Source organism: Lontra canadensis, unplaced genomic scaffold (genome assembly GCF_010015895.1).
Source record: "Lontra canadensis isolate GAN:19392208 unplaced genomic scaffold, GSC_riverotter_1.0 scaffold2, whole genome shotgun sequence".
Lineage (NCBI taxonomy): Eukaryota > Metazoa > Chordata > Mammalia > Carnivora > Mustelidae > Lontra > Lontra canadensis.
Genome location: NW_022630996.1, coordinates 63,071,802 through 63,360,159, shown reverse-complemented (window position 1 = coordinate 63,360,159; position 288,358 = coordinate 63,071,802). Strand labels below are relative to the sequence as shown.

At 39.1% G+C, this 288,358-nt stretch overlaps 7 protein-coding genes, 1 long non-coding RNA gene and 1 pseudogene across 20 annotated transcripts in view; 4 read left to right on the top strand and 5 right to left on the bottom strand.

The window, feature by feature from the left end:
* ANKIB1 (ankyrin repeat and IBR domain containing 1) overlaps nt 1-91,842 on the top strand; it is a 146,635-nt gene extending 54,793 nt beyond the window's left edge. The window contains exons 3-20 of one of the 2 annotated variants that reach the window (XM_032875348.1): nt 10,373-10,673; nt 21,994-22,176; nt 32,933-33,050; nt 39,540-39,748; nt 41,258-41,346; nt 46,322-46,466; nt 48,152-48,318; nt 62,630-62,718; nt 69,911-70,041; nt 76,262-76,396; nt 77,376-77,462; nt 77,553-77,619; nt 80,199-80,344; nt 81,356-81,534; nt 82,373-82,424; nt 86,736-86,850; nt 88,193-88,326; nt 88,665-91,842. In XM_032875348.1, the coding sequence (XP_032731239.1) occupies nt 10,373-10,673; nt 21,994-22,176; nt 32,933-33,050; nt 39,540-39,748; nt 41,258-41,346; nt 46,322-46,466; nt 48,152-48,318; nt 62,630-62,718; nt 69,911-70,041; nt 76,262-76,396; nt 77,376-77,462; nt 77,553-77,619; nt 80,199-80,344; nt 81,356-81,534; nt 82,373-82,424; nt 86,736-86,850; nt 88,193-88,326; nt 88,665-89,405 (3,088 nt within the window). In that variant the 3' untranslated portion in view covers nt 89,406-91,842. The remainder of the gene's footprint in view (nt 1-10,372; nt 10,674-21,993; nt 22,177-32,932; nt 33,051-39,539; nt 39,749-41,257; nt 41,347-46,321; nt 46,467-48,151; nt 48,319-62,629; nt 62,719-69,910; nt 70,042-76,261; nt 76,397-77,375; nt 77,463-77,552; nt 77,620-80,198; nt 80,345-81,355; nt 81,535-82,372; nt 82,425-86,735; nt 86,851-88,192; nt 88,327-88,664) is intronic. The other variant, XM_032875339.1, reaches the window with a different exon arrangement.
* Nucleotides 78,438-78,564, bottom strand: LOC116878991 (annotated as a pseudogene).
* Nucleotides 91,843-101,909: 10,067 nt separating the features above from the next.
* Nucleotides 101,910-125,701, bottom strand: LOC116878111 (protein lifeguard 1-like). Of its 2 annotated transcripts, XM_032875317.1 has the most exons (11): nt 125,627-125,698; nt 125,346-125,478; nt 120,891-121,159; nt 116,730-116,808; nt 115,749-115,802; nt 114,812-114,902; nt 110,078-110,115; nt 109,907-109,994; nt 108,331-108,420; nt 106,846-106,893; nt 101,910-102,427 (listed from the first exon to the last, which is right to left on the bottom strand). In XM_032875317.1, coding segments are annotated over exons 2-11 (912 nt in total). In that variant the 5' UTR covers nt 125,348-125,478; nt 125,627-125,698; the 3' UTR covers nt 101,910-102,274. The 2 variants fall into 2 exon arrangements, with proteins under 2 accessions (XP_032731208.1, XP_032731217.1); XM_032875326.1 differs by lacking the exon at nt 125,346-125,478 and having other exon boundaries at nt 125,627-125,701.
* Nucleotides 125,702-130,543: 4,842 nt separating this feature from the next.
* GATAD1 (GATA zinc finger domain containing 1) lies at nt 130,544-141,734 on the top strand. The gene is made up of 5 exons (XM_032875306.1): nt 130,544-130,960; nt 131,755-131,880; nt 133,471-133,530; nt 138,280-138,463; nt 140,338-141,734. Exons 1-5 carry the CDS (start codon nt 130,709-130,711, stop codon nt 140,526-140,528), a joined length of 813 nt encoding a protein of 270 aa, XP_032731197.1. The 5' UTR covers nt 130,544-130,708; the 3' UTR covers nt 140,529-141,734.
* Nucleotides 141,735-151,094: 9,360 nt separating this feature from the next.
* On the top strand, nt 151,095-175,424 carry LOC116878097. The gene is made up of 3 exons (XR_004384770.1): nt 151,095-151,164; nt 174,198-174,355; nt 175,273-175,424. It is a non-coding gene; the product is annotated as an uncharacterized LOC116878097 (long non-coding RNA).
* On the bottom strand, nt 168,672-220,474 carry PEX1 (peroxisomal biogenesis factor 1). Of its 3 annotated transcripts, XM_032875171.1 has the most exons (24): nt 220,293-220,473; nt 215,864-216,007; nt 212,211-212,294; nt 211,689-211,803; nt 210,875-211,593; nt 209,392-209,511; nt 205,130-205,253; nt 204,812-204,912; nt 203,826-203,908; nt 202,325-202,457; nt 196,769-196,865; nt 195,375-195,545; nt 193,814-193,968; nt 181,452-181,641; nt 181,088-181,254; nt 179,521-179,655; nt 176,429-176,493; nt 175,280-175,422; nt 175,098-175,201; nt 174,222-174,398; nt 172,158-172,388; nt 171,064-171,261; nt 170,674-170,804; nt 168,672-168,965 (listed from the first exon to the last, which is right to left on the bottom strand). In XM_032875171.1, the coding sequence occupies exons 1-24, from the start codon at nt 220,419-220,421 to the stop codon at nt 168,881-168,883; spliced, it is 3,801 nt and encodes a 1,266-aa protein (XP_032731062.1). In that variant the 5' UTR covers nt 220,422-220,473; the 3' UTR covers nt 168,672-168,880. The 3 variants fall into 3 exon arrangements, 2 of the variants coding, with proteins under 2 accessions (XP_032731062.1, XP_032731068.1); XM_032875177.1 differs by lacking the exon at nt 174,222-174,398; XR_004384762.1 differs by lacking the exons at nt 168,672-168,965; nt 170,674-170,804 and having other exon boundaries at nt 171,164-171,261; nt 172,068-172,388; nt 220,293-220,474.
* A 263-nt stretch (nt 220,475-220,737) lies between these two features.
* On the top strand, nt 220,738-228,276 carry RBM48 (RNA binding motif protein 48). 6 transcript variants are annotated; one of them, XM_032875221.1, is made up of 5 exons: nt 220,738-220,895; nt 221,574-221,764; nt 223,414-223,559; nt 225,436-226,004; nt 228,028-228,276. In XM_032875221.1, the coding sequence occupies exons 1-5, from the start codon at nt 220,785-220,787 to the stop codon at nt 228,112-228,114; spliced, it is 1,104 nt and encodes a 367-aa protein (XP_032731112.1). In that variant the 5' UTR covers nt 220,738-220,784; the 3' UTR covers nt 228,115-228,276. The 6 variants fall into 6 exon arrangements, with proteins under 6 accessions (XP_032731112.1, XP_032731128.1, XP_032731103.1 ...); XM_032875237.1 differs by having other exon boundaries at nt 220,744-220,895; nt 225,436-226,006; nt 228,031-228,094; XM_032875212.1 differs by lacking the exon at nt 220,738-220,895 and adding an exon at nt 221,450-221,472 and having other exon boundaries at nt 223,419-223,559.
* On the bottom strand, nt 225,731-252,228 carry LOC116878065 (EF-hand calcium-binding domain-containing protein 1-like). Of its 3 annotated transcripts, none has more exons than XM_032875257.1 (6): nt 251,793-252,217; nt 241,802-241,957; nt 239,338-239,442; nt 233,758-233,909; nt 231,261-231,365; nt 225,731-225,827 (listed from the first exon to the last, which is right to left on the bottom strand). In XM_032875257.1, exons 1-6 carry the CDS (start codon nt 251,971-251,973, stop codon nt 225,789-225,791), a joined length of 738 nt encoding a protein of 245 aa, XP_032731148.1. In that variant the 5' UTR covers nt 251,974-252,217; the 3' UTR covers nt 225,731-225,788. The 3 variants fall into 3 exon arrangements, with proteins under 3 accessions (XP_032731148.1, XP_032731154.1, XP_032731140.1); XM_032875249.1 differs by lacking the exon at nt 225,731-225,827 and adding an exon at nt 228,902-228,998 and having other exon boundaries at nt 251,793-252,228; XM_032875263.1 differs by lacking the exon at nt 231,261-231,365 and having other exon boundaries at nt 225,761-225,827; nt 251,793-252,225.
* A 2,584-nt stretch (nt 252,229-254,812) lies between these two features.
* FAM133B (family with sequence similarity 133 member B) lies at nt 254,813-281,964 on the bottom strand. Of its 2 annotated transcripts, none has more exons than XM_032875275.1 (11): nt 281,836-281,964; nt 272,915-273,012; nt 271,631-271,709; nt 270,394-270,468; nt 270,226-270,258; nt 269,726-269,788; nt 269,026-269,118; nt 267,370-267,420; nt 261,889-261,981; nt 260,071-260,118; nt 254,813-256,596 (listed from the first exon to the last, which is right to left on the bottom strand). In XM_032875275.1, exons 1-11 carry the CDS (start codon nt 281,857-281,859, stop codon nt 256,510-256,512), a joined length of 744 nt encoding a protein of 247 aa, XP_032731166.1. In that variant the 5' UTR covers nt 281,860-281,964; the 3' UTR covers nt 254,813-256,509. The 2 variants fall into 2 exon arrangements, with proteins under 2 accessions (XP_032731166.1, XP_032731175.1); XM_032875284.1 differs by having other exon boundaries at nt 260,077-260,118.
* Nucleotides 281,965-288,358: the final 6,394 nt, after the last annotated feature.

The window sequence follows — 288,358 nt, the reverse complement described above, 5'->3', positions numbered from 1 at the left end:
ACGCAGGGTCGGGGGGGTTGGGGGGTAAGGCTCCCCACTGAGCAGAGAGCCTGATGTGGGGCTCAGTCCCAGGATCCTGAGATGATGATCTGAGCTGAAGGCAGAGGCTTTAACCCACTGAGCCACCCAGGCGCCCCTAACACAGTGATTCTTAAAGTATGTCGGAAGACTCTTAGATCCTGAGATGCTTTTAGGAGTTACACGAGGTCAAATCTATTTTTGTACTAATACTAAAGTATTATTTGCCTTTTTCACTGTATTGACATTTGCAGTGAAAGTGCAAAATAAATGGGAAATAAAACTGCTGATGCCTGTAGATGAATTAAAACCTGGTACTCAACCTTCATAGTAATCATTGTATTCATCACGGGTGGCCACTTGCAGTTTAAAAAAAAAAAGCCAGTTTCACTTAAAAATATCCTTGTTGAAGCAGTAAAAGTTACTTCTTTTACTTAAACCTAACTGTTTTTAATTAATCTCCATCATTGAGTATAGTACGAAAAAAGTTCATTGGTTTGATTTCAGATTTTACATTGCAAGTAACACAAGAAATGGCCACTTGTTGAATTTTTGGTATAGTATCAAATATGAATATTCAGGCACTTTAGAATACTAATTTTAGAAAAGGTATTTTAGAATACTGGTCCTTTTTCTAACTATATAGAGGCTAGATTTTCCTCATATTCTTTGAACCAAAACGACACATCACAACAGATAGAATGCTATGAGAATTTGTCTTCTGTTAGCTAGACCTGAAAAGAAATTTATAAATGTGTAAAATAGTGCCATTCCTCTCACTTAATTTTTGTTTATAAGTATAGTTTTTTTTTTCATTTTAATATGTCAAGATTATTTAATATATAATGGCTTTTTTATGAATAAGTATTTTTAAAAGTCTGTTTTAATTTTTAATATAAACATAAATATATATAACCCAGATAAACAAAAGCTCTTAGGAGACTTAACTGATTGTTAAAGTGTAAGAAACCTGTGACCAAAAAATTTAAGAGCTGCTGATTTGGTCAATATTCTTGACTCTTCAGGATAGGAATATATCTGTCTTTCTCTGTCATGTGGTTATCATTCTATTGAACAAGTAAAGACCTATAGAAAAGATGACAGATATTCTCTTTAGTTACAAGTTTGAACCACTTTTATAATTTAGCCATATGTATTTTACTTAACTTTATATGTTTCATTTCAGCCTAAAGTTTTTTGGTATTTTCTTCTTTATTTCCTTTATTCTGGAGAGATCAGTGGCTCATAATTTCTTTAGTAAAGCCTTTAACATCATATGCTAAATCAGAAATTATTGTTCTCCTTTCCTAAGGTTAAGCAACTCTGATTTCCTTAATCTGATTTTTTTTGTTTTTAAAAAAATTTATTTAGTTAAGAAAATCATAAATTATTAAATGTTTAGTTGCTTTTTGAATTAAGAAATTGCTTACCCCTTTTTAAAGATTTTACTTATTTATTTGTTTGTTTGAGAGACAGAGAGCAAATGAGAGCTGGGGAGGAGCAGAGGGAGAGGGAGAAGGGGAAGACTCCACTGTGAACAGGGAACCCAAGGTGGAACTGCATCTCTTGACCCTGAGATCACAACCTGAGGTGAAATCACAAGTCAGACGCTTAACCAACAGAACCATCCAGGTCCCCCAAGAAATTATTCTTTTTAACATTGTCTTGTAGAATAAGGGTAAATAGCATGTATTCATCAGCATTAAATAAAATAGCAAGTCTGTTTTAATTATTTGTGTTTCAGATAGCTTCAGATATTTCACTGTATTTAACCTTGCTAGACTTTCTAACAAAACTGATGGCCATTATTTTCTTATGATGCCTCATTTAATGTCAGGTACATGTCTACTGGCTTCAGTATAGTTCCTTGCTCACCTTGGCTAGATTCCTAATGCATGAAATATATGGATAGACACAGGTATATATATACTTAGTCAATGACCTAGTGGCCATAGAGTAAAACCTCCATATGGAATAAGACCTTGATTTTATCACCATTTCCTTTAACTTTATGGTACCTACAACAAACAAGCATAACTTTCCTCTCTTGTTAGGCAGGATAATATGGTAAAAATAATTTACAGTTTAGCAGCTAGTTTGGGTCCATATCTCTCAGAACCCAAATGCTGTTTATTTACATTATATCACACCACAGTGCCTCCCTCATAAGAAACTAAATCCATATTCATAAATAGTTACTATTTAATGTAGCAAGAAGACTTAAATTTTGCAGTGTGTCCTAGTTGGGATACTTTTTAGTTATATCTCCTGGAAAGTCATGTATAAAATGGGAATTACAGGGACACCTGGGTGGCTCAGTCAGTTAAGCATCTGCCTTTGGCTCAGGTAATGATCCCAGAGTCCTGGGGATCACATCCCACATTGGGCTCCTTGCTCGGCAGGGAGCCCGCTTTTCCCTCTGCCTGCCATTCCCCATGCTTGTGCTCACTCTCCCTCTCTCTCTGGCAAATAAATAATAAAATCTCTAAAAATAAATAAAATGGGAATTATAATACATATTCTTTAAATTTTACAGAGTAGCTTCTTTTGCTTCTTTGGAAATAAAATATAAAACCTTCATTAGAGCATACGTTAATATCAAGATTTGAGAAGTAATGGAATTTCTAATTTTTTATTTCTATTTTTTTTTAAAGATTTTATTTATTTGCCACAGATAGAGAGAGAGAGTACACACAAGCAGGCAGAGAGGCAGGCAGAGGCAGCGAGAGAAGCAGGCTCCCTGCCAAGCAAGGAGCCCGATGCGGGACTCGATCCCAGGACCCTGAGATCATGACCTGAGCCAAAGGCAGCGGCTTAACCAACCGAGCCACCCAGGTGTCCCTTGATTTCTATTTTTTACTCTTTCATTTTAGGAGTTATCAAGTTCTTTTAATGGGTTAAATGGATTGAAATTCTCCTCTCCTACCCCTCCTTGCCTGCAGACTCCATAGGACGTGGACTTAATTTGTTTTCTTCACAGTATGCCCAAGTTCTAGAATAGTACTTGCAACTATTCTAACTATAGAATAGTTAGAATATAACTATAAATAGTTATATTTATATTCTATAAATAAACTAACTATACAACTCCAGTACTTGTTGCATGAAAGCGAATATTTAAATGAAACTGAAGATATATGTATGTATTAGTGACTGAGAGAATAAGAGTGTTAATGGCAATAAATTGAGGCTCTGGCAGAGAGACTGTTATTTTGGAGGGAGCTCAGTTGAATAGGAGACGATAGTGGAATATGCAAGAGAAGGGGGCCTATAAAGGAGTTAGAATATGGTCTAGAGTTCAGATGAGAACTCAGGGTGATAGAGCATTAACAATTACCACAGAAGTAATAATAGAAGCCCTTTAAGAGAATCATGATTCCACCACCATTGTCTATCATTTGGATTCTGTTAATACTTTATAGTTTACAAAGTACCTTCATAGAAACCATTGAAAGATAGGTAGATGGCTGTGAGAAGAGATTTGATCTCTAAAAGGAGGGAATATGTATGAAGAGGAAAATGGATTCAGAACTGAATTTTCTTCCAGTAAGGGGTTAGGAAGTGGAGCTGCTACCATGGGTAAATAGAAACTGTGTTTAAAAAAAAGAGAGAGAGAGAGAGATTTGAGAAGGTGTATACTTATGGAAACCAAGGTAATAGAAAAGTCAGGATATAAATGGATAGTCAGGGGCACCTGGGTGATTCAGTTGATTAAGTGTCTGCCTTTGGCTCAGGTCATGATCCCAGAACCTGTGTCCGGCTCCCTGCTCAGTGGGCTTATCTCCCACTCCCTCTGCACCTCCCCTCTCCTCCACATTCCGACTGGTGGCTCACTCTATCGAAAATAAAATCTTAAAAAAAAAAAAAAATGAATAGTCAACTATTTCAGGTTAAAAGCAAAAGTTAAGGATAGTGATGGTGAATTTAACCATTAGGAAATTTCCTGGGGATGTGAAGAGTGCTATTTCAGTGCTGTGATAAGCATTGAGTCATTTGAAAGTGGAGATTAAAGAAGAAATAGAGGTAACAGTGATAAAGAATCTAGAAAAACAAATGGCTTCTGAATGGGTTAGTAGGGTCGAATGAAAGGGATTTTTTTTTTCCAGGTTAATGTTTTTCTTATTCTACCTTTCTAATAGTTATCTTTTGTCCCTATTCCAGAATTAACCTGTGCAAGTAGTAAAATACACTTCATAATTACTGACATTGTTACAGAGAGGGGTCTACCTAAAACTTACATATCAACTAGTTATTATTCCATTATGCATTCATGTACATTAAGGAAGACTCTACTTTTGATATTAAATAGGTGATAGAGGGATGCCTGGGTGGCTCAGTGGGTTGAGCCTCTGCTTTCAGCTCAGGTCATGATCTCAGGTCCTGGGATCAAGTCCCGAATCAGGCTCTCTGCTTAGCAGGGAACCTGCTTCCCCCTCTCTCTCTGCCTGCCTCTCTGCCTACTTGTGATCTCTGTCAAATAAATAAAATCTTTAAAAAAAATAGGTGATAGAAAAGTTAGTAATGTGAATGAATAAAATTAGAATATCCACTTTTATAATATTAGCACAGAGTATTTATGTAGGTGTGGTACTATGTCCAGTAAATTTAAGGATCTTTCCTGAGTAAATACATATAAAGAAGGTACTTTAATATTTTAACTTGAAGATAGTAAACTTTTTTGTTTGATTAATCAGAGTCTGGCAGTTTGGACAGTTACCCAAACTGTCAACTGCAAATTTGTCAACTGTCAAATCTGTCAACTGCAAAATTGTCTATCTCTTCTCTGTATTGGGGAGGATCTGGAAATGTGTAATACGAGAAAGAGAGAGATGTCTCTGTATCAACTGACATTTGTCCAACTTACATTGAATCCTGTGGTGTAAATGACCCGAGATCTCCTGAACAAACAGAGAAAAAATGATGTATCAGAAATGGGAACAGAAAGGGCTGGATAAAAGTGGTTTAAGCAGAATCTTACAGAATCTGAATTAATTTTAATAATTTCTTCCTAAATTAAATTTTTAAGAATATGAAATTATTTTCTTAATTTAATGCCTCCTAGGAAGGGTTTTAATTTTGAACACGTTTTTAGAATGTCATTTTAATTTTAGTTATCCACTACAGTCCCACTATTAATTCAATCATTATAAATACATATTATCATCAGTTGTTGACATGGGCAAAATATTTTATGTATGTTTTCCTTTTTTTTTTTTTAACTGTTAAGCAACAATATGGTCTTATAAACAAACAAAACTGCCCATGTTACTGCCTCTTTTAAACAACAGTTAGAATTATTTTGTGTTCCCTTTTCATTTAAGCTATAACATTTAGAGAATTTGTAATGACTTTATAATTAATTAATTAATTCTTTATTTTTAATTTTTTATAAACATATATTTTTATCCCCAGGGGTACAGGTCTGTGAATCGCCAGGTTTACACACTTCACAGCACTCACCATAGCACATACCTTCCCCAGTGTCCATAACCCCACCCCCCTTCTCCCACCCCCCTCCCTCCAGCAACCCTCAGTTTGTTTTGTGAGATTAAGAGTCACTTATGGTTTGTCTCCCTCCCAATCCCATCTTGCTTCATTTACTCTTCTCCTACCCCCTTAACCCCCCATGTTGCATCTCCTCTCCCTCATATCAGGGAGATCATATGATAGTTGTCTTTCTCCGATTGACTTATTTCGCTAAGCATGATACCCTCTAGTTTATCTAATATATATTATATTAGATTGTAAATGGGATGGACTCCTTAATTTCTCTTTCTTCTGTCTTGTTGTTGGTGTAGAGAAATGCGACTGATTTCTGTGCATTGATTTTATATCCTGACACTTTACTGAATTCCTGTACAAGTTCTAGCAGTTTTGGAGTGGATTCTTTTGGGTTTTCCACATATAGTATCATATCATCTGCGAAGAGTGATAGTTTGACTTCTTCTTTGCCGATTTGGATGCCTTTAACTTCCTTTTGTTGTCTGATTACTGAGGCTAGGACTTCTAGTACTATGTTGAATAGCAGTGGTGATAATGGACATCCCTGCCGTGTTCCTGACCTTAGCGGAAAAGCTTTCAGTTTTTCTCCATTGAGAATGATATTTGCGGTGGGTTTTTCATAGATGGCTTTGCTAATATTGAGGTATGTGCCCTCTATCCCTACACTTTGAAGAGTTTTGATCAGGAAGGGATGCTGTACTTTGTCAAATGCTTTTTCAGCATCTATGGAGAGTATCATATGGTTCTTGTTCTTTCTTTTATTAATGTGTTGTATCACATTCATTGATTTGCGGATGTTGAACCAACCTTGCAGCCCTGGAATAAATCCCACTTGGTCGTGGTGAATAATCCTTTGAATGTACTGTTGAATCCTATTGGCTAGTACTTTGGTGAGAATTTTCACGTCTGTGTTCATCGAGGATATTGGTCTGTAGTTCTCTTTTTTGTTGGGATCTTTGTCTGGTTTTGGGATCAAGGTGATGCTGGCCTCATAAAATGAGTTTGGAAGTTTTCCTTCCATTTCTATTTTTTGGAACAGTTTCAGGAGAATAGGAATTAGTTCTTCTTTAAATGTTTGGTAGAATTCCCCCGGGAAGCCGTCTGGCCCTGGGCTTTTGTTTGTTTGGAGATTTTTGATGACTGTTTCAATCTCCTTACTGGTTATGGGTCTGTTCAGGCTTTCTCTTTCTTCCTGGTTCAGTTGTGGTAGTTTATATGTCTCTAGGAATGCAGCCATTTCTTCTAGATTGTCAAATTTGTTTGAGTAGAGTTGCTCATAGTATGTTCTTATAATTGTCTGTATTTCTTTGGTGTTAGTTGTGTATAATTATTTATTTTATACTTTGAACTATAAATATTCATAGACTTTGTAATAACTTTATAATTTTTTAAGATATACTATGATTTGTGTCCCATTTCTCCTATAAACCAGACATTTAACTGATTCCTAATTTTTTTTAAGATTTTATTTATTTATTTGATAGAGATTATAAGTAGTCAGAGAGGCAGGCAGGGAGAGAGAGGAGGAAGCAGGCTCCCCGCTGAGCAGAGAGCCCGATGTGGGACTCGATCCCAGGACCCTGGGATCATGACCTGAGCCGAAGGCAGAGGCTTTAACCCACTGAGCCACCCAGGCGCCCCTGATTCCTAATTTTATTAAAGTAACACTGTATTGAATGTCATTGTTCCTATAGATTTTTATTTTTTTAAAGACTTATTTATTTTAGAGAGTGTGTACACACGTGTGTGTGCAGAGTTGGGGGGCAGAGGGAGAGAAAATCTCCAGCAGACTCCCTGCTGAGGGAGAAGCCCGACATGGGGCTCAGACCCACATCCCTGGCTGGGACCATGACCTGAGCCAAAATCAAGAGTTGGACACTTAACCAACTGAGCCACCGAGGCACCTCACAATTTTTATTTCTTTTACATTATTTCCTTTAGTCTAAGTTCTCAGAAGTAGGTTTACATGGTCGAAGGAGATGAACCATGTATTAGTTATTAATGAGCTATTTATTATGTAATTTGCCCAATATCACATAGAGTGACAGAATTAGGATTAGAGCCTGACAATCTGTCCTAGATGCCATGTTCTTGATCAGTTCTTGATCAGTTCTTGATCTTACTATACTGCTGTCTTGAGAGATCTAGAGTGTTGTCTTAAGTGATCTCCAGTGTTATGTCACCAATCTAGGTCAGAAGAGTAATATACATTCAGTTCATCTGTCAAAGTTATAGCAAGAAATTGGTGTGTCTGACAGTATGGTGAGGATTTCAGAAAGAATGGGATATAGACCCTGCCTTAGAAGCCTATGAACTAAGTGGTAGACAGAAACAGATGTGTAAGAAAGTAACTATGATGCAGTGTAATGAATTATATAATTCGGATGCTGTATGAAGACAAGGAAGTGACCAAACTGGAGGAAGGAACATAGTGTAAAGAGGCTTCGAAATAGGACTGGGTTTGTTTGGATAGTCTCCGTTAGTTTCTAGGAAACCAAACAGCAGAGCAAGCAATGAAGAACCTACATGTGTACTGTGAGGATTAGAAGGCCATAAAGGCTATGTTGGACTGTAGAGAAAATATGTACAAGTAGGGCTTTCTGAGGAAATTTTACTGAAACTTGGGACCTGGGCTAACAGACAGGCTTTGGAAATTAAACTGTGACTGAATAGAGATTGAGAACTCCAGAGAGATTTACCTCCCAGGAGATAGATGTTTACATATGAAGGAGGATGAGGAGTGGGTAAGACCTGAGACCATGAAGACATTCCCTATGTCGTAAAACTCAGATGCTATTCTTTTCATCCCCTGAGAGATACACACAAGATCATCCCTAGGATCTTTTGTTTACACTCAAGGATAGGCTTTGCTACCCTGCCTCCAGACAGGAGGAGTCTGCTGTATAACCCTTCCAGAATCTTATTTTCAGGGCTCCTTGCTATATTAACTTGTTATTACTGCTGTGACAAAGTACCGCAAACTTAAAAACTTAACACAAACTTACTATATTAAAGCTCTATAGATCAGAAGTTTGAAGTGTTCTGTTGGACTAAACTCAAGGTGTTAGCAGGGCTGCATTCCTTCTGGATGTTCTAGGGTAGAATCAATCCCTTCCTTCCTTTCCCAGCTTCCTAAAGCTGCCTGCACTTTTTGGCTTGTGGGTCCTTCCTCCATTTTTAAAAGAAACCATCTTAGCTTCCTTCCATCTTCCAATCTCTCTTTGACTCTTGACCCTCCTGTCTTCCTCTTGAAAGGGCTTGTGATTGCATTGGGTTCACTTGGTTAATCCAGGCTAATTTTCCATGTTAAGAACCTCAACTTAATCACACCGCTAACATCCTTTCACCATGTAAGGTACAATATTCTTGGGTTCCAGGGATTAAGACATGGATCTTTTTGGGGTGAGGACCTTATTCTGCCTACCATACTCACCTATAGTGCAGACCCCAGTACATATAAAGTAATGTCTGATCTGGCTCTAATTGCAATTTCCCAGTGGGAAGAATTGAGGTATGAGGAACTGACATAGTTTATTACAAGTAATGGTAATTTATTTGTTCCTGCTCTGGCAACACCATGTCTACTTTCAGGACAGTTCAAATCAGTGTAGTGCTAAAACCCTAATAGACTGTTTTTGAAGGGCTCTACAGCTGAGCTCTCTAGACTCCTGAATGATAAGAACAGGAAAAGTCCAGAGTTGTCTGGGATCTTCTGCCTTAGGACCTCCAACTTAACCTTTTTCTCATAAGAGCTTTCCAGCTTGGCTATCTCATTCAAATTGCAGAGTCCATTCTAGTGTCTTTTTTGTCAGTTTTTTCTGTCAGACCCATATGTTTAAGCTAAAACTAACCTAAAAGCAATCCAGATTTAACTAGGGGTTAGAGTTTGGCTCTGCTGCTTTCCCTTTGCTGTTCTGTACTTGGACATAGAAATGCAAATGATACCAGCCCTCCACAGTAAATGTAGGCACTCATCTTCAGATACTTGAGTTATATTCCCATTTCATAATGTATTTCTGCGTTTTCTAGTATAGGCTGACTGTATTATAGCAGGTTTTTGGTTTTTTTTTCCCAATTCATTTTCCAGTATCTTATAGCCACTGAATTGGCTCAACTATTAATCCTATGATCCTAGTTCAAGGATGTATTAGGGAGCTAAGCATAACTGTCAGATCTAGGTTTGGCATTAGTTAAGGGAGCTCACCTAAACCTATCATTGGTAAAGGCTGCCCACTTTGGAATTAAATCTTGGTCTTCTAGAACTGACCACAACTTACCCCCTCAAAAAGTATTACACTGTGTAAATAGTACTAGCCAATGACTTTTAGAGAAAAATTTTTTCTAGATTTAAAAGTTAGTCCTAGACTTATGCACTACTTCCTGTGCTTATATTGGTTGTCACTGTCCTTATTAAGTAAAGATGTAACTAAGAAATAGGGCAGAACAATAAAAGACAATAAAAGTTGGTGTGGAATGTTTAATAATGTACACTCAGGCATTCATGTGAGTGACATATGAGTCTCATGCGGCCCTTCCTGTTCCTTTCCTCCCTCTGCCCCTTCCTTTTTTCTTCACTTCTCCTTTATTTTTCCTCCCTTTTCTTTTCTCTTCTATCCCCCTTCTCTTATTAGCAAATACCATACAGATACTCACCCTTCTTTCTCTTAGTATTTTATTCTAGAATGGAGTTTTTAATAAGTGTAAGAATTAGTCATACAGCTTATTTTGAAAAAAAGCTTCAGTAGACATTTTATTAACAGCTTAGAAGTGAGTTTATCTTAAACTTGTCTTCTGTGTGTGTTCTTATTTCAAGACAAGACACTGGTTTTCATTTTTTTCTTTACCATTTTAGGACTTTTCTTTTCGGTAGAGATGGAAATCCAAATAAACGGAATGTGCACAATGAAACGTCTATGCATTTGTTATGTATGGGACCTCAAATTATGATATCTGAAGGCGCCCTTCATCCTCGCTTAGCACGGCCCGCAGAAGATGATTTCAGAAGAGCAGATTGTCTGCAGATGATCTTAAGATGGAAAGGAGCAAAACTTGACCAAGGAGAATATGAGAGAGCAGCTATTGATGCCGTTGATAACAAAAAAAACACACCCTTGCACTATGCCGCTGCCTCAGGGATGAAAACCTGTGTCGAGGTAAAACTGTTTTTTAATATTCTACATTCTGTAAAATTTGTGTCTTGGTAACATGTAATAATCAGAGTTTTCTTTACTTATCTTAACAGTTACTTTAGTTACTTTAGTCCTTTTTGTCCTCTTTATGGTTCTAAGAGAATCTGGATATCTTTTAAATAAAGTCATTCCCCTGTTTTAGGGAAAGATTAAAAATAAACCCATAAACAGTCCCCCTTGGGAATAAAATGTAATCAAGAGCAATTAAAAATTAGCTAACATTCCTGAAGATCACAGTCATCAATTAAACCCTTGTCACTTAGAGTAAGGGTTTTGGTAGAGATATGTTCTACTTTTGGGCTGATTTTTAGAAGCCAGTTTATACATGTTGGATATGGCAAATCTTAGCCATGGGACTTAGATTACCTAAAATTGATCAGTTCCCTAAGCAAGGGGTAAATATTAATGAATATATTTATTTTGGTCTTTTAAAAAAACTTTGTAACTTAAAATGTTTTAAAAAGTTTTCTGTTTAGGGGCGCCTGGGTGGCTCAGTGGTTTAAGCCTCTGCCTTCGGCTCAGGTCATGATCTCAGGGTCCTGGGATTGAGCCCCACATCTGAGTCTCTGCTCAGCAGGGAGCCTGCTTCCCCCTCTCTCTGCCTGCTTCCCCGCCTACTTGTGATCTCTCTCTCTGTCAAATAAATAAATAAAATCTTTAAAAAAAAAAAAGTTTTCTGTTTAATCTGCATTAAGATATTCCTGAATACTATATTGCACTTTAATTTTTCCCCTTTTGGATTTCATATATAACAGCAGGCTTAGATAAAATCAGCCATGTAATACAGGATCATAACTAAGCTAGGAAATCCTTACTCTTCGTGGTGTCGTCACTATCGTACATACAGTAGAATAGGTTTTTGTCAGCTACATTCATGTCAGTCTATACTTATTATAGAAGTTCTTTTATATAGATATATTAAAGTGTGAGTGGGGAGCATTATAGATTCGATCACAGAGTATCTGTGTTACCAAACCTTAGACCTTTGATGGAAGAGCAGTGATCCTAATCAGATTAAAATACATATCTGAAAATTTAATACTTCTTTAATGTTACTCACATATATATTTTATACTTCTAAATTGACAAGGATATTAAAAATATGAATCTTTCATTTTCTTATACATTTTAAAAGATTACAGCCTCTTATATGATTTCTTTTTTTATTTTATTTTATTTTTTTTTAAAGATTTTATTTATTGATTTGACAGAGAGAGATCACAAGTAGACAGAGAGGCAGGCAGAGAGAGAGAGAGAGGGAAGCAGGCTCCCTGCTGAGCAGAGAGCCCGATGCGGGACTCGATCCCAGGACCCTGAGATCATGACCTGAGCCGAAGGCAGCGGCTTAACCCACTGAGCCACCCAGGCGCCCTCTTATATGATTTCTTTAGTGTATCTGAAGTGACAGTTCTTTTTACTTTAAAAATCCTTCTGATCTTATCTTTTAGTTATGATACTGGTTAATCTTCTAGAATCTTAAGTCATTTTATCTCTTGGGGTTTTCTCACCTTTGCCCACTAGTAAGTTAGTGACAGTCATTAACTTGAAACTATTTTTGTAAGCAGTGCTTTCTAACATTGATTTACAGTGTGGTGGAAGGATATCCTAGGATTGGTGGGGTGGGGGGGAAGTGTGTGCCTATCAGTAAAATTCCTGAGGCTTTTTACATAAACCTTTTTTTTTTTTTTTTTTTTCAGATTTTATTTATTTATTTGACAGAGAGAGATCACAAGTAGGCAGAGAGGCAGGCAGAGAGAGGTGGGGAAGCAGGCTCCCTGCTGAGCAGAGAGCCTGGTGCAGGGCTTGATCCCAGGACCCTGAGATCATGACCTGAGCTAAAGGCAGAGGCTTAACCCACTGAGCCACCCAGGTGCCCCTATATAAACCTTTTTGTATATTGTTCTTTTCTCACCTCCTATGAAAGAATCTCTGCTGAAGTGACTCATCATTATTGATGGGGTTGCATCGTATTTCTCAAGTGAGTTAGAGTAGAAAATAACTTATTTTTGATAGTAATAATTCTCTTATTTGGCTGCTTTAATATCTTGCTTCCAAAAATTCTCTTATAAGCATTGCTTTAGTACTTATTGATTTGGAAGTATGTGTACAACGACATGCTTATTAAATTGTTCCCAAAAATTGAGTGTAGTGCTTTCACCAGTATTATTTTTTGCTCAGTGAAGGAAATTAGTGCTAAGTTTATTCTGAATTGACAGTCCTGATTTGCGTTGTGTGAATGAATGTGTGTGTGTGTTTTAACTGTTTGATCTGTCAACATATCACATTCATAAATCACACCATGTGGTAACTGTTTTCATTTTCTATAGTCAGAGGAATTCATTGACTTAATAAAACATCCCAAATAGGGGCGCCTGGGTGGCTCAGTGGGTTAAGCCACTGCCTTCGGCTCAGGTTATGATCTCAGAGTCCTGGGATCGAGCCCCGCATCGGGCTCTCTGCTCAGCAGGGAGCCTGCTTCCTCCTCTCTCTCTGCCTGCCTCTCTGCCTGCTTGTGATCTCTCTCTGTCAAATAAATAAATAAAATCTTAAAAAAAAAAAAATCCCAGATAGAACCCTATAAATACCTCGGTTGAATTGATTCTAGTTTTCCTCAGCAAATTCCAGCATATCCTTTTACCTATATAAAGTTAATCTCTTACATATACTTGACTATATGCTTGCCCAGCTTTAGGCCTTGATTGACTTTTTATAATGCTTACTATTCATTAAACTAGAAGAAGTTCCCTTGGAAATGTACTTTAATTTTCAGAGCTCTTAGTGTGTTTACTAATACTAGTGCATTAAATAAATGCTTTGAAATATAGAATCTAATAACTGTACTTCTTACAGTATTAATCTATAGGTATCTTCATGTGGCATCATATTCCTTGAGTTAAAAAGAGTGTTATCAAGTATTTATTAATTTTTTCATAAAGCTAAGAGATCATAGTATGGTAAAGAGAGTACTGGTTTCTAGTTTTGGTCTTCACAGTGACTGTCTACTAAACCTCTTTGAGATTATCAATTCCAGCCATCCAAGAGAAAACTATCTGCATTATCTCAAAAGATGTCTTTGAACACTAATTTTCTGTTGATCTTTGATTGCTCTAAAATATATCCCATTTTCATTGTAGGGGCTTTAAGGCTAAATTGATTATTTTATTCCATAGTTAAGGCCAGCCTGTTTTGTTTTGTTTCGAACTCTCATATCTCTGGAAATATGCCTTCTCTAGTGGTTCAAAATGTTTTTCTCTCTCTGTTTATTTAAAGACTTGGTAACTCATCAGGTGACAATGTCATATGTACATTTAATAATTTAAACAGTTCTTTATGGCTCATTATTTTGAACCATAGAAATAAAATATTAACCTTAAACTTTCCTCATCTTCTTACCATAATTGTGTTCCATAGTAAGTTAAAGGTACAGATCATATACACACACACAATCACACCAAGAACCTCTTAACTATACAGTTCTTCTGGAAACTTCCAGGTACGAAGATATCGGTGGATTGATAGACGTTATTGCAATGGAATATCTAGCCCTGAAGTTCCTTATGTTATATTGCTGCCTAGTTGACTTCCTTGTATTTATATTCCAAGAGTCTGTCAAATTCAACATACCAAAAACTGTACTCAGTCTTTCTAACCTCTAGCTCCTCCTCGTGACTGCCTTCTATTACTGACACCATCATTATACGTATATCTAATATTGATACCTGAATTTACCTTGGCCTGGTTTTTGTCTTTGTGTTTGTCTTTTTGCATCAAACTCATGCCACTCATATGCAGAATAGAGCTATATGGACTGTACAGGCAGGATTTGGCTCACAGTTTGCGCTGGACCCTGTATTATGCAAAGAATTGGAAGAGAAGAGCAGAGGTTTTTTTTGTAAAATTACAAAGATTACAAAGAATTTTTTAAATGCTGTGTAATAGATGCCCAGTGCAAAAACAAAAACAAAAAAAAAAAATGGAACTCCGTTAAAACAAATCTTTCAAGAATTTAGCTCAATAAATAATACACTTTTTTCTTAGTTGCTGAGTTTTTTTCTACTTCTTTGGAATACAGATGGACTTTGGAGAAGAATGGTGGGTTAGGTCTATTAGCATGGCCCAATTAAAAGCCCAGTGATTTTTCTCCCCTTGGCCGACTTCCTAAGAGCCAGCCTAGTCATTAAGCCTCATTTTATTTATATTAGTGCTTTTCCTGTCATAGTGATTCAATACATGGTTGATGTGTGGAGGTTATTGCTTTTGATAGTGTTTCATTCTTTGTGAAAAGTATTTTTTAAAATGAGCATTATCTTAGATATTTCCTATGCACCCCTGTCCCAGTTGCTTATTCAAAGCTTTAAGTTTAGCTACTTATTGTCGGATCAAATAGAGGTCACTAGAAAACTGAAGGTGGTGGTAAGTCACTTTTCCCTTTACAGCCATAAGGCCTATTTGACACTTTGGCAGCTATCAGAGCATTTCACACTTCAATGAAAAGCCCTAAAAACCATTCACAGGTCAACCTGAAGAGTTTTACTTAATTATATTGTGTTTTTAGCACATGGAGTTTTAAAACTGAAAAGACTACAGAAGTTGTAGTCCCAGCTCAACAATTTAGTTACTTTGCCGATCTGAGCCTTGGTTTTCTAATATTTATTAAAATAAGCTATGATTTCCTTATTGCCTCCAAAATATTAATGATGCAAAAGCTGTATTAATTATTTGGGCAGTAAATGTTATAGGCATTGAAGGGAAAGGAAGATCATTTTAATTTTACTTATCCTGGAAGATTGTATGGGTACTAGTATGATTTGAGTAGGTAAGATTTCAATATTTGGAGGAAGATACTTAAAATGTGCCCCTCAGACCTGCAGCATCACTTACCCTTGGGAGCTTGTTGTAAATACGAAGTCTTGGGCCCACCAGGCCTCCAGATTCTAAATTAGAGTCTCTGGGGCTGTACTCCCAAGTTTTAAGCAAATTCCTCTGGTTATTTGTTTACATGTTAGAGTTTGAGAAGCACGTCCTAGGTCTCAGACATATGCAGGTTAAAGTATTTTACAGAAGAATGATTAGACAGATAACTTAAAATGAAGATAGCAGCCATACCAAGTAGAAAATACTAATGTCAAGGTCAATAATTTGGAATTTATTTATAGAAAACTGAGCCATTGAACATTTTTGATTGGAAAAGTACTATTATTAAAGCAAATATAGTAAGATTAGCCTAATGGTGGTTATGTGCAATAGATTTGAATGGCGGACTTGTAAAACATTGTTTTGAAGCCTTGCTACACAAAGGATGGTCCTCAGATTGGCATTGGCATTAGTTATTTAGGAAACTTCTTGGAAACGCAAAATCTCAAGGCTGGTTCCATGCCAAAGGAATCTGAATCTGTAGTTTTGTTTTTTTTAAGATTTTTAAAATTTATTTTGGAGAGAGAGAGAGCAGAGGGAGGAGCAGAGAGAGAGGGAGAAGCAGACTCCTCACTGAGTGAGGAGCTTGATGCAGGGCTCTATCCCAGAACTCTGCGATCATGACCAGATCCAAAATCCAGAGCCGGGTCCTTAACCTACTGAGTCACCCAGGCATCCCCTGAATCTGTAGTTTAACAAGATTCCAAGGTGACTCATATTCACATTAAGGTTTGAGAAGCCCTGACTTAGAGCATAGTTAGTGGGACATCTACAATGGAATCATAACACTTTTTGTAAAAAGTACATATATCTAATCCCCACCCTGGTTCCCTCTAATATGACTGTCAGGCCACCTGGATGATTCTTACACAGTTTGAAAACTTTTATGCTGGAATAGTGGTTGTAAACTGGCTGCACCAAAAAAAATCCCATAGTGTAGACCGTGTCTCAGATCAATAAAATTGGCATTTCTGAGGGTGGAGCCCAAACATATCAGTATTTGAAACTTCAAATTCTTTAGCTGATTCTAGTGGTCAGCCAAGGTTGAAAACCAGTGTAGTAGAGGGAGTGATAGGTATAGATTATTACACTAATTCTGGTAGGAGCTGATAAAGAGCCTCGATTTGTGTGGTGGTTTTGGAAATGGAGAGAGTAAGGTTGATGCAAGGGACATTGTGAGGACTTGGTAGCATTTGGTAACTTGGCCAGTTGACATAAGAAAGCAGGGAAGATTAAGGGTTTAAAATGATGGAGACTTTGAGGGCCCCTGGCTGGCTGAGTCGGTAGAGCACAGAGCACGTGACTCTTAGGATCATGAGTTCACGTCCCTCCTTGGGCCTAGAGCTTGCTTAAAAAAGTTAAATGTGTGCAATTTTTTAAAAATGATGGAGGCTTTAAAACGTTAATGTTAAGCTATCTTTGGGTGATAGAGTTTTTCTTTTATTGGTTTTCCACCTTTTCTATAACAGTCTGAAATCATTGTTTATAATTAGGGTAGAATAAATTATTTTTAATTAGAATGAGCATGGTTTTGAACCTGGCTCACTTTGAAGCCTGCTGACAATTAACAGACATTTAAAAAGTGAGATGAGATAAGGGAATTTGCTGAAAGGAAGGGAGAACGTACTGAGTTTTCATTCAGAAGGATGGAAATTGAGGTCTTAGGTGTTTCAGGCTATTGAAAATTAGTACTAGTTGTTTGGGGGTAAAGAATATAAATTTAGGGGCACCTGGGTAGCTCAGTCATTAAGCGCCTGCCTTTGGCTCAGGTCATGATCCTAGGTCCTGGGATGAGTCCCACATCAGGCTTCCTGCTCAGCAGTCCCACTCCCCCTGCTTGTGTTCTCTCTCTTGCTGTGCCTCTCTCTGTCAAATAAATAAATAAAATCTTTTTTTTTTTAAATATAAATTTAGAATTGAGTGTAATCTGTATAGAGTTGATAACTAAAAACAAGATAAGGTAGAGATGAGAAATCCAAGGAAAGATTTAGATTATAGACAAAACTAGAGTTGAAGTCACAGCGCCTATTTGGAGAATGCCTGTGTTTAAAGTGAGTGAAAAGAAGTGGCCTGTGAAGCAAATAGAAAAAGCAGAGAAGGGGCGTCTGGGTGGCTCAGTGGGTTAAAGCCTCTGCCTTCGGCTCAGGTCATGATCCCAGGGTCCTGGGATCAAGCTCCACATCGGGCTCTCCGCTCAGCAGGGATCCTGCTTCTCTCTCTCTCTCTCTCTCTCTCTCTCTCTACCTGCCTCTCTGCCTACTTGTGGTCTCTGTCAAATGAATAAATAAAATCTTTAAAAAAAAAAAAAAAAAGAAAAAGCAGAGAAGAGAACTGGTATAATACTGTCACAGATACCAAGAGAAGATTTCAAGGGGAGGAGGTAATCAGTCATGTGACATGCTGCAAAAAGGTAAAGCAGTTAGAAGACTGAGAAAAGCTGTTGAATTTGAGAGTACTAATTTTCAGAAATACTGTTTTAGTGAAATGGTCAGTATAGAAGTCAGACTGCTGAGAATAATTCTTTTCTAAGGAAGTGGAGAGACAGTGGGTGTCCGTCACTAATTTGAAAAATGTGGCTGAGAAAGAAAATTAGGAAAGTAACTGGAAGGATAACAGAATTAAGGAAAGAACATGTGTACCAGAAAGAGTGAAGATAAAGGGGTAACGGAGTACTCAAGGTCATACAGGAAATAGAGATGAAGAAATGGCGATTTTCAACTAGAACAGACTTGGGCAGTCATCTTGTTTTGTAACATCTTTTCTTGGGATTGTATTAACCTCATTTTCCAGATGGACCTGTGCAAATAGAGACTTAAAGAAGTTAATTGATTTGTGCAGAGTCCAGCTATTTAGATGATGGATCGAAGGAGTGGGCAGGGATTGGTCTTGCAGACTAGGGGGCTGCCCTACTACCCCTCTTCCTCTGAGATCATAAAGAGAAAGGAAGGCAAAATAAATGAACAGAAGTGTTGAGATAGTGATAATTGGAGTTTCTTTTAAGGTAGAACATTTTATGTACCACTGAGTTTGCAAGAGAGGCTAAAAGTCACATTTGAATAAAGTATTCGGTTCTCTTTGCTTTAAGAGTAAGGAAATTGATACTTAGTTATAATGCTTTGGTTGAAGCATTTAAAAAAAAAAAACTATCTCTTCAGAATCAGATATAAGTCCCTTATTATATAAAAGCAGAACACCTGACTTTTGTAGCATCAGTTTCACTAATATCCCTACCTAATACACCTTTCACTTACTGATGTTTCCAACTTCATGCCCCAAATGTCAGCAAGCTGAAGTACTTTTTTAAAGTACTGCTCCAGTGTCAAGCAGTACTGCTGTTACCCAGCTTCTGTGCCAGAAGTACACAATGCTGGTTTTCCCTGCCAAAACAAATACTGCAAACATGGACCCTGTGTGTCATCACCAGTTAGGAGTTTTGCTCCAGGTGCCAGTTGCAGCAATGAGATATAGGTCGTTGTAGTTCCCTCACCTCCACTCCAGTCATTTGAGGACCCCTTTCAAAGACAGATTATTAGAAGGCCAGAAATCTCGCCCAAGTTGCAAGTATGTTCAGCAGTGACTCTCAGCAATGACTTTTCACACACCCATTTTTTTTAAATGCCAAAGAATGCAGTCTACACTCCAGCGTATCCTTCTAAGAAGGTTCCCCTTACCAATATTCTAGAATACCACAACCTCTTAAATTTTGTTGTCTTTCCTAAAGAATGGAGCATTAAGTTAAAGATGATTTATCTTGTTTGCTGATATTTAGAATCTCTCCTATGGTAGTATCTGTCGTAAAGGAAATCAAATCATGGCTTTGAAAGCTTTACCAGTATGCATTTCAGAAATCATTTTCTACTACTCTGAATAAAGAACCAGAAAATAAAGTCAGCTCCCCTAATTCCATAGTGATCAGAAGCAAATAGTTAATTCTCTGTTAGGATTAGATAAGCTGTGGAGCAAGCAGAATGGCTAAAAACAGGTAATAGACTCTGCTATAGGTATGGTAAGTCTGTGGACTTTCTGCAAGTTCCCAGTACTGAGTATGTTAGGTCATATAAACATATCCTTTTCAACAGCAACATAGGTAGTAGTCTAGGGTCAATGCTTATCAAAAAATTTTTAAAGATTTTATTCCTTTATTTGAGAGAGAGAGAGCAGGAGTGAAGGACAGAGGGAGAGGGAGAAGCGGACTCACCGCTGAGCAGGGAGCCCAACACGGGCTAATCCCAGGACCCTGAGATCACAACCTGAGCCAAAGACAGACACTTAACCCCCTAACCCCTCAAATTTCTATATGCATAGGAATCTCTTGGACATCAGAATCAGATTCTGATTCAGAAGCCTGGAGTGGGAGGGAGGGGTGTGGATGATTATGCTGAGATTCAGCGTTTCTAACAAACTCCCAGGTAGTACTACTGATCTCCAGACCACACTTCGACTAGAGAGGTTCTGCGTGGTAAATAGCAGTTAATATGACCTTGCGCTTGGGCTCTAGAATGTGGCTGCAACAGTGACTGCTTAGAGCGATGCCTAGCATGTTTTTTTTGTAAAGAGCCAGATGTAAAGAGTAAATATTTTGCTCTTTGTGGCCACAAGCCATATTCTTCTTGATTTGTTTCTGTGCTTGCTTTTATAATAAAAAAAAAAAAAAATTTTTTTTTTTTTTTTTTTACCCTGAGATATACCCTCAGGTTTGACCAAGAAGCTGAAGTCATATCCATTGGGCTTGTCAAATTAGCCCATGGCTTTCAGGCCCGACAGATAGAAGTCCCTTATTTCATCAGGCTTCTTGGGATGACTATCGAAGAATAATAAGGATTCCAGTTCCAAAAGCAATAAAGGAACTTTATAAGAAGATCTCTGTGTTTGTTGGAAGGAGGGAGATAAAATTATATGGAAGAAAATTTTTATTTGATAACATAAAAAATGAAAACTGAAACTATTCATATTTAGATCATAAGTAAAATCTGGGTAGAACTTTACCATGGACTAGGATGCATTTGACTTCTTTTAATTTACGTGATAGCAAGCTATTCTGTGTGGCAGAAAAATAGCCAGTTATGGTTATAAGAAATTGGTCAAACTTCTGTGTGAATCTCAGATCTTCTGCTTAATAGGTGGGTAACTTTGGCCAAGTTACTTAACTTTTCTGAGACATCATATTGTCCCTGGGGTTGTTTATAAATAAGAATGTGTACTTGAAATACTTAACGTAGTGTTTGGAACTTAGAAGACACTAAATGGTGGCTGTTACTATGTTATTGTGGTCATGACTGAATTCTATAAAAGAATCAGCTCCATGACTAATTGTCACACTATTCTTTAAGGTAGATTATGTCCTAGATTGTCATCCTCATGGCATTTATGTCCTTCCTAATAATGTCTCTGCAGACATAATGGGGAAATTTGAACCGATAGCCTTTAGTAACAACATATTTAACTTTGCAAAACTATCGGAAACCTCAGTAGTAAACAAGACAAGTCACTCTTCCATGTTTTGTTTTGTTTTTACTCCTTCATGTATTTTTTTTTTAAATTTTATTTTTTATAAACATATATTTTTTTCCCCAGGGGTACAGGTCTGTGAATCTCCAGGTTTACACACTTCACAGCACTCACCATAGCACATACCCTACCCAATGTCCATAACCCCACCCCGCCTCTCCCAACCCCCCTCCCCCCAGCAACCCTCAGTTTGTTTTGTGAGATTAAGAGTCACTTATGGTTTGTCTCCCTCATGTATTTTTAAGGTGAGATTTCTTTGGGCAAAATCCCACCTTTAAAAATTGAAAGATTGTTTGATACAGTATCTTCCCAACTTGGTTATCATTGCTTATTCTCGTCACTTACTTTGAGGACTATTGGAAACAGTTTTGCTTCAGTGATTTTCTCTTCCTAATTTCAGTTCAGTGTTGGACTGGATAATGAGGATATAAATGAAAACTTTTGTCTGCCATGTCAGGCATTCAGTCATTAGTGGTTAATGTAACAGTATTACCAGTGTTTTGTTTAAGAAAATTTATAGAAATTTATAAGATCTAAAGCATTGAGTAACCATAAAATGCTTTTATTTTTAAGTAAAACTTTATTTTTTTTAATTGGATGGAATGTTTGAATTTCTTTTTAAAGTTTAATAAATTGGCTTTTGTTGTTACTGTTTTTAATCGAAGGAAATCACCCTAATACCAATAAATAAGAATTGCTATCTTAAAATCAGAAGCTACTAGTATCTAAATAACTCTTGTTATTCTAAATACATACTTTATGTTTTTGGTGTGTTTCATTATATAGTTATTTTTTCAAATATGTAGCATGAAATAACTTGTTTAAATCTGTGGTTGCAAGTTTTTGAAAATATCTCTTTTAGCTTTTAGTAAAACATGGAGGAGATTTATTTGCCGAGAATGAAAATAAAGATACTCCTTGTGATTGTGCTGAAAAGCAACACCACAAAGATTTGGCTCTCAATCTGGAATCACAAATGGTGTTCTCACGAGATCCCGAAGCTGAAGAAATAGAAGCTGAATATGCTGCATTAGACAAACGAGAGGTAAGATTTTGTTTTGTTTTGTTCTTAAGTTTAAAAATTATATGGATTTTCTTATTTTCATAAGTTCTAATTTTATTATATGGTGATTTTATATTGTTTCATTTTTCTACTTTAAAATCAATTCATGTGGTTTTCTTCACCATCATCTACATGGCCATGATTATGAAAATACATGTAGAAAACCTGGAAGTGGCAACTGTCCTCTAACATATGTAAATATGCTTACTTATATTTATTTATTTTAAAGATCTATTTATTTGAAAGGGGAGGGTAGGAGGGTAGGGGGAGGGACAGAGGGAGAGAGAAATTCCAGTAGACTCCATGCTGAGCATAGCACCCCACACAGGGCTCAGTCTTACAACCCCAAGATCAGACCTGAGCCGAAACCAAGAGTTAGACACTTAAGAGCCACCCAGGCACCCGTGCTTACTTATATTTCAGTAGAGAGGCTGATGTGTAATGTGAAGCCCTGACCATTCCCACTGTTCTAAAACTGCAGACCTCCTGTTCCTCAATCTTTCCCTGTCTTCTGGAGTGTTCTTAACAACAAACATGCTTTGGTAACTTTTATCTTAAAAAACAAAAACAAAACCATTTCTCCATTGACCACTCTTTCCTAGCCATGCCCCTCTCCCCCTTCAGTGGTAGCCCCATATCTCTGATCTGAGAAAAACAAAATTTAAGAACTGTCTATACATAACCAACTTCCTCACCTTCCATTCGCTCTTCAACCCTTTGCAGTGTGACTTTCTTCCCTTCTGTTGTGATGGAAGTGCATTTGTCATGGACATCAAAAGTCACCATGTTGCCAAATCCAGTAGGTATTGCTCTCTCTTCACCTTACTTGAATCTTTCGGCAGCACTTGACAAAATTGACCATTCCCTTCTTAGGAGAACATTGTTCCCTTAGCTTCAGGAACATTGTTCTTTGGTTTCCTTTAAGTCTTTCTTGTTTCAATAAATAATACGTCCATCCACTGAGTTGCTAAGGCATAAATGGGCAAGCATTCTCAATTCCTCATTTCTTCTTATGTCCAAACAGTCTGGGAATCTTGTCAGTTTTACCTCCAAAAGTGTAATCTGAATCCATTTACTCTTCCTGGTCTCTACTCATGCTGTCCAAGGCCCTTTCCATCTGAGTTTCCTAACTGGCCTTCTTCCTTCTATTTTGATTCCTTTAGAATCCATTTTGTGCCCATTTTGTACATTTTTAAACTTAAATTAGATCATATAAATCTCTTCTAAATTACTTAGTAGCTTTTCATTGTACTTAGAATAAAACCCAAACTGTTTGCTCAGATATAGGACCTTATATAGTCTCACCACTACTTACCTCTCCAACATCACCTCAAAGCTTTCTCCCCAACATATTTTGCTCTAATTATAATATCTAGACTATACTGAGGCTTTTGCATTTGCTGTTTCTTCTATCAGAAATCTCCCAGTTTTTCTCTTGCCTGGCTTAGTAGTTCTTCAGAGAGGCCATCTTGGGCTATTTTTTCACAAATAGGTCCCTCTCCTTCTATTATTCTTTACCATAATACCTTATCTTTATAACACTCATCACATGCTATAATTATTTTGTTTATGTATTTACTTGTTTTTTACTTTTCTTTCCTATTAGATTGTCTGCTCCATGAGGGCCAGCATCATAACTGCCTTAATCAACAGAGTATTTTTATTGTTTGACATAGTGTGCATTCATAGAAGTATTAAGTAAATTATAAGACACAATAAATTTTTTCCTTCCAAAATTATTCTGGTTCCTCCATGTTCAATGTCGACTTGATTCTAAAAGGACTTATACTAACTATTGTTTCCATGTATTCAGAAAAATAATTGTATTGTTTGGGGTTTTTCCCCATGAATTCTCAACAGTTTTTGAACTTCTGTACTCTCCAGATTGTTAAAGGAACTGAGTTTCTTGGAACTTAGAAATTTGGGGGGGGGGTGTTGTTTTATTTATTTATTTATTTATTTGACAGAGAGTGAGAGAGCCCAAGCAGGGGGACTAGTAAAGAGGGAGGGAGAAGGAGAAGCAGGCTCCCTGCCAAGCAGTAGCCCAATGTGGGGCTCGATCCCAGGACTCTGGGGTCATTACCTGAGCCGAAGGCAGATGCTTAACCATCTGAGCTACCCAGACACCCCCAGAAATGTATATTTCTTTACCCTTTTTGTTTCCTAGGTTATTTTGTGGGAATTCTTATTCAGATTAAGTATACAGAGGAAGAGAGGATGATGTCCTAAGCACTTTACATGGTTGTTGAATCTACATTGTAATGGTGAATAACAGTTATGCCCCTTTCTTTTTTTAAGTGAGGAAGATAAATCAGAAAATAGCTGAATAATGTACCAGGATCAAAGTGATCTAAACCTGATTCTTCTGACTTCTCTATTTACTATACTGCCTATCTTTTCATACTCCATCATCTTGAGTCAGGCATAGAAACTATTACTGTAGGGTGCTTGGGTGGCTCAGTTGGTTAAGCAGCTGCCTTCGACTCAGGTCATGTTCAAGTCCCACATTGGGCTCCCAGCTCCATGGGGAGTCTGCTTCTCCCTCTGACCTTCTCCCCTTTCATGCTCTCTCACAGTCTCTCTCTCAAATAAATAAAATCTTAAAAAATTAAAAAAAAAAAAAGAAACTATTACTGTAATATAAAATAATTTAGTCAGAAGGCAACATTTGAACAATAATCTAGAAATAATGTGACATGATTAAATTGAAAGACATTTATGAGTATATTCAGGCTATTATATCAAAAATACTATCTTACAAGTAAATCAGAAAATAATAGTAATAATTATTAATCGATTTAAGATATAAATGAACTTAATATAACTATAATAGACTATTAAGTTAAAAAAAAGTTACAGAACAGTTTGATACTAATTATATAGAAAAGACTAGTATGTATTGAGAGAAGAGTGAAGTATACCAAAGTGGTAATTATGATTATGGATAATCTTTTTACCATTATTACTTTTTCTATTTACATGCATTTCTTAAAATCTATGTCTATTTATGCTAAAAAAATTTTTTAAATTTCCTCCTTTCTTACTCTACCCCACAGTGGGAAGTTTCTTGTGTGTGCTACCAGACTTAAGCAAACATATGTGATACAGAATTTTTAATGTAAAAGTAGGGTCATATAGTAAGTATATTGAGTATTTTTAATTTTTTTTTAATTGAAGTATAGTTGACACACAGTGTTATACTAGTTTCAGTTGTACAGCATGGTGATCGGCAAGTTTATATATTATGCTGTGCTCACCACAAATATTTCGTCACCATAAATTGCTATAATATGTCACTACACAACACTATTACAGTACCATTGACTTGATTTCCTATGCTATATCTCTTATTCCTGTGACTTACTTATTCCATAACTGGAAGCCTTATTTCTCTAACTCTCCTTCATCCATTTTGCCCACCACCCACCTCTGACCATCCCTCCCTCTAGCAAGCATTAATTCTCTGTATTTATGTGTCTGTTTCTGCTTTTTGTTTTTTTGTTTATTCATTTGGGGGTTTTTTTTGATTCCCCATATAAGGGATATCATATGATATTTGTCTTTCTCTGACTTATTTCCCTTAGCATAATACCCTCTAGGTCCATCAGAGTTGTTATAAATTGCAAGATCTCACTTTTTTTTTTAACAGCTGAATAATATTCTATCAGGTATGTGTAGGTACACCACATTTTACCCATTTTTCTATCAATGTGCGCTTATATTGCTTCCATATCTTGGCTATTACAAATAATGCTGTAGTAAACATAAGGGTACATATAACTTTTCAAATTAATGTTTTTGAGTTCTTTTTTTTTTTTTAAGATTTTTTTTTTATTTATTTACTTGACAGAGATCACAAGTAGGCAGAGAGGCAGGCAGAGAGAGAGAGGAAGGGAAGCAGGCTCCCCGCTGAGCAGAGAGCCCGATGCGGGGCTCGATCCCAGGACCCTGAGACCATGACCTGAGCCGAAGGCAGAGGCTTAACCCACTGAGCCACCCAGGTGCCCCTATTTTTGAGGGTTTTTTTTGTTTGTTTGTTTGTTTTTTTGAGTTCTTTAGGTAAATAACCCAATAGTGGAATTACTAGGTCATATGGTATTTTTGTTTTTAATTTTTTGAGGAGTCTCCATCCCGTTTTCCACAGTGGCTGCATCAGTTTACATTCTCACAAATAGTATGTGAGGGTTCCTTTTTCTCCACATCCTTGCCAACTCTAAAATAGTTTTTCAACTTAACAATACATCATGAACATCTTTCCTAAGTCAGAACATATGATCTACGTATTTTAACCATTTACCTATTAATTTAGATATTTTTTGTACTAAAAACAAGACTAAAGTGAATATTTATCTACCTATTACGTATTTATCTTTATCCAGTTGTGTCATTCTTGTGGTTTAAAACATGGATCTGGGGCTCCTGGGTGGCTCAGTCGTTAAGCACCTGCCTACAGCTCAGGTCGTGATCCCAGGGTCTTGGGATCGAGTACCACATCGGGCTCCCTGCTTAGCAGGAAACCTGCTTCTCCTTCCACTCCCCTTGCTTGTATTCCCTCTCTCAGTGTGTCTTTCTCTGTCAAATAAATGAATAAAATCTTGAAAAAAAAAATGGATCTGAAATCACACTGGCTGGATTCATATCTTACCCCCATGACTGACTTACTATATGACCTTGAGGAGTTTATTCAGTCTCTCTGCTTCGATTTTTTCTTCCTTAAAATGGAGATCATAATGGTCCCTGCTTTGTAGAGTTGTAGTGATCCTTAAACGAGATATAATATATGTAAATACTTGGAACGGTACCTGAGTCATTATATGTGTTATTTAAATGTATGCTGTTATAATCATGATCATTTTATCATTGTTGCTACTGCGTATATATACACATTTTGAAAGTATATTCCCTATAAATTTGTAGAAATTGGTTTGATGGATCATGAAATACATACATTTTATGGTTTAATAGATGCTGTTAAACTGTCCTAAAAGATTATATCAAATTATTTTCTTCTAGTAGCATATTAGAGAATATGAAAGAATGTTAAATATTAAGAATATTAAAGAATTTCCTCACATTTCTGCTAGCATTAGATATTATCAGTGTTTTTAATTTTGCTAGTTTAGGTAAGTGGTACCTATTTGAATTTATTCGATTATTCTGTAAATTTATTGTTTATTTGCTTTTTTCCCTATGGATTGTTTGTATTTTCTTAATGCTTTCCAAGAAAACTTTATTTTTCTTTATCCCAAGTTTTTTATTTAGAATATTCAGATGTAAATTTTTCTTCCTGTGTGGCTTCTGAATTTGTGTTTAGGTTAATATTATAATCATATGCCCCTATATTTGTCCTAGTTTTATAGTTTTGTTTTTAATCCGTATTAGATTATTTTTGTCTCTTATTTCATAATGTAAAAAACAATACTTTCGTAACTACTTGTACATAAATGCATATAGCAGCACTGTTCATAATAACCAAAAGTTGGAGATGACCCAAATCTCTATCAACAAATGTGGATAAATAAAATGTGTGGTATACATATACGATGATATATTAATCATAAAAAGGAAAGAAATACTAACACATGCTACAATAAGGGTCAGTCTCAGAAACATTGTGCTATGAGGAGAAGGCAGACACAAAAAGTCCAATGTTAAATAACTCCATTTATAGGAAATATCCAGAATAGGTAAATCCATAGAGACAGAAAATACACTAGTGTTTGCCAGTGTCAGGGAAGAGGAAGGACTAGGGAGTGACTACTATTAATGGGTATGGAGTTTTATTTTGGGATGTTAAGAATGTTTGGGAATTAGATGCATGTGGTGGTTGTACAACATTGTTGAACTGAATTGTACATTTTAAAATTGAGGATTTTTAAAAGACTTTATTTATTTGAAAGAGAGAAAAGGAAAGCACAAGTGGGGGTGGGGAGAGAGAGGCAGACTCCCTGCTGGTCAGGGAGCCCAACATGGGGATCTCTTTCAGGACCTTGAGTTTATGACCTGAGCTGAAGGTAGATGCTTAAACGACTGAGCCACCCAGGTGTCCCTAAAATTGTTATTTTTAAGTAATGTGTGTTTCATAGCAATTTAAAAAATAAAACCAAAAAACAACGCTTTCTTTAAAATTCATTTTGTACTTTCTGCTTTGACTCTGATCAACTTTTGGATTATTTTGTCTCTGCTAATAGTTTTACATGGTCTGCTATGTAATTGTATTAAACTACATAATTAGGTAGTTTAATATTTTATTTATTTATTTGAGAGAGAGAGACAGTGAGAGAGAGAATGAGCGAGGAGAAGATCAGAGGGAGAAGCAGACTCCCCATGGAGCTGGGAGCCTGATGCGGGACTCGATCCCGGGACTCCGGGATCATGACCTGAGCTGAAGGCAGTCACTTAACCTACTGAGCCACCCAGGTGCCCATAATTAGGTAGTTTAAAAGGTTCATATTCCCAAGATGTTTATTTTAGCTAAGTTTCTCAATTCAGTTAATGATCTGGACACTGTATAGTATTTTATATCTATAATTTCTTCTTGATACATTTTAATTAAGTTTTCCTTCAGATTAGTTTATAAATGGATAAAATCTATTTCTTCACCCATCATTCAATGAAACTCTGAGTGACTAACTACTCTGCCAGACACTTTTAGGAGCTTGAAGATACAGTGAGGAACAAAGATAAGGTCCTGTCCTCTAGGTGCTTATGTACTGGCATCAGTATAGAAACACCCAAATTAAAAAAAAAAAAAAAAAAAAAAGCACACAAATAAGGTTAAAAAAGTAAATGAACACAATTTGTGAGAATGGTAACTGCCATGAGGAAATAAAAACAAGATGGTTTGTTGGAGTGATGGCTGGGAAGAGTGTATTTAATTTACATAAACCTGTAAGAACAGAACAGAGAAACTGGTGAGTTTTGGACCTAGTTAGGGGTCAGGCTGTGTAGGAGTAGACTGTGTGACTATGTGGGTAAATGGAGGGAAAACGGAACAATATGTTGTTATGAAAGCCATCTAACGAATTTCCCCTGCCGCTTCTCTCAGTCAATAACTCAGGAAGGCTCAGGCTCTTTTTCTGTCAGGAAACCCATATGGTAGACATTGCCTTAGCTGGCTTCTCTGGTTAGCAGGTTTAGCCTACCGTGCAAGAGCAGCTGCCTTCCTCTTACATCAAAGTACAGATCAGGGTAGACCAGGCCTTAATTCCAGGGGAGGACAGCTGAGTAAAAAGAGAGGAAATGAAACAAAGGGAAGGGTCTGAGAATCCTAGACATTCTCTAGCTGTTCTTTCCCCTCTCTCCTCCTGGCTAAGCTCATGGATCAGCTAATGAGAGATTGATATTAAGAAGAATTGGAAATATTCTTTGTTTCCTGAGTACCTTTCACGTCTTCTAAAATTTTAACAATTACTAATACATTTGGGTATATAAGTACCCATTTTTCATTTTTTAACAAGTATGTTTTACCTATATAATTGGGGAAAGCTGTTTTCATTGTGGAAAGAAATAAATTTTCATAAATACTTTGTCATAGTCTTTTCTGAAACAGTTTTTGAAGATATTGTCACTTTATACATGATAGCCAAAGGGGTAGAGTTTGTATGTTGGGCTCTTTCACATTTTTTTTTTAAGATTTTATTTATTTATTTGACAGAGAGAGATCACAAGTAGGCAGAGAGGCAGGCAGAGAGAGAGGAAGGGAAGCAGGCTTCCTGCTGAGCAGAGAGCCCGATGCGGGGCTCGATCCCAGGACCCTGAGATCATGACCTGAGCCGAAGGCAGCGGCTTAACCCACTGAGCCACTCAGGCCCAGGACCCTGAGATCATGACCTGAGCCGAAGGCAGCGGCTTAACCCACTGAGCCACTCAGGCGCCCCCTCTTTCACATTTTTTCGGTGGTATTTTGGTAGCCGAAGTATGCACTAGTGCAAAAGAGGTACTTATATTTGCTCTTACCTTTTTAAATTACTACTTACTAAATTTCCTTGTTCTTTCTGTGTGTCAGTACTGACTGCTTTGAAGGTTAATACTACATTGTGTTTAATTTGAAAATAGAAGCAGTTTATCTTTCCAGCAAGAAAGAGAAAACACCTTCATTTTAATCGTTCTTGCAGAAGAGAGGGCTAGTGCCCACTTGGGACTGAGCAATGTATGGAAATGCTTCACATGACCTAACTACAGTTCTGTTGCAGAGATTCAGAGTTAATATGTTACGTGTTCATGAAGGCAGTATGTCTTTCTGCTTCAAGAACTATTTTTCTTCCATTGTAACCTAAATTTACAACTGAATTTTTTTAGATTGCTTTATATTCTCTCTTTTAAAACATACCTAAGATCAAATCTCATTTGGCTCACATAAATAAAGTAGAATGGTAGCTAATCTAAAAAAGAGCATTTAGATTGGATGTTATATGGGAGTGTTGAATCACTGTATTGTACACCTGAAACTAGTATTACACTCTATGTCAACTAATTCAAATAAAAAAATAAATAAAAAGAATATTTAGGAAATAATACGAGGAAGTGTACAGTTGCCACCACTAAGAATGTCAAGAAATACCCATTCTGGTTGCTGAGGCAGAAGAGGTATCTGGAATCCCAAGTCTAAACTTGGAACATATTTTTTAGAAGTAATGTTCTACATAATGTGTAAGTTCTCTACTGGACTGAATACTATAACTTTAACCATAAAAGGATTTCTTAGATTTTTGCAGGGGAAAGTTTGGTTCACAAATTAGTTGAAAAGCAAACTGTACATGATAATTTGGGGATTATAAAGGTTAAGAAATTTATCATGTCAACTGAGAAAAATTATCCCTGTTAAATAGAATCTCAGTCATATGTGGTTAAATAAGAATTGGTGAAAGGAGGGCGCCTGAGTGGCTCAGTTGTTAAGCCTTCAACTCTGTTTTGGCTCAGGGTGCATGGAATTGAGCCCCACTCCCTTCCTCATTGGGCTCCCCATTCAGTGGGGAATCTGCTCTGCCTCCCTTCCTCTCCTGCCCCTTCCCCCATGCGTGCTCTCTCTCTCTCTCTCTCTCTAATCTTAAAAAAAAAAAAAAAATTGGGGAAATGGTTTCCACAAATACCCCCCCAAAGTGAAGCAAGAAATACAGTAACTTATTCTAAAATATCTGTAAATCAACTAAAACGGATGAGATTTGCTAATTGCCCACAGGTCTCTGGAGATAGTGATAGGTACTGCTAGATGACAGCCTCGATTCTTGGGAATTTCAACTGCTTTTTAAGCTTTTGTCTTTGGCCTTTAGTCTGTGCTTACTGTAGTAAACTGATGACAACTGTTTAAAGGAATTGAAGTAGACAAATATCGATGTTAATAGCACAATATTGAGTAAAAATAAAAGGAAATTGCCTAAGTTATGCTATAATGTTATGATAACCATACATCAAATTCATGATAGTCATTTTCATAGGCAGTGATGGGGAGAATTAGAGAAATGTAATGGGGAAAACATATTACAGATTATTTTAGGTTTTACATTATCCCCTCCTTGTCCCCGTGGTCTGTTACCTGCAGTCAATTGCAATCCAGAAGCAAATGATCTTCCTTCTGACATATCCTCAGAAGGTCGGTAGTAGCCGAACACTGTATCATAATGCCTGTGTTATTCACCTCACTTGATCTCATCACACAGGCATTTTACCACCTCATTTCATCACAAGAAGGGTGAACACAGTCCAGTAAGATATTTTGAGAGAGAGAAACCATATTCATACAACAATTACAGTATATTATAATTGTTTTATTATTGTTGTTAATCTCTTACTGTGCTTAATTCATAAACTTTATCATAAGTATGTATATATAGGGAAAAACCGTATATGTAGGGTTCAGTACTATCGATGTTTTTAGGGATCCATGATGGAGAGTATTGAGACGCACATTCCCCAATGGATGAGAGTGGAGGGGAAACTGCTGCATAAAATTTTGCTTCTTGTGTTTCATTTTGTTTTACAAAGGACTTGAAACACGTATGGCAAAAATGTTAACAGTCATTGTTTCTGAATAGTGAAACACTGTGTTTATGTTTTCTTTTAAAAGCAAACAAAGATAAAAGATTACAAAAGAATAAAAAACTTGAGATGATAGAGTACCTATATAAATAAAACTATATAGTACCTATATAAAGGGCATTAACAATACTTGAATAAACAGAGGTAATATGTTTATGACTAAGAATTCTGAATAGTATAGCATAGTCACATCTCCCCAGGTTAATTAGGAAGTATCATTCAATCCCATTAATAATCCAAATTGGATCTTAGTAAGTGTATATGTTTGGTGATTCAGTGGTTAAACTCCGCGAACATATGTATTTACATATATATTTATATATATAGTTGATTTATAAAAGGCAGACTGGATAAAAATACTTAGAACTTCAGTCATGATTATTGCTCAGTGGTATGGTATTATAGGTTTTTATTTCTAATTATTTTTTTGGATTACCCAAATTTTTAAAAATTGTAAAGTAAGATCGTCTTTATAGTTTGGTGCCTTTATTTTAGAATAAGAAGATTGCATGAGCCTTGGTATCCCACTTTCTAGCTTGTGTAAGATTTGTGAAACAGTAGTTTGAGATCCTTGATGATGAAAAGGCGCACTGAAACAGGAAGATTGAGTTAAATGATTATCACATATATTTGTTTATAGGCATTCAGGATTTCCTAAGAGTATAACAGCCAATTTAACTTGATTTTCTTCTTTTCAAAGCCATATGAAGGATTACGGCCTCAGGATCTTCGTAGATTGAAAGATATGCTTATTGTGGAGACAGCAGACATGCTTCAGGCTCCACTGTTTACTGCCGAAGCTTTACTTCGAGCTCATGGTAATGAAAAATGTCTTGTGCTTCTGTACATACATGCCTTTTGAAACTTCTCAGAGTTAAAATACGGCTATTTTACTGTATCAGTATAAAACAAAATGGTTTGTTAAACAAGCCTAAGTTGTTTTTTGTGTAGTGGTTACTATAGTACCCAGCATACTTAGAACATTCCATATTTTGGAGTACAAACTGGCTATAAATCATAGAGGAGAAATGGGAAGTTTGTGTTTAAAAACCAGGCTACTAAATCAGCTTATGGATTGTCTAATTTTAGAAATGTGCCTGATTTGAGCAGGGTTGAAAGTTGGAATCCATAGTCCTAGTCCTAGTTTTAACATGAATTTTTACTAAAGTCCGTTAAATACCTAACAATTGTAGTATTAGTACTGTCAGTTACATTTATTTTGTATAAAAGCTATTTCTCACTGTGAAGTGTACAAAGAGAAATTATGGAGTCAACACAAGAATATACAACCCTTTTTAAGTTTGTTTGTTTTGTTTTGTGGTTTGTTGTTGCTGCTTTTTAAAGGACATTACCAACTTTACTCAGGAAAAGTACTCAGTTTTAAGTTCTCTGTGATACTTAAGGCAGCCATTCTGATTGTTGTCACATGCTGAGTTGGACCCTGTCATTGCACAGTTTATATTTGACATTTTGGTTGGTTTCAAAGATACTTTTTTTCTGATTTAAAAATTATTTTTAAAAGGAGAAAGGTGAATGGCTCTTCTGCCTGGCTTACCGGTCTGTTTGAACTATAAATCTGTATCATCAAAACCAAAATAGAATGTCAATTTCCAAAATTTTTTATGTAATTTTTTGATCAGAAGAAAATTTAAAATTCTGTATTTCATCATCCTTTGGTCATCACTGTGAATAATTTGATATATAACTTTCTAGAATCCCTACGTTCAATATTGATATTTCCTAGGGTTCTGTACTTGAGATTATTTCCACTTTATATACCAGTGGCTTGTAAATTTTAGTATAAATGAGGATTACCTGAGAAACTAAACAGAGATTCCTAGACTGTTTTCAGGTCTAAGTCATTAGGTGAGGGTGAGGCTTAAAAATACATGTTGTAAAGATGCTTCACAAGTGGACCAGTCTCGGAGGAACATTACTATAGACATTTATCTAACAAAACTGAAGGTTTCAAAAACCACCCAAATAATAAAGAGTATATCTACAACCTGACTTTAATAAAGTATTTGAGGTTGGGTTTCTAAATGTCTGTTTAACATTTTTTTTTCAATCTAAGGATGTCCACACCTAAACTCCTCTTTTCTCCCACTATCTTGATACACAAGCGTCACATTCATCAAATTACCCTGCCAGAAACGTGAAAGTCGTATTTTACTCCTCCAAGCCTGTTACATTTGGCCACAGTCTCATTATTTCTCTTCTTAAGTGTCTCTCATCTTCCCTTCTCCCCACCCCCTACTCCCTCTCTAACTCTTTCCATTCCCATTGCCAATGACTTAAATTCAGGCAGTCATTCGTTTCCATCTAAATCATAGTCTCCTGAGTCCTGGTCTCCAGTGTTGTCATTCTTCTTTCATCCTATTAATTTTTCATATTGCCATTAGACTGTTCTTTTAAAATGCACATTTGAGCATGTCACTCCCTTGCTGAAAAACTTCACTAGCTCTCCACGGTCTTAAAACCATCCAAACCCTTTAGTAGACCTTCATGACCCAGATTTGTTTACCTGGTCTGTCATCTCCCCATTTCTCTACTTACCCACTCTTGCTTTTCCTTAGTAACCATGTCTTCCAGGAAACCTTTCTGCTTATGTGTTCCCAAGTCTGAACCAAGACCTTCCTGTCTATTCCTACTACATCCTGTGTCATACAGTTTTATAGTAATCTCTTCATTTGCTTTTCTTCTAGATTAACCTGCGAGCTCTTAGAGGGTAGCTTTTAATGTTTTTTGTTTCCATAGTACCTGACATACACTAAGCTCTCAGAAAATGGTTATAGAATAAATAATACATAATAAATAATATACCCGAAGTGTTATTTATATATATGTTACTCCTATACATATTCCATTGCCCAGAATTCAGTCACTTGAGTACAAGCAACAGTTCTACACTGGAGCATTTTTTGTGTACTTATAACCATTTCTGCCACAGGTATTTGCAGTCACCTAGATAATGTATCATAACTCTGAGTTACAATTTATAGAGAATCTACGTTATGTAGAGTATCATGGCTCAGGTTACAGTATATAGAGAATCAAAGCCTAACCTTATGAAAAATTTTTAAAAGGAACATTTTTATCTCTATTTGTTTACATTGTGTCATCAATTATTATTAAATGATCAACTCCAGGGGCACCTGGTTGACCCAGTTTGTTAAGTGTCCAACTCTTGATGTCAGCTCAGGTATGATCTCAGGTTTGTAAGATCGAGCCCCACATCAGGCTCCATGCACAGCACAGTCACCTTCTCTGAGATTAATTCTCTTTGCCTCTGCCCCTCCCCCCCCGAAAAATGATCAACTCCATTTTTACCCCATTGATACTTTCCTAAGTTACTTCTTTTACATAATAAGGGTCAGTTCTAATAAGATGACAATCTAATTGAATTTTCTTATTTGGTGTTATTTATTCTGTGATAACTTTTTTGATAACTTAATAGTCTATATTTCATTTCCCTGTTTAGGCACAAAATAGAGGCTAGCAGGTTTTCAAATGGACATCTCTTCTATATTGTTTGTGTAATACCAGTAACAGTGACATTTGATAATCAAATAAAATTTACAGAGATAACTGATGTTAGTGAATAAAATAGTGCACAGAACTATACTTTATACTAATTGCTCTCAGAGTCAGAATAGCCTCTGTTTCAGAGCTATTGAACTGAACTATTCGGAAGATTTATAGGTTATATCCTGGGTAACATTCACTCAGCTTTACACAGAAAAGTAGATTTGAGTATTATATTATCTGTTGTCAAATTTAGTCCCAAGGTAATGAAGTTGATCTAGATTAAGCAGAAGACAGGAATGTTTGGCAGTATTTACTATGCAGTAATTGAATTTTAAGGAAGACTCTGTTAGGAATACAGAGGTCATTCTCTGAGTATTTCCTCAGTAATACAAGTAACTTATAATTGAATGCTACCTAATAAGAAAATAAGTAAAACTTAAAAAATACAAGATGAAGGGCAATTTGCTCATGGTTAGAATTAACTTATATTGAAGTATTTTTTAAGCTCCCTTGAAGACTCGTCATCTTCTCTAGGCAACAAAGCGTCAGTGGTCTGCATCTTCTCACTCTCCTCTCTTCCTAGGAAATGATACCTTCTTTGAAGGTTTCTGTAGGTGTAGATTTCTCCCTCTGGACTAGACTTATTTTCTTAGCTATACAGCCTTGAATATAGCTACCTATTTTAAAGCATCTCTAGGATATCTCAAAAGCACCTTAACCTCCTCATGTCTAAAACTAAAATCATGCTCTTCCACCTATATCTGATTGTCTGGTATTCCTTATTTACATAGATGGCACCAACCAACAAATAGGTAAACCTGGGACACCAACTTTGATATATCCTGTCCTTCTGACTCTGTGTCCTATTGTGACCAAATTGTCACTTTCACCTTCCATGTGTTAAACTCCTCTCTTTGTCTTTATGTCCTCTACAACCACCCACCTAGCTCTAGCTTCCATCATCTCTCACTTATACTACCCATTACCGTCCTCTTTCGACTGTCTTCCCTCTATTCCTGCCCTGTCCAGTTTCTTTGTTTGTTGTAGCTAGAATTGTCTTTTCATATCTGATTGTGACAACTTGTCCTTCCTTACCCCAAGCTTAGCTTCTCAGTGACTTCCCATCACTCTTGAACTCATGATGAAAAGTGTTATTAAAAAGTCCTGCCTGGGGGTGCCTGGGTGGCTCAGTGGATTAAAGCCTCTGCCTTCGGCTCGGGTCATGATCCCAGGGTCCTGGGACTGGGCCCCACGTCGGGCTCTCTGCTCAGCGGGGAGCCTGCTTACCCCCCTCTCTCTCTCTGCCTGCCTCTCTGCCTACTTATGATCTCTGTCAAATAAATAAACAAAATATTAAAAAAAAAAAGTCCTGCCTGATCTAGTCCCTGACTCTCTTCTCAGCCTCATCTCATACAGTGCCTTCCCTCTGCTCCCGTGCTACAGTTTCATTGAACTTTTTAATTTCACAAGGATGCCATCTTCCCTCCTACCACAGGGACTTTGAACATGCTGTGAACCACCAGTCTAGAATGTCCTTTCCCCCTCCCTTTTTACTACTTAACTCCCACTCATCTTTCAGTTGTCCGCTTCAAGCTACTTCCCCAGATTCACCTTCTCTGAGTGGTTTTCTCTACTTGTCCTTCATGTGGGCACGCTGACAGTGATGATTCTTTTACTTAATGTCTTTCTCCTTTCATGAAGGCAGGAATCCTGCCTGATTTTTCCTCCCTTTGTATCCCTACTATCCGACACAGTGCATGCATGGCACATAAAAGACATTCAGTAATTATTTGCTAAGTGAATGATGTGATAGAATCCAAGCAGAAGTTGTGCTGGAAAATATTCATAATAAATAAGACTAAAATTTAACATTTAATATCTGTTTATATTATAGTAGTACTTTTTTTCCTTTATTAAAAAGTGACATAATGGATACTTTTGAAAAATAATCTTACTGTTCTAAGAAAAGTAATTTTAACTTTTTAAGTAAGTAATGACCTGTCAAAACACTAACATCCATGTAGCAACATTTCCTGGAAGGCACCATGCAGTTTTTTTCCCTTGTCGGATTTTTCTTCCTCTTTGTGATCTGACAGACCCCTTTTCTAATCTTATTTTCCATCTTTTCAAATGACAACATAGTATATTATTTTACATAAGTGCTCACATCTCTTCCTTATATTTCTGTCCCCTGCTCATATGGTTTACACAGCTGGAAATACACTTGATGTATCTATATTGCATCTCTAAATCATAATTATCCTTCTAAACCACCAAATAAACTGATATAATATGGTTGAGAAAAGTCTTGCTTAGAACATTTCCATAGCTGTTTGTATTAGAGCTATAAAATTGTATAGAATGGGCCTATGTTGAATAGTTGACTCTATACTACTCTTGACACCATATTTCATTGTGCTACAGTGGAAAGAAAACAGTTTTTAGAATCACAGAAATTGGTTTCAAATCCCTCTCTATCTGTGTGAGCCTAGCAAGGTTATGTCACTTCTCTGAGTCCTCACTTCTTCACCTGAATGATGATTGAGATGTTTTTTTGGGAATAATTTGTGTAAAACAACAAAATAATTAGATTTATTTTTTTATTATTTTTAATGGGTTAGGTTTTTATGGCTCTGAACGTTATAACAACATGATTCACTGGACTTTAAAAAAGTGTTCATAGTAGGAATATCATCTTTTTTTAGTTAAGTCAGATGTGAACCCAATACAGAATGTATACCTAATGTGCTAAAACTTTACAACCATAATCCCTTCAGAAGTTTCTTCTGCTTTCAAGCTGTTTATCAAATGATTTTTGGACTCGTTGGCATTTTGACGTGTTTATAGCAAGCTATGTAATCATTTTACAACTTGACACCAGTGAAACCAATTGCAAATTTTACAAATTTTCCTAAAAAGCGTAAAATGGCTAAGTCAAATCTATGCCATGAAAAATTTAGTAACTTCCAGAAGTGATGTGTGGGGAAACTCTTTTGTATAAATCTTTTTTTTTTTCCAAGATTTTATTTATTTATTTGACAGACAGAGATCACAAGTAGGCAGAGAGGCAGGCAGAGAGAGAGGAAGAAATAGGCTCTCCGCTGAGCAGAGAGCCCGATGCGAGGCTCGATCCCAGGACCATGAAATCATGACCTGAGCCGAAGGCAGAGGCTTTAACCCACTGAGCCACCCAGGTGCCCCATTTATATAAATCTTTTTTTTTTTTAAGATTTTTTTACTTATTTGACAGACACAAGTAGGCAGAGAGGCAGGCAGAGAGAGAGAGAGAGGAGGAAACCTCTTTGTTATTAGTAGAAATGACTGGAAATTTTGACAGGATTGTTAGATATTGACATAGTTGTAAGCCACAGTAAATTCTATTTAAAAATATTTGGGGTTTGGGGCACCTAGGTAACTCAGTCAGTTAAGTGTCCATCTCTTAATCTCAGCTAAGGTCTCAATCTCAGCATCATGAGTTCAAGGCATATGTTAGGTGCCACACTGGGCATAAAGCCTACTTTAAGTAAATAAATAAAAATAAATTAAAAATAAATATAGATTTACTTATTGATTAATAAGTATAATGTACCTAGATATTCATTTGTAAATATTAATTTGATATAAATAATTTTCCTTCCTTTAGATGGCCTTTAATCTCTTTAATTTATCCTCACTTTATTTTGTTATTTTGTTGTTTTTGTTACTTTGTTATTATGAGATTCTTAAAACATCACCATATTTCCAATTTTTGAGAGATATCTATTCCATTCTTCTGAAAGACTGGGACAGGGAGAAATTACTTGAAGCTTGGATGTCCAACCCAGAGAACTGCTGCCAACGATCAGGTGTTCAGATGCCAACTCCACCACCAAGTGGATATAATGCCTGGGACACACTCCCTTCCCCAAGAACTCCAAGGACTACACGTTCTTCTGTCACCTCTCCAGATGAAATAAGTTTGTCTCCTGGAGATTTGGACACCAGTTTGGTATGGTTCAGTATTCGATGTACTTCCCATAGATTTGTGTTTAGTCTTTTCTCTTTTAAATTATTTAGTATTGTTTCATGGAAGGTCGCCTGGGTGGCTCAGCCGTTTAAGCAGCCAACTCTTGGTTTTCGCTCAGGTTAGAGTCTCAGGACTGAGATTGATCCCCATGTTCCCCTGTGTCTGGCTCCATGCTGGGCTTGGAGCCTACATAAGATTCTCTCCCTCTCCCTTCCCTCTGCCCCTCCCCATATCCCTATGCTTTCATTGTCCCTCTCTCTCTCTTCCTCTCTCTCTCTCAATATGGGGGGGGGGGAATATATATATATATGTATGTATGTATATTCATTCCCGCACCCCCATGGAACCTCTAGCATATTCTTGTAATTGAATCCTGTACCGTTCTTTAAGGGTTCAATTATTTCACCCTTTGGTAAATATTATCACAGAATATTTTTATTATCTCTGAATTACAGATCGAAAAACAAAAGGTTTTTTTTTCTCATTTCAAAACAGTAAACATAAAAGAGTCTGAGAAAGACATCTACTACATTTACACTTAAAATCTCTTAAGTGCTTAAAATTTTAAACACACCATACTGAAATATTAAAAGTTGAGTTTGTGATAGGCACTTTAAATTTTAAAAATGAAAAAAAAATTGTATTTTCTTGAAAACACTTCTAATATATTGATAATTATGTATTTGTTTCAGTAAAGCTTTGGAGTGTATCATCTAGATACATTTTGATAATAAATGTTTGCTTTTTATTGAGAAACAGTATTGCCATTGTCTGTATTTTTAATTGGCATAAAAATTGGTATACTGTTATAGGAAATTTTAAGTTTCTTTAATGGTTCATCCCCTCAAAATATGTGATAAAAATGAAAGCATTCTGGGTTTTATCTAGGCCTTTTTGGCAAATAAAATCCTACTTCTATTATTTGCTTCTGTAACATTGGAATGTTTGCTTCTAATAGGTTATTGTTTAGAAGATACATAGTTTTGTAACAGGGTTCCTTGGGTAGAAATTCTTAAATTCCTACTCTGAATATCCGGAGTTTTTATCTTGAAAACACAACGTTGCTCTGTTTCTGTAGATTTTCTAGGATGAGTATAGGCAAAAGGACATAGTATTGAAGTGGTTATTTTGCAGTGGACAATTTGATCTTGACCTGAATAGATTGTAATGGTTTGTTTCTTATGCTTTTTTTCTCCCAAATGCATAGTTGCTGATTAATACATAAATTTGGAATTTAAGAGTTTGATTTGTGCATTAAACATTTAAGTCCCTTCGTAGTTTATAATGAAGTAGGCATGGTATTTGTTATTCAATCAAAAATAGGTACACTAACTTTAACTTCCCTTACAACTTTGAAACACTTACCTTTTATAGTTACTGTGGGTTTTTTACCCACAGTATTTTTACCTGAAACCAATGAGAATAAATAAATATATCATTCTCTGTCCAAAGTATGACTTCATTTAAATCATTGCTCTTCTTCATTTCCAGTGTGACATTTGTATGTGCAGTATTTCTGTATTTGAAGACCCAGTGGATATGCCCTGTGGACATGACTTTTGTAGAGGTTGTTGGGAGTCGTGAGTATATGTGCAGCTTAGTATTTCTTACTGCATGCTAGCACTCTGATTTGGTAATAAAATTGCTTGCTTTAGATATTTAATGATATGGATTATTCATACTGGTTTCAGAGTTGCACTGAAATATACTGCACTGATAAGGGAGAATTTTTTTCTCATTTTTACATCTTCACATTTATTCAGTAAAATCTAATTTCATAATTAATATTCTTTAGCTTAATGGAAGGTACTTTTGGAACAAAGCAGGTATATGGAAATAAGTTTTCTTAGTATTTAATTTACATTACATTTAATGTAATGTACATGCAAGCCTACACCTAAGTATCAAGAATAAGGGTTTTTTTATATTCTAAGAATTTGAAAGCATTTGTTTTATGCTTTCTCTAAATTTTTTGTAACAAGCAAATAAATAGCCTTTGAAATCTATAAGAATATGTATGTTTAAAATTCCTTCTCAATCAGTTCAAAGGTTGATGTCTCTTCTAGACATGGTTGAGTACAAATGAGAAATTTATTTTGTTTCTCATGTTTGTCTCTGGTGTCCTTCCCATTATCTTGCCAAGGTTTATATTCTCATACCATCCATTAACTTTGCTCTAATGTTGCACTTTTCAAGAGAGGTTTACAAATAAAGGAGAAGATCTATGTAGTTAATGAGCGATACAGTATCGTGTTATCTCTGGAGCACATAAATCCACTGACTAATGACCTAAGCAAAGCATGTCATTAGTAATTAAGGAAATCTGATTTCAAACTATTCTTTTTCATGGAGTACCAGGTACCAAGTGTAGGGAGCTGGGGAATACTGTGTTGGGTGAGAGAACAAGAACCTGAGCAAATTTTCTGTTGTCCTAAACATATAATAACTGACTTATAATAAGCTACATATTTGAAATAAATAATAAGCCTTGACATACATACACACCCAAGAAACATTACCACAATCAAAAATTATCCCAAAAGTTTCCTTATTTATCCTTAAAATCCTTCCCACACTTCTCTCTCTGCCTCCCTCACCCTCCCACCGTTTCCTCCCTCCAATTTTTTAGACAACCACTCATCTTTCTATCATTCTGGTTCATTTTGAGTATATCCTAAACCAGGATATAGGGGAAGATTTCATTTGGAGGGGGGAAATATTACTGCTTCTTAAAAAATCAGAATAAATGAGAGTATCTGGTCATTCTTTTTAAAACATAGACTAGACTTTACTCTGAATCTCATTAGATAAGATCATATCTGTACAGCTGATACAGGTAAACTGATTGCCAAGGGTCAGGTTTACAATCCAAAGCTAACTCTGACCTAGTTGTAGTTGCAGAAAATGTTCCACAGATATATACTTTATTTAGCTTAAAATTGTTAACTCTGTTGTATTAGGGAGTATTTTCTGGGTTCTACCAAGTTTGCTACTGTTGACGATGGTTTCTGTGTGAAAACTGAGCCTCCCCAAAGGATTTACTTGAAGTTTTTTGAACTTCCATTTACCTCCCTCACCAAACTTATGTCCCAGGAACCATCTCCCATACTGATCACAGGCTAGCCATGAGAAGTTTATGGTAAGATTTGAATTTGAAAGCTCTAATGATTATTTTCTGTATTACTTTATCAATCTACCTAGGATTCCCCTTTCATCATCCTGCTAGTAGTTCTTGTCAAATCAAGCAGCAGGAAAACAAATTCCAGGTTGGGTGATTTATACATTAAACCATTTTTAAATTAATTGCAGTGCTTTCATAGGCCTATAGAAAAGAAACTTACTTGTTTAAGAAGCAGGCAAAAAATTTTAAAGGTCCTTAGATAATTCAGAAACTCTCAGTTTACTCTTCCTTACTTCATAATGTCATCAATGCAGCCAGATGCTTTGAAGCATCTACTCTAAGCGCTTAAATGAAACGGAAATTACTGTTTTCTACCCAGCCTAGATTATCCTTCCTGCTACTTATTAGTTGTTGATTTAGGTAAATGGTAACCTCGCTGTGCCTCAATTTCCTTATCTCTAAAATGGTGATAATAGTAAGTACATCATAGAGTTATTGTGAGTTTACTGTTAAATGGCTTAATATATGAAAAATGCTTAAAACGAACAGGGCTGGCACATAGTTACTACTCAATAAATGGTAGTTATTATCCTCTTTCTAAGGATGACTGACCTTACAAGATAAAAACATAAGTAAAGTCTGCCCTAGATTTCTGCCAACTTTTTTCCTTGATATGATAAGCTCACTTAATTCAGTTTCCAAGAAAGTCTACTATAAACCCAAGTCCAGGAAATCATTATTTGTGGTTACTGTTTCAAATCAAAATAGTTTTCCATGATAAATGCAGGTAGGTCTACTTGTAGCTTGAACAATTTCCTAAGTGCTTTTCCTTGAGACAGCCACCATGCTTTGTTTGCTATGCAGCAGCAGAAGTTCATTATGTTTACTTCCCATTTCTTTTCACAAAATGCCCAAAAGATGTGTACTTGTGAGTTAAGATTTAATAAAGTAAATAATCAATAAAATGTATTAGTAATTAACCAATAATTCATAATTTGTATTACTCTATCAATATTCTATCAAGGGTATTAAATGAAACTGGCTTTTTTTTTTCTTTCACTGCAAGTGAAGCAGTGAAGAATATATATAGTTTTAACACCATTGCCATGATTCATGCTAAGGTACTAGCAGGTTTTTATTTATTTATTTACTTACTTGCTTATTTATTTAAAAAAATAAAACAGTTTTAATACCATTATGAAAATAGTTTTGACCTCATAAACCCCCTGAAAAGTCTCAGGTCCACAGATCATACTGTGAGAACAGCTCTGTAGTATTTCCCCTGAACACTTTATCCATCTTTATTTCTGCCAAGTTGTTTTTCTCGATACAGAATAATGCAGGTAATTTTTACTGGTAGCTAAGGTACAGAATGCCCTTCTATTGGGACATGTCAGAGTTTTGTGAAGTGTGTGTGGTTTTTGAATCATACTGAAAAACAGAGGGTAAGGTTTTAAACATGTTGAATTTTAAATGCACATGAGATTTAAACAAAAGTACTATGTGTGGTCAAGATCTGTAGCTAAGGAGGGAGAGCTGGGCTTTAAATTTCAGAGTCATTAGCATATAGGTGGTAGTTTAAGTTGGGAGAATTTAGATCACCCAGGAAGACTGAATGAAATGAGAAGGGAAACGTTTTGGCATGAAAATCCTAGAGAACAGTAAAATGTAAATGATCAGGAGAGTGAAAAGCACTAGTGAAAAAGTTGAGTAAGGAGCAACCAAAGGTAAAAAGAATGCCAGGGGGAAAAATAAGTCCTAGAAGCCAGAGAAAAGAGAGAATCTGAAAGAAGGAACTATTTACTAGTATCTGATGCTCCAGAGAAGTCAGACCAGAAAAAAACTGAGATGTCTTGAATCCTTGAGCTAATGGGTAGTCTTAAGGGCCTGTTGAGAGCTGGCCATTCAGTTTAGAGGTGATAAAAGCCAGAGTGTTGCTGGTTGAGAAGTGAATGGGATAGAGTTGAGGAATGACAAATCATTAAACTATTTCATCAAGAAACTGATGGGAAAGGAAAGGGGAGCTAAAAAGATCATTTAATTGAGAAATGTTTGAGCGTAGGAAAAAACTTGAGCGTATTGATTGTGCCGAAGACCCGTGAGGGAGACAGAAAGACAGAGACAGAGAGGAAAGGTTTCTGGATTGTGCAAATTCTGGAGCTGTCTAGAGTATTTACAGATTAGTTTGGGGGATATAGGAGGAAGCCCTCTTTCACTGAAGTGAATAGTGAGAGGAAGGCAAAGATAGCTAAAGATATGGGTAGGTTCAGGGTGTGGTAGGGAGGATGTTAGAGAGGGCTCTGTTTTCTTTGAAGTGCCAGGATGGTACTGTGGGAGAAGGTGGAAATGGACCAGAGAGAGCAGATCTGATGAAGTCTCAGTTAGCTTGATTTTTTTTTTTTTTTTTTTGAGTGCAGTTGAATTAAGACACTGAGAGAACCAAAAGGAAAATACTGCAGGCAGAATAGTCAAACTGTTGACGGTGATCACTAGAGAACGGAGACTTAGTTCCCTGGTTTTCCATATATTTCCTCTAGGTTTAAGTGTTAAATCACACTTCAAAAGCTAATTTGTTTCTTGTTTTTCTATAGGGAATATTAATAATAATAAAAATAAAACCCTGCTAAAATTTATAAATTCTTATTCTGTGCCAGGCACCCAGCAGATACTCACACATTATATCATTTAATCTGTGTAACAGCCCTCAAGAGGTGCTTATTATGATCTTCATTTTACAGATAGTGAAACTGAGGGACAGAACAAGTATATAAATTGTTGAAGATCATATGACTGGTAGTGGCAGACCTGGAATTCTCTAACTCAAAACCCTGCTCCTTAACCACTTGATTCACCTTAGGCTAGATTCCTGCCACTCTCCAGGATAACTTTTCCCTCCCTTAACTAGTGTGGCTAGAGTAGGATATGCAACTTAATACTCATCTAAATGAAATATAAAAAGGTAGTCTTTTATTCAAAAAGGTATGCTATCTTCCAGTGCCACTCCCAAATCTCTTGGATTAGCCATGATTTGATTCTGTATAATTGCTCCCTTTTTTTTAAAGGTATAGAATATCGAGAATTGAATATGACCTTCCTAAACCACTCATTTCTGAAACTTGGATACTGTTTCAGATTTTTAGAGAGGATAAAGTAAAAGAAGAGCACTGTGAAAACATATATAAAAAACATAAATACAAGTATATATATTCATATATGTGTGTATAAGTGAATGAATGGTTAGGCGGTAGTAAGTGTTCAATAAATAATGTTTTGAATTATATAAATCAGTGCATTACAACTGATATTTCATCCTTTGTTCATTGGTATTATTTTACTTATACTCTAACAGAAAATTTAGCATAAAGAAAAAATTCATGGAATTTGCAAATAAATTATATTCTTCCCTTTTTTCTATCAATTGATAATTTTAATAGGTTTTTGAATCTGAAAATTCAAGAGGGTGAAGCTCACAACATTTTCTGCCCTGCATATGATTGCTTCCAACTTGTGCCTGTGGATATCATAGAAAGTGTAGTTTCTAAGGAGATGGACAAACGATATCTACAGTTTGATATTAAGGTATGCTGCCAGTTATCCGATTTCATTTTCATTTTATGAAACCTGCATAACAGATTTTATTTAATTTTTTTGTTTTATTTTTAAAAACACATAAAATAATGGACTCTGATTTTGTCTCCCAGAAAAACTGCATGAAGGAATGGTGGCATTAATTAAAGTTTTAAGCAAAAGCATTTTTTTAAAAGATTTTATTTATTTGAGAGAAAAAGAGAGAACACGTTTGCAAAAGCAAGAGGAGGGGCAGAGGGAGAGGGAGAAGCAGATTCCCCACTGAGGAGGGCCCCCCAACACCATGACTCAAGCCCAAGACATAGATACTTAACTGATTGAGCCAGTCAGGCGCCCCCCCCTTTTTTAAGAGCAGTTTTATTTATTTATTTATTTATTATTTGTTTGTTTGTTTTAGAGAACGCATGTACATGTACATGTGAGTAGGGAGAGGGGCAGAGAAAGAGGGAGAGAGAATCCCAAGCAGGTTCCACGCTCAGCACAGAGCCCAACATGGGGCTTGATCTCACAACTCTGAGATCATGACCTGAGCCAAAACCAAGATTTGGGCACTTAGAACTGACTGACTACCCATGCACCCTAAAGCATTATTTTATAGTTATGATAGATAAAATTAAAGTAAAAAATTGTAGTAGTAATTTACCAAACAACAAACAAACTTATTCAAAACTATTTACTCATTTGCCTGTTGGACTTTTGTAACTGATCCAGACAGTGTTCAGAGTAAATAGTACCTATTTTTCAGTTTTCCAAAAGACCTATTTTAGACTTCTAAATGTAAATATTCAGAAATAAAGATTATCAACTTGGAATGGGGTTTTTTCAAAGAATAGTTTCATATAATGAATTATAATGTTTCTTTTTTTCCCATATTTATTTTCATTTAAGAATTGTCCAGAAGTATGCAAGTTACTTTCTTGTGTGGTCTAAAAATTATATTTTGGGGGTGCCTGGGTGGCTCGGTCAGTTAAGTGTCCGACTCTTGATTTCAGCTCAGGTCATGATCTCCAAGTCATGGGATTGAGCCCAACGTCAGGCTCTGTGCACAGCGGGAAATCTGCTTAAGATTTTCTTTCTCCCTCTCCTTTTGCCCCTCCTCCCCTATAGTCATGCACACTCGCTCTTTCTTTCTAAATAAAGAAAAAAATTGTGCAAATTTTTTGTAGTCTAAACCTATGACATATGGACTTTTCAAAAAGATGTCCTGCTGTTTCATAACAAAGCATCATAATCTGGATTTTTATGTATTATTGGGGTATCATTTAGAAATTTACAGTACTAATACAACTAATACTCATATAATTATTTTCCATCAAAAAATAATTACTGTTTGGTTCTTAACTCTACCTCAGCAGCAGATTGTATGAGAAAACATTTTTAAATTATGTATTTTCTGTGTGAATAATTGCATTTTTACTTGATCATCATTACCTGGTTTTTAGATTAAAGAAAACATAAATTTAAAAAGTCACATTGTTTCTAAGGTAATTATGTCTTTTTTCCTTCTTACTAAGTTCCATACTTTTGGGTACTATTTTTAAGTATCTCTTGAAACTGATTACTCCTTGTTTTTTAGTTCCCCCTTTTTTCCCTCTAAAGTAAATTGACATGAGATATGCTCTGAGAATTAAGAGTTAAAATATTTCTGTTGTGTTTTATTATTGCTATTTCAACAGGCCTTCGTTGAAAATAATCCTGCCATTAAATGGTGTCCTACTCCAGGTTGTGAAAGAGCAGTCAGACTTACAAAACAAGGGTCAAATACATCTGGGTCTGATACACTCAGCTTTCCCTTGCTCAGAGCTCCTGCTGTGGACTGTGGAAAAGGACACCTCTTCTGCTGGTCAGTATAAGAGAAGTTGGAATCAGCCTAATCCCCTTTCTAACAGCTTTTAAAGAGACTTTTAAACAGAATTAGGTCTTTAGAGTGTAGTATATTTGATATCATTCTTATTAATTTAAAAAATGTGTGATGTGATGAATAGTCATAATTTATATTTATTTTGTGCTTGATGTGTACCAAGCATTATGCCAGATATTTTCATATATTGAATTCTCCTGATAGTGCTATGAGTTCATTATTGTTATTACACCCATTTTACAGATAAAGAAACTCAGGCATAGAGAAGTTGCCCAGGGATATGCAGCTAAGAAATGGCAGACATGGGATTAGAACCAAGCTCTGATTCTAGAACCCATGCACTTAAACTCTAGTAACAAATTGCTGAGAATAGACTAGAACATGTTTAGAACTTAAATTTTTTCTTAAAATTGAAGACTCTAGCAGTGATTCTTTTTTTTTTTTTAAGATTTTATTTATTTATCTGACAGAGAGAGATCACAAATAGGCAGAGAGAGAGGAGGAGGCTCCCTGCTGAGCAGAGAGCCCGATGCGGGGCTAGATCCCAGGTCCCTGGAATCATGACCTGAGCCCAAGGCAGAGGCTTTAACCCACTGAGCCACCCAGACGCCCAAACTCTAGCAGTGATTCTTAACCATGGATGCCTAGAATTAACTAAGACCCATTTTCCCAAATTTTCATCGTAGGCCCCAAGTTAAATTTTTGATGTACTAGGTTTTGGAGTAGGGCCCCCAAAAAGAAGCTTGTAGGTGGTTCTAATGCACAGTCCTAGTTAAGAATCAGTTTCTTTGTCTTGTGTTTTTTAACTGTATGTCTATCAGCATTCTGCTTTATTCAGAGTAGATTCAGTAATTAACTGTTGGGTTTTTTTAGGTAATTAAATGATCAGAAAAAGAATGTATTTGTTCTCCTTTTCTCTCATTTCCAGATTTATCACATATGCAAGGGTATACTTTAGATGGATATAAGACTCTACTTCCTTACTTATCAGAAACCAAAGTCACATTATAGCACTGCTATACTAAAAAGGCATAGTTGTAGAAATAATCCTATCCTGAAAGGTCTATTTCTTGCCCTCATCATCATTATCATAAGCTAAAAATATTTCTTGAATTGCCAGTCTGTGTATAGCAGTGAACTCTCTAGGTCAGGTGTCAGAAAACTACTGTTCCCACCAGTTTTTATTGGAATACAGCCATACCCATTTGTGCCAGTTTATTTTCTGTGGCTGCTTTCAGGCCATGGCAACATTATGTAGTTCCGACAGAAACCATATGGCCTACAAAACTGCCCAAATATTTACCATTTGGTTCTTTACAGAAGAAGTTTGCTAGACTCCTGTGCTAGGTGCTCGAATGAACTGACTGATGAAAGGAAAATCATATTGACTACTATGATGACTAAATCAGTCCCAGCGAGTAAAATAGCAACAGAATATTGAATAATAGGTTATATCCACGTGCCTTATAGTAATTTTTCAAAACATTTACAAGACAAATTCATAATTTTTAGTTTTACATGTTTTACTGTTTACTGATTGGTTCTTAACTCTACCTCAGTGCCTCACTAAAAGAGGTCAGGATCTAGCTCAGAAGTACAAGTGAGTGAATGAATACACATGAGCTTAATTGTTCATAAATAAATAGTCCTTAGATGAATATGAACTCACTTTACTATAACATAAGAATACTGAAGTTAAAAAATAAATAAAGGAGCTTCCTCTTTGAGATAGTGTGGAGTTTCTTCAAAAATTTAAGCTCATGTGCCCTAAGGCACCCCACTATGAATACCCCTTGCATCTAAAATGATACTAAGCAGAGGTGCCTAGGTAGCTCAGTGGGCTAAACAACTGACCTCCTCTCATGTCATGACCTCAGGGTCTTGGAATGGAGTCCTGTGTCATAGGCTCCACACTCAGTGAGGAGTCTATGTGACCAGATCTGCCATCCACACCAGCTTGTGCACTCTCTCTCCCTTATACTCTGTCTCTGTCTTGTTCTCTCAAGTAAATAAATAAAATCTTTTTTTAAAGAAATGGAAAATATAAATTAGTAAAAACACTTAGAAGTAAGGAGAAGAGAACATTTGCTAAGATCAGAGAATAATAAAGTTTTGAAGGGAAAAGAAGAACCTGTGATTAGCATTGTCTTATTAAGCCATGTGGTTTCTGTGGTCTGGCTTTACCAGTTTTTACTACAGATGAGCTTTCACTTTTTGAGTATGTCGCAAGTAATAAGTTTGGTTTGACTAAACATGACAAAACTAGTGGAAAAACCTACCAATATAGATTAAGCTCTAAAAGCTATATGAATCAACCTATAAATATATATTATCATGCTATAAATGTACATTTCTAGACCAGTGTTTGGAGAAAATATATTCACTTATTCTTTCTCACATCCCAAAATACTGGATTGGTTATAGTCAAGATTCATTGGCGACCATATACCAAGACCACAGGCCCTCTGTTGAATTTTATCCTGGTTCAGGGGACCTGTGAATGGCCACATGGATTCAGGATCACAGTTGGTAATTATTTACTCTTTCTCCTATTCGTGAGGGTGGTAGAGAGGGTAGCAAATAGAATCATTTTCTGGATGTAACAATTCCAATTCTAAATCCTATTCTAGGATTTTTACATTGCCTGCTTCACCTCTCTAGGCATTAATTTGCAGTCTCTGTTTTTACATTCTTACCTTCCTACTCTTATTCATGTAGTATAAGAGCTTTACATAAGGAGAAATTTCTAAAAATTAAAAAAAAAAAATTCTAAGAGTTCTACTGCCCTTATCTACTATTTCAAAGAGAGGCAAAATCTGCTGTATGTAAAAGGAGGCTTTATAAGAGATATCTTTATAAAATAAAGGCATATGATTCTGGGTTTTGCTTCTTTCTTTCCCCAGAAAACTCAGAAATATTCTCTAAAGATGATTACAAAAACCACAAGAAAAGGCAATAATAGCTCCTTTTTTTAAAGAGCTGTGTGTGACAGAATGAGTTGAGAGCCATCCCCAAGGGATGTGTGCCTGGATATAACTAAGCATATTTATTGATAAGAGGAAAGGTAGGAGTAGACATTTCCCTTCCCACCACAGTTTAGCCCTTTCTTTTGTAACTTGTTTTCACCCACCACTTCTTTGCCATTATTAACTGAACCTAGAATGCTTTCTCCCCCTAGCCTAATTATATTTTGTCTGATTTGACTATATTACCCCTGGACAGTGTTCATAACGTGAGCCAATGACCATCTCCCCTCTGTTTTTATTAAATAGAATATGCTACTATGTAACTTCTGTGCCCTCTGAGCAAACTCCAAGTGTTTCTTCTCTGAGGCAACTCCTTAAAGATTTGCTCTCAGGGGCACCTGGGTGGCTCAGGCATTTAAGCATTCAACTCTTGATTTTGGCCCAGGTCATGATCTCAGGGTTCTGGGATCAAGTCCCACATCAGGCTCTGCACTCTGCGCGGAGTCTGCTTGTCCCTCTCCTTCTGCCCCTCCCCCTGTTTGTACTCTCTTTCTGTCTCTAAAAAATAAATAAAATCTTTTTAAAAATATAAAATAAAATAAAGATTTGTTGTCAGAAATACTTAATACCACCCAAATTCTGATCTATGAGGAGAGGAACTCAAATTTAAGCTTAGGTATAGTGGCCATTTCCATCCTCTGTTACCTCAGAGTATCCCTAGTCCCTTCAGTCACAAGCATTGCCCCTGGAAATGGAGAAACTTAAATGGAATTCATCTCTTCTAAATCCATAGACAGTCAAATGTATTTTAGAGTTATTCAATAAAATTGACTGGCATGAATATTCTAAAAACAGTACTGTGTGGTTTTTAATGTATCAACCAGCTGTGGAACATTTATTTAGTGAACTATGCAAAGAAACCTATAAAATAGTGTCACCATCACCATGAAACAAATTGAACCCAGTAAGATTTGGATTATAGAGATAGAACCGATAAGAAATCCCAGCCATCAGGTTTCTAGTCCACTGAAGTTTCCAGTGAATCAGAATACAGTGCACAGACTTGTCAGGTATTTCGGGAAGTTTTATAAGTGAATATATATTAGTGCATTAATACTATCATCAGCTTGTTCTGTTTTCCTCCAATATCCACAGAAAGGATTTTGATAAAGTCTACTTTCCTGTTAGGATCATGAATCTTTTTTTTTTTTTTTTAAGATTTTATTTATTTTATTTGACAGACAGAGATTACAAGTAGGCAGAGAGGCAGGCAGAGAGAGAGAGGAGGAAGCAGGTTCCCTGCTGAGCAGAGAGTCTGATGCGGGGCTCGATCCCAGGACCCTGGGATCATGACCTGAGCCGAAGGCAGAGGCTTTAACCCACTGAGCCACCCAGGTGCCCCAGGATCATGAATCTTGATTGAGTTAAAGCATAGTTTCGTGCTTCATCTCCCCCACAGAATTCACAGACAGTGGACTCTTTAGGAGTCCTCTGGGCAAAATAAATGTTGTTGTTCTTTGTGGGCCCCAACAGTTGAGTCTCATCTTGTCTTGTAAAATTAGAATCTCAGTTCCTTAGCTTAATAGCTCTGGTTCTGGAAAACAATGTTTCCAGACTGGCAATATTTAACCATTTGTGTATCAGAGTCCTGCCAACAAGCAGAACTTATTCCCCTACTTGTCCTAGGCCCAGAAATGAAACATGATATTAATTTGATAGAAACTGATCATAAGACCCTGTTTAAATATCATGTCTACTCTATACAAAGTATCATGCTCACCTAAATAAATACTGTTGAAAGTTCAATTGTATCAAGTTTCAGGGGAGCAGGTGATTGACATTAATTGAAGACACAGGGCCTACATTTGAGACTTAACTGCCACTAACTAGCTGTGTGACTTGATGATAAACAAGCATCCTCCCTTATAATACAGTAATATAGTTGAAGCCTTTGTAACTGATGCAGTGAGCACAAAATGTACTACTTCCAAAGCCAAACTATTTGAATTCAAATCTCAGCTCATCTGCTTGCTATCTGTGTGATCTTTAGCAGAGTACTGAGCCTCTCCATGCATGTAAAAGGGAGATAATAGTACCAATTTCAAAGAATTGTTATGTGGATTAAATGAGTTGGTGCGTGTAAGGAATTACAACATTAACTGATATTTTCAAAAATATTAGTTATTGTTTGTTTAGAGAGAAAGAAAGAGAGGTGGGGGGTGGGACAGAGAAAGGAAGAGAATCTTAAGCAGGCTTCATACCTAGTATGGAATCCAATGTGGGGCCGAGTCTCACAAACCTGAGATCATGACCTGAGCAAAATTAAGAGTTGGATGCTTAACTTACTGAGCCACCCAGGCACCCCAAAGATATTAGTTTTTTAAAATTGTAATTTTTAGTTAACTTGTTAATTAAGGAAGAAAGTCGTCTAAAGGAGAATCATAAGAATTTACTTACACAGGACGGGTCATTAATAAAGTTCTAAAATGGCAGTGAACTGAAATTGTCAACTTTTTTTTAAGAGGGAGGTGTTACCTTTAATTTTTTTTTTTTTACTGTACTAGAAACATGTAATGTGATAAAAATTGTTAAAACAGCAATCATATTACAGTGCATAAATATATCGAAGTGGCACACTGTATACTTTAAATTCACACAATGTTACATGTCAAATTTATCCCAAAAAATTTGGAAAGAAAAAAAAAACTTTTTTAAGATTTTAATTCTTTGTTAGAGAAAGAGAGCAGAAGTTGGGGGAGCAGCAGGCAGAGGGAGAGGGAGAAGCAGGCTCCCTGTTGAGCAGAGAGCCCGATGTGGGGCTCAATCTCAGGACTCTGGAATCATGACCTGAGCCAAAAGGCAGCCAAAGGCAAACACTAAACTGACTGAGCTACTCAGGCACCCCAAGAAATAATTTTTTTAATTAAAAGCTTGCATAAATGAAGTGTTTTGATCATGTTTTCAAAATATTTTATAACATTTTATAATAAATTTTCCCCACCTACTTGTTTTTTTAATCCACTTAATTAACATATAATATATTATTAGTTTCAAAGATAGAAGGAAGTCAGTAATGGTTCAGTCTTACATAATACCCAGGGTTCGTTACATCATGTGCCCTCTTTAATGTCCATCATCCAGTTACTCCATTCCCTACACCCCTGCCCTCAGCAACCCTGTTTGTTACCTATGACTGAGAGTCTCTTATGGTTTTTCTCCCTCTCTGATTTCGTCTTGTTTTATTTTTTCCCACTTCCCTTATAATCCTGTTTTGTTTTTTAAATTCCACATCTGAGTGATAATTGCCTTTCTCTGTTTGACTTTTTTACTTAGCATAATATCCTCTAGTTCCATCACGTCGTTGTAAATGGCAAGATTTCATTTTTTTGATGGCTGAGTAGTAGTCCATTATGTATGTATGTGTATGCACATGTATGTGTGTATATACACACTACATCTTTTTTATCTATTCATCTGTTTATGGACATCTGGGCTCTTAGTTTGGCTATTGTGGACATTGCTGCTGTAAACATTGGGGTGTGGATGCCCCTTTGGATCACTATATTTGTATCTTCGGAGTAAATACCCAGTGATGCAGAAATTGTCAACTTCTTGGTGGGAATTTCCCATCAGATTATGAAACTTTAATAGAAGATTTTTCCTTTTCCAGAATCCTTTGGAGCCAATGATTGTGCATATTCACAAATTTTCAAAGAAAGAGCCTTTCTTTAATCTTTTGATATTAGTTAACCATTAGTTAACATCCTTAGTTAAGGATTTTATATTAGACAATCTTTTTTTTTTTCCTTTATAACAGAACACTTTTTCTCTTAGTGAACCCATTCTATTGGTGTGTCTAAATTTCAGTGGACTGTGTGGCAAAATTCTTCTTCCAGTTTCCTTGTTTTTAGTGACATTTTGAGGTGCAATCTCGACAAGCACCAGGTCTGTCAGAATACTTGTCACCAGTCATCTGTGTCTTAGTTAAAACTTTGTTAAGGAATTACATTCCAATCTCTTTACTACTTGTCTCAGAATAATATCTCTCCCTGCATGTGACATAATTCAGATTATCAATCACATAATGTCTGGTAGCATTGTTATTACCATACTTTAAAGTAGTTGGGCTTATTTTCCCAAATACCTTAGTTTTAAGAGGCAACCTCTAGCTCCCTTTTTAAATTTATAGTCATTGGTCTAACTTCTTTTTTATGTAAAAAGCCTCTCCTTTTTATACCCACTCTTAGCATTACATTAGAAATGGCCATCGAATTAGAACATTCAGAAGTGATCCTGCTAATTGGGCTAGCACCTAAGGAAGCAGCAGGTCTGTGTCCTCCTGTGAGGTTCTGGAAAAGAAAATCTTTTGCTGTGTAATGCAACACAGGCTCAGAGACCAAGCATACCAATAAGCAATTATGCTCTTTTGAAGAAATAGCATTTATTTTTCAGACTCCATTTGAAAAACTGGCCTTTCCTCTCCAACTGCCTCTCCCTCTGAGTATTTTCTCAGTTCTGTCAGAAAATGTCCTAACACCAGAGCCAGTCATATAGGTATTGATTCTAGTAGGTAAAAAAATATTCAATATGTTTAATCTTCAGGGGGAAAACTCTTAAAATTAATGGAAATATTTTATTTCATTGACTTTATTTGTTTTAGATACTGCAGATATAGAAGTCTGTTTTACACCAAATTTTTTTTTAATAAGTCATGAGAAATCTAGATTCTGTATTCCTACATGTATTCTCAAGCACCATATGGAAACACTATTCCTAGATCTGTGGCATATTTTTTACTCTGGTGTAAGCTAGTATATGTGCCAAATAAAATTAACAGTTATCACAGATATCCCTTCCATTTCTGAGAAGCAGAGCTTTTTTAATATGTACTAAAGCAAATGTAATATATCTACTTCCATTTTTTTAACTTCCATTTGTAATCAACTCAGTATTTTTTGAATGACTATTAAGTTACCACTGAGTTACTAAGAAACATTATAAAACAGCAGTTATGGAAAAAATTTCCCAAATGCCAGATTCAGTAATGTCAGGAATTGAAGCAAACAAATTACTGTTTCAAGATAATTGGTGTTTTTTTTTTCCAAAATATTTTAAGTATATAATTCAGTGGTATTAAGTACATTCCTAATGTGTGTAACCATTTCCTATCCGTTTACAGAACTTTTACCTCATACCAGACAGAAACTAACCATTCAGCAATGACTCCCCATCCTCCCTTAACCCCTTAGCCACTGGTAACCACAATTCTATTTTCTGTCTCTATAAATACCCTGTTCTGGGTCCCTGATGTAAGTGGAACCATATGGTATTTTTCCTTTTGTGTCTTATTACACATAGCATAATGCCTTAAGATTCATCCATGTTGTAACATAAATCAGAATTTCATTCCTTTTTATGGCCTACTAATATTCCATTGTGTGTGTATATGCCACATTTTATTTATCTGCTCATTTGTTGATGGACACATGGGTTGTTAACCATATTCTGGCTGTTGTGAATAATACTGTTTTGAACATGGGTGAGAAGGTTTTTAGTCATTGATTTCAGTTCTTTTAGGCATATCCCTAGGAGTGGAATTGATAGATCATGTAATAATTCTGTGTTTTATATTTTGAGGAACTACCAAACTGTTTTCCATAGCAACTGCATCATTTTAGATTCCTACCAGCACTGCATAAGGGTTCCAGTTTCTCCATATGTTCCCAACACTTGTCCTCCAGTTTTCTAATAGTAGCTGTTTTAATGGGTTTGAAGTAAAATTGTTAAGATTTTTTTAAGTTTTTTAAAAAATTTTTAAAAATTTTTAAAAATATTTTATTTATTAAATTATTTATTTATTTGACACAGAGAGAGGGGGAATATAAGGGAGAGAGGAACAAGTTCGGGGGGAGAGGGAGAAGCAGACTTCTACTGAGCAGAGAGCCCTACAGAGGGCTTGATCCCAGGACCCCAAAATCATGACCTGAGCCAAAGGCAGATTCTTAACCCACTGAGCCACCCAGGTACCCTGTTACATTCTTAATATAGTAAAATGTTGCTTCTTAGTTTGTAAGACTTAACTTCATCAGCAGGGTGTCTTAACAGACTTAAATTTTGCAAATATGATCTTTGTTTAAAATAACACATCATGGGACGCCTGGGTGGCTCAGTTGGTTGGACGACTGCCTTCGGCTCAGGTCATGATCCTGGAATCCCGGGATCGAGTCCCGCATCGGGCTCCCGGCTCTGCGGGGAGTCTGCTTCTCTCTCTGACCTTCTCCTCACTCATGCTCTCTCTCACTGTCTCTCTCTCAAATAAATAAATAAAAATCTTTAAAAAAAAAAAAAAAATAACACATCATGATGATGATGGAACCTACAGATTGGTTTTACTCCCCCTCAAAATGATATTTTGTTATTTACTGTAAAATTTCCTTTGTACTATAGAATATACCATCATATTGAATTAAAATAAGTAATTTGTAAATGCCTTAGTGCTTTTTAATGTTTGATTTTTATATAGCTATAGAAGAATATAAAATCAAGTTACAAATGATAAATTGATATGTTTCTTATTTAAATCTTGCCAAATTCCAGTGAAACAGAAAATTGGGATTCAGCAAACTTAAAAGTAAATTAGATTATCCTGTTACTTGGAGATTTTAAGGTGAGGTAACAAAAAGAATGTTATGTAATCAAAAGAAAGGTAGAGTAGCCATCCTTATATCACTCAAACTAAGATTTTAAACCAAAGACTGTAATAAGAGATGAAAAGGACATTATATCATAATAAAGGGGTCTATTCAACAAGAAGATCTAACAACTTTAAATATTTATGCCCTTAACTTGGGAGCAGCCAAATATATAAATCAATTAATAACAAAGAGACTCATTGATAATAATACAATAATAGTAGGGGACTTTAGCACCCCACACACAGCAGTAGACAGATCCATCTAAGCAGAAGATGAGCAAGGAAATAAGGGCTTTGAATGACACACTGGACCAGATGGACTTAACAGATATATTCAGAGCATTTCACCCTAAAGCAACAGAACGCACGTTCTTTCAAGTGCACATGGAGCACCCTCCAGAGTAGATCACATTTTGGGTCATAAATCAGGTCTCAGCCAGCACAAAAAGATTGAAATCATACTATGCCTGTTTTCAAACCACAATGCTATGAAACTTGAACTCAACCACAAGGAAAAATTTGGAAGGGCCCCAAATACATGGAGATTAAAGAACATTCCACTAAAGAATGAATGGGACAACCAGGAAATTAAAGAATTTTTTAAAAATGTGAAAGCAAATGAAAGTGAAAACACAACAGTTCAAAATATTTGGGATGCAGCAAAGGCAGCCCTAAGAGGGAAGAATATAGCAATACGGGCCTTCCTCAAGAAGTAAGAAAAGACTCAAATATACAACCTAACCTTACACCTAAAGGAGCTGGGAAAAGAACAACAAATAAAGCCTAAATGTAGCAAGAGAAGAGAAATAAGATTAAAGGAGAAATCAATGATACAGAAATTAAAAAAAAAAAAAAGTAGAACAGATCAACAAAACTAGGAGCTAATTCTTTGAAAGAATTAATAAGACTGATAAACCCTTGGCCAGACTTATCAAAAAGAAAAGAGAAAGGACCCAAATAAATAAAATTGTGAGTGAAAAAGGAGAGATCACAACCAGCGCTGCAGAAATACCAACAATATAAGAGAATAATATGAGCAATTATATGCCAATAAATTAGGCAATCCAGAAGAAATGAATACATTCCTAGAAACATAATCTACCACAACTGAAAGAGGAGTAAATAGAAAACATGAACAAACCAGCAAAGAAATTGAATCCATAATCAAAAATCTTCCAACAAACAAAAGTCCAAGGCTGGATGGCTTCCCAGGGGAATTCTACCAAACATTTAAATAAGAATTAATACCTATTCTTCTGAAGCTATTCCAAAAAATAGAAATGGAAGGAAAATTTCCAAACCCATTCTCTGAGGCCGTAATTACCTTGATCCCAAAACCAGACAAAGACCATCCTAAAAAGGAGAATTATGATCAAAATTCCTGATGAACATGGATGCAGAAATTCTCACCAAGATACTAGCTAGTATGGTCCAACAGTACATTAAAAGGACTATTCACTACAACCAAGTGGGATTTATTCCTGGGCTGCAGGGGTGGGTCAACATCCACAATCAATCAGTGTGACGTACCATAGTACTAAAAGAAAGGATAAGAACCATTTAAATCATATGACCAAAAGCATTTGACAAAGTATAGCATTCTTTCTTGAGAGGATGTAGGAAAAGAGGGAACATTGTAGGGAACCATGTAGGGAAAGAGGGAACATTCTTCAACATCATAAAAGCCATATAAGAAAGACCCACAGCAAGTATCATCCTCAGAGGGAAGAAAGAACTTTTCCCCTAAGATCAGGAACATGGGGGTGCCTGGATGGCTCAGTGGGTTAAAGCCTCTGCCTTCGGCTCAGGTCATAATCCCAGGGTCCTGGGATCGAGCCCCTCATTGGGCTGTCTGCTCGGTGGGGAGCCTGCTTCCCCCTTTCTCTCTCTGCCTGCCTCTCCGCCTACTTGTGATCTCTCTCTCTGTCAAATGAATAAATAAAATCTTTTAAAAAATTAAAAAAAAAAAAGATCAGGAACATGACAAGGATGTCCACTCTCACCACTGTTGTTCATCATCATAGTGGAAATCCTAGCCTCAGCAGTCAGACAACAAAAAGAAATAAAAGGCATCCGACAAAGATGTCAAACTTTCACTCTTCACAGACGACATGATACTTTATGTAGAAAACCCAAAAGACCCCAGAAAATTGCTAGAACTGATATAGGAATTCAGCAAAGTTGCAGGATATAAAATCAACACACAGAAGCCTCTTGTATTCCTATACACTAACAGTGAAATAGCAGGAAGAGAAACCAAGGAATCCCATTTGCAATTGCACCAAAACCATAAGATACCTAAGAATAAATCTAACCAAAGAGGCAAAGGATCTGTACTCGGAAAACTATAGAATACTCATGAAAGAAGTTGATGAAGACACACAGAAATGGAAAAACATTCCATGCCCATGGATTAGAAGAAAAAATACTGTTAAAATATCCGTGCTATCCAAAGCAGTCTATACATTCAGTGCAATCCCTATCAAAATACCACCAGCATTTTTCACAGAGCTGGAACAAACAATCCTAAAATATGTATGGAATCAGAAAAAAGACCTCGAATAGCCAAAGGAATGTTGAAAAAGCAAACCAAATCTGGTGACATCACAGTTTTGGATTTCAAGCTCTCCAACAAATGGTGTTGGGGAGATTGGATAGCCACGTGCAGAAAGATGAAAACTGGACCACTTTCTTAAAGCATACACAAAAACAAATTTAAAATGGATGAAAGACCTAAATGTGAGACAGGAATCCATTGAAATCCTAGAGGAGAATAGAGACAGCAACCTCTTTGACCTCAGCCTCAGCAACCTCTTGCTAGACACGTCTCCAAAGGCAAGGGGAACAAAAGCAAAAATAAACTATTGGGATTTCATCAGGATAAAAAGCTTTTGCACAGCAAAGTAAATAATCAACAAAACTAAAAGACAACCTACAGAATGGGAGAAGATACTTGCAAATGAAATATCAGATAAAAGACTAATATCCAAGCTCTATAAAGAATTTATTGAACTCAATACCAAAAACAAAACAAAACAAAACAAAAATGCAGTGAAGAAATGGTTAGAAGACATGAACAGACATTTCTCCAAAGAAGACATACAGATGAGCAATAAACACATGAAAAATGCTCAACATCACTCAGGGAAATACAAATCAATGAGATACCACTTCACACTAGTCAGAATGGCTAAAATTAACAACTCAGGAAATGGCAGATGTTGGTGAGAATGCAGAGAAAGGGGAACCCTCGTACAGTGTTGGTGGGAATGCAAGCTGGTACAGCCACTCTGGAAGGCAGCATGGAGGTTCCTCAAAAAGTTGAAAATAGGGGCGCTTGGGTGGCTCAGTGGATTAAGCCTCTGCCTTCGGCTCAGGTCATGATCTCAGGGTCCTGGGATCGAGTGCTGCATCGGGCTCTCTGCTCAGCAGGGAGCCTGCTTCCCCCTCTCCCTCTGCCTGCCTCTCTGTCTACTTATGATTTCTCTCTGTGTCAAATAAATAAAATCTTAAAAAAAAAAAATGTTGAAAATAGATCTACCCAAAGACCCAGCAATTGCACTGTTAGGTATTTACACAAAGGATACAAACATAGTGATCTGAAGAGGCACCTACACCCCATTGTTTATAACAACAGTGTCCACAATAGTCAAACTGGGAAGAGCCCAGATGTCCATTGACAGATGAATGGATTAAAGAAAGGTAATACATTTCTACCATGGAGTATTACTTAGCCATCAAAAAGAATGAAATCTTGCCATTTGCAACAATGTGGAAAGTAGAGGGTATTATGGTAAGGAAAATAAATCAGAGAAAGACAAATACTGTATGATTTCACTCATAATTTAAGAAACAAAAAGATGAACGTAGGGGAAGGGAAGGAAGAATAAAATAAGATAAAAACAGAAAGAGGCAAACTATAAGAGACTCTTAACTGTAGGGAACAGTGTTGCTGGAGCGGAGTGGCGGTGAGATGGCGTAACTGGAAGATGGGCATTAAAGAAGGAACTTGAAGTAATGAGCACTGGGTGTTGTAAGCAACTGAGGAATCACTAAATTCTACCCCTGAAACAAATAATACGCCATATGTTAACTAAATAGAATATAAATTTTAAAAAATTCTTTTAAAGAATGTGATGTAAAGTAGTATTTTTCAAACTTTAAAATGCAGAAGCGTCATGGGGTAAGTTTGATAACATGTAGATTCTAATTAGTCAGTCTTGATGGGCCTGCTCTTTGGCACATTTAACAAGTTCCTGAGTGGCGGCAAGGCTGCTTGCCCAGAGAACAGACATTGAGTACAAGAATTTATAGTGAAGACAGACACTAACTGACAAAAAAAATATCTTATGGCTCTTCTGGCATGCAAAAGTAAATTACAGATATTGGGTAATCTATTTTGAATGTTTTAACAATGTGTAAATGAATGTATTGATTAAAAAAACAAATTGGACCTGGTGGTATCAAGCTCTGGAATCACATTTTCAGTTCCTCTATTGAAATGCTTCTCTCCCTGGTCACTGTGCGTCAGTTTTCTTAACCTTAAAATTGGAAGAGTACTTTCCATCTGTTTTTTTCACCTTGATGTTGATAAAGAATTTTTTTTAATTGCCTCTTCTGTTTTCCTCCTTAGGGAGTGCCTTGGTGAAGCACATGAGCCTTGTGACTGCCAAACATGGAAAAATTGGCTACAAAAAATAACTGAAATGAAACCAGAAGAACGTAAGGGGACTCTTAGATAGCTATACTATATTATATTATACTATATTATATTATACTATATATATGTTCTAACAGCATTCAAAAGATAATGTGGCCCTATTACTTAAAGTCTTCATTAAGTAAGTTTTCAAGTTCATTAATGCTATAGCTCTCCAGTTTAACGTTACACCTCTAACTAACACTCTTTTGGACATCACAAGGTTTTTGCACTGGGGAATCACAGACAGGTTCCATGTTTCTAACTGACTGTTTTAAGTTAAGATAAATAGGGTAAACACAGGTCACATTGAAGCCCTTCTCCCACAACCACTGTCCTTTATCCTGGGGTGGACCAACTAGCCTTTTTGTACCTCAAGGGAAGAAATGTATAAACGGTAATGAGAGGAAGCGTCTTACTTCCCTAGAAACTTCCAGTGGATGATAAGTTAATTTCTTGGCATTGGCATTGTGTGGCTCTGTAGATTTACTACTTTAAATAGCATGTCTAACTCTTTTTACTATATATATTCTACAGAAATGCTATGAAATTGGTGTTAGTAATCCCATTTTGTAGATGAAGTAATTAATACTTAGATTGGATTGAGTGACATCAGGGACAGGGCATGTGCCTGGAAACAATGGGTTTTAATTAGCCTTTCTAATAGCAATTCCTGCATTTAACAAGTAAATATATCTGCTTTGGAATTATTTTTCACCCCCTGGAGTGTTCTGTGACAGCTGTTTTCTTCCAAGTTAATATAAAAATTATTTTCATTCTTTCCCTTTTGTATAAAGGAGTTAGTTTGCGGTATAACAAATCAGGATTAAGACTCCACTCAGTGATTCTGCACTTAATGTGAACAAAGCACATGATGATGATGCCAGCCTTCAGAAAGTACATAAACAGAAGGGAAGCCATCAGATCATTACCATATCATACAATAACTAATATAGTTGGGTAGAGGTAACAGTACAAAAACAAGAAAACTAAGTCAGATTGGAAAACAGGAGGACTAAATCCGGTTGGTCAGGGGGATGTCATAGAATCTTCCTGAAGGCAGTGAGATAGGAATTGGGTTTTAGCATACCTGCAGAGGTAGGGGTGTGGTAGGTATTCCTGTCAGCAGCTCAAGTGATGCTGGGAGAGCCTGGCTGACAGCTCTGAGACCCTACAGGCTTGTACTATATCAGGCAATATACCATTGCCCAAGAACTGGTCATTAGCATTTTATATTCACGAGATTCATTTTGTACACTGACTCAGGGTTATTCAAATCCATGAAGAATAGAATACTATGTAAACCAAAATATCAGTTTATTAATTGATAATGAAGGGGATCCCTTTCACATGATGAGAAGGCTTATGTCCCTTATCCAGAAGCAAAAGAAAATGGATAATCTTAGGATATTTTGTAGGAAGACCTGATTAAATATTCTTGCCCTGTACATTCCTTATTCAACCAACAAATATTTTTTTGAGTGCCAGCTGTGTGCTAGGAACTTCCCAAATTAAAAATACCGGTATGGATTGTTCTTGTTCCCCAGGTGCATTGTCTCTTGAATGCCAGATATAGCTTGCCATTGCTCCCCTGACACCCACACATTTTCCCTGTTCTCATATGTATGGGTCTGTGTATATGTGCGAGTTCCATAAACAGATTAATACTATTACCCTGCAACACCTTTAAACATGACAAGACCATTAGATTTTGCTTTCTTTTTTTGCTTCTGGCACCAAGAAACATCTATATTTCTATTAGATATGGTTGGCTATCGCTCACCTACATACATTTCTTTATACCTTTATATGAAGCTCAACATTAAGGTCCATGGGAGAAATTGCAAGAGATGAGGCTGAAAAGGCAGGTGTTGCCAGATTTTGAGGATTTTTGCCAAATTGTTTGCAGTTAATCTTATTAACAGAATAAGCTATCTGGTGCATTTTTTTAAGTAGGAAAGTGGCCTTGTCTGAGGATTTTTATGAAGATAACCGATGACTGGGTGGGTGAGACTGAAGGACAGAAAGATCAAAATATGGGGGTGAATTTTTAGTTTTGAGTCAAAGGATGAATGATTGGCCAATGTAGGAAATGCAGATATGAGAGTAACTTTTGGGGAAAAATCAGTTATTTGTTGTGGACATTGTGAACTTTGATGTACTTGTAGGACATATATGTGGAGTTGTGCAGTGGGATTTTAAGAATGCTTGCCTGAAGCTCAGAAGAGATGCTGAGAAAACTTAGGAATAACTTGTTGCATTTAAGTGGTCTCTGTGTTATTTATGTAACATTTATTGAGTGCTACTTTATATTAGAATATGGAAATAAGGTGCTGTCTACATTCTTGAAGTTTACATTTTAGAGATGAAGACAATGATATACAAAACTAAGAAAAAGAAGTATTACTAATGCTGTGAAAGAACAGCATGCCTATAGTATATTGTTGAGGGAGGGGAGAGATCAAAGAGAAGAAGAGTTTTCTCTCATCTTTCTCTCATCTGCCTTCTCATGAGAGGGTAAGGAAAATCATTGTGAAAGAATTGGTGCACAAGCCCCATCTTGAGAGCTGATTGATGTTCTTCACATAGACTGTAACAGGAAGGGCGTTTAGGCTTCAGGTGAAGGAGACCTGTGAAATAGCATGGCATGTTCAGGGTTGCAGATCCTGCAGTACAACCAGCACAAAGGGAAGTGCACTGTGAGATGAGACCGCATAGGCAGATGTCCCAATCAGGTGTCAGGACAGGGCAGGTTTCTCTGGGCTGCTGGGAGGTCTGACTTCATCCTGAGACACTGAAAAGCAGTTCTGAGTAGGAGAGTAAGAATTGAAGGTGCTTACTTATTCAGGTGAAAGTGTGGGTGATGAGTAGAGACTGTTGAGAGACAAGTAAGAATGTTGTTTCTTAAAAAACTTCAGAATGTCCAGGTGAGAGGATAATGAGGGTTTGAACAAGACAGGAGAAGAGAGGTATACACAGGAGAGTTAAGATGATGCAGTTAATATATTAAGTTATAAATCTCGTGTACTGACCAACTGCCTAGAGTGTTAACTCACCACCAGAAATAACTAGTACAATATATGGTTTATTAATTCTTGAGCAGAAAATGGCCATAAGTGTCCAATTTAAAATATGAGGCAAACTTTTTTTTAAGATTTTTATTTATTTATTTGACAGAGAAAGAGAGATCACAAGTAGGCAGAGAGGCAGGCAGAGAGAGAGAGGAAGCAGGCTCCCTGCTGAGCAGAGAGCCAAATGCGGGGCTTGATTCAGGGACCCTGGAACCATGACCTGAGCCAAAGGCAGAGGCTTAACTCACTGAGCCACCCAGGCGCCCTGAAGCAAACATTTTGAAATGGGTGTTTTTACTTATCTTACCATTGTAAAATTGATCATTTGTTTCATACCCATGAATAAGTTTTTACTAGGGCAAGAGAAAGAGGATGAACTGGCTAGTAAGTACAGATGATCACTAAAACTGTGACAAAATATCCTTACATATGGCCATGATCCTGATAATGAGGACAGAAGAGAAATAGAAGAACTAGAAAATGGTATATATGGTGTATACACAGTTACTTCTGGTGGCCAGAGACAGGGAGATCTCAAATGAAAAACAAGATTTCCTCAAAGAGTCCCAAATGGGGTTTTAATTCAGAAAGACAGAGGAACTTGAGAAAATTGAATAGAAGATAAGAGACTGAGAACAACTCAAAAGTTGTCTACCAAAGAAAGACCAAAGCCAAGACTACAGAGAAAGTTCCCAGTTGCTGAGAAAAACCTATGAGTTTTCTCATTGTCTTCCACACAGAAGTGTGATGATCGGCTGACTACTACTAATGGCCCCTTAAGTTTATGAAATTTAGGATGAGGCTGAAAGCAAGTAATACTAGGCCAACTGCAAGTCTTAAGCAGAACAGCATCATTAAATACATAAAAATAATATTCTAAGAAAGAAAAGTATGATTTAATGCTATATTATTTACATATTAATTTGGGTCATGGTTACATACATATTTTTGGCATAAGCATTTTCAACTGAACTTGTCAATTCATGAGATCATTTTCTACTTTATGCCTAGTTTTCCAAAGTCTTTGAATTATGAGACTCAAAATGAGTGACAAAATCTAATTAATGAGAAAAAATTGTAAAATATTGTTGTAAAATATACTAAGATTTGTTCAAAGAGTTCCATGTAAAGATTCAAATACTATTTTTCAGCACTGAAACTGCCTCTTTTATGCCTAGTCAGACAAAAAGAGGGAGTGATTATATTTTCTGTGAAACAGTGGTAATTTATAAAAATTTTGAGACCAGTTTTTCCATAGTACGTGATAAATGGTTATTGAGTGGAATTCAAATAGTCTTCTTAAGAAGTCAGTCTTTTAAAATCAACTTTGTGGGCGCCTGGGTGGCTCAGTGGGTTAAGCTGCTGCCTTCGGCTCAGGTCATGATCTCAGGGTCCTGGGATCGAGTCCCACATCCGGCTCTCTGCTTAGCGGGGAGCCTGCTTCCCTCTCTCTCTCTGCCTGCCTCTCTGTCTACTTGTGATCTCTCTCTGTCAAATCAATAAATAAAATCTTTAAAAAAAAATAAATAAATAAAATCAACTTTGTTTTGGGCAACGCTGTCAGGACGCTTCTCACTCCTAAGAGCATTTTCTGTATCCTTGTTTAATAAACTTCTGTCGCTTTACTCACTCTAAATCAATCAATCAATAATAAATAAAATCAACTTTTTTACATACATATTGACTCTTAGTAGATCTTAGATTGTTATGCAGTAATACTTGATTAAATGAACTTAATATTTCTTACAAAGAGATATAAGCACACTAGATTACTGAAGAAAGATCAGGATACAATAGACATGTAACTGAAGTCAAGGAAAGAGGCTGGAACTCAGTAAGCATGAAGAAAACTCACCAGGTAGACTGAAGGGGGAGATAAGGTAATGCAGGTATGAAGCAAAGTGTATATAAAAGGCAGACGTGTGAAATGACCGTGTTCAGAGAAGTAGAAAGAAAGGCATTTTTTCCAGTACAAGTTTTTGTCTTAATAATGGTAAAAAATAATAATAATAGCAATAGTTATTTCCTGAACACGATTTACTTTATATAGTCCTCTAGAATGCAGTTAGGAACTAGCATTCTCTCTGAGGGTGGGAGAAAAAACTGTTATGTTGCAAGTCACACAAGCTGCTTTGTTTTAATGGCTTTGTGCTTTATTTATTATAACAATGGACAATAAAGGTCATAAGAATATGTTAGAGCCTCTGAGCTAAAAATAATGTTGATGCTAAAGGAAGGAGACAGGCCAGTACTTTAGAAAAAAAAATTAAACATTGTACTTAATGATTAGGTTTTAAAGCAGTACCCTCCCTAAATGGCATTACCTCCACAGCTTGACCTGATTAGCCATAAGCATAGTAAGTTCCTCCTGAAACTCCTGTTCTCCACCAAATTAACTGAAAATTCTCTGTAGCAACACCCTTGTCAAGACCATCTTCTATCAAGTGGGTTTAGAACTGAGGTGGGTCTGATCACTTCTTTGCTGCTGTTGTTTCTCTTTGCTATGTGGAATTGAAAACCCGTGCTTCCCAGTCCACCGGTGGCTCCCGTTCTATTGTTGAACAGACTTGAGTGGGCAGGCACCTTGGGATTCTTTGTGGCAAGATAGCCCCATTCCCACAGTGGTAGGCCCCATCAGAGGGATGCTTCTAGTGCTCAGCTTTTGCACTTCATATACTGAGCCACTTCCCAGGGGTCAGTCAACCCAGTCGTTTGTCTCCCTTCCCTCTCCAGGGTTGGGTCACATTTGCTTTTAAACTTCAAAACTGAAGGAGTCTGATTTCTTACCTGCTTTTAACAGTAGCGCTAACTCCTTGCCCTACCCTTTTGAGAGTATCTGCATGTAATCAAGGCCTCGATTGGATAGGCCATTTTCAATGATTTCAAAGTAATATTTGAACATCTCTTTCAGAAAAGAAAAGGTAGAGCTTCTCTGTTCACTTAGAGCTAGAAAACAAAACAAATTTGATTGCTGACAAGGAGGGAGAAAGTTTTTTATTTGTGCCTCTGGAACTCTCTCTAGTCCCCAACTCTTTCCACTTGGGGTGCTAGTTGGGGTGTCGGTTATAGAATATAAAATACAAGATTTAGAATATTTTAAATCCATGATATTCCTTAAGACTGCAGATCTCAAATCAAAATAGAATAAATTGAGTTTAAGATGAAGAATATAAGATTGGCATGGGAATAGAAGGAGGGAGAATCTTGCCGGGTACACAGTGGTCTAATTATGAAGGGCTTGGTATTTTTTGCTAAAACAATTTGATTCTGTTTTACAGTCATTGGAGAGCATCTAAAAGATTTCAAGGAGATAAGTATTTCTCAAAGATCACTATGTAGGCAGTATATTGGAAGTTGGAGGCAGAAGGAGCTGAGGAGATAGGTTGGTTTTTTAATTGTCTAGGCAGGAGGTGAGGAGATCCCTAGATAAAACAGTAAGAAGTGGTAGAAATGGGGAGGAGACAGATAAGAAAGAAGTAGAAACTCTGGAAGGCAGCAGCTGAAGAAGAAAGGAGGGTATCCAAGATCATGCTCTTCCTGGATTGATTCTGAGTAGATGATCATATCAATTACCAGGACAGGGAATAGAGAAAGGGGCAGTAATAGAAGAAATGATAAGTTTTAGTTTTAGACATGTTACTTTGGATTTGTTTTTAGTTTATCTGAAATAATCATGGGTAAAAAAAGAAAGATACTGATATTTCAATATAATTTTTGTGTTTTTTACTATGGTGAAGAGTATCTGGTCATTATGTTTGCAACTGACCCATTTAAGAAATTCTTGTCTAAAATTACCATTTTTTTCTATCATTCTCTTTGATGCAATAGTTCTTTTAAACAGACAATAATATATTGCTTTTTGTTAAGTTTAGTTCTTTCCTTCCCCAGTTTATTTGGATAAAACTTTAGAGAAAAATCTCCTTTAAATCAGATTTCATAAACAAAACTTTCGGAATACAGCCCCTTCTTCTATCATCATGCTATTCAAAATGAAGCATTTTAAAAACTTGGCAATATAGCCTAAGAGGAAAATAAATGTATGGTTAAGATTGAGAGTCTACAAAAAAAACTTTGAGGGGGCAGGGTTCCCTCTGAAGTTATACAGTAAATCATGTGTTTTGTGTTTGTGCTTAATATCCCGAAGTTGTAGGAGTTAGTGAAGCTTATGAAGATGCTGCCAACTGTCTCTGGCTGTTGACTAACTCTAAGCCTTGTGCTAACTGTAAGTCTCCCATACAGAAGAATGAGGGATGCAATCACATGCAGTGTGCTAAGGTAAGAAGTTAAAGAGGATTTTGCATGCTTTGCAGTTAGAATCTGAATTTGACTGTTAATCCAAAGAAGAAAACAAGCATAAAACTGTTGCTGGGTTTCAGATGGATTCTAGGAGATTACATTCTATATTCTTTGTTGAATAATGTAAGTATGGCTTTATACTGCTACATTTTACACTCATAAGGAACGTTAAAAATAGATTAAGGATTCAGTAGTATTTGGCCTGAAGGTGAGAAATGCCTGAATCACTTCCCTGCTGATCTCCCCTAGTGAGGATCCTGAAATCTTAACCTGCTGATCAACAAACCCCTCCCCACCCCTGCTCAGTAAGCATTCTGAGAGAGTTTTGTCTATGTATAAATAATAATATTAAGGGGCACCTGGGTGGCTCAGTGGGTTAAGCCTCTGCCTTTGGGTCAGGTCATGATCCCAGGGTCCTGGAATCGAGCCCCACATCGGGCTCTCTGCTCAGCAGGGAGCCTGCTTCCTCCTCTCTCTCTGTGATCTCTGTCTGTCAAATAAATAATTTTTTTTAAAAAAGCTTTAAAAAAAAAGAACTTAAAAAATAATAATATTAAATGATAAAGTGCTATTTTATATGAGATCTCTTTCAAAGCTGGCTTTCGAGCACACAGCTTAGATTCAAAGCCCACATCAGGCCCCAGGCAGTTCCCCTAAGTCCACATCTAAATGTTGGTGTTTGTGAATAGGTGGCTATGTAATAAAAGTACCCAAAACAGTGGACAGACTTAGGGCTCCTAATGAAATCACAGTTAAATAAGTAATTCATTCATTACTGTATTGAAAATGCCAACAAAGATCTTCTTGATCAAAACATAATTAATGCAAATAATTACTTTTGGAAGGCTACCCTCCTGGTTTAGTTGCATATTTAAAACAAATACTCTGGAATTAGGTTAGTAAATATTGCATTAATCCAAGCCTACATTTATGAACATTTTTGTTTTAAAATTATAATGATATTCCAGTTTTTTTTCTTTTTCAGTGGAAGTTTCATGTATATAAAAAATAATTACTTAAAGTTGAAAGAACAATGTAATTTTTTTTTTAAGATTTTATTTACTTATTTGACAGAGAGCTTGAGAGAGCAGAAGCAGGGGGAGCAGCAGAGGGAGAAGCAGGCTCCCTGCTGAGCAGGAAGCCCAATGTGGGGCTCGATCCCAGAACCCGGGGATCATAACTTGAGCTGAAGGCAGATGCTTAACCAACTGAGCCACCCAGGCACCCCATAATGTAACTTTTAATTTACAATGGGAAAGAAACACAAATAGTTAAGAAGATTCCAATAACATATGTCAATATTTTCTAAGTATTATTTGATTTCTAATGTTAAAGCTAATGACCATTATCATTATTACATTTAAAAAATAGCAGTTACCAGATCTTTATAAGCCTATTATTACTATAAAATTAACATAAATGATTTAGATTACTGAGACAGTAATGATTTCCTAAGAGGTAAGAAGAAAAATGTAGTATAGTGTTCTGAGCAAAATGCTCAAAGGTGCTTACTAGTTCAGCTGATCAGGCCAAAAATATTGTATTTGTGATCTTATCTCGAACATCCATTATTAATTTTTTCTTGGAAAATCTGATATAGACTGTATAGATGTGTAAAGAAATACAGGTTGACAATAAAAATCAGTCTTTGGGCTACTAATAAGAGAGCAAGATCTAGTTATCCATTTACCTTTATTAACTTCAAAGCACCTATCAGTATTAAGTAGTTGATAAATATGTATTGAGTGAATGAATATTTTTATGAATTTATCAGGCTTATGATATGAGATAATTTATATTAAACAGATTTTGCTTGAGCTTCTTTTGCATTTAAAAGAAACATTTATGGGGCACCTGGGGGGCTCAGTTGTTAAGCATCTGCCTGCGGCTCAGGTCATGATCCTGGGGTCCTGGGATCGAGTTCCACATCGGGCTCCCTGCTCAGCGGGATGCCTGCTTCTTCCTCTTCCAACTCCCCCTGCTTGTGTTCGCTGTCTTGCTCTATCAATCAATAAATAAAATCTTTAAAAAAAAAAAAAAAAAAAAAAAGAAAGAAACATTTACTTTCACACTATGGAAATATAGTCTTATCTAATATACCATCTGAAGTATTTGCATTGCACAAAAGAAACTAGCAAGTAATTTTTAGGACATAGAAGAAAGACAAATATGACAAGAAAGTAATAACCTTGCTACGAAAAATTTTCATAGATTTAGAATTTTTTTTTAATGCAAAGGTCGAACAGCAGAGCATATGTAATTGAATCCATGCTCTAACACAATGACTAGATCATAAGATACTTTTATTACTGCCAAAATGTTATGATTCAATAGTTTTTACTTTCTGGAATCAAATTGTTAAACATTTTAGAAGAATGACAAATTTGGCCTTATAAAAATAGTTTTATTTTAAAAAACACTCTTTATTCATTTCCCTTTAGATACTTTTCAGGAAACTATTTAAATTTTGCATTCTTACTCATTTTAAATCACTTACGGTAATTTTCTTCATCTGACTCTGTCAAACGATATGCTGCAACTAAAAACTAACAGTTAACTAAAGTTTTGTATTCTTTTTCTTACCAAGGAATATAAAATTTGGCTCTTTTATAGAAAGTTCTGCCACTAATTTTGAGACATCAGTGGAGCTGTACTAAAGGGTACTTGTATCAGATCAGGCACAAAGTTTACTTATACCAAGCATAAGAACTTGCATACTCTTAGAACCATGATATCTAGAATGTATTGTGTAAGTACCTGTTAGTGTAGGGCTAATGAGGACACAGACTTTAATTTAATTCTCTGTCCATGACCTCTCAGGTAGAGAAAAAAATTAATAAAGATATAGAAGACTTAATATAGTTATTAAGATACTTCTGATTGCTATATATTCAGACTTAGTATCCTAAAAATATGGTTTACACCATGTTTGTAAGTATCCGTGGAGCATCAGCAAAAAATTTGACTATTGATTATCAAAGAAAATCTCAGTAATACTGCAGAAAATAGAAATGGTAATAGCAACATTCTCTGATAATAATGGAATAACATAGAAATTAATAATAAAGTTATAAAAGCCCTTTTCATTTGGAAATTTCAGATCTCTCAAACAACTCTTGAGTTAAAGGAAATAAAAGTGGGAATTGAAGAACTTCTAGAAAACTAGGATAATGGAAATACTACTTTATCAGAACCTGAGCACCAGTATCTAAAACAATGCTCAGAAATGTGCATGGCCTCATGAAAACAATGCAAAATAAGGAATGAGTTAAGGATATGACTCAAAAAATTAGAAAAACAGAATAAACTTGAAGAACACCACGAGGAAGGATTTTTTTTTTATTAAAGATTTTATTTATTTGACAAAGAGGGAGAGAGAGCACAAGCAGGGTGAGCCACAGGCGGAGGGAAGGGGAGAAGCAGCTCCCTGCTGAGCAGGGAGTCCGATGTGGGGCTCGATCCCAGGACCCTGGGCTTATGATCTGAGCTAAAGGCAGACACTCAACTGACTGACTCACCCAGATGCCCGGGAGGATCTTTTTTTAAAGCAGAAATCAGTTGAGTTGAAAACTGAAAAATGATATAACTAATAAATCCAAAACAGTGGTTTTTTTTGAAGAAAAAAGTAAGATAAACCACGAAACTTATATAAGAAAAAGTGGAGATGAGGTAGTTCAGATGCACAATATAAGAATTAAGGGGACTAATCAATAAATAAAGCAAACAAATGATAATAGATAATTTTGCTAAATTCTTACAGATAAATTTGAACTTGGATTTGAAATGGACAGATTTTCTAAGAACATAAAATTTATTAAAACTGACCCTAGAAGAAATATCCAAGTAAACTTATTTCCATAGAAGATAGTTTTTCAGCAATCTCCGCCCCCCCCCCCCACTTTAAAGTAATAGGCCCTAACAGTTTCACAATAGAGTTTTATCAAATCTTTAAAGAATAGGTAATTCTAATATGACTTAAACTGTTTCTGGGAGTTTTTAAGAAAAAGAGAGAGAGAGAGAGAAAGCAAGCTAGCTTTCAAATTATTAAAAGGGAGTAGAATCTTGATATTAGCACTTAATAAGATTATAAAAATGAAGTGAAAATTATAGATCAGTCTTACTTATGAATAGTAATGCATAAATCCTAAATAAGATATTGGGTGGTGGGGAATCCACAGATCTTAGCACATATAATCCAACAAGAATACATTTAAAGAATGATTATCAATTTTAAAAAATTTTTAATAAAAAGTAATTGACCATGTGTTTATTTCAGGAATACAAGAATAATTCAATATTTAAAAAGCTATTGTGGTACCTCATCTTATTAGTAGATCCAAAGAAGAATCATATGGATGTTCTACAGTTGCTAAAAAGGCATTTGACAAAAAACCAACAACCATTCTTTATTAAAAACTCAAAGAAGAAAGAATAGATGGACTCTTCCTTAGTATGATAAAAATGAATCTAGTTCAGTGCAAAAGTTACTATGATATTTAGTGAGAAATCTAGAGGTACTCTCACTAAAATCAAGAACAAGATAAGGATACTCTCAATCACAAATATTGTTAACATGGGACTGGAGATACCAGTCACCATATTTAGATAATAGGAAGAAATTAAAGATTTAAAAATTAGAAATGAAGTAATAAAATTATTTTTTTTGTAGATAGCATGTTTATATACCTAGAAAACCCACAAGAATCAGTTTAAAAACTAACAACAAAATTCAGTTAATTAGCAGAGTACAAAATTAATGTGCAGAAGGCAGTAGCCTTCATTTATACCAAAAATATCCGGACAAAATAAGTACTGAAAGGAAAGATCTCATTTATCTAGAAAGAAACTTAAGAAATATACAAAATGTATATGAAGAAAATTTTAAGACCCCTATCTGTAGAACACAAAAGATGACAAACAAATGGAAAGGTAACAAAGTTGTTAGATAGAAAGTTTCCAAAGAAAATACCAGCAGTTTTTGTTTCTGCATCTAGATAAGCTAATTCAAAAGTTCACATGGAAAAACAAAGCAAAAATAGCTAGGAAAACTCTGAAAAAGAACAGCGAGGAAGAACTATCCTTGTCAAATAGTAAGCCTGTCGTTAAGGCTCAGTAATTAAAATAGCATGGTGCTGGCATATGAATCTAGAGATTAATGAAACTATAATAAAAAGCCCAGAAAATAGACAGAAATATGTGGGAATTTAGTATATGGTAAAGGAGGATCTCCAGCAGTGGAGAAACACGGACTGTTCAATAAATATGATTGAGACCACTGGCAGCTGTGTGGAAAAAAATAAAGTTTAATTCATACTGTGTACTGTATACCCAGATAAATTCTGAACAGCTCAAATATTTAAATGTTTAAAAAACAAACAAACATGGGGTGCCTGGGTGGCTCACTTGGTTAATCAACAGCGTTTGGCTTGGGTCATGATCCCACAGTCCCCGGATCGAGTCCCGCGTTGGGCTCCCAGCTCCATGGGGAGTCTGCTTCTCCCTCTGACCTTCTCCCCTCTCATTCTCTTGCTCTCTCTCTCTCTCTCTCTCTCTCTCAAACAAATAAATAAAATCTTAAAAAAAAAAAAAAACACACATAAAAGTACCAGAAGACAGACTTGAAATGGGAAGATCCCTCTGACCCAAGATCCATAAACATTAAAAAAAATCTATTTTCCTACTATAAAGATCATATTTTTGGCATTATTGGCCAATTATGATAGTAAAGCAAAATTTTCTTAAAAATAAGAAACAGATTTTATATCAGTCTTTCTACTTAGAAACGTTTCAAACTTGTTCCATTAAAGTCATTAGAAAAACTTCTCATGAAGACTGGTGAAGCTTTACATACCAAAGTAAGATTGCCATGCACTTGAAAATGAAACATTGTCAGTATTTGTCTTTATTATTGGGAAAGAATAGCCTATTGATATTCTTAAAGATTCCTTGATATTCCTTCATAATATTATGATTTACATTTTAATTTATCCTTACAAGCGGTCATTTTAAACTATCCCCACATCTTTCTATAGTGCAGGTAAGGTCTCTAGAGGAAACATGAAAAAGACAGCATGTCTTTAAGATTTGTTCCTGGTCACACAGGCAGAATTGCTGGATCACTACAAAGTAGTTGACTAGAAATCAGAAAATAATTTGCATGTTAACACAGGGCGGTTTGCATATATGTTTTCTTTTGAAGTGCAAGTATGACTTTTGCTGGATTTGCCTAGAAGAATGGAAAAAGCATAGTTCTTCCACAGGAGGTTATTACAGATGTACTCGCTATGAAGTCATTCAGCATGTGGAGGAACAATCCAAGGAAATGACTGTGGAGGTAAAAAGAACTGTTAAATCAAGGCCTCTGGCTAAGCCACTTAATTACTTTGGGAGTATTTTGCATGTCTTCTTGTCCTATCTTTGTCATAATGAGGCATTAAATTGAATACACTTTATTTTTTTTCCTCCCACCCCCCCACTGAATACACTTTAATTTAAATAAAATAGGGCTATCAACTTGAGAGCTTTCTTTTTTTAACTTTGCTTTTTTAATTTTATTAAGGATAAAGTCTTATATATCCTTATCTCTATAATGACTTAAAAATTTTAACATTAATATCAAAAACACAGTATTATGTTACAATATATAAGTCTCTTGGTCTGCTTGGCTGCCATAACAAAACACCATAGACTGAGTGGCTTAAACAACAGAAATGTATTTCTCACAGTTCTGGAGCCTAAGAAGTCCAAGATCAAGATTCCTGCCAATTCAGCTTCTGGTGATGACTCTCTTCCTGGCTTGCAGAGGGCTGGCTGTCTTTTGCTATGCTCACATGATAGGGAGAGAGAGAGAGCACTGGTGTCTCTTCCTTTTCTTAAAAGAGCAATAATTCGACTGGGTTAGGGCCACACCCCAATGACTTTATGTAAGCTTTATCACTTCATAGACCCTATCTTCAAATCCAGTCATTCATATGGGGGTTAGGGCTTCAACATAAATTTTGGGCAGATACAGTTCAGTCCGTAACAATAAGCAATATAATAAAACATCGAAGATCTGATAAATGTAGGACTTGAGAGGCATATTTGCTCTATGGTCTGGGATCATAGATTTAGTGATTTATCATAGAGAATACAAATGCAGGACTTTGTTCTGGTAGCCTTAAAAATACTGTGTTTTTTTTTTTTTCCTCAAAATAATGAAATCTGTATGCACAACTACCTATGACTAATAAAAATTTTAAGTGACAAAAAGTCCCCAATTTAATAGCTAGTACTTTATTTATAAAAGTCATTTATGGACTTTTGTTTCCTAGGCTGAGAAAAAACACAAACGATTTCAGGAACTTGACAGATTTATGCACTATTATACAAGATTTAAAAACCATGAGCATAGCTATCAGGTATGTCCCAAATCATTTCAAATGCTCTGAATGATACTGTTGTGAATAAAGAAAGAAAATTTTATAAACTATTTATTTCTATTCCTTTAGTTAGAACAACGCCTTCTTAAAACAGCCAAAGAAAAGATGGAACAATTGAGTAGAGCTCTCAAAGAAAGTAAGTTATAAGTGGTATGTGTGATAATTAATATAAAATAGCCTTCCATGCTTAAGTCACTTAATTGGTAGGAGGTTAAGGCCCTTCGGGGAATACATTATTGTCTGCATTGTTCATTCTGGTATTGCTTGGAGTTCTCTGAAGCCCAGAGTGCAGCTTAGCATTTGAGGCCTCTGTAATTAGATTTTCTACCCAGCTTATCTCATATGCTCCTCTCAATGCAGCCTATACCGTTAGCAGATAAACACACATCATGGTTTTTTACTCTGTGCCAGTGCTGATGGTCTGCAGTGTCAGAAACAGTGGGTGAGCCCTAAAAGGCATCCTTGATCCAGTCAAAAGAGCAAGATTCACATGTCACCCAGTTGTAGTGTGACTAAATTCCCAAAGATTCTTGAGAAAATTTAACAGACTGTTTAACGGAATGGAGGTCAAATATAGTTTTGGGAGAAATCCTCTCACTAGTAAATAACAAACATTAGAATCTGAAAGCTAAGACGTGAGATAGGGCTGGTACGGATCCTAAAATAGAAATTCAGAAAAAATAATTGAGTATTGGTTGCATCATTAAAATATAGTATCTCCTAATGACCACACAGAGTATAGGTTCTACCATGTTTGTTTTTAAAAGTCAAATTTTAAAAATAATCATAGTTTATATGTAAAAGGTTTTCAGTGTAAAAATGCAATTGTATTTGCTCCAGTTTGTAAAAGTAAGACCCTTTTCATGAGGATAATTCCCAATTAAGATAGTAAGCATAAATTAAATAAATTGGAGTAGATGAAAGTGTTGATAGCAGCTTTGTCTCCTTGTTAATATTAGTTTTTAGACTTTAGGAATGATGTCACTTTACTGCCATTATCAAACTCTTGAAGTACTGTCCACAGTAAAAATGATAAGAACAGATAGTACAGTTGATCATAGCCGAAAGGCCGAGAAGCAGTCCCATAGTAAAAATGGAAAGGAAAAAAACCTCACAGGTTGTATAGTTCTTCAGCAGGGATTTTTGTCTCTTACATCACTAGGTTATCCCTAATGCTTAGAACAGCTTACTATGCTTGACACATAGTAAACATTCGATAAATATCTGTAGGTGTGAATTACTGCTGCTTTTCAAACATCTGGAGGTTCGAGACTGCATAATAAAATATGAAAAAGAAAAGTTATAAGGATTGGAAAGGAAGAAACAAAACTTCACATACTTCTCACACATGTCATAGTGAGGGGTGGGTGGTGTTTTGTTTTGTTTTTCTTTTTTTATATCCTCTTAGTTCAGATCCCTCTGCTAGGGTGGATATTTTGGGATCGTCTGTACATCAGTGTGTGTACATACACATGTAATTTCTTTCCACAAGCCTGCAGAATAATCTTACTTTCAAAAGTATTGGGTTGGGAGAGGGGGGATGGGGTTATGGACACTGGGGAGGGTATGTGCTATGGTGAGTGCTGTGAAGTGTGTAAACCTGGCGATTCACAGACCTGTTCCCCAGGGGATAAAAATATATGTTTATAAAAAATAAAATTAAAAAAAAAAAAGTACTGAGACGCCTGGGTAGCTCAGTCGGTTAAGCTGCTGCCTTCGGCTCAAGTCATGATCCCCGCATCCTGGGGTGGAGTCCTGCATCGGGCTCTTTGCTCAGCAGGGAGCCTGCTTCTCTCTCTGCCTCTGCCTGCTTGTGCATTCTTTCTCTCTCTCTCTCTGACAAATAAATAAATAAATAAAATATTTTTTTAAAAAAAAGTATTTATGAATCTACATTCTACTCCTTAGTTTCCGTTTATTTGCAGTTAAGGAGAAAGTTAGAATGTTATAATGATACTTAGAGAAGGAACCACCTCAGATATTAAGGCAGTTTCTTCTCCCTCTTCCTCAGTCTTCTTCCCTTTCTTTCTCTTCTTGATATATTTACTAGCATTAGTTATCCAGTTGTTCCCCCAGAATGTTGTATCTTTTTTCTTACGGTGTTTTTACAGAAGCATAATTACAATTAGGAGGGAGTTTTTTGTTTTGTTTTTTTGGCAAACTCAACAGGGCATTTGTTTTAATTCTTTTTTTTTTTTTAAGTGTTTTGTTTTTTGTTTTTTGGGTTTTTTTTTTTTTAGTTATCTCTCTACTGAACATGGGGCTCAAACTCATAACCCCAAGATCAAGAGTCACATGCTCTTCCTACTGAGCCAGCTAGGAGCCCCTGTTTGTTTTAATTTTTAATCGACAAAGTTTCACTAGAGATAACCTGAAAAACATAGTAAAAAAGAGTTGGCCTAAAGCTAGATTTGTTTAACCAACAGGGTGAACAGAATCCAGAATCAGTGGATGCATTCCTTCATGATTGCCATCACTGCTCCTGGGCAACTGCAGTGTGTGCTTCATTTATAAATGCAGACAAGCCACACATGAGTGTTTCGTGTAGGTGTTTAGTCTGGTTCAGATAATTACTATCATACAGTTACTTCAAACAGCTTCTTCACAGAGATCCTTTGTTGTTGTTTTAAGAAATCTCTGTCATTTAATTAATTTATAATAGCATATTTGCAAAACAGTTTTTTTTTTTTTTACTGTGCCTGATTTGCTTTATAGCTGAAGGAGGCTGTCCAGATACCACTTTCATTGAAGATGCAGTTCATGTGCTCTTAAAAACTCGACGCATTCTCAAGTGTTCTTATCCATATGGATTTTTCTTAGAACCTAAAAGCACAAAGAAAGAAATTTTTGAACTCATGCAAGTAAGATATCTTTTTGAAATTAAATTTAAACGCAATTATTATAGAAAATGGATTTTTTCCTTTTTCAATGACTTAACTAAGTTTTATCTAATTTGTGTGACTAGAAAACAGTTTTGTTTTTGTTTTTAGGATGGTTTTTAAATGAAGGAAAAATTACCAGTAATAAACTGAAATGTTTTTGTATTTAAATTTGCCACTACAGATCTGAGTGAGTTCTGAGCTATGCAGACATTTTCTAACACATTTGTTTGTTTTAAACTGGCTGATGTTGAAATCTAGCCTAATTCTTATTATGTAATTAGAAATTTTGTCTTCAAAGATGAAACAAATCACATTGCATACTAGATGGGAAAGTTGCTATTTACCAGTTTATTTTAAAAGTACAACTGAAAAAGTTACAGTATTTAAAAAACAAAAACACCTAAGCCAACTGACATCACTATAGCTAAACAACTTCATTATACATTCTTTTTTTTTTTTAATCCACCAGACTTTCTTCCCTTACCACAATTTTCATGTCACCCCTTTGAACTGTCCTCTAGTGAGTTATATCCTACATTTCTTCCAAAAAGTGCTCAGTATTAATTTTCTCCGTGAAGCATTTCAGATCTAACCCCAGATCACGGAGATTTTGCCTTGGCTCAAATTCCTTTAGCATTTCCATATGGTCTGCACTACACAATCATGTATTTGCATGTACAGTGCCTTGAAATTTACTCTTTTTTATTTTCACGTAGACAAATGATAAATTCCCTGTAGACATCTGGCATACTCACTGTTTATTTGTAATCTTTACCAACTATGTTGTTATAAATGCCTTTCGAATTTATTTTCCTGAAATGTGCAAAATAGACATATATACTAAGCAGTAAGTTATTTTATAATTTGGATTACTTTCTGATTTTAAAAGAGTAAGATTTATGTGAGAAACCAGATAGACAATGGATTTGCTATTGACTAACCTACTCAACCTAAAATCCTTCTTTTTTCCTCTCTCTCTTCTTACCATAGACAGACCTAGAAATGGTCACCGAAGACCTTGCCCAAAAAGTCAATAGGCCTTACCTTCGCACACCCCGCCACAAAATCATCAAGGCAGCGTGCCTTGTACAGCAGAAGAGACAAGAATTCCTGGCATCTGTGGCTCGGGGAGTTGCTCCTGCAGACTCACCAGAAGCTCCGAGGCGCAGGTAAAAAGGATGCATGCTATGGAAATCATCCTAGCTCTGGCCACAAATTCCACCAGGTTAATTTTTATCTAACTAGGGTTCATATTCCTGGAAATTACTTATACCTAAAGTACAAAGAGCTAATAAAAGCATGTTAACTTCTTTTGGGGGATTTCCCTGCAGTACTATTTGTGTCTTATATTTTGTTTGTCTTTCTGTAGTTTCTTGGAATACATTAGGCTAGGTTAATTTCATACTTCAGGTGAACTCATAATTCAAAGTACTCTAATGCATCAGTTCAAATATGTAATATATATAGTGATCTGATAGTCATAAGCATCTTATAATGTCAAATTTGGAAGCCTTGCTAACTTGTTATGGTCTTACTTACATTTTTACATAGGAGATTATGAAAAAATTAGAAATCTGATATTAACAAAGTCATTTAAGTGATTCATATTCATCCATTAAAGAACAGTTAGTTTTGGTTATTTATTTCAGATGTTTACACTACTACTGCTATTATAAATTGAAGCCTGTTTTCTTATTCATAATAATTATAGGCATTAGAAATTCCTTTGACCCTATTTTTATTACATAAACACTTAAAAATAGAAGGAACCATAAAATATTCTGTTATAGCATGATGATTTTTATTTTTCTACCATTTTACACAAACATAAAGCAATTTAGAACTTGAAAGAATTAAAATATCATTTTAATTATATTCAGTAGTTGATCTACTTTGGTTAAGCACGTTCCAAGCAGAGGACTTAAAAGTAATGTTCAGTGGATAAGGGTCTGATTGTACTTTGTAGTGATGATAATAAATCAAATGGTATGTCTGATTTCTTTGTAGCTTTGCTGGTGGAACATGGGATTGGGAATATTTAGGATTTGCATCACCTGAGGTAATTGCTTTGTGGGGGGACAGTGGTTTTGTTTTGTTTTTTTAATTATATTTTTCCTTCATGAAATCCTGCTTGCATTTCCACCCTTATCTATTCTAAATCCTACTGAGATTGTCAGTAGTGGTTTTTGTCTTTTGTATTAAATAAAAATGCCTCAGCAGAATCTACATTTAGTTATTTGTGGTATTGGATTATCATCACATTATTAAATGCTTCCCCCTTATTATTTTTAATTACTGAGCAGTCAGAATTAAGGCCAACTTATAACATATATTTTGAAACATCACTTCAAATTGGTTAATGAGATACAAATTTTATTTATCAGAAATGTATTATATGGGGCACCTGGGTGGCTCAGAGGCTTAAGCCTTTGCCTTTGGCTTGGGTCATGATCTCAGGGTCCTGGGATCAAGCCCCCCCCTCTCTGCTCGGTAGGGAACCTGTTTCCTTTTCTCTCTGACTGCTTCTCTGCCTACTCGTGATCTGTCAAATAAATAAAAATCTTGGGGAAAAAAAAAAAGAAATGTATTATATATTTGTTGTAATATTATTTCAGTCTGGATCTATAAAGAACCTGCACAGTCTGTTTTTTTAAAGTTACTACAACAGCGTGATTGAATTGATTTATAATCAGTTTCTAAGGTGGAAACTTGACATTAATAATGTTGATGCAGAAAGAAATGCTTCGCTTAGTTCTCTTTCTCTTTAAGATTTTCACCCTCTTCTTGGGATTTTTTAGTTGTTGTTGATAGATTTTAAGATACAAACAGTATTAACTGTTTGAAGTACTAACACTGCAAATAGCAGTTACCACAAATAAAAATAAGATAGAGTGAAAATCTTAATCACATTGCTGTTTTGAGATTTAAATTGCCACTGTCACTGGTGAGTCAGATTGTAAATGGTTTTAGCAGTTCTATTTCTGTCTCTCCTTCTAAAACAGTAGTATATATCTAATGTTTATGTTATAATAACCTTTTAACTTAGTTCTTGGAAGGGAGCAGGACAAACAGTGAAACCTTTGTCATTTACAGTCCATTTGTTATCTCAACTGAAAGAGAATGAAATTAATTATGATCCAGAAATGACTGTGGCTTATTTAAATCAGATACTTTCTCTTTTCAGCTGCTGAGGATACTTGCAATCACCTTGTGGCCTTTTTTGTATTGGTAGATATATTTAAGAAAATACTGACTTCGAGAAAACCATTTGTGCTTTCAAAAATTTTAAATTCACTTAAATTGCAAAGAGAATTCAATATATTAATGAAATTTCTATTGTAAAAAAAATTATGCACCTTTTCTTTACTTGATCCTATGCTTATTATCCTGTTAAAATTACAGCTTTGAGGATAATATGGAAAATTCTACCTAAAAGCGTGAATAAACAAGCTTCAATTATCAAAAAAAGAGTACTAAAGATTTCAGTACTTCACGGTATAAACACAGTTTAGCTGTATTTGAGCAAAAATAAAGCCTTTACCAGTGTATTCATAGTCATGTATGCATCATCTTGCAGCTCCTAGCTCTGATAGTAACTTTAGGAATCCTAAATATTTGCCCTTGAATATTGAAGGCCTTCTAATGTGACAGACACAGATTCATTTTGTTTAAAAAAAAAAAAAAAAAAAAAGGCTTGCCACCTCGCATGTGAATATTTATGAATAAAAATATTGAGCTCTTGTTCTCCAGAGATTGAGAATTGTGAAAGTATAAGTAACTTTTCTTTCTTAAATTTATTTTTTATGTGTTAATAAGTTTTATAAGAATTATTTAACTACTTATTTTTAACTATTATTTTTCTCTTCTTTAAAGTCTTTGGCACACAGATACACCAAGCTTTTATGTAAATCTTTTTGGAAGTCTAAAGCATTACCATATAGCGTGAAACTAAAGATCTGCATGCGTGTGACTATCAAGTAACTGCCAAAATAGTATCTTGAAAAATTAGCTCTTTGGCTTCGTATATACTCTGCAGAGAAAAATAATAATGTTACCAAACTCCAATAGGCTTCTTTTTTCAGTAAAGTTAATACCATCTTACTCTTTTTTTAATTGAATTGAATGAGTCAGTGACAATCATAATTATTTTGTACTACTTTAAAGGCCATGGAGCCCAGAGGAAAGAGCACGGTGTTCAAGGCCGAAGGACACCTGAGTTCAAGGTTGAGCTTTGTAACTTATTAAAATTTAGGCTGTGTTCTTCCATAAATTTCTCCTCTTTAAAATGCAGGTAATGCTATCTACTTCGTGAAAGTTCTGGAAGTATTAAAGCGTCTCTTTAAGTCACTGACAGATTTGGTGCTCAGCAAAAATCTCCTGGCAGCTTTTTCCTCTATTAATCTCAAGATTTCTTAATATTCTCTGTAACCTTAGTACTCTCGAACCATTCGGAGTATATCAGCTAAAGCCTTTTCAAATGTTTTCTTAAAAATCTAGAATTCTGGGGCACCTGGTGTGATCAGGTGAGCATCCCACTCTTGGTTTTTGGCTCAGGTCATCATCTCAGGGTTGTAGGATAGAGCCCCACATGGGGCTCTGCACTCAGCAGGGAGTCTACTTGGACTCTCCCTCTCCCTCTATGCTTCCCCCTCATGCACGCACTTCTCTCTCTCTCTCTCTCTCAAATAAATAAATAAATCTTTTTTAAAAATCTAGGAATTCTTAGGAATTTTCAGATTAATTTTATGAGATCAAATTTTTAAGCCTGTTGCATCATAAGAGAATGATATTGAGTTTTCTGTCAGAATAAATATAAATAAATCAAGTTTCCTTTATAGTTGTTTTTAAACCAAATTTTAATTTTCTTAAATTGGGAATATGTATATTCTGTGGTCAGTAATAGTTCATTTAATTCAGAATAACTTTTTGTACCACCATCAAGTGTACAAAGTAAACAGATTCTCCTTAAATATAAACCTTGAGAGGCGTCTGGGTGACTCAGTCAGTTAAGCGTCCGACTCTTGGTTTCCACTCAGGTCATGATCTTGGGGTTGTGACATTGAGCCCCAAGTTAGGCTTACACTCAACATGGAGTCTGCTTGAGATTCTCTCTCCCTCTCCCTACCCCTCCGTTCCTCCCTGCTCACATCCTCTCTCTAAAGTAAATAATTAAAACCTTTAATTAAATAAATAAATAAACACCATCCAGTTTGGGATCATGGGCCTCCAGAAAAAGAGGAAATCATACCACAGCTTGAAGAATCTAAATAATCCCCCTGAGGACCTGTATTGTCTTTCTTGGTTTCTAACCTGGTATGATGCCTCCCACTTCTTATTGTTTACACAGATGGAGTTTAAATAAATTTGACTTGAATGGTATGATGTGAAAACTTTATTTGTGATGTAAAACTTCCCTTCATTTATTGTGGTTTTTTCACAATATAAGCATATCGAATATCCCAGGGTCAGCAGGATGATCATAAACCTGAGTATCTTAACATTTATCACTGAAAAATTCTACAGTCGTTCTCAAAATTAGCCTATTCATGCTGGTGTCATGCACACTACTGGCCTCTCTCCTAGAATTTTCTGTCACTAAAATGTGGAAAAGTATGTTTGTACCCAAGAAATAGCAGGTCACACAGGTTCTGCCTTGCCCAAACCTGTGTTCTTCCCATATGCTACACAGAAAACACTTCCTCCTGCCCATGTCATAGATAACACCATGTATTAGTTAATAAAGGAAGGAAGCCAAGTAACATCTTAGCTTTAAAGCTAACTTTACATTTTTCATTTAACTTAACTTTTCATTTAACTTTCATTTAACTTTTCATTTAACTTAATTTAATTTTTCATTTAACTTCTGAGTATGGTATGTAGTTGTCCCAAAGAATACAAAATCTAATAGTCTGATAAGTACTTGACAGTGTATGCTCGTCGTTGTCTTTTTTTTTTCTATTGCACATGTCACAGTCACTTTTTTAAAAAACCGAACCTCTAAGAGCCTACCTTATCTTAGTAAAGATCCTAACTTAAATTAGTTAAATCATTATAGTTCTCGCCATATTAGGTAACAAGACCCAAGCACATGAGCTAAGGCTCAGTTAGGACCTAGCATTGGAGCTTGCAAGTATTCCCAAGTTATCCAGGCAGTCGTAATGACTATTTGAATTTTTTTCTGTTTTCATTTTACCTTTTATTTTTCATTGGCATGGCAAAACCTGAAGTTTCTTTAGTCAAAGCCAAGTGATTTTATAATATGTATATAAAATCACACATTTTTTTCCTGGAAAAAAAGTGTATTGTTTGTTTTATTTGCATTAGAAAAATTGCATGCTCTCCTGTATTTTATAACCTTTGGTTTATGCAGGAATATGCTGAATTTCAGTACCGGAGGAGGCACAGACAGCAGCGCCGTCGAGGAGATGTGCACAGTCTGCTCAGTAGCCCTCCGGACCCTGAGGAGCCGAGTGAGAGCACTTTAGGTAAGCTCTTGAGCTGGCTGTGTTTTAGTCTCTTGGTTCTCCTGAATTCGTTCTAAAAACTGGCTAATCTAAATGTTTACGGTTTGTAGTTCAGATATACACTCAATACACAGCTGCTTCAGATGTCACATGACACAGAAATCCAGGAAGATCAAGAACTTGGGCTGTGGGAGTCAGCTAGACATGGATTCGTGACCCCTTCCCTGCTGTGTGTCAGTGTGGAACTTCAGTCTGGTTCACTTAACGTCTCCAAGCTTCAGTCTCCTCATTCTAAAGAAGCAGTAATAATAGTGCCACTTTGTGGGCTCGTGGGCTCCCTGTGAGCAGTAAATGAGAGAATGCATGTAAAAGCCTTACACACTGGTAGTACCTAATGAGCACTCGATAAATTGTAGCTCTTGATTACTGTTACTGTGTTCATGGAATATTTTTCTCCTAGCCTCAGTCCCCCTCTAAACATTCTTTAAAAGAGAAGATTGGGGCGCCTAGGTGACTCAGTGGGTTGAGCCTCTGACTTCAGCTCAAGGTCCTGGGATCGAGCCCCACATCACATTGGGCTCTCTGCTCAGCAGGGAGCCTGCTTTCCCCTCTCTCTCTGCCTGCCTCTCTGCCTGCTTGTGATCTCTGTCTGTCAAATAAATAAATAAAATCTTTAAAAAATAAAAATAAAAGAAGATCTCTGGTATTAGAGATAGATGATTTTTAATTACCAACTCTTAAATGTTTGTTAATGGAAAATCTTCAGACTGTCATGTCAACAGATTATCTTTAATATATCAGAATCAATGAGCCTAAAGATTTGTTCTCCAGGCTATTGTAATGCCAAAATTCCTTAGTTTTGTTTGTTTGTTATTGCTTAAGGAAAAAAAGAGGAATGGGTGGTAGCACTTGCATTATTTATTAATAGAACCATATATAGTGCAAACAAAAATATAAAGAACAATCATGTTTGAAGTAGTAATATGAGATATATGTGTGTGTATACATATATATACATAAACAGGAAAATTACATATATGTATAATTACACATATGTAATTTTTTTTCTAAATAAGGAAGCCAGTTAGCACCCCTTTTTGGAGCCCAGTGTGGGACTTGAACTCACAACCCTGAGATCAAGACCTGAGCGGAGATCAAAAGTCAGATGCCTTACTAACTGAGCCACCCAGATGCCCCAGTATTAGATATATTTGATGAGACAAATATGGAAGAGAATTCACTGAAAGATTAAGTGAACACGGGTTTTCGACAGCACCAAAAGAGAAATTGTCGGCCAAAAAAAAAAAGATGGGTGAAATTTTGTATGACTAAATTGTCTCTGGTTCTACTTGCTTTGAAACAGACATCCCGGATGGTGGCAGTGGCCGCAGGCCTGGTGCCTCGGTGGTGAGCTCCGCGTCTATGAGCGTGCTGCACAGCTCTTCCCTACGCGACTATACCCCTGCCAGTCGCTCTGAAAACCAGGACTCTCTTCAGGTAGCCTTCCTGGGCAGCCTCGTCGCCCCTGTTTATGCTCTGACTCTGTTTAGCATGGCTTCCTATTTTTACTTTTATTGCTTTTCTTTTTCTTCTTTTCATTCTAAAACCTTTGTTTCAGAGATGTGATACCGGGGAAGATTCTTAAATTTCAGAGTTTTCTTAAGGATTCTTTTTTCTCTTTAGCATGGTCAAGGACAAAATTAAAATAAGATTTGAGTAGATAACACAATAATTGTGTATTATTATCTTTGGGAAAAGAGTAGGTGCTAAACCTTATTCAGTTAAATCATTTTTCCTTTAAAATTTTAAAGTGATTTTACTTTCTGTCACCTCAGGCTCTGAGTTCCTTGGATGAAGATGATCCCAATATACTTCTTGCAATACAGTTATCACTGCAAGAATCCGGGCTGGCCATTGATGAGGAAAGTAGAGACCTCCTTAGTAATGAGGCATCCTTAGGAGCTATAGGCACCTCTTTACCTTCCAGGCTAGACTCGGTCCCCAGGAACACAGATAGCCCTCGGGCAGCATTAAGCAGCTCTGAGCTGTTGGAACTTGGTGACAGCCTCATGAGATTAGGAACAGAAAGTGACCCATTTTCAACTGACACTCTGAGTTCACACCCTCTCAGTGAGGCAAGAAGTGAATTCTGTCCCTCATCCAGTGACCCCGACTCAGCTGGCCAGGACGCCAACATCAATGACAATCTCCTTGGCAATATCATGGCTTGGTTTCATGACATGAACCCTCAGAGTATTGCCCTGATTCCTCCAGCAGCTACAGAAATCAGTCCAGATTCTCAGCTTCCCTGTGTCAAAGATGAGTCAGAAGGTGTAAGGGATGTGGAACTGGTGCCACCAGAAGAAGATTCAGTGTTTGAAGATGCTGTGGTCAGTGAAGGTAGAGGAACCCAAATAGAAGAAAATCCTTTGGAAGAAAATACTCTGGCTGAGGAGGCCACATCTCTAGCTGGCAATAGTGGTAATGAGGCAGCCAACAAGGGGGATGGTTCAGATGTTTCAAGTCAAACACCTCAAACCTCCAGTGACTGGCTTGAACAAGTCCATTTAGTGTGAACTGCAGACCTCTGGGCTCTAAATGAGTCACAGGTACAGATGGGATTCTAGTGGAGGATGCTTTATTCTAGTGGAGACTTGACCAACTCAATTCCAACTCAATTTTAAACCACTGACATTAGGGTTGAATATGAAAGAGTTCCCTTGAACAGTAGCGTCATGTCTGATTTTAACCTTACGGGGAATTTCTTGTGTATTTAATGGGATAGCTTTTCCCTTTTGTGCTGACAAAAAAGAAGAGTAAGAGAAACGCAAATGGAATGAGTAGGCTAGATTCCACATTCTGAGAAAGTGCAGTCCTCTGTTAGCCTAAGGTTGGCAATACTTAAATTGAACGTTTAAATTAAAGGCTTACTCCCTAAGCCTTGGGTGGTTTTTCCTCTTTTAAAGAAAAAAGTTTTCTTCATTTTAGAAGTTACTTGGGACAGATCTAATAACATTCATTCCTTGGTCTGTTTGTGCTCTTCCATCACCTTCTTCCTTTCTGTGTGAGCAGTGTGAACTGAGGTATCCAAGGCTTCTCCTTAGCGCTACATCTACCACATTGTAGTTTTCATATTCACCTGAATCAAAGATTTCTTGTCATGTCTATTACAGTCCACTTGTGCCAAACGGACTCATGCGCTGACTAACAAGGCGTGTAGGTGTGCAGTGTCCTGGAGGGCTCCAGAGGAGTCTCAGCCTTCCTGGGAGTTAAAGGTGCCACTTGGTAGCAGTGATATTCCAGAATTGAATGGTCTTTTGTTGCCATGGAGACTGCATTTAAATAAATGTAGCCTGTAGCTTAAGTTAACTAAACCTAATGCTGCTGTTAAAAACAGTTTATTTTAATATTAAAATACAGTTGATTAGCAACAGCGGTGCTGTATTTTAAGAGACACTTTATTGGAAGTGCAATCATAGTTCTTTGTTTTCACACTTTTACAGTGCATTCTAATTACTAATGGGTGCAATTACTTTTAATGGTAAGTGTTTTATAAAATAGAAAAAACCGTGGAGTTTTCATGAGTTATAGTAAATCCCACAATTATTAAAAAATTCAATAAAACATCCTGCGCAACATGTTACCGTGCCTTTGCCTAACTAAATGGATAGTTGCCAGTTAAATAAGTGAGTAATTCAAATTTCAGTGTCTCTTCTGAAGTAACTATGCTATGAATTGCAAAGACCTCCATAAAACCACCCATGGCCTTGCCTTTACAGTAAATATAACAACTAAATGTTCAAACAGTTTGTTTGCCTAATAGCAAATGCTGACATGTGTTTGTTCTATTGCACAATACTCATTTGCTGTGTGATTACTGTTTAGTGTTGAAAAAAATCAACTTCCTAGTTATCAGTGTCTTACTGTGAAGAAAATACTGGTCATAGTTGTAATTAAGATACAATGGTACAGTGTGTAATTAAAACTAGAGTAAACTGTTGGAATGGCTGTTTTACTTATGTATTATCAAAACTAGCATAAGACAAACAAAATAGATATGCAACACTCCATTTAATGTTTTGCCAGATTCTTACCAGAAATCTACAGATACCAAAATTTCGGTACTGAGCGTGTACAGGCAAGTCCTGGGCTGGGTAAAAGGTTATATTATTATTGATATCCATGTGAATTGTGATTACGGTTTTTGATTAATTTTTTTTTCTCCAGAACCTGCTTTTGAAATTCTTGTCCTTCGAATTCATATGGCTAGAACATTATATTAGAATACTTAATATTCCCCAGGTTCCCTTGGAATAAACTGTGTGTGAATTGCTCCTGTGCCATGGATATCAAAGGTCCACATTAGCTTTTATTTCCCCAGTTACCAGAAACATCGATATCAATCCCCATTAAACTATTGGGGAAAATATTAACTTTGTCTACAGTGTATTACTGTATATTAAACTGAAACAGTCCATTAAAGGATTTTTTTACAAATTTATTTTGGATTAAAAATAATCGACACCAATCAGTTTTTAGACCAAGTTGTAATTTTTCAATAGGAAGAGTCTTTGTATCACATCGAGACGTCTTGCAAAGCTGCAATAAGGTGAGAAAGAGTGGTCTGTGTGGAGACAGTGTATGTGATGGGTTCCAGCTCCTTGCACCTTGTGCAGTACCCTTTGTTTTTGTGCTGTTATCTCCTGAGCATGAAAAATGATCATTATTCAATTTGTATTTCCTTGGTACATATTTTAAAAACAACACAGTCATTGACTTTACAATTCAGAAATAAAGTTTGGCAAAGCCTATTTTGTAAACAAGTTAATTTTATAATGTTAAAAAAAATTACTCTAACCTTGACTTGTTATTTGCACTTTCATAGTCTATACTTGATACATTCCCACTTTATATTCAGTAGGATTCTACAAACGTGTAGATGTTTGGCCAAATGAATGCTGTTAATAATATGTAAAATTCTTTGATTAAACATTTATTACTTAAACCACTTCACTTTTGTCTCATTACATTATAGACTTTGTTTTAACCAAATCAGGAAGCTGATTTTCTTCAAATTAAATTCCCTCCAAAAAACGGGATTAATTTGGTTCTTACATGTAATTGATTAGTGCCTAATATTTTTTTACGCCCGCCCACTTCCTGAGTATTTTATACCCCAAAGATAAACTCCAGAACACTGCATGACAATGTGTTAAAACGTTGTGACTTAAGCGCTCCTTTTATTTGCATCACTGCAGCTTTCAGGAGAAAAGTGTTATGATTTTTCCTTGAACTCTCCAATAGAAACACACAGAAAAAGATAGAATTTTAAGGTATTTTGTGAATAGGACAGGAAGAATTTTGTATGCCGTATGCATAGAAGCACCACCATTTTATTATTCTGTCCCTTCTGAGTTACCAAAACAGCCCTGTGCATCTGAACTTCAGGTTTCACGGAGTCTGCCGGTGATAACCACTTAGTCATGTCGTCGTATTTATGCTTTTCATTCTGTGGATCTGAAACTTAACCGTTAATGTCCATCTGCTGAATTATTCTTCAGATGCTGTTTACTGCAGCCACTGATCTCATTTTTGTTCTCCACTTAGTCCTCAAATATTGTTGTTTACCTGTCATGAATTAAAACCTGAGACTTAACAGAAGTTTGCTTGTAATCTTAAAACAGTTATAGTTAGTGTATCTCTGAAGAGTAAAATCTTGGAATCTAAATAACAGATTTGGGGAGTATTTCTTAAGGCTGAAATAAAAACTCTCTAGGAAAAAAAAAATTGTCATGTGCTCTGCACTGGGGCTGAGTGGTATTATCTCAGCATTGGGCCATCAGGATAATCACTGGGTCTTCTTCTTAGCAACAGTATGTTACTGCCTTGTCAGCCATCACCCTCTCACCATAATAGGTAGGTTTCTTTCTAGAAAAATAGAAGTGGCTCTTTCTAGACTACTGAGTGACCATATCATTATTTTAGGAATGGGCAGTCATCGTAATTATTAAAGAAAGATGAACCAGAAAAATTCTCTTTAGCTCTCTGTTCCACTTAGGACTGACAGGTGGCTGACAAACTGTGAGTGGTGGGCAAACTTTTGAAGGGCTTATCCTTCAGTCTTTGAAACTGTAGCATGAAGATATTCTTGGGCTGTATGTAATTTTGTAGCCAGCTGTTGCACAAGGGCCTAGATAGAGTTCACAAGGCATCAGTTTACAGAGAGCATGAGAGATACATACATGAAAGGACAAACGACACAATATAGGAAAGGCTAATTGTCAGACAAGACAGTCCAGTTCTCTTGCACCTCTTCTGCGCCCACACACTTTGCTGGGTGTCCCAAGACTGCAAGGCCTGACAACAGTTTTGCCTGGGTATTTCTCGGGATTTATGTAGTTAGTAACCTTGAGGACAGGGAGAAGGTATGCTGTAAAAGCAGTAGATTCCTCACCCTCGGTGTTTCTTAGCTGCATGCTTGGCATCCATCTGGGCCCATTGGAACTAGAAACAAGGGGAACTGCCACAAACATGCCGATGTTCATTCTGCAGGCTGTATCATGAGTGCTAAATAAGATGCTTGGCCTCTGACCCAAGAGTCTTGTCTTCTGTCCACATCCATGATGCTGTGACAGGCCAGCTTACTTACTGGTTCTTACTGATAGGGTAAAATAAAATCCCAGGCCTGACAGTTTAGGCAATGGGGTTGGAATGCTGACAGAGATGTGATTTTTCTGGAAGGAACCATGGGTCAGATTTGGGAATATAAGACTCCCTGGAATCTGTCTGGTAGTGAATGCTCTCCCAAAGTGACAGATGAGGGTTAATGGGGAGAGGAAGGATTCCTACTGTCCTACTTATTACTGAACAGAAGTTGAGCCAATGTTTAAAGGCTTAGCCAAAACAAGGACTGAAACAAGCTGCCCAAATGGTGCCTTGGTGGTTGGTGACTCCTGCAGGCAGGCAGAGGAAGGAATATTTTCATGACAAGGAATCAGCAGTTCCTGTGACTATCTGAAAGGCAGTTCTAGTTCCTGAGTCAAGGAGTCCCCAAACAGAAAATAAATGGTATCAGTGATAAGAACCTTGCTTTTTGAGAGTCTTGGATGGACCAAAAGTTTAAAAGTGTGTTTGGTTGGGCTGCAAGCAATCGTGGCACTGTTCACATGCAAAAGTGCACGCAGGGCAGGCGGCCCTCACAGCTGGCAATGATGACAAGGTGCTAAGTGCTGGAGTGACAGAGGTGCTGGGTGGGGGTGGAGAAGAAAGAAGCCCCTGGGCCCTGGTTCTCTGGATGCTGACGGGCATCACCCCTGCCATGGAACAGTTAAATTCCCTCCCCACAGGCTAGCGTCCCCTCACCTTCTCAGGTTCCCCTCCTTGGTTAGGGGATAACAGGACCTGGCACCCATATGCCACCTGCTGTAGCTCCTGACTCACACATTTTATACTCCTCAGTTGGGAAAGACGAGGTCCGCAGCAGAGAAGGTAGGCTTCCCTTGTGAGTGGGGCCATGTGGGTGACTTAGTGTAATGTCACAGCTTCCAAATCCGAATGTCTATTGAAACTGATGTGTTACGTGCCCAGAAGTACCTGTCTCATAATTTTCATGGGATTTCTCGCATTCAAGGACTGTCGTCTGTAGAGAAGTGACAGTGGGGCATGTAAATCACTCTCCATTTAGCCTCCTTGTCCTCTCCTCTCCTGTGGTCCAGCGGAAACAATAAAGAACCCAGGAGAAGAAAGAACACACTCCTTTGGTTAAAGTACTCAGGCCATTTCCCAGCACAACATTGCCACCTGTCTGAAGCAGGCACCAAGTACACCCATTTTGTAGAAATTCCACTATTAACCGGCTCTTAGACTCGTTGAAACTGAATGCCTGACCCATGGAGGCCTTGTGACTCACTGATAAGACATCTCCAATTTGGAGTGAGTCAACTGAACTTAGAAACTATTAACCTGGGCCCAGCAGGCATTCAAGTCAAATGGAAATGATGTTAGAAGAGGTATATTTGAGAGTGCAGCTAGCCTGACCACAGCAGTAAGTATCTCAATTTACATGAAAAAAATTAGAAGCTACCCCTTCAGGAGATATTTTGAGCCCAACTTGAAGCAAGGTCCCTGGCTTAGGAGGGGGGGTGGGGGTCTCAGTTCACAGAGCGCCTGCACTTCGTTCAGTTGCTTGACAGCAATTTCTACCAAGTCCCAGCAAAATGTTCTTGGAAGCTATAGAGAACACAATTCTAAAATTTATATGGAAAGGCAAAGGAACTAAAATAGCTAAAAACTATTTTGAAAAAGAAATATTAAGTGGAAAGAATCATTCTCAATTTCAAGACCACAGTAGTCAAGACTGTGATACTGGTGGAAGGATAGACACATAGATCTACAGAAGATGGAGAATCAAAAACAGCCCCACACAGGTGTTATCAACTGACTTTGACAAAGGTACAAAAACAATAAATGAAGGATAGTTTTTTCAACAAATGATGCTGGAATAATTGGTTTTTAAATGGGCAAGAATATGAATGACTACCTAAACCTCACACTTTACATAAAATGTAAAATGGATCACAAATTTAAATGTAAATATAAAACTTTGAGGAAGAAAAAAACATAGTAGAAAATCTTCATGATCCAGATTAAGCAAAGAATTCTTCCACTTGATACCAAAAGCATGATCCATAAAAGAAAACATTAATAAATTGGACTTCATCAAAATTTAGCACTTTGCAAAAGACCCTTGCAAAGGTGAAAAGCTGCAGACAGAAGATTTGCAAACCACGAATCTAGAATATATAAAGAACCCTCAAAATTCGACGGTACAAAGACAATCCAGTCTAAAATGGACAAAAAACATGAAGAGATATTTTGCCGAAGAAGATAACGTGACTAACAAATGAGCACGTGAAAAGTTCAACGTCACTATCCACCAGGAAATACGAATTTAAAATCACAGTAAGACACGCTACATGCCTATAAAACAGGCTAAAATAAATAGCATCAACACCAAATGCTGACAAGCATGCAGGGAAACTGGATCACCTGGGCGCCACTGGTGGGAATGTGATGTCACAGCCACCCTGGAAAAGAGTTGGGTAGTTTCTTTAAGAACCAACGGTCCAGTTGTCATAGGACCCAGCACCTGCACTCCTGGAGGGAAAGCAAAAAACATGTCCACAGAAAAACCTGTACATAATTATTCATAGCAGCTTTATTTGTAGAAACCAAAAACTGGAATCCACTCAATGTCCTCTGGTAGAGGAATGGCGAACTGTGGTCTCTCATTGCAGTGGAATGCTACTTAGCTGCGAAAGGGGAATGAGCCACTGACACGACGTGTGACGAGTGGGATGGATCTCAAAGGGGTTACGCTAAGTGAAGAAAGCCAATCTCAAAATGTCACCTACTGTATGATTCCACATATGTAAATTTTTTGAAATCACAAAATAGAGATGCAAACAAATGAGTGACTATCAGGGCTTAGGGATGGTGGGGGTGGGGTGTGGCTATAAAGGGGTTGCACAAGGGACATCTTCGTGTTGATGGAATAGTCTATCTTGGTTACACTGTCTACATGAATCTACACGTGTGATAAAATGTGGAACTGCACATACATATTGTACTAATGTCAATTTCTTGGTTCTGATGTTGTACCTTATGTAAGAACCACTGGGGGAAACTGGGCAATGAGTACACAGGGCCTTCCTACATTTTCTTTGTAACTTCCTGTGAATCTGTAATTATTTCACAATAAAAAGTTAAAAAAACAAAGGCCAAATTTGGCCTGCGGGCTATGGTGTGCTGACTGCATCTTTAGAGCAACAATCAGATAAGTAAAGGGTTATCTTAGTGCATTATGAGCTGTCGGTAGTGCTGCAACTTGAGAACCATCAGTGAGATCTTCAGCAGTGGATTTGTGTCGAAGACTATGATTAACTGCCAACATTTGGTCTTGACAGTTGCGTCAAGCATGTGCCATGGACATTTTGGCCATTGACATTGTTTTGAGCCTCTGAGTGCCAAGGGGCATACTGATTTTAAAAAGAGCGAGGCTAACTGTGCATTAGCCCTTAAGATGAGTAGTTTCACCAAGGCCCTTTTGTATTAGATAGATACATGTGCTCATCGAACCCCGCCTAGAGCGAAAGAAGGGAATACCTGTTTGGGATATATAAGAACAGAAGTTAAAAGTAAACTATAGGTAGCCCCACATTTGTGGGCATTATAGAAAGCATAATCTGAACTCTATGGATTCTCCTGGTTTTTTTCCTATAAGCTTCCACTACCCTGCTGTGGACATCTGAAGTTGATGGACAAAGGTGCTGCACCTCATTGGGTTTGAGGCCACTCCTGACGGATCTTCAAACTGGGGGCTCTTCTCGAAAGACAAATTTCTAATATTGGGAATGAATTAATCTCATCAGATAGACTGATGCCAAGAGGTGTGGCCTAGAGTCCTTACTAAGTGCAGAAGTAAAAAGATTGCCATGGATGTATTAGAATTTCTTTTAATCAAGTCATTATGTAACAGCACATAGAGTAGATTTGCAGTAGGCTGTGTGTGGTTGGGAACATTGCTGAGACAGTGGAAATGCCTGATGTGGTGCTGGGACAGCAGCAACTTAAGGAATCTGCTGGCTTGTCCCTATTATATACAGGAAGGTTTTCTTGATGCCAGGAGAGTATGCAAAACCTCAAGCTTCCCAGCTGAATTTTCTTCTTTTATGGAATTAATTCACCAGGACACTGGTATCAAAGCCTCTGGCAGGTACACACATGGCAATGTTTGTTAATGTATCCAGACCCAGGAGCTTTAGAGGGTCCTCCCAGATTTTTTTTGCTGAGTAACTTTAAAGTCCTTTTCTACTCGCTCATATTTCAGAGGTTACGCCCATCAAGACTTTGCCGGTAAGTAATGAGATTATAAACACAGTAAGAAAATCTAGTAAAGTAGTGGAGCTAGGCCTAATCTGAAACAACAGGTTACCAAAAAGTCAGGTGTATGTGACTATAGGGTTTGTACTTAAAAATTCAGATGTCTTACTTGAGATCTAAAAATTCAGTTAAATCTAGAAACGAAGCTCTCTATTCTAGAGAGACCAGATAGAAGAGGCATCTAATTTCCCCCATCCTACCCCTGCACAATTCATTGGTGCTGGAAAATGGCCCCTTCTTTGCATGCCAGATACTGAAGGGGTTCAGGCTCCAAAGTCTTCCCTGGGAGCAAATAGATTGCTTGATATAAAATTTACTCTATGTAATTTCTATATTAAGTATTATAATGATTTCTATAGAGTCAATTCTGTAGAACTTGAAACCAAAAATTGCCTAGACTTGCCAGGTGCTGTATTTGTAAGAGAAAATAGAAGCATTCCCTGCATCTATATATTATACATAGCAGAATTCTCAAAAATTCAACTTACACGTGTCTGGTAGTTACCAGAAATGTACTTCCCAAAGCAATTTATACTTCAATATTAATTAAACATGCTGTGCTTGTCAATCATCCATGAGGATCTTAACATTTTAATTATGTAAATGATAGGTCAGCGAACTTCTGTAAAAATCCAGCTGGTAAATATTTTAGACTTTGCAGGCCACCCAGTGTCTGTGGCTGCTATTCCATTTTGTTGTAGCACAAAAGCGTTCATAGGCAGTAAGTAAATGAATGGCTGTGGTTGTGTTCTAATAAAACTTTATTTATAGAAACACACTAGATTTGGTTCAGGGGCCTTAGTTTGCTGAATTCTGGTATAAAGGAACTGTCCATATGTATAATGTTTGTATTAGGAGAAGGTACCAGGGCATTTAATATCTTGATAATATTTTCCCTATAAGACCCTTCTCCAAAGCAGGCTTGCTTTCCCTCCACCCCCATCTCTATAAAATTCCTTTACATGGTATGACCTTTAATCTTCATTTTGCTCGAGATCTAGTTCAAAGTTTTTCTGTGTTTGTTATTGGTTTACTATATAGTTTCTGATCTAGGCTCCGTCTGTTTTCTTTCTCCAGCAAAGCTCTCCCACATTGGGCATCACTCACCTTCTGTGGCAGTAACAAGTAAATCTCATGTCAGGTATCTACCTCCCTTTGCACAGGTGGTAGCTTTTTGAGTCCTAAAATCACTGGAAAGAAGGCAGAGGAATTTGGCTCAGCAAAACCCTGGGGATTCTAACTGAAGCTAAAGCCCACTGTTATCTCCAGACTCCTCTCAGTTCTGCATCTCTTCCATTAGCTACAATTTGGGAAAAGGACAGGGGAGGATGGACAAGGGTCTTCTGGGTGTCTGGGACTTGGCTTGCAGCACTTTGAGAGACATACACCACCACTAAGAATTTCAGAATTATACTTTGAAGGATCAGCTCACAAAATTTGGCTCCTGGTTTTCCTTTAGGAGACAAGGAAATGGCAGAAACATTCTAAAGCAATGGTTAGGATAGAAAGGAACCCTAGAAAAGCTGTGAGACAAATGTCTGGCCCCAGCAGAAAACAGGTGGTATTTTCAAATTATTTTGCCCAATCAAGTTCACTTCAATTCCATGTTAGCCTAATTTATTATTAACTTTGGGCCTTTGGAAAACCAAGACTTAAGCTCCTCGATGGAAGGAATCAAACTTCCTTCCACAGTAAGATTTTCATTCCCACAGCCTTGATTTTTCAATCTGATTCTATTTCATTTTATTCTGTTTGTCTAATTTGCAATGCCATAGCATCAAAGACAGACACACAGACAATGCACGCCTGCATCTAAACCGCTGGCTGGCTGATCCATTTCAGACTGATGGTGAAAGAATTACACTATCGTGATCGGCAGTCGTCACAGAATTATAATATAATCCGCTGTCGTTTGAAAATTTCCTGAACTAGAACTCTTTGCTCTTGATTGTGTCTATTTGGAAAAGCTCATCTGCCTTATTCACGGCTTTCTTTTCCCTAATACTTTCGATAAATGAGGAAGGAGTTTTCCCAGTCCTCTCAGGCTGACTCCCACATGCCCAACCGCTGGCAACCAGAGCAAACCTCTGCCGTTCTGAGTCCTGATTCCCCCAGCGCGGGCTCTGCACACCCTACCTCCTCTGCTTCACATCTCTCCTCCATCCCAAAAGAGGCTGTCATGGGTAAATGTTCCAATCCCTCTGTCCAGTTTTGGAAAAAAAGGCCCTGGGCCTGTCTGAGGCCATTCCTCTTCCTATCCCTACTCACTAGGATTTTTCTCCATTTCTAGCACCTTCATTTCCTCCTGCCTTCAAACATGCTCAAAATGCCCCCCGTCCTGGGGAGTGAAAAACCAAAAAGTAAAAAACGCACAACCTTTGCCTTCCCCTGCTGTTTCTCTCCTTCCAGGGGTGAAGCAACCAGATTTCTCTCCTTCCACAACTTCTCCTGCCTCCATGAAGTCTGCACTCTGTCCTCTCTGCCCTCCAAATCAGTGATTCAGTCATTGTCAAATCCATTGGTCTTGTCCTTGCTTTTATTGTGACCTTTGGGTGTAGGTTTAATGAAACAGTGTAGTGTGTTCTCAAGGTTTCTGAGACCTCGCAGCCCTATGTGAATTATAGCAATGCCTCACCAATGCCTTCCTGGAAGGCTCTGCCAGCCTCTAACGTTACACTTTCACTACTGTTTTCGTGACCAATATTCTTTTTCTTCCTTCAGTCTACTAATTACTGACATTTCTGGAATTTGGTCTTTGGACTCCCCTATGTGTGTCATTCCTGACTGTTTCATCTGTCTTCCCGGCCTCATTTTTCGCCTGCGATGGCCCCCAATTACCTCTAGCCCCAAGCTTCAGCCTTTGAACTCTGCCAGATTCACATTTCCTGTTCCCACATAGTCAAAATATCTAAACTTTTTCTCACATCACAACTCCCCAAGCCATTTCTTCTTTCTTAAGATGGCTTTATTTTAGTAAATGACAATTACCCACAGTAATTGGGTAATAGGGACTCCCCTATTTCTCCCCTGCCCTGAAGAGTCATCCAATCAGACATCAAGTTCCAACAGCCTTTTTTTGTCCATTATCACTATCACATATGATTGACTCATTCTACCCCATTTATCATCCTAGGTCTGTCCTTCAGTGCCTTCATTGTATGCCACTGCATTAGCTCTGATACAGACTTCCTCTCTAACCCTTCCTTCTCTGCCGTAACCCACCCACAATGACCAGACATTCTCCTATAGCAGTACCTTCACCATGATACTGCAATCAAAATCTTAGGCCTACAAGATGAAGGTCCGAAATCCCGAGTCTAAAAGTTGAGGTCCTCCCTCATCTGATATAACATAAATCTCTCCTCTCGGGCTCCCTCCCTGAACCACCTGAAGCACACCAGGGTTGAGCCTGCTCCCTGCCTTTGTTCATCCTGCAGGCGTGACTTTCTGCTGGGGTAAGCACCAGAGACTGGCTCAACCGACACTGGATTACAAACGGGTGAGGCAAGGATGTAGCCAAATTTCCTGGGATGGATTTGAAAGTGTTAACTTTTGTATCCTGGTGAAAATTTTCTCATCAAGCATCTCACACCAACAAGGTGTGAGACTCCAGAAGGGATATAAAGATCTGTCTAATTTATGACCTTCAGGAGCATAATCAAACCAGTTATATAAAGTATGTATAAATAAGTCATGGAAAATATTAAGACTTCTTGTTGATCAATGGGTATGGAGTTTTAGTTTTACAAGATGAAAACATTTTGGAGATTAGTTGTACAATACTATGAAAGTGCTTAACACTACTGAGCTGTACACTTAAAAGTAGTTAAGATGGTAAATTTTGTTATGTGTATTTTATCACAATTAAAATAATTTTCTTAGTAGTTCCAGACAATCAGGGGAGGTGGTTGCTGAGATAAGCCCACAAATAGAGGTGGGACAGGAACAATTAACTGTTAATTCTCTCTAACCCCTACTACGTGGCTGCTATTATTCTCTCCAGTCTGACCCCGGGACTTAGGGAAAAGGTAGAACTCTTTAGTTTATCTTACTCTTAAAAAAAAAGTCATATGCCATAATATTCAAGAATGTCCACAGAATGTCCAAGAAAAGAGAATGGGTAAATACGAATTTCTGTAATCAAATTTATTCATGTTCAGAGATGTCATTTACAGCTTTAAAGACTGCCTGGTAAACTTCAACAATGTTATGGACATCTTACAAATGTTTGTTAGTATGTAATTATGATACTCATCTCTTGAATTTATAAAAATCAGAAGTGTTCCTCAGAAAGTTTTGCAATGTGCCAATGGAACTAAAAATGTCACAGCTACAGCTACCATCTACTGAGTGCTTGGTTTCATTTGACAAAAAAATAAATATTTTAAAATTTTTTTAAATAAAAGTTTTATAAAGTGGTAACCTCCGCATGTCTCTGCCTGGCAACATGTCACAGGCATCCCTCCTTCCCTCTTTTTAGCATGAACTAGTCTTGGCCATATGACTACCGTCCCAGTCCAATCAGTTGCAAAATAAAAATGAAAAGGTTGATGATGTCCAAGTAGATGTTCAGGGCAGCAAAAACATACTCTTCAGGGTCCAGGTCAGAGTGATGGTGGCGCCCTCCCACCATGAGCTGTACATCCATCACCAAGTACTTAAAGAGAAGAAAGAAGGATTAGCTACCTAAATTGTACCTTTCTATCACATAGGAATCCTAAATTACCTGGAAAAAATATTTTAGCATCAGTAAATATAGTTCAGAAAGTCAATTTGTGACTATATATGTTCTTTTTACAGCCTCGACTATTCAGTTTGTCCCCAAGTGTGTCTTCAACCTACTACAGCAAGTGTGCCATCCTCCTGATGCCGGTGGCACCAAATCTGTAAGCCTTCTCTTGCTTTCCAAATGCAGAAAACTTTGGGCCTTTAGCCAATGAGGTAGAGCAGGTGGAACGATTGAACACAGAGATAAACTACAAAATTCCTTGTATTTGTGATTTCCCCACATGTTCTTGCTGAACAAAGAACAAAAATAAAGATGGTCCCTGATATTTAGATACACACCCAGCAATAATTCTGAATTCTTGAAGCTTTGGATGATACCATTTTTCAAACCCTGACTTTGGGATGGTTTTATGATGATGTTGGAATTTCCAAAACAGAAGTAAGGGAAGATGGAATTTGTAGATGGTTAAATATTTCCCAAAATAAATGTTTAGCTCAGCTACAGTAGGTAAAATTAGGAGCTCCTAAAACATCGATAGGAAAGTCAGGCAGGCCTCTTGCCTTTATGCTTGCTGCTAGGTGAGCAGTCCTGGGCAGCAGGAATACATTAGAGGAGGAAAAGGGAACAAGTGGCCCCTTACTTCTTTGTATCAGATTTTAGACTGAGTCTAGTGTGGTGGGGCAGAGCCACAGAGCCCCACCAGACAGATCAATGCTGGCACTATAGAGAATACTTGGGGGTTTAAGGATGCTTTAAAATAATTCATTTACAACAATATCCACATCAGTAAGACCCATCCCAAGAGATCGTGGTATCAGCTCTCTGTGGGCCCCAGTTGCCACTTAGACTGGGAAGGATAAGGAGGAAGGGAAAAAGAGGAGGAAAGGGCACCTCCTGATATGAGCTTTATGCCAGTTCATTACAGACCTCATCCCATGTAAAGTGTGACCAACCCAGTGGAGGCAGGAGAGATTAACTGAGCCTCCAAGAAGGGAAGATCACACTGTGGCAAACCCAGAGAAGGAAGTCCAACCCAAGGCTGGATGCCAAAGCAGGGGCCGCACCTGGACACTGAATCCCTTCTCCTCACTGCTCCCCTCACCCCACGACTGATGCCAGCAACTTTGGGGGGCGGGAAATAAGCTAGGTGACCAGTCATTCCAGTCTGTCCAGGACTTTAGTGTGTCCTTAGAAACCCTCAGTGCTAGGCGAATCAGGGCAGTTGGTCACCCTAGAAAACAGGCTGCCCAGGAGCTGAGCTTCCAGCCTTCATTTATCACCCTGACATCCTGACTTCTGTGGAGAAGCACTTTTCTCTCTTCCTCTCCTCTGAACTCCTGACTTTGTCTTATTTCCTCTTATTAGAGGGTAAACAACTTCTAACCGTTTCACAGACACGTCTTGGTGGTTAGGAGTACACCTCCCAGGTGAACTGTTTTTGAAGGCAGACAGAAAAAGTGAGAGAGTAAGATGAGCTGGGATTCAGACCTCCAGGAACATTTGGGGGTAGCACCCTGCCTCACCCCTACAGCTCTCGTGGTTAACCATCCCGTCCCTACCTCCCTGAAAAAATTTCAGTTTCCCTCTCCCCTTATTTGTTTAGTGTTGGGTATGCCTAAGCCTACAAGACTATTTGTTCTGCCTCCAAACTGGGAAGAGAAACACCAATGTACTTTTGCCTGGAAACAAACTATGCCTGAAACAGGACACAAGAGATGTAACAGCAGGCATCTCTATGCAAAGGATGAGAGCATATGAGTGAAGGTAAACAAGCACAAGTCAGTTCCCTTCATATCAGCAGAGGGAATAAGAAAACTGAAATGTGCATACGTAACCTTAGTCTCCTGGTCTAAATTTTTCTGACACTTGAAAATAGACATAATTCTAACAAAAAAAAAACATAATGTAGCAAAATGTGAATATTTTTAAGCTGGGTGATAATGTGTGGAGTTCATTACTCCATTATCTCTACTTCTGGGTATGTTTGGAAATGCCAAAAATAAAAAATTAAAGAGAAAACCTAAAATACGTGACATGATAAAAGCATAAAATGGAATACCATGCAGCCTTTTAAAGAGAATGAACTCAATCCATGTCTGCCAAGATATGGAGACCATTATTTTTAAGTGAAAAAGCAAAGGCAGAACATTCTGGTTTTTTAGGGCCAGTCAAATTTAGCAGTAGGGAGGTTGTATACCAACTTTAGTGACACTAATGTTAATAAGTTCTGAGAACCCACTACCATCCGATCAATCAAGACAGAACATTCTATAAAGTATGACCATTAAAAAAAAAAAAAGATAAGTGTGTGTGAATGGCCAACACAATATCGAAGGAGAAGAACAGAGTTGGAGGACTGATGCTACCTGACTTCTACCTGAAGCTACCGGTAGCTTAAGACTTACTATGAAGCTACAGTAAGCTAGACAGTGTGGTACTGGTGAAAGAAGAGACAAACAGATCAATGGAACAAACTAGAGAGCTCAGAAATAGATCCATATGAATATAATCAACTGACCTTTGACAAAGAAGCAAAGGCAAGACAATGGAGCAGATAGTCTCTTCAACCAGTGGTGTTAGAACAAGTGGACATCCAGATGCAAAAACACAAATCTAGACGAAGACTTTTTACCTTTCACAAAAATCAACTCAAAATGGATCTCTGACCTAAATGTAGAACACAAAACTCTAAAAGTCCTAAGAAGATGACATAGGAGAAAACCTAGATGACTTGGGTGTGGTAATGGCTTTTTAGATATGACCCCAAAGGTACAATCCATGAAAGAAGTAATGGATAAGCTGGAGTTCATTAAAATTCAAAACTCCTATTCTGTGAAAGTCAATGTCATGAGAATGAGAGAATGAGACATCGAGGGGAGAAAATATTTGTAAAAGACACATCTGATAAAAGACTGTTATCTGAAATATTAAAAAAAAAAACTCTTAAAACTCAACAATAAGAAAACAATCTGATTTTAAAATGGACCAAAAATCCTAAGAGACACCTCACCTAAGAAGATATACCGGTGGAAAATAAACACACTAGTAGATAATCTGCCTCATATGTCATAAGGGAAATGCAAATTAAGACAACAGTAAGATACCATTCTTAAAATGGCCAAATTCTGGAACACTTATGACATCAAATGCTGCTGAGGATATAGAACAACAAATTCTCAGTCATTGCAGTGGGAATGCAAAACAGCGCAACCACTGTAGAAGACAGCTTGGCAGTTTCTTATAAAACTAAACATACTCGGGGGTGCCTGGGTGGTTCAGTGGGTTAAAGCCTCTGCCTTTGGCTCAGGTCATGATCTTAGGGTCCTGGGATCAAGCCCCGCCTGCTTTCAGGAACTCTGCTCAGCAGGAACCTGCTTTCTCCCCTCTCTCTCTCTCTGCCTGCCTCTATGCCTACTTGAGATCTGTCAAATAAATAAATAAAATCTTTAAAAAACAAAACAAAACATACTTTTACTCTCCGATCCAGGAATCATGTTCCTTGGTATGACTCAACTACCCAAAGGAGTTGAAAACTTACAAAAACCTGCACACAGGTGTTTATAGCAGCTTTATTCAAAATTGTCAAAACACGGGAGCAAACAGGATGCCCTTCAGTAGGTGGATGGAACCATAAACCGCAGCACCATAGACAACAGAATGTTACTCGGCACTAAGAAGATATGAACTGTCAGGCCACAAAGAGATGTGGTAAACTTAAGGGCACATCACTAAGCGAAAGAAGCTGTTCTGAAAAGGCTGCAGACTGAATGACCTCCACTATATGACATTATGGAAAAGGCAAAATTTAGAAACAGGAAAAAAATCAGTGGTTACCAGGGGTTAGAGGCAGGGAAGGGATCAAAAGGTGGAACACAAGGGATTTTGAGAGCAGTAAAAAAATACTCTGTATGAGGTGGCAATGACGGAATGTGTCAGTATATATTTATCTAATCCCACAGAGTGTACCACACCAGGTGTGAAATCTGATGTAAACTCTAGGTGATTGTGATGTGCCCAGGTCGTTTCGTCAGTGTAACAGATGTACCAGTCTGGTGGGGGATGTGCATCATGAAGGAGGCCATGCGTGTGTGGGGGGAGGGGGGATACAGGAAACATCTGTACCTTCCTTTCTGTCGTGCTGTGAATTTAAAAGGGCTCTAAAAATTGTCTTTATAAAGAAAAAGAAGAAGGAAAAGGAGGGAAAGGAGGAGGGGGAGGGTGAAGTCTCCCAGAGGGCTTTCCGGTCAACTCCTGACTCTACTAGACTCTGGGGCTAGCACAGGCTTAGGGACACTGTCAATGCAGAAACCACATGCTTTGTCAAAGTGAGGGAGAAATGGACTTACAAGTGAGAAGATTATAGTTCCAAGGCCAGCATACAACAGATGCAGCCACTGCAAAGAGAAGAAACAATCGTACATTAAGATTCAGAATAATGAAAGGACTCACCTGGGCCATTGCTGTTAGATAAGGACTCAATATTAAGGAAAGTCAAATCCGTGGAGAAATTCATTTTTTTTGAACATCATGGTCTACAGCATCCACTCCATTCCTTGCAGCAAACAAATGAAAAGCACCCTTGCCAAATCAGTTTTATCAAGTGTTAAACGTCTCAGGCGTGGTAGGGCAAATTGAACATTCTGGATATGTTTTACTTTTTGCGTCATCTCATAACCCTTCTATAGTATCTGCGCCTATACTCAGCTCTTGGAACAAGGTCACTCTGAAAATAGTGCCCCTCAGGTACCCTCGCTAGAGCTGAGTGACAAGAGGTGGAAGACATTGGCTCCAAAAGCAGTGACTCTGTAGACTGACCAGAAACCTTATATGTGACTGGGATCAAACAGAAGCACCAGGCCAGTCAGAAATTCTCAGAGTCTGTTTTATCATCAGCTGTGCTGGAGCTGTTACTCTACAGAGTTGGCCAGTCAACTCAGACCAAGAGAGAGAAAGGGGGGAGGATTTCCATTTCTATGAATCCTATCACTGCTTCCTACATAGAAGTTCCATGAATATCCCCTGTGTCTTTGCTTCAAGCTAGTCTGTTCCATGGAACCCAAATAGCCCTGATCAGAATAGAATGATCTGAATGCCAAAGAGGTTGGCTCTCTATGGGGAGAGGATAAGGAGGTGGTGCATAACATGTAAGAAAAATAATGTCATTCACTCTTCAGGACAAGAAAGCTCATCCTAGGTAAATAGAGCATTCTGCAAACCAGGGAAGATTCTTGGTGAAGGGCATAAATCAGGAGTCAGTGACACAGTGTGGGAGGGGCAGTGTTTCTGGACTGAGCTAATAGTAAGAAAATACCTGATTACTAGAGTCTGAAGAATTCAAAATTGCCCAAGTCAAACAAGCATGTATACTTACAACAAGGTTGGACAACAAGTGTCCATCGAAGTCTTTCATTTAAATGTGTGTAAGATTATATAGTGTAGATATTTGTGAAAGGAAGTTTACAGTAGGAACTGGGATTCATCTATCTAGTAGAAAAGAGAGTTCCTTAACTGCACCCAGATGGTATTGTAAAGAGTTATGGAACCAACCTAATAAATATTTGGATTATTACTACCACCAATATCTGGGCTACCCACCACCCACCTTCCCTCTCCTTCACTTGGCGCCTGATATGCTACTGGGGTCGACCAGGTCTTCCAGCCCCCAGCAGCAACCCAGCCCCTTTCCTCCCAGAGGCATTTCTCCCAGTGCAGTCTTCATCTGCTTCACCCCACTGGGCGTCTGCTTCTCAGAGGATCTAGGCCAACACAACCAGCATGTCACCCTACATTTCTAACAGTTCTCTAAAGTTCCCAAATGAGATCCCACTTACATATGATCGTATGAAGAGTAAGAGAATTCCATAGATAAGAAGTACGAAGAGTGAAACAAACAGGATTCCGTTCAACATCGTGAAGTCCCACTGAGGAAACATAGCACAAAAAACAACTCAGTTATCATCTATAAGGAACTTCAGGATGTTTAGAGATGCATTTTATACCCATAGACAGACACTGACCCGTTTGCTAATAATTTACGCAGAACATTTCTAATAACCATGGAAATCCATTCGCCCCTACCACGGGAAAATGCTACATTAAAAAGTGTGTTGTTGACCGGAACATGCTTCAGGAGCGAATATGGAGGAAATCACAGGAGCCAAGGATATAAGAGGGTTCATCATGCTATCCTATTTTTGTATTTGTATGAAATTTCCCCTACTAAAAAAGCTTCATTGAATAAATAGGATGTAAATTTGTATGTCTAGTATGATCATAATTATTCATATTTTCTCAAAAGTGTTGTGCACAGAATACAGTATTGGAATGAAATAGACCAATGTTAACTGGGTACCTTTTTCATGTTTCTATGCATACATTTAATAAAAATACACTACACTTTCAAAAATTATTGCTAATGATTCTTTTGTTATTTTGAAATTCATTAATGTGTTTTTTGGTTTCACCTTTTTAATAAATCAGGGACCAAATCAGCCTGGGGAAGATGAGGATTCCTTTTTTTTTTTTTTAAGATTTTATTTATTTATTTGACAGAGAGATCCCAAGTAGGCAGAGAGGCGGGGGGGTGGGGGGAAGCAGGCTCCCCGCTGAACAGAGAGCCCGATGTGGGGCTCAATCCCAGGACCCCAAGATCATGACCTGAGCCGAAGGCAGAGGCCCAACCCACTGAACCACCCAGGCACTCCTAGATGAGGATTCTTTTAAAGGAAGGGGAACATCATCTTCTGACCTGAATAAAATTATGCAGCAAAAGAAGACCCTCGAATCTACGATATTATTTTTGTCAGCGTATTTTCCCACTTCCTCTGTTTCCCCCTTCACTCCCTTTGCACACCAAGAGAGTCATCGGAAGTATTAACTCTCCAAGCGAGGTTCCGAACCATCAGCACCACCTGTGCAATGTGAATTATCCGGCCCACGCCCCGGACTTTCTGAAGCAGCCACTCCAGGGTGGAGCCCGAGGAACCTGTTTTCACAAGCCCTCCAGGTGATTCTGATGGCCGTTAAAAAAATGTTTGTCTACAGCTGTGCATTCAGTGCTTGTGGCTCGTAGGCATTTGAAGTATGGCTGAAGTGACGTGGATTTGAATTTTAGTTCAAAAAAAGGATGTAAAGCAGCTCAATATTTTCTAGCGATTCCTGAAATGTTAATACCTTGCATATATTCGGTTAAATAAAATATAGGATTAAGATTAATTTCACCTGTTTTTGTTTTCTTTTTTAACGTGGTTACTAGGAAAGTCAGACGCCAGAAGGCAGGGAGGCTGCGGAGGTGAGGACCGCAGGACAGCAGTGAGCAGGAGGGAGGAGGGTAAAAGAGTGGGTCAGGCAGAGGAGCTCACACCCACACACTCCCTTAGGAGAGGAACCGGTCCCAGTGATACATACTTTTGTCTGAAGAGCGAACAAAGTGAGCGATAACGTCACCAGAGCGGTTGCTGCTGTTGCCCATAAGATTTCCTCGGCATTGTAGAAACTGAAACCAGAGACTGTGATTACTGTCCACACGCACGCAAGGAAGAGCATGCACGGAAAAGGAAACGGGTATCCAGGACTTACACTGATATGGCTCCGAGCAGCAGACCTTGAAGAACTGTCTGAAAACAAAACGCATAGCAAATCAGAACCCCGATTCCTGAGGCCCAGAAGCCAGAGGAGAGGGTTGAAGGTGCGGATGTTTCGGGCAGGGTCGAGGGAGCGTGTGGAAGCATGGTAACCCTAGTGTGCAACGCTACAGGGAAAATGAATTGTTGGAAACAAACCATGGGGCTAAGCATTTTCCTAACATTCCCCCAAGGCTGACAAGATTCTTTTATTAGCAAAAATTCTTAGAACGCAGGAGTATCTTTCAACGTATCTAGTGAATGAAAGATGTATTCAGTAGGAATATCGAAACCATAATAATGACAGGTTTTTCTGTAGACCATATTCTCAGTAATCCAATGGGGCCAACTGCACGGCATCTTAATTTATCAAAGCAGGATATGCTATTTCTTCTGATGCTTCACCAACAGCCTCGGCACTGACATTTCCTCCAGTGCTTGGGTGAGAATTAAAAACTCCAGACCTCAGGTGAGGGACGAGGATGGAGGCCTTTCCGGCCCCGGAGATGGGGCTCAAGGGCAGTTCTCTGCAGAGCGTGGAGCAAGAGAGGAGAGAGGCGGTCAAGCCAGAGGATGAGACCAACCAAGGCAACAAGGATGCACCCAGGTGCACAGCCAGGCTCCAGCATGGCGGACAGGTGGAGGGGACAACAGTGAACAATGGTGGAAGGATGACATTCCCCAGATGGTGGGCGGCTCCACCAGAGACAAGTCCAGAGCCTTGGCTGACCCTCTGGTCCACAGCAGGAGCCAAGAAGGTATCCTTTAGTCCCCGGGAGTGAAAATGAAGATGCATCCTAACTGTGGTGTGGGGACTGCTAGAGCGGCTTTGAAATTCTCCAGCTGGCCCACGTCATCCAGCATAGGAGACGAGAACTACGGCCATCCCCAGAGTCCTGGATTGTATCTCTGCTTTTTCCAAACCCAGTGAGTAGCTGCCTGATTCTCTACTTTGTTCAATTTACCAGAGCCGTCTTTCTTTCCAGTATAGGTTTAAAAAGCTGTGTCTGTTCCATGTACGCATGATATTTTAATAATGTGCTTGCTTCCAACCTTCCTCTTAGGATTTTCTTCTTCTACTTGCTCTGTTGCTGCATGTTTCTCCATCTTTTGCAGCACATAAGTGTGCGTGAGAGACAGAGACAGAGGAGAGGATGGTGGGAGGAAGACAGGGGTTAGAGACAGAGATGGAGCGGGAATGGTTTAAAGTGGGAAATCCCTCTTCAGTTTTCCCAAGAGGAGAATGAGAAGTCAAACCCGCCTAATGACTTCAAGAGCGCAGAACATGGGCTCAAGGGGTGTAAATGCTACGGGACAAAAGCTGTCTTCAGTGTTTGTGTTTTCATTTTCCCCTCAACCCCTTTCCTGAAATGGTTTTCTCCATATATTTCCTAATACTTAATCAAAACAAAAAGTTGAGAAGATATAACTAATTCTTTGCTCCTCTACAATATTCTCTTAAACTGTTACTGCTTTGAGATACACAACAAAACCTCAGAGATGAGAGCTTCCTTTGAGAGCAATACCTTGCATCTCTTCTTGTAATAATTTAAATTTTTTTTCTTGGAAAATTTAAAAATTGAAAGTTTTTGGAAAAGTACCTCCCTTCCCCATCCTATTGCCTCTGCTCCAGGATTCCCAATATCTTTCTATGTCTGGCTTTTAGCCCCCACTCCTTCCTGAGTGTGATCTGGGCAGGAACTGGGAGACCTCACCTGCTCCCCTGAGCAACGAGCAGAGTATCCACGCCAGGTAAAGGACTTTCAGTGCTCTGGCAGCCAAGGAAATGCCCACACGTAGGCACCAGAGAGCTCGTCTTCTCCAGCCTCGTGTGGAGGCTAGTCTTCCAATATATAAATCACGCTGGCCACTGCACTATATGGATGCTGAACATTGGCATGTGTCCTTCCTTTCTTTGACCACCAGGCACAGACCCAAATCTAGGCTCATCACACTCAAGTACAATAGGACAATTAATTTTTTCAAATTTTTAATTGAAATATTATTGACATAAAATATTGTATTCGCTTCAGATATACAACATAGTGATTTGACAATTATATGCCCCACAAAATGCTCACCACAATTAGTATCATCTGTCTTCGTACAAAGTTATTGCAACATGATCGACTATGTTCCCTGTGTCATACTTTTCATCCCCGTGACTTATTTATAACTGGAAGTTGGTACCTACTAAACTCCGTCACCTGTGTTTCCTAGCCCCCATCCCTCTCCTACAACCACCAGTTTGTTCTCTGTTTTTATGAGTCTGTTTTTGTTTTGTTTGTTTCTTTGTTTTGGTTTGTTTTCTGGATTCCACATATAAGTGAGATGATACAGTATTTGTCTTTCTCTGTCTGACTTATTTCACTTTGCACTTAACCTCTAGGTCCATCCATGTTGTCACAAATGGCAAGATTTCATTCTTTTTATGGCTGAATAATACTCCATCGTGTATAAGTACCATCTCTTCTTTATTGATTCATCTGTCAGTGGATGGTTAGGTTACTTCTATATCATGGCTGTTGTAAATAATTCTGCAATAAACATAGGGGTGCACATACCTTTTTCAATTTGTGTTTTCATTATTTGGGTAAATACTCAGAAGTGGAATTACTGGATTGTATGGTATTTCTATTTTTTTAAAGATTTTATTTATTTATATGACAGATGGAGATCACAAGTAGGCAGAGAGGCAGGCAGAGAGAGAGAGGGAAGCAGGCTCCCTGCTGAGCAGAGAGCCCGAGGCGGGGCTCGATCCCAGGACCCTGGGATCATGACCTGAGCTGAAGGCAGAGGCTTTAACCCACTGAGCCAGCCAGGCACCCCTGGTATGTCTATTTTTAAAACTTTGGGGAAACTCTATCCTCTTTTCCACAGCGGCTCCACCAATTTATATTCCCATCAACGGGGCAAGAGGCTTCCCCTTTTCCCACATCCTCTCCAACACTTATTATTTCTTGTCTCTCTGATAGTAGTCAATTCTGACTTGTGTGAGGTGATATCTCATTGCATTTCCATAATGACTAGTGATATCAAGCAGATCATCTCTTGGCCATCTGTATGTCTTCTTTGGAAAAATGTCTATTCAGTTCCTCTGCATTTTTTATTAGATTTTTGTGGTGTTCATTTGTGTATCTAGATAAGTAGGAAGGTAGGTAGGTAGATAGGTAGAATATACATATATATGATCTATATACACTATTAACTCTTTATCAGATATGTCATTTGCAAATATCTTCTCCTATTCAGCAGGTCACCTTTATGTTTTATTGACGTTTCCTTCCCTGTGCAAGAGCGTTTTAATTTGATGTAGTCCCGAATGTTTATTTTTGGTTTTGTTTCCCTTGCCTGAGGAGACAGATCCAAAAAATATTGCTAGGGACGATGTTCTTGAGTTTACTGCCGGTGTTCCTTTTAGGAGCTTTATGGTTTCAGGTCTCACATTTAGGTACTTAATCCATTTTGAGTTTATTTTTGTGTCTGCTGTAAGAAAGCAGTCCCGTTTCCATTTTTCTGCATGTGGCTGTCCAGTTTTCCCAGCACCGTTTGTTGAAGAGACTGCCCTTTCCCATTGTACATTCTTGCCTTCTTTATTGAAGATTAATTGACCATATAGTTGTGGGGATATTTCTGGGCTCTCTGTTGTGTGCCATTGATCTACGTGTCTGTTTTTGTGCCAGTACCGTACTATTTTGATTACTACGGCTTTGTAGTATATCTTAAAATCTGGGATTGTTACACCTCCAGCTTTGTTCCTCTTTCTCAAGACTGCTTTGGACTAGGTAGGACTAAGCATTTTGTATACCATCTAACCACTGGCTTTATTTTCCTACCCTTATTTTTTCCCTTTCATCAGATTTCCCCACCAATTTATCTTATCTCCTTATATTGTAGGTATTTTTATAAGCTACCTCAAATCCGATATGGAATCAGATGAAGAATTAATCACAATGGGAGGGTGCTGACATCCTGGAATCCTTGTGAGCAGCAGGAAAGGAATTGGTGGCAAGAGAAAGAGCCACACGTTTTCTGTCGGCAGAGCAGCACTGATCCACACAGAAAGGACCCACGTGGTGAGGCCTTGTGAGTAGAAGCCCCACGGGAGGCGCTATGAACCAGCAACGACACCATGCCTGAGTGAGGAGAGGAGATCTAAGGACCTGGAACTCCCCAGTCCCCAGCTCTCCTGAACTGAGATGCACGGTGAGGAAACAGGGAGAAGCTGAGCTGAGCTGGGTTTCTGCGCCCAGTGAGACTCGAAACAGAAATAAGACACATCTTACAAAATAAGGAAAATTACACTTCTCACCCACGAGTTTGTGAGCCAAATGTAAAAACCCACTTTCCATAACAAAATGGGTTTGTGGCAGCTGGCAGAGGGCCAGTAAGTTAGCTGTTCCTGAAATGCAGCCCGGACTCTGAGAGGGCTCCCCTATGTGGCCTCTCGAGGCAGGTTTGCCCAGGGTCCCCAGATCCTCTCCCTCAGCAAAAGGGTGTGGGTACGGTCTCATAAGTAAGTTTGCGACTTTGTTATTACAATCAGAATCCAGCCAAGAGAACATCTCACAAATACTTTCTATCTGTATTATTCCCCAAGAAGATTTTCCACAATAAAAGGCATGGAATTACTAATACGACAGAAATAGATTTCAGAGGCAAGCTACAAGTTCTAATAAAGTCTACTTACAAATAATCCCAGGAGAATGTAATTCGCAGGCACCTGACGGCGGAGTTTCCCACAGCAAGCAAGTACAATCAGTACAACAAAAAATGCCGGCCTGAGGATAATTTAAAGTCATGTGTTATTTGCTTCCAGTGATTATATCATATGGTATAGGTAGATAAATAGAGATGGAGATATGTTACTATATATTATCATCTGTTACTAAGTGTAAATAAAAATATATTCAGATGATTACCTTTGCTTTTTTTTTTTTAGCTTTTGAAACTAACTTTGCTCATTGCCAGCCATAGAATTTTTAAAATTTTTATTTTGAAATAATTATAAATTCACAGGAAGTTGCAAAAGACAGAGAGGTCAGTTTCCCCCAAGGGTTCCATCTTACATATTTAAAGTATGATACCAACACCGTTAATTTGACATTGGTGCAATGTGTGTGTAATGCTGTGTCACAGAACTATGACACAGATCTGTGTAGATATGTGTAACCAGCACCACAGTCGAGATTTGAAACTATCCCATCACTAAAACATCAACAAGATATCCCTCATGCCATCCCTTTGTGGTAACATGCACACACACCCTCTAGTTCCTAGTAACCACTAATTTGCTTGTTTTTTTATCTCTATAATTTTATCGTTTCCAGAATGTTATATCTTTTTTTTTAAAGATTTTATTTATTTATTTGACAGAGAGAGATCACAAGTAGGCAGAGAGGCAGGCAGAGAGAGAGGAGGAAGCAGGCTCCCTGCTGAGCAGAGAACCCTATGTGGGGCTCCATCCCAGGCAGCCAGGATCATGACCTGAGCAGAAGGCAGAGGCTTTAACCCACTGAGCCACCCAGGCGCCCCCAGAATGTTATATCTTTACTTAATTTTTAATAAAGAACCTCAATCAGTAGTTGGTAGAAAAATCACTTTTTATGAAATCCAAGAATACTTACAAGATTGCATAAGTGAACCAAGCATTCATGAGCACCCAAGTTTTTAAACCTTTCCTGATTAAAAAAAAAATACAGTGTTAAACAATAAATTGTTTCTTTTTCTAACATAATATTAAGTAGAAGTAAAACAATCTCATGACAAAGGGGTAAACCTTAAATGATTGACAATGACAAATGAGTGAAATAATCAAACCTAGAACTATACCTTGCTTCTTAAAATAGACTTATAAAAAGATAGTTATATAAGTCAAATCTGTATGAATGTAAATGTCCCGGGGACGTTTTTATTTAAAAAAAAAAAAAAATACCGAGATCGCTATGTGTAGAAAGCGAAAAGAAAAAAAAAAAAATCAACCTCTTATGTATTTGTTTTGTAAATGGAGATTTTCATGAGCTAGGTTTAAGCAATGATGGCTCATAGTCCCTGAAATATTTTCTGCATTTAACAGTGTTCCAAGTCTCTGCAGCCTCCAAAATCTCACCTTTTTTCTTTTATCCAGTTTTTTTTTTTAAAGATTTTATTTATTTCTTTACCAGAGAGAGAGGGAGAGCACACAAGCAGGGGAAGCAGCAGGCAGTGGGCTCTCTCTCCACTGGGCAGGGAGCCCAACACGGGACTCAATCTCAGAACCCCGGGACCATGACCTGAGCCAAAGGCAGACATTTAACCGAGTGAGCACCCAGGTATCCCTTCTTTTATCCACTTTTGCCTGTGGAAATAGCTCAGGGAAAATAGAAAATAAAATAGACCCCAAATAAGAGTAAGACAAAAAGATCTTGGCTTAGGAAGCTGAAGCAAAACTGTAGAAATCTACCAATACCTCTAAGAGTTGCCTCAGAAACAACAAAGTGATAGAAATATCACATCCTATGGATGATTAAGAAAAAATAAATAATGTTTAATGATCAGAATTAAGTTGATTCAATAAAAATTAAGGTGAACAACTTAGTATTTAATTTACATCAGTAACAACAACTTACCAGAAAAGAAACACGCTGACAATTGCCCCAGTGACCACCAACTGAGCTGACAGGATCAGGAACACTTTTATAATGAAAGCTGAAGAGACAGAAACATTATTTTTATGATACCATATTCAAAAGTAAAAATAGAAATGTAATTATCTATTTATGATGCTTAACAAAAAGGATATTTCCTGTGACTTTTGAGGTTGGGAAAAGGAGCACCAGTTAGAGTCAGCAAATTGAATAACCACAGAAATACAGCTCTGAACACTTTGTGGAAAATACTCCATTTGGATTGTTACAGGTGTTTTATTGGCGATCTGAGGGTTTACACAGGGAAGCCCCAAAATCTAAAAGACAAACAGGGATTAATTCCTTACTACGCACACCCCATCCTCCTTAGGACCCACAGTGACCTGAAAGTCTCTGGATGTTGCAGGCCATCGTGAGGGGTTCGGCTCCACCCGGGGACACAGGTACAGAAGGCAGTTAGCCCTCCGAGATGGATGCAGGCTGTGGGCCTTCTCAGAGCCTTCCCACCACTTCTCTCGCCAGCCTGCCTGCCTGCAGCAATTCCCTTCCCTTCCCTTCACCTCGAGCAGCAACTAAATAAATGAGGAATTATAAGGAAGAACAAGGAGGTCGCAGCAGCATGCCAAAGCCAAGTACAGAGGATGTCAGCATCTCTTTTTGCTTCCTCCCCCCTGCACAGCTCTTCCTGGAGCCCTCCAAATATGGTGCTAAATATGATGACAGTGAGCTGTTTGGTAGCTTTGTCTCCATTTTAAAAGAGAAAAAAATTCTGCTTGGAGATGACTGACAGGATTGTCAGCTGTGTCCTTCGTCTGGGTGGTGTCAACGTATAGGAAGGGAGGAAACAAAGAAATAGGATTGAGCTGTCTTAACCACAATACCAGAACATATGTGCCCCAGTGTCGGTTGCCTATATTAAGATATTCAGGTGGTCAACATTTATTGCACATCTACTATATATCAGAGACTGGGAGGGAATAAATATTAAATGTGGCCCAGCCTTAAGACATAAGATTGTTAGAATAGAATCGACAGTCCAGAAATAATCCATTATATTTATGGTCAACTATTTCTAACAAATGTGCTAGAACAATTCAAGGGAGAAAAAATAGTCTTCAACAAAAGGTGCTGGGACAACTGGACATACACATACCAAAGGAATGAATTTGGACCCTTTCCTCATGTCATACACTAAAGCTAGTAGTTTAAAATGGATCATAAATGTAAGCATAAAAAACAAAACTCTTTAAAAAAAAAAAAAGCAAACTCTTGGGGCACCTGGGTGACTCAGTCTGTTAACTGTCCAACTCTTGGTCTCAGCTCAGGTCATGATCTCAGTGTCTTGAGTTCAAGCCCCACATTGGGGCTCCGCACTCAGCACGGAGTCTGCTTTCCCTCTCCCTCTGTCCTTTGGTCCCTCCCCTGCTCATGCATTCTTTCTCTCTTTCTAAAATAAATAAATAAATAAATAAATAAATAAATAAATAAATCTCTTTTAAAAAGAAACAAAACTCTTGGAAGAAAGCATAGATGTAAATCTTTGTGAGCAGAAATTAGATATGACACCTAAAGCACAAAGAAAGAAAAAAAGAAAAAAAAACGGACAAATTGGACTTCATCAAAAGTAAAAGTTTTGTGCTTCAAATGATACCATCAAGAAAGTGAAAGTGAAAGAAAGAACTAACAAACTGGGAGAAAATATTTGCCAATCATGTATCATGATATGGGACTTATACCTAGATTACACAAAGAACTCTTACAATTAAAAAACAGGCAGATAAATAATTAAAAATGGGCAGAGCTTGTGTAGTGTCCCCGCCCGCTGACACTGGGCTTGGCCACATGACTTGTGTTGGCCAATGAGACGTAAGCATGAGTGAAGCCAGGAAAGGCTTGACAAGCTGCTTGCACAACAGGGCTTGTCTACCTGGTATACTTTTCCTTGGGACCCAGGTCCCACATGATGAGAAACTCAAGTCATAAAGAGAAAGCCTACAACCAACACCAACTTCCAGCCGTGTCAGGGAGTCATAATGGCCACTTCAGCCTCAGCTGCCATCTGATTACAACTGCATTAGAACCCCCAGTCTAGACCAGCCCAAGAACTGCCCAGCTGAACGCAGTCAATCCACAGAATCGTGAGAGATAACAAAATGGTTGCTGTGTTTTGGGCAAAGGACTTGTATAGATATTTCTCCAAAGAAGATACTCAAATGGTCAATAAATTTATGAAAAGATTCTCAACATCATTAGTCATTAGGGAAATGTAAATCAAAACCACAAAGAGGTATCACCTCACATACACTAGAATGGCTATAAGAAGAAAGACAATAACAAGTGTTGACAAGGACGTGGAGAAACGGTCCCCCCTCAAACACTGGTGGTTAGAATATAAAATGATGCAGCCGCTATGTTTAACATTCCTCAGAATTACCATATAACCCAGTGATTCCTAGGTAGCTACTACCCAAAAAAAAAAAAAAATGAAGATACATGTCTATATAAAAACTCAAATATGAATATGGATCACAGCATTATTCCTAATAACCAAAAAGTAGAAACAGAGCAAATGTCTGTCAGCTGAAGAATAAATAAACAAAATATGTTCTAACAAGGCGTTGGAATACTATATGAGCATAAAGAAGGAATGAAGTTCGGAAACATACTACAACATGGGTGAACCTTGAAAACCTTATGGTAAGTAAAAGAAGGCAACCTCAAAAGGTCACATATCATAGGATTCCATTGATGTGAAATATCCAGAACACACAAATTCATAGAGACAGAAAGTAGGTTAGTGGTTGTCAGAGGCCAAGGGGCAGGATGGGATGGGGATTGACTGCCAAAGGGTATGAGTTTCTTTTTGTGGTGATGGTTGCACAACTCTGTAAATATACAAAGAATCGTTGAATTGTACCCTAAAGAAGGGTGAATTTTATGATCTGTAAATTGTATAAAGCTGCTTTAAACAGCGATAGCTCCCCAGCTGCATAGCTTTTCATCCATTACCCTGCTATACTTTCCCTATGTTTCCATAGGACTTTCATTTTTTGGCATACCATATAATTTTTTTAAAGTGGGACAGGACCCAGTCTCTGCTCTCCAGGAGAGACAGACCCAAATAACTAACTCTAATGGTGGTGAGGAGGTCTTCACCTGATTTCCTCATGTGTTAAATGACACTACAACGCCTTCATGTACAGAGTTGTTGTAAGGACTAAAGGCAAAACTCTTCCTCTTAACACAACACCCGGTGCTGAAGGACTGGCACTGGGGGCAGAGGTGGCTCATGGCTCCATTCTCCCTGGCTTCCTCACCACCCAATCCCTATCTGGTTAAAAAGGACAATTGGCCCAACCAGAAAGCTACAGGTGGAGGTGGCTGTGAGATCCCAGCAGGGTCAATGGCATGCAAGTGGAAATTCTTGGGTATGGTTTCTAGGAAAGCCTCTGAAAAGAAGTCAGATTTGGCTTACTCTCGGGCATTTATCCATGAATGGCACCTCTTGGAGCTTTCGAAGCAGCAGAGCAGGCTTGGCCTTTCTTTGCCTTTGCCTTTCCCTACCTGGAAAGCTAGGGATCCAAAGGCATCTTTCCAGCCACAAGATGGGGGATGAGGGCTGCAGGGAGACACAATGGGACTCAAAGCTCACAGTCCACCTTTAAGTTGTCCAAGCCCTAAGAAGGTCTAAGGAGGACACACTGGTCATGCCTTGAACTGCATATTTCATGGAAGGAAAAAGACATTTATTGAAGCCACAGCTCTCTAGGTTTCTACTGCTCACAGCTGAATGTATTTCCCATACAAAATTAATATCTAGGGGCTTTGAATTAATATGCTTTAAAACTAAAGCCAGTATCATAGCATCACCTCGTACGGAGGTAAGAACATTCTGTGGTCAGTGAGTAATTCATATTTTCTCAGGGAACCACACATTATTTGCCATAATACGTTTATTATGAATTTCTGAATACCCTGGACAACTTAGGGGCCATCTCCCACCACAGCCCTGTATCATGTTTCATGGTAAAGCATGACTGGGAAAAACTAAAGGTCAAGTTAAACCTCCTAACAATCCACTCTGTGGAAGCATTTTGAGAGAACACTTGCTTTTCTCTTCCAAAAAGGTAACTTTATGCTCACCTCTGCGGATCGATGCATCTGAGAATGGACTGGCTAAATTATTGCTCTCATCTGGGGTGGTATCATCTGAAATTTGTACCACATAGACATCCGTTCGCTCTCTCGTCTTTGAATGTGGATTCCCGTGAGTTCTTTGTGGCTCAGAAGGTGCAGATGTGGAGGACTGACCAGACTTGATCTGGACGTTACTATCTGCTGCTTTCCGAACCAGATGATGATGACCTCCAGAACTAAAGTCTGTTGGTTCACTGGCCTCCAAGTCCATTTTCCTGGAGGGGGAGAATTGTTATTCAAGTCCTGTGCTCATAACTACTACAATCTTAGCATCCTCATAACTTTCAAATGATTTTTTTCTTTTCTTGTCTTTTAATTAAAAAAATTATTTTTTATTTTTTAGTAGGCTCTACACCCAACATGGGGCTTGAACTCACAACTCTTAGATCAGGAGTCACATGCTCTACCCACTGAGCCAGCCATGTGCCCCTCAGATGATGTTTTCTTAACTGTAACTCCCTTAGCTCAGGACTTACCAAATCAATACTTAACAAATATTTACTGGATAAATGATGAACAAATACTTTTAAGATGAGGCCTATAGAGTGAAATAACTTGTGTTTTATAATAAAATTAATATGTTTATAAATTCATCCGCAAGGAGTTCATAAGTTCCCTCTTATGTGCCAAGTGTGGAGCTACCCAGGTCACCTCCACCTTCAAAGTACTTATATTTTGGAAGAGAAGATAATAAAACAAGCAGTGGTATAAAAGCCAAAATAAGCAGGGTCAGGAATGATGGAAGATGATACAAGAGCCCCTCATAATGTCGGGAGGAACATACAGGACATAGAAGAGGTGGTCACAAGCTTCCTGAGAAAGTCAAGTTTCATCCAAGACTGGAAGATGAGTAGGAGGAGGAGGTGGGGAAAGGTTTTCTAAGGCAGGGGAGGCAGCCTGGACCAGAACTGGAACAGAGAGGGCAGGTTCCAGAGCAGATTGAGGTTAGACAGAGGGCCAGTTAGGGAAGGTCAGTGAGTGACTGGCAAGCAAATCCATCCTGCAGGCCATGGCCACAGCAGGCAGAATGAATGGCCCTCCCCACCCAAAGATGTTCACACCCTAATCTCTGGGACTTGAGAATGTCACCTCACCTGGCAAAGGGAACATTGCCGATGTGATGAGCTAAGGACTCTGAAGTGGGGATAAGATCCTGGGCTCTCTGGGTGGGCCCAACTGTATCACAAGCGTCCTTATGATCATACTTATAAGATGGAGGCAGGAGGATTGGAGTCACAGAAGGAGAGGTGGCAACCAGAGCAGAGGTCGGAGTGACAGAGCTGCTGTCTCTAGTGATGGAGGAAAGGGCCATGAGCCAAGAACGCAGGAGATCTCAGCAAGTTGGAAAAGGCAAGGACAGATATTTTCCCCTAGCTCCTCCCAAACCGAATGCTGGCACTTTAAGACCAGTGAGACCGATATGGGACTTCTGACTTGCAGAACTGTAAGAGAATAGATTTGTATTGTTTTAAGGCATTATATTAATAGTGGTTTGTGACAGCCATAGGTAACTAATACAATGGGGGAGTTACTGAAGGTTCTCCAGCAGGGAACCATGGAGATCTGACTAGAAAGACTGCACTAGGGTGTCTCAGTCGGTTAAGCGGCTGCCTTCGGGTCAGGTCATGATCCCAGGGGTCTGGGATCGAGTCCCACCTCGGGCTCCCTGCTCCGCGGAAAGCCTGCTTCTCCCCCTCCCTCTGCCTCTCCGTCTCTCTCTCTCTCTCTTTCTCATGAATAAAAAAAATCTTAAAAAAAAAAAAAAAAGACTGTAATGGGCACAGTGTGGAGAAAGCACCAGAATAAGCAAAGAGACCAGAAATCCAGATGAGAAGTTACGGTGGCTCTGATACAGTGCTTTGGAACAGAGCACAGTTCTTAGAAAACCAGTATGAAATGAACCAAAAATGGCAAAGAAAAGCCTCCCATTAGCTTCACAAAGACATGAAGACTCAGACAAACCCCTATTCCTGGCCTCCTGCCTCACAAAGAGAAGTCTGAGGAGATTGCCGAGAAGGCCAGGGCTTGGGCAAACCATAGACCAATGGGAATGGCATAAAAAGAAGCTTTGAATAGAACGCCACGCTCTTGGAAAGGCTGACTCCATTTTATATAGATGTCCTTCTCAAATTAACCTATAAATTTTACAAAATTCACTGAGATTTATTTTTCATACTTGAAAACGTAACTCAAAAGTTCATCAGAAAGAGTAAATATATGAGGATAATCAAGAAGAAAATTGAAAGTGAAGGATTCTGGGGAGCTGGGGAGTACTGACTTACTTTATTGGAAACCAAAACATCATGAAGCTACAGGATGAAAAGCATGGTTGTAGTATGTCAATAAATAAACGGATCGATGGGATGGAAGAGTTGTAAGAAATAGACCCACGTGTATATGTGAATTTAAAATTTGATAAAGGGGGGGTGCCTGGGTGGCTCAGTTGGTGGTGTCAGACTCTTGATTTTGGCTCAGGTCATGATCTCAGAGTCATGAGCTTGAACCCCGTGTCGTGTTCTGTGCTCAGAGGGGAGTCTGCTTGAACTTCTCTCTTCCTCTCCCTCTGCTCCTCCCCCACCCCACTCATTCTCTGTCTCTGTCTCTGTCTCTCAAATAAATAAATAAATCTTTAAAAAAATTTTTTTTAAAGGTGGCATTTCAAATTATTGCCCCATGGTATTGGAACAAGTAGTTGTGCTTAGAAAACAAAGTTCAATAACTATTTCACGTCTTTTACAAAAATACATTCCAGATGAATTAAAGATATTATATAATAATAGCCATAGATATTCTACAGGAAAATATCAACAAGTATTTTTGTAAGCCTTGTAAAAATTATATCATAAAGGAAATTCTTGCCAGATTTGGTGTACAAGAAGCACTTTTAATATCATTACAAAAAGAGACCAATAGGGGTGCCTGGGTGGCTCAGTGGGTTAAATCCCCTGCCTTCAGCTCAGGTCATGATCTCAGGGTCCTGGAATCGATCCCCGCTTCAGGCTCTCTGCTTAGCAGGGAGCCTGCTTCCCTTCCTCTCTCTCTGCCTGCCTCTCTGCCTGATTGTGATCTGTCTGTCAAATAAATAAATAAAATCTTTTAAAAAAAAGAGAGAGACCAATAACTCTGAAATGCAAAAGTATGAAAATAAAGCATGCAATGTTTACTATACTGTAAGAAGAAGGTTTTTTTTTTAAGATTTTTTTTTTTAATGTATGTATTTGACAAACAGAGATCACAAGTAGGCAGAGAGGCAGGCAGAGAGAGGAAGGGAAGCAGGCTCCCTGCTGAGCAGAGAGCCCGGTGCGGGGTGTGTGGGGGGGTCGATCCCAGGACCCCGGGATCATGACCTGAGCCGAAGGCAGAGGCTTTAACCCACTGAGCCACCCAGGCACCCAAAAAGAAGTTTTTAACAAGGAAAAGATGAGCAACTCATCAGAAAGATGAGAAAAGAATGTTAATAGGCAATTCATAAAGGAACTTAAAGTGGTCAATAAAGTTAGGAGATAATACCTCACAAATAACAAAGAAATGCAAATAAAAACAATTGTGTACATTTTTCCCCCCAAAAGTAAAACAGATAATTTTCAGAGTTGCAAGGGTGTGGAGAAATGGATAACCCAGGGCCACATTCTGACCTGTGGGGGTCCTATATACATTTGTCTTTGAGGGTACCCTCTTTATAAAAATATATTTAGATGTACATTTTATGGCTGCACTGGCATAAAAAAAATACGATCCAGGCTGGATTCATTATACATTATTTATTCATTATTATTATATTCACTTTTTTCCTCCTGATTGTAAAAGAAATTGAATTATTTTCATGACGCTTAAACCCATGTCGGGCCCTAGGCAATGTGCCTCCTGTGCCTGGAGGCTAAGTCAGCCCTGAGATAACATCAAGCAGTTGACCGGGTGTAAACCTTTCTTTTGTCCGTAATTTGGCAGCATCAGATTCAAAATGTGCATTACTTTATACCCAACAATTACATTTTCAGGAACTTACCCCATAAAACTACCCACACAAATAGGCAATGATATATATTTAAGACAGTTCATTACATTATTCACTGTAACTGCAAAAAAATTTTTAAACAGACTAAATCAATCCTTAAGAAATGGTTAAATTGATTTTAGCAAAGAAAAGGAAGGTATATATGGATTGATGTCAAAAGTTTCCTCCAACGCACTGTTGAGTAAAAGCTCTAGTAGAGAATAATATGTAGTAGGATCGCTTTCATGTCTTATACACCACACACATACACATTTCCAGAAGCTGAAGAGATGTAGGACAAACTGTTAATATTGTTATCTCTAACACTGCAGAGCTGGGGAGTACACTCTGAGTTGTATGAATTTTTATAATGAGCATTTATTATTTATACTAAAAAAGATATTTACATTTTGAAGAGAAAAAGAAATATTTCTCTTTTTGATAAAATCTGGAGCTCCTCTGAGGAAAACCGTCCTCACACTCAGCTGAGAAGCACTGAAAGATGCCGGAACACCCAAACTGGTTTCCTCCTTGGCGGTCCTACAAATCAGAACGGGGGGGTGGGGGGCAGGCAGCGAGAGAATTTCAAAGCACTCAAAACCAAAACCAAACAAAAATCAAAGGCAGCTGAGTTTTCCTCATGAAACTACAGTTGGCTGGTGCCTTAATCATAAAATGAGGCATTCACCTGGTCCTCAGAATGCTTTCTTGCCTCCAGAGCCAGTGGTCATCCCAAGGACAGGCAGGCCCTGGGGCTGAGAAGGAAGTTCTGAGTGACAGTTAGGGGAGTGGCAGTTGGAGCACCGGCTGGGCCAGGGGTCCTGCGGCCTGGAAGAGGGTCTCCCCGTCAAATCTATCTGCTGAGACTCCTAGTGGTCTAAGGCTGTATGCTGAGTCTCAGGGAGGCCTACGCCTGAACCTCCAAAGCTAATGGCATGTCAGAGTCCTAAACCCTTAGCCCAAGGCTTCCAGAAGACCTGGTGTCCTTACCTTCTCCTGAGCAGGAGGAAGATACTTCAGAAACCTCACTAGGGACCCTGAACAATTATTTCAAATAAGTAAGACTTGGTTCTGACAAAGCAGGCACTGGTTTTTCTGGGGGATGATAACGCACCCCCTCCCCCCATGGTATAGGGAGATGCCTCCCCCCCGGCTGCCAGCCAATGAACCCGGGAAGCTTAGTTCAGGCTGCCGGGTGAGAGAAGTCAGACGACGGGGTAGCCAGACAGCAAGGAGAGGCATGGGGACAGATGCTTGTCCTGAATGGAGACTGCTTCTGAGAACAGGCTGACTAATGTATTAACCCGCCCATTAAACTGCCCATCAGGGCATGCCTACTATGTGCAGGGCAGAGAAGAAACACAAAGAGGAAGAAAGCTAAGCTTCCTGTCCTCGCATGCTCACAGTCCAGTGGAGGAGACACAGATGCGAAGCCACACCGTAAGGTCGGCGAAGGAAGGGACAGAGCAGGGAAGCTATGTCAGGGAGTTGGAGAACGGAGAGGCATCCTGAGCCAATTCTGAAGAGGACAGGCTGGGGTGGGAAGCGTTGGGAGGGAGCACATTCCAGGGAGAGGGAACAGCCTGAGGACAGGGCACGGGTTTGGGAGCCGTGGGACACCCGCACAACAAAGTGATGGCATTAGGTTCTCACAGGGAAGGTTTGTCTGGAGTGAAAGATGGACAGCATGAGCCCCTCCTGAGGATGAAAAAGGGAAAGGCTGGCAAGCATGTCTGCCTGGGCTCTCCTCTCCTGCACCTGCTGGCAGTGTCACAGGTCTCACTCACGCTCTGTCCCGTCCACAGTCTCTCTCCCTAGTTTGTCCCCCGTAGACAATTTGAGTTAATTGACGTTTTCCCAAGGTTGCCTTTCAGGAGGGTATAACCAATGACTTGACTGATCTGATCAAAAAAAATGCTTCGTCTTCCTCTCCTATTGGCCTCAGAATCAACATTAACCCGGCACTTACCAAAGGTAGAAGTGTTTACAACCTCACATGTACTAACTTACCGACTCCTCACCGTGACCCCGGGAGGGACGTGCTCTTATCATCCTTGCCTGACAGGTAAGTAAGCGGAGACGCAGGTGCTCTGCCCCAGGGCTGCACAGGACAAGGGTCTGAGTGCCCAAGGATCCCCACAGTGCCCATACCCACCGGGACACAAAACAAGATGCACAGTACTCCCTTTGAAACCAGGCTGTGGTATATTTATTCCTGTCTCCACAGCACACGCTTGCTCGCTCTCTATATCACACACACACACACACACACACACACACACACACACACAGTGAGTAGAATTTTCTCAGGCATCCCCACAGGCACAGATTGTCTCTGTGTGCAGTTGAACCCTCTCCCTGCGTCCAGGCTGGGTCTCTCTCTCTCTCTCTGCTTTTGTTTCAGTCTGAGATCTCTCACTGGCACCTGGGCACTGGGGAGCCCAGCCTGGGTGGTTGTGGTTCATGCTCTTTCTGAGGTCCCCAGGAAGGGAGCAGGGGATTGGGTTACAGACTTCATTGAGTTGCCTTCCTGAGTTCTTTCCTTGCACCCATTTCCCTCACCTCCCAACTTGCCCCTCCGCCCCTGGCGCCATCACATTCTCTGCCTAGCAGCCCTGTTTATCCCTGTGGCACATGGCTCTATTATGCTCTAGCACGGTCTGCACAGGACTTAAGGGTTTGCTGCTTGGAGAAGCCCACTTACTGACTTAGGAAAAGCCAAACACAAGAACTGATCAAATCTTCACACAGCCCTGAGGTGGGCAATACCATCCTCACTCTACAGACAGTGACCAGAGCTGGGTGAGGATGTCCAGCCACCAGTCCTTGAAGGAGACCCAAACCACTGTACACCGCTATCTCCATCTAGGAGAGGATTTGTAAGGCTGAAAAACTGCCATTGTTTCCTTTTTTCCCACTAGATATTTTCTTTTCTTACTTTTTTTTTTAAGATTTTGTTTATTTATTTGACAGAGAGAGAGATCACAAGTAGACAGGCAGGCAGAGAGAGAGGGAGAAGCAGGCTCCCCGCTGAGCAGAGAGCCCAATGCAGGGCTTGATCCCAGGACCCTGAGATCATGACCCAAGCTGAAGGCAGAGGCTTAACCCACTGAGCCACCCAGGTGCCCCTCCCATTAGATAATTTCTTTTTTTTTTTTTTTAATAAAAGGAGCAGATGATGTAGTGAAAAAAATTCAAACAATACAAAGTGAAAAGTGAAAGTCTCCCTCACCAATTCTGTAACCATCAATTGACAGCAGTTTTCTAATGGACTAAAACAAGTATTCATCACACACATACAGCTTTTAAATTTACATAAAGTGATCATATTTTATACATTGTTTATAATTTATAATTATACAATTATAAATTGCTTTCTTTCCTTTATCCTTTCATATCAGTCCACAGAAGAACCTCAATTAAATTGTTTCTTGTGTCGCCCAGGATGAAATCCAAAGTCTTTACTTTGGCCAACATAATTTTTTTTAAAGATTTTATTTATTTATTTGACAGACAGAAATCACAAGTAGGCAGAGAGGCAGGCAGAGAGAGAGAGGAAGAGAAGCAGGCCTCCCGCTGAGCAGAGAGCCTGATGCGGGGCTCGATCCCAGGACCCTGGGATCATGACCTGAGCTGAAAGCAGAGGCTTCAACCTACTGAGCCACCCAGGAGCCCCATGGCCAACATAATTTTGATGCAAAAATTTGACAAAGATATTATAAGAAAGGAAAATTACAAGCCCATCTTACTCATGAACATAGATGCAAAAATCTTAAAAGTATTAGTAAACCAAACCCAGCAATATGTGAAAAGGATAGTATATCACGACCAAGTTGGATTCATTCCAGGAGTTGTAATGTTAATTTAACATTCAGAAATATATCCATGTAATCAACACATAGAAACAAATAGAAATAGAAGGGAACTTTCTTAACCAAAGGGAATCTACAAAATCTATGAGGGCAGAAGTCAGTGTAGCTTTTATCTCTGGGTAAGGGGCAAGTGGGTGTTTTTGTGATGGTAACATTCTATTTCTTGATTTTGTGGTTAGAGTTACTTTGTGATAAAAGAGGTAAAAAATGGGAGTTCTTCCTGATGATCTTAGAAGGGTGGAGGCATGACTGGAAGCTATGGGAACTGACAAAAACAGGAGATGGAGATGGAGATGGAGATGGAGATGCGGGCTGCGAAAGACTGGAGGAAACAGGGTTTGGGTGTTCATGTGGATGTTGACCCAACCCAGGATAGTGTCCTATGATGGAGAGGAAGCTGGTGAGCCAGGGGTCAAGGTTCTCTGTGAATGAGAGGGAGTAATATATACTTCATCATACTATATGAAGATGAGAAGTATACACTAGGAGATGGAGACATGCATTAGGGTGCATGAAATTTATGTAGAAGATGATTACAACCTCACATGGACTCCTCACCGCGACTCCTAGATGCCCCTCACTGGGCAAATGGTTCTAAAACAAGGAGACAACAGTCCTTATCTATTTTCCTCAACCACTTTTACAGTTGGTCTTAATCCCCACGAAGGTACTGGAAAGTGGTTAATATTTCATTCTACTATTGGGGAAACCTAGATTCAGAGCAAGAATGCCTGAGCCACAGCCCAGGCCCCAGGGCTTTTTGAGGGCCTTGGGATGTGGTGTCAGAGCAGAGGTTGTGTCTGCCAGGGGTCCGAATCATGGTCCCTCCATTGATCATCAGTTTACAATAAAATAGGGGTAGTAGCTTCTTTCAGTGTTGTCATAAGCACTAAATGAGATTTTGTGACATCGTAGGCATTCAATACAAGTTTTCTTCTTTCTCTCCCCGGGCCATGCCACCAGCATGTTCATTGGGATGTCTCCAAGTGTATCAAGTCTAGAAAACCCAGGATCCTGAAAACAGGTATGCAACCACTAAGCTAGGAAGTGAGGCTGAAATGCAGAGACTCCTTTCCCTGGTGAGGCTTGTTCTGCTAGCCACATTAGACAGAGGGGAGCTGGCTTGTCATAATGCTCTCTAGGCCAAACCCGTTGTCTTTCCACTCTGATGCCATCACAGGCGTGCTGATCAGAGGCTACAGGATCTATGATAAGGAACGTGTGCTTGACATCGTAGGCTTTAAAACGTGTTTCCACTTCTAATGCATAAATGGATACAACTCATATAAACAAAAGTACTTGAGGGTCTAAATTATAATTTTTAGGAGTGTAAAGGCGTCCTCAGCAGGAATGTCAGATTTAGCAAATAAAAATCCAGCACACCCAGTTAAATCTGAATTTCCGGTAAACAACGAATGCTGCGTGGGATACACGCATATCAAAATATTAATCGTTGCTTGTCTGAAATTCGAATTTAATCTGGCGTTCTGCATTTTACCTGTCAATCCCACACCTAAAGCCAAAAACTGTGCAACATCGTTCCCCAGAAGGCTACCAGGTACGAATGTTGCGAACAGGGCATTTCCGGTCGGGGGGCTGCGGAGGCCTGCGCCGCTCAGGCCCCACCCATCGCCGGAAGCCTTCCAGGCCAGGCCCCGCCCCCGGGCCAGCCTCCCGGCGCTGTGGGCCGCCCGCGGCTGTTGCCGGTCGAAGAGCGGGTGGAACGGCCTTCCCGCCTCCAGGGGGCAGCGGTCGCCCTCCGGTCCCTGCGTGGACAGCTCCGCGGCCGCGCCGCTCTTCCTGTCGCTGGGAGTGGCGGGCCGACCAGCGGGCGGCCCGGGCCGGCGGTCGCCATTCCCGTATCGCTGCGCCCGCGGGGGCCGCCCGAGCCCGCCACGATGCCCCTGGGCCTGAAGCCCACATGCAGCGTCTGCAAGACCACGTCGTCCTCCATGTGGAAGAAGAGCCCGCAGGGGGATATCCTCTGCCACCACTGCACGGGCCGGGGCGGCGCGGGCGGCGGGGGCGCCGGCTCGGGGGCGACTGGTGGGACTGGGGGCAGCAGCGGCAGTGGCGGCTTCGGCGCGGCGACCTTCGCCAGCACTTCGGCTGCCCCTCCGCAGAGCAACGGGGGCGGGAGCGGCAAGCAGGTGAGCTCCTTCGGCCCCTCTGGCGGGCGAAGTCCGACCCGGCGTGGGGTGGGCGGAGATGGGCGGGCCGGGGACGGGGCGCGCGCGTGGGCTCTCCCGATCTCGGTGACCCTGCTAGAGAGGCGCGCCAGCTCCCACCCACGATGAGATCTCTGATTTGGCCCATTCTAAGCACCTTTTGTTATTGTGGGAAATTGAAAGTGTAAAGAAGCAAGACAATTTAAAACCCTTCAGAAATCCCCGTCGTCGTAATCACATTTGCGGTAGTAACCAGACCTCTCAATACACACACGTATACACACACGTAAACGGGTCATGCTCCTGGACCCACTTTCCCTGTTAAAGTTTATTATTAGTTAATGTTATTAAGTAAGATTACCATGTCATTGTTTTAATTGGCAGCGTAAGTATTCCATTGTAGAAAGTTCCATACCTAGCCCGCTCCCTGGGGTTGGGGAGCTGAGTTGTTAAGGGATGTTCTGCACTATAAACACAACAAACGAATTGTTCTTGCTTTGGCCTAGACTTCCTGGTGCACCTCTCCCATGACCTATTGTAAGTAGTTCACACCTTTTTGGAGGCTCTGGAGATGCTTGTCTAGGGCCCTCCCTGTTTTAATTAGCCCAGTTCTGGGATTACAACAGGGTAAATAGAAAAGCCACATTCTTACTTAATTTTTAAATAGCATTAGGTGGATACTCTGAAGTCCTTGTAAGATGGTGGTATCGGGACAGCAATCTTTCTACAATTTTATTTCTTTATCTTTTTTTGTTCTTTAATTGTTTGTATAACAGAGTAAGCAGGAAATTCACAGGAGGTCTGCTCGGCTCAGAAACACTAAATACAAATCTGCTCCAGCTGCTGAAAAGAAAGTTTCCACGAAAGGAAAAGGGAGAAGACATATTTTTAAATTAAAAAACGTAAGATGATTGTGGACAGTGTCTTTTACAGTAATGGCATTGTGTGTGTAGTGTGTCCTGTCAGCGCCTTCATCTCTCATCTGAACTTTGTTCTTCCCCGCCTTTCTGCGGTATTCTGGGGAGTGGTCCACACTTCTTAAAAGTGAGCTCCGTTGCAGGAAGCTTACTGTTTATAGTTAATAATATCCTTTCTCTTTTTTTAGCTTTTAATTTTTTTCACTGGAAAATATAAAATATGAGTCTAAAAGAAACATAAACCTTGAATGCATTTGATTGGGTCCTTTCTGCAAGGAGGAGGTGGGGTTATGTTTCTTGATATGGTCGGATATATTAGGGGGAAACTTTTTTTTTATTCCTTAAAGATCAAAGTAAATAATACTGGAACTCATTCATTTCCATATTTGTTTGTTATTACAGCCCCAGAAAATGTATCTTACTGACTTATGATAATCAGCTGATGAATGTGAATCAAAAATTTTGCCAAACCTTTCTTCTACTGTAAAAACTGGATGGTTGAAAAACTTGTGCCGGGGGTAGTTGAAAGCACCTGTTTTTGCAGTAAACTCTCAGTATTTTTGTAACACAAGGGGAAAATGGTCATACACAGTGGATGGTGCGTTGTAGTCTACTTTTTTAAACCTCAGGTTGATGTTCTTTCCTTTCAGAACAGGAATGCTTCCCTTACCAGTGAAGGCATTTCAGAAGATGGGCGTATTCATTTGTGAAACACAAGTAAATTCTTGTGCCGATTGCGGATTCTTAATCAGAATAGTTGCCCCTAACTGATTTAAAACTTTTATAATTTGGTTTTCTTAAAATGAGGCACCTGTTGCAAAGTGTGTTAAGTAAATGCATGTGACTGTAGTCGTATCGCTCACAGTTTCCTCCTCTGTGTGGTGGAGTCTACTCCGCAATTATTTTAGTATCTGTTTTGCTAGCAACCCCTCTTCAAGGTTGTTCCCAAGACACATTTGGGGAGGCCTGGTTTTCGTGTTGTGGCATGTAAGCGTGTACTACAGCTTAAGAAGGGATGGCAGTAATGGCTGGATGGTGGCAAACAACTTAGGACTCCAAGGAAGTTTCATGTAAGCTGAGTTCAGCCTCGCTGGAAAGTTACTTCTGATGACTAGCTGATCCCCAGCTGGTTCCATTGTTAAGTTGAGACGGAACACGTCTTCAAGGAGACACTTTTTCACCTTGTGTTCACCTACACATGTTTTATGCCTTCCGCTCCTGTTATGGCCAGGCCTTCACAGCCAGGATATTGTTTCCAACCCAATGTTAGTATGTAATGAAGCTTCGAAAGCGCTTGAGATAGATCTCAGCGGCAATGTCAGAAGCTTGTGCTTTAGTTCTCAGCAACTTTTAAGCTGACAGTAGCAGATATAGCCACAGAATTACTCAGACTGTGCTTTGCCACAACATTCAGAAAATCGTTCAGCTTTTTATTGCACTTCTTGTCAACGAGCAACAGATTTAGTATTTCTTAAGTCATAGAACTCTTGTAGATGACTGGAAAAATGCCTGTATACGCTACACACACATACACACTAGGAATGTGCTAATATTTTTACTTTTTTTTTCCCCTAGCCCATCAAAGCTCCTGAGTCTGTTTCCACTATAATCACTGCAGAATCAATCTTCTACAAGGTAAGCATCTATAGAGTTACTGAGGGATGATTTGGGCCTGTTGTATGATATACTGCCAAATGTTGGATTTGTCTAAATGTCTCTGCTCCTCTGTATAACGTGTGACTGTTTTTTGTTTTTGTTTTTGTTTTTTTTTTTTAAGATTTTATTTATTTGACAGAGACAGTGAGACAGAGAACACAAGCAGGGGGAGTGGGAGAGGGAGAAGCAGGCTTCCCACTGAGCAGGGAGCCTGATGTGGGGCTCCATCCCAGGACTCTGGGATCATGACCTGAGCCGAAGGCAGATGCTTAATGACTGAGCCACCCAAGCACCTATTTTTTGTTCTTTTCTAAGCTAGTTTTCCCTGTATATGGCAGGTATAAAACATTTCATCCAGAGCTGAGATAGGAGGGGTAGTTGCTTATTGAAACATGGTATTTTTAAATATTTTAAAATGCTATTGTATAGTGTGGAGTCATGAAAGCATGAGCCACCCTCATCACTGTGACAGTCACTGTGGGAGAAGCACAAAACGGGGACTTGGGCGAAAGAGGGAGTAGAGACTTGATATCTAGTGGGTTGGGGAGGCAGAGAGATTCTAAAATGCCTTTAAGCAGAAGTGAGAGGAATTAGGGCAGTAGCAGGGGTTAACATCTATAAGAAGCAGATGGTGAGAGTCCAAAATATTTTGATAAAAGAGTGAGGAAGTCACTGGGGCGCCTGGGTGGCTCAGTGGGTTAAGCCTCTGCCTTCGGCTCAGGTCATGATCCCAGGGTCCTGGGATTGAGCCCCGCATCGGGCTCTCTGCTCAGCAAGGAGCCTGCTTCCCCCTCTCTCTGCTGGCTTCTCTGCCTACTTGTGAGCTCTGTCAAATAAATGAATAAAATCTTTAAAAAAAAAAAGAGTGAGGAAGTCAGGTTTCCTAGGGCCAGAGCCCACAGACAACGTGCTCCTTTGGCGGGAGACATGACATATCATTATTTTCTAACCAGAAGGCTTAGGAAAGCAGTTGCAACACAGAAACGGCTTCCACAGCCTGGCGGTCCTGACACAGGCAGCAGCCATTACATGCTGTTGGTGTTTTGGGGTCTGAACTATTGGCATCAGTTAGTGCTTCATACCTGACCCAAGTGGACCAAACACTGAGAAACTCAAGTGTGATACTCTGTGTGTACCTTTTGTGTTGTCAGTAGCCCAGGATCTGTGTAATCTAGAACAGCCTCTACACAGGCAAACATTGCTCCTATGTTTCCAGCATTTCAGGCATTGCTAATAATAAAGTCGCTAAAGTTTAGTATGTGCTTGGTGTGTGTCAGGCCTTGAGGTGAGCGCTTCATAGGCTTTACTTCGTTCTTTGAAGTAAACTCCACTCCATGAAGTGCTACTGTTTTCTCCGTTTTATGGATGAAGAGTGAAGCACAGAGAGTTTCAAGAACTTGTCAACGATTCTCTCGCCAGCAAGTCATGGAGCGAGGCAGTCTGCTGGCAGAGCTCAGCTCCTGGCCCCATGGGCAAGTGGCTGTGTGACTGCGTTGAGACCAGCCTCTCTGGTGTTTCTTCATCTATAAAAGAGGGGTTGTAAATAGTAGCCACGTCAGTGGGTCACGCGAGGTCCTGTTTGTTAAGCACTTAGCAGAGTAAGCACTCAATGAATAGTAGAAATTAGCATCGTCAGGTTTTCAAATTCGTGTATCACTCTCAAAGCTGAACATAGTTTACAGATTAAGTCCGGAAGCAACTGGTTGGGAGGCACCTGGCTGGCTCAATCAGTAGAGCATACAGCTCTTGACGTTGGGGCTGTGAGTGCAAACCCCATGTTGGGTATAGAGATTACTTAAATAAATAAATAAACTTAAAAAAAAAGAAAGAAAGAAAGAAACAACTGGTTTGGCTAAGGATTTAGTGTACTAATGATTTCCAGGCATGTCTCAACCAAAAGGCAAAAGGTGTGTGGAACCTGTTATTACAAGTATCATATTTCTTTTTTTTTTTTTTTTTAAGATTTTTTTTATTTATTTTTTTGAGAGAGAGCGCGCATGTGCGTGCACGTGCACACTGAGCGGGAAGCCTGCTGTAGGGCTCTATCCCAAGACCGGGAGATCACTCCCTGAACCAAAGTCAGACGCTTAAGTGCTTAACAGACTGAGCCACCCAGGCACCCCTCAAATATTGTATTTCTTATTGCTGTCTGCCGCCCCTGTTCGTTAGACAATAAGGACAAAGTGCACCAAAATGTTGAGGTCCTGCTGCCGATACGCAGGACTGCAGAGGCTGCTGCTGCAGGTAGCACTGGGGCAGGAGGGCTTAAGAGGTCATTGCCATCTGCTGAACTCGAGCCCAGATCAGGCATGCCAGAGGGAGCTGAGGGCAGCCGCTGGGTTTGACAGCCAGGAGTATGGGCACCCAGGACCCCAAAGGGTTGAACGGCCTCCCTGGCAAAAGAGCCGCATGAACAGCTCTGCTTCCTCCTAATCTGGTGTCCACAGTATTGCGTTGATCTTCTTTCTCTTCTGCCAGAAACCCTGAAACCGCCCTGCAAATGAAGGGACTCCCTGGACTAAGTGCCTTAGTCATGATTAGTGCTTTCTGTATATCCATGCACAACACAACACAGACTAACAAACAGTTAACCAGGTTCCAGATACTGCTTGCTACTGGAATCTTTTTTTTTTTTTTTTTTTCATAAGATTTATTTATTTAGGCACATCTGGGTGGCTCAGTTGGTTAAGTGTCTGCCTTTGACTCAGGTCATGGGATGAAGTCTCGTATCGGGCTCCTTGCTCAGCAGGGAGTCTACTTCTCCTTCCTCTGCCTCCCCTTGTACTCTCTCTCTCCCTCTGCCTCTCAAATAAATAATAAATACATAAATAAAATCTTTTAAAAAAAGATGTATTTATTTTAGAGAGCATATGAGCAAGCAGGGAGGGGGGCAAAGAGAGAAAGAGAGAATCTCAAATGGATTCCCCACTGAGCACAACCCTGAGATAATGACCTTAGCCGAAAGCAAGAGTCCAACACTCAACTAACTGAGCCACCCAGGCACCCCTGGAATCTTTCAGTAAGACATTGTCTTTGCCTTGCAGTTCTGTTTCCACACTATTATGTATTTTGAGTTAATATTCATTCAGCATATATTTGAGTGTCTATATTAAGCAAGACCCTCTTAATCATTTGTAATTTGGGAATAATGATTCTATGTGTAGACAAAGCAAACTATAAATGCAAAGTATTTATGTGACAAATTACTAAAACGTTGAGTAGTGGCTCCCAGGACCACCTGATGATGGACATGAACTACCAAGTAGCAGATTGTGGCCCGCATTCACTCTGCCCTTCCGTAAACGATCCACATGCAACACAGTTGAAGGATCCACCAGGAAAAACTCCAGTCACCACTCACTCACTGGAAATATTTCTTCAGAATTATTTTTATGGTTGAAGGGCACACTCCAGCAGCTTTCCCTCCTGCCAAGGCCCTATTTTGATGGAAGCCATGATAAATCACACTTGGTCAAGTCAAGGTTACTTTTGCCGGCTGAGAACCACACCCACCTAAGGGAGTGCTGGGAACCATAAAGATTTGGATCAGCCATTATGGATGTTCAAGGGAGAAATTATTTCCTTTTGAAGACCTAGGGAACTAGACATGCAACAGATGACACAGGCAGAGTCATAAGGAGGGCTTGACACAGACACAACGGATGAGTTAGTTGGCTGCGAGGTGGAGCAGGGATAAGACCTGAAGCCGTGAGTGCTGGAAACGCAGGTAGCTGTCTTTTGGGCAGATAGCTTAGTGAATGGCAAGGGACCTAGCCTGAAGACCGGTTATAATCAGAGGAGTTTCTCTCGTTTCTTTGGGTTTGAATGTGTGGTGTCCATTTTCTTTATGGATGGCCAAGGAGGAAGGAGTGTAGAACGTATTCTCGTCAGGTAAGCATTGCTTTTCAGTATAGGACAGAGATGGACCCTGGAGCCAGTGAAGGAGCCCCAGCTGCATTCCTGCCTCAAGTAGCCTTTAGTAAGGTCACTTCCCCTTTCTACAGCTCAGTGGCTGTAGCCCCAAAAATAGGGAGTATCATTGTTCTGAATAAAATCAAAGTGTCTTTATGAAAATGTTTTCTCCAGATGCATGTTTTTGGGGGTGTGTATAATTTTTATTTAAGAGTGAACAACTTTAGAATTGATATCCAGGACCCCTGGGTGGCTCAGTCAGTTGAGCGTCCCAATCTTGACCTCAGCTCAGGTCATGATCTCAGGGTCGTGAGTTTAAGCCCCATTCAATGTGGAGCAAACTTAATTCTCTCTCCCCCCCTCAAAAATAAAACAAAAAGGGGTGCCTGTGTGGTGCAATCAGTTAAGCATCCAACTTGATTTCACATCAAGTCCTGTTCTCAGGGTTATGAGAGCAAGCCCCACATTGGCTCTGTGCTCAGCAGGGAGTCTGCTTAAGACTCTGTCTCCCTCTCCTTCTGTCCCTCCAACAGTGGGCACACACGCTGTCTTTTTCTCTCTAAAATAAATAAACCTTAAAAAAAAATTCTCTCCCTCTCTCTTTGGGGGTCCCTCCACCCCCACTCAAGCTTGCTCTCTCTCTTAAAAAAAAAAAAGAAAGGAAGAATTGGCATCAACCATATAAGCATTGATGCATTGGACCATCTCAAAGGTGTTTTACTGACCACTGTGCAAACTGTTCATTTCGTGTTGGGGAGCTCTGGTGCTTTTCTCTATTTCTATTTCAAATATGGGATTGTCTTCTGTTTCTCCCAGGGAGTATATTACCAAATTGGAGATGTTGTTTCGGTGATTGATGAACAAGATGGAAAGCCCTACTATGCTCAGATCCGGGGCTTCATCCAGGACCAGTACTGTGAGAAAAGCGCCGCCCTGACGTGGCTCATTCCCACCCTCTCAAGCCCTAGGGACCAGTTTGATCCTGCGTCTTACATCATCGGTGAGTTTGACAAGGGGTACAGGTTCCTGAACGCAGGGAACTCTCTTCTATTATGTAACAGAAGCTATTAGTCTGCTTGGGCTGCCATAACAAAGTACCATGGGCCAAGTGGGATAAACACAAAACCTATTTTCTCACACTTCTGGAGGCTGGAAGTGAAAGATCAAGGTGCTGTCAGGGTCACTTTCTGGTGAAAGCACTCTTCCTGGCTTGGAGGCGGTCACCTTTTCGCTGAGTCTTCACGTGGCCTTTCCTCTGTGTGTGCACACTCCTAGCGTCTCCTCACCGTAGAAGAACATCAGTCCTATCAGGTTAGGGCTCCAGCCTATCACCTCATGTAACCTTAATTATCTCCTCAAAAGCCCCATCTCTAAATACCATCCCAGTGGGGCTTAGGGCCTCAACAAACGGATTGGGGAGAATATAATGCAATCCATAACAAACATAAGCCTCATTTAATGTTAAAAAGTAAAGAGCTTTGTAGAAAATATGAAAGACATTTTATGTAGCTGGGGTTTGAGTGCTATGGGTTATTTTGAGTTAGGGCAGTATATACCTACTAAAAAGTGATGTGGATAAGATTTTTCTGAGTGACCCCGTGTTAAACTCTATTAAAAGAATTTATTGCTCAGGAATGACGCTTATTTAGGCATTTTTTTTTAAGATTTTATTTATTTATTTGACAGACAGAGATCACAAGTAGGCAGAGAGGCAGGCAGAGAAAGAGGAGGGGAAGCAGGCTCCCTGCTGAGCAGAGAGCCCGAAAGGGGCTTGATCCCAGGACCCTGGGATCATGACCTGAGCCAAAGGCAGAGGCTTTAATCCACTGAGCCACCCAGGTGCCCCTTAATACAGGTTTTTAAGAATGTTCAGAGTTTGTAAGTTACCTCTTATTTTCAGCCTTTCTGCAATGAGCATGCATTACGTTCGCATACAGAGTTTTGTTTTGTTTTCCAGAGGGAACTCAGGGACAGTTAATGTGCTGCTATTAGTCTCACCTGTGCGTGAAGTTTGATATGTGATCAGTTTTAGCCTTTGCTTGTAGGTACATAGAAGAGTGGACTTTAATCTGAATGATCTGTAGGACAGGATTCTTGGTGGAGGCAGAGATGTGGAGAATCACTTGTGGGGCTCCTCTCCCATCTCCCACTCCTCCCAATCCTCAGACACGGGAGCAGAGAGCACGGCATAGGGGTTCAGAGCACACAGAGCTGGACGATCTGGTTCCTCACCCAGCACTTATAGCCGTGTGGCTATGGACAAGTTCCTCAATCTCTCGTGTCTCCTTTTCTCACTCATAAAACAGGAATAATAACGGTGTTTTCCAGGCACCTGGGTGGCTCAGTGAGTTAAGCCTCTGCCTTCGGCTCAGGTCATGATCTCAGGGTCCTGGGATTGAGCCCCGTTTCGGGCTCTCTGCTCAGCAAGGAGCCTGCTTCCCTCTCTCTCTCTGCCTGCCTCTCTGCCTACTTGTGATCTCTCTCTGTCAAATAAATAAAATCTTTAAAAATAAATAAATAAATAAATAAAATTTTAAAATAACAGTGCCTTCCTCAGAGCACAGTTGTGAGGACTCAAAGTATCGTTTTATGTACTCAGTACTTAGAACGGTGTGGGCATAAAATGAACACTGTACACTGTATAGTACTAATACAATTTTTAGAATCCTTTCTGTATTGAGTCACTGTTTGGGGGAGTTGAACAACTAAACTAGAGAATACAGAGATGGACTTCAGAATACTACATGTATCAAGGACTATGGTCAGGTCACCACCACCAGAGTGGTTTCTCCTAGCATCTAGGAATGTTCATCTTTTATGAAAATGATATATATGTTCAAAAATGTGTTTAATCTTTCCATTGACTGCCTTTAGGACCAGAGGAGGATCTTCCAAGGAAAATGGAATACTTGGAATTTGTGTGTCATGCACCTTCTGAATATTTCAAGTCCCGTTCATCACCATTTCCCACAGTTCCGACCAGACCAGAGAAGGGCTACATATGGACTCATGTTGGACCCACTCCTGCAATCACTATTAAGGAAACAGTTGCCAACCATTTATAGTTTAGAAAGTGAAACTTCTTCCAGTCATCTTGTATTCATACTCTTGTAACATATGCCACGTGTTTCTTTCATGAAATTCTTAGATGGAAGGATGACTAAAAATTCTTCCCTAACTACCCAGTAATCATTAGCTTGTTTATTACTTGGAAATTTAAAAGGGATAACAAGGAATTAAATATATTTTGAAGTTAAATATATTCTATATGTGTATCTTCCCAGGCAAAGGGTGCAATTTCCAAGGGGACCATTAGGAACAGGTAGTATGTATTTTTCTCCATGGTTTATTTCTAGAAACTCGTTACAATCAATGGATTGTATTTTTCTACTAGAACAAAGTATTAATTAAGGTTGGATTTCTGACCAAGGACTTAATCAAATAAAGTGTAGCTATGACCAACTGTGTTTATCACAAAGTGACATAAGCTTTATTTTTTCATCTAGAAAATGCTAGATAGACTTTAACCTTAGAGATAGTGGTTGGTAGATGATTTTAGTAGCCTCAGCTTTAAAAAACTGTATTCTGTAGCAAACAGATTCAGAGTTATTTTGTCGATCTGCATTGTTTCCATCTCCCTTCTCAAAGTGAGGCTCCCAATCAAACCATAAAATTTTACAATGCAGATAGTCAGCTTCGTGAAGAGCACATAGGAATCATGTAGTGTTCAGGCATCCCCCTTGGTAGTTTCTTGACTATCATTAAAACAACCATTGGGCAGTCAGAAAAATGACTAATAGGTCGTAAGCATTAATATCTTTAAAAAAGTCTACTTACACCATCTGCTGTAGACTCATAGTAACAGGCCTAAAATAAAGTCTTAGACACCCTGTTTTTTATGAAATTGTCAGAATTCAGGTATAGGTTTTACTTAAGTGCAGGTCAGCTAACGAAGGGAATAACAATGTGGAAATTGGAAGAAATGGGGGTTGCACACACCCACCTATTCTATCCTGACTTAACCAGCATTTTTCAACCCCAGTAAAGTTTGCTGGAATCTAATTTAATCATAATGATTTTGAGTTGTAGCAGTTTTAGCTGTTAACATTTTTCTGCATAGTTATGGTTTGTATGTTAGAAGGAAGCAACTGTAGGTAGCTCTGTGTTCATAGTTCTCTCCACAAATGTTACTGTAAATTGATTGTAAATACCACTGTAAATAGCTGAGTGCCAGTATTCAAACTTTTGGATTAAAATGTATTTTTTACCTTATATTTACTTTGGATTTATTTCATTTAAACAATTAATATGGGGCTTTCTATGTAAAAATGGTATGAACAGAAAACATCAGTGTTTTGCTCATAATTTGGAGCAATAGATCAATACAGAATTGATTTTAGGAAAATTTCAAAGAGTGGCCAATTGATTAAAAAAATAATGTATGAAACTTATTAAAATGAGGATATATTGAAAAATCAGTATAGGGAGGTTGGGGGAACCAGGTGGTGGGTATTGGAGAGGGCACGGATTGCATGGAGCACTGGATGTGGTGCAAAAACAAGGAATACTGTTATGCTGAAAAAAAAATAAAATTATAAAAAAAATCAGTATATACGCATACCATTTGTTTATAAATTGGTAAATAATTGTGTAATATTTTTAAAAATAAAGATTAAATTTTCACTTTCTTCCTCAACAAATACCAATGGCATCCACTGCGTACCAGGTAAATTCATTCCTTTTCTCTTGTTATTGAAGACATACCCCAATATGGCCCCAGTCTACATTCCCAGCCTTGTCTCCTTCTCCCTACCACTGAAATGTTTCCCTCAATACCCTCCTCACTTTGCTGGCCGAACTCTTGTTTATATTGTTCCCTTCAACTCCACCCCAAAGGCCTTTCTTAAGGCCCTCAAATCCTCTTTCTCCATGAGACCTTTCCAGATTCCCATGGAGCCTTGAAATCATTCAATATCCTCTTCTACTGTTGCACTTAAGTTTCTGCTTCAATTAGCCCTACCCACACCCCTGTGCTTCCTGGAGGACAGAGATGTTGTTGTGTCGTCGTTTTAAGATTTTATTTATTTGTCAGTACAGGCAGAGGGAGCAGCAGGCAAAGGGAGAAGCAGGCCCCCCACTGAGCAAGGAGCCTGATGCGGGACTCAATCCCAGGACCCCGGGATCATGACCTGAGCCGAAGGTAGATGCTTAACCGACTGAGCCAGCCTGGCATCCCAGAGATGGTGTGTTTTATTTACTCATTTTTGGAACTCCCACAGTACCTAACTTGGGTCCTTACTTATGGCAGGTGCTTAGTGTAGAGTCCAAGTTGGATGCTGTTCACTGAAATAAATGCCTGTTGATATTTTAGTTAATACTAGTGCATACTAACTTTGGCTTAAATTTCAGATTCTCTATGGTCAAGCAGAATTTCAAATTTTTATCAGATTAATATTTTTAAGATTGTTTTTAAGATTGTTTTTAAGATTATTTTCAATTTTTTAGGATTGTTTTGGCAAGATGTTTTTAGAATGAGCTTTAAGTAATTCCTATACACAAATCTTGACAGGAGTATCTGGAAAATTCATCCCAAACCATTCAGGGTCTTGGCTGATACAGATTCAAATTTGTCCTTCCTCTCCTTCACTTCAAGTCCATCTTCCATTCCAGACTGCCTGCCCCGCTGGCCCCAGTGCCAGACACAGAAGCAGAAGCCTTCCACAGACTGTTCAACAGGCTCCCGCAGTATATAAAGTAAAATCTCTAGCTTGGATCCTTTATTCTAGATCCTCCTTAGTGTTTCTGTTTTTCTGATCAAATCCTGACTGATACAGTTGCTGAGACTGAAGGATAATGCATTGAACTACTGTTTTTCATGATAAGCTATTTAGAATTATTTGGCCTTTTTTTTTTTTTTGGTACTATGTGTATTACATTTACTTTGGTAAATGTTTTAAATTAGAAGGTAATGAGGTCACATAGGGAAAGATGGACAGACTGAATTATAAGATTTTTATTTATTTAATATATTGTCTTATTTTTTAAAGATTTATTTATTTGAGAGCATGAGAGACTGTGAGCAGGGGGAAGGGCAGAGGGAGAGACTCTTGAGGAGACTCCCTGCTGAACGTGGACCCTGATGCTGGGGAGATCCCAAGGCCCTGAGATTATGACCTGAACCGAAACCACGAGGTGGACACAACCAACTGAGCCACTCAGATGCCCCTATTTTTTAATTTTTTTTTTTTTAAAGTAAAATCTACTCCCAGTTTGGGGCTTGAACTCATGACTCTGAGATCAAGAGTCACATGCTCCAGGTGCCCCATTGTATAATGAGTTTGTAAATTTTTTTCTTAAGGAATTTTTGTAATCCTCCTTGTCTTTTTTTTCTTTCTATCAGTAGCCATCTTTACTGTTTGTGTTTTGTTTAGTTTTGTTTTTTAAGTAAGCTCTACGCCCAGCGTGAGACTTAAACTCACAACCCTGAGACAGAACCAGCCAGGCATTACATAAAATTCTAAATTTCTGTCAGAAAGATGTGTATACAAAATAAAAACCAAACCAAAATAAAAGAGGAAAACTAGCTCACTCATGTGGCTGTTGGCAGAAGGCTTCAGTTTTCCACAATGCTGGCCTCTCCATAGCGTTGCTCACAACATGGCTTCCACCAGCATGAATGATCCATGATATAGAAAGAGGGAGAGAGCACCCGTACCCACGACAGAAACCACCATCCTTTTATAACCTAATCTGGAAGTGACAGGCCATCACTTCTGCCATATGCTGGTGGTCACAGACCAACCCTGGTAGGTATAGTGTGGGAGAGGACTACATAAAGGTGTGAATTCGGGGGGCAGGGACCATTACGGGCCAGGGACCTAAGCACCACTAGGAATCCTTGCTAAGAAGATATGAAATGTGGACAAAAATATGTGTAAGAAGAGGTTGTTTCCAGTATTGTTTAAAATAATGAAAAACAAGAAACAACCTGAAGATACAAATTCTGGTATGTTTGTAATGGAATTTTAGGCAATGAAACATGCTTATAAAAATGCTCAGTGCAGGGTCACCTGGGTGGTTCAGTCAGCTGGGCACCTGCCTTCAGCTCAGGTCATAATCCCAAGGTCCTGGGATTGGGCCCCATCTTGGGCTCCCTGCTCAGTGGGGAGTCTGCCTCTCCCTCTACTGCTCCCCACTACTGTGCTCCCACTCGCTCTCAAATGAATGAATTTTTAAAAAATCTTTAAAAAATGCTCGGTGTAAAACAATATAGAACCGCATGAACAATGAATGGTTCTGATTCTGTAGAACACCTACATGCATATAAACATAGAGTGGAAATAAAATGTCAGTGACATATTTAGCATTAACAGTGAACTTTATATTCTTTTTTTTTTTTAAGATTTTATTTATTTATTTATTTGACAGACAAAAATCACAAGTAGGCAGAGAGGCAGGCGGGGGGAGTGGAGAGCAGGATCCTTGCCGAGCAGGAAGCGCAATGCGGGGCTTGGATCCCAGGACTCTGAGATCGTGACCTGAGCTGAAGCCAGAGGCTTTAACCACTGAGCCACCCAGGCGCCCCTGAACTTTATATTCTTATTTATACTTTCATTTTTTGTATTTTGTAGTTTGTATTACTTATATCTAATACTTATATAATCAGGAAAAAATGCTATTTTAGAATGGATATCTAGACCAAAAGATGGTGTTCTGAGCTGAATGTTTGTGTGCCCCCAGTATGTATATGTTGAAGCCCTAACTCCCACTGTGATTACTTAGAAGTTTTGGACTTTGGGAATTAGAGTTGGATGGAATCATGAGGATGGAGCCCCCATGATGGGATTAGTATCTCTATAAGAAGAAGAGGGGCACCTGGGTGGCTCAGTTATTGGGTGTCTGCCTTCAGCTTGGGTCATGATTTTAGGGTCCTGTGATTGAGCCCCACATCGGGCTCCCTGCTCAGTGGGGAATTTACTTCTCCCTCTCCCTCTGTGCGCTCTCTCTCTCTCAAATAAATAAATAAAATATTTTTTAGAAAAGAAGAGGAAGAGGATAAGAGCCTTCCTCTCTCTCTCTGTCTACCTTGATTCTGTCAGCACCTTGATCTAGGACTTCACAGCTTCCAGAACTGTAAGAAATAAGTGTGTTACTTAAGCCACCCAGTCTATACTATTTCATTATTCTATTCTGAAATAAGACACATGAAAACAACCCAAGTGTCCATTAGCAGATGAATGGATACTCAAGATATGGTTTATTCATTCATATAGTGGAATATCATTCAGCCATAAAAGGGCCTGAAATTCTGATACTCGCTATAACAAGCATAAACCTTGAAAACGTTATGGTAAGTGAAATAAGCCAAACACAGAAGGATAAACATTGTATGCTACCACTTGAGTGATGTACCCAGGATAGGCAAATTCATAGGGAAAGAAAAGGACTGGGGGAAAGGGGTATGTACAGAATTTCTGTTTGAGATGATGAAAAAGCTCGAGAAATGGGTAGTGATGGTTGCACAACATTGTGAATATACTTAATATTATTGATTTGTACATTTTTAAGTGACTAAAGCTAAATTTTATGTAATGTCTTTTATCACACAAAAAAATAAGTATGTAGAAGATAAAGTCAACAGAATTCAGTAACTAGTCAGAAGTAAAGATTAAGGGAGAAGGATGAATTAAGGAAGACCCGAGTGTTATTTTGTGGAAGATAACAAATAACAGCAGTAGCTTTCCAGGTAGAAGTAACTGATGAGCTGTGTCTTGTTTTGTAACTCGAGGGCCATGAGACATTTCCTGGATTTCAGTATCCATTAGGTAACTGGAAATCTGGGGGTGAGAGCTCAGAGGGAGGGAATACAGTAACAGAACTCTCAACCCAGCTACTTCTGCTGGGGAGGCAGCCATGTTGTTCTTGGTCCCTCCAGGCCAGCCTCAATTCTGTGAGGTCATGTCTTACTCAGTCCCACCATCTCCAAGACTCCCTCCCTTACTTCTGGGCCTCCGACACAAATATCCCAGGCCCAGAAATAGTGTTTCCCTGCCCTCATGTCCTAGATTATAGATCGAGGAAAGGCCTCAGGAATTCAGAATAACAGCAAACCACTGTGACTGCTACATGCTTCGGGTGGCAGGGGAACTGGTGAAAAGAGGGCAGGCCATGGAGAGACAGCCAGAGGAATGGCTGCAGCCAGGCATCCTCTTTGTTAGCAAGCTGGAGAACCCTGCAGCAGGGCCATAGGCACAGGGGTTAGCCATGCAACCATCCCAGTACGTCGATGCCCTGAGCATCAGAATAGCACAATGGATGAGCACCCAAAGAACTGACACCCAGCTTTACAAGCTGAAACCTGCTAGGCAGATATGATTTAATTTTGTTAATAGATCTAGTTTTTTCAACAAGTGCAAATTCTCATAGGTATTACTGTGGCTCATGATCCATAGAAGGAAAATAGTTTTTCAGAGCTTCCTATGTTTAGAGACCATCTAATCTGACTCCCTTATTTTACAGAGATAGAAATCAAGGTCTAAAGAAGTTAAGTAGATGTCATGGAAATGTCACTGCAGTGTCACTGCAGAACTTTCATAGGTAGGATCCAAAAGAGATTGGGAAAGTTCTATTGTTAGAAACACTGTTAGCAAAAACACAAAGGGAGTTCTTCTTATCATAGGACTGCAAGGTGTGAGCAGAAGGGAGGAGGAGGAGGGAGGAAAGCAGGGAGAGGGTATGTCTGTTTCACAGAACAAGCAGCTCCCACCGAGGAGACAGCCCAATGGATAGCCCCTTGCCTGAGGCATATGGGAGCTGAGGACCTGTGCAGAAGGCCCCCTGAGTTGCCCTGAAGTTATGTTTAGTTCTTTATAATACGAAGATTTCCTCCTTAACAGGCAGTGTATGGGCTAGCATGTTGACATGCTAAGTCCTCAGGTAAGTGCTATGCTAAGGCACAGGTAAGTGCCTAAGGAGCCAAATATGTGTAGGTTCCTTAATGCGTCAAGCTCCTCTCCCTGGTTCCCTAGCACACTGAGTTAAAGCCTCTCACACGAACCCCGTGCAAGACAGTGCTTTGGGAGCTACCTTCCCTTCTCCTTACTTGTGGCGAATAATAATAATAAAACTCTTTGCTTTCAACACTTTCTGGGGTTGTGTTCAATTTAATGCACCCCATGCAGTGAACCGCCCCCCTCAGTTTAGTTCCGAAGAATCTAAACAACTTAAAATTTTAAATTTTGTTTCTGAAATATCTCTGCGCAAGGCTGAATTTACATGGTTTCTCTCCCTTTCTTCCTTTCTCCCTCTCCCCTGCCCACACTACTGCCATCTGTCTCTCTTAAAGAAGTGGGAACCACTAACTAATATTTCTTATTCAACATGACAGACTGGCAGGAGCTAGTTACTGAGCCACAAACAGAAAACTTGCAATCATGACCTGAACTTCTTGTAAGATCATCATTATTTTGAATTACTCTAACTTCCATTTTCCACCTGCTTAGCAGAAGCTGGGTAAAAGGGAAAGGTTTACAACAAAAACAACTTCAATACTTAAAGCACCTTAAATACTTCTCCCCATAAAGAAGATAGGAGTTAAAAAGACAGTAATTTTAGAATAAAGGGTGAAGGGGCTGTTGAGGAAATGTAATTTAAAAAGAAAACAGGGGGTACTTGGGTGGCTCAGGTCATGATCCCAGGGTCCTGGGATTGAGGCCCTCGTCGGGCTCCTTGCTCAGCAGGAAGGCTGCTTCTCTCTCTCCCACTCCCCCTGCTTGTATTCTGTCTCTCACTGTCTTTCTCTCTCTGTCAAATAAATAAAATCTTTTTTAAAAATAATGAATAAAAAATAGGGGCGCCTGGGTGGCTCAGTGGGTTAAAGCCTCTGCCTTCGACTCAGGTCATGATCTTAGGGTCCTGGGATCGAGCCCCGCATCAGGCTCTCTGCTCAGTGGGGAGCTTGCTTCCCCCCTTCTCTCGGCCTACTTGTGATCTCTGTCTGTCAAATAAATAAATAAAATCTTTTTTTAAAAATGAATAAAAAATAAAACGGATCATTTGCAATGAGATGTGGCTGGAACTAGAGGGTATTATGCTAAGCAAAATAAGCCAGAGAAAGACAAATATATGACTTCACTCATATGTGGAGGTTAAGAAAGAGAACAGAGGAATATAGGGGAAAGGAAGGAAAAATAAAATAAGATGAAATAAGAGAGGGAGACAAATCATAAGAGACTTCTAACTATAGGGAATAAACAGGGTTGCTGGAGGGGAGCGAGAGGGGAAATGAGGTAACTGGGTGATGGGCATTAAGGAAGGCATGTGATGTAGTGATTATTGGGTGTTATATGCAACTGATGAAACACTAAATTCTACCCCTGAAACTAATAATACACTACATGTTAATTAATTAATTGATTTTAATTTTTTAAAAAGTGGAAAAGAAAATAAAACAGGAGCACCTGGCTGGCTCAGTCAAAGAGTGCAGCTCTTGATCTCAGGGTCATGAGTTTGAGCCCCATGTTGGGTGTAGAGATTACTTAAGTAAATAAATAAAATAAAAAAAGAAAAAGAAAATCTTCTCTTAAACCAGAGTTCCTCTCCAGGAGGGTAGTAGGGAAAGAAAACACTTTATTATTGATTTATCATTAAACCAGAATGGGATGTTCATCACACACAGTTAGCTAAGAAATTGCAAGGACAAAAAGAAATCTCACCGTTTTATATAGCCAAGCAGATACAACCCATCACATACATGCTCTCAAGATAAACAGTAACTATTCCTCAATTGAGAGAACTGGACAGCACCATTAGTCACGTGCAGTTCATCCTAACTTGACCTGGTAATTGGGGTGACCATCTTTGTGAGCTAACTGACCTGATCAGGGGTGGGTGGAAACAAACTCATCTTTACGACAGGATATACTTTTACAGCTTGGAGCACTAAAGTTAGGCACCTAGCCTCTCACAGAAACTGGGGGAGATTGGTGTTCTCTCCTGACATTTACCTTTCAGAGATAGCTCCAGGCCCTTGAGAAAGACATTCCTGGGTCATTAAGCTGACAAGTGTTCCCATCTCGTTTCTAAAAGGATGCACTGCAAAGAGACTGAGAAAATACAAGTTCTCTAAGGTAAATATTCTGACAGAAAGGGAAGAGAGAGAAATCTCTTCCCTTATTTTCAACAAGAGGAATTAAGCCTCTTATTTTAACTTCATTCACTCTAATTTGGAACAGGCAGAATGTGGACAGTGTTTTTACTCAGGCCTCCATGTCAGGGCTGCTTTTAGAACCTTTTGGTGTCTTGGCAAGAGTTTCAAGATGGCAGCCACTTCAGGGCTTGGTGAGAGATTGGAAGATAGATTCCATTCTCATCTCACCCAAAACCTTTGGACAGGGCATAACCTGCACAACCATCTGTGGTGGTTCTCATTGCAGCTTTGTTAACAGTTGGTTGAATGGTTCTGAATAAACAAAGGCCAAAAATGTAATTCTGTGCCAGAGGGAAATTTTCTATTAATTCTCCTCCCTGACCCTTTGTCAGTGCTGTTTTACCTATTAGGTTCATAGACATTATCTGTTTTATATTTCAATCATTAATCATATGGATTTTGGAGATGTTCTTAGATTCCTTTGCCCTCCCCCACCTTTACGCCAGTGAATCACAAACACATTAGAATCACACCTGCAGCTTTAAAAACAACAAAAAAAAGACTGTTAGGAACATCCCACAAGCAACCAATTAAATTAGAGTTTCTTAAGAGTGAGAGTGTGGCCTCACTACGTTCCAAAAACTCTTATAAAACTTACAAAACAAAACATTTAAAGTTCCAGAAGTAATTCTGATGTGCAGCTTAGAAATAAGAACCACTTGCTTAGGCTAGTTCTTTCCTGGCATATAAAATACAGCTGATAAAAGCTCCAATTTCCACAAAGTGAAAGAGATCTGATAACATCCTGTTTGGGGGGCATTTCAAGAAGATTAATCAAAGGCCTATTTGTACCAGTGATTCCTGATAAAGTTAATTAGCATATCAGGACCCACAAAATGGAGACCGGTCCCTACCACAAATCTAAACCTAAAACAGCCGCACCACAACACCTGTCAGGGAAAGCTTTCCGCCCTACGCCCCACTCACCCCGCCCAATCCCCCTGAGCTCAGCTGGAGCGGGTTTACTTGCCCTGGAAAACAGCACTGCCAGGCCTATGTAAGGCAAGGGCGACCTCCTAGCCAATCGCGCTCGGCTTCCGGGTTGCTGCTTCGGCCCAAGCATAAAACTCTGGCTCACGGCCCTGGCCCTTCGGGAGAATGTTGTTGCTCGTGAGGCGCTGTGCTTCCCCCAGTCCTGGATTCTTTTCCCAGACTAAGGACATCAGCTCGTTACTAAATTGTTTTAGTTGTGTCCTTTGACAGTTTAGCAACAAAATGGGACCCAAAGACAGTAGTTGAAGACTCTGGGGCGGCCCTCGGGGCGCCTGAAGGTCCCCACAGAGCTCTTTGGGCTCACTGAGCCCTTCCTGACGCTCTCTGGAGTCTGCAAGGAGCTTTTCTTGAGCTTAGCTTGTTTTGCATTCCAAGCTCTCTGAGTTCATCTTGATCCTTCTGGCCAGACCATCCGTGTGTGAGAGACTCCGACTCCGGATTTTTCACAGGGAGGCCTAGTGGGCCAAGACATTTGGTTTGCGGTTGACCTCCTCTACAAGGTAAGTGCTTTTTTTTTTCCTATGATGGAAAATGTAAAGATTTACTCTCGGCAACTTTCAAATATACAATATAATATTGTTGATTATCATCACCATGCTGTACATTACATCCCCGTGACTTATTTTAAAGTTTGTACCTTTTGAACTTCTTCGCCTATTTTGCCAACACGGCCCCCCCACCCCCGACACCCTCTGCTTCCCACAACTGCTCATCTGTTCTGTGTTATGAGCTCCTGGAAATTGTTTGTTTAGATTCCACATATAAGCGAGATCGTACAGTTGGTCTTTGATTTATTTCACATAGCATAATGTACTCAATGTCCATGCATGTTGCAAGTGGCAAGATTTCTTTCCTTTATATGGCTGCATAATACTCCATCGTATATCTGTCACTTTTTGTTTATCCATTGATGGGGACATTTAGGTTGTTGCCATATCTTGGTTATGGTAAATAATACTGCCATGAACGTGGGGGTACAGATACTTTTTCAAGTGAGTGTGTGTGTTTTCTTTGGATAAATACCGAGAAGTAAAATTGTTGGATCATAAGGTAATTCTATTTTTAATTTTTTTGAGGAAACCTCAAACTTTTTCACAATGACTGCATCCTTTTACATTCCCACCGAGAGTGCACAAGGATTCTCTTTTCTCCATATTTTCACCAACACTTATTTCTTGTGTTTTTTTTTTTTTTGATAATAGCCATTCTAACAGGTGTGAAGTGATCTCCTTATGGTTTTGATTTGCAGTTCCTTAATGATTAGTGATATTGAACATATTTTCATCTCCCTGTTGGTCATTTGTATTTCTTCTTTGGAAAAATGTCTATTCATTTCCTGTGCCCATTTTTAAATTGAGTTATTTGGATTTTTTGCTATTGAATTGTATGAGTTTTTATATATTTTTGATATTAGCCCCTTATCAAATATATGATTTGCAAATATTTTCTCCTATTGTATAGGTTATCTTTTAATTTTGTTGATGGTATCCTTTGCTGTGCTAAAGCTTTTTAATTTAATGTTGTCCCAGTTGTTTACTTTTGCTTTTGGTGCCTTTGCTCTTGGGATCAAATCAAAAAAAACCATTGCCAAGACTGATGTTAACCTTAAAAATAAAACTGAGTAATTTTGCCAGAAAAAAATGGGTTTATTTGGGAATAGCAGAGAATTGCAATTCAGAACAAACAAGCTATGGTAAAACCATAGGCAAATCTGGAGAACGAAGGACAGGAAAGTTCATGTATAGAGGAAAGGTGGGATTTGGGAGGGACTGTTAATAAACAAATAATCTGTTGGAATAAACTGACCAAGTTGGGAGTATAGTGCCTTTTCATTGACTGAACTGTGTCATTGGCCAGGCTGTTGCCAGGCAAGGAGAAAATCTTTGTTCCTCCCGTTGTCATAGTAAAGTATAGGTTTCTTCCTCTTGGGATCTGCAGTTGATGAGTGGGAGGGTTGTGAGAGCTCCTGGCTCCGACCTCCTTACTCCATTTTAAATGAGGTTTCCTTTTGTTAATTTTCACATGGCTTGTGTTTTCTTCTAGGTTTATAATTTCAGGTCTTATGTTCAAGTCTTTATTTTGTGTTAATTTTTATATATGGTATAAGCTGGCAGTTGAGTGTCATTCTTTTGCACGTGGCTGTTCAGTTTTCCCAACACCATTTGTTGAAGTGATTGCCTTTTTCCCATTGTATATTCCCGGCTCCTTTGTCCTACACTGACCGTTTATGTGTGAGTTTATTTTTAGGCTCTCTGTTCTGTTTCATTGACCTATGTGTCTATTTTTATGCCAATACCATACTGTTTGATTAATATAGCTTTTTTTAAAAGATCTTATTTCTTTATTTGACAGAGAGATCACAAGTAGGCAGAGAGGGAGGCAGAGAGAGAGGAGGAAGCCAGCTCCCTGCTGAGGAGAGAGCCTGATGCGGGGCTCGATCCCAGGACCCTGAGATCATGAACTGAGCCGAAGGCAGAGGCTTAACCCACTGAGTCATCCAGGCGCCCCAGAGTAATATAGTTTTGTAATATGGTTTGAAATCAGGAACCTTGATGGTTCCAGCTTTGTTGTTCTTTCTCAAGATTACTTTGGCTATTCAGGGTTCCATACAAAGTTTAGGATTCTTTGTTTTATTTCTCTGAAGTGCCATTGATCTTTTGATAGGGATTTCACTAAATCTGTAGATTGCTTTGGGTATACAGACGTTTTAACAGTATCCATTCTTCCAATATACAAACACAGAATATCTTTGCATTTATTCATGATTTCTCAAGGTACTATCTTAACCGAGTTTAACACCAGGGAGGTTTTCAGAAATTTTGCATGCGAAGTTGGTCTTAGAATGTTCTCCTTGACAAACACAGAAATGGTACTAAGTGGACAAGGTAGAACACTGTAAGGCTGTGGGGTTTGGACTGACAGTGAGAGTCAAATACAAGGTCATTGAAATAATCTTGGGTAAGTTACATACCTTCTCATGCTAGTTGAGGTTAAATGTAATAATATATTTTTTTAAGATTTTATTTATTTATTTGACAGAGATCACAAGTAGGCAGAGAGGCAGGCAGACAGAGAGGAGGAAGCAGGCTCCCCGCTGAGCAGAGGAGAGCCAGATGCTGGACTCGATCCCAGGACCCTGGGATCACGACCCAAGACGAAGGCAGAGGCTTTAACCCACTGAGTCACCCAGGCGCCCCAAAATGTAATAATATGTTTAAAGTGTTCAGGCACAGTGCCTGACACATAGTAAATGCTCAGTAATGCTACTGTTTAACATCTTGGGAAGTCCAGAATGGATTTTAAATAGAGAATGGATGTTTGGTGATGACATTCAGTTCAGTTGGTGACCATCCCAGTTAGGCTTGGCCCTGTGCTTATTACCCACAGATGGCAGGGGCCCCGGGGTGGTGGGGGTAGTAGGGGTGGGGGACAGAGAAATAGAAAACTCTGCTACTCTCCATGGGTTAGTTTTGTGGGTTTTTTTCTGATGGGTTGCAATGTCACTCTCACCTTCTACCCACTCCGTGTTTGGATCAGTGTGCATTGATCGTATTATAAGATACAAGAGGACTTCCTCACAGCCTTTGGTCTCCTTCCCCATCACATGCTGGGAGGGGGCCAGAGAACCCCACCTGCGTTGTGCTGCACAGTTGGCCTCTGGGCTCATCCCGTTTTTGAAACCAAAGCTTCTGGCACTGCCAGTCACCACTGCACACGTTTCTGAGCTTCCAAGAGGAGGCTGTGATCAGACACTGTGGTGCAGGTTGGATCTATAGCCAACCAACAGGCCCTGCCCTGAATCTTTGGAAATGTGGTTAAGATTTTCCCTATCCTCAGATTGTAGTCAACCTGAGAGATGTTTTACTCATCAGCTGAACTGACTGATCCATCTTTAGACATTGTCACCTGGCCATGCTTGTTGGTTTGTCACAGTTTCCTTGCAAGGGAAAAGACATCAGCTTGAAAAGTTATGGATTGTTTACTTAATTTAATATGGGAGGATTTTTTAAAAGATTTGTTTGTTTATTTACTTGAGAGCAAGAGAGAGAGAGTGCACACACCCATAGGAGGGGCCTGGGGCAGAGGGAGAGTGAGAATCTCAAGCAGACTCCCCCACTGAGTGTGGAGCCGATGTGGCTGGCTCTCAGGACACGGAGATTGTGCCCTGAGCCGAAATCAAGAGTTGGATACTTAACTGACTGAGCCTGCCAGGTCCCCCACATGTGGAATGCTTTTAAAACAATGTAATCCCTTCAGAATTGGGAAACATGAACTAATTAGATAATACAAATAATTTTATGGTGGAATTGACTTAATGATGAACCTGCTTATCTGTATATATGGAAGAATATGAAAGTTTTCCAAGTGCTACTGAATAAATTTGCATCAATGATAAAAAGATCTGGGGTGTCAGTCAGTAGAACATGTGACTCTTGATCGCAGGATATGAGTGTGAGCTCCACAGTGAGGGGCGGAGTTTACTTAATAAAAAACAAAAATATTCTACCAATTATAAATTTTCTAACACTTTTGTAATACTCAGGTGTGCTTCTGCTTAGGTGGGTTGTACTTTGCCAAGAGCAGTAGGCCTAAAGTGGTCTTTTGTGTGTGTGATACGTATATAAAATCATAAAATGTAAAGCAGTTTTATATTCCAATACTTGTTTCCTTTTTGGGGCAATATTTTTCAATTTGCAAATCTCAACCCATGTATGGGTCAAAACTAGCATTATTTGTATGAAATAGAATAGAATAAAAGGGGATAGAAGTGTCAGAGAACATCACATGTACTAAGAGTAGGTATTGTTTTGTAAATTGATTCAGCATGGAGTGTAAATGGACTGATCTTTTTTTTTAAGGATTTATTTATTTATTTATTTATTTGACAGAGAGAGAGAGATCACTAGTAGGCAGAGAGGCAGGCAGAGAGAGAGGGGGAAGCAGGCTCCCTGCTGAGCAGAGAGCCCAATGTGGGGCTTGATCCCAGGACCCTGAAATCATGACCTGAGCTGAAGGCAGAGGCTTAACCCACTGAGCCACCCAGGCACCCCTAAATGGACCTGATCTTGATGTGGGATGTAGTTGAAGTATTTTCACATTAATGGTTTATATCTCAGCATTTTTACTTGAGCTATAGCATTCCCTACATGAAATGGAATGGACACAAATTCCTACAACATATCTGAGTAATGGGCCAGAACAAATATCTGTGGCCAAAAAGCATAATTTCAATTTTCTGCCTAAAATGGTAGGCAAGGGGCGCCTGGCTGGCTCAGTCAGTAGAGCATGACACTGTTTATCTCCGGGTCATGAGTTCAGTCCCCATGCTGGGCATATATAGAGCATACTTACAACAAACAACCCTAGGCAAAATTTCTCTGTCAATACATGGTTGATGGGAATTGTTACCCTGGAATATTCCTTGGCTTTTAGTTGATTTGTTTGATTCTTGGAAACTTTCTGGGAGGTTGAGTCGTAAATCAGTTGTACCAAAAAATGTCAGGTTGTCTAGGAAATAAGTAAACTCCATGGCATGATGCCTTTGTCTGGTGTTTTACCTTTTATATTTTTATTTTTCCTTTATACTTATGAACATTGAGTATTTTACTATGGGAATATAAAATGCCCATTTATTTTAAGAATCAATGCTGCTGATATCTCCTGAAACTATTGTAGATGTCCATTTTCCATTGCTTTTACAATCAAAACTAATTACTCATCAACGTTATCTGCTCTAATCTAAAAAAAAAAATTAAAGACTAAAATATTGGACTTTTTTCTTTTCCCTCTTTATTTGAAGGAGGATTGCCCCAATTTCAGTTGAGAAATAATGATTCATTCACACATATTCATTGTTATTGACTGATGACCAGCACAAGGCACTGTTCTAAATTTATATCAGTAAACAATATGCATAAAAACCCAATTCTTTGTGGAATTTCCAAGATAGTGAAGTGATAACTGGGTATCATTTAAAAATAAATTTATAGTCAGTGCTCACGTTCCATGTTTTCCCAGTCAGACTCTTAATAGATGACTAGATTTTTGGTTATGAATTACTATACTAATGAGGGAAATATCAAAGGATGATGAGACCACCATTTAATATCTGAGATAAGAAAATACAAAACTGATTTTTTCTTACTATATATTCATGTACTCTGCTGGTCATACCCAGTCTTCCTTAGTAGAGCAGACTGCTGATCTTTTTACTTTTAATTAATTAATTAATTTTAATTTTTTAATTTAAAAGCAAATAACATGTAGTGTATTATTAGTTTCAGAGGTAGAGTTTAGTGATTCATCAATATAACACCCAGTGCTCATTACATCAAGTGCCCTCTTCAATGCCCATCACCCAGTTACCCCATCCCCTCACCCACCTCTCCTCCAGCAACCCTCAGTTTGTTTCCTAGAGTTAAGAGTCTCTTGTGATTTGTCTCCCTCTCTAACTTCATATTATTTTATTTTTCCTTCCCTTCCCCTATATTTTGTTTTGTTTCTTCCATGTATGAGTGAAATCATATATTTGTCTTTCTCTTAGTTCTCTTAGTATAATACTCTTTAGTTCCATCCACATTGTTGCAAATGGCAAGATTTCATTCTTTTGACAGCTGAGTAATATTCCATTGTGTGTATGTACGTACACACCACATCAACTTGATCCATTCATCCTTTGATGGACATCTAGGCTCTTTCCATAGTTTGACTATCGCGGACATTGCTGCTATGAACAAAGGGGTGCAGGTGCCCCTTCAGATCACTACATTTGTATCTTTGGGGTAAATCCCTAGTAGTACAATTGCTGGGTTGTAGGGTAGCTCTATTTTCAACTTTTTGAGGAACCTACAGACTGTTTTTCCTTGCATTCCCACCAACAGTGTAAGAGGGTTCCCCTTTCTCTGCATCCTTGCTGACGTCTGCCGTTTCCTGGCTTGTTAATTTTAGCCATTCTGACTGGTGTGAGGTGGTATCTCCATTGTGATTTTGATTTGTATTTCCCTGATGCTGAGTGATGTTGAGCATTTTTTCATGGGTCTGTTAGCCATTTGTATGTCCTGTTTAGAGAAATGTCTGTTTATGTCTTCTGTCCTTTTCTTGATTGGATTTATTTGTTCTTTGGGTGTTGAATTTGATAAGTTCTTTATAGATTTTTGGATACTAGCCCTTTATCTGATAAGACATTTGCAAATATCTTCTGTTCTGTAGCTTGCCTTTTGGTTTTGTCGACTATTTTCTTTGCTGTGCGAAAGCTTTTTATCTTGATGAAATCCCAGTTGTTCATTTTTGCTTTTGTTTCCCTTGCCTTTGCAAACATGTCTAGCAATAAGTATCTGCAACCGAGGTTAAAGAGGTTGCTTCCTATGTTCTCTAGGATTTTGATGGATTCCTGTCTCACATTTAGGTCTTTCATCCTTTTCAAGTTTATTTTTGTGTGTGGTGTAAGAAAATGGTCCTGTTTCATTCTTCTGCATGTGGTTGTCCAACCTTCCTAACACCGCTTGTTGAGGAAACGTTTTTCCATTGGACATTCTTTCCTCCTTTGTCAATGACTGGTTGACCATACAAAGAATTGAGGGTCCATTTCTGGGTTCTTATTCTGTTCCATTGATCTCTGTATCTGTTTTTGTGCCAGTACCATCCTATCTTGATGATTATAGTTTTATATTAGAGCTTGAAGGGATTGTGATGCCACCAGCTTTGGTTTTCTTTTTCAACATTCCTCTGGCTATTTAGAGGTTTTTTTCTGGTTCCATAGAAGTTTTAGGATTATTTGTTCCAGCTCTGTGAAAAAAGTTGATGGTGTTTTGATAGGGATTGCACTGAATATATGGATTGCTGTAGGTTGCATAGGCATTTTAACAATATTTATTCTTCCAATCCATGAGAATAGAGTGTTTTTCCATATCTTTGTATCTTTCTCAATTTCTTTCATGAGTTTTCTACAGTTTTCTGAGTGCAGATCCTTTGCCTCTGTGGTTAGGTTTATTCCTAGGTATCTTACAGTTTTGGGTGCAATTGGGTGCTCCTAAATTTCTTTCTTCTGTTTCGTTGTTAGTGTATAGGAATGTAACTGATACCTTTGCATTGATTTTTATATCCTGCCACATTGCTGAAGTCCTCTATGAGTTCTAGCAATTTTGGGATCAAGGCTTTTGGATTTTCCACATAGAGTATCATGTCATCTGGGAAGAGTGAAAGTTTGACTTTAAACCCCACTCAAAACAATGAACAGATCATCTAAGCAGAAGACAGAAATCAAACATAAAGCAAAGAAAGTGAAAGCAGAGTTTATTGAATAATGTACGTGACAGGAAGAGAAGGGCAGATGGAGTGTTGGGGTAGGGGGTGAAGGAAAGGAGAATGAGACTGTCACTTGGGGTTAGGAGTTTATACTGGAAAGGAGTCCAGGGTGCATGTTCCTCTGGGAATCCAGGGTAGGATCGAACCAAAAGCAGGTAGGTGTCAAGTGAACAACAAGTGTTAGTCCATAAATTACCCAAGGTGGGTGCGTTGATGCCAGTGTCAGCCGTGGTGTGTTGGTGTGTTTGAAGCTAGTGTTCTGGAGCATGGTTGGGGCCTGGATACTCTTAGAGGTCATCAGGGGTTTGGGGCCTTGGACAAAACTCAGAGGAGGATTAACTTCCTTCCCTCTTGAAGTTGGAACATAACTTCTTTGGCTTAGTCAGAGGCAAAATATGGAATGTGAGTAAATGGAGCTTAGCTGAAAAATGGCAGAGACAGAGCATTTCCAAGATGGAGTCCCTTCAGCTTTCCTACCTCATCTCCCCATGCTGGGAGACTTTTATCCTCCTTATTCTTAACAGGGTGTTGAAGAGCAGGGGTCTCATTTTGAGCTTCAAGCTGAAGAGAATGGTAGAGCATGCCTGTTGGGTAGGCGTAAGAATCCTGGGCTATCTGATGATGCGCAGGGCTCCTAGGTGGAGGCTGTCTGGCTCAGAAGAAATGAGGCCACATCATAAGAGCAGAGCAGTTAGGTTTGGAGACCATGCAGCAACAACAGCATCCGCAGCAAAGGAGAATTCCTGCTGGAATTATTGTGGATGTTTTCTAGATGGGTGAGCCCAACCAGGGATACCTTCAAGTGTTATTGCCAAGGGAGATGGCAGGGGGCCTGACAAAGGGTTAATAATCTGTATTTTAAGACCTTTTTAATCAGAAGCTGAATGCCTTTTTGAGCTTCCAGTCTTAGAGGCTGCTGTATAGTTACCTCAAGGGAGGTAGTTATGGGAGACCTTTTTAGACCTTCCAGGGATTTCTATTACCCATACAGTGGACTTTAGTTTGGTGAGGATGGGGGGAGGGAATTTATCAGTTATAGTACTTTTTCCTCCCAACTGTAAAGTCGAACTGGCTAACATGTCAAGTTTTCATCTTCTGTCAGCTCTAACATTCCCAGATGAAGTGTAGCTTGAAGTTTACGAAGCAAGTCTCTTCCCACCAGGGTGATGGGGCATTCAGGGCCCAGGAGGAAACTGGGTAGAGGTAAAGAAGAGCTGGGTATGCCAGTTAAAGGGGGTTGCCTTACTTGTGGCTGCCCATTTACTCCAGTTACAATACAAGATTGCCAAGACAGAGGCCTGCTGTGTTGGCTTGGGACAGTGAGCGGCTCCTGTGTCTAATAAAAACCTCAATCTTTTTGGGGTGCCTGGGTGGCACAGTTGAATGTCTGGCTCTGGGTTCCAGCTCCCATAGTAATCTCGGGGTCATGAGATTGAGCCCCATGTGGGGCTCTGTGCTCAGTAGAGCATTTGCTTGGGATTCTCTGTACCTCTGCACCCCACCCCCCAACCGGTCCCTCTCTCTCTCAAAAACAAACAAACAAAAATACGTATTTAAAAAACAAAATACCTCTATCTTACTGGCCACATCAAGGATTACCCGAGGCTCCTGGAATGGTACCTGGAGATGTCCAGAAGAAACCATAGAAGAGCTCAGACCCCTTCAGACCTCAGCCTTTTCGACTACTAATGCCTTAGGGTTTGGCCCTGTCTCCCTTCAGAGGTGAGGACCGTCCTTTCTCCAGTGGCCATCTTGCTTGCATAAAGCACAATAATTGGGACCTAGCTCTTTGCAAGCAGGGGGTCCTAGCCTGGCTTTACTAAGCTCTGGCTTCATAATCCTCTGGAGTGGGTATTGCTGGGTGGTACAGAGCCCCTGGCAGCTGCTATATATAACCTGGGCCTGCCACCAGCTTTTAGTAGTTTTTGTCTGCTTCTTCTGCCCTGTTATTTTTTTTTTTTTTAAGACTTTGAGAGAGGATGTGCACATGAACTGGGGGAGAGCAGAGGAAGAGGGACAAGCCGATGCCCCACTGGGAGTGGGGCTCCATCCCTAGACCCTGGGATCATGACCTGAGCTGAAGTCAGATGCTTAACTGACTGAGCCACCCAGGCGCCCCTGCCCTGTCCCTATTAAACACAGCAGAGGCCTTGTCCAAGAGTTGGTTCACAGGCGTCTGGGGCACTGTGTTTGCCTTTTATAGTTTCCTCCTGATACCTGGGGCTGCTTACACTGTAAAATGCACAGCTAAAAGAGATTGTCCCTCTGGAGAACTGGAATCAGTATTAGTGTACTTCCTGAGGGCTTCAACCAATCTCCCTTGGAAGAGAGCTCGATTTTCAACCTTCCCTTGAATTAAGTCCCTCCCCTTGTCATAGTTAACTGGTTTTACTATACATGCCTTCATTCCTGCAATTAAAAAAGTTACCGTGATTTCTCTCATCTAGGTCTTCTGGACCCCTTTGGTAATTCCACTGGGGGCCTCATCTGGGATTCTTTCTCCTCCAATGTGGTATGTTACATGTCTCTGATTATAAGCCGTGACCTCACTGGCATACTGCTGAGCAGCATTCAGTATGCTAGCTTTCTTTCCTGCCACGCAACAATGGGACAACAAAATTTGTAAATCTCCCCAGGTCAAAGCGAAGGTCAGGACTAACCTAGTACTTTTTTTTTTCTTTTTTTGGTAAAGCTTTTATTTATTTATTTGACAGGGAGAGAGAGAGAGAGCACATGTGAACACAAGCAGGGGGAGTGGCAGGCAGAAGGAGAGGGAGAAGCAGGCTCCCTGCAGAGCAGGGAAGCCCTATATAGGACTTGATTCCAGGACTCCAGGATCATGACCTGAGTCATGAAGGCAGTGGCTTAACCAACTGAGCCACCCAGGCGCCCCTAACCTAGCATATTTTTCAGAGAATTTGGCTGGGTCCAAACTTTTCCGTACATCAGGATAAATCACTCGTGGAGAATGGCATGTGTACCCCAATGGTGTCTCCGTCTCTGTCTTCAACCTTAGTGGAAATTGAGAGGCCTTGGGTTCAGTGGGTTGATAATGAGTGCCTCTGTGAGTAACAGCAGGATTCTGTTCCTGGGACAAAGGTGGATAAAGGTGGGGGACCTCTGAATATGAAGGAGGAGTCATTGGATCAGAAAGGGGCTCAGCAGGACTGGTCTTTGCATCTGAGGTCTTATTAGATTCAGGGACCCTCCTGGGGGGCAGGCCTACAAGGTCATCTAATCTCAGGTCGTTTTTTTTTTCAATCCTGGAAAATGAGCTGGGCACATTCTACAATTTTCCTTTAATTTTGGGTGTTGATATAGTGCCATAAAGATCATTACATAAGGTATTTCCTCCCATTTACCCTCCCGTTTACAAAACAAATCAAACTGTAAGATGGTGTTATAATTTAAGGACCCATTCTTTTTTTTTTCTTTTTAAAGATTTTTATCTATTTATTTGACACAATGAGAGATCACTAGTAAGCAGAAGAGGCAGGCAGAGAGAGAAGGGGAAGCAGGCTCCCCACCGAGCAGAGAGCCCGATGTGGGGCTCGATCCCAGGACCCCGGGATCATGATCTGAGCCAAAGGCAGAGGCTTTAACCCACTGAGCCACCCAGGTGCCCCTAAGGATCCATTCTTAAACCAGACTTCTTGGTCTGTTAGTTGATACTGAGGTCAAGTTTCATTGCAGTACAATGTTAATTTCTTTCTCTTTAAATTGCCCAATTTAAATTGTGTGCAGTTCTCTAGGAGGCACCCTAGGGGAGAGTCTTTTGGGATGCCCACAGCTGCCCCGATTTAGGACCCTACTGCATGTGGGGATTCTTTTTTTTTTAATCATTTTTTAAAATTTATTTTCAGCATAACAGTATTCATTGTTTTTGTACAACACCCAGTGCTCCATGCAATCCGTGCCCTCTAATACCCACCACCTGGTTCCCCCAACCTCCCACCCCCCCACCTCTTCAAACCCTTCAGATTGTTTTTCAGAGTCCATAGTCTCTCATTGTTCACCTCCCCTTCCAATTTCCCCCAACTCCCTTCTCCTAACTCCCCATGTCCTCCATGCTATTTGTTATGCTCCACAAATAAGTGAAACCATATGATAATTGACTCTCTCTGCTTGACTTATTTCACTCAGCATAATCTCTTCCAGTCCCGTCCATGTTGCTATAAAAGTTGGGTATTCATCCTTTCTGATGGAGGCATAATACTCCATAGTGTATATGGTTCACATCTTCCTTATCCATTTGTTCATTGGAGAGCATCTTGGTTCTTTCCACAGTTTGGCAACCGTGGCCATTGCTGCTATAAACATTGGGGGTACAGATGGCCCTTCTTTTCACTACATCTGTATCTTTGGGGTAAATACCCAGTAGTGCAATTGCAGGGTCATAGGGAAGTTCTATTTTTAATTTCTTGAGGAATCTCCACACTGTTCTCCAAAGAGGCTTTACCAACTTGCATTCCCACCAACAGTGCAAGAGGGTTCCCCTTTCTCCACATCCCCTCCAACACATGTTTCCTGTCTTGCTAATTTTGGCCATTCTAACTGGTGTAAGGTGGTATCTCAATGTGGTTTTAATTTGAATCTCCCTGATGGCTAGTGATGATGAACATTTTTTCCTGTGTCTGATAGCCATTTGTATGTCTTCATTGGAGAAGTGTCTGTTCATATCTTCTGCCCATTTTTTGATATGATTATCTGTTTTGTGTGTGTTGAGTTTGAGGAGTTCTTTATAGATCCTGGATATCAATCTTTTGTCTGTACTGTCATTTGCAAATATCTTCATGGTCCTCTCAATTGATGCAGAAAAAGCATTTGACAAAATCCAGCATCCATTCCTGATTAAAATGCTTCAAAGTATAGGGATAGAGGGAACATTCCTGAACTTCAAATCTATCTATGAAAAACCCACAGCAAATATCATCCTCAATGGGAAAAAGCTTGTAGCCTTCCTGTTGAGATCAGGAACATGACAAGGATGCCCACTCTCACCACTCTTGTTCAACATAGTATTAGAAGTCCTAGCAACAGCAATCAGACAACAAAGAGAAATAAAAGGTATCCAAATTGGCAATGAAGAAGTCAAACTCTCTCTCTTCGCAGATGACATGATTCTTTATATGGAAAACCCAAAAGACTCCACCCCCAAACCACTAGAACTCATACAGCAATTCAGTAACGTGGCAGGATACAAAGTCAATGTACAGAAATCAGTGGCTTTCTTATACACTAACAATGAAAATACAGAAAGGGGAATTAGAGAATCGATTCCATTTACTATAGCACCAATAATCATAAGATACCTGGGAATAAACCTAACCAAAGAGGTAAAAGATCTGTACTCGAGGAACTACAGAACACTCATGAAAGAAATTGAAGAAGACACAAAAAGATGGAAGACCATTTCATGCTCTTGGAGCGTAAGAATAAACATTGTTAAAATGTCTATACTGCCTAGAGCAATCTATACTTTTAATGCCATTCCAATCAAAATCCCACCGGTATTTTTCAAAGAGCTGGAGCAAATAATCCAAAAATTTGTATGTAACCAGAAGAGACCCCGAATCGCTAAGGAAATGTTGAAAAACAAAAATAAAACTGGGGGCATCACGTTATCTGATTTCAAGCTTTACTACAAAGCTGTGATCACCAAGATGGCATTGTACTGGCATAAAAACAGACACAGACCAGTGGAACAGAGTAGAGAGCCCAGATATATACCCTCAACTCTATGGTCAGTTAATCTTCGACAAAACAGGAAAAAATATACAATGGAAAAAAGACAGTCTCTTCAATAAATGGTGCTGGGAAAACTGGGCAGCTATATGTAGAAGAATGAAACTCGACCATTCTCTTACACCGTACACAAAGATAAACTCAAAATGGATAAAAGACCTCAATGTGAGACAGGGATCCATCAGAATCCTAGAGGAGAACATAGGCTGTAATCTCTTCGATATCAGCCACAGCAACTTCTTTCAAGATAGGTCTCCAAAGGCAAAGGAAACAAAAGCCAAAATAAACTTTTGGGACTTCATCAAGATCAAAAGCTCCTGCACAGCAAAGGAAACAGTCAAGAAAACAAAGAGTCACGTGGGGATTCTTAAATGGCACTGGGGTTTCCCTTAGTTGCACAAGACTTAAGACTGAGATGCCGCACTCTTTCATTTTCTTGCCTTCCTCTTTTTTCCAAGTCTAAGAGAGCAACAGCAGTTCCCTCTGCTAAGATTTTAGATCAAGTCTGCTGGATAATTATCCTGAAATTAATTGTATAACATAAGTGGGCAGAGGAAGTTGGACTTGCTAGCCCAGAATCAGGGATCTGGCAAAACAGATGTTTTAAAAGGCACTTGAGTAGCACCTGCATGGTGCAGTTGGTTAAGCGTCCAGCTCTTGCTTTTGGCTCAGGTTATGAGCTCAGGGGTGTGAGATGGAGCCCCGCGTCGGGCTCTGCACTCAGCAGGAAGTCTGCCTCAGATTCTCTCCGTCTTCCTTATGTTGAGCTCCCCCCCAGCATGCTGAGCGAATGAATGTATATGTATATAACTCACGAACTTACCACCACCAGTGTTGCCCGAGATAGTCGGGGGGTCCCAACATACTCCTTCAAGAAGTCCTTAAGAGGGGCGCCTGGATGGCTCAGGCATTGAGCGTCTGCCTTCGGCTCGGGTCGTGATCTTGGGGTCCTGGGATTGAGCCCTGCATCAGGCTCCAGGGAGCCTGCTTCTCCCTTTCCCACTCCCTTTGCTTATGTTCCCTCTGTCAAATAAATAAAATCTAAAAAAAAAAAAAAAAAAGTCCATAAGAAATACATTGGTGTATTTGTTAGGATTGATCTTGGCTGCAACAGGAACCCTAATCAGAGAAGTAAACAAGAGATTTATCTATCTTCTGCATAAAAAAAAAATCTAGGTGTAGGCCACCCAGGGCCGGTGTGTACCTCAGTGATGCCGTGAGGGAAACCGGCTCTGTCTTCTTGCTCTGTGATCAGTCTCCTTTGGTTTCTACCCTCGTGTTTGCAAGACGGTTGCTGCATCTCCAGATGCTGTGCTCTCATTTCAGGAAAAAAGCCCACCCCAGGGACTTACCTCTGCTCGCTGTCCAGAACTATGTCACATACCATGCATGGCTGTAACAGAGATCATGTGACTTGGTCACTTACTTTCCAAGGAGCACAGGAAGGCAAGGGAGAGAGTGTTGGAATGGTTGGAAGGAGTCTGTGTGTAGGCACCGATACCTGAGGGGAGATGCAATTGGCAGGGAGACGCTGCAGTAGAAACGGGCTTTCTGGGTTCAGTGCGGGTGAGTGGGTCCCGGTGTAACAGGCGCGGCTGTGGCCGCCGTAGCCAGACAGTGCGTTTGTTACGAGGATCTGACCCGCACGATTCTTTGTTGCACACCCACAATTAGTTGGGCAGCACCAAAGGGGTGATGTGAGTCATCACAGCTTCTTTAGGGCCCCTCACCCGGTTCTCAGGTTCAGGTCCGACAAAGCAGGAAGCCAGGTGTGTAGGGCAAGAGCCCTGATATAACACCGTAAGTACTTGTTGGGTCTCTTGTTTCTTTGAAGTCTTCCCCAAAGGACACAAAGCCACTTGGTAGACCATTTTCCAGTGTCCTGAAACATTCCAGGGATTATGAGACACACTGGATCTGCACTAACGTTAATTCCTGGAGACCCAGCGCTGCACCACGCACGACCTGCCTGTCAGAGCGAGCCCCGGTGGTTAGCCCTGACAATCAGTAGAGACAGAAAATCCTCCAAGGCAGCAGATTTTTTTTGAGCAGCATGTCTCTTTGATTTTGCCAGGAGATAGAGATATCTGATATAAAAATCCATGCAGGGGGTGCCTGGGTGACTCAGTGGGTTAAAGCCTCTGCCTTTGGCTCAAGTCATGATCTCAGGGTCCTGGGATCAAGCCCCAAGGTGGGCTCTCTGCTCAGCAGGGAGCCTGCTTCCCCCTCTCTCTCTGCCTGCCTCTCTGCCTACTTGTGATCTCTGTCAAATGGATAAATCTTAAAAAAAAAAATCCATGCGGAGCCATAGTCAGTGGCTAGCAACTGGGTGATGAGAGATTTACAGAGCAGGACCAGAGAACTGGCCAGGAAGCCTGGGAGCAACTAGGGCTGGAGTTCTTGGAATGTACTCAGAATAAGAATGTGCACGATCAAGGTGAATGTTGTCAGTGCTTTTAATCGTCTGGAGTTCTAGATGCGCTCTCTCCAGATGTCAGCTTTTTCCTCCCGCCCTGCGGTGCTTGTTCAATAGATTTATAAACTAAGTGGCCGCAGTGGCAGGGATGGGGGTGTCTGTGTGTCCTCTCTACAACACCAAGGCTGACCCAGCTTCTGTCCTTGAGGCCCCCTCATCTGCAGCAGTGACCAGCCATGTGGGTGTGTGAGCCGGGGACACCAGCCCAAGCCACGTGTGGTTGAAGGTTGATGTGGTTGAAGGTCTCTCTCTTCTGTCTGAGAGGAGGCAGTGATCTGTCCTCCCTGGAAGGGACACATTCTGGATCTGGATTTGCTTTGTCCTCCACGTGTTTGCCAGTACCATCTTTCAAGGACTTACTGACAGGGTTTTATGCTATTCTGCTGTCCCACAGGGCCCTTGCTTTCTGATCACCAAACTCACCCTGCAGATAAGGTGGTGAGCTTCGAGTGGAATTCACTGGACCTTCTGTAAACACCCCTCGCCCTGCAGCAGCTGGCCTTTTAGGGCCACAGCTCTTGGTGGGCTTGCAGCAGATACAGTCTGTCCAGTACAGGCAGGGACTCGGACCACGACCTCGGTGCAAGGATCAGGGAACGAAGGGGTAAGGGGGATTGCACTTAGTTAATACCAGAGTAACCCCAAGTCTTTGCCTCCATCCCCCATGATTCTGGGCTTTGCTGACTGAGAGGGAAGCCAAGGAGAAATACAAGAGGAATCTGGGTGAGGCCGGTGGCTCGTAAGGTGGTGGTGAGGGGCGCCGTGGTGCTGGCTGAGTGAGCAGAGCCTTGCTGCTTCTCGGCTCAGGACGGGAGAAGTGTGGACGGGACCTGCCGGTGGTACTGAATCTATTAAGAGTTCGAGGAAGATTTCCGTGATAAGAGGCCACCAGTGGCTCAGATGGGAATGAAGATTGAGACCATCCCACCTGGTAACAGACTCTCTAATCCAGCCTGCCCTCAAGGAACACGGAGTAAGTGCCAGAAGAGAGAAGCCAGAACTACTAGCCGCAGGCTCAGCGGCTGGGAGACACCAGGTGCTGCCTGTACATTTTTTCTTTGCTGTTCTTTGTTTTTCTGTATTTCACCTAACTTTGTCCCTGAATTCTTTTCACTTACCGCATTACTAGATGTGGTTTGTGCTGATGGTGGCTGACTTTACCTTGGGTTCACAGACTAGAGAACATCCAGATAAGGTCGTGACAGAGCAGGGAAGGAATGGGCAGCACTCCACGCCCTGGCCTGGGAGCTGCAGGTCGGAGATTAGGGGGATGTGATCTCATTTCTTGTGGAAGGAATAATGACATTTATTTGAATTGTGGGTGAATTCTGTGTATTCTGACAGAAGAACAGGATATTTTATTTCCAAGTGGTCACAGCTGCTAAGCCCAAGATTTGTCAAATGCAAGGAAGATGGTAAATATGAGTTTTAAGAAATGTATTTTCTTCAGGTGAGAAAAAAAATTACACTATTTGGACCATAGTATTTCACTAAGGATTTAATTTAGATTTATAGGAAATAAGACACAGACTCTGCTATAAATATCCCAATTCTACCATTTAATTTCATGTAATCCTGATTATTATATAACCAGATTTTATAGCTTAATTTGTTAAAAAGAATTTTACAGACACCATTTTTACTGTTACAACCTAGGAACAAGCCAGCAAAAACAAAATCACAAGCATCTTTTATGCTAGTGTTACTTTCTGTCCAGGTCGAAACATTGTTCCACTTTGATTTTTTCTCTTCTTTGGATTTTGAAAGTTTTCATACCTTAAAAAGAATGAGATAATATTTAATGCATGTAAATGTTAAAATTACAAAAGAGGGGAATTATTTGCAAATTATTTGCAAACAGATTATATTTTAGCCAAAAGGAAGAAACAAATTAGAGTGCTTTATTTTTGAAAGTTGGACCTTCCAATCAAAAGAACAAAGGGGATAAAAAGACAAGTTAGAAAGATGTAAATTTTTAAACAAGATTTTTCTCCAAGCACGCTGGCCAAGATCAGAGAGAGAGGATTATGCCCGGTGTTAGGGAAGCTGGCCTCTCCACATATGGTGTTGTAGGTGTGTCTGGAAGGCAAGCAGCCTTTACAAAATGTGTGTATCCTGCAGGGTAACAATTCGACCTCAGTGTGCAAACCTTCAGCTCCAAGGATGTTCATTAACGCACTGTGTGATGGTGAAACCCTGGAAGCAATATTGGAAATTGTGGCTGAGCCACCCTATGAAGCGACATTAAGAACAAAGTAACATTTAAAAATGTGAAAGAGGGGCGCCTGGGTGGCTCAGTGGGTTAAAGCCTCTGCCTTCGGCTCAGGTCATGATCCCAGGACCCTGGGATCATGCCCTGCATCGAGCTCTCTGCTCAGCAGGGAGCCTGCTTCCTCCTCTCTCTCTGCCTGCTTATGATCTCCATCTGTCAAATAAATAAAATCTTTAAAAAAAAAAAAAAGATAAATGAAATGTGAAAGAATGTTCAAGATGTCGAGGGAAGACTATACAACACCAGGTGCAAAGTGGCTTAGTGGGAAAAAAAAAAAAGGCACAAATATATGCTTTGGGTCGGGGGGGATAAGGGAAATTTTCTGATTTCTCTACGATAAACACATAAGAATATGTACTTACTGGGAGTAGAATATGCCACCCCAAAAGGGGCCTCTTTGGCATGTGGACTATGTTGAGCTGAAGGAAATCAAGACCCCGCAGACTCGGGTAAAGCTTTTTAATCTCCATTAACTACCTAGATGAATTAAAGTGGCCTGCTTTCTGGTACAGACTCCCAATTTACCAGAGAGGACTTCTTTTTTTACTGCAGAGCAGGGCAAATTTCCTTCCTCCCTTTCTAAGCCCTAGGCCTCTGTCTCTTTCCTTAGCTCAGGATGGTGTCTAAACCTTAGTGGCTGGACTGCCTTTGAGTTTCCTACCTTAGTGGAGCTCGTGTATGTATGAAATTTTTCTTGTGTTACTGTCTTTTGTCAATTATTAGACAGGCCAAAGAACATAGGGAAGAAGGGAAAATTTTTCTGTCCTTACAATGTACACATACCTGTCCACCTCAAAAAAGAGCTCTAACTTCTAAAGACCAGGAATAAGCATCTCTTGCACTGAATTAAAGTTAAATCCCTGACCCAGAATGGTCCCCAGTCGATGGGTCTAGAGACAACTGCAAGAAGCCTACAAACCCAAATGTGTGTGAACCACGGTCCACAAGTCAATGAATCTGAAGGCATTTTTGGCAAACTAGTTGAGCTTTAACAAAGCTTTTAAAATTAAATCAGTTCATTATAAAACAAGTATCAAGTGAACTAGATAGTGAAAACTCATTTTATACTTCAATACTCAAAGTTTTGGGGTGTTTAAAGGCATAGCTATTGTTTTGATGGGGCCTTTACATATTCAAAATAAGTTACTTTACAGCTGACTGGTCACTTAAACTTTTCATCTCCCTACTTCCGAACCAGAATCAGGTACTTACAGCTCAGCAAAATTCTTCCAGTCGTCTTCACTAATGGATGGCCTCGTGTGACTGAGCGCAGACATTAAATGCGACTGGCTAATGGCCAGACTGGTTTTGACTGGTCCTGGTTGGTGAAGGGAGTCATCCTCCTTAAATAAAAAAACACAAGGTTAACTTAGGGCTGTGATGGGCAAAGCCGCAGCCCATTTTCCGGGAGACTATACATTCCCTTTCTCCTAAGATTACCAAAAACTGTTTCAAAGCAGGATGCACATGACTATTTGATCAATGTGTTTCAGTCTCTTTATAAACAGAGCTCATTCCTTGACAGAAATACTCATCACAAAAGGAAGAACAATTCTGACAATCTTTACAGTGGTCACGGGGGTGGGGGGAGACAAGCCATACTCCACTTTGGCTCCGGTATCTGCCTTTGATGACACTGATCTCTGCCCGCAGCTGCTCTCTCTGTTCCTGGGTGAGTTCTTGGTAACCCTCCTGTGAGGCTGTTCGCAACACCGGAGGGCGTGAAAACGACTGCTCTTTCCCAGGACCTCCAGAAAAATCCTGCGTCATGGAGCTCGGCGCAGACAGGCACTGTGAGCTCTGCGTGGGTTAAGTGTGGTCAGGAGAGAAGGGAGGAAAAGAGCGGGAGAAAAGGATATATGTGTATCAAGGATCAAAATAAAAATATGAAGTAGTAAAACCTTAACATGGACAAGCTTACATCTGATTAACTGAAATTAAGCCTTTCAAAATCTGTTCATCTTTCTCATGCTGTGAAACCACCACTGGGTGAAAACTGCCACAGGGGTGTTTTTAATGCTTTGTTACTAAATCCACCACACTAATGCCCTGGGGAAGGTTCCAACTGTGCCTTATTTGTTTTCAGCAGAGTGAGTTATAAGGTTCTGGATCAGCTGCACTAAGTTAAGAAACAGACAACAATGACTAGAGTTAAACCAAGAGCTTATTACTCTTGGGGATAAAAATGGCTCACTTTTAGATTAAAAACCTGAATAAAGCAGATGTGCAAAAACCAAAAATATAACTAAATATACCTAAAAATGTTACGTATACTGATAAAGTACAGTGAACCACTGTTAATTTTGGGACAGGTATTAAATGCTATTTTAAGATACTGCCCCATGAAATCTAAACGTTTTCCTTGTTGCAGCGTTACATCAAATTTCTCATTATCTTCAACTGTCTTAATGATAACGGTGTCCTATACAATGGATCTGCTACTAAAGAGGTTTTAAAACCACTCACGAAGGAAGATAAACCCCCAAGCAATCGTCCCAACTCCTTGGCTTCCTCTCGCTGCCAGCTCTGCCTCGCAGTCCTTACACCGAGGATGAAATGACTAACTCGTGTAAGGAAAAGCCAGGCTACTTTCCGGAAGACCCAACCGGAAAGCACAGGTGAGGCTGGGTAGGAGCTTCTACACCAACCTACGCCTTTACACATCACAACTGTACACAGGCGACCGCCCGAGATACCAGGTCAGAAGACGTTCCGTTTCCAAGTTCTGATTCATAAGAGCTTCCAAAGTAGAGCCGGTACATGTTGAATCTGGATTCATCCGGAAGCATCTCGGACATCTCTAGAGAAACAAGGGACTGCTCCAAGCCACATTCCCCATCTCCAGCTGAATCGTCCGAGCCACTGCTGTGGTTAAGAAAAACCATCGACGACAGACTCAGGTCACTATCGGAGCTGGAACTCCCATCCTAAAACACACAAAAAGGACAACAGTTGTAAAGATCTAAATAATCTACAACTGTGAAATAAACTACACCGAGACCAGTACAAAAGGCATTTCTCTAAACTTTTGTTCTTCAACAGGGTTCTCATCCACCCTGTGTCCTCTGTGATCCCCTCAGACCAGACTATAGGATGCAAATGGCAAAGGGGTCACAGTTCTCCCACAACCACACAACAGTCCCACAAGTCAGGCCCCAGCTGCACGCTTTCTGTGCACATGCTGTACGAGCCGTTGTTGCTAGGACTCTGGGATGAATGCTGTCGGCCGCCAGACTGTGTGGAGGGTCCAGAGAGCACTGCCTATGCTCACCAGCGGTGTGGCCTGGGAGCTGCACTGGGCACTTAGAGAAAAACAACCAGCCCTCAGGAAACATGCATTGAACCAAACTTGGGCTCTTACTAATTTTCTAATGATTCTGAGGCACATAATAAAATTTTAATTATTAAAATAGGGGCACCTGGGTTGCTCAGTTATTAAGCGCCTGCCTTCATCTCAGGTCACGATCCCAGGATCCTGGGATCAAGCCCCTCATTGGGCTCCCTGCTCGGAAGGAAGCCTGCTTCTCCCTCTCTCTCGCTTTAATAAGTAAATCTTACAAAAATAGAATGTGTACATAATTTACCATCTCCCCAAAATCTCTGTAACAAAGCTAGGATTCAAGCCTCTGCGTTTTATTTGTATAAATCTGTCTTCCAACTCTGAAATGATGAAGCAACCCTGTGATACAGTGCTTTATCTGTCTTCCAACTCTGAAATGATGAAGCAACCCTGTGATACAGTGCTTTATCTGTCTTCCAACTCTGAAATGATGAAGCAACCCTGTGATACAGTGCTTTATCACTGCAGTGTTTTAAAAATAAACCCGTTTCTGTTAATGAAGAGGGTGGAGAGCGTCAGTGGCCTGCCAAAAGAAACAGCAAAAACTTGATAGTATCTGACTTAGGAACGTCAGGCCCTGTGAGACCCTCCAATCAAATGGGGTTAAGGGGGAATACACAGGGAAACCCTGCCTAGAAAATATCAAGTCTATAATGTAGCAGAAGTCAGATTATCTGCTGCAAAAATTAAAATACTATCCTGAGAGGATAGATCTGGGGTACAGAAAGTGTAAGTTAAACCTAGAATACCTTGTTCATCAGGAATCGAGTCCGTGATCAAAGAATGATGGGGACATATCGAAAGGACACAGAAGCCATCCACACGTGGCTCCTGTGGGCCAGTTCTGGGACAACTTGAGCTTCAATATAAACACTCTTTGTTTTATACTTTAAATAAAAAAATATGGGGTGCCTGGGTGGCTCAGTAGGTTGGAACCTCTGCCTTCGGCTCAGGTCATGGTCCCAGGATCCTGGGATCAAGCCCCGCGTTGGGCTCTCTGCTCAGCAGGGAGCCTGCTTCTTCCTCTCTCTCTGCCTGCCTCTCTGCCTACTTGTGATCTCTCTGTCAAATAAATAAATTTAATAAATAAATAAATAAAATTTCTGGTTGTATTATCTAATTCATGATAACCCAATTGAACTAATATCCTTCCATGTACCATTTTTACTAGTAGTAAGGTAACCTTAAAGGTAACAGTAAAGAAATAGATACTGAACACTTCCTAATTACAGATTCTCTGCAGAACTAGGATTCCAACGATGGACCATCTGACTACAGGTAAATTTCTCTACAGTTGTACTAAGGCTGTTAAAAAATAGGATTTCTTAAGGTTGCCATGTTGACACTAAACTGCTCTTATTCACTAAACTGCTCTTATTCTCTTAAAACGCCACAGCCCCATCCTCCTGCCGTGACTGACTTGGAGCGCAGAGGACAGCAGCCGTCCGTGTAAGGCCTCTAGCTGCGCGTTGTAAAGTAAAGCTTTCAGATCAGCCCCCGTGAAGGAGTCGGTCACTGAGGCCACGTGCTGAAGGTCCACGTCATCTGCCAGAGGTAGAGAGTCACTGAGAACGTTTAAAATTTCAAGACGTGACACCTGAAGGGAGAAAAACTAATTGACTTAACAAATAAAATGAAGTTAAATTCTATTTTAAACTGTATTATTATTTTTTACAAATTAACTGTAGTTCTAATAAGCATTACAAGCTGAAAAATGTACCACTAATCTACTCTCTCTCCTCTGGAGCTTTTTCCCTACCAGAAGAGACCGAGGAAAATGAATGAAAATCACAGTGTAAATCCTTATTCAGATCATGCTTTTTTTTTAGGTTTCGGCAAATGAGCCAACAAAGTGTTTCAAAAGAAATTTTAAGCAATAACTACAAGTGACAAATTCATTAGTTTGTAAATTTGGGGACAGGAGGTGGGACAACAGACTAGGAACAGTTAAAATCTTACCTCTCTGTAACCTGCTTGGACGCTCGCTAGTCATATGCTTAATTCTTAAAAAGTCTTGCCAGGATAAGGAGGTGTGTGACCTTTGGACACAGGGAACGTGGACATGGACACGTGAAACTTAAAGTTTCCATCCTTTTTTTCCAACCGGCCAACAGTGAGAGGCTACAAAGTTTCCAGACTTGCACGGAAACGCCTGGGCTTCGTATCTACTTCGGAATCTGCGACTAAGGCCCTGCCTAAAGCTGCTCTTCTACGGACAGCTATCACCAGGCAGAAGTAAAGCTCACAAGGCTAGAGCGTAGCATTTGTTGGGTTTTAGACTGAGTGCAATTGTCACCTGATCCGGAGGAGGGCAGTAGACACATCTATCGAATCGGCCAGGCCTCAGCAGGGCAGGGTCAATCAGGTCAGGGCGACTCGTAGCAGCCAATACATAAACACCTGGGGGAAGATATTCTTTACTTAAATCCTGGTGAAATTATTGTTACAATAAGCTATTTCTATTTTTACAGTTATTACCCTGTAAGCCTTCCACTCCATCCAACTGAGTCAGCAACTGGTTAACCACGCGGTCTGTAACCCCTGTGTTATCATGGCCTCGCCGAGGAGCAATGGATTCAAATTCATCAAAGAAAAGAATGCAGGGCTTGGCCGCCTGCGCTCTGGGAAAAACAGTATTTCATATTTGAATAAGGCAAAGTAATAACTGTGTATATATATATGTTTGTACATATATGTATTGATTTAAATCTTTATAGCAAATCCTTAAAGAAGGCAAAGTGTATATAACTATCCTTGTTTTCAGTAAACTGGGTCTTTGAAACTTACCGTTGCTAGGTATGGAACCATGGGGCCAATTTTCAAAAGATATACCAGTTTGCTTAAAAAGACTGTATTCTCCAGTTGTTGGGTACATGTTCTATATACACTTAGATCAATCTTGAGTCTGTTGTTTAAATATTCTGACACCTAGGAAAATCTTTTACTATGAAGGTAGATTTATCCTTGCAGTTCTATCAATTTTTACCTTAAATATTTTGAAGCTATCTTATTGAATACACACAATTTTAGAATTATCTTCCTGGCAAATTTGTCACCATGTGGTGACTGCCTTTATCTGTAATAATGCTTTCTGGGGAATGTTCCGTTGCTTAAACTGGGTGGTGGATATACAAGAGTTCATTTAAAAAATATATGGACTTATATTCTCCTGCTATTTTATAAAGAAATTTTAAAATGACACCAAGTAGTTTTTGAATTTAAAATCTTACTTTCACTCTTTAATGCTATAATAGTTTCTCTTTTAAAAAAATTAACAGGGGCACCTGAGTGGCTCAGTGGGTTAAAGCCTCTGCCTTCGGCTCGGGTCATGATCCCAGGGTCCTGGGATCGAGCCCCACGTTGGGCTCTCTCTCAGCAGGGAGCCTGCTTCCTCCTCTCCTTCTGCCTGCCTCTCTGCCTACTTGTGATTTCTGCCTGCCTCTCTGCCTACTTGTGATTTCTGTCAAATAAATAAAATCTTAAAAAAAAAAAAAATTAACATTGCATATGGCCAACTTCATCTAGAGTAATGATGTGCTTCATATTACCTGGAGATTCTTTGAATAACTACTTATGATTTTCTTTCAGCATTTCATGTTACTTAAAAAATAGTCATAGGAAACCTACCTAATAAAAATATCCCGAACCGCTTGTTCACTTGCTCCAATGTATTTGCTGAGTAACTCTGGCCCCTATTGGGTAAAATAAATTAGAATTGAGATAAAATTCTTTAAAAACAATATTTTTGTTTGACTTAAACAGGTGTCTCAAATACATTTTAAAAATTACGTGGCTGGAATAACTATCCTATCACAGGTTCTACACCTTGTGTCATCTGTGCCTAGTACCTCTGTCCCCAGTCTCAGGGCTCAGCTCTCTGACAGAATGCCACATCCTAGAAAGGCCTGGCTGCCGACCCTCTCAGTCCTGCTTGTCTTCCTGCATAGACCTCCGTGTCTGCTATATTCTGTAGTGAATGGGTCTTTCTCCAGTAGTAGAATGTAAGTTCCAAATGTAAGCTCCAAAAAGGCAGTTTTGTTCACTACAGAATCCCCTAACTGAACATAATAAATTTTTTTTAATGGGAGAAAAAAAAAAATCAAACCTGAATAGGCCCAGGGGCACCTGATGGCTTAGGCAGTCGAGCATCCGTGAGATCCAGCCCTGTGCTGGGCTCCGTGCTCAGCAGGGAGTCTGCTTGTCCCTTTCCTGCTGCCCCTCCCCCTGCTTGCATGCTTGCTCTCTCTCAAATAAATAAAATCTTTTTAAAAAAGACAAAACCAAACAAAACTGAATAGGCCCTAAAGTGATCTCCAGTGAAAAATCATTACCTCAAAAAGACCAAATACTGGGGCACCTGGGTGGCTCAGTGGGTTAAGCCTCTGCCTTCAGCTCAGGTCATGATCTCAGGGTCCTGGGATCGAGCTCCACGTTGGGCTCTCTCTCAGCAGGGAGCCCGCTTCCTCCTCTCTCTCTGCCTGCTTCTCTGCCTACTTGTGATCTCTGTCTGTCAACTAAATAAATAAAATCTTAAAAAAAAAAAAAAAGACCAAATACTGATCAGGATATGTGACCCCAATAAAAAATTTCTAATACTGAGATAGATATCTATTGATATACTAGTATTTAATGAGATTTCCTAGTCTAAACAGAACCACAGAGGATGGAACAAGAAACGACTAAGGCAAAATATTATGAACAAGGCAACATACTGGTGTCAGTGAAGGCCCTTGTCTTAGACACATGTCTCCCCGCATCTACCCTGACCCACCCAGAGAGAATTTCTTTACTGAAACCTTTCTGTTGAGAATTCATCCCAAACCATGATTTGAAGGTTTACTAAAAGCCAAAGATGGCCTCCTTAGTGGAACAATCTAAACTACAACAACATGTATAAACTTTAATCCTGAAGATTGCTTTCCTTCATATAGTGAAAGTACATTTCAGTGACAAGCAAAAAAGAAGCGTATATATAACCACAGTCACTCCAAAATCCAGAAAAAGGTAGGAAATTTTAAGTTACACTCTTTCTCCATCACGGCCAGGGTAGCTGGTAACCATATAACAAACTCACACACACACACAAATCACGTCATCATAAGAAGGATAGGCATAACCCAACTGCAAATTACTAAACTGGCTTCCAGATTATAAATCCATTTTGAAAAAGGCTACACTATATATTGATTTCTTCCCCCCTTGAAATCTAATGACTAAATTACTATTACGGGGTTGCTGAAAGCATACAAGTAAGATATGGGACCTCAGGCTGTAAGGACATGCCAGTGGCAGACTGAGGCACTCCCCAGAGTTGTCTGCCGGTATGTCCCGTCATCCCCGCACGCATCTTCTGAGGACACTTGGGCACAGTGTGGCACACACAGGCGTGAAACACAGCCACCAAGGAACGGAGCCAAAAAACCCCGCTTCCACCTTGTGTAGCCTCTGACCCCTAGTCTTCTAGCTTTTCTTCCCCCTTCAGGTGTCGTTTGCTCTTTTATCTGAGTATTTATGCATGAGTCTACTTGATAATGCATGGAGATTTACCTTAAGCAAAAACAGCTTAAGCCCTACAAAAGGGAGGTGGCTCCTTATTCAATTTCCCACACAGCCCAGTGTGGAGCCCAGTTTGGAGCCCAGTGTGGGGCTGAACTCATAAGCCTGAGATCAAGACCTGAGCTGAGATCAAGAGACCGGACCGGAGCTTAACCAACTGAGCCACCCAGGCGCCCCCTCCTGCACAGCTTTAACTAACAGATGGATCGCTGCTGCTAGTTTTCCAAATAGGAGACTAAACCACAGTCGAGAGCTATAAATGACACAGGCAAGGACATAGAGAAATAGGTACACTCGTCATTGCTGGTGGGGGTATGCAATGACGCAGTCACTGTGAAAAACAGATCAGCAGTGCCTCAAGAAGTCACACACACAATTATCATATGCCCCAGCAACTACACTTCTAGGTACTTATTCAAGAGAAATGAAAACATGTCCACACAGAAATGTGCACACAAATGTTTACAGCAACATTATGCGTAAGATCCAAAAGGTGGAAATAACCCAAATATCCACCAATGATGAATGGGTAAAAAAAAACTGACACCCACACAATGAGATATCATTCGGCTTTAAAAAGAACTGAATATATAGTGGAGCACCTGGGTGGCTCAGTCGGTTAAGCGTCTGACTCTTGATTTTGGTCTGATCTCAGGGTTGTGAGATCAAGACCCACACTGGGTTCTACACTCAGCATGGAGTCCGCTTGTAATTATCTCACTCTCCCTTTGTCTCTTCTCCCATGTGCGCACACGCACTCTAACAAAATCTAAGAAATACATACCTTAAAAAATACAAAAAATTTCAAAACTGAAGTATTGATACCTGCTACCATGTGGCTGAACCTTGAAAACGTGCTCAGTAAAAGAAGCCAGTCACAAAAAGATGACACACGGCATGATTTCTTTCATATGAAATGTCCAGAACAGGAAAATCCCTAGACAGCATATTAGTAGTGGCTCTCAGGGGCTGGGGAGGACAGGGAATAGGATGAAATAAGAGAGGTGGTGGTCACATAGCATTGCAAATGTATCACACGCCACTGACTTGTCCACTTTGTTATGCAAATTTACCTCCATTAAAAAAAATATATATAGTAAAAATAAATAAATAAATAAATAAATAAATAAATAAAAGAGAGAAAAGATAAATGCAAGGCATACCTTGACACTAATGAAATTCATTCCACTCTCCCGTGCAATTACTCCAGCTAGTAAGGTTTTTCCTGTCCCGGGAGGACCATACAACAGAATTCCTGTTCTTTGTCGTATGGGCAAGTTTGCAAACAGTTCTGGGTACTGAAAAATACAAAAATATGACAAAGGGCTCAAATCCAAAAAAAGGACTAAGCAGCAAAGTCAATGTACAGAAAGAGGGATTCAGGAGGGAGTAACTGCCAGGTTTACTAACCGTGTAATGACAGAAAATAAAGTTCCTACTCAGTACATGAGTTCAAAGGATCTACCACCAATTTTTTTTTAGCAACTGGACCACAGCATACACTCCTCATGAAGTGTAACTGCCTCTGAACTGCTTTCCATTTTGTCCTGTTTTTAAAAATATTATACAAGTACTACATTTAGGAAATAAAAAGCAATCTTTTAACGAGCATACTGTCTTCCCCTTGTATGGTTCACCGGGAAAGTTATGATAGCTACATATATTCAAATATACTAAACTGAAAAAAGAAAAATAAGAGAGAAGCATGTATACTGCCAGCAGTAAGCTCTCCCAAGGGCCCCCGAGCTGCGCAGGTGACTGGCTGCTTCTAAATTACCGGAGAGCAGGAAGGCTTTGTGACGGGTGAGCCAAACACGAGGCTAACGTCAGCAGTCTCCTGGTCTCCTCTGTTAGGTATGCCTGTTCAGTTCCCCCTGCTGACAAAATTCTAACCCCTCACCCCGCCTCTCCATTCTAATCTGAAGAGGCCTCAGAGTCAGCCATTATGCAGAGCTCTGGGTTCCCATGCCCGGACCCAGCATTTGGGGGCATGAGCCTGCCTCAAGTGCTTCCATGCCCGCCTTCTCTGACAGGCTTTAACCTGCAGTCCTGGCTGCACTCAGTTTGTCCGGGGCCCACTGGCCACGGTTTCCAGGACTTGCCATCCAGTCACATGTAACTGAGGTCCTTACTCAAGGACCTCACCCCTGTCTCAGCTGTTCACGTGGGTCGCTGATCTCATGCAAGGATCTTCACCTCGGAGGCTTGCGACTCAAATGCATGACCACCTCGATTGTACATTCGATCTTCTGAACAATCTACCTCTGCTCACTTTATCTTGCCACCCGCCTGGTCTCTGCTGCCTGCTAACTCTGTCTTTCTAGGACTGAGACCCCGAGTCTGGAAGGTGACTCAATCCCTCAGTTCTAAGAGTTCCCTAAGTGACTCTTCCAGCTCATTCCTACCCATTCCCGTTCAAATCCCAGTTAACAGTTCATTTTGCTTTAGTGCAATCTGAATGACTCAAGCAAAACATGAGAATCACACAATTCACATCAAAATACAGATACTGTAAATTTCACCCCAACTTCCTTTTTAAGTTACGTACAGGCAAGGAATATATCCAATACTTTTAAAAACCTGTTAGAGTACCAAAAATAGTGCTAGCATTTATTTGGGAACTCCAGAAATACTTCTTGAATCGAACCGAGATTAGGCAAGCCAACACATAAAGCCATTCAGTGGTTCTTCTGGAAGTAAGTGCTTGTTCTTTCTCTCATATATAAGTACCTTGGCTGGTAACTGGATAGTATCCATGAGTATCTGCCGAACTTCATGTAATCCACCAATCTTATCCCAGCCCAGGTCCCTAGGTTTATGCAAGTTGACATTTCGCAGAGACGCAGGAATAAATCCTTGGAGAGCCTTTTGGAAGTCCAATGTTGTTAAAGCTAATTCTGTTTAAAAATAAACACAACTTCTTTTGGTAGTCATATCTATATACGAATCTTCAAAATATGCTATCATCTCAGCTGGAGATGCTGATTTCCTACTCACCTGCTTATCTGAATGTTAGAATATATTTAATTCTTACTACATTAACTTTCTCTGCAATGGGAAGATCTCAAATTTTGGATTTAATAGGAACACGTACCTTCCCTGGTGGATATGCTCTGATAAGAGAGATGAGAATGGATGGCTCGATCCACAAGCACTGTAAAATCTCTAGCCACAAACCCTTCAGTTTCTTTAGCTATACGTTTCAGGTCAAGATTTGTGAACCTGCTTATTTCACAGTCCAGTTTATTTTTTATTACATTTTGCAAAATTTCACACCTCTGCTCCTAAAGACAAAAACACAAAATTCAATTTCTAATTTTACTCAAATGTAAACTTCAGTACATATATCTTCAGAAAAATCAGGTTGACATAATCTATTGTGACAGAAAGAGACTAACGGTTGTCAGCAGATGCAGTGGGGGACAGACAGATTGCAAAGGGGGCACCGGGATGTTTTTGGGAGTGATGCAAAGAACTGCTACCTTAATTGTGGTGATGGTTTCATGATATGTACATGTTACATGGTATGTAGAGTATATAACAGATACACGTTAAAACCGATTAAATTGTACACTTTAAGTACTTTGTTGTCTTCAGTTATGCCTCAATAAAGCTGTAAAAAATATTGATAAATGATGCTATTTCATCAGTAAGAAGCCTTTTTAGTAACATTTGTTTCCTTTAGGAGTGGTTTTTGTTGTTTTTTTCTATGAAACTTATTTCTAAAAAGATATCTAGGGGCACCAGGGTGGCTCAGTCTGTTGGGTGTTGACTCTTTTTTTTTTTAAGTTTTTTTTTTTTTTTTTTTTTTTGAGAGAGAGAAAGCAAGAGCGAGAGCACAAGCAGGAGGAGCAGCAGAGGGAGAGGGAGAAGCAAGGCTCTACCCCAGGACTCTGGGATCATGACCTGAGCTGAAGGCAGACACCTAACTGACTGAGCCACCCAGGTGCCCCTGGGCACCCCATTCTTGATCTCAGCTCAAGTTTTGATGTCAGGGTCGTGAGTTCAAGCCCTGTGTTGGGCTCAGCATGGAGTCGACTTAAAAAAGAGATAGATATTCAGAGCCCAGTATCACTACCATTCTGTTAGGCTTACTGCTAGGTTTAATAGTTTCATTCTTCAATAACAGGTAGTAAGCACAGGGTCTGAATATTTAGGATAAGAATTTTAAAGGGGCGCCTGGGTGCTCAGTCTGTTAAGTGTTCAACTCTTGAGTTCGGCACAGGTCATGATCTCATGGTTGTGAGACTGAATCCCACGTTGGGCTCTGTGCTCAGCATGGAGTCTACTTCAGATTCTCTCTCCCTCTCCCTTTTCCCCTCCCCTGGCTCACATGTGCTCATTCTTGCTCTCAAAATAAATACATAAAATCTTTAAAAAAAAAAAAAAAAAGAATTTTAAAGAAGATGTTAAAATGTGCTTGCCAGTCCTGGAACATACTTCTTTGAGCTCATTGCCTCTAAAACCTTCATGAACATGAGTCCCCAAAGTGGATGATGGGCCATATGTGCTTGTGATTTATGGTAAGAAATAGGTATTTGGTTTTTGTCCCTGTTTCTGTCCTAGCTCTCCTAAAACCCTTAGAATTTCTTAAGTGGTAAGAGTGATAACAGCATCCTGATATTCACACCCTTTCCAAAATACCAGAGCTTACGTTAATGAGGGGACTTTCAGAAAGCACCTAAGACTGCAGGCTGGCCGCCAGGCAACCATGATAAAAGGCTGAAACCTACAGGACCACACTTCGATTTCCAGGAAGGGGAAAGCGGCTAAAGATTGAGTCAATTACAAAAGGCCAAAGATTTAATCAATCATGCTTATGTAATGAAACTTCCATGAAAACCAAAAAGGAGAGGATTCAGAGAGCCTCCACATTGGAGACCCAGAAAGCTTCCGTGTGCCATCTTGCCGGGCCCTAACTTCACAAGGACAGAAGAGGTTCTGTTCTTTGTGAGAACAGAACCTCACCCTATGTAGCTCTTCATCTGGCTGTTGATTTGTATCTTTTAATACTCCCTGTAATAAGCTAGTAATCTACTGAGTAAACTATCTTTCTTAGTTCCGTGAGTTGACTAGCAAATGAATCAAAGCCAGGCGGGGGGTCGTGGGAACCCGTGATTTATAGCTAGTTGGTCAGAAGCACTGTAACAAGCTTGATTTGCAATTGGCATTAAAGTGGAAAGCAGTCTGCAGGACTGAGCCCTTCATCCGTGGAAGCTGATGCAGAGTAGACAGCAGAATTAAGTTGAATTCTACAACACCCATCTGGTGTCTGAGAATTGCTTGGTAATGTGAAGGAAAAACCCACACATTAGAACTGAGTAATAAAATCATAGTGGGTCAGGAATATTGGTGCTGGTAAAGAAACAAATGTTTAATCAAATTTTTAAAAACAGTTATTGGGATTAAAAAAGGATGAAAACCATGTGATTGGGGCACCTGGGTGGCTCAGTGGGTTAAAGCCTCTGCCTTCAGCTCAGGTCATGATCCCAGGGTCCTGGGATCGAGCCCCGCATTGGGCTCTCTGCTCCGTGGGGAGCCTGCTTCCCCTCCTGCCCCCCCGCTGCCTACCTCTCTGCCTACTTGTGATCTCTAATAAATAAATAAAATCTTAAAAAAAAAAAAAGTGATCATTTTAACAGACACACAAAAAGCATTTGACAAAGTACAATATCCATTCATGATAAAAGCCTTCTGCAAAGTACATCTAACAGAGAACATATCTCAATAAAGGCATTTATGAAAAACCCAAGTGAACATCATACTCAATGGTGAAAAACTGAGTTTTTCCTCTACGATCAGAAACAAGGATGTCTTGTTTTCTCTCACACCACTTTAATTCAACATAGCACTGCAAGTTCCAGCCATAGCAATTAGACAACAAAAAGAAATAAAAGGTATCCAAATTGGTAAAGTAGAAAAATTTCACTATTTGCAGATTATGTGATACTATACGTAGAAAACCCTAAAGACTCCAGCAAAAAACTACTAGAATTGATAAATGAATTCACTAAAGTTATAGGATACAAAATTGATGTATGGAAATCTGCTGCATTCCTATACAGTAATAATGAAGCAGCAGAAAGTGAAATTAAGAAAATGATCCTATTTACAGTTGCACCAAAACCAATAAAATATCCATGAATAAACTTAACCAAAGAGGTGAAACACCTGTACTCTGAAAACTATATAAAATACTGATTTAAAAAAATGAAATGGAAAGACATTCCACATTCATGGGTTGGAAGAGCAAAAATACTGTTAAAAATGTCTATACTACACAAAGCGATCTACACATTTAATGCGTCCCTATCAAAATGCCATTAGCATTTTTCACAGAACTAAAATAATTCTAAAATGTGTATGGATCCACAAAAGATGCCGTATGGCCAAAGCAATCTTGAAAAAGAAAAACAAAGCTGGAGGCATCACAATTCCAGCCTTCAAGTTATATTACAAACTGGGAGTAATTTAAAAAGTATGGTACTGGCATAAAAATAGGCAGAGTTTAATGGAATATAACAGAAAACTTAGAAATAAACCCAGGATTATATGGGCAATTAATCTTTGACAAAGGAAGAATGAATATACAATGGGAAAAAACACAGTCTCTTCAAAAAACAGGGAATGTGGGGAAAACTGGACAGCAACATGCAAAGAATGAAACTGGACCACTTTCTTTCACCATACACAAAAATAAACTCAAATGGAAAAACCGAACAGGAGATCGAAGAGAAGAGCAGCAATTCTAAAAACAGAAAATCGACCACTTTCTGAAAGATAGGACCAGTGGAGAGGTGAATCCAAAGCCACGTGAAGATAGACCGTGGGGGGAGGGGCTGGCTCCTGGCACGCCGCAGAGCAGTGGAGCAGAAAATCAAAACGTTTAGAAGTCTGCTCCACTGGGGGACATCGCTCCAGAGGCTAAGTGGGGGTGGCGCCCTAGTGGGGACAGTGTGGTCTCAGGTCCCGCAGGGTCACAGAAGGATCGGGGGTGTCTGAGTGTAGCAGAGCTTGCAGGTATTAGAGCAGGGAAGCCGGCTACAGAGACGGAACCAAGGAGTGAGATCTCAGCTCTGGGTTACCTTAAACCGTGATCTGCAGCACAGTTGGGCCATTGCTCTTTGAGCAGGGACCGCACAAGTGGCAGATCCGGGGAGACTCACCTTCCTCCACCCAAGAGTAGAGCAGCAGGAATCTGCTGGGTTTGGAGACTCCAAACAGGGCCATGTGCCAGATGAAAACACTTGGTCACAGGCCAGGTAAGCACAGAGCACAGGCGGAGACCAGGGAGATGGGAGTGATTGAACACTTTTCTCCGAGGGCGCACTGAGGAGTGGGGTCCCGAGCTCTTGGATCTCTGGGGCCAATTGGGAGGATGCCATTTTTCATTCCCGTCTTCCAGAGCTCTACAGAAAGCGTTCAGGGAACAAAAACTCCCAAGAGCAAACCCAAGCTGATTACTTAGCCCAGCCCCTGGCAAGGGTGGTGCAATTCCACCTGGGCAAAGACATTTGAGAATCATTACAACAGGCCCCTCCCCAAGAAGATCAGCAAGAACATGTAGCCAAGACCAAGTTCACTGATCAAGGAGAACAGCGGAATTCCAGAGGGGAAAGCAAGGCATGGAATTCATGGCTTTCTCCCCATGACTCTTTAGTTTCCCAAAGTTAATTAAATATTTTTAATTTTATTTTTTTCTTATTCTAATTTTTTAAACTTTTCTTTTTTCCTCTTTTAATGTTTTTTAACTAGTTTATCTTAACAATACCTTTCCTAAAAAAAAAATCTTTTTAAATTAAACCTTCATTATTATAGTCATATTTTATCCTTCATTGTATCTAACTTTATTTTTTGTATACATACAGGGTTTTTTCTTCTAAAAAATTTTGGGATACAATTTCTTCTAATAAATCAAAATATACCCTAAATCTAGCACAGGGCTTTGTTCTAGTCTCCAACCTGAGCAAATTCTCTTCACTTTCTTTTTCTTTCTTTTCCAACCAACTTATCTTATCAATTCCTTTTTTAGAATTTTTAAAATTTTCATCTTTACAGTCATATTCCATCCCTTCATCGTGTTTACCCTTATTTTTGTATATCTAAAACTTTTCCTTTCTTTAAAATTTTGGGAGGTAGTTTCTTCTAAGAGACCAAAATACACCCAAAATCAAGTGGGTGGCTCTGTTCTACTCACCAGTCTAATATATATATTTTAATTTTTTAAAAAAATTTCTTTCTACCCCCTTTCTCCTCCCCCCAATTTGGGGGTCTCTTCTGATTTGGTTAGCATACATTTTGGGGGGCTCTTTGCCACCCTTTTAGTATTTTATTCTCTTATTCATATGTTCTTATCAGGACAGAATGACAAGGCAGAAAAACTTACCACAAAAAAAAAAAAAAAAAAAAAAAAAGAACAAGAGGCAGTACCAAAGGCTAGGGACCTAATCAATACAGACATTGGTAATATGTCAGAACTGGAGTTCAGAATGACGATTCTCAAGGTGCTAGCTGGGTTCGAAAAAGGCATGGATGATATTAGAGAAACCCTATCTGGAGAAATACAAGCCCTTTCTGGAGAAATAAGAGAACTAAAATCAAACCAAGCTGAAATCAAAAAAGCTATTAATGAGGTGAAATAAAAAATGGAGGCTCTTACTGCTAGGATAAATGAGGCAGAAGAGAGAATTAGTGATACAGAAGACCAAATGATGGAGAATAAAGAAGCTGAGCAAAAGAGAGACAACTACTGGACCACAAGAGGAGGATTCGAGAGATAAGTGATACTGTAAGACAAAACAATATTAGAATAATTGGGATTCCAGAAGAAGAAGAAAGAGAGAGGGGAGCAGAAGGTATACTGGAGCAAATTATTGTAGAGAATTTCCATAATATGGCAAAGGGAACAAGCATCAAAATCCAGAAGGCACAGAGAACCCCCCTCAAAATCAATAAAAATAGGTCCACACGCCGTCATCTAATAGTAAAACTTGTATGTCTTAATGACAAAGAGAAAATCCTGAAAGCAGCTCGGGACAAGAAGTCTGTAACATACAATGGTAAAAATATTAGATGGGCAGCAGACTTGTCCACAGAGACCTGGCAGGCCAGAAAGAGCTGGCATGATATATTCAGAGCACTAAACGAGAAAAACATGCAGCCAAGAATACTATATCCAGCTAGGCTGTCACTGAAAATAGAAGGAGAGATAAAAAGCTTCCAGGACAAACAAAAACTAAGAGTTTGTAAACACCAAACCAGCCCTACAGGAAATATTGAAAGGGGTCCCCTAAGCAAAGAGAGAGCCCAATACTAGTAGACCAGAAAGGAATAGAGACAATATACAGTAACAGTCACCTTACAGGCAATATAATGGCACTAAATTAATATCTTCCACAGTTACCCAGAATGTAAATGGACTAAATGCCTCAATCAAAAGACACAGGGTATCAGAGTGGATAAAAAGCAAACCCCATCAATATGCTGTCTACAAGAAACTCATTTTATACCCAAAGACACCTCCAGATTTAAAGTGAGGGGGTGGGAAACAATTTACCATGCTAATGGACATCAAAAGAAACCTGGGGTGGCAATCCTTGTATCAGATAAGAAGGACACCAAATCATACTCAAAGAGTCTGTCCAACAAGAAGCTCTAACAATTTTAAATATCTATGCTCCTAACATGGGAGCAACCAACTATATAAACCAATTAATAACAAAATCAAAGAAACACATTGACAATAATACAGTAATAGTATGGGACTTTAACACCCCCCTCACTCAAGTGGACAGATCATCCAAGCAAAAGATCAACAAGGAAATAAAGGTCTTAAATGACACACTGGACCAGATGGACATCACAGATGTATTCAAAACATTCCATTGCAAAGCAAAAGAATACACATTCTTCTCTAGTGCACATGGAACATTCCCCAGAATAGATCACATCCTGGCTCACAAATCAGGTCTCAACTGGTACCAAAAGATTGGGTTCATTCCCTGCATATTTTCAGACCACAATGCTCTGAAGCTAGAACTCAATCACAAGAGGAAATTTGGAAAGAACCCAAATACATGGAGGCTAAAGAGCATCCTACTAAAGAATGAATGGGTCAACCAGGAAATTAAAGAAGAATTGAAAAAATTCATGGAAACAAATGATAATGAAAACACAACTGTTCAAAATCTGTGGGACACAGCAAAGGCTGTCCTGAGAGGAAAATATATAGAGATACAAGCCTTTTTCAAGAAACAAGAAAGGTCTCAAATACACAACCTAACCCTATACCTAAAGGAGCTGGAGAAAGAACAGCAAAGAAAGCCTAAACCCAGCAGGAAAAAAGAAATAATAAAAATCAGTGCAGAACTCAATGAAACAGAAACCAAAAAAACAGTAGAACAAATCAACGAAATTAGGAGATGGTTCTCTGAAAGAATTAATAAGACTGATAAGCCTGGCCAGACTTATCAAAAAGAAAAGAGAATGGACCCAAATAAATAAAATCATGAATGAAAAAGGAGAGATCACAACCAACACCAAAGAAATACAAACAATTATAAGACCATATTATGAGCAACTACACGCAACAAATTTGACAATCTGGAAGAAATGAATGCATTCCTATAAACTACCAAAACTGAACCATGAGGAAATAGAAAACCTGAACAGACCCATAACCAGTAAGGAGACTGAAGCAGTCATCAAAAATCTCCCAATAAACAAGAACCCACGGCCAGACGGCCTCCCAGGGGAATTCTATCAAACATTTAAAGAAGAATTAATACCTGTTCTCCTGAAACTGTTCCAAAAAATAGAAATGGAAGGAACACTTCCAAACTCATTTAAAGAGGCCAGCATTACTTTGATCCCAAAAGCAGACAAAGACCCCACCAAAAAAGAGAATTACAGACCAACATCCTTGATGAACACAGATGCGAAAATTCTCACCAAAATACTAGCCAATAGGATCCAACAGTACATTAAAAGGATTATTCACCAAGACCAAGTGGGATTTATTCTAGGGCTGCAAGGTTGGTTCAACATCCGCAAATCAATGTGATACAACACATTAATAAAAGAAAGAACAAGAACCATATGATACTCTCAATAGATGCTGAAAAGCATTTGACAAAGTACAGCATCCTTTTATGATCAAAACTCTTCAAAGTGTAGGGATAGAGGGTACATACCTCAATATCATCAAAGCCATCTATGAAAAACCCACTGCGAATATTATTCTCAATGGAGAAAAACTGAAAGCTTTTCCCCTAAGGTTAGGAACACAGCAGGGATGTCCACTATCACCACTGCTATTCAACATAGTACTAGAAGTCCTACCCTCAGCAACCAGACAACAAAAAGGAATTAAAGGCATCCAAATTGGCAAAGAAGTCAAACTATCACTCTCTGCAGATGATATGATACTTTATGTGGAAAACCCAAAAGACTCCACTCCAAATCTGCTAGAGCTTATACAGGAATTCAGTAAAGTGTCAGGATATAAAACCAATGCCAGAAATCAGTTGCATTTCTATACACCAACAGCAAGTCAGAAGAAAGAGATATTAAGGAGTTGATCCCATTTACAGTTGTGCCCCAAACCATAAGATACCCAGGAATAAACCTAATCAGAGGCAAAGAATAAACCTAATCAGATGCGAAGAATCTGTACTCAGAAAACTATAAAGTACTCATGAAAGAAACTGAGGAAGACACAAAGAAATGGAAAAATGTTCGTGCTCGTGGATTGGAAGGAACAAATATTGTGAAAATGTCTATGCTACCTCAAGCAATCTACACATTTAGTGCAATCCCTATCAAAATACTATCCATTTTTTTCAAAGAAATGGAACAAGTAATCCTAAAATTTATATGGATCCAGAAAAGACTTTGAATAGCCAGAGGAATCTTGAAAAAGAAAGCCAAAGTTGGTGGCATCACAATTCCAGACTTCAAGCTTTATTACAAAGCTGATATCGTCAAGACAGTATGGTACTGGCACAAAAACAGACACATAGGTCAATGGAACAGAATAAAGAGCCCAGAAATAGACTCTCAACTCTACGGTCAACTTATCTTTGAGAAACAAAAAATAAAATCATGAATGAAAAAGGAGAGATCACAACCAACATGTCTAGTGGAAATGTCTAGTGGAAACCAAGAATGTCTAGTGGAAAAAAGACAGTCTCTTCAACAAATGGCGCTGGGAAAACTGGACAGCCACATGCAGAAAAATGAAACTGGACCATTTCCTTAAACCACACACAAAAATAGACTTAAAATGGATGAAAGACCTCAACGTGAGAAAGGAATCCATCAAAATCCTTCAGGAGAACACAGGCAGGAACCACTTCAACCTCAGCCACAGCAACTTCTTAGAAACATCACCAAAGGCAAGGGAAGCAAGGGCAAAAATGAACTATTGGGACTTCATCAAGATCAAAACCTTCTGCACAGCAAAGGAAACAGTCAACAAAACCAAAAGACAACTGACAGAATTGGAGAAGATATTTGCAAACAACATATCAAATAAAGGGCTAATATCCAAAATCTATAAAGAACTCATCGAACTCAACACCCAAAGAACAAATAATCCAATCATGAAATGGACAGAGGACATGAACAGACATTTCAGTGAAGAAGACATCCAGATGGCCAACAGGCACATGAAAAAGTGCTCCACATTACTTGGCATCAGGGAAATACAAATTAAAACCACAATGAGATACCACCTCACACCAATCAGAATGGCTAAAATTAATAAGTCAGGAAACAACAGATGCTGGCAAAGATGCAGAGGGGAACCCTCCTACACTGTTGTTGGGAATGCAAGCCACTCTGGAAAACAGAGAAAACACTCTGGTGCAGCCACTCTGGAAAACAGCATGGAAGTTCCTCAAAAAGTTGAAAATAGAGCTACCCTACGACCCAGCAATCACACTACTAGGTATTTACCCTAACGAACAAATGTAGTGATCCGAAGGGGTATGTGCACCCAAATGTTTATAGCAGCAATGTCCACAATAGCCAAACTATGGAAAGAACCTACATGTCCATCAACAGATGAATGGATAAAGAAGATGTGGTATATATATACCACATATATACTATATATATATAGAATGGAATACTATGCAGTCATTAAAAGAAATGAAATTTTGCCATTTGCAACGACGTGAATGGAACTAGAAGGTATTATGCTCAGCGAAAGAAGTCGATCGGAGAAAGACAACTGTCATATGATCTCCCTGATATAAAGAATTTGAGTGGCAAAGTGGGGGATTTAGGGAGTAGGGAAGGAAAAAATAAAACAAGATGGGATTAGGAGGGAGACAAACCATAAGAGTCTCTTAATCTCACAAAACAAACTGAAGGTTTCTGGAGGGAGGAGGGTATGGAGAGGGTGGTTGGGTTATGGACATAGGGGAGGGTATTTGCTATGAAGAGTGCTGTGAAGTGTGTAAGCCCAACGATTCACAGACCTGTACCCCTGGGGCAAATAATACATTGTATGTTAAAAAAAAAAAAAAAGAAAGAAAGAAAGAAAAAGAAACACAAAACCCAAACACCTTTTACGTGAAGTTTCAGAAAAGAACAACTTCAATATTATTTATTAATAGTGTGGGGATTGCTAAATAAACTAATGAATATCAATTTAAAAAAATAAAATAAACTCAAATGGATTACCTAAATGTGAGACCTGAAACCATAAAAATCCTTAAAGAGAGCACAGGCAGTAATTTCTCTAACATCAGTCAATGCAATATTCTTCTACATATATCTCCCAAGGCCAGGGAAATAAAAGCAAAAATAAATTATTTGAACTACATCAAAATAAAAAGCTTTTGCACAATGAAGGAAACAACAAAACGAAAAGGCAACTGCCTGAGTGGGAGAAGATAGTTGCAAATGACATATCTGATAAAGGGTTAGTATCCAAAATATATAAAGAACCGATATAACTCAGTACCCCAAAAACAATTCAATTAAAATATGGGCAGAAGACATGAACACACATTTCTCCAAAGAAGACATACACAAGGCCAAAAGACATTAAAAGATTCCCAACATCGCTAATTATCAGGGAGATGCCAATCAAAACTACAATGATCTAGAGATCACCTCACGCCTGTCAGAATGACTAGTCAAAAACACAAAAAACAGTAAATACTGACAAGGATTTGAAGAAAAAAGAACACTCTTGCGTTGTTGGTGAGAATGCAAACTGGTGCAACCACTGTGGAAAACAGTGGAAAACTGAGGAGGTTCCTCAAAAAATTAAAACTAGAACTACCTTATGATCCAGTGATCATATTCCTGGGTATTTACTCCCCAAAATACAAAAACACTAATTCAAAGGGATACACACACCCCTATGTTTATAGCAGCATTATTTACAATAGCCAAATTATGGAAGCAGCCCAAGCGCCCATCAACAGATGAAGAGAAAAAGAAGATGTGGTCCATATATACAATAGAACATTACTCAGACATGAAAAGGAATGAGATCTTGCCATTTGCAACAACATGGACAGAGCTAAAGAATCTAATGCTAAGCAAAATACATCAGAGAAAGGCAAGTATCATGTGATTTCATTCATATGTGGAATTTAAGAAAGAAATGAGCAAAGGAAAAAAGACAAATCAAGAAACACTCCTAACTACAGAGAAGAAACTGATGGTTACCAGAGGGACAGTGAGTGGGGGGATGGGCGAAATACATGATGGGGATTAAAGAGTACACTTATGATGAAAAAGAATATATATATACATATTTATAATTTTATGTGCATTTCTCACTAAATGCTCTTTCTTTTTAAAAAGAAATCTTTACAAAAGGTAACTATGTAACATAATGTATATGTTCAATTAACTTGATTGTGGTAAATATTTTATAATGTATACGTAAATCATATTGTACACTTTAAATATATACAACTTTGCTAACTATAACTCAATAAACTGAAAAAAATTCTAATGTCCAGGATGTATTTACAGATTTTACCAATGGAAAAATGAAGCAGTTCAGAATTTGTAGGCTTTTTGTTTCCTTTTAAATAGAATAACAAAATTTTAATAAGTGAAAAAAAAATGTTTTCCAAAAAGCCTTGGAAAGTACATAATAACATTTCAGATGGTTATAAATGGGAATTGTGAATCTAAGCACAACATGCACCAAATGTCACCTTTTAAATATCCTTAAGCATAAGTTTAAAGCCATAAATTATTACTAGCATTAAAAAATGAGGTGTGCTTGGGTGGCTCAGTCAGTTAAGCATCAGACTCTTGATCTCAGCTCAGGTCTTGATCTCAGGGTCATGAGTTCAAGCCCTGCACTACGCATGGAGCCTACTGTAAATAAATTTAATTAATTAAATACATAAAGAAAGTAAAATTGAAAAATGCTTTATATAAAGAGGGACATATCTCAACAACCTTCACAAGCAGTATTACCTGATCAGGAGGTTGAATATGTTGGACACACTGAAAAATGTGAATTCCTTGAGCAGAGACAAGCAAAGGATGCAGAGAATGTTGAGACTGGCTTGTGGCAATCAGTGCAACCAAACTTCCCGTGGAAATCAACTCTTTCATCATATCACTCAAAGCTAGAATAAAAAGCAATGTAGGATAAAAGCTTAGTAAATATAAACATGAAATTTAAAAATTATAGTCATTAAAAATAATCCAAAGTTGAGCTTTTAGATGGAGTACAGAGAGAATGAATCCTTCATACCTTCGAAAAATTAAATCTGCCATTCATTCATTGATGGATTTATTGAGGACCTAGTATCAGCCCCAGTCCAACCAATCTAATGGAGGCAGAGGAAGTACTGTAAACTCAGTCTGTATATGCAAAACAATGCCTAGGTGGTTCCTTACTTCGGGATTTTAGAAAGTAAATGAACAGGAGTCCGAGATAAATACAGAAAGATGATCAATTTCCATATTGTACTCTGTTGATCAGGCAACATACAGTTCCTATTCCTATGACTTCCTGAACCATCTCCACACCAGCTCTTGCCAGGTTTGGTGGTTAGGCGGTCAGAACTGAAAGAGGCATTAATAATGTGTATCGAAGTCCTGACCTAGAAATTTGCAGCATTCCAGTAAGTACTCCTATAGGATTCAAACTGCAAGATTAACAGGAGTTTGTAAGAAGCCAAGGCACAGAGGTTGCATTTTCTATCTGTTCCCTCAAGAACCTGGAGGCACCTACATGCTGGCAAATCCTCTGGCACTACCCCCCCAGCTCCCTCGGTGAATTCTAAGCTCCAGTTATGCGACAGTCACTAACTTCCCACCAGTTCACATACCTCTGTGCCTTTGCCTGTGGATCACGCTTCCTTTGCTTCCTCACTAGCATGAAGCTGCTTCACGCTAATGTCTACTCCTCCATCAAAATGCCATTCATTGCAGTTATCAACTCCCCCAGCAGCCTTCTCTGCTAACTCCTTACCACCCTCCCAGTCCCAGCTGAGCGTGCGGGCTCCTCCAGGGCCCCGCGTACACCTCTAGCAGAGATCCCGCCACCTCCGAGCTGTGCTGCCCTGGTCAAACGACTTAATCTCTGAATTTCCATTAATTCGTCTGTAGAACAGTTGCAGGATAGTGGCAGGTAGAGTACAAAACAGTCCCTAGCCCAGAAAAGGCACTCAACGCATGATAGCTCCCATTATCACTATCTGTATTCCGTACGAAAATGGTCCGTTTACTTTTCTTTCCGCTCCTAGACTTTGAGAATACAGACTGTGCACAAGCATTAGACAAGTATTTGTCAAATGAACAAAGCAATTTCTAATAAGCGTAGGAGAATGCAAAAACCCCACAAGACTAATCATGAAGTTGCAGAATTTTCACACTGCACTTGTCTACCAATTTTACTAATACAGAAGCCTCAAAAGCAACATATAACATGGCATTTTCTGAAGAGAGCAGATTTGTCAGTAAGACCGAAACTGTTGGCTAGCCAAAGAAAAAGGCCCACGGCCACAAGTGGGTGCGTTGCCATTACCATGTGCCAGCCGCTGGCTCTGCACGGCCTCAGGGCTATGCTCATGTTCCGGGACAGCAGGCAGGCCAACGATGAGGTCAAGGTCGTCCAGCAGAATCACAGAAGGCTGCCTCCATGCTGCCTCTGAGAAAGCCAGCTCCAGGGTTTTTTGTACATTTTCAAGCCTTTTTCCTTAATATGGAAGATATAAAATGGTTTTAATGTTACTTCAGGGCTGGTAAGTTCCAGCTGCTTTTCTGAGAGCATTAGAAAATTCAATATTGATTTAACTATGAAACTTTCAGCCATATTTTGTTAATATACCAATCACTAAAATTTGTTAGTCATTAACTTGGTTTTAATTAATACAGCCTCAAAGGACTCACTAAAGAACTGAATTTTATAAAACGGAAAAAAGGAATATGCTACTGTAAGTCCTGTATGTATGTATTCTTACCTGGCCTTATTCCACAGCAAATGTCAGATGGCATACAACAAAACAGTAAAATAAAAGGAGGATATGGAAAAACATAAATAAGAGTAGGGGATCAAGACTCTCATAAAATCAAACATACATGTAGCTGTCCAGAGATTTTAGAATTACTCTGTTTGAATCATACATTGGCTTCAAACTTCCTGGTGAACGGCCAACTTTTAATTTTCAAACAACAGAAAATATACAAAGTCATAAGGTGATACAGAGTTCCTGTTACTTAGGTCTACAACAAAGCTTTCACATGAAGCTTCAAGTAGGACTCTGAGAGATGGACAGTCCCTCTAAAATCACCTTTGTAGCATATGAAGTAATGGGCTTTCAAAGGCTATTTCTTAGTTTCTTACCATATACTTGAAATACACAAACACATACAGAGCCTGGGATTAATTGGGATGACATGGTAGAGGTAGCCAAGGGGGGAAAAAGGTATTCAAAATAAAATCTTTCCAATCTTGTTTTTTTTTTTTTTTTTTAAATAAAAGGTAAGAAGCAGTAAATACTTTGAAAGTATAAAAGCATACACGGTAAATTGTAATTTCCCTCCTTACTGTCCACAGCCAGCCTTCCCTGCCTCACCCAGTGTTTCTCTAGCAATTCAGGGATAATTTATACCCATCAGAGTATATCTTAGATACTAACTTTCTCAGAATGATTTAAGTTGGCATTTCCAAGAATATAGTCTACAAAGAGTTTAGGCTGGGGGAAAAAAAAGGAGGGGGCCGGGCTTCCATCAAGTATGGAGACTTTAAAAATTTTTGCTGAAAATATTAGAAAGCCAAAAGTTTTACATTTCCAAGGAATTTCAGTGACTAAAAGTTAAAGATCAGATATTCACAGTTGTTAGATTAACAGCATTAAATAACATTTCTGTCTTTCTAGCAAAAAAAGGGTTTTATGTTGAGTGTTATCATAGTCATACCTCGTAAAGCTTTACAGTCAACTATCTCCACATGGGCATCCAATCTGTCAGATGTTTCTTTACAGACTGCCTCGGCTAAAGTTGATTTGCCAGTGCCCTAGAAGATAATTGCCTCATAAGCAAACTATTCAATCACAGAAATAGCTTCTGTTACTGTGGCAACCACCAAGACTCAGCCTCACTGATCAAGTGTTCACTACACAACGTTCTATGCCTGTTAGAGCCCAATAAAGCTAGGGGTTAAAAAAAAAAAAAAGAAAGAAACCCCACATCCCTGGAGCTCTGGGACCACATTATGGTGGGTGACATTTAGCGTAAAGTAAACTAACAGGGGTGTGCCTGGGTGGCTCAGTCATTGAGCATCTGCCTTCGTCTCGGGTCATGATCCTGGGGTTCCTGGGATCTAGCCCTGCATTGGGCTCCTTGACTGGCAGGAAGCCTGCTTCTCCCTCTTCCACTCTCCCTGCTTGTGTTCCCTCTCTTGCTTGACAGAGAAGTCTGTCAAATAAATAAAATCTTTTAAAAAAAAAAAAAAAGTAAACTAACAGGAAGGAGTGAAAATCTGGATTCATGAAGTTTTAAAAGCCCTGCAGGGTAAGTGGGAAAGAATTATTTCCTAAATACGAATTCAAATCTATCAAAGAAAAATACGTAATATTCCTCAAAGAAACCAGGAGGCTCCAGCTTCCCAGGCTTCATAGAAGGTTTCAAGTAGTATAGAAACACAGGCAAGGTTAACAGAGGACAACCCAATCTCAGGAATATAACCCCCCCCCCAAAAAGGGCATTTCCCACCCCAGTTCCAACCTCAATTGGTACTGACACAAAAAATAATAAATTGCTTTGAAAAAGTAAAAAATGTATATACCAGGCTAGTTGCTGTGTGAGAAAGGCAGGTGTTACTAAAATGACTTTTGTTTCAAGCTGTTAGAAGCTGGATGTATCCTATGTTCATTATAGAGCATAGAAGGAAAATAAACATCTAATTTGTTTTTGCCATTTGTTAAAACAATCACTAATACTTAATTTCGCTTACCTTTAAAAACAGGCAATGCTTTGTTATTTACTAGAAGGGAATAATGTGAACATTAAATAATTTTTCTAGAGAAATGAATCCTATTTCCATTTAATTTCAACTATTTTTTTAAAAAAGATTTGGTTTTTGGGGCACCTGGGTGGCTCAGTGGGTAAAGCCTCTGCCTTTGGCTCAGGTCAAGATCCCAGGACCTGGGATCAAGCCCCACATTGGGCTCTCTGCTCAGCAAGGAGCCTGCTTCCTCCTCTCTCTCTCTCTCTGCCTGCCTCTCTGTCTACTTGTGATCTCAATCTGTCAAATAAATAAATAGAATCTTAAAAAAAAAAAAAAAAGATTTTATTTTTGTATTTAATTGACAAAGAGGGAGAGAGGGAATGCAAACAGGAGTGGGAGAGGGAGAAGCAGGTTTCCCATAGAGCAGGGATCCTGATGTGGGGCTTGGGATCCCAAGACCCCAAAACCCCAGGACTATGATCTGAGACGAAGGCAGACACTTAATGAGTGAGCCACCCAGGTGTCCCTAATTTCAACTATTTTTTTTTGAAGATTTTATTTATTTATTTGACAGAGAGAGATCACAAGTAGGCAGAGGCAGAGAGAGGGGGAAGCAGGCTCCCTGTTGAGCAGAGAACCTGATGTGGGGCTCGATCCCAGTACCCTGAGATCATGACTCGAGCCAAAGGCAGAGGCTTAAACCACGGAGACATCCAGGCACCCCTCAACTATTTTTAATGGAAAGCACTAATTACCCACTTCCCTATTATCTTAAATCAACTGTAATTTTAATTCAGTTTCTTGGTCATTTACATATAGTATAACTGTGACCACCAATTAGTGTTCCATGTAGCCCTCAGAGACTCTTACGGTGGGCAGAACTGTTTATTTTTATATTAAGTGACTCCCAGACTATGGAGGGTTTGATCCTGGTTTATAAAATAATATGCAAAAAATACAATACTTAGGAGAGAAAGGTAAAAAATGTTCTGCAATCATCCTACCTCACTGAAGTAACCACAGTCAATTGTTCTGACGTTTCATCCTTCCAGACACTCCCCACACACTTGATGTAAATGTATGGAGATGGGATTATTTATGTGGGTTCATGACAAATCACTGTCCTCTCTATGGACAAATATGGAGCCGCATCAGCTCCCCAGCTCGCTGCCACTCCGAGACATACTAGACAGTAATAGGTTCCAGAAGCCACTTCTTAATGTATCTTAATGCTGCTTCCAATTTTTAACTATTGTAAGTAAAGCTAAAGTAAATATTGATATGCCTATTTACTTATTTGTCAGATTATACCTTCAGAATACATTTCTAAGGAGTGGAATTACTATATCATAAGGTACACATTTAAAATGTTGCTGAACATTGCTATAGTGCTTCCAAGAAAGGCTGAACATTGGTAGCTTTTTACAGTTCTTTTAATATAGGTTTTCTCCCTCAATCTGCTATTATTTCTTACCCTCGTTGCTTTGTCTAGCAGTAAGAGCCCACACCAGCTCTAATATTTTGTTTTTTTAGCATCATGGGCTGGAAAAACAGTGAAGTTTGTTCTACAAAGTCTGAAATTCGGCAGGCACTCAAATACAACCATCATCATAGCTAACGGAATTACATTTACATTTAAGTCAATGGACTCCAGGTGTGCCTTGCTGCCTTAGTTGGTGAAGCACACAACTCTTCTTAAAAATAAAAAAATCTTTAAAAGATAAAAATAAATAAATAAGTAAATAAAATAAAAAATCTTTAAAAGATAAAAAATTTTTTAAAAAGTCAATGCTCTCCAAAGAATAAAGAAATAAGGGGTGCTGAAATCCTTTTGCCCAGTCAGACGCCCGTCTCCTCACATAAAGTAACTCACATTTTTTTTTTTTTAAAGATTTATTTATTTATGTGACAAAGAGAGACACAGTGAGAGAGGAAACACAAGCAGGGGGAGTGGAAGAGGGAGAAGCAGGCTTCCCACTGAGCGGGAAGCTGGATATGGGGCTCAATTTCAGGACCCCGGGGATCATGACCTGAGCCGAAGGCAGACGCTTAACAGCTGAGCCACCCAGGTGCCCCACTCACATTTGTATAATAGCACTTTTCAGTCTACAAAGTGCTTTCACATATATTATTTCACTTAAGTGAGGTTAATCCTAAGAAACTGAAAACCTGCCTGAGGTCACAGCCAGGAAGTACATGACAGAGGTGGGACTCAAATCCAAGTCTTCTCTGTTCTTCCTATCAACCATGCTACCCCTAGGTAAGATGGGGATGTCTGGTTTCTGAGTCAATAGAATATTGCTTTTTCAAAATAAATACTCTACAATGATGATGCATTTTGGAATCTGACACAGAAAATCTAGAAACCGCATAGAAGAGCTGCTATAGGTCACCAGCCTTGCATACCTGGGATAAATCCCACTTGATCATGGTATACAGTTCTTTACATACACTGGTTGATTTGATTTGCTAATATTTTGTTGACGATTTCTGCATCTATGTTCATGAGTGATACCGGTCTGTAGTTTTCTTCTAATGCCTTTGTCTGGTTTTGGTATTCGGGTGATGCTGGCCTCATAGAGTAAGTTAGGAAGTATTCCTTTTGCTTCTATCCTCTGAGAGAGACTGTAGAAAACTGGTGTCATTTCTTCCTTATGTGTTTGATAGAATATACCAGTGAATCTATCTGGGCCTGATGTTTTTTGTTTTATGAGGCTATTAATTATTAATTCAATTTCTTTACTAGATATAGATCTTTTTACATTGTCTACTTCTTCTTGTGTGAGTTTTGGGAACTTTTGTCTTTCAAGGAATTGGTCCATTCATCCAAAATGGTTATCAAATATGTGAGCATAGAGTTGTCCATGACTATTACTACTTTATTATCCTTTTAATGTTTATGGAAACTGTACTGATGGACCCTCTTTGATTTCTGATATTACTAATTTGTGTCTTCTTTTTTTTTCTTAGACTGGCTAGAAGCTTATCAATTTTATCATCTTTTCAAAGAAGCAGCTTTTGGTTTCGCTGATTTTCTCTCTTGATTTCAATTCACTGTTTTCAGTTCACTGATTCCTGCTCTAATTCTTATTATTTCTTTTCTTCTGCTTACGTTGGATTTAACTTTGCTCTTTTTCTGGTTTCCTATGGCAGGGGGAACTTAGGTTACTGGAGTAGTTGCTACATTTTAAATAAGAATCAGAAGAAAGCAACTGGGCCAGTAACAGGGGAAAAAAGCTATTTTACTGAAAAAGCCTTAATTTTTGAATTTTCCAATTTTGAAATGAATGAAAGAAAAGGACTCGGAAAAACCGCACTGTACCCCTGAAAACAATATTGCATTGGCAGAGAATAAAGCCCTTAAAAGGGGCATGGAAACTCTAGCAAAACTGATGAAGAGTAAAGTAGAAGACACAAACCACCAAGATCAGGAAATGGCCCATCACAACAGATTCTACAGTCATTCAAAGGACAGTAAAAGGAATACTACCAACAACTTTATGCTCAAGAATTTGACAACTTAGGAGAAATGGACCAACTCCTTGGAATTACAAACTACCAAATGTCTACCAAGGTGAAATAGACAATTAAGGGAATTTAATTTATAATTAAAAAGTTAAAGGTGAAGAAACCAGATTGTATCACTGGAGATTTTACCAAACATTTAAGGAAGAATGAACACCGACTTTAGATAATCTCTTCCAGAAAATGGAATGGGAAGAACACTTCTGAACTCATTTCATGAGGTCACTATTACCCTGACAGCAAAACTAGACAAAGACAGTATGAAAACAGAAAACTATAGGCTAATATCGCTCATGAATTTAGATGCAAAAATTCTCAACAGAGTATTAGCAAACAATGGAGCGCCTGGCTGGCTCTGTCAGAAGAGCATAAAGCTCTTGATCTCAGGGTCATGAGTTTGAGCCCCATGTTGGGTGTAAATTAAAAAAACAAAAACAAAAAAAACAAAATAGGGTGCCTGGGTGACTCAGTTGGTTAAGCAGCCAACTCCTGGTTTGGGCTCAGGTCATAATCTCAGGGTTGTGAGATCAATCCCTGTGTTGGGCTCCCTACTGAGCTCTCCCTTTCCCTCTGCCCTCCCCCCATTCATGCAAGTGCATACTCTCTCTCTCTCAAATAAATAATCTTTTTTAAAGAAGCAAAAAAAAAAAACCTTAAAAAAAAAAAAAGAGAAAGTATTAGCAAACAAACTCGGCAAGGTATACAAAGAATAATACACCAAAACCAAGTGGGATTTATTACAGATATGTAAGGCTGGTTCAATATTTGGAAAACCAATCACCCCTATAAACACCCTGAAAAGCAAAAATCATATACAGAAATTGGTACAGAAAAAAGGCAGGGCGGATGTCCCCTTATTCATCTTATTCATCACCACTTTCTAAATTTCCAAAGCAAATGTAGCCTTCCCATATCTTAACACCCCTGTATAACAAATGATCAAAACCCAAAGAGGGGAAAATAGAAGTGATTAGTGCAATGGGCACATTTTAACCACATACCTTTCCTCCTGTGAATAAAAGGGCTCCATTCCTAAGTCCTGCCACTAGGGACATCAGCTGTCGAGACAAGGGGCGACCCAGGAGGCTATGAGTGATGTGTTCCATGGAGGCCACACCTAAGGAATTCACTCCTCTGCAAAACACACACATTGTTGCATGGTAACACACTGAAGCAGGGTCAAATCCAGCTGTAAAAAATTCGGAAACTTTCCTTCCCAGGCTAATGATTTTTAAAAGAGTAAAATGGGGAAAATTTTCCCTTACTTAAAAGCATATTAAATCAATGCCAAATCTGAGTTAACAGCTTTTAAAATTAGCTTTATTACTTTCAAACATGTACAGTACCCAGAAGTTTTGTCTGAACAGGACATCTTAAGGAATGTGTCTTAACACACACCAACGCCCCTCTCAAATGATTTTTGGTTTGGTAATCCACATGATCATGAATGAGTGCATCTGAAGTGTTAGGATAATGAAGACTTATTCCCTCTTAAACTTAGCCTTTGAAGTCCAGTTTCAATTTGTAGATTATACAAGCACGAACTTCAACCCACTTCCTGACTCTAGCACTTTCTGATAATAAATATACATTCCTAAAATCAGAATCTGAAGAGATTTTACTTTCAAGATGAGTATTATGCTGTATTTAAACATTGTTATTTTGGGGCGCCTGGGTGGCTCAGTGGGTTAAAGCCTCTGCCTTCGGCTCAGGCCATGATCTCAGGATCCTAGGATCAAGCCCCGCATCGGGCTTTCCACTCAGCAGGGAGACTGCTTTTCCCTCTCTTTCTCTGCCTGCCTCTCTGCCTACTTTTGGTCTCTGTCAAATGAATAAAATAAAATCTTAAAAAAAAATAAAAAATTTAAAAAAAATTGTTATTTTATGGTTTAATCCTTTTACTAGAACATTTACAGATTATACTATTACAGGAAACCAAATCACTACTACTACAACTACAAAAAGCCGTGAAGAATTCGAAGATGTAATGTTTATAGGAGATTCTCATATTCTATAAGAGATAAAGAAATTAAGAGGAAGTTCTTTTCAGACTTGTTTGATTTTAAAAGTTGTGGAAAACACAAATAATTCCAATTAGTACATTAATAAGATAGTTGAAGGAATAACTTAATTTGAAATATTTTTAAACACTCAGATGTTTTTGGATTTAATGTTTAAAATAAATGTACTAGCTCTAAGAATTATTGCTTTATTCAAGCACATATGATCCAAGTCATACCCAGTTGCTTCCTTCTCACAAATCAAATCTCAAAGCAAAATTTCTAATAAGCTTCAGCCTTTTATGTAGTTCCCTAAGAAAACAAGGCAAATTACTAAGCAAGGTGTGACAATTGAAAACAATCCCTGAAAAAATACCTATTAATGCATTATTAAGATTATTCAATGACATTAACATGTACTTTAATGTTTATACATAAAAACCCTGCCAGACATAATGTCAAACATGGCTGTAAACATACTAATTTGGCCAGAACTTCTTACCCCAAGCAGTTCAGCTTTAAAAAAGGAAGAATAAAGTCAATTTCCTCACTGTTTTCTTCTTTTACCATAGGATCTAGAAGGACCTATAGTAGCAAGGAAAAATCAGTTTTACATTTCAAAGTTATATCTTTGGTCTGTTTTTCTCAGGTCCCAGGAAACAGAATTACTGATTCTGTTACACAGAAAGAAAAGACACATGGTGCATGCAAGATCATTACTCAAAATAGCCTTCCCAACAGTAATTTATTCAACCAAGGAACAAAAATATTTATGGTGAACAAACAGTAAAGGATGTCATCTCCTTCATACATTTTATGGACACATCTTTATATTTGCAATTTTGATATGTGTCATATTTACTCTTCACAATTCTTACATTTCTATCTCCTCTGAATGGTATTCCTTCAATTTTATTTCAAAAGTAGAGATACAATGTCTGGTTCTCAACCATTCAAATTCTGTATGACTAGAGTTATCTTCAACTCTATAACAGGAGTGACTATCCTAACAAAAACCTAGTATTCTAAAAAGTCCACTTATAAAATCCTTCTGGGAGGAAAGTGATCTGATAATATTTGTGAAAAGTTGAGAATTTAAGAACTGCCAAAATAATGCGGGTTACTGTAAACATCGGTTACAGCAGACATACAAGTAAAAATATGAATTTTTAAAAAATCAAACCCCTAGAGCTAGTTTTCCTTTGTTTCAATACTAGAATAATTTGAAATCATGATCCACTTGCCAGTTAACACAATCAATTCTATTCTTGAAACTTAACTGTGCCTCGACTTTAAGTATAGGATTAATCGATTTGTTTAGATAAGTTAAAGAGAGTATATAATAAAATATTTTAAATCAAGTTATTCCTTACTCTTATCATTCACATTTCTAACACACTTCAGGATACAAAGTCTTACAGGTAAACTCATACTTTGTTATCGATCCCATGCAACAAATATTCATTAAATATTCAATAATATGATTACTTGTATTGTGGTCTTCTGCAGCAGATTGGTGCTCAACAAAAAAATGTTTTCTTTTTCTTTTTCCCAAGAATTAACTACATTTAGAGAAAACTCCTTCAACCCTATCAAAAAAAAAAAAAGTAATATATGTAGAGTTAGCACTGAAGTGGAGATGAAACAATTAAAGATTTAAATTTACTTAAATTTCAATAAAGGCATTCTCTGATATATAAAACCATTTACTCATCATTATGTTTCCTGTTCCCCCGTATGACAGGTTGGAAAAACTACAAAAACTTCCTAAGTAGGAAAAATAGCAAAAGAACAAAATTTACCCACCATCTTTAAATCTCAGCTTAATGTATTCTTCCTCTGATAGTATCACAGGAAGTGTGGTAGTAGTACCCTGCTGTAGCCATGAAGAGAACGCAGTTTTTACGTCTTCTTCACTTACATCTTTAGGCTGCCAGAGTAAAGGGAAGAACAGTAATGAATTATCCAAATGCCTACATGAACGCTAACATCGTTAGCTTAATACCTTATCTTGCTAATAATATCCAAACCTTGTTAGAGCTGATGCACCTAAAACAAGCCTCTTAACCTCTCTGAGCCTTGCTCAGCTCAGGTGAGAGCATAAGCTGGTGTCCCTTAGGGAGGAGACTGGTCAATTGCATCAATCACGTTATTTGCCCATTCGGCAACAGTTCGGCACAAGTGATTACGTGTGCTAGTTCGAGATGCAACCAGCCTGGCATGACCATTTGTTATCTGTGTGACTGTGGCCAAATGAAGAAAACTCTCTGAACTTCAGTTTTATAATCTATTAAATGGAAACAACTAAAAATAAATAATTTTTTAAAAGTTAAAAAAAAAAAAAGCAGACCTTACCAAATAAAACCAGGAAGGATATTCATATTTATAGGCACAGATTTGGGATTTGACATTAAGGGTAGTGGAGCCTGAAGAAACATTTACAGGGGCCCCTGGGTGGCTCAGTTTGCTAAGCGTCCGACTCTTGATTTTGGCTCAGGTCATGATCTCAGGGTCGTGAGACGAAGCTCCACATTGGGCTCTGCACTGAGCATGGAGCCTACTTAAGATTCTCTCTTTCTCTCTCTTTCCTTCTGTCCCTCCACCCCCCCAACTCCCCCTCTCTAAAAAAAAGTGGGAGGCAGGGCAAAAACAAAACAAAACAAAATTTATGGAAGTGGTGAAATTTTAAACACTCCTTAGCTCTATGACCAGTGATTCTTGTACCAGGATTTGGCTCACTGGATAACCATTCCAACCCATTCTCTCTTGCCTCCCTCTGTGAAAGTGGGGGGAAAGAAAACTCCATTCCCAGCCTGAGCTGTGAGTACATGCGTGCATTCTGACCAATGGTGTGCGATCACCAATCTTTAGGAAGGGCTTCTCCTAATTGAAACATAAGGCAAGTTTGCAAAGAGAAGGCTTTTGCTTTCAGCCTTTTCTTCTGCTGCCAAAAATGCAGATGTGATGCCTATTAGTACAGCAAATGCCTTGCATCTAAGAGGAGGAAAGTTCTAGGCCAAGGATGGCAAAAAGACCAAAGGTGCCTAGATCCCTGATGGCATAGTTTAACTGCCTCTGAGCTCCTCCAAACTTCTTTGTATGTAAGAAAAATAGGCTCTTTATATGCTGAAGTCACTTTTTTTTTTTTCTGTTAAGCAGGCTACAGTGCTGCTATGCTCAATAAGTATAATGTTAATAAACTGTTCAAAAGGTATGAAGAAATTCTAAGAAAAATATTAATTTTTAAAGTTTTTGAAGTTCTTAAATTAGAATTAAGTTTTTAAAACCTTATTGAAGCTAAAAACACCCGAATACCCGAAAATTCATGTAGGAAAGATCATTAATTATCTGCCTAGGAAAATAAACCTCTATTCATTCCACCATTTCTTTGCTGGTGCATTTCTGTTCTCTCATCATCCAGAGTCAAGCTTAGCTCTGCTGACTGAGCTCAGTTTAGAACCTGATCACTACAAAAGCTGGGTTAAACTAAGTATAGCCATTGCTTTTGTACTCTAAAAGATCACAGAAATAGTCTGTTCGGATTTTACTGGGCAATGGGATTAAAGACCTAAAGGAAGGGCGTCTGGTGTTCTCAGTCAGTAGAGCAAGTGACTCTTGATCTCTGGGTCCTGAGTTTGAGCCCCACGTGCAGGGTAGAGTTTACTTAACAAAAAATATACCTAAAATCAAGGGGCACCTGGGTGGCTCAGTGGGTTAAAGCCTCTGCCTTCGGCCCAGGTCATGATCCCGGGGTCCTGGGATCGAGCCCCAAATCAGACTCTCTGCTCAGTGGGGAGCCTGCCTCTCCTCCTACTTGTGATCTCTCTCTCTCTCTCTCTCTCTGTAAAATAAATAAATAAAATAAAAAAATACCTAAAATCAAGACTTGAAGAATCAGAAAGCAACTCACACTTCCTTTAGAATCAAAATTCTTAGATCCTAAGAGGTATAATCAGCTCAGAGAGACCTACCAATGTCCTAAGCTTCCACTAAAATAAGCACCTCGGGATTGAGAAATGAATTCTGTAGTAATATCCTATTACTGAGACCAAAAAAAAAAAAAAAAAAAAAAAAAGTTTTTTTTTTTTTTTTTTTCACAAGACCTAACTTTTGAAAAATATCAAGGTTAACTAAAAAGTTAAAACCAGAAATCACCGTGCTCCATTCTGCTAAGGCGTTAAATGTTCAGTTACATACTATTATGGAAATGGCATTTATTCTATTTGTTTTCCTCTTCTCCAGTACATCCATATAAGTTGTCTTATCTGGGGTTTCATCAACTAGAAAGTTCTGTTAAAATGGTTCTTCCATGTTATAATGATCATCATGATCCAAAAGATTTAAAAGTATCATCTGAGGGGTGCCTGGGTGGCTCAGTGGGTTAAGCCTCTGCCTTCAGCTCAGGTCATGATTTCAGGGTCCTGGGATCAAGCCCCACATCAGGCTCTCTGCTCAGTGGACAGCCTGCTTCCCCCTCTCTCTCTGCCTGCATCTCTGCCTACTTGTCATCTCTCTCTCGCTCTGTCAAATAAATAAATACAATCTTTTTTTTAAAATAGAAGTATCATCTAAATAATCAGAGAAGGATAAAATTGTGTCTGAAAGTTTTAAAACCTGTAGCGCAGTAATTTTTCTGTATCGTAGCTCTCTGGGAACTGGTAACCTAAACTGGCACAGGTGACAATTGCCTGTCAATGCATAGTCCAGCACTTTCCGGCTGCACTATTAATACTGAAACAACACAGGGAAAATTTTTAAAAATTACATGGATGTAGCAAAAATATCTATCTTTTAAAAGCCAAATTATCAGGGTACCTGGTGGCTCAGTCAGTGAGACATGCAAGTCTTGATCTTGGGGTCATGAGCTCGAGCCACACTTTGGGCACAGAGCTTAATGAAAAAAAAAAAAAAAGCCAAATTATCCATATTTGCATTGGTACAATATACATAATATGTGTGTTGTTTATTAAAGACTTCTCGGTTTCTCAAAAAGTTAAACAGAATTGTGCAAAGATCCAGCAACTCAGATGCCTGAGTGGCTCAGCTGGTTAAGTGTCCATCTCTTGATTTTGGATGAAGTCATGATCATAGGTTTGTGAGATCGAGCCCTACATCGGGCTCCATGCTGGGCGTGGAGCCTGCTTAAGATTTCCTCCCCACCCCAACCCCGTCACTCTTTTTCTCTTTAAGAAAAAAAAAAAAGATATAGCAACTCAACTCCTAGGTATATACCCAAAAGAACTCAAAGCAGGGACTCAACAGATACTTGTACACTCATGCCATAGCAGTGTCATTCACAATAGCAACCCACGAGTCTATCAACAGATGAATGGAGAAACAAAATGTGGTGTATGCATACAATGGAATATTATTTCGCCATAAATAGGAATGAATATGTTCTACTACTTGGACGAGCCTTAAAAGCATGTTAAGTGGGGCGCCTGGGTGGCTCAGTGGGTTAAAGACTCTGCCTTCGGCTCAGGTCATGATCTCAGGGTCCTGGGATCGAGGCCCGCATCGGGCTCTCTGCTCAGCGGGGAGCCTGCTTTCTCCTCTCTCTCTCTATGCCTGCCTCTCTGCATACTTGTGATCTCTCTCTCTCTGTTTCAAATAAATGAATAAAATCTTTAAAAAAAAAAAAAAAAAGCATGTTAAGTGAAATAATCCAGATGCATAGGACAAATATTATAGGATTCCACTTACATGAAATATATAGAATAAGCAAATTCATATACAGAATATAGATTACAGGTTACCAGGAGCTAGGAGAGGAGGGGATAGGGCATTATTGCTTAATGGGCACAGTTTCTGTTTGGGGGCTGGGAAAGTTTTGGAAACGGGGGTGGCGATGATTGCATATAATGAATGTAATTAATGCTGAACTGTACACACTTAAAAATGGTTAAAATAGCATTTCATTAGACATATTTTACCACAACATAATAAAACAAAGACTTCTTTGTCCTTCTAGCAAAAAGGAAAACAACATATTTATTACATGGCTGAAAAAACTAGAAATTTTACATGACATGTAAGACAACTGTGATATAACATAAATTTGAACTCACTATATTTTCTCTAGGTTGTAGTTTTAGAGATCTTGGGATTTTAGGGGTAATTTCCACTGGAGTTATTCTGACTACTGCATGCATTTCTATATCTAGTCTCTTTCTCAGGTCATCTGGAATCTGAAATTTAAAAATAAAAAAATATATAAATATGTGCAAAACTTGCTTTAAAAAATTGTCCACAGCATACACATTGTTATTAACTTCTATGAATTCAGGTAAATTGATGGAAGTTGTCATGAGTCATAAGAGTAACCAGATGGATATTCAGCCACTATCGTATCACAAACATTCCCATTTCCCCTCTTCGTTTCTTTCTTTCCACACCCTCTTCGGAATGAGATGCATCAATCTGGCTCTCTCAAGTCAAGCCTGCTTGGGGACCGCCACTCCTCGGTGCCCATGGCCGCCAACCTCTCAAGTGCAGCGGTAAGCGCGGACTCCTCACTGCCGTCTTACAAGGTCCCTAGGTCCCTACCTGGCACTTCTTCACTATGTCCTCACCATGTATTCAAGGAAAACAACGGTATTGCCACCAAATGGCAGAACCATTAACAGAGAAGTGCTAACAAGTTCAGTGTTAGATGTTGAAGTGCAGTGTTGAAGATGCAGCAGATCTCCTAAACTAGAAGTTTAGAGCTAATGGAAAATAATGGGCCAGAATTTTACAGCCCAGAATTTTAGAAAACGATATAAGCTAAAGAAATGAAAACTTTGTAAGTTGCCAGCACAGAGGTCAGAGGTGAAACTGGCAATAAAAGAAATCTACAAAGGAGACCGCGTTGCTCTCCTATTTTTCTTCCCTGTCCAAATAATTTCCTCCCTTTATCACCATGAGGTCTGCCTTCACAATGGCTCAGATTAAGAAACAAACAAAAGGGGCTGGTGACTCGTTCCATATAAACTATGCATTACTATCTGAGGCCAGGATGAGAAGGTGGACACTGGTTGCCCTCCTCCCCTTCAGACCCACAGTCAAAAAGCGGATTCCAGCAGGGTAAGCAGCTTCTGGCTACACTCCAAACCAGTGCTCCCTCACACTATGGGTCTCTCCCGAACTGGGTACTGCCCCAACACACAGCAAGTCCTGCCTTGGCTTTCGGGAACTGGGGAACAAACCTTCCACAGGTATTAAAGATGTGAGGCTTCGTAAGGCACCCCATGCTAAGTGTGAACTCCAAAGTCAGCCCACCTGGGTGTGACTCCTGGTTGTACTTACTGTGTGACCTCAGGCAAGCAATTTTGACCTCTCTGGGCCTGCATCTTATAGCTGTCCAAGTTTCCTTAACCAGGAAATATGCAACCTTCACCCGAACAAGGACTTTACCTTGCACTCAGAAATGGGTCCCTGCAGGGACTTTAGACACTCTTTCTTACTATACTGATTTCCACATTGTATATAAAACATTTTTCTAATTTGTAATTTGTAGAATTTCAAGCAACAGGAAATTGCTTTCTTCCTAATAGTACATTTTATACTAACCCAGACTTTTCCAAGATGAAGAGCTTCTACAGTTTTGGTATATTTGGTGGCATTCTTCAATTCCTCAAGTCCATTCCAGACTACTTGCAGCACACAGGCCTTAGCTGCTTCCTGACTGCGGTCCGAGCTGATCGGTTTTTGATCTAGTGGATCTAAGGTCTGCTTCTCTTTTTCAGGTGACAGGACATTTTGTATGGTTTTATTTTGCTGTTGCTTTGGAGAAAATAGCTTAATTAGCTTTCCGTAGGTCACAGTAAAGCTGGGCTCCACATCAAAATACTCCTGGTCCCATGGAAATACATGAATGGCACAGTGTCTGTGAAACTCCGAAGTTGCTGTCGTGTTACACACACTGGGAGGCTGCGATTTACACACTCTGAAAATGTTGTCTAGAGGAACGACTTTGGATTGCATAATTTTGAATGCATTCATTTCAGTTAAACCCCAGGATAGCTCCGGCTTCTTCTCAGACCCAAAAGAAAAAATGCTTCCTATCATAGTCCATAAGCTTGGCATGGATGGGGAGTCAGCTGTCACCTCCATCTTACTAGACCCAGGGCCTGTCGATCCTTTTTGGTCTCCTCCATAATTATGAAATTTCCCATGTGCATTATCTGCTTTTGAAAATGTATTCTCCTTGGCTTGGCGGGTCTTTGGCTGAATAAGGAGTGTAGTGTCAGTTTCCAGCCTTCCATAAGCAGCAGCTGGCATGAGTGCAACTGTGTGGAAAAGAAAGCTTCTTAGTACATGTTCACCTCTGCTATGGACTTGATGCTATGGTGTCAAACACAATGGAAAATATAATAGCACCTACCAATTCGGATAAATACATAAGTTTGTTGATCAACCCAGACAGGAAAAACAGCTTTTGGAAAAACTATTCGAATCTGATCCAGAAGATGCTGTTCAAGGGAAGCAGCATGCAGCTCCTACAACCAACAAACAGAAAGATCTATTCACTTCACCTTTTGTCATTCCAGGTCTAGTAAGGACATCATAATTCACTCTTCTAACTCGAACCAACTCAGACTATATAATGTAGCTCAGAAAAGAGAACTTTAAAGACACTGATGTTTTGCCTTCCACTTATGGAATGATTAAACCACAGGGATAAGAGGCATAGCATGGGAAATGTAGTCCATGGTATCGTAATGGCATTGTCTGGTGACAGGTGGCGGCTACACTTGTGAGCATAGTGTGACGTACAGTGAATCACTATGTTGTACACCTGAATCTAATGTAACACTGTGTGTCAACTAGACTTCCATAGAAACCAACAACTATGCTGAAGTAGTTTAACGTTAAACTGGGCTAGTTCCCGTTGTATTTTCTTTACCAGTATCTCCCAGTCATCTGCTGAGAGGGGTTCCACCTCAACTTGTTGACAAGATACCACACGGGAGCACAGCTTGAGAAACACCTGGAAAAAATGGAAAATGTAAAACTACTTTTAAAAGACTTTTTGTATCCCTAGGAAATGAGAAGTTCTCTTTAGGTAAGTAATTAGGTGTGAGCGAGTGAATGAGTGAGCATGTGTGCCTCTATGTATTGTGTAGATCTCCACGGGACAAATAATTATTAAGTACTTATTCTTCGCTATGCCTTGATATACTCAACATTTAGGGAAAAAACTGTCTCACAACTAATTATAGGAAAAAGAAAATATATCCTAGCACAACATATGTTTTAAAAATTAAATTTAAAAATTAAAGATAAGGGGTGTCTGGGTGGCTCAGTCCATTAAACATCTGCCGTTAGCTCAGGTCATGATCCCAGCATCCTGGGATCAAGCCCCGAATCTGGCTCCCTGCTCAGCGGGGAGCCTGCCTCTCCCTCTGCCTGCTGCTCCCCTAGCTTGTGCTCTCACTCTCTCTGTCAAATAAATAAATAAAATCTTTTTTAAAAATTTGAAGAATAATTAAAAGATTTAAAGATAAACGGGGTGCCTGGTTGGCTCAGTCAGTTAAACATCTGACTCTTGATCTCAACTCCAGTCTCAATCTCAGGGCTGTGAGTTCAGGCCCTGTGTTGGGCTCCCCACTGGATGTGGAGCCTACTTTAAAAAATAATAATAACTGGGGCGCCTGGGTGGCTCAGTGGGTTAAGCCTCTACCCTTCAACTCAGGTGATGATCTCAGGGTCCTGGGATCGAGTCCTGCATCAGGCTCTCTGCTCAGTGGGGCACCTGCTTCCCCCGCTCTCTCTGCCTGCCTACTTGTGATCTCTCTCTGTCAAATAAATAAATAAAATCTTGGGGCGCCTGGGTGGCTCAGTGGGTTAAAGCCTCTGCCTTTGGCTCAGGTCATGATCCCAGGGTCCTGGGATCAAGCCCCACATCAGGCTCTCTGCTCAGCAGGGAGCCTGCTTCCTCTCTCTCTGACTGCATCTCTGCCTACTTGTGATCTGTCTGTCAAATAAATAAATCTTTAAAAAATAAATAAATAAATAAAATCTTTAAAAATAATAAATAACAAATATGAAGACAACCATTAACAAAAGAAAAATAATTCAAAAATGTAAGAAGATACAACAATGACATCAGGTCATGGCTGGATCTAATATACACATACTTTATTATTTCTAAAAGTTTTATGACTTAGTTTTATAACTAACCTCAAGCCATGGTGCTTCAAGAAAAGTAAGAAAAAAATGTAGAGAAGGAGATCAGAGCCAATTACTTACAAGTATAAACATTCACAGCTAGAAGTAAAGTAAAACAAATGTGTCCTCATTCCAGTCTATGGATATATATGAAATGCTAGCGTGTCTCAAGAAGTTGGACTCTCCCACCTTACTTTCTTCCCACTTTCTATACGCATTTCTGAGGATGGAGGAGTAAAACCCAAAGCCACCAAGTATTACACGTGCCAGTGAACCAGCCCTTCCTTCTCTGCTTTGTGGATTGGAGCTGAATTTCCCCAAAAGCTACTGTCAGTGAATCTTCCTACAGCATCTCCCACAGGCTCTATATGAAAAGAGTGATTGTGGGAAAGCACAAAGCAGCTCCCGCCCACCAAGAAACTGGAATCCTGGGTGAGCCAGTCCACTTTGTTCATATTCTTTGGGAGACAGTGCCTTAGGCACAATAGACAGAGAATCTGCAGGAAATCAGGTAAAAGTTCACTTTGAAGTAAAGAGGCATTAAAAACACACAAGACAGGGACGCCTGGGTGGCTCAGTCAGTTAAGCCGCTGCCTTCGGCTCAGGTCATGATCCCAGGGTCCTGGGATCGACTTCCGTATGGGGCTTCTTGCTCAGTGGGGAGCCTGCTTCTCCCTCTGCCTACTCTGCCTGCGGTTCCCCCTGCTTGTGCTCTCCCTCTTTCTCTGACAAACTAAATAAATAAAATCTTTGGAAAAAAAAAACACACATACACACAAGACTGTTTAGAGGCTGATGAAGACATCAAGGTTGGGAACAGGAAGCTGGTGTTTCCCACAGGGAAGGACTACATACTCGAAGAGAGTAGAACTTTAACTTGCTATACAATCCTGGGCAAAATGTTCTATCTCCCTAGGTTTGTAGAGCAAAGCACCAGAGTTATATCTAGGGTCGCTGTGGTGCTGAAGTTTTAAGATTCTACCAAATATTTAGGGTAAGCAAAGGACTAATACGAGGCCTATGGATTTCTCATTAGTGGATTATTCTCATTGTCAAAAACATTCATGAACAAAATTAGTCTGTGTTCAAAACAAGTTAAAAATATATGATGCTGTGGGATCCTGTTGTGGGAACTGGTAATAGAATGCAGTTTAGCCCCATTTATCAAAATTTTAAATGTACAACCCCCAAGACTCTGCAATTCAACTTGTAGTATTTTACTCCACATATGCATACAAAGATGTTCAATGTATATTGTGTAATACATGGAGAGGTATCTCTGATATATTTTGTGGGGGGAAAAACTGCAGAAAATGTGCATGATCTCATTCTTAAATCCTAAAGCTATACTGAGATCCCAACATACAGTACACACTCATTCTGAGGCTGGGGTTAAAGAAAGAGAAAAACATTTTTTTTTTAAAGATTTTATTTATTTGACAGATAGAGATCACTAGGAAGCAGAGATGCAGGCAGAGAGAGAGGGGGAAGCAGGCTTCCTGCTGAGCATTGAGCCCGATGTGGGGCTCAATCCCAGGACCCTGGGATCATGACCGGAGCTGAAGGCAGAGGTTTTAACCCACTGAGCCACCCAGGCGCCCCAGAAAAACATTTATTTACTTTCAATTGTAAAATACTTGTAATGAGTGTGTATTACTTCTGCAGTTTAAATATTTAGAAAGGAATAAATTGGTGAATACAACTAATGAAAACATAGAAGTCCTTTAGCTTTGGGGTTTATAACCTAAGCACATTAAATCCATAGTCAAGACAAAAATAGAAAAATAACAACTCTTTTGTTGGATAGTTTTTTAAAAGCAAGTATGACCTTGGAAGGTTAGAAGATTTGCCACAAACAAATTAAGCTCAATAACAAAAAGTAGGGGCGCCTGGGTGGCGCAGTGGGTTAAGCCTCTGCCTTCAGCTCAGGTCATGATCTGAGGGTCCTGGGATCGAGCCCCGCATCGAGCTCTCTGCTCAGCAGGAAGCCTGCTTCCCCCTCTCTCTCTGCCTGCCTCTCTGCCTACTTATGATCTCTCTCGCTCTCTGTCAAATAAATAAATAAATATTTTTTAAAAATAACAATAAGTAAAACTCAATAATTCATAAAGCAAAAATAATTACACACAAACAAAATTAGAGAACTTGGAAAGTGAGTAATATACAACACAAAGTCAAGTAGGAAGCAGACTACAAGATAATGACTTAACAACAGTATATAGTTAACTTGAGTATGCTGGACTGGTTATAGCAGCACAGAAGTTAGGTGTCATTTTGCCTCCTTAAAAAAAATCAATCTGAATAAAAAAATTAATCTGAACTTTTTCTTCCCATTGCCATATTGTACGACATTAGGAGAAAGTCATCGTCATCACATTTTGTACTTACCTGGTCCCCATTTGAGAGTCCAAGTTTCTGACCAACTTGTCTATTAATTTCAGCCACATTTTCGCCTTGATCACTAAAATGTCTACCTTCCACCCAACTCAAGAATGCAGGCTGGTGACCCCAGGCTACTTCTATAGCTTGATTCTATTTATTCAAGAAGAAAGAGCGGGGGGAGAAGAAATAAGAAAGGAGGGGTGAGAGTCTTTATATACTTTTCTGGATTCACATAAAAAATAAACTATGATTGCAACCCACACATACAAAAAGAGTTCTACAGATAGGTGATAGCTCTCTGTTGTGCACATTAGAGCATTTAAAAAGCTATAATCGTTTCTGATAACCAAAGCTGGTGATGCTATGGGTGAAACCAATACCCTTGTTTTCTTATGATGGCATTATAAATTCATTCAACCATTCCAAAATTCAAAATGGCACTAGGTAGCCAATGAATTTACCTTAACTTTGAGCCATATATGTATTTGAGTACTTATTCTGGATTAATGATTCAAAGAAGAAGAAAACCACACCAGAACATATCTCTGCAGTATTTTCTGTAACAGTGATACTTATGACTATCTTAAATATCTATCAATGGGGAAATTATTCAATAAGCTACAAATTTACTATTTTAGTAGAGCCTGAGTCAATAAGTAGAAATACATCATGATCATTAAAACTGTAACTATTTGTTTATTAGAACACAATAAATGTGCCTGGTAAAAGCACAAATGTTACAAAAACAAACAAACAAAAAGCTAGGTTCCTGTTCCCAGAGGTAATTATGGTTTATAGTTTCTTATGTACACTTCCAGAAATTTTATACTACACAGCTTCTTAAATAATTTTGAAAGTTTTACCACTATGGAATTCTAAGAAAAGTCAAAATATGAAATGTGTTCCCATAAAGAACAATTATATAAAATACATTAAGTTTGTGGCTAAGCACTAAAAAACAATGTTTTCTATGATTAAAGAACTACAAACTCATTATTGAAACCTTAAAAAATATATGAACGTGGAAGGAAAAAAGGAATTACTGAAGTTCTCTCCACAAGACAACCACATGAACAATATTGTCTATTTCTAGCTAATCCTGTTTTCTTTGCAAAATTTTTAAAATAGTTGTATATTATAGTCAGGATTTAGTATCCTTTTCCCCACTTAACATTGTATCATCAGCACTTGTAAACATATATCATTTTTTCAATAAAAAGTAAAGACTTCATTAATCAAAACTTACCATCTCAGGAAGTTTTAGTATTATTAAAGTCATTTATTTATATCAAAATAAATTCAATTATTAAATTCATTCATTTACATCAAATTTTACTACCTCAAAACTTGTTATAGGCCGCTTATTGTTTCTTTAAATAGGAAACTTTTAAAGGATGTTGGAGCCACTTCTGAAGCAATATGATGAACTTTAAATTAGCTATGTTATTAAAATGTTATTAAAATTTTGTATAGAAGAAAGTCATTATGTACCACTTAGTTGTGTAATTTTTCCCACAATTCACAGAATAGGACAACTGCTCACCATGACAAGACCTTTCCACCAAGCACCGTGTGATAAAGTATACAAAGCCCTGGATTTGGAGTCAAATTCCAAATTACTGTCAGCTGTAATTGTGTCAGCTGAGGTTACAAGGGTAAAAATGACCAACCCCCCCCAGGTGCTTTCCACACTCTTTCATAAGAGTCTGTGGCATATAATCCAGATCAACTCCTATTTCACAAGAAGAAGCTTTCAAAACCAGAGATGTTCAATAAGGAAATACAAAATACGCCCTGAAATATCAAAGAGGCAAATTCTACCAACTCACTGGGAAAGGGGAAAATCAACTTCATCAAACAGGAAAAGTACTTCAATTACTCATTCGGTCAAAATGTAGTAACCAGCACCATAGTCATAATATATATTCAGTTGGATTTGGTAAACCTTGCAGACTACTCGGAGTCCATTTTCATGTAAAACCTTTTCCACCTGAACCACAGAACCTCAGGTAAAAAGAAGAAACCAGCAGACTGGGGAGAAAGGAGCCCACTTCTCCGGTCAATCAACAAATGACTGACTACGTGCTTTTGCCTATACCTGTGGTACCAGTATCACCTGGAGAGAACTTTCAGGTGAAATCATGGGTTGTGAGGCCTTAGGACCGGCCAGATCCGAGGCCTGGGTTCTCCCTTGCTAACACAAAAGAAATGACCAGTCCTTATCTGTCCATTTCTGGATGGCGATTTAGGTTTGTTTCTCTGCATTCAGTGTGGACGGGAATCCTTCCCCCCATTTCAGCAATCACAGCAAGCACGGAGCCCAGTATACAGACAAAATAACTGAGTTAAGCAATGGTTCTCAACTGGGGGTGATTTCTGTTCCCCAGGAGACATCTGGCAATGTGTGGAGACACGTGGAGACTTTTTTTTTTGGACTATTACTACTGAAAAGGAGGTATGCTACTGGCATCTAGTGGCTAAAGGTCAAAGATATTGTTAAATATTTTATAATACCAGCCACAGTCACCCACAACAAAAAATTATCCAGCCTAGAGCGCCAAGGTTAAAAAATCCCGAGTTAGGGGCGCCTGGGTTGCTCAGTGGGTTAAGCCTCTGCCTTCAGCTCAGGTCATGGTCTCAGGGTCCTGGGATCGAGCCCTGCATCAGGCTCTCTGCTCAGTGGGGAGCCTGCTTCCCCCTCTCTCTTTGCCTGCCTCTCTGCCTGCTTGTGATCTCTGTCTGTCAAATAAATAAATAAAATCTTTAAAAAAAAAAATCCCAAGTTAAACCATCTATTGGGTATCCAGTCCTGAAAGAGGGGCTTGGATAAGCCGATGACACCTGAGACACAAAGTACAAGCGAGATGTGTCACATAAACACAACAGTGAAGTTTTGAAAAGGAGACAAATGTGAGCAACTGAGAATTTGAAAGCTTGGTGGAGGAGGTAAGATTACACTCAGCTTTTGAAGGCATGAAATGAAGAAAAAGGTTTTGGGCAGAAAGAATAGCAAGAGTAAGAGTACAGAAGTAGGAAGTTGCTAGGTTATGAAAGAAACCGTGAGAAGGCCGGTCTGGATGCTGCACAGTAAGTGAGAGACAAGAGGACAAATTACCTGAAATGGTACCCGCCTAGGAGTGGTAGTTTTCTAACTTGTGAAAGTACAGAAATGACCTAGATGCCCCAGGTCCCTTTTGCCATCAACGTTCTATGATTCTATAATAGGAGAGCTCAATTCTTGTGTATCCAAGTAGCCCAAAGATAGATAGATAGATTTTTTTTTTTTTAATTACAGATGCCTAAATCACTCCCCAGGATTCTGATTCAAGAAGTCTGAGGAAGGACCAGAACACTGGTATTTTGAAAAACTTAAAGGTAAATCTGACACAGGCCAGGAAACTATTCTTCTGACCCTCTTCCCATTACAGCATTGTAGGTATTATGTCCTCTATGCTTCAGCCCAAATAAAATAATTCAACACATTAACTCCCAACTTATGACTTTCTGCTTTAATAATTACCTATGCCCTCTAAGCCAATAATTCTAGGGTAAAAAATATCTAGAAAAACAGTTTGGGAAAAGTAAAGTGGAAAGGTAGGATACTAAAATTACTGTAAATTCTTAAATATTTCCTGCATGATTAGCCAGTAGTGGGTACTATGCATCCAGGATTTCAAGTATTCTATCCCTTTGCCAGCATAAGCATATCAAACTCATAAGACTATGTGCCTCTATTTCTAGTAAGAAAATGAGGATGTTGTACCTCCTTTAATTAATAATTAAAAGGGTAACGGACCAGAGAGGTTCAAATAATCCTACCTATGTACTTCCAAATATGCATAATTCTACTGCACATTTCTGGTACACCTCAGAACTGTTCCAAGCATCGGTGACACAGGGAAGAACCTTATTTTATTAAACTACCCCGCTGGTGGGATACGGTGCTCAGTTCCTGTTAACATACCCTGTTAACCTACAGGGACTCTGCAAACCAAATCTGGCCCTCCCTCTAGAGGCCGGGACCGCAGCCATGCAGGCATTTGAAAATCACTAGCAAGAAAAACATTTTTTTTTTAATAAAAATAAAAATTAGCGACTTCCAGGAGCTTTTCCAAACTGGAGAAATATTTCTGAATGCAGACATAAATATCGGGATGTTTAAAAGCCCAGTCTCACCAAGTGAAAACACCTGAAACAGGGCAAGTTAAAGGCCTAGGGCTGCACTAGACGTGGTGTGGGATGCAGAGCCTGCCCTCCCCGGCCTTGCCCTCGAAGAGCCCTCAGTCTGGCCTCTGAACGGCTCGGCGGCGACCCAGCCCGGACAGGCTTGAGGGCCGCCGCGTCCCTAAAAGGTCTTGGCCCGGTCCGACCCCAGGCTGCCAACCGGGTGTCGTGAATCTGGGTAGCGAGCCGCCGTCCAGGGCTGGCGCGTTACCTGTAGCAGGTGCAGCTGGGCCACGAGGCGCCGGGGCAAGTGGAGGAAGCAGTCGCGGGAGTTAGTGAAGACCACAGTCACCGCTACCCCACCACCCTCTGCACCCGCCAGGCGATCGGTGCCCCACATGGTAGACAAGCGAGGACCACCCCCCAGCCGTCCACTTAAGAGGACGCTGGCCACTGAGCAGACCGAGGGCGTCGGAGCCAGAGAAGATCGATCGACCCCGCCCCCTGCGGCCACGCCCCTCTCGCCGCGCGCGCCGGGACGAGGAGGGAGAGGCAAAGGGCTCGAGCTCTCGGAGGTCTCTCCGCCAGGCCGCTGGAGGGCGGCACCTCGTTCACCGAGGTCTCACTCACAGGAAACGATGCCAGACGCTGTCGATTCTCCAGCCAGTCCTGGCACGCCTTGACCCATCTCCCTCTCTTATTGGGTGAACAGGAATGCGGCGAGACGGATGTTGTCGTTTTTGCAAGGGCCGGAATAGGCAAGATGGCGTCGAGTGGCGGCGAACTTGGAGGTGTATTTGATCACCACGTTCAGAGGGCTGTATGCGACACGCGGGCCAAGTATCGGGAGGGGCGGCGGCCTCGTGCTGTCAGGGTAAAGTGATTTTGGTTTCATTCACTATTGCTTATAGCTTTATCTTAGCTCTAGCTCCACATGCCCACTTTATGTAATAAAGGCTTGAAGGGCTGCGGTCCTCTCCATCAGTCATTAGAGATGGGTATGAAAAACTGGTACTCGGTGGCCAAAAATTCTCACGAACCCCCTTTGGTCAACTGCTGTAATGTCAGCTCCGGAAGGACAGGGTTTTATTTTAGTCATTGTATCTTCCGTGTTTACAGTAGCGCTTGGCGCATGGTAAGCACTCAATTTTTGTTCTCTCTCTCTAGTAACTTCTTTTGAGCCAACTTCTGTAAAATATGTCGATTGAAGAGTGTTTCAATTAGAGGCCGTCACCGGAAGGGGTGTATTCTTTATTTTATTTTATTTATTTATTTATTTATTTATTTATTTATTTTGCATACCGGCTGAACAGAATGTTTCTTCTTTTCAGAGCTCTTAAGTTTTTTATTTTAATTCCATTATAGTTAACGTAGTGTTATATATTAGTTTCAGGTGTACAATATAGTGACTCAGCAGTTCTATCTGAGCACATTACTTGGTGCTCAGCATGGTAAGTGTAGTTTTTAATCCCCGAGCTCTTTTTTTTTTTTTTAAATAGAAGATATGTCTTAGGCTTATTTGGAAGATACATCTTTATATGTTTTCTCTTAGGTATATACAATCAATTTGGAATCTCGGTACTTGTTAATACAAGGAGTTCCTGCAGTGGGAGCAATGAAGGAATTAGTTGAGCGATTTGCTCTATATGGTGCAATTGAACAGTATAATCCTCTAGATGAATACCCAGCAGAAGACTTTACAGAAGTTTATCTTATTAAATTTATGAACTTACAAAGTGCAAGGTAATGTGCAAGTTAAGCATAAGTTTCATTTCCTCCATTCCCACTGCTATCACTTTGGCCCCAGTTGTCCCTCATTCATACCTGAATTACTGAATAATCTAACATGGCCCTATATTATTTTTTATCTTACTCCAGTCTTAAATGTCATTCCCATGCTTAACAGCCTTTGACCATGTATTGTCATAGATTAAAAATTGGGTTTGGGGTAAGTTTTCGAACTCCACTGCTTACTAGCATCATGACTTTGGACAAGTTATTTAATCTAAGTAAGGCTGTTTTTTTTCTATTCTGCGAAATACGTATGGTAAAAGGACCTACCTTGGGCGTTGTGTGAGGATGGTATAAGATAATCGATGTAAAGGGGCTAAATTTAGTGCCTCCTGTGTTCGGAATGCAGTAAACATTAGCCGTTGAAGTTCTTAATGTTATGTACCTTTGTGAATTGACTCAACCTTTTCTAGCTTTCTGTTAACAGAAACTCTGCTTCAGTAAGGCTGAAGTATGAAATGCCTTACTAGTTTTCTGTTGACCCCAGTCTTGTCATTAATTCTCTCCAAGACCCATCCTTCTTTGGCTGTTACCATTCATTTTTTCTTTTCTCTCTCTCTCTTTTTAAAAAAATTTTATTTTTGAATAATCTCTACACCCAGTGTGGGGCTAAAACTTATAACCCTGAGATCAAGACTCACATGGCCTACCGACTTAGCTAACCAGGCACCCCACCATTCATCTTGTCTTTCTGTACTATGAATAGGATTTGCAGTCTGCCACAAAAGCACTTGCTTATGTTGTTCTCTGTTTGCTCTCATATGTAATCTCACTTTCCCTAATCAACTTGCCTGCCCCTCATGGTTAGGGAAGCATATTTTCTAGAGCTTTTGCATCTTCCAGAGCACATAGTACAGGAGGCTGTGAAGTTCAACATCTCAGTTTGAATCGTAGCTCTACAAACTAGTGTGAGCATGGCTGTTATAAATGTCCCCAGGCCTCATGTCATCATATGGTTTTTATGAAATGTTAATTCACTTAGGATACTACCTGGTGCATGGTAAAATCTCAGTAAGTATTTTTATCATTATCCCTGGGCACAGAAGTACTTAAATATTTAGTGTAGCTTAAGTTCTGGCCACTCATATATATTTAGTAAGTATTTGTTGAATATCATCCTCTACTTTTTCATGGATTAGTTATGTATTCAATATTTAATTATTGAAGATTTTTATGATTACAATATTATATTTATTAATTTTTATGTATGAATTCCATTGTGCTGAAAAGGCTAAATTTGGTATGAGCTGACTCTTAAGGGCCACTTAACACAGAGAAATCTCTGTTTCACAACCACAGACTGTGTACCTCAGGTTAACTGGTGGCTCCTTAGTTAATTAAAGGGAGTCAGGTTATGTGTGGATGACTTAGCTCAAAAACTGTTAGCACTATCGGGAGAGGGGATGAAAGGCTTGAAAAGTATGCACCAGATCAGTAGAGTCAATACCATCCATAAGCAGCACATCTTAACTCCCAGACAAGAGGATGTGTGTACACATAGCAAAACCTAAATGTTGCTCTTTAGACCAGTGCATTGTATACTAGTTCGGCTTTCATCCTAAGTAAATCGAGATTAATAAACCATGCTGTTTTCTGTTTAGGACAGCCAAGAGAAAAATGGATGAACAGAGTTTCTTTGGTGGATTGCTTCATGTGTGCTATGCTCCAGAATTTGAAACAGTTGAAGAAACTAGAAAAAAATTACAGGAGAGAAAGGCTTATATAGCAAGAACTACTAAAAATAAAGGTATGGAAAGCCAGTTACTGAACACCTCCTATGTGTCAGGCACTCTGCTAGGTATATCATCATGGAGCTCCCAGTCCAGTGGGAAGAGAGGCAGATAAATGATCACAATATTCAGAACTGTAAACTACAGGATTCTGGGCAACACTCTTAAGTAATCTGGGCTGGAAAAGGAGAGATGTTGGCATGTGGAAGAGTTCCTACAGGTTGAGAGAGGTGGCTGAGTTTTGAAGGATAAGTAGACATTACTCAAATGGGAGGGTAGGCCAGGTAGCATGAATAAATGAGCATCATGCTTCGGAAGGAACATGAATAGTACAGGATAACCACAGCACAGGGGCTACAGTGAGAAATAAAGGTTAGAGAAGAGAACAGGAACTAAATCATGTAGGGCTTTATATCCCATGCTAAGGAATTAAGGCTTGACCAAAGGCAGTGAGAAACAATTATGATTTGCAGACTAGTTACCAACTGCTAATCTAAAACTGCTGAACATGGAAAAGTTCCACTTTTGACCAGCAGCTGGCCACATGGCCCATATTCCCAACTGGGTTTCCCTAGACACAAATTCTAGGTGCCTGGAATAGAGTCATGGGATCTGGTACAAGGATTGTAGGAACAGAGCACTCAGAATTGGACTAAAATAATGTGTGTGGTCTGAAATCTGAATGATACTGGAGGCTCAGATTGCCAAGTTTCCACCCTTCGATTAAAAGACAAAGTCAGGGGCTCCTGGGTGGCTCAGTGGGTTAAAGCCTCTGCCTTCGGCTCAGGTCATGATCCCAGGGTCCTGGGATCGAGCCCCACATCGGGCTCTCTGCTCAGTGGGGAGCCTGCTTCCTCCTCTCTCTCTGCCTGCCTTTCTGCTTACTTGTGATCTCTATCTCTCAAATAAATAAATAAAATCTTTTAAAAAAATAAAAGACAAAGTCAATGTCCATACAGTTATTGAATATGAGGAGTTTTTGACTGGAGAGGTGACATGTGGCAGAGGTGAAGAGAGAAATAAGGTGGGAAGACTCTTGGAAAAACTCACCTGAAAATTTGGCAAGAGAGCTCTTGAGAGTCCCTGGTCATTAGTAGACACTGAACATTAACCTGTGGTGCATGTGAATAGCTCCCAGAAAACTTCTAGGGTTGTGTGGCAAATAAAAGGACAAAATATGGGTCCCGCGTATTGCCACCTTTAAAATCTAACAAACAAGCTAAGCAGCATGATACATTCATATAGCAGAATACTCCGAAGCTGGGGGAAAAAAGCATTCTATGTGATGACCTAGAAAAAGCCTCTAAGATCCCCAGTTAAGTGGAAAATGCAAAGGTGCAGAGAAATGGGTATTATGGGGGAAAAAGAGGAGTAAGTGGGAGGAGGAAGAATAAGACATACTGGACAGATAAATAAAGTAGGAATAGGGTTTACTTATGGAGGAGTGGAAACCAGGCATATGGGGAGCAAAGAGAGAGTGAAGCTTGACACTAATATACCCTTTGTCCTTTTTAGCTTTTTTTTTTTTTTTTAAAGATTTTATTTACTTATTTATTTGACAGAGAGAGAGAGATCACAAGTAGGCAGAGAGACAGAGAGGGGAGGGAAGCAGGCTCCCTGCTGAGCAGAGAGCCCGATGTGGGACTCAATCCCAGGACTCTGGGACCATGACCTGAGCTGAAGGCAGAGGCTTAACCCGCTGAGCCACCCCGGCGCCGCCTTTTTAGCTTTTAAACACATGACGGTATCACCTGCTCAAGAAATAAATTTTTCAGGGTAGCATTTGTTAACCTTTTAAAGTGATGTTTGTTTTTAAAAGTGGACATTTGCAAATGATGAAAACAAATGAACCGTTTCTTTTTCCTCTTTCACCTTTTAAATTGTAATATTAAGATCATTACATGACGAAGAAGAAACTGGTTACAGAGCTTAAAGACACAGAAGATTTTAGACAGGACTTCCATTCAAGGACATCTGGACCTTGTGCAGCCACACTGAACACTTCTGCTGGCAACTCCGATCCTTGTCTTCCTTATTCTTGTGAATTGCCTTTATGTTATTTTTCCTCAAAATGTGCGTGTTTGTCAGGGGAACATATGGGCTGGGCATCAGACTCCTCTCGGGGTGGTAGAGACCGTGCTGGAACAGTGGAGCATTGTATGCACAATGACGCTTCACAGAAGATACAAATGAAACCTTTTAAAAATTCGTTGGCCTGCCCTGGTGCACAGAAGGCTACTACTTCTTCAGAGGCAGTTGACAGATTTATGCCTAGGACAACACAGCTGCAGGAGCGGAAAAGAAGAAGAGAAGATGATCGTAAAGTTGGAACTTTTCTCGGAACAAGCACGAGTAGTAATGAGGTTATGATTGGGCCTCTGTTACCTCACATACCTAAAGTGGACATGCATGACGACTCGTTGAATACAACAGCAGATTTAATTCGGAATAAACTTCAAGAGGTAAGATCATTTTTAAAAACTGTTTTAAGGGGCGCCTGGGTGGCTCAGTGGGTTAAAGCCTCTGCCTTCGGCTCTGGTCATGATCCCGGGGTCCTGGGATCGAGTCCTGCATCGGGCTCTCTGCTTGGCGGGGAGCCTGCTTCCTCCTCTGTCTCTGCCTGCCTCTCTGCCTACTTGTGATTTCGGTCTGTCAAATAAATGAATAAATAAATCTTTTTAAAAAATTAAAAAATAAAAAAAAAATTAACAAAAAAAAACTTTTAAGAGACCATTTGGTCATAGGACTAACAACTAAATGGAGATTTGTGGCGACTAAAGTATTGTCATTTATTTTTTTCATTTTCAGCTTTTTGATGTGTTTTTCTACAGTTCTCTGTTGAGTTAACTGAATCTAACAGAAATGTACATGCTTTGATGTCATTCATCCTCGCTTTAAACGATGAACAGAACATACAGATCTAAAATATAAAAGCAGTGGTTTCAGTCAGTGAGGTCAGCCTGTGAGAGTGGAGCCCAGGCCCTCCCTTTTTAAAGGTCCCCAGATGGTTCTGTTATGAGCCAAAGTACAGAACTGTTGTGTTAAAGGAAAATTATTACAGCTTACTTTCCTCAAGTTCAAAGTTAATACAAATTACATCAAATTAAAATGCTTTTTGCTTCTTTGATAAAAGTAGCCATAGAATAGGGCCAGATTTCTAAAGACTAGGCCCTAAGGTCTGCATTTGAACATGTCAACTTCTTAAGTAGAGTACAACTTGACTGTGCTACTTAAGTAGTAATTTCTTTCCATGTTATTTAATCATTTTCCATTTTCTGAACACAAATGAAAGAAAGCTAACATTTGAATTAGCTTTTGAAAGATACCTTTTCATGGGACAAACCCTTTAGACATCTAAGGGAGAAAGACCATTGTCCTAAACTTTAAGCCTGAGGTTCAGAAAGTGCTTTTCATGCAGCTGTACATGTATTTTACTGTGTGATGAAGGGGAATCTAAGGTGGCTTAATTTATGTCTATTTGTTTTACCTGAAAACTATTATCTGACTAAGGGTGAGGGCTTATTTTAAAATAATAAAAATCTATGAACACAATTTCCATGCTTAAGCCTCTTAAAATTTTTTAGTTATGCTAGCCCCCCTCTTTCCTTCAGATAGAGTTGATCTGAGGCATAGATACAGATACATAACGCTCTCAGCCAGAGCTGACTGTATTTTCAAGGAAAGAGTTGTTAGGGGATGCCTGGGTGGTTCAGTTGGTTAGCATCTGCCTTCAGCTCAGGTCCCAGGCTCCTGGGATGAGTCTCGTATGGGGCTCCCTGCTCAGCGGAGCCTGCTTTTCTCTCTGCCTGCACATGTGCCCATGCTGTCTCGCTCGTGCACACTCTCTTCTGACAAATAAATAAAATCTAAAAAAAAAAAAAAAGTTGGTAGGTCCAGATCCTAGGTAAGGGAACAGTAGGACAACAAAATTGAGAAATACTGACTACAGTTTACTACAGTTTCTAATAGTTGTGCATTTAAATCAAGACTGTTATACTCTGCTTTAACACATTGTCACTCTTTTTCTGATGGTGTATTTGGTTTCAATTCCCTAGGAAATTGAGGATCATACCATTTTTCTGCTTATTTCTCCAAATTTCTTATCTCCCGTTCAAGGCTCCATGTCTCTAAATACATCAGATGTTATTAGTGTTTCAGGTTATGCAGAATCAGGATGTCTGTCTGTATCTATAAGATAGCAAATGACTTCAGATCTATAAAGGATTGTTAGAGTATGTATTTACTTTTCTCCCAACTTTTTTTTTTCTTATTAAATGGCTTTAGAAATTTTACTCCCATCAGTGTTTGGACAGAAAACCTTGCACTGTGCCTAGATCGTAGGCTGTACCCTGAAACTGGGCACACTCTGCCTCAAACCTGATGGCAAGAATTGGACTATTAGATTTATATCCTACCTCTTCTAATAGTTTACTTATTCTTGTACGACAAAAACTAAGTTTTGGTGGTTCTCTTTTTTTAAACTAGGTCATTTCATCTGTGCCCAAACCTCCAGAAGACAAGCTGGAAGATGTGCGTACAAGTCGCTCATTAAAGCAAAGAAGAAGAATATAGACTGCCAGCAGCCAGTTATATTTCTGTGGTTCTGCTAACTTTTTACTTCTAGCCTGTCACTTTAATTGTTGAAGAGATTGTACTGCTGGTATTTTTTGATGCACTTCTCTTTATAATATCATTCAAGCTACTTATCTAATAAAATTTCATCTTTTAAAATTAGGTTGTCATAGACAAAGTACATGCCAGCCAAATATGTTCCTTAAAAAAAACAAAACTAAACTTTTCCAGGAGCTCCACCCAGTGACTTTGGTTGCATCTTATTGGCTAAAAGTGGGCTCCTGGCCATTCCTAACTCGGGAGGTCTGGCGTGATGAATGTTTTGGTTTCCAGCTTCTGTGGATGAGGAAGAAAGAGAAAAGAGGATTGTGAAAGGCTTATTCACAGTATTTGCCACAAGAACCAAGCTTGTTGGCTAACTTAAAGAATAAAATTAGTTTATCATTACTTATTATAGGTGTTATTTTGATCATACTTAATATTACAGAAACTGAGGACACCTGTGCAGCTCAGCTGATTAAGGGTCTGCCTTTGGCCCAGGTCATGTCCTCGGGGTCCTAGGATTGAGTCCCACATCGGGCTCCCTGCTCAGTGGGGAGCCTGCTTCTCCCTCTGCCTGCCGCTGCCCCTGTTGTGCTCTTTCTTTCTGACAAATAAATCTTAAAAAAAAAAAAAAAAAAATTACAGGAACTGTTCTTTTAGTATTACTTCCCATGTGGCAGTAGTTCTATGTAAATGAAGTGAAAGATAAAAACTTTACAATGCAAATAAGGATAGGCAGTCGGGATCTGTTTCTGATTTTAATACAAGTATTGAGTGATTCACATTCAAAAACTAGAAGTCAGGATGTGTCTGAATGCCAGGGCTTCAAAATCAATACAATTCTGTAAAGTAAAAAAGATAAACTATTAGAACAAAGCTGAAATTAGAAGCCTACATTCTTCAGTTAACGTCTAAGAATGTGCCTATCTATGGCAGAAATGAATCACTGTATTTGTAAATGCTAGGTTACTAACCACTACTTTTAGCATACCCACATTGCTTTTCCTGGCAGTGAACCACGTAATTGGAAATTGAAACAAGTGTGTTCAGGCTGTTTCCATTTTTTTTTCTTTTTTTTTTAACCGATAAAAATAACTTGAGAAGACCCATACCAAATGGTGGTCTGTTTTTCTTTTCTCTGTATACCTAAAGACTTCTTGCCTATTGGATTGAATTTGAATATACCAGTTAAGGTTCATCACCAGTTATGACCTACTGATATAAATTTGCTGGGATAGCTCCAAGTGCTAGACGGTATTAAAAGAAGCTGCAGGCAAGGGGTTTGGCATTACTTCTTGTAAGGTAATTAGATACTTTTCTCTGCTGAACTCACAGGTAAAAGACACATTAGACACCCAAGCATAGAATTGGAAAGAGCAAGTTACTGTCTAGAACACGCTTCTCAGACATTAAGATGGTATGACTCTCTACTTCAGGGTCTTATTAAAATGCAGATTCTGATGGTAGTGGCCAGGAGCTGGTGGGTGGTAGGAATGCAGAATTGTTTATAGGTACAGAATTTCATTTTTGCAAGATGAGTTCTGGAGATTGTATGACATTGTGAAGGTACCTGACATTACTGAACTCTGTAATTGGTTAAGATGATATGTTTTATGTTGGATGTATTTTACCACAATTGAAAAAAAAAACCTCTGGGGGAGAATTTTTAAATTCTTTTTTTTTTTTTTAAAGATTTTATTTATTTATTTGACAGAGAGAGATCACGAGTAGGCAGAGAGGCAGTCAGAGAGAGAGGAGAAAGCAGACTCCCTGCTGAGCAGAGAACCCGATGCGGGGCTCGATCCCAGGGCCCTGAGATCATGACCTGAGCCGAAAGCAGAGGCTTAACCCACTGAGCCACTCAGGCGTCCCGAATTTTTAAATTCTTAAAGGGAGGAGCTGCTCAATGGGTTCTGTGTTGTTGAATGGATTTCTGATCTTTTCAGGATCTTTTCATGACCGTGGAGGCTAGCATGCCTCCCCATCCCCACCAACGTGCACAGTATTTGACCACAATAGGGGAAAGAAAGAAGAGCCTTCGCTATGTCAAGCATTGAAGGAATGAAAGAGGAAGGAAGGAAGGAAGGAAGGAAAAAGGAAAAGGAAAGGGAAAGGGAAAAAGAGGGAAGGAAACGGAAAAGGAGAGGGGAAGGAAGAAAAGAAAGACAAGATTCTGAGGAATTTGGTGTGGGGTGTGGCCTGAGATTCTAGATTTCTCACAAGTTAGTAGATGACACCATTGTTGCTCATGCACAGATTACACTGAGAAGCAAGGCTCTTGATAACTGGGCTGCTGAATTCTGGGAGCAACTGAAGAACTGTTGGTGTTCCATCTGACCTAAGTAGCCACTCCATTCCAGTCCACTCTAAACTGTTTGTCCCATCAGTCCCAAAATGAGAAGTCTGCCTTTCACACATTGCATTTTACTACATATTTCCAGGCAGAGTTAAAATGTGGGCATAAATGGGACAAGTTAGAGAAATATGCTGAGATAGCTCAGGAGAGCTTAACATTATGCAAGTTCATCCTCAAAATTGCCATCCAAATTACTACCAAAAAAATATTTCTACAGGTTTGCAAAGTTGATCAGAGGAAGAATTAAAGGAAATATTAATGTGTCAAATAAATTATTAGGCTGGCTTTTCTGGCTCAAGAAAATTTTTTGTCAAATTTATACATGAAAAACCTTCATGAGCACAAATTCTGTAAAGTACTTTAAATATGTCCAAGATTTTAAAAACATAATTATTGTTTGACAACATTTGGGTTGAAATAGACCAAGTTTTGTCCTATCAGTTACTGAATACACTATTCAGTGTTCTATCCCTTAAGCCAATATGCCCTAGTTTTCTTTGAGAAAATAACAACATACAAGAAACCAGGAATTGTGTATAGCTAAAGAAGTTACAAGCTCAAAAAGTCTGTTGAATATAATAAATAGCCACCATGGTTGGGCCCCAAAACATGAGGATGAAGCCGAGACCCTCATGGTTGCCTGAATTTCAGTAGTGGGCCAAAGCCCCTACAGAGGTGAGTTGTCTAGAAAGTATTATGTTCTGATCCCTTAGAATTTTCTCTTAATTTTGAGCTGTTGACACTGTACCTTTGCTTCTGGTAAACATGGTCCAAACACCTCCAACAAAAGTCTCTCTTCTTTTACTGCTTTTTCAAAGTCTGCAAAAGATATCTTGCCATCGTTGTCATAATCCTAGAGAGGAAGGTGAATTCTCGATAAATGATGGTTTTTAATTTTGCATAGAAAATAACACGTTGCCAAGTAAAACTATTAGTTTGCAATTCTGTGGGCACTACTTATTTATCAAGGCTACTTACTTTATTCCTGTAAATCTGTTTGTAATACCTGGTATTACAGGTATTAATACCTGGCTGAATGTTTGTGTCCCTCCTGCCTCCAAATTCACATGTTAAGGCCCACAGTGTGATGGTTTTGGAGGTGGGCTCTTTGGGAGGTAATTAGGTTTGGATGTCTTGAAGGTGGAGCCCCCAAGATAAAATTAGTGTCCCTTTAAGTGGAGAGAGACCAGAGTTCCCTCTTTCTGCCATGTGAGGACACACTGAAGTGGTAGCTGTCTATAAGCTGGGAAGAGAGCCCTCACCATGGAAGTGAATGAGGTGCACCTTAGCTTGGATTTCCTAGTCTCATGACTTTTTAAACAATTTTATTTTTAAGTAATCTCTACACCCAACACAATGCTCGAACTTACAACCGTGAGATCAAGAGTTACACACTCTACCAACTGAGCCAGCCAGATGCCCCCCAGTCTCAGGATTTTAGGAAATAAGTTCCTGTTAAAGTCACCCAGTTTGGTATTCTGTTATAGCAGTCCAAGTGGACTAAGACACCTGAGTTACCTTAGATGTATAAAATATAGCCCTGTCCCTAAAGACTTATACTCTAATCAGTGGAATAAGACAAAAAAATTAGAGGACATGTTATCATATTGCTACTTTTGTGATAAAAACAGTGCCATAGGGCAAAGATTTTCAAGTTTAATTTATAGTAATTTAAGTAGAGCTTGTTCTTCAAAGGACCTCTGACTTGGGAGCCCATTGTGTTTAGGATAAAAGTGAACTTGCTCAGGTAAGGAGCAAGACACTGAGAGCATTAACAGTTCAGGATGGACTAGAATCATGAGAAGATGCTTGCAGACCACTGGGAGGTCTTTCAAGATGGTTGAGATGGCCTTTAGGTAGCTGGAGAGGTGTAGGGAGGAAATGCAGAAGAATGGCTCACCCTGAACCCTTACAATATGAAGGAGTGTACATCAGGAAGACAGACCTGTCTGGAGCATTATTGACAGGGACTATGGTAGACTAAACATGGGGAGACCATGTAGGTATATTATAAATGCCTTTAACCATTTAATTGAATTTGGGTTTGATTTTATGAACTCTCGTTTTTTTTCACTTCTGGGCATGGCTGATTCAGGGTTGCTGAGAGTCTAACTTAGAGAGACATTTGAATAATTATCAGAAAAAACTCACTCCATAATACCCTCCGCCTGGCTATGGGTATTAAGGAGGGCACATGTTGTAATGAGCACTGGGTGTTATACACAACTAAGGAATCATTGACTACTGTATCAAAAACAAATGATGAACTATATGTTGGCTAACGGAACATAGTAAAAAAAAGAAAGGAAAAAATCTCAATCCATGATATTTCCTTTCAAAAAAGAAGGGAGTGCATTTAGTACTGGCAACACACTATCTCTCAAGAAGTCTGCCCTCAGCCTTAGCAGCAGCTCGTGAGAGTATTTCTAATGGAAGAAGATAATGTGGAGCCTGCGTTAGTTGAATGTGAGACTCAGCCACCCCCATCATCTCTTTCCTTCCTGATCAGAAGAATAATGGATGTGAGCTGGATCCAGGGTGCCTTAGAGTCACACATTTTCACCGGTATCCAGGATATGGTCACATAGTAAGAAAGGAGAGAAATTACTATGTCCGTAATAAAGTGGTACTATTTGTTTCATTGAGAGAATTCTGCGCCCCATTTTCTAATGTGACCTTGGGTAAACCCAATTGTACTTCAGTTTTCTCATCTGTAAAATAGAGATCGTAATTTCTACTGCATAGGGTTGTTTTGAGGTTAAAGTGAGTTCATATACTAAAGTTATGTGAGAGATCTGGCATATGGTCAGTATACACCACTAGGGACAACTATTTTAACTATTATGTTATCTTGTTATATATAGTGTTATATATAGAGTGTTTTGATGGATTGGAGGGTGAGGGCTGTGAAGACCGATGAGAGTAGCATCTATTTTACACAAATCGAATCTGCGCACTACCACCGACACATTAATGAAGTTTCACAGATAGTAAAATATTTTAAACTAACATTCATGCTGTGCAGTGATTCATTTAATCACCCAGCCATTCCCTAAGTATTTACTGAGCACCCACTATCAGCCAGGCACTGTTCTAAGCAATGGATAGAGCAGAAAAGAAACAAAAATCTCCTGCCCTCACAAAGGTTACTATCACTATGAAGGAAAATAAATCCTTTCTTTGTCTTTAGCTTTCTCCAACATCTGCTTGATTGGATATAATAAGTTACAGGTTTTTATTCTTACCATTTTCTTCAGTGTTATATCTACCAACTCTTTTATTCCCTCATCAGTCTCTTCTTCAGATGACTGTTGGTGTAGACTGTTCTTCAACATGTCAAATATCTCTTCTCGAGAAATGTAACCATCACCATTCAAATAGTAAACTTCAAAACAGACTGTCCAAAGCACAAGTAGTTTAAAGATTTGGAAAAGAACAGTTAAATATCACTAGTCTTCTCTTCAGTTATTTCAATATATAGTTTTTAAAATATATATTATACAATTTATGCAGTCTACAATTATTGGTCCATATGATAGAGATTTTAAAATAAAGCACCCTTGGGCGCCTGGGTGGCTCAGTGGGTTAAGCCGCTGCCTTCGGCTCGGGTCATGATCTCGGGGTCCTGGGATCGAGTCCCACATTGGGCTCTCTGCTCAGCGGGGAGCCTGCTTTCCCTCCCTCTCTCTCTGCCTGCCTTTCTGCCTACTTGTGATCTCTTTCTGTCAAATAAATAAATAAAATCTTTAAATAAATAAATAAATAAAGCACCCTTTATTATACTTCTTTCCATGTTATTAAATCCCTCTTGGGATGTGGATTTTGAAATTGAGAGTTTAAAAATGTTATGAAACCTGAAACCATGAAATTCCTAAAAGAGAACATAGGAACAAAGCTCCTTGACATGAGTCTTGGTAATGATTTCATGACTATGACACCAAAAGCACAAACAATAAAATAAAAAACAAACAAAGGGGACTACATCAAACTAGAAAGCTTCTGCACAGTAAAACAAAGCATCAAGAAATGAAAAGACAATCTGTGGAATGGGGAAAAAATACTTGCAAAACTGTATCAGATAAGGTGTTAATATCACAAATATATAAAGAATTCCTACAATTCAATAACCAAAAAACAAAACAAAACAAAAAAAAACCAACAACAACCCCAAAGCCAACCTGATTAAAAAGTGGGTAAAGGACTTCAATAGACAGTCTTCCAAAGAAGATCAATGAAACGCTAACAGGTACAAGAAGAGATGCTCAATATCACTAGTCATTAGGGAAATCCCAATTAAAACCACAATGAGATATCACCTCATGCCTGTGAGAACAGCCATCATAAAAAAAAAAGGGTGGGGGAGAGAGCGATAACAACTCCTGTGGGGATGTGGAGAAAAGGGAATCCCAGTTTACTGTTAGTGGGATTATAAACTGGTGCAGCCACTCTGGAACATCATATGGAGGATCCTCAAAAAATTGAAAATAGAACTATTGTATTCTCCAGCAATTCTAGTTCTGGGAATATATCCAAAGGTAATGAAAACACTCACTCAAAAAGATACCGGCACCCCAATGTTCATAGCAGCATTATGTACAATAGCCAAGATTTGGAAACAATCTAAGTTTGTAAGATCGATGAGGGAATCCTGTAATTTTCAACAACACAGAATGGACCTTGAAGGTAGTATGCTAAGTAAAATAATTAAGACAGGGAAAGACAATACTCTACGATCTTCCTTATATGTGGAATCCAAAAAATCAAAACAAAGAAACAAAAAATCTGACAACAAGCTCAGAAAAGGAGATCAGCCTTGTGGTGATCAGAGGTGAGAGGGTTGAGGGAGAGGGAATTAGAGGAAGATGGTACAAACTTCCAGCATAAGTTAAATAAGTACTAGGGAAATAGTGTACATGATGACTAGAGCTAACACTGATGTATGATATAGAGAAAAGTTGTTAAAAGAGTAAATCCTTAGACTTCTCATCATAAGAATTTTTTCCCTTTATTCTTGTCTTCTTATTATGTCTATATGAGAAAACATGTTAGCTGAACCCATTGTGGTAATCATTAACAATATATGTAAATCAAACCAATCTGTATTGCCTTGAATTTATACAGGGATGTATATCAATTATTTCTCAATAAAAGCAGAGAAATAAAAGAATCTGGGGCGGGGGGGAAGTGATTGACAAAGATGCAGCTTCCTTTCATGTGTACCTAGATTGGAGAGGAAACAGTTTGCAGATAGGATATCAGAATGAACTTTGTAAGGAACATTTGATATTAAGTCTTCATAATTAAAAAACAGATCTCCAACTGATAAAGCACAAAGAGTCCAGATTCCTTGGTCGTAGCAGCTCAGGAAATGCTATTTTAAAATGTTGCACAGGGGGGCGCCTGGGTGGCTCAGCGGGGTTAAAGCCTCTGCCTTCAGCTCAGGTCATGATCTCAGGGTCCTAGGATTGAGCTGCATCGGGCTCTCTGCTCAGCAGGGAGCCTGCTTCCCTTGCCCTCTACCTGCCTCTCTGCTTATTTGTGATCTCTGTCTGTCTGTGAAATAAATAAATAAAATTGTATTTTAAAATGTTTCACAGGTAAAACTGTATTATAAAATGTTCCCTAGGTGAAACTGATGTAGCCAGTTGAAACCATTCCTCAGTCCATGCTGGAGAATCAGTACTATAGGTACTTTACAACTAACTATTTTAAAACGCAGCTCACTGAAAATTTACATACCTAAGATTTTGCCATCTGTCTTGGCATTTATGAAGTATATTTAAATACATTACCTTAATTGGTAACTTCTTGTTTCTGGAATACTTTGAAATCGAGCTTAATTTAGGTGCTTAAAACTATTTAAAAACAAAAAACAAGCAAACAAAAAAAACTATTTAAAAACAAATAATACCTTCTATATTCCAAGAGATACAGTCAATTCCAACTTGTAAATATTAATAGTCCTTTTCCTCTTCTCTGTCCCCACTGTTATTTCTAGATAACTTCAACAATCTCCTAAAAGACTCCCCTGCCTCCATCCAATATTTCATTATTTATTATAGTTGATTCACAATTGTCCTCTTAGGGAGTGTTGGGGAGAGGAAACCGATCCTTTTTGCTAAGATTCGACCTTAATGATATATATTCAACTTACCTTATTAGCCCCACATCTCAACATCAATTTTACCACCTGAACTAGCTCAGTTAGACACCCATGCTTTTATTCATACTGTTCCTACTGTCTGGCGTGGTCTTCTTTCTAGTTTCTTTCTGCTCAAGGTTTACAAGAACCAACTGAAAGGATATTTACTCTGTGACAGTGTCTTCTGTTCCACCAAATCCATTAGAAAGGAACTTTCTCATCACTCCCATATAGTATGTTGGAAATACATAGATTTCTAAGTAATCACATTATATTGTGGTTATTAGTTTATATTTGTATTATATGACCCAGAACTGAGCATCTCCGGTAGTAGAATGAGTTCATGGGTCTTAGGTAAAACATGAGTAAACGAAGAATTTCATAGACTTCAAAAAAATGTGATTGCAACTGCAATAAAAGAGATACGTATAAATGTTTTCTAAGTAAACTCAACACTCAACATGGGGCTCAAACTCAACCCAGAAATCAAGAGTTGTATGCTCTACTGACTGAGCCAGCCAGGTGCCCCTGGAGATAAATATTTAAACCTATGGTCATTGAATACATAGATACATGTGTACACATACATGTATGTGTGTGTATCTCCATATTGTGATTTTCTTACATGGAGTATAAAAACTAAGTACAAACTTCATCATATCACTGACAGAACATTTTTTTCAATATATTTGGGTAGTGAGTCTGTCATCCCCTTGGAGCCTGCCATCTCCGCTCTCCAAAAGGATCACTCTTTCCTTGGAGAGTGACTTCCATGACTCCTCCATTCACTCATGCCACAGAGGACCTTCCTCAGGTGCTAAATATACAGTAGAGAAGGAGCTTTTGTAATCTAGTTAAATGTTTCAGCAAGAACAATAGAACCGGGTATAAAATTCCGGAGTATCAGATTAGCTGTGTCTTTCTGTTGAATTTCTTCAATCCCTAGCATACATGCAGGACAACCCTGTAAGAAGTAGTATTTTCAACCAAGTTAACATATCCTGAAATGTAAGTGAAACATTTTTAGGAAAAGGGATTAGAGGAGGAAAATTCTTTGACAGTGTGATACTATTCACTCATGTATAATTGCTTTCAGTGTCACCGCCATTTTCCCTATGTATCACCACAAGAATCTACATCCATGAATGACAACTTAGCTTTTCATTTCTCAGTGAGAGTTTTGTATAAGAAAACTGCAAAAAACCTAAGTGGCAACTATCTTTAAATTTATCCCCATGAAAAATTAGGCTGGAGAAAAGGGGGAATAAAGCCCCACAGGGTCACCTGGCTGACTCAGTGGGGCATGTGACTCTTGGTCTCAGGGTTGTGGGTTCAAGCTCCATGCTGGGTGTAGAGATTACTTAAAATAACGTTTTCAGAAAGAAACCCCACAGAATGTTGTATGTCAACTTCACCTTAACAAAAATAATTAAGAAAAGACCCCCACAAAACAAAGAAACAAAAAATCATAAATGTCAGAGAAAGTTGGTGGTTTTTAAAAATGTTGCTGTGGTTTAAAAAATGTGTATTTAATTAGGGATCTTCTTTTCCACATCCCAAATCCAAATTCAAGTGGAAGAACAAGGGACAAAGATTTGCTTACTGATTCAGAACTCCACAGCCTTTTCTTAAGCAATTTGACACTTCAAGCAATTGTTCCCTTGAAGAGTGCCATTTAAAATTGTTCCTATTTTCTTTCCTGGGATCCTCCCCCAAAACCTGGCCCCAGAGGTATAAAACATAGAAAATATACACACACCATTGGTACACGTGAAGTGAGGTCAGAGCTAGTTATTTTTAGGCAACACTGTGAATGGGGAAATTTTTGTCTTTGGAATTCCTAACATTCCGGTCCTATAGGAAACTCCTGTAATCCTTCTCCCTGTGGGCGTTCTTTGTCCTCAACCTTCTTCCCTCTCTTCACTCATCCACACAAATTCTAACACTAGAGTATTGATGTCTGATGGTTAATGTGCATTTTATCTTGTTGTGTGTCAATCCCTCCCATTTATTTTCTTCGATCAAGAGACAAGGAACGGCCTCACTGTCACTTATGCACTGCCTTATATCAAGACCCATTTCCTGCTGAGCCCACAGGCAGCCACAAAAACATTGACTAACCTTGCTGGCTGATTAGAGTTGGCACACTCTAGTTGAAAAACAAGTTGACTGGGGTGCCTGGGTGACTCAGTGGGTTGGGCCTCTGCCTTCAGCTTGGGTCGTGATCTCAGGGTCCTGGGATCGAGTCCCACGTCAGGCTCTCTGCTCCGCGGGGAGCCTGCTTCCCCTTCTCTCTCTGCCTGCCTCTCTGCCTACTTGTGATCTCCCTCTCTCTGTCAAATAAATAAAAAAATAAAATCTTAAAAAAAAAAAAAAAAGAAAAACAAGTTGACTTGCTGGTCTTGGCCTGGGCCTTAAGCCAAAGAGTGGTCGTGCTCACATTTAGGCATTATAGAGCCAGTGAAGGAAATGTTTGGGGTTCCTGGGACTAGAGACTCTCCCATGAAATAGGCTACCCATTTCATACTTTGATTTTTTTTTTTAAACTGCCATGAGCTATTTTTGAAAGATTGCTACAGAGAACATGGATTTCATATTTTAAAAAAACGTTTAAGCATTCATTAAATACAAAATTGACAATGTATATTATTACTAAGTCAGTAATCACATATAGAAATCTTACACTTAAGCTTTTCTTCAAAAGTCCCTCGAAGAAACACTGATAATCCTTTAACCCACTCTTTCGCATTTATGCAGTTATCATTGTCTTTGTCAAATGCAAAAAATACTGAAAGAAAAACACCGTAGAAGCATATTGTAATTTATAGCTATTTTATAATTCATAAGTATGTATATATGGAAAGGTTTTTAAAACTTTCTTCCAAAATAAAAACAAAAAAACACACTGAGAAACTTTTCTCCCAAATTGAGGGGAAAAAAAGGTTTTGGCACAGTCTTTCTTAAAAGAATCAAAATTATTGGAAATATGTTCCTTCCAGATTTTTATAGAAAGAAAAAAATTAATTCTCCTCCATGATCAATGATGAACTTCACTTGTGATGTTTTGTACAGTTACTATGAGCCAAGAAGAGCAACAGTGGAGCTAATCAAGATGAGGATAATTTTTATTCTAAAAAGAGTGGCAGGGGCACCTGGGTGGCTCAGTTGAGCAGCTGGCTCTTGATTTTGACTGAGGTCATGATTTCAGGGTCCTGGGATCGAGCCCCACATCAGCTTCGTGTTCAGTGGGGAGTCTGCTTGAGTTTCTCTCTTTCCTCTCCCTCCGTACTTTTCCCAGCTCGTGCTCTGTCTCTGTGTGTTTCTCTCTAAAATATATAAATAAATCTGTAAAAAATTAATAAATAAAAAGAGTAGCAAAGGGGAAACCTGGCTAGCTGAGTTGGCTAGCATGTGACTCTTGATCTTGGGGTCATGAATTCAAACCCACACTGAATGTAGAGATTACTTTTTTTTTTTTTAGAACATTTTATTTATTTATTTGACAGAGAGAGAAAGAGATCACAAGTAGTCAGAGAGGCAGAGGGGGAGGAGGAAGGAGGCAGAAAGCAGAAAGCAGAAAGCCTGAGCAGAAAGCCTGATGCAGGGCTTGATCCCAAGACTCTGGGATCATGACCTGAGCTGAAGGCAGAGGCTTAACCCACTGAGCCACCCAGGTGCCCCTAGAGATTACTTTAAAAAATAATAATAATATAAATAAAAATGCATTTAAAAAGAGTGGCAAAATTCTGTTCTAAATATAACAGAATTTATATTTAAATATATAATACCTAAAGATAAATTACTAAAATAACATACTATTTTTAAAATTACTAGAGAAATCTTAGTATGCTATAGAAAGTAAAGTGTTATTGACTCTTTTAGGGGTGATGCTAATTATTTTTATTATGATTATGGTCTCAAGGTACATACCTAGGTCAAACTTACCAAATTGAATATGAAAAATTTGCTAGTGAAACTAGATCACATTAAATACTTTTCAATTTTAAATATAAGATCTTGTCTTTTATTTTTTTCAGTATAATGAGTAATTATCATTTTTTGTACTGATACAGTTTTTTTTTAATATTTTACTTATTTATTTGAGAGAGAGAAAGTGAGACAGAGCATGAGAGGGGAGAGGGTCAGAGGGAGAAGCAGACCTCCTGTAGAGCATGGAGCCCAATGCGGGACTCGATCCCAGGACTCCAGGATCATGACCTGAGCCAAAGGCAGTTGCTTAACCAATTGAACCACCCAGGCACCCCACTGATTCAGTATTTTTTTATTTTAAAGATTTTATTTATTTATTTGACAGAGAGAGACACAGCAAGAGAGGGAACACAGGCAGGGGGAGTGGGAGAGTTAGAAGCTGACCTCCCGCCGAGCAGGGAGCCCTATGCAGGGCTTAATCCGAGGTCCCTGGGGTCATGACCTGAGCTGAAGGCAGATGCTTAATGACTGAGCCACCCAAGCGTCCCCTGATACAGTATTTTTAAGAAGAGAAAAAAGTCATTTAATAGTTTACATGTCTATAGCATATGAATCCAAAGACATCATGAATAAAAAGCCATATGCTTAATTAAAATAAAAAATACCTGTCAGCTTATTTAGTTCATTGCTGGTTATTTCTCAAAGTGGTACAGCTATAAGATAAGAAATTCTGAGTGAGTTTTTATTAAAAAAAAAAAACATCGTATAATCAAATCAACCTTTGTTTTGTCTTACCACAATTAAGTCTTTCTGGTTTGGCATTGAAAAATTCAAGAGGCTCCTGTGTGGCTTAGTCAGCTGAGCACCCAACTCTTGATTTTGGCTCAGGTCACGATCTGGGGATTGTGGGATCAACCCCCAAGCTCCTGGAGGGGCTTTGTGCTCAGTGATGGGTTTCTGCTGAGTGTAGAATCTGCCTGTCCCTTTCCTTTTCTTCTGCCCCTCCCCCCAACATGCATGATCCTGCTAAATAAATAAATAAATCTATCTTTTTTAAAAAATTCAGTCTTTGATGACAACAGAATACATATGTATATAAAAATACATTTGGCATCTATAAATTCGTCATTACAAATATATATTTGCCACAGAGTAATATGTACAGCATATATATTGCCATCACGGCTTGGCCCATTTCAGTTTCTTAAGACTCTTACCCCTGTTCATTAGCATATCATCAGTCATTCCAAATATGTTGTGTAGGATCACTCGAAACGCGTTACGGTCTAGTCCGAAGTTATTAAGTCTTACATTAGCTCTTTCCACCAAGCTGTGAAAAAGTCGTAGGAGACACTCTACTTCACTTTTTTTGACTGCAAAATAAAAATACAAATAAATACAGCTTAGACTTAGTCCTTGAGTACTCCAATCTAATAAAAAATATTTTACTAAGCAGCTCTTTTGTCCCCGTGCTGCTAGATGCTCTAGCGATTAGAAAGTATGACATGACTTGTTACTTGAGAGCTTACCTTTCTGGGAGTCACCCAGAAGTCTCATAAGAGAGTGTGTAAATGAAAAATTATGTAATACTAACACTCACCATTATATATATATGCATAGTATTTATACGGGAAGGAATGTATTGAGGGAAATACAACAGAGAATTCCAGGGAGAGAAAACATGGGTAAAGGAAAGTCGTAGAACTGCTGTCAGGTTTGAACATGCTTTACTGGGAGCACAGCAAGTTGAGAAGTGAAAATACAAGATTGAAGAGGATGGGTTAATGGCAGAGAGCCTTGAAAGCCTAGTCAGAAAATTAACATTTACAGTTGACTTGAACCACATACGTTCAAACTGCGGGTCCACTTAAATGTGACTTAAAAAAATAAACATAGTACGGTACTGTAAAAGTATTTTCTGTTATGACTTTCTTTCTTTCTTTCTTTTTTTTTTTTTTTTTTTTGAGAGAGAGAGATTGGGGAGGGGTTGAGAGAGAGGGAAAGAATCTTAAGTCTCCATGCCCAGAGCCCAATCTCACGACCCTGTGATCACGACCTGAGGTGAAATCAAGAGTTGAAGGCTCAACCAACTGAGCCACCAAGGTGCCCCATTCTCTTATGACTTTCTTAATAACATTTTACTTACTTTATGCATGTAGTATATAATACATAAAATATATGAAATATGTTAATTGACTTTATAAGCAAGGTCAGAAATAGGCTATTGGTAGTTAAGGTTTTGGGGAGTCAAACATGGATTTTCAACTGTATGGGTATTAGTGCTTTTATCCTCCAGGTTGTTCAACCATCAGCTGCATTTTACTGGAGCAATGATTTTTCTCATGGACCATCTTTGGACCATCTATAAGAGAGAATCAACCCCCTCTCCACTGTTTGTTTAATCCAGAGTCCCATGTCTTGCCCCAGAACTACCAAGTCAGGATCGCTAACATCAGGCCCACAAATCAGCTTTTATTTTTTATTTACTTTAAGAGTTTTATTTATTAGGGCTTCTGGGTGGCTCAGTTGTTTATGTGTCTGCCTACAGCTCAGGGGGTCCTGGGATTGAGCCCCACATCAGGCTCCCCGCTCAGTGGGAGTCTGCTTCTCCCTCTCCCCCTGCCACTCTCACTGCTTGTGCTCTCTGTCAAATAAATAAACTCTTTTTAAAAAAAAAAAGTTTTATTTGTTTATTTGAGAGAGAGAGAGAGCAGGGAGGAGGAACAAAGGGAGTGGGAGGAGCAGACTTCCCACTGAGCAGGGGGCCCAACACAGGGCTCCAACCCAGGACCCCAGGATCATGACTTGAGCCAAAGGCAGATGCTTCACCCACTGAGCCACCCACGCTTCCTGGAATTAGCTTTTAAAGAAGAGCTGGGTTGATTCTTCTAGGACCTAAGGGTTGAGAAGTGGTTTAGGAAAATTCATGTAGCAAAATTATATTTAAGGGGAAAACTGGAAGCATAGAAGCCAGGCTTGGAGTGATAGGGCTTTGGTTAGGGAAGTGGAAATAAGGTCAGAGACGGGGAAAGGGCCTGAGAAGTTAGAGAAAATCAGTAGGACTTGGTGACTAGTTTTCAAATAGAAATTTCCAATATTCATATGCCTAGATTTCAGTCTAGACTTAGGAAAAGGGTATTTTTTAAAGAAGTGCGTGGGTATTCTAATGCATTGTCAGGACTTAGAATTAAGGAATTAGACTTAGTGGGTTGGGGGTACAAAAGTGTCTAGATTTCCCTTCATTTCTTACCTAAACAGGGGACTTAGACAAGTCATATAGCTTCTTTATGGTCAGAGTCCTCACCTATAAAACTGGGTATTGTTCTAGATGATCTTTGAGATTCTTTTAGTTCCTGAAAACCCAATTCTATGAATCAAAGATTATTTGAAAGAACCAGAAAAGCTAGGAAGGAAAGCTGGTTATTATTTCTTTTCTCTTCTCCAACCCCTGCCTCCTGCTTTCTTTTTATAGAGAAGGTGGGGAGAAATTTTAGATGCTGTCTGAGATGATTTCATGTCCCCTAACTGAAATCAATGACAACACACAGCACATACACAGTTTATAACATTAGAGTTTCTATGATGGTCAGAGCGATTTGGTTCTTAGGGGAATTGGTTGACAAATCTGGAGAATAAGGAATTACAAAGGTACCTACTAATACTGTTTTATGAACTGAGTTAGATTCTCAAATTCCACAGTGTAACTGAAACATGACATACAGGTCATTTTTCTCCACCCGATAACCATTTATTAAGAACCTCTTGTGAACCAGGCAATGCATACACCATGCTTGCTGCTCACCAAGTTGTTACACTTTGGCTTAGATTAAAAAAAAAAAAAAAAGTGCTGCATGACAAGCACTATGATTGATGGTGTTTGGTAGTGACCCAAAGGAAGGAATAATCAATTGGAGTCGTCAGTAGGAAATTAAAAGTCCCAAGAAGGTGTCATTTGAGCTAAGGTCTGCCAAAGTAAGCATTGGTCAGAGGAGGCAGCTTGGAGGTATGGTCTGAGAACTAGCTGCAAACGGTGTGGTGTAGCTAGATGGCAGACTTCACTTTACAGACAATGAGGAGTTTCTGGAAAATTTTCGCTGGCAAGCTAACAGGAACATATTTGCACTTCAGGGAGAACACGTGGGACGCCTGGGTGGCTCAGTCAATTAGGCGTCTGCCTTCAGCTCAGGTCATGACCCCAGGGTCCTGGGATTGAATCCTGCATTCGGCTCCTTGCTCATCAGGGAGTTTGCTTCTCCCTCTACCTGCTCTGCCTGCCACTCCGCCTGCTTAAGCTCTCTTGCTCTCTAATAAATAAAAATCTTTAAGGGAGAACATTTTGGCAGTAGATTCTTTTTTTTTTTTAAAGATTTTTATTTATTTATTTGACAGAGAGAGATCGCAAGTAGACCGAGAGGCAGGCAGAGAGAGGGAGGGAAGCAGGCTCCCCGCTGGCAGAGAGCCCGATGCGGGACTCGATCCCAGCACCCTGAGATCATGACCTGAGCCGAAGGCAGCGGCTTAACCCACTGAGCCACCCAGGCGCCCCTTGGCAGTAGATTCTTGAAACTACCTGATGAATGGGGAGTTGAGATATGACAAGACACTTCCTAAAGAATTTTAACAGTCCTTCCCATGCCATATGCTCTTCGTACAATGATTTTGATATTCCTCTGAGAGATGGGAGTCTCTCCTTTACTTGAAACTAGGAGGGAGCAGGGGGTGTGTGTGTGTGTGACTGTTTCAACCAGTAGAGCTCGGTGGAAATAAGGCAACGTGACTCTGCAAGGCTAGGTCACAGAAGGAGATGCAGCTGCTCTGAGGATGAAAACTTGAAAACTGCTGCCTCCTCCTCTTCCTTCTTGAATATGAAGTAAAAAGAAGCTCAGGTGTGGATGCACTGTATGGAGTCCAGAGTATGTTAACGATTGCCTGATAGTCCTGCTCGGTTCTGAGGGAGAGAATTATCAACGAGTGGAAATGTTAGCACCAACAATGTGAAAATGGATCCCTGAGGTAAGGGAGGTTTTGAGGCAGGAGCTGCTCTGAGTCAAATACTAACAAGTCATTCAACACAGCTATCAAGGATTTTAGGCCCAGTCTTTAGCAGGTAATAACTTTCTCTGGGTTTTATCCACGTAAGCTCACATTCCATTACATCTTAAAACCTTACTCATGAGGTCAAGGAACCATGGTAAATTATATGTGAAAGATCACATGTGAATGAGGATGGTGAGGTCCTAGAGATTGGCCCATGTTATTTATTTTGGAATAACTTTAGATTCACGTAAGAGAAGCAATGATGATAAAGTTTGCATAAAATCTTTACTCTCTCCCTGTTAACACCTTACAAAACCAGGATACAGTTGTCAAAACAAATATGCTAACATTGGCACATTATTATTAACTAAAGATTTTACCACTTTTCCTACTTAAGCCTTTTTTTGGGGGTTCCAGAATCCAAGCCAGGATATACTTGGTAGTCATGTCTCTTCAAATCTGTTAGTTTTCAGTCTTTCGTAACCTTGGTATTTTATTTTGCACAGTGTTCCTCAGTTTGTGTATGCCTAATGTTTTTCTCACAATTAGACCATGGTTAGGTGTTTTGGTGAAGACTCCCAGAGATAAATTGCTGTTCTTCTCACATGTCAGGGTGATACATATTAAGGTTAACAGCTGATAACTTTGATCACTTGGTTAAGCTAGTCTACAGGATTCTCCACTCTAGTTATTGTTTTCCCTTTCCACAATCTATTCTTTAGAAGCCAACTATTCAAGTAAAATGGAATCCCACTACTTGGGAAGGAGCATTTATACTATTATTTGGAGTTCTCCTGAAAGAAAGATATCTTTTCCCCATTTATTTACTCATTTATGTCACTATGGGGTGGGGGAGGCAGAGAGTCAAATAATACTTATTTGTAATAATTGTTAATCTTCTTACTCAAATTGTTCTACAGTTTTGGCCATTAGGAGTTTGAGTTGGCTCTTGTATGTTTCACATAGCACAACCCACTGGCTTTTTCACCTCTTTGCTTCCTGGTACTACTTGTCCGGCCAATCTCTTATTACCTCTGTGTGAGATAACAGGGAATATATATATTGGTCCCTGCCCCTGGTTCCTGACACATAGCTCCCCAAATTCTTGGGATTTCCTAAATGATGTGAACAGTAGTATCTTTTGTTAAATTTAGTCATTGACCCTGGTTCTCAACACAAAGCTCCTAAATCTCTTAGAACATTGGGGTGAAGGGGTAATAGGAATCTTTTGTTCTAATGAGGTGACAGCTAGTGACTTCTGGATGGGAGCCGGTCACCAGATGGACCAAAGTGTTGATTGAAAGCTTGGAACTTTCAGCCCCATCCCGTTCTCAGAAGTGTTGGCTCTTGAGTTAATTATCTACGAAGCCTATGTGATGAAACCTTCATGAAGACCCCCAAAGTAGTGTTCAGGGAGCTTCTAGGTTGGTGAACATATGAATGTCCTGGCAGAGAGAATGGAAGCACCATGCCCTTTCCCACATACCTTGCCCTATGCATCTCTTCCATCTGGCTCTTCCCGATTATATCCCTTTATAATAAATCAGTAATTTATTAAACTATTTTTCTCAGTTCTGTGAGCTGTTCTAGCAAATTAATTGGACCTCCAATTTATAGCCAGTCAGTCAGAAATGAAGATAAAACAACCTGGACATGTGATGGTCATCTGAAGTGGGAGACAGTCTTGTGGAACTGAACTCAACTTATGGGATCTGATGCCATCTCACAGTTAGTGTCAGGATTAAGAAATCACTGGGATGTCCCAGAAAATTCCTTGCTGGGAAAAAACCACACAGTTGTTGGAGACCAGAAATGTCAGAAGTGTAAACGTGGTATTTGGTAGTAATGTCAGAGTAAAAGAGAAACATACAGGCGCAGTGTAGGGTTTCCTTCTACACTCTGTGCAGCTACTTCTTCAAGGAATCCTGGTTCTTTTTATTGGAGACTGGCATTTAGACACCAAGGCCTAGGCACTGGGTGTGCTGGTTATTATTGGGGTATTAATATTTCTAAGCCCAATACATAATATGGCCTAAACGGAATGTGACAAATTGAAAAATGGGGAGGCTGAATGTTTGCCTCCTTTTAAGACTTTATTGATATTCTCTACCTAAAAAAACAAAAACAAAAACTTAGGAATATTCACAAAGTGATGCGTTCTCAAAGAAACTGTTATCAACATGATCAAATAATGTATTATCTAAGACTTATGTATCTTGATATCCCTTCCCTTAAAAATCACCATTGTCCATGAAAAAATGTAATGTCGATATATTAATAAATATTAGGTTACATTCTTTTTTTTTTTTTTTTTTTAAAGATTTTATTTTATTTATTTGACAGACAGAGATCACAAGCAGGCAGAGAGGCAGGCAGAGAGAGAGGAGGAAGCAGGCTCCCTGCTGAGCAGAGAGCCCGATGCGGGGCTCGATCCCAGGACCTTGAGATCATGACCTGAGCCGAAGGCAGCGGCTTAACCCACTGAGCCACCCAGGCGCCCCTATTAGGTTACATTCTTAAAAAATAATGGGGGGAAGGCAGAATATTTCTAAGCCCTCTCAGCAGACATAGCTGGAAAATACGTATGCATACTAACCTATATATGCATACATATTGGCCCATGTTATGTCTCACAAAGTGAAAGGTAAATATTGGGCTACTGGGTATCTAGGTGGTCCTGGGCTAAGTCCAGAAGAGATGATCAATTGAATTAAAAGATTCATGAACACTCAGGGGCTCTTGAATTCACAAGAGTTTATCATACTAGATTTAACCTATTTCCTCCTCTTGGTAGGAGTGGATCAGAGAAATGCAGTCATGAAGTATTTGGATTTTAGCAAGGCATTTGAGAAAAACCTCTTACTCTTGAATTAATTATCTACTCAGTATCCAGTAGTGCCAAGCACCATAGTAGGTTCTCAAATGTTTGCTAAAATAAATGATAACCCCTTATAAACAGGAGAGGTAAAGGAATATACTGGATGAGTCAGGATCCAAAGTAGCTTCTTGATGGCAAGATAATCACTTGAATCAAATGACATGAAATTATTGGAAAGTTTTAAAATTCTTCAGTTACCTTTAAAAAAATTTTTAAATCTATGTAAGTGTGAAAATTGTGGCTAAACAACACTGTGAAAAAGACTGGGTCAACTCCTAACTATCAGTCAAATTGAGATTGTTATTAGGGTGATAGAACTGAAGTTTCATGAAACTTAAGATATATGTTGGCTAATTGAATTTTAAATTAAAAAAAAATATTCTAAGGGAAGACAGCCACCATGTAGTTAGCAATATTATTTACGATTCTAAAGAAGGAAGAAAAAAGTACAATTTTCTGGGTTTAAAGCACAAAATAAGGCAGTAGGTAGTGGAAACCCCTGCATTAGTTGTTTCTAAATGACAGCTTTGAAGGCTTAGGGGAAAAAATTAATCGTCAATGTGAGAAATAATAAGAAGACAATAAATCAGCTAGGTTTCAAATTCCACAGAGACCAAAAAAAGATTTAATACACATACACACACATACATGCACACACACAAAGCCAGATTGCCAAGGATGTGTGAATATGCAACTTAATGTGTAAATTTAGAATTAAAAAAATAAAAAACTGACCTCATAAATAAAAAAAAGGAACTGAAGTTTCACTTGGAAAAGATAATTTTGATCATGAATTCTTAAGCTTACGTGTGTCTAATACACGGAGTGAATGATCTGGATGCTTGGCCCCCACTTACAGATTTTTAAATGTACCTAGGGTGGTATCCAGGAATCTGCATTTTCCATATGAATCTTTAGGTAATTCTGATGGTGGAGATACTCCTACCATACTATGAGGAAGAGGTACCTAGACAAGATAAACTACAGAATTTGTGGGCCCAAGGCAAAACTCAAAACATTAAGTCAGTGTTAGCAGAGCATTAAACTAAGCATGGGGCCCTGTGACAATGCACAGGTTGCATACCCATGAAGCCATTTATTACGTCCTGAGGTAATGATCTGCCATCCCCACTAGATTAAAGGTTTAAAAAATCCTACTTAATTTTAATTTACATTTAAATAGTCACACATATACTTTAAAAAAAATGAGGCACCTGGCTGGCTTGGTTGCTAAAGCATGCAACGACACTTCATCTCAGCATCGTGAGTTCAAGTCGCATCTTGGGCGTAGAGATTACTTAAAATATTTTTTTAGATAATAGCCACCCATAGCTAATGGTTACTGTACTGGACAATGCAGCTGTAGCTCTTGAATGTTTTATTCCAGCCAGTTGCTCCAAGACAGTCCTTTCTTGAAAGGAGGCCAAGATGGCACTAGTTATTAGCCCTCCCCACACCTACCTATTAAGAACTACATTCCAGGGGCACCTGGCTTTCAGTTGGGAGAGCAGGCGACTCTTGATCTTGGGGTTGTGAACTGGAGCCCCATGTTGGGTGTAGAGATTACTTAAAAATAAAACCTTAAGACAACTGCAACAAAACTAAATTCCAGTCCTGAGAGGACCCAAGAAGTGAGCCAAATTCAACTTTCATTCTGCAGTTACTATGGGACAGTACTATACAGAATGACCATAGGAGTCTAGAATGCTTATCAGTAGCATTAATTTGAGAAAAATTGGGAGCAGGTTCTGGCATCAGACTTACCTGAGTTCTGTTTTTGCCTCCACTAGAAAAGTCCACTTTAATTTCAGACAATCTAAGACTTGGGATTCCTCATCTGAAAACATGGAAAATGTCACCTACCTCATTGGGTTTGAGAATTGAAGATGAACATAAACCGTTCAGCACAGCATCTTCCCAATGAAGAGCTCAATAAACATGAGTTAAGTAATCAGAGTGTGAAATAGTAATCTGGTTACACTGCTGAATAGCTACAGCCCGAGCTTTTTTTTTTTTTTTTTAAGATTTTATTTATTTATTTGACAGACAGAGGTCACAAGTAGGCAGAGAGGCAGGCAGAGAGAGAGAGGAGGAAGCAGGCTCCCTGCTGAGCACAGAGCTGGATGCGGAGCTCGATCCCAGGACCCTGGGATCATGACCCGAGCCGAAGGCAGAGGCTTTAACCCACTGAGCCACCCAGGCACCCCTACAGCTTGACTTTTGATCATAACTTAGCATCAACACTTTGGAAAGGAATGCCACTCCTTCCTCTTTTCACATAACTGTTAAGTATCCTCTTTGTAGGAGACTATATGGAATATAGGTCTGGTCTAGTATTACATATTCATAACCTACCAACTTTCAGAGTTGCTTTCAAGTAAAAAATTAGGTATTGAACACACATTTGAGTAGCGGATATTAATGAAAATAGTTTCTTTAGGGTGGGGAGAGATTAGATTTTTAAAGTCTGCAAAATCGCCTTTTGAATGTTATGAAACTCAGGTTGTTCAGAAAACAGCAAACAGAAGATATGATATTCAACATTGGTTTAATCTGCCAGATGGATTTCAAGGGCTGTCTGACAGCAGGATTGGAAAAACAGGCCCTAGAAGTGCCTGAGGAACTCAAGTCATTTACAACATACCTGGCGTAAGAGAAAACTGAATTAAGTCTACAAGGAGATCTTAAGGTGGTGCCTGTCCCACTGAGGCCATTCTCAGAATTCTGAGTCAGGACAGTTTGTTGTCATGCCCGAGAGACAAAATACAGACGATTACTTTCTAAGGTCTGTCAGGGCAATCAGGGCAAGGAATCCCCCCAAATCTGTTACATTAATTTTAATAACACTTGCCATGTACTATATTTCTTCAGCATCTAAAATATCTTCTGTAGCTCTGTCAATCCAATACTTCTACAGGTTTTGTGCCAGAAAACTTAGGGAAAACCTTCAGAGTAAACCTTTAGTCTGAAATCTCTTATCAAATTTCAGACTGTAACAGAATCAGTACATGGTTGGCAGATAGTCCTTTCACACGTACGCTGTCATTTAAGGTCTCAAATTAACTTTTCCACATACACATTTTAGGATTAAAATATTAAATATTTTCAGTTTAAGTGCAGGGATCTTGTAAGTTCACTTATGATCTATTTTTTAAATGGCCAAAATATTGAAATTAGAGAAACTCTATTTTGAAGGTTACAAAGAACTTGTTGATGTCAAATAGGTTGATCAATGTTTCTATTTGATGGAATAAAGATGTTCAGAGAGTGTTGGGTGTCTGGTCAGTACTTACAGTTCTTGACAGTAGTACTGATGGATTCCACCAGCTTCTTCAGATTCTTCTGGTCCATGCCAAGTGTGGCTTCAACACACTGCACAATTCTCAGATACCCTAGTTCCAAGCCAGGCCTACGCGTCCTGGATTGCCACTGGTTCCACAGTTCACTACTCTCTGCCCAACAGAATGTGACCATGGTAACATTCCAGCAACCAAACACAGAAGGTTCTCAAGTGATTGGAAAATATGCAACAATGGTTGTTACCACTCAATACAAATGCAGGAATGTTATTAATGTTATTGTGATCTGAAATATATAGCAATTCAAACATTTATTTTTTCTTAGGGCTAAATACCACTTAGAGTGGTACTTGATATTACTGTCATTTATTTTTCCTCAGCACAAACTGTACAGTTGAAAGTGTTTCAACTGAGAAATAAGATGATAAAAACTTTATTTTTACACTGAAATAAAATATTTTTCTAGGCTACAAATAATTGCTTCTCCAAAGATTATAACCTCCTTTAAAAACTCTAAGGGGTGCCTGGGTGGCTCAGTTGGTTGGGCATCTGGCTCTTGGTTTCAGCTCAGGTCATGATCTTGGGGATGTAGGAGGGAGCCCCAAAATGGGCTCCTCTTTCACCAGGGAGTCTGCTTGAGATTCTCTCCCATACCCCTCCCCCTGCTTGTGTGTGCTCTAAAATGAATAAATAAATCTTTTAAAAAAATTAGAAGACAAAAACTCAAAGTACCCTCTCATGATCTCCAAAGAGAGACTTTAATCTGGGAGCTCCTAGAGAAATGTAAAATCCCACTTGACCCCTCTAACTTGTATCTGACTGTAAAAAAGCATGCTGTGACCATGCCAAAGCCGGCCAAAATGACAACAGTGCTAACTCCTGCCTACTGTCAAATTCTATCAGAGAACAAACAACTCCTGGTCTATGTTTGCTGGCTTTCACTATGGTAAGGAAGAAAATGTACTAAAATGATTTTTAGAATTTAGTACACTATATTCTTATACATTTTAAATAAAATTTCACAATGAATTTTAAAATAAGACAAACACATCTGGAAGAAAAAAGCTTTCCCAAGCCTCTGCCTTTGGCTCCTGTCATGATCTCAGGGTTCTGGGATCCAGCCCTGCTTTGGGCTCTCTGCTCAGCGGAGAGCCTGCTTCCCCCTCTCTCTGCCTGCCTCTCTGCCTACTTGTGCTCTCTCTCTGTCAAATAAGTAAATAAAATCTTTATTAAAAAAAAAAAAAAAAAAAAAAAAAAAAAAAAAAAAAAAAGCTTTCCTAGAACTTTTCTTTAGGAAATACCAGATGAGTGTTCACTGATTTTAGGTTGAAAACTGGCAATGTTTTAAAAGTGTGAAATCTGTCACTTAAGTCTAAAGAGTGTGCTCAATTTCTTGGAGGTTAGTCTACTGTTCTTCATGAAAGAGTATTAGGCAACAGGATTTAACAACATCCGGACTGAAGGACTATGAACCTATACTCGGGATAAAAAAGTTCAGGATACCCTTATGGTATTTATTTGTTTTTTAAATTTATTTGAGAGAGACAGACAGAGTGAGAGAGAACACAACCAGGGGGAGAAGGAGGGGGAGGAGTGGGCATCCCGCTGAGCAGGGAGCCTGATGCTTGGCTTGATCCCAGGACCTCAGGATCATGACCTGAGCCAAAGGTAGGCACTTAACGACTGAGCCACCCAGGTCCCCCTACTCTCATGGTATTTAAAACACCTAAATAAACTAAGGGCAACCAAATGAATCCAAAACAACCAAATAAAGTACTGGTATGAATTCAGTTTTTTGATTCAGATACTCATCAACTTTGTTCCAGCTACCTTGGCATCATTATCCAAATAACATGCCCTGTGTTTATAAAACTGGAGGAAAATTATTCAAGAAAAAGCATGATCTGCTGGAGGGAGTAAGTTAAGAGATGTTAGTAATTTACACATAACATTACCTGGTCAAATCTTCCCTTACCTTATTAGAAAGAAGACTGTTAAGGCTACCAGCAGAGGAAGAAAGGGGAACCCCCTTACACTGTTGGTGGGAATGCAAGCTGGTGCAGCCACTCTGGAAAACAGTATGGAGGTTCCTCCAAAAGTTAAAAACAGAGCTACCCAACAACTCAGCAATTATGTTGCTAGGTATTTACCCCAAAGATACAAATGGAGTGATCCAAAGGGACAACTGCACCCCAATGTTTATAGCAGCAATGTCCACAATAGCCAAACTATGGAAAGAGCCCAGATGTCTATCGACAGAAGAATGGATGAAGATGTGGTATGTGTGTGTGTAACACACACACACATAATATAGGATAGTACTCAGCCATCAAAGAATGAAATCTTGCCATTTCCAAAGATGTGGATGGAACTAGAGGGTATTATGCTAAGGGAAATAAATCAATCAGAGAAAGACAATATCATATGATCTCACTCACATGTGGAACTTAAGAAACAAAACAATGGAGCATAGGGGAAGGAAGGGAAAAATAAAACAAGATGAAATCAGAGAGGGAGACAAACCATAAGAGACTGTTAACCACAGGAAACAAACTGAAGGTTGCTGGAGGCGAGGGGGATTGGGGGGATGGGGTAACTGGGTGATGGGCATTAAGGAGTGTACATGATGTAACGAGCACTGGCTGTTATATGCAACTGATGAATCACTGAACTTCACCTCTGAAATTAATAATATACTGTATGTTAGTTATGTAAATTAAAAAAAAAAGGCTACCAGCAGAGGAACAATGAGAAAAGTGTTTCCTAGACAGTCAACAGAGTTTGGAAACAAATACAATTTTTTTGCCAGGTCATCTTCTTCCTCAATCTAGTAACAGTTGCTTCTTGTGGGACATAGTCATCATGTACTGGACCAGTGTACAACGGAACACTTTTATGTTCATACCAAAAACGATCACAAAATAGCCTGATAATCTTTTAGCATTTTTGTGAACAACAATCCTAAGAAACTTCCTTTCAGATTAAAAAAAATGTCCCTCAAACTTGCTGTGTACTCAAGAGCATATAGATATCTTTTATTAGGAAAAAGAGTATGAAGTTTTAAGCATAAAATTTAAGGAAGCTTACCAAGAAATATATTATTTTTACAGCTAAAAATTTGGGGACATGTCTTATCCGCTTATCACCCAGTAGTGCTTCTTGATCTTTGGAACTTTAGTTGGGACTCAAAGGGAGTTGGTACGAACACAGCTATTTTTAAGTAAAATAGCTATTTATTCAGCCTCTTGTCATGCCAAAATGTTTTGTGCATATACCACTATAATTAGCACACCCTCTGTAACAGGCAAAATTGTACATCAAATTATTTTTCATGTTACCTGATTATATAAAAATGTAAAGTGAAAATGATTTATCAATTCTTTTTAACATTACTAGTAAACAATTCAGCAGTAGATATGAGGCACAAAATCTTAGTAAAATATGACACAGGAAGAGCAATAATGTAATTTTCACTTAACTTGTCATAATTTGTTATGAATATACAAAGACAAATTTCTAAAATGTTATATTTACTAAGATTCTGGCAATAGCTTTATGTAACAAGACACAGTATACCAGGCCTGCCACTCAACTTGTTTATAGTAAGTCTCAAGCTTCAATATGAAGCTGTTTAAAAAAAAAAAAAAAAAAAAAAATCAAAAGCCTGCTTTGTTTACATGCTAAGTATCTTGGCAAGTATGCCATTAAACACAATAAGGAATTTAATAAGCAAGAATAAGGAGTTAATAAAAGCTAAACATTGCAGCCTAAACAAAATTCATACAAAAATAAAATAACTATTACTGGTTACATAAAATTTTCCTGACTGGTTAAAACTTAACAGTATAAAACATGCATTTTAAATCTTTAGCTATCAAGTTCAAAAAGTACCAGTGTCTATTTGAAATGATTCTTCTCCAAAGCCAAAGTATAGTCAAAATTAATTCAAATGTTATAACACATTCTAATGCTAAAAAACATTCAGTATTATTGAAGTGGAGGTGAATCCCAGAGCTTCTGGGGCTCTGTCATGCTGCAAAGGGCTGTTTCTCTGGTTCACTTAAAGCAGCAAACAACAGAGTCCAAGGATATCTAGGGGCAAGACTGCTATACCCAGCTCTGACCTCCCCATGAAGCATGGCTACTATGTCCACAAAAATAGGATGTGTGAGGATAAAAGGCACGCTATTCTGCTAGCTAAAGAGATAGCAAACCACCACCCCAACCGAAAAGCTCCTTCCCCAGGTAAATAAAAGTATATTGGGGAAAAAATTAAAATACACTTATCTACAGAGTAAGGATTTTGAAATATCAATGTAATGCCTATTCCAAAAATGTTAACTAGAATCATCTGGTAATTGCTAATTACATCTTAATGATGTATCCAGATTTGATTTCTGTTGATTTATCATTAGATACTTCTAGTCAAAATATTAACTTTATCCCCAAATATCTTAACCACTAGCACAACTGCAGTGTATTATCTCCCAGAGTTGTTAAGCACTGGAAGAGAAAAAAACAGATGTTCAAGCAGCAGGCAACAATTATGGCCCTTTCACACAGCGGCATCCGAGTGGCTACTGAATAGTCCAGGAATAATTCTAAAAACAAGAAAATTCATGCATTTTAGTAATTATGTCATAATTTTCACAGTTGAAATTTCCTTAGACATTGCACTTTCTTTATAAGGGAATCCTGATTTTTCTTAAGGTTATGGCAAGTCAGGACTTGAACTAGCAGCCTTCTTTTTCTTCTTCTTACTGTGTTTCTTATGCTTCTTTTTCTTTTTTGTTTTTTCCTGTAAAGAGAGTTCCCTGTTAGACATTTCTATAGGAAAATATTAAAATTAAAACAACAATGTTACCATGGTCCTTCTAAGCTACTATATAATTATTTCAAACAATCCAAACAACCAAGGAAACTACTCAGAACATTTCCTGAAAAGTCTCAATAATCGGTACCATATGAGGACTTAAGAGTACTTGTTGATTTTCAAAAAGATATGGAAAAACTCTAAGTCATTAGCACGCAAATGTAGCTTTTAAACAAAATTTCCTATAGAAAATAAATTCTAAGAATAGTGATATCAACTGCTGTACTTCATATTGTATAGTTTCTAAAGGTGAAGAAATTGTAGTTACTAGAAAAAATCCTCATATTACAGCAAAACACAACTGTTTTTGTAAAATGACAGTTTTGGGGAACAGATGTATTAAATCTGATATTTTTTAAAGTAAACAGAAACAGAAATTATTATGTCCTGCCTAAACTGGTAGCACTATATTAATTATGAAATTAACTAAAAAAGTGGTAAAAAATACGGATGTACAGTTGAAAAGTCTACTTAGCTTTTAAGTAAAACAGATGCTTTTTCTTTTTTTAAAACATTTATGTAAGCTCTATGCCCACTGTGGGGCTTGAACTGACAACCCCAACACCAAAAATTATATGCTACACTGACTGAGCCAGCCAGGCACTCAGATGCTTAATTTTTAGAAGCCTAGGAAAAGTAATCAAATTGTGACTGGATAGAGAGCTAAAATTTTGCTGAACTCTGACTCTTGTGACTATTACCGATGTAGAAGAGAAGGCAAAACTTTTAGAAACAGATATTTAGAAAGGTGGTATCAAATGACAGACTTGTTGATATTCACCAAGAAAAGAGACATGTAAAGATAGCAAAGCAGAGTTTCCTATCCATTTCCTTATCAATTACAACTTTCAACAATTCCTCCGCCCCTCTCAAACGTCTCTACCACTTAGTGGCTCTAAGCTAGCTTTCATCATTCTTGTCATGAGAAGCTCAAGTACACAAGGAATCTTACCAAGAGTCCCAAATCTTGTATTTGGGTCTTTAAAAAGTAAGTTTCGGGTATAGGTTACTTTTTCATATAAGGACAGCTGACTACTCTCTTTTTAAAATACTTTTCTTGGGGCGCCTGGGTGGCTCAGTGGGTTAAAGCCTCTGCCTTCGGCTCAGGTCATGATCCCAGGGTCCTGGGATCAAGCCCTGCATTGGGCTCTCTGTGCAGCAGGGAGCCTGCTTCCTCCTCTCTCTGCCTCTCTCTCTGCCTACTTGTGATCTCTGTCTGTCAGATAAATAAATAATCTTAAAAAAAACAAAAACAAAAACAAAAACTTTTCTTCTTGGCTTCCACGACACCTCCACCGGCTGCTTTCTTCTATCACAAAGAGCCCTTCAACTCCTGTGCTGTTCATCTTCCTCTGCTTGACCTTTCAGGGTTTCCTTTCTTTTCCACATGGCTCTCTATCTCCCATGCTATAAAAACCACTTACATACCAAATCTTCGTATCCAGTCCTATGCTCTGAACTCAAGACTGTGAATTCCACCTGGATACCTAACAGGTATATCTAAAATTACCATAAACAATGCTTAATTTTTCTCTCCAAACCCTCTTAACCATCTTAGTAAACAGCACCTCTAATTGGTCCTCTTACTTAAGGTGAAGAATCTAAGCTACGTTTGACTCCACTTTCTGCCTTAACTCCACTCTCTACATCCAAAGCAGCAAGCAAGCCCTACCATCTAAGTCCACAACGCATCTCAAATTCATCAGGCTAGTCCATGTCCATCACGACCACTGTGATACAAACACCACCATTCCTCACCTCTGTCCACTCCACCTCCTCTGTTAAAGCTTTCTAAAAATATAAAGTTGGTTCAGGTCACTTCTTCGTTTAAAACACTCAAAACAGCTTCCCAAAGCATTCTGATTAAAACCCAAACACCTTGCTTGTGATATGGCCTCTGCTTACTTCCCCACCTCACTGTACTCCTCTTTATCTACTAGATATAAGCCACGCTTACCCCTTCAGTTCCTCGAACAAATCAAGCTCATCCCTACCACAGGTCCTTAGCTCTTCTGTTTAGGATATTGTTCTTTGGAAATGTTCTTTTGAAATGGTTAGCTCTTTCTGATAAATCCTTGCCTCCCCAAAGCCACTCTCACAAGTCACCCTCTCATCTATCTTGTATTCCATTAGAACAGCACTACCAACACCAATGGCGCCTGCAGAGAGATGCTTAATAAACACATGAGCTGAATGCATGAAACAGTGGAGTACGCAAGTACAAATCAAAATGGTCCAAAATTAATTAATATTATGCCTTAATTAATCTGAACCAAAGACCAAAGCAGTCTTCACTCAAATTATCTTTCCATTCAGAAAAAAAGTCTCTTAAATATACCTTCGTCTTGAAGTATATAAAATGCTACTTCTGAGTCATATGTTACCAGAGAAGGACCCTCATTTTAAGAGTGAGGGAAATTCTGGGAAGGGGAAGTTACCCTCAAACTTACAAAAAGATGCTGTTCTTATTTTTCCTTTTTTTTTTTTTTAAAGATTTTATTTATTTATTTGACAGAGAGAGAGAGAGAGACCACAAGTAGGCAGAGAGGCAGGTAGAGAGAGAGGGGGAAGCAGGCTCTCCGCTGAGCAGAGAGCCCGATGTGGGGCTCCATCCCAGGACCCTGAGACCATGACCTGAGCCGAAGGCAGAGGCCCAAACCACTGAGCCACCCAGGTGCCCCTGTTCTTATTTTTCTTTTACCTGTTCCTAAGAAAATGCCTTCAAAGGCCATCACCCACGCTTACACTGAGTGCTCCTAAATGACTAATGATACTGTCTGAAATTACTCTTTGATAATCTATTATCTAACTTTCCCTAGGTTGGTCTCATTTGGTTATCACTGCCATTTTTCTTATTCTCCTCTTCCTTCTTTCTCCTTTTATACTTCTTCATCTGCATAATAGCAGAGCTGGCTTTAGAAATGGTTAAACAATCATCTTTATTATTGAAATATTTATGTTGTCACATTCCTGCTTTTTCATTGCAACCTGGGCTTAGAGAGGCTTTTTCTGCTAAATGTTACCAGGTTTGGCCAACCTGGAAGTCACTACTATTAAGGATGGAGGGAATCACCATACCTAGTATTTCATACTACAGCTTAAAAAGGTCAAATTAAAGTTCAATTTTTCATTTCTAACAGTACCGAATATGGAACAAAATAAAATGAAATACTGAATAAAATACTGAAATAGAAACAGAGATGTTTGCTACCAGGATATTCTTTTCTCCGGAGCCAATTTAACTTGCTCCAATGCACTAAGTAAAGCTGAACACCACACTTTTCCCAAATAAATATTTATTTGGCCCCAGTAAATGAAGTCCTGTTTTACCATGATTCATTTTATATTAAACAAAAAGAGCTACCACTATTGTCATGTAAAAAAATAAGTGATACTTGCTATTACTTTTTCTCGTTCTTCACTGCTTTTCTTCTTTTTTGCTCGTACCTAAAAAGTTTGAATTTTTGTTGAGAAGACAAATATGTAACTTGTACTCAAGGCATTTTTTCATCCCCTAATGTACCTTACAGCTTTAGAATTTATGTGTAAAAAACATTTTGAGGACACCGCAAACCTGTTATTTCATAATGACAAGTCAATGAGAAACATTTAAAGGAAAGAAAATTAAGATTTTTTAATATCTAGAGGGCTTCCTTATATTCCCTTCCAGCACGTAAAAAACCCCAATGAGGTACAGTGGATAAAAAGTATGAGCTCTGAAATAAAACAGACCAAGCTCTGAATCCTACCTCTGCTATGTACTACCCTCAGTTTCCCCATCTGTAAAATTGAGGTAATATCCACCCTCTAGTGTAAGTGCCTAGAATAAAGTTAAGTATTTCTCTTACTGTATGGTGTTCCGTAAATGGTAGCTATACGCACAGTGTACTCTGTATAAACCAAATGATTAAAACCCTTTTAAGTAACACTCATTACACCATTAGAATTTTAACCTTTAGAAGTGTGAATTTAAGACTAAATTGCAAGTTGCTAAAGTTCACGTATATTTAAAGTCTAAGTGTAACATATATTAAGTGCTCCAGAAAACACTTAGGAAATTATTATTTCTTACTGTTATTCTTGTCATAACAATGACTGGAGATGGTGGTAGTTGTGCTGCATCCACGTTTAGCAAGACCAAGACTGGGGATGCTGTCATGTGATGTCCAAGACAGCCAGACAGCTCTAACAAGACTTTTAGACAGCTTGCCAGTCATATAATAAACCTACTTATAATATAGAAAAGACTGTATTTTGTTTCATTCATTCAGAGCTTTACTGAGAATTGTTAACCATTTTGGAAAACGTCACTGATGACAATGCCACTGTACGGTTTTTGAAGGGCATATGTAACGTACCTGCAACAGCCTGAATTTTGTTGTATCTTAAGATTTGATGTCTTCTAGTTATCACACTCAAACATTTATGAACTGAAATATAATTTAGTAAATCTATACACTAATATTTTTTTATATTTCTTTTTAAAATTTGTTATGGGATATTAATACAAAATGTGAAGATATACACACACACACACACACACACACACACACACACACACTACAAGTTTCAATTCATTTCAATTTCATTTCAGGGGGCATTACAATTGCTACAAAAAGTGGGTAATAGTCCCTATTTTACAAATGAGGAAACTAAGTCCAAGAGAGAAATACTTTAAAGATGATAACTTGCAGACCTAAACAAAACTAAGAATAGAGTACAAATAAAATCTAAGATAGGAATATCAGAGCTGAAAAGGACTATAGAGACTAGAGAAACTAATTCTACTTCCTCACTTTAAAGATAGGGAAAAAGATCATGCCAACATTTCTGTTCTACCTCATCACTATTCTACTCCCTCCCTAGTAATAGTTCCAAACAAAAACAAGGGAATGCTGGGTTTCAATACAGTACACATCAAACAACATCTGTCATGTAATCAAAATACTAGTACAGGAAAAAGTAACTATTAGAAGAAAAATAAAATAGCTCAGAATAGAGATTTGTAAATACGGTTAATTACCATATTAGCTATATAATCAACTTCTAGAAAATGCAAAAATCATTCTGAAATGGAACTTCCATTTCTTTTTCACAGTGCACATACTAGAGAAGTGAGTAAATGGAATATTCATGAAGTATTTCTTTTTTATTCATTTGTATTTATTAAAAACAAACATTTTAAAGTGAAGAAAGTGAATTTGATCTTATACTTACCTCCTCAATATGATCTGATTCTGATAAGGACTCAGATGATAAAGGTTTATCTTCAGAATATATCTTTCTCTTTTTGCTCTGTCCTTTAATGTCCTAAGAAAAATAAATACATGTACCTTGACTCAAAAAGATGTAAGGCTATGCCACGCAAGTTTTGTTTCTAATTAACAATTTCCCAATTATCACAAAAAAAATTTGCATTTTAGAAATGTCTTATAGTTGGCTGTTCCCATGTTAGGGGCATAGATATTTAAAATTGTTAGATCTTGTTGGACAGACCCTTTGAGTATGATACAGTGTCCTTCCTCATCTCTTATTATAGCATTTTAGAAATGTCTTAAATTGATGATATTTACCAATTTTCAGTCTTTAATTCCAACAAAGTAATTTTTATTAAATAGCCTGAAAAGAGATAATTATATGTAAATTGAGATGTAATATCCTTATTTTCTTTTTTTAAAAAAATGTTTATTTATTTAAGTAATGCGTATACCCAATGTGGGGCCTGAACTCATTACCATGAGATCAAGAGTCGGATGCTCTTCCAACTGAGTCAGCCAAGGGCCCTCTTATTTTAATTAAACTCTAACATGTCTTAAGAGACCCTACAGATGGTGTAAGATTTGAGTCCCTTGTATTCTAACTGTTTTGTTTCTACCCAGTGTTGGATCAGACAGGCCTAGTGCTGCAAAAAAGAAAAACAATGGGTAATTATTTGTGATCTAAAAAGATCTCTACACAGTAATAATTCCTTTCATGCATTATGAGTGTTAAATTCACATTAAAATAATCTTCATCTCTAAGTATTTTTAATGATGAGAAAACATAATTCTGGGGAAGAAGAGAGACTAGAGGAGTACTTAGGGACTTAAATATATATACTGAGGAATAAACATTCCAAAACACCTGAAGGAAGTATGGCAAAAGTTAAGGTTTTTAAAAAAGATTTATTACTTGAGAGAGAGAGAGAGAGAGAGAGAGAGAACAAATGGTGGGGAGGGGAAGAGGGAGAGAGAGAAAGGGGGCAGCAACCTCCCCACTGAGCGTGGAGACAGAGGTGGGGCTTGATCCCAGATCTGAGATCATGACCTCAGCCGAAACAAAACCAAGAGTCGGACGCTCAACTGACTGGGCCCAGGCACCCCAATGTTAAGATTTATTAAAACTTCACAGTGGATGTGCTGGTTGTCATTTTGTTATTTTCCACCATATACTTTTTCTGTATGTCTGAATAGTTTATACAAGACAAAAAAATACCCCACACAATGAAAAAAACAATGCTCACTACCCAATTGTACAGAAAACATATATAAACTTTATATACCAGGAAGCCAATTTTGAAGATTAAACAAAAAATCACATAGAAAATAAACTAATAGTGATCTGCGTTACAGGTGATTTAATTTTATTTCTGCAAATATGTTTATAATTTTGTTATAACTGATAAATGCTCACTGTAAGCAAATTCACCTGAATCCTGCTACCAGAGATTAAACATCATGAAGATTTTTGGAAACATCTCACTATGTGTACATTTATAACTTTATATAGATACTTGCTATTTGGAACCTGCTCTTGTCATCCAATCCTTCCATACCAACTACATCATCATTTATGGCTGCCTCTGATATTCACTGAAAGCATATGCCACAATTTACTTAACCCATGTTTTTCTGGATGGCAGCTATACATATGAGCTATTTGCTATTAAAAAAAGTTGATGTGGAGTGAAGGGTACATGAATGCAAAAATCTTTACCTAATAATGTCTAAATCAAAGACCAAAGTAGCTTTTCCCCAAATGATTTACTTACTCTCCCACCCCCACCCCTAATGGTTTATTTCACTCCTTTAGGAATCACACTTTACCAAGAAACCTCTGTTTCAGGCTTTTATCAATCATATAAATCTCAAGATTACTGGAATACAGTCCATATTTTCTTTTAGAACTGCCTAAACATGGATTTTACCACTTTTTCTGTATAAGTATCAATTTTCAAATTAATAAAGATTAGTTTTTAATTATGTATTTCTAGTAGATTTTCCTAAATCTGTTCATTATATTTAAATTTTGTTCATGATTTATTTTTTTGTGATCTCTTTTTGTCATTAAGTATTAAAATTATGTGGTCAAAAGTGTTTTGAGTTTTGAGGCATGGGCCTTCCCTACCCCAATATTACAGTCACCCTCACCCCTGTTTATCTCTAGTTATACTTTCATACATTTAAAACTGACTTATCTGTGATTTATTTGGCCTTAAGGAGGGTCCAGTTTTATACTTTCCAGCTGGCTAGTCCTTTTGTCCTAAGAAAAGTCTTTTTTTTTTTTTTTTTTAAAGATTTTATTTATTTGACGGAGAGAGACACAGCAAGAGAGGGAACATAAGTTGGGGGGGGGGGAGTGGGAAAGGGAGAAGCCGGCTTCCCACTGAGCAGGGAGCTGGACACGGGGCTCAATCTCAGGACTCTCAGGACCCCAGGATTGTAACCTGAGCTGAAGGCAGATGCCACCCAGGCATCCCAAGAAAAGCCACTTTTATCATACATTAAACCCACAAATACTTACAAGTTTTTACTTGGGCTCTACACTGCTCAACTGCTTCCTCCCCGCCCCATTCCTTACCATACCACACTGTCTGATGCTTAAAAAATACTTAACGTCTAGTTAGGGTAAGTCATACCCAGGAACGTTTATTAAATCTTCATGTGCTTCTCTGAATAGATTTGCATAATTTTCTTCAAATAAGTCCTGATCAGTTCTTCAAATTTTTCCTATATATTCTTTGTTACTATTAGAAATGGGATATTTTCGGGCGCCTAGGCGGCTCAGTGGGTTAAGCCTCTGCCTTCGGCCCAGGTCATGATCCCAGGGGCCTGGGATCAAGTCCTGCATGGGGCTCTCTGCTCAGCAGGGAGCCTGCTTCCTCCTCTCTCTCTCTGCCTGCCTCTCTGCCTACTCGTACTCTCTCTCTCTGTCAAATAAATAAATAAAATCTTAAAAAAAAAAAAAAGAAATGGGATATTTTCTTCCACTGTTAGTTATTACACTAAATTTTCACAATTTAAAAATGAGTTTAAAACAATGACTGATATATGACTTACAATTACACCCTCTTAAAAAAAGATTTATTTTAGAGGCAGAGAAAGCACACGAGCATGGGCTGGGGGAGGGGCAGTGGGAGGAGAGAGAAAAATCCTCAAGGGGACTCCCTGCTGAGTGCAGAGCCCAGGGCAGGGCTCAATCCCAGGATCCTGAGATCATGACCAGAGCCGAGAGTCAGATGCTTAGGACTGAGCCACCCTGGTCCCCTTAAAATTACACCCTTTTTGGTAACACTCTACATTAACTATACCGGAATTAAAATAAAAAACTTAAAAAAAATATATTACCCAGGGAGAACAATTATACCCTTTTAAAATTGTAACAGACATTCTAAACAAGATTAAGAGAAGCCATGGGTCAAAAAAATGTTCATTATGTGTATAAAAGATGAGTAGTATCCAAAATATGAAACTCCTGGGTCGCCTAGTATCATAGTCGCTTAAGTGTCCCACTCTTGGTTTTGGCTCAGGTCATGATCTTAGGGTCATGAGATCAAGCCCGGCTCTGGGTCCATGTTCAGCATGGAGTCTGCTTAAGATTCTCTTCCTCCCCTCCCCCAAGTCTACTATGTCCAAGTGACATATTATATGACTGCCTTTAAATGATACTGGGGGGTCGGGGGGGGGGACCCAGACCTGTCCCAAATCTCCATCTCTCTCTGTGGTCCACAGTGTCCTGGTCAAAACTACCCAGGAGAGAATCATTCTTCAACTTGCCCCCCATAAGGCAAGCCTCACCCCAGCTGCACACCCATTGCCCAGCACAGCTATGAGGGGATTAGCCTGGCCAGCTCTTGGCGCTGTGTGAAAGCTTCTACTGAAGCTCTTCCATGTAGAACCAAAACCACCTACTTATTGGGTGGTTCTTACTAAAAAATCAGACCTAAGCTGAACAGTCTATAAAAGAACGTCAGTTTTCTAGTCTAAAAAGGTGAGGGAAGGGAAGCAATCAGCAAAATCTAGAATATAGGAAACTCTACTGTTCTCTTAAAAAATACATTTCAAGAGGAAAATTTTAAAAGGGGGGAAAGTTATAAATTAAAGGAGACTTATGAGATTTAATAATCAAATGCCATCTTAGAACTTGCCTGGATCATGACATAAATCAACCATAAAAAATTTTTATGAAAAAGGAGGACATTTTGAAACTCTTTTATTGTATTTGAAATTATTGTAAAAATGTTAATATGCAATAGTACTGTTTAATTTTAAAACATGGTCTTATATTTTAAAGATAAATACTAAGTATTTGTGGATAAAGTTAAAATTAAAAAAAGAGGTGGGGGAAGAAGCAGTGTGAGGGTTTCGTGGTGAGCTTTTATCTAGTCCTTAAATCTGTTGAATATGCAATGTTAATGTTACCTTTCATTTGTCTTACAGTTAGCAAAAAGCAACTGGCTTTCCAAAGTGATACTATTAATACTATTCTATGTAAAAAACACAAAGGGTAATTTGCCTCCTATACCGGATTCATAAATAGCAAGCAGGATTGTTTAATTCCAATAAATTCCCTTTGTTTTAATATAAATAAGTGCATTTTTAAGTAATCTCTATACCCAACATGGGGCTCAAATCTACAACCCCAACCAAGATCAAGAGTCCCATGGTATAATGACTGAGACTGGAGGTGCCCCTGAAGTTCCTACAGTTGATTCACAACAATAAAACAAAACAAAATAAACAATACATCCAGAATATGTAAATTCAAAGAGCTGGAAAGCAGATTAGAAGTTACCAGGGGAGGCAGGGGAAGGAAGAATGGGAATTAGTTAGAGTATGGGTTGTTTTTAAGGGGGTGATGAAGTTTTTAAACTAGAGAGCTGGTCACTGCACAACACTGTACATACACAATATTCCTTCCTCCAAATTGTAATTTTAAAATGGTTAATAGCATATTATGTAAATTATACCTCAGTTTAAAAAAATATATAAAAATACTGAGTAAAATATAATGACTCTGGTCTATAGTATTCTTTCATCAATAATTGCTTTCTTTAGGTTTTTAAGAACCAGAAAAAGATTTTTCTCTAAGATTTTGTTTATTTATTTGAGAGAGAGAGAGAAGAAGGGGGAATGGCAGAGGGAGAGGATATTGAGCCCCACTGAGCAGGGAGCCTGATGCGGAGCTCCATCCCAGGATCCCGGGATCATAACCCAAGCCGAAGGCAGAGGCTTAACCAACTGAGCCACCCAGGTGCCCCAATTTTCTGATTTTTTAACCTTTGATAATGAATTCAATAAATAATTTCCTTGAGTCAACACAAAATGCTATAAAAGCAAAAGAAATAAATTTCTTAAATTGAAAGGAAGAACACATTACTGTTAATTTCTAGAAGTAAATGAAGTATTTTATGATAGATTAAAATAAAATTATAATTACCTTTTCCTTCTCAGTTGCATCCTTTGACCTTTTTTTCTTTTTTAAACTATCCTAAACAAACAAACATATATATACATATCAATTTGAAATGTTAAGAGAGAGAGCGTAAGGACAAAAACAGCAAAGAGGTGATTTGCTCTAGGACTGAAAAAAGTTTATTTCAATACCAGACCTTTATTCTGAAAATAAGGGAAATGTATGTCACATATATATGTATATGCTTGTAAGGCAATAAGGCTTCTTCTTCTTCTTTTTTTTTTTTTTTTAAAGATTTTGTTTATTTAACAGAGAGAGAGAGATCACAAGTAGACAGAGGCAGGCAGAGAGAGAGGAGAAAGCAGGCTCCCCGCTGAGAAGAGCCCAATGTGGAGCTCATCCCAGGACCCTGAGGTCATGACCTGAACCGAAGACAGAGGCTTAACCCACTGAGCCACCCAGGCGCCCCAAGGCTTCTTTCTTTATCTGGCTGTATATCAAATCTATGTATACCAAAAATGTTAGACATTGTCTGTAATAACCACAGGGTTTCTTTTAAAATAAGACTTAATGCCATTTGCTTATTTTTGCCTGTGATGGTCATACGCACTGAGGTTCTCATTCACACTGTCCTCAGAAATCCCCCCCCCAAATTTATCTAGTCCTTAAATCTTTGAATATGCAATGTTAATGTTACCTTTCATTTAGTCTTACGGTTAGCAAAAAGCAACCGGCTTTCCAAAGTGATACTATTAATACTATTCTATGTAATTTAATTTTGATTTTCCTACTCTCCCTATAAGAAGGAAAGGTGAGAATTTCTGCTTTTGATTCTTTCAGTTTTAGCCATTAACATCCCTGAGCCTTCCTCATCCATAAAATCAATGAGGGTTGTTGAGAGAATTAAGCTAACATGTCAAGTGCTCAGAACTGTGCCTAACACATACTAGGCATCTGACAAAGATTACCTATCCGTATTAGACTGACTCTTCTGTCTTAAAAGACAAAGAGAAAACCAAATTTACTAACAACTTTCTAGATGCCAGGCATTTTGTCAGAAGAAATCATACTAGGACAAGTAGAGATCTGCCTCCAAACGAGTTGCTTTGTCCTCCTAGGGTTCTAGAACAGTGTTTGTAAAACTGTGGTCCAAAGACAGGCCTGTATCAGAATCACAGGGGACAAATGTTAAAAATGTAGACTTCTGAGCCTAAAGCAGACTTACTAAATCAGACTCTCTCGACATGAGGCCTAGGAATCTACACTGCTATGGCAAACTGCATGTATTTCTTATTATCACACATGTTTGAGAGCCAATTATGTTTCACAGTTCTGGACACACAGAGCAGATTTAAGTATAATGGAAAGGACAATGGACCAGATAGTGGAGTATGTTTTTTCCTCTGAGCTCTCACTTCTATATGAAAATGGGAAAAATAATGTCTGCCATGTTTATTATAAAAGCTGTCATGGAAATGCTGAGACATGAAGGCATATATGGAAGTATTTAGAAAACAATAAAATCCCATATATAAGATATTAAGTTTATCAATTGATTGGCACAGTCCATCAAAGTACAAAAAATAGCATCTCATTTGTAAACTGACAGCAATTTAAGACAGGATGATCTAAAAGGGGAAAAAAAAATGTGTTTGTTATCCAAAATGTTGCTGATTTTACCTTACTGTCCGATTCAGTTTCTGACATGGAGCTTTCAGAAGATTTATGTGAACGGTTCTTCTTTTTCTTTTTCCTTTTTCCTTGTTTTTTGTCCTATATAAAACATTTTTAGAAACATTTGCTTTCTCTTTCAAAAATATAATCGATGCATTTTATTAATACCAAAACTTTATCAATGAACAAAGCTTAAATGAAAGAACCAGTCTGCAAGTGCATGTTTTACTTAATAATTTTTTAATCAAACTCTATGCCCATGCGGGGCCTGAGCTCACAAACCCAAGATCAAGAGTCATGTGCTCTACTGACTGAGCCAGCCAGGTCCCCCATTCATAAGTAATGCTTAAAATGTAACTTATATTAACCTTCCTGCTTTATAAAAAAAGTCAAGTAATTTAAATCACATGTAACCTCTACCATCTAGTCAAATAGCATTTTAGATTTTAAGACTCCATTTCTTTTACTGATGTTTTTAAAGAGAATAAGACAAATTTAGGAATATATATATATATTTAAATATATACTTAAATATCTAGTTATTTATTCGTATCAGTGCTCTCAGTTATGGATAATTAACCAAAACCTGGAAGCCAAAGTTTCTAACAGGTATTTCATAATGGATTTCCTCTTGTCATAAAAAAAAAAAAAAAAAAAAAAATCCTAGAGATTATTATTTCATAAACCATTACAGGCCAAGTCTTACCTCATCTTCAGAATCTGAAGAACTGCTGGAAGAATCAGAGCTTGATGAAGAAGAAGATGAATACTTGACCAAGCACAAAATAATTAAAGCTTGTGAGATGCAGGAATTATTTTTCTTATCACTAAGTCTCTCAAATACTTAACGAAATCAATCTAGTGGTCTGAGAGATCTACTCAGATGCCTTAAATATTAAAATGTCAAATATCACACTCCCCACACTCCCTCATATACATGAAAAAGGCTCAACATAGTAACGACAGATATGCCAATGGTAATCAATGTTCCCTCTTTCTCTCCCTGACAGCAACAGAGTTACCAGGATATAAGGAGGTAAGTGCTTTTCTTTATACTGCTAATAGAATAAAACCCACCCATAACTACTAAAGGACTTCAAGACTCTTTGACTCATTTACAGTTAACATACAGATCATAAAATTATTCTTACTTTTCTTGTAGGCTCTTAATTGTAACATTTAGAAAAATGGAAAACTTTTGCTCACCCTACCAGACTTCTTCTTTTCTTTTTTCTTTCTCTAAAAGCAAACAAATAAAAGTACAAATCTAAATAAGTTGATGTGAGTTTTTAAAATTTCTATTGACAGTAGTACACAGATTATGAAAACCCAAATAGGACATTAAAAACAGGATTAAGCTCAAAATGGCATTACCTGTCTTTTTTTGGATGAGCTCTCACTTCCACTTAGTAATTTCTCCCTGTGTTTTTCTAGTTCTTTCTTCCAGTTCTGCAAAAAGGTTATAAACACCATCAGAGGCTATCTATCCCCTTGTAATACACCTGATAATAGACAGCCACTACTTTCTTTCCTCTGTCCTCTACTACCTCTCACCATCTTGGCCTCTAAGTACAGGGAAAAGTACAGGTGCCAGAACCCTGTTACCAAAAGACCCTTTACTAGCTCTTTTCTCCTTTATGAGCTCTTTTCTTTCTTTCTTTCCTTCCTTCTTTTGAGAGCGTGAGTGGGGGTGGGGTGGGGAGTGGGAAGGAGAGGGAGAGAGAATCTTAAGCAGACTGCATGGAGTCTGAGGTGGGGCTCGATCTCACAACCCTGAGATCATGACCTGAGCCAAAATCAACTCAGCCGCTTAAGCCACTGAGCCACGCAGGCACCAGCCACACTAGTTCTTTTCTTTAAAAAAAAAAAAAAAAAAAAAAAAAAAGATTTTATTTATTAGAGAGAGAGAGAGAGAAAAAGAGAGAGTGCTTGTGCATGCACGCAGGGAGAGGGATAGAGGGGAAGGGAGATGGATAAGCAGACTCCCAGCTGAGCCTGAAGCCTGACATGGGGCTCAATCCCTAGACCCTGAGATCATGACCTGAGCTGAAATCAAGAGTTGGCCACCTAACTGACTGAGCCACCCAGGCACCTGGCCCCACTAGCCCTTTTCGAAGAGGGTATTAAAGAGTGGGAGTTCTACACTGTATATTGAGAGGAGTAGTCAGTATTACCAGTGAGGCTGAGAACTTTTTCTTTTTAACGAAGATGGTTAGATTCTATTTCCAGACAGTAAAAGCTGAATTTATCTATCCATCCATCCATATATATTTTTAAAAGATTTTAAGTAATCTCTCTACCCAACATGAGGGCTCAAAATCACAATCCTGAGTTCAAGAGTTGCTCACTCTACTGAATGAGCTAGCTAGGCAACCCTGAATTAATCTACATCGTAGCTGAAATACTACACATATGTTTGTAATCAAAACAGGCAAACATCATGGAAATCTCAGGGTAATATGAGCACACAGGGGCATGGGAAGCTAAAAAGAAGTCAATTTTAGAAAACCCAAGATGACATAAATTACTCTAATATGGTTTTCCTCTTTTTATTTTAAAGAAATCATACATTTAGGGTGCCTATTTTTTCAAACAAGTACTATTTACAAACCTCATTCATTTTTTCTTCAAATTCAGCCAATGCCTTGGAGCCTTTCTTTTTCTTTTCTAATTGTTCTTTCACTTCTTCCCTTAAAAAATAGGAAATAAGTAAGTTTTCAAGCAATTCCTATTAGAGGTGGATGCTTACAAACAGAACAAAAATTTTATAAATAAAAATTTCTTAATATCCTAATAAACCTCCATTTCAGTGTTGATACATTTAAATTATTTTGCTCACATCCTCCTTAATCAAATATTATGAATACACTCTGTCAGATACCATTGATCATTCCTTTTCTAAGTATGGATTGTAAGAGCTAATACACCAAACATCTGAGCACTTACATACAAGTGGCACTGTTTTTAATACATGTTACTTTAATCCTAATAATCCTGTGAGAAAACACAGTATTATTATTCCTATTTTACAGAAAAAGAAGGGAAGCTTGAGGACGGTATAAATTCTGCCTCAAGTCCCAAAGCTAGTAGTTTCAGTGTTAAGGTGAGCTAAAGTCTATTTAAACTACTATTTTTATACTAAACATTAATTTTATAATGCACCTCACATACTGGACAGAAGAGTTGATACAGCATGCCTGACAGCTTATTCCTAGAAAGGCCCATTTACGAGTTTAGCCCTGGCTGGCATCTGGGAATTTGGATTCTGGAAAGGTCCTTACCATTCCCCCATAAGAGTAGCTCACTGTACGAATACTACTGTTGAGGGTGATCACCTGCATTTCTTCTGGGAGTCTGGAATTTTGACACCTGATAGGCAGAGGTTGACCAGTCCCCAATAAAAGCCCTGGGCACACGGAATCTCTCACAAACTCCCCTTGTTGGCAACATCTCATATGTGTTACGACAACTCATTGCTGAGGTTCTAAATGCATCCTATGTGATTCCACAAGAGAAGAAGCCATACAAGTCTGAGCCTAGTCTCCCCGAGACTTCACCCCATGCTCCTTTTCCCTTTGTTGACTGTGGCTGGTACACTCTGTAATAAATCTTATCCAAAAGTACAACTATCTGGGAGTCCTTCTACCTCTTTAGAGGTAGAGAAGAGAACGGTATGAAAGGTTATCTGGTAGCTATACAGGATGGTGGGTTCTCAAATACTTGCTTTACAGTTAAGCATGATGCATGTGTTTCATACACTGACAAGAAAGCACCTATGAATATCACTTCAAAAATTATGTTTGTGACAGCTGATCTGCAAGCAGTAAGAGTTGTAACAGTAACCTTTAAAAAATTTACGAAAACCTTATAAATGTCTAAATTGTTTTACAAATACCAGGTAGGCCTTGGTCGATTCAGATAATCTTGGATCGTTGGCCCCGAAGACTGGATTGGACCCCTTGATCTGGCCATTGCTATTGGGTTCATATAGGCCTTGAGGAAAGAATAAAAATTAACTCAATTAAAAAAATAAAAATGCAAATGCTCACTTACTCACCAAGCATGCTTTATTATAAATGCATACTATGTCTAACTAAGCATGAATAATCTAACCAAATTTTTGTTATAAAAAATAAATTTAATGGTCTACTAAGTCTCACAAATTTGGGGGATGAGTAATATCGCTATTTCACAGAAAAAAAATGTTTTTCACCAGAGATTTAATGAAAATAATAGTGATACCTCTTTCTTACTGTAAGATTACTTTATAATGTCTTCTCCTAAAGCCCGATAACCCTGTAAGACTGTAACACTATGCTCACTGGCAAAGGAAGAAACTTAGTTGTAAAGAAGTTAAAGATGTAACTTTTTTTTTTTTTTTTAAGATTTTACTTATTTATTTGACAGACAGAGATCACAAGTAGGCAGAGAGGCAGGCAGAGAGGAGGAAGCAGGCTCCCTGCTAAGTAGAGAGCCCAATGCCGGGCTCGATCCCAGGACCCTGGGATCATGACCTGAGCCGAAGGCACAGGCTTTAACCCAATGAGCCACCCAGGTGCCCCTAAAGATGTAACTTTAAATTTATTGCTTATTCTACTGTATCTTTTATCTCAGAAAGTACTATGCCATACTGATGGCAATTTGACTTGCCAACTGTTGACACCAAAAAATTAAATTAGGCACAGACAACAAAAGAAAAAAAAAAACAGATAAAGAGGACTTTATAAAAATTAAAACATTTGTGTATCAAAGAACACTACCAAAAGAGTGAAAAGACAATCCACAGAATGGAAGAAAATATTTGCAACTCATACATTTAATAGGGAATTAATACCCAGAATGCATAAAGAAATCCTACAACTCAACAGCAAAAAACCCAAATGATACCATTAAATGTGCAAAGGACCTGAATAAACTTTTCTCCGAAGAAGATATTCAAATGTCCAAGAGCACATGAAGAGATGTTCAACTCACCAGTCACTGGGGAAATGCAAATCAAACTACAATGAGATGCCACCTTGCACCCATTAGGATGACTATTATCAAAACCAGAAAATAACACATGCTGTCAAAAAGAGGGAGAAACTGCAATCTTTACACATTGCTGGTGAGAATATAAAAGGGTGCAGCTGTCATGGAAAAGTTGGTTTCCTCAAAAAGTTCAATAGAGAATGACCAGACGATCCAACGATTCTAACTCTAAGTGGAACTGAACAATAACTGAAAGCAGGGACTCAAACAGATACTTGTACACTCCTGTTCACAGCAGCATTATACATGACAGCCGAAAGTGAGAACAATCCAAATATCCACCTACTGATAAATGGATAAACAAAATGTGGCACATACACAAAATGGAGTATTACTCAGCCTCAGAAAGAAATGACATTTGTGTGCCTGGGTGGCTCAGTCAGTTAAGCATGTGACTGTTGATTTCAGCTCAGGTCCCCATCTCAGGGTCATGAGATTGAGCCCTGTGTCTGGCTTTGTACTGGACCTGGAGCCTGTTTAAGATTCTTTCTTTCCCTCCGTCCCCCACTTAAAACAAAAAGAAAAGAAAAAAGAAATGAAATTCTTAATAGGCCACAACATGAATGAACCTTGCTAACATGCTAAGAGAAACATTCTAGACATAAAATGACAAATCTTATATGGTCCAACTTATATGAGGTACCTAGAATATGCAAATTCATAGAGACAGAAAGAAAAAAGGGATTTCCAGGGGCTGCGGGGGATAGGTGATTGGGAGTTACTATTTAATGGGTACAGAGCTTCTTGTTTAGGATGATGAAAAAGTTCTGGAAATGGATAGTGGCAACAGTTGCATAACAGCGTGAATGAACTTAATGCCACGGACTTAAACACTTAAAAATGGCCAAGACACTGAATTTTTTTATGTTTTTTTCTACACAATAAAGAACACCCCAAATCAAATTATGCTACGTATATTGCACTTATTATAGCACAAAACCACATTTTTAGATGCTTTTTTCAAAAACATATCCAGACAAAATAAAGCAGGCTTCTTTGTTAATGACAGTATCTAGCAAAGAGATGTTGTTTTATTAAAATTATTTTAATGCCTGTGTGGCTCAGTTCACGTTCACGTTCCCAGGGTCCTGGGATTGAGCCCTGCACAGGGCTCCCTGCTCCTAGGGAAGCCTATTCTCCCCCTCCCACTCCCCTTGCTTGTGTTCCTCTCTTGCTGTGTTTTTCTGTCAAAAAAATAAATAAAATCTTAAAAAAAAAAAAAAAGATTTATTAGAGAGAGTGCACGAGAGAGAGAGAGAAGGGGCAGAGGGAGAAGCAGACTCCGTGCTGAGCAGTAGCCCAATGTGGGACTTGGTCCCAGGACCGTGGGATCATGACCTGAGCTGAAAGCAGATGCTTTTTATTGTTGTTGTTTTTTTTTTAAAGATTCTATTTATTTATTTGTCAGAGATCACAAGTAGGCAAAGAGGCAGGCAGAGATAGAGGGGGAAGCAGGCTCCCCGCTGAGCAGAGAGCCTGATGCGTGGCTTGATCCCAGGACCCTGAGATCACGATCTGAGCCGAAGACAGAGGCCTAACCCACTGAACCACCCAGAGGCCCCTGAAAGCAGATGCTTAACCAACTGAGCCACCCAGCCACCTCTGGTTTTAGAAATTTAACCCAGTCCAATAAGCATTTACAAAAACTCTTTTATTTATTTACTTATTTTTAAGATTTCATTTATTTATTTGAGAAAGAGAGCGTGAGCTGGGGAGGAGCATAGGTAGAGGGACAAGCAGACTCTGCGCTGAGCACGAAGCTCCACACAGGGCTGGATCCCACAATGCCAAGATCATGACCTCAGCTGAAATCAAAAGTTGGATGCTTAACTCACTGAGCCACCCAGGTGCCCCAAAACTCTTCCAGTTTTTAAAAAATTTTTTTTCTTCCACTTTTTAAATAATAAGAATTGTGGTTGAAAATCACTACTACCAAAGTTGATTTTAAGGCCTTAAACCCATTACTTAATGTTCACAAGGAAGTGAAAGGATGTTAATGTATTTGTTGCATTTTATTTAGCAAAACCTGTGAAAATGACCAATATTTGCCAAATAACAAATATGGGTTATATATTTCCAGATTTCTCTGGCAGAACAAACAATATAAAGCCATTATAAATAACACATACTGAAAACTACTTCCATTCAACTGGATACTGCCTAACTAATTACTTGGGATGAAAAATCCATTAACATAATTTTCTTACAGGCAGGAACTAATGCTAGAGCTCTTAATGTCAGGGATGTTTACACGATCAGGGCTAGATGTGAGTATTAAATTCAACTCTCTTGGGACGCCTGGGTGGCTCAGTTGGTTGGACGACTGCCTTCGGCTCGGGTCATGATCCTGGAGTCCCGGGATCGAGTCCCGCATCGGGCTCCCAGCTCCACGGGGAGTCTGCTTCTCTCTCTGACCTTCTCCTTGCTCATGCTTTCTCTCACTGTCTCTCTCTCAAATAAATAAATAAAATCTTTAAAAAAAAAAAATAAATTCAACTCTCTTTACAGAGAGGCATATAGTGACATGTTTTACATCAACTGTTATGTTCTCAAATATTTCATTCAACTGCCTCTGCTAAGAATTTCACTCAGTTCATGTGGAAATATGACAACCAATGGAGACTGCAATAGGAGAGTTGCTAGCCCTACTAAGGACCCTGACAATCCTAACAACCAGAAGCAGGTACAATGTGCAAAGCCAAGCTCATCATTTTTACAATGGGAGATTATCTATCTGTCCATCTAACATCTTCTCATTTCTTTGGCACCATGACATAATTTTAGTAGCAGTTAAGAATAAATTATCTTAAGCTTAAAATTGTAAAAACTGTTCATTTCCACAGAATGCAAACATATACAAGGATGTTCAAAACTAAATTACTAAAATAGGGAAAATGGAAAGTACACAAAGAGCTATCAAGCTGAGATGCATTATAAAGTATACCCTCAAAATCAATACTATGCAGCCACTAAAAAGAGTAGATCTATAGTTACTGATATGGAAAGATGTCCAAGATTTCTCAAATGAAAAGCAAAAGCAAGTTACCAAAAACCAAGATACCATCTTAATAAACAGCTATAAAATTTTTTAAAAATCGAGATGTACCAAAATGTACAGGGCAAGGTTCACTTTCATCATTTCATACACTGGAGAGATTAAAAACAACAACAACAACCCACTACCTTTATAAAAGAAAAACAAAATGAAAAAAAAAAAACTACATACAAAAGTCATTATAATATTAAAGGTAAACAGAATGAAAAAAATTTAACCACAATGCTGCCAATTCAGAGGGCTGAACTGTCTTCAAGTAAAAGTTGAGTACAGTGGCAACTTTTCACTCTAATTAAAAAATATTGTGGGGGATCTAGCTGGCTTAGTCAATAGAGCATGTTACTTTTTTTTTTTTTTAAAGATTTTATTTATTTATTTGACAGGCAGAGATCACAAGTAGGCAGAGAGGCAGGCAGAGAGAGACAGAGGAGGAAGCAGGCTCCCCGCTGAGCAGAGAGCCCGAAGCGGGGCTCGATCCCAAGACTGTGGGATCATGACCTGAGCAGAAGGCAGAGGCTTTACCCCACTGAGCCACCCAGGCGCCCCGAGCATGCTACTCTTGATCTGACTCTTGATCTTGGGGTCATGAGTTTAAGCCTAATTTTGGGCATAGAGCCTACTTTAAAAAAAAAAAAATCATAACACATTTACCACGTTTGACAGTCTTCAAATATTCTAGCGTGTATCTTAAAATTACATCAATTAACATTTCTATGTGCCTTAATGTCTATTGTGAAACTGCTTCCCCAAAGTACATACCAGTCTGTCTTAGGGTTTACTTTTCAGGGGAAAATTAAATAGTAAAGTAATATATTCACATGCTAAGGCTATTAATTATAGACGACTTATGGTACTATCACATGAGCTATCGGTCTATGCAATAAGGTTTAACTTTCAAGCTTTTGACCATAAATACTACCCTTAGTCTGCATAAGTACTTCCCACATATCTCAATTATTTATTTCAATTGTAATAGCAGTATTTATTAAGTGCATCTTCCGTGTTAGGCTCCTTTGCAAAAACACTTGATGGTCTATGCTCATAAACAATAAACAACAATGCTTTTCTTTTCTTTTTTTTTTTTTTTAAGATTTTTTATTTATTTATTTGACAGACAGAGATCACAAGTAGGCAGTGAGGCAGGCAGAGAGCGGGAAGCAGTATCCCTGCTGAGCAGAGAGCCCTATGCAGGGCTGGATCCCAGGACCCTGGGATCATGATCTGAGCCAAAAGCAGAGGCTTTAACACATCGAGCCACCCAGGGCACCCGCAACAAAGGCTTCTTTTTACTATGCACAACAGAAAGGTTTTTAAGACAGAAGAATTAATTTTCTTACAAAGAGAAAGCCTTTTCACATACTATGTATCAGTATGAAAAACAATATTCTTAACACTAAGGGGGTGAATGGTTAGGCATCAGTTAAAATATAGAAAGTATGCAATTTCTTAAACTGTCTCACTATGACTTAATCACTTTAAATACTGTGATCTTATAAATCAAACACTTGTATTCATATGTAATTAGAAATGTCTGTGGCTCCAAACTGCTGCATGAGTTTGGGTAACAGAAAACAATCTCTTTTTGAAACTCCGGATATTGGGGCACCCAGCAGGCTCAGTCGGTGGAGCACACAACTCCTGATCTCAGGGGCTGCCAGATAGAGGCCCACGCGGGTATAGAGAGTACTTAAAAATAAAATCTTTTTTTTTTTTTCCTTAAAGATTTTATTTATTTATTTGACAGAGATCACAAGTAGGCAGAGAGGTAGGTGGAAGCGGCGGGAGGGGGGGGGCGTGGAGCACGCTCCCTGCTGAGTAGAAAGCCTGATGCAGGGCTTGATCCCAGGACCCCGAGATCACGACCTCAACTGAAGGCAGAGGCCCAAACCACCTAGCCACCTAGGCACCCCTTAAAAATAAAATCTTAAGAAACTCAGGATGGCAAATTGGGCTCAAGGGAATACGTAAGTGGGCAGGTACTAAAAAGGACGCAAGAACAAAATGTGCAGACCTTCATTTGTTACTTTGATTACCTATTTTTATCTAGAGGATACATCTGTTTCAGAGGGCAAAAAGTAACAAGAACATGAGGGAAACTTCTGAAAACAATGGGGACAACCGGTGGCCATCATGAATTTATGAACACTTTACAAATCTTGAGAACTAAAATGTTCAGTTAAAAAAAAAGCTGTTCAAGAATGTACAACACCTATAGTGAACCCTGATGTCAAGCATGGACTACAGGTGAAAATAATGTGTCAAGACAGGTTCATCAATTTTAACAATGCACCACTCTGCAACAGCTTTCAAAGTAGGTGAGGCTGTGCATGACTGGTTCTGGAATATATGGGAGCTCTCAGTACTCAATGATCAATTTTCCTATGAATCCAAAACTGCTCTAAAAAGTAAAGTCTACTTTAAAGGAAAAAAAAAAAAAGATTTTAAGTAATCTCTACACGCAATGTGAGGCTTGAACTTAAAACCCTGAGCTCAAGAGTAGCATGTTCTGCCAACTAAGCCGGCCAGGCGCCCCAAAGCAGTCTTTTTTGAAAACAAAACAAAACCTTTGATGTAGACTTCATGAGTTTTTAAAATTTATTTTTATTTTTTTAAAGATTTTATTTATTTATTTGACAGAGAGAGAGATCACAAGTAGGCAGAGAGGCAGGCAGAGAGAGAGGGGGAAGTAGGCTCCCTGAGAAGAGAGCCCGATGTGGGGCTCAATCCCAGGACCCCGAGATCATGACCTGAGCTGAAGGCAGAGACCTAACCCACTGAGGCACCCAGGCACCCCTATGAGTTTTTTTAGAAAGCAATTCTATCATCTTTAGGACTATGATTTTACTATCAATGTAAGAAGAAAAAATGCCATTGTTTTCAGAGGCAAACAATCCTTTTATTTAAAACCAAGAGTTACGATGTACTGAACTTAGTATCAGATGACCCAAGTTTTGGTCCCAGTTTATACAGTTCCATCTCCTCCTCCATGCAACGAGGAGACTAAACTAGACAATCTGTCTTCTAACTCTTGATTTCACGTTTTCATTCCCACAGCCTTTCAAGTGCAAATAAAAAATCTTACCAGAACACTCTGTGCCATGACAGCTTACCAAGTAATAAGCAGAGCCCAGAGTTGTTATCAAAATGTTCTAGTAAATGAAGCTAATTTGAAAAGTTTCAAATGCTTCAAAGGGTATGTAAACCAACACTTCTCCCCAGTAAAAGAAAAACAAAACATCTTCCGTCTCTGTATGAAATGGTATCCAAGGTCTGGTGATTTCTAAACATTCAAACCCTCAGTCATTAAAGAATCAAAACACTCTTAACGCCTCAAACCTAAGGATGCTCCAGCAGAACACCATTTCAACTCTGTGAGAATCAGGATATCAGAACAAGGTCTGACCTACGGTCATTCCTTAACCTTGTAAGGCTCATCACTGTGGTTCCTAGACATCTTTGATTATGAAGGCTATATAAAATTAAAACACATCTTTTGAACATTAGAAATGCCCTCATTTCATAAAAGTAAAGCTCTTTTAGCAGCTCCCCCCGCCTGAAAAGGCAATAATCACTGAATACAAAAGTTCATTAAATTTATTATATTAACTTTACTAACTGCATACATGTATGTAATGCATTTGTTTGTTTTGCTGCTCAGTGGCTAAAACTCTGTCACAGATAAATTCCAGGAACTGTAAGGCTGCAACCTATTATGTTACCATCCATCCAGTCTGATTTATAATCTGGACTTTCCAGACCAAACTAGCAGCCATGAAGAACGCCTCCTAACCCCTCTTGTCAAAAGCACCTTCTCTTTTGAATGCCTTCTGAACCACGAATCTCCATCATGAAGTATTTCTTACTCTTTCTGCTATTACTTATTCCTGTGTCTCCTTTATCTCATTTACTACAACTTTCATGCCAAGCATTCCCTGGCCATCTGCCTTCTGCGGTTTTAACTATTTTGCAAAGTTGTGGAGAACACTGATACGCCTTTAGAGATGAAGAAACTGAAGCTCGGAGAAGAAAAGCAACTCGTCTTGGTCACTCAACTCCCGAGGGTCCAAAACTGACACGCCAGTCCACGCCTGATTCCAAAGACAACTGCCTGCACCCTTCACTCTTACACAGGGCCTACTAGGTGCCAGGTTGTGCTAAGTGCTGAGGACACGAAGCCAAATGCTTCCATGCTGGTTCTCAAACGGGAGGCTGCCGCTAGAACTGGGCGCGCAGCAGGCCCACGGAAAGGAGCGGCGCCCGAGGCCTCCACGCCTCCATCCCACCTGCGTGCGCCTCGCAGGGGCCCGGAGCCAGGGTGGGCGAGCCCCACGAGAGGGCGAGTCCTGGAGCCTCCAGGGGCCTCAGACTCCGGACGTACACCCAAGAGGAGACGAATTCCTTGAGCCGTTGTGGCTCCAAAAACTGGGCACTGCCAGCCCGAGTGCGGGAGGAGGGAAGGGAGCCAGGAAGCACCGACCCAAGGTGCGGCGGGGTTGAGAAAAAAGGGTGACTCGAGAGAGAAGAGAGGAGAGTGGGGGGCCCAAAGGCGCCAATTGCGTGCGCGGCGCACGCGCGTCTGGGGCCGGCGGGGATGGGGGGGAGCTGGGTCGCCCAGCTCGAGGTCCAAGCGCCGCCGCTGACCCTCAGGCCCCGTCGGGAAAAGCAAGGGGATCCGCTCTCCTGCCGCCGGCTCCCGCGCCGCCCCACTGTTTTTCCCACCGGGTACTCACCACCCGATTGTCCCGCTTCCCCATGGTGCAGGACTGAGCCCACAAACGCCGAGGGAAAAGAGGCCAGAGAGCGGCCGAAAAGGGCCCGCCGGAGGTCCCTCTGCCGACTCCCTACCCTGCCCAGAGAGAGGCGCCGCGTGGCGCTAGCGGCCGCACCCGGCCACAGCGCCACCTACCGCTGCGGAGGAGATGCGGGCGCCTGCGATCACCCGCGGTTCCCAGGATTCTCCCGGCGGATTTCAGTCCTCCTGGCGGATCCCAACCCAGGACAGGTGGGTACTGCTCTTCTCGTACTGCGGGCTCACCAAGGCGACACGCTCCCGTTCGGCATTGGTCTGTTTCACACTCTTCCATTTCTGATGCGCCGAAATCCTCATTCTAGGGGATACGAAGATGATTCCAGTGCTTACTATGGGCTTAACATAGCGCAAGTGCTGGCAGTAAAGTGACCACCAGGACAGACTGGGTCCCTCAACAGAGTCCATCAAGCGGTGGGGGAGACAGATGTCGCTAGAGAAATGGGACTTTATGTTGAATTATTGAACATAATATGCATAAACATGCATTTATTTCACACTAATTGTTCAACTTCTATTTTGTGCAATTCGCTGAGGAGGTGACTGGGAAGCCGGATACGATGCAGGACACAAAGACGATGAAGACACCAGCCCCTCCTTCAAAGGGCGTGTCTACAACCTAGTAGGGGAGCTATACAGACAGAGGGCCAATTTTAGTACATGATTCTTCATAATAATGGAAGTACAGTTCTAAACTTCAAGGGAGGTGATCTGGGCTCCAAAGAGGGAGTCATTATATTTATTATTTATAGACATGGCTAATGTTGGGCCACTGTGGGCCCATCTAAGCATGATGTTATTAGCAAGTAATTGAAAATCAACTTGGATCTTTTTTGGATTCTTGGAAAAAGGCAAAACAGAATTACACTCATTACATACATAAAAACTCCTTAAAATTATCTTTCCCAATTTCTGTCTCTCTCTCCTTCCCTTGTTCGCACTGCATTGCACAACAGTTGCTGCCGGCTCACATTTTCTCTCAAAAATTTCCACGAACTCTCTCAAATGTAGCCATTTATGGTTCTACTCCTCAACAGATGTTCATTCTCTTGAGTAACCCATTTTGCTTTTTACTTTGAATCTGTCCTCTAGTCTCGTTTCTCTTCCTCCTCCATTACCCCTGATTGAAACTGGGGACTGTCTGACCAAAGAAAGGCTTCTTTGTATGGACAAGAGGAAGATGAGAGTCTGTGAACAGTAAGATGGTTTTTTAAATGGCTCATTTATACTGCTTTTAATATTCCAGGAATTTAATATATATTATTTCCAATGCTCCATCATAAACATGATAGAGATGGGTGAAAGAATATAGTGTTGTTGTTGTTTTTTCCTTTTTATTTCCTTCTTACCTTTGAGTTCCTTTGGCTTGTTATACAGAGTACAGAGATTTTAAAAATATAATACTGCTATAATTCAAAAGGAAATTTCTTGTGTCCTGTAGATATCTCCCCCTTTGGCAATGTACATGGCACTTTCCAGATAGCACATGGGATCCCATGGGAGGACAGAGAAACAGGAAAATGACCTGTAGAACTAATGAAGAAGGCTAGAGCTATTGGGAGCTCATCCGAGTGGACTCCATAAAGACTGGATCGGTCCTGGCCTTCTCAGAATATAACTTACAGTAACTCAATCGGAAGAATAACCAAATGCTTTATCCATCCTCTATACAAGTGTGATCTGCTAATAAATACATTTGCCTTCTAGCTATGGACCTATACCTTCTCCCAAATTGCTTAGACATGACGAAGCAATTATATCCCATTTTCCAGATGAGAAAAAACTGAGGCTAAGATAAGCCAGGAAATTTGCCTCAGGTCCCATACTTAGAAAATGGAGAAGCTGGGGCTTCAAACACAGGTGTTACAAACTTGAGAGCCTTTGCTTTACTTACAATATCACACAACTTTTGGGGGATGAGGATAATTGAGAAGTGGCATTACAGTTGGATTGGGAAGGTGGACAGACTCCCACAGAGGAGCTGAAAGGGAGGAACATTCCAGACAGAGAGAACAGCCTGAGTAAAAGGAAAGGTGATCAGATATGGCAGCATAGACCACATGTGACAGAGGGAAAACAAGGCTAGAAACGTACACTGGAGCTGGAGGCAAAGGGCCTTGAATGCCAAGGAAAGAAGTTTTATATTATTCTGTAGGCAAAGTTTTTTCTTTCTTCTTCTCTCCCTCCCTCCCTCCCTTCCTTCCTTTCTTTCTCCCCTCCTCCCTCTTTTTTTTCTTTTTTTAAGATTAAATTTTTGAGAGAGAGAGAAAGAGTGGGGGAAGGACAGAATCTTCAAATAGACTTCCTGGCTGAGCATGGAGCCAAATGGGGTTCGATTTCAGGACCCATGAGATCATGACCTGAGCTGAAACCAAAAGTCAGACACTCAACCAACTGAGACACTCAGGCACCCCTACAGGCAAAGTTTTTGAACAAAGGAATAACATGAGCATGATAAAAGACAAAGCTTTAAATAATGATGGTCTAATACTAACAATAACAGTATTTAATATTAATACTACTGATAATGATTCACTAGAGGAAGGATTTTCAACTTGAATAGCATTCAAAGACTTTAATTCGAAAGGCATCTTTGGTGCACCTGGGTGGCTAACGTTGCTTAAGCATCTGCCTTTGGCGCAGGTCATGATCCCGAAATCCGAGGATCGAACCCCATGTCGGGCTCCCTGATTCTCCCTCACCCACCTGCTCCTTCTCTCGCCCTCTCCCTCTCAAATAAATCAATAAAATCTTCCAAAAAAAAGTCATCTTTAGGTACACTTGGACCGACTTGATCTGTATCCAAATTTAGTAGTATAAATGTTCTATACTTTTCATTGTTGTTGTGAGAAAAACTAAGAATTTCACATTGTATGTGAGAATTTCAGCAACAGAGACAACAGAAACCCAATCCACAAACTGAAGTGTTTGTTGTTGGAGTGGGCTAGACTGGAAATGGAAGCATAGAGCTTTCATGTTTGAAGACATAGTCATTGTGATTATCCAACTATAGTAAGCAAAACAGTAAAAGATAGGGAACAGGGTAAATATCCATTATAAGGGAGCTGGTTAAATAAAGTATGGCACATCCATGCAATGGCCAACTATCCAGATATTTAGAAAGTGATATACAGGGCGCCTGGGTGGCTCAGTGGGTTAAGCCGCTGCCTTCGGCTCAGGTCATGATCTCAGGGTCCTGGGATCGAGTCCCGCATCGGGCTCTCTGCTCAGCAGGAAGCCTGCTTCCCTCTCTCTCTCTCTCTCTGCCTGCCTCTCTGTCTACTTGTGATCTCTCTCTGTCAAATCAATAAATAAAATCTTTAAAAAAAAATAAAAAAAAATAAAAAAAAAGAAAGTGATATACAGCTGTATGTACTGATATAGAAAAGTGGCCGCTATACAATATTAAGAGAATTTTAGAAGAATATATAGAATATGAGAGCATGAGCACTAACAAGAAGATATATTGGCTGAACCACATGAAATTGTTGATATTCAGCAATTTCTAACCTATAAGAATGGCAATTTCAAATGGTTTAACTTACTACATATATATGCTTGAATATGTCTAGGGAAATTTCCGAAAAGTTTACACACTAAACTCTTCCTGGTGGTTACTTTATAATAGTATTAGTGAGTTGAAGCAGTGGGCATAAGAATTATTTTTCACCAGATAGCCTTCTTTTCCGATTTATTTGATTATAAAACTTCTTAACTAATCAACTCCCCTTTCTCTGATTCCACACTCGCCATTCAGTTCTGGATATAATTTTACCTACACAGAGAAAAAAGAGTGAGTATGATTATCTTGTGCTCCAAACAGGTATATGTCTCACTGTAAAAAATATAAAGAGGATATATGTATTTTTAAAGATTTTGAATCATGAAAACCAAGTAGCCATTCACTTTATTTACTTACCTACTTACTTAATAGTCTTGAGTTCTTTTATTTTTTTACACTCGTCAGCCATGAATTCATAGGGAATGGGCTCCAGCAGCTCAGTATCCTTTCCACTGGTTCTCACAAAGTGTGTTTCTCTGGGTGGAGCAGGCTTAGCCCTCTAGACAAACCCAAGGACCTTTCTCTTTGGGTTCCTTCTTTTCCTGATCACACACTTCAGGAAGCTATTTTGGTTCTTGGAGTACTTACTTAATATGCTCAAGACGTACATTAATTCTCAAGGAAAGAATCTTGCCTTTGTTTGTTTACAACCATGTCAATAGCATGCTGGGTAACACTGCAGACTCTTCAAGTCTTGCCATTGATAACATTTGTGGGGCATTCCTTTTTGAACAGTGCCATTCCCCTGATGTCTACAATATCACCTTTCTAATAGATTGGCATGTATGTGGCTCAAGGAACCACTCTGTGTCTTCTTAAAAGGCCTCGAGAACATAGAGTGGGTGCCTTTCCTCTTTCCCTTTGTGTTGGTTATTTTGGCAAATTACTGGAAGATGACGGTTCCAGGCGAAAGGGAGCCATTCACTTAAATTACATTTCCTTTTAAAAACCTGTTGCTCAGTGCTATTATTAGGGCAGAGGCAGTGGAAGTTACCAAGTACAGCGAGTCAGAAAGGAAAATCCCTGATGTTCATTAGACCTTCAACCAAATCAATGCATGATAATTTTACTGTAACTCTCTTCTTGTTCCATCTCTATCGAGGTGACTCACAAGCTATAAAAGTTCTTCTCCAATTATTTCAGGGTGGCTTTTGTTAGCAATGAAAGAGAACACCTTTAATTAAAAAAATTAACTTGCTTGAGGTATAGCTTACATATAATAGAATTCACCAGTTTAAAATGTATAGTTTGTTGAGTTCTGATAAATGCATAGTCATGTAAGTACCACTACAGTCAAAATATAGAACATTTTCATTTCTCTAAAAAAAGTTCCCTTACACTTAGCTTTGTGTTTTCTAGAATTTCATATAAATGCGATCAAATAAGAAGTATCCTTTCGTGTCTGATTTCTTCCACTTATCATGATACTTTCTGAGATTCACCTGTTCTGTGCATAGCAAGTTGTTCCTTTTTATTGCTGTGTAATATTCCACTCATTTATAAATCACAGTTCCCTTCTTCATGGATACTGTGATGGTCATTTGGATTGTTTATAGTTTTTGCCTATTATGAATAAAGCTGCTATGAACATTCATATTAAAGTGTTTGTGTGCACATATGTTTTCATTTTCTCCGAGTAAATACCTACCAGTGGGGTTGCTGGATTGAATTGTATGTTTGACTCCCAACTCTTTCCAAAATGGCATCCTGTATTGTTTTGCATTTATTACTGAGTTCAATGGTGAGAGTTTCAGTTGTCCCATGTCCTCATCAACACTTGGTGTTGTCAAATTAAAAAATTTTAGCCATTCCTGGAGGTATGTAGTGATATCTCATTGTGGTTTTAAATTGTGTTTCCTGAATGACTAAAGTAGTTGTCCATCTTTTCAGGCACTTATTTTATTTATCTTCTTTGGTGAAGTTCTATTTCAAATCTTTTGCTTATTTAAAAAACTGGATTATTTGTCTGAATACCAATCCTTTGCCAGAATGTTTTGCAATATGCCTCTTCCCAATCTGTGGTCTGTCTTTTCATTTTCTTAACGATTTCTTTCCAAGAACAAAGTTTAAAAATTTTTAAAAAGTTTTATTTATTTATTTGAGAGAGAAAGAGAACATGAGCAGGGGGGTGGGGGCAGGGGCAGATGGAGAGGGAGAGGGAGAGACAGAATCCCAAGCAGACTTCCCACTGAGCATGGAGCCTGATGCAGGGCTCCATCCCAGGAAACTGAGATCATGACCTGAGCTGAAACCACAAGACTCTTGCTTAATCAACTGAGCCACCCCAGTTCTCCTGTTCTGGTAGGTTTTTTTTTTTTTTTTTTTTTTTGGTAGGTTTTTTAGGAGTTTCTCCATAGACTCTCATGTTGTCTGTGAATAAGGACAACTTTGCTTTCTTTCCAATCTTACGCCTCTGTCTTCTTGACTATTGTACTACTAGGATCCCTAACACAATATTGAATAGAAGTGCTGAAAACTGACATCTTGGCTTATTCTTGAACCTAAGAGGAAAGTAAGTTGAACTTAAATTCTATTTAGGTTCAACACTGTACCAGGTCTACTTTGTACCTCACCCCTTTTACAATACACAAAATGAGAGTACCTCTCATTTTACGTCTAACACTTTCCTCATCCATGTACCAACCAATTCTTCCTGAATCCACTCTGAAGGGACTTTTTACCCCTGCACCACTTCATCAGGACTTCTCTTCAAGGTCACTCATATTTTCCATATTGCTTAATCAATGGTCATTTCTCAGCCTTCATTTTTTTTTTTTGACCTACCAGTGGCATTTGTCACAACGATCACTATATTCTCCTCAAAAAATTTTCATCATTCTCCAGACATCATGTTCATCTGACATCACATGTTCCTTCTTAAGGC

What these genes read in the sequence shown, in the direction of transcription:
- GATAD1 (XM_032875306.1), top strand. Translation starts at nt 130,709, where the DNA reads ATGCCCCTGGGCCTGAAGCCCACATGCAGCGTCTGCAAGACCACGTCG. An exon ending in CAGAATCAATCTTCTACAAG is followed by an intron (nt 133,531 to 138,279) that starts GTAAGCATCTAT and finishes TGTTTCTCCCAG; the next exon opens with GGAGTATATTACCAAATTGG. An exon ending in TCCTGCGTCTTACATCATCG is followed by an intron (nt 138,464 to 140,337) that starts GTGAGTTTGACA and finishes GACTGCCTTTAG; the next exon opens with GACCAGAGGAGGATCTTCCA.
- FAM133B (XM_032875275.1), bottom strand. Translation starts at nt 281,859, where the DNA reads ATGGGGAAGCGGGACAATCGGGTG. An exon ending in AAAAGAAGAAGTCTGGTAGG is followed by an intron (nt 269,789 to 270,225) that starts GTGAGCAAAAGT and finishes TGCTTGGTCAAG; the next exon opens with TATTCATCTTCTTCTTCATC. An exon ending in AATCAGATCATATTGAGGAG is followed by an intron (nt 260,119 to 261,888) that starts GTAAGTATAAGA and finishes CAAACTTTTTAG; the next exon opens with GTACGAGCAAAAAAGAAGAA.
- LOC116878065 (XM_032875249.1), bottom strand. Translation starts at nt 251,973, where the DNA reads ATGGTCACATTCTGTTGGGCAGAGAGTAGTGAACTGTGGAACCAGTGG. An exon ending in CAGTACTACTGTCAAGAACT is followed by an intron (nt 241,958 to 251,792) that starts GTAAGTACTGAC and finishes TTTATTTTGCAG; the next exon opens with TCAAAAAAAGTGAAGTAGAG. An exon ending in ATATAACACTGAAGAAAATG is followed by an intron (nt 231,366 to 233,757) that starts GTAAGAATAAAA and finishes CTTCCTCTCTAG; the next exon opens with GATTATGACAACGATGGCAA.
- RBM48 (XM_032875221.1), top strand. Translation starts at nt 220,785, where the DNA reads ATGGCGTCGAGTGGCGGCGAACTTGGAGGTGTATTTGATCACCACGTT. An exon ending in GGCGGCCTCGTGCTGTCAGG is followed by an intron (nt 220,896 to 221,573) that starts GTAAAGTGATTT and finishes GTTTTCTCTTAG; the next exon opens with GTATATACAATCAATTTGGA. An exon ending in TTCGGAATAAACTTCAAGAG is followed by an intron (nt 226,005 to 228,027) that starts GTAAGATCATTT and finishes TTTTTAAACTAG; the next exon opens with GTCATTTCATCTGTGCCCAA.
- PEX1 (XM_032875171.1), bottom strand. Translation starts at nt 220,421, where the DNA reads ATGTGGGGCACCGATCGCCTGGCGGGTGCAGAGGGTGGTGGGGTAGCG. An exon ending in CCCAGCTGCACCTGCTACAG is followed by an intron (nt 216,008 to 220,292) that starts GTAACGCGCCAG and finishes TTGAATAAATAG; the next exon opens with AATCAAGCTATAGAAGTAGC. An exon ending in ACGGAACGTCTTCTGACCTG is followed by an intron (nt 171,262 to 172,157) that starts GTATCTCGGGCG and finishes TAACCCACGCAG; the next exon opens with AGCTCACAGTGCCTGTCTGC.
- LOC116878111 (XM_032875317.1), bottom strand. An exon ending in GTCAGCGTGTTTCTTTTCTG is followed by an intron (nt 115,803 to 116,729) that starts GTAAGTTGTTGT and finishes TTTTTTAATCAG; the next exon opens with GAAAGGTTTAAAAACTTGGG. An exon ending in TGTTCGCTCTTCAGACAAAA is followed by an intron (nt 108,421 to 109,906) that starts GTATGTATCACT and finishes ATGTTTCCTCAG; the next exon opens with TGGGACTTCACGATGTTGAA.